This window comes from Melanotaenia boesemani, chromosome 4 (genome assembly GCF_017639745.1).
Source record: "Melanotaenia boesemani isolate fMelBoe1 chromosome 4, fMelBoe1.pri, whole genome shotgun sequence".
Lineage (NCBI taxonomy): Eukaryota > Metazoa > Chordata > Actinopteri > Atheriniformes > Melanotaeniidae > Melanotaenia > Melanotaenia boesemani.
Genome location: NC_055685.1, coordinates 9598323 through 9868395, shown reverse-complemented (window position 1 = coordinate 9868395; position 270073 = coordinate 9598323). Strand labels below are relative to the sequence as shown.

The following is a 270073-nucleotide window of genomic DNA, read 5'->3' as shown; positions in this document are numbered from 1 at the left end:
TTGGTATAGAGTCAGGGTGTGAGAGGGCTCTGCGTACATGGGGTGGTGGTGGTGGGGGTGGAGGGGCGGGTACAAGGGGCATGGAGAGGTAAGGGGGGAAAGGGCAGATAAGAGGGAGCTGGACAGATGGAAGACAGAGATGAGAGAAGGAGAAAGAGAGGGAAGGAAAGAGGAGCAGAGATTGGGTCTGGCAGCTGAGTGAGCGCGCTGGGCAGGCACACATCAGGAGGGGACATGACTCGACATGCCGGCTCGGCCCAGCTGGGTCAACGCCGCTCACTGCCATGTTGTTTTGGCTTGGCGCTCTCCATGCTCACACACACACACATGCGCAAGCTCACGAGCCGACAAATAAATCCAGTCTCCCCCACAGCTCGCTCCCTCGTTCTCCCCTCTCCATGTCTCATATCTAGGCACGCACCCACTCACAGGAAAACACACACAAGCTCACACCCAAAATGCCATGGTTTTGGCTAGCGCCGGCCAGGCAGGCGAGGGCCCTGGACTAATGGAAACGCCAAACTCGTTACTCTAACGCTGGGTGACAAGGGCACCTTGGGCTGCAGATGTTCCTGCTGATGACAGATGGAGCCTGGCACTGCCAGGGGACAGTGGGCCAGGCCTGCGCCAGCTCCATGCCACCTGCACCCCTCCTCTGTACCCCTCCACACAAACATGCACAGACTCCCCCTCTTCCTCACTTGGCCTATCTCTCTTGAACACTGGTGCTCTGCCCCCCCCCTCTCGCTCTCTCTCTTTGTACCCCCTCCTCCTATGTACAAGTCTGTCCCCCCCTCACCATCTCTCTTCCAGTTTTTCTCACACTGGGATGATACTCTTCCTCCTTTGCCCACTGTGAGGATGACTACACACACATATCTATGACACTGGCAAAACCTGCTGGATGAATCCTGACTGTAGCTGGGAATGATCCTCGGCAGCAGGAGCACAAACTCGGTGCTTTCCCAGCATCATCCAGTACGAGCAACTGTTTTGTTCACTGCAGCATCCTAACGAGCGCCGTGACAAAACGAGTAAACGATGTTAATCGCCACACATTCTGTAACTGTCTTATCTGATGGTTGAATGTAATTCACGGCCATTTTCTGCTCAAAAAAGTGGATTCCAGATCAGCTAATGCATGATGGAGACTGTGTAATGATACCATTTATCTTCATGGAAGTGGTGACAGACTCCTGGAGGTGATTCATTGGTCTGGCTCAAAGATACCGTCCACCAGGATAATTTGCTTGCTGCAGTTGGTAGCCAGCTTACCAAAGTGTTCTCAGCTGTAAATTTTATGATGATGATGATGGTGGTTTTAAAAAGTCATCTGTTTTCAGCTCACTGTGTAAAGCTGTCTCGAATGTCACCAGTTATGTTTCTCAAGTGACCAGAAAAAGATGGTTATTTTTACTCATATTAATCGTTTTCGCCCTCATTTCTAATATATATTCCGATTAAGTGTTATAAATTAAATGAAGGGTACTGTGTCGGAGCGGGTGAATGCATCAGCAGCGCATAAGGAGGTCAACGCATATTTAAGATCAAAGTCTTTTTCTCACAGAGAACGTGATGAGATTCTGGAAAAGTATCTGCATGACCACGCCAGCAACAAATCCAGGCACATCGTCTGTCAGTCTCGGATTCCAAGTGTTGAAAGTACACCAAGACACCAGAGATTCATATGTTTGCTGCTTCATAAATTTTGATAAATCTAACCAGGCCCGGTAGCCAAAGTTGTGTCTCCAAGTTGGCCCGGAGTGGTCTTTCCCACTGTTGGAATTTGTAGACCGTGCATTTTGACATTGAAATCCTATGGAAGTCCCGTAACTGCAAGAACGCAACGTGCATGGTCCATAATCAAAGTTTCATGGGAGCTTGTGAGTTGTCAGAGTAAAACCCACTTTTGAAGAGCCAGCTCTACAGTGTAGCTGCGTCATGTGGGAGCCTTTTTTGTGCTGTAACCCCCTCCCTATCAGGCTCACCCCTTATGCATCAAGCCTAGCCCCCACCTCCATTTGCCCACTTCATCCAAAAACCATGTGTGGCATGTCATTTCAACTCCCTCCACGCTGAAGAAGGGCCCCTAACAAAACAAAACAATTATCTCTCCCCTCATTAGGACCTGGCTTGCATCCCCTCTCCCTCTTAAACTCCCCTCTTCCTCCTGCTGGACCAAGCCTTCGCTCTCCCCCCTTCCGTAGCAGTCTGTGTGACAATAAGTTGAGCTGAGGGTCTCTTAAGTGCTTCTGGAGTGGAGCGTTTAGCTGATTTTAGCCTTCATGATTCTTTTAAAGGCCTCAGTAGGAACAGTGGCGCAGGACAGTTGTGGCAAAATGAGAAGCTGCCCAAAATTATGAGAGAGGAATGAAGGGGTGGGGGAAGCAGCAGAGCAGAAGTGGTAGAAGGGATGATTGCATGTAGTGGTATGAGGTGGGCGCTGTTGTGTGCGGCTGAAGAGGACAGGGAATGGATGGGTTGGCAGTGGGAGGGAGAACAGGATTCACCATGCCAGCTCTTAATTACTTTAATTGGAGTCATTAGCTAAGTGAGCATGAGAGACATCACCTGCATGGCACGCAGGACCGCACCTGCCACGGTAACATCGCTATTATCAACACACCCCAGCAGAAGGTTTGCTGATAGCTTAACACTCATATAAACACACGAAGAGGTACAAAACACACAGATAAATTCAAAAGTATACCTGTTACTGTGCAGATAAGCAGTCACTAGGTCAGTTATCTGACAACCTATAGAAAAATATCTTAGAGAAGGGGGAAACATTTGGAATGCACTTTCGTGTCGATTAGTTTAAACTGATAGTGAACAGTTTAGCATGGATACAAGTCTTCTTTTCCCAGTAATTTTAACACAATTTTCCACAATGGAAAAAACAGGTGAAAGGTTTTAATTTACAAAAAAAGTGAAGACCCCCTGTTATGACACTGGTAACGAAAGATAAAGATCTCCTAGTGAGATCAAGACACAAGTTTAGTATGTTGTAAGTTGTATGTAGCTTCATGCTGGGAGCTGTCAGGATGCTAACACTAGGGCTGGGGTCTGTCTTGGCCTGATCTGTGTCCTTCCTCTTTTTAAAAACAGTCAGAAATATCTCCTTTTCTTTTCATTCTTATATCTTCATATACTGTACATCAAAGAGACTGGTTACAAGCTATATTTCTCCATGCCAATATACTGTAGCTTACTTTAAAATCAAATAGCAGCCTTGCTATCTTCCTAAACTGGATCATGTAGCTTAAGCATAGTTAGTGTTAAATAACTTGGATACTGTACTCTTTGAGCATCTTTATAATTTATTTTCAGCTCCGATGTGAAAATTTTGCCAAACATAGTTAATGTGTAGTCCATAAATACACTTAATGAAAACTAAATGTGACATGGTTTCCCCACATTATCATAAAACTAATCTAGTGCTAGCATATTAGCACTGCTATGTAACTTCAGGCTAACATCAGGTTAATAGCCTTTCATATTGTTAGTAATTTTGCTTGGACAGACAAAATATCTTCAAGAAATATGCAGCCAAATGTTGATATTTTTAAAGGATAATAATTAATCTTAACATTCACTTCAAACTGGTATAGTGACAGTGGTGCTCCATATGTGTCTGGAAAGACTTTTCAAACCACATACAGCGAATACAGGACACCAAAGTGCTTTACAAAAGATAAAACATCATTAAAACTAACCACAAAAAAGCAGTTACACTAAAAATACAGCAAAACAAATGAGTAATAAAACAAAGCTTAAAAAAAATAAAAAGTAAACACAATAACAGAATAAAATAAGATAAAAGTGTCACCACATTACTAGGTATTAAAAGCAAACTGCTTTTAATATGAACAGTTAAAAGCTCAGATAAATAGGGAGGTGTTAGTCCATTAAGAGCTTTAAAAACAAACATCAAAAGTTTAGTGATCTGTTAATCACCTGAGGTGGCACCTCTAGTAGAGTCAGATTTCAGAGGTGGCCAGTGCAAACTCTCTAGCACCACCTCTGGTGACTAACTAACTAACTAATCTCAAAGGACCAAGCTACAACATCAAACCTAGATCCATCCTGATGGGATTTAGGTGAGAGCACACTATCTTATCTGGAACTGTACTGAACTTATAATGAACTTGACGTTATCCATCAGAGAACACAGACCATTTATTTGTACCTGCACTTTTTTCACACACTCCAGAGTACAAGTTTCATAAGATACATGTAAGTATAGGTGCTCTGTTCACAACTGAATTTGAAACTCAGTCTCAAATAAAATGTGCACTAGGGAGATTTATCAACATTTCCAAAATGTAGAAATGTGACAATAAAGGCCCAGAAATAGTGAGACTGTACATAGAAGGAGCCTAACTCTAAGTGACAATATGCAAACCTGTAAGGTATTAATATCAAAGCCTACTAATATCTTTTTTATGCCTAAACCTAACCCACTGCAACTGACAGGAAAATAGAAAAGTGAGCAAAAGGTTTAAAAAAAAAACCCAACAAAACAAAACAAAATAAAACAAAACAAAACAAAACAAAACAAAACAAAACAAAACAAAACAAAACAAAACAAAACAAAACAAAACAAAACAAATCTCCACTTCTTTCACACTAGTTGGCACTGCACATGTCTTACGTGTTACGATCATATTAAATCTGTCTATCATGTAAATATCACTTTATCTATTATGCATGTAAACAGGTCAGCTGGAATCTCTGATCAGATTGATTTCAATCGGATAGATGAAATATTTTTTAGCTAATATCAGACCTCCATCCAACCCCTGTTACCTCATCATAGGCATTTTTAACAAATAATGAATTACGTCATTGCATTGTATGACAGTTTCAAAAAAAAAAAAGAAAAAAAGATACAATTTGTAGTGCAGAACACAGATATTGGTTTATGTTATGATATTAATTTTGCAGCCCAAAAAGTGCAGCAATTTAGCAATTTTTGAGCCTTTAAAGTGAAACTGAAACATTTCTGACCTTGATCAGCTACATACTGGTGTGAAATTGCCTTAGAATATAACTCTGCCACTCCTCATCCAAACCATGTTTATGTACATTATTTCTGCCAAGAACATTGTAGAAAGTTTCTCAACCTATTACATAAAGTTTATAAAATGCTTCCCGTACCCACATTCACTTTGCTATTGTACATCACTGTATTTAGAGTTCTAATGGAAAAAAATCCATTTCAAGATGAGTTGAAAAATAACAAAATGTGTAAAACACAAAGGGGTGTGAAATCTTTTCTTAGTTATTACTGTAACAAAGATTCTGTTCAGACAGAGTGTCTTTATGAATAAGAAGCAGGTAACTGAGATCGGATCAACTCTGACAAATGCTGGGATGCTTTTAAATGCCTGGTCTGATATTAATATTCTGCTATCCACATGTGATTGAATGACCCAGGAGGCATGCTCATACCAGGTCTAAACAGCCTCTTATTTTGTACCCATCTGTAATTACAGCAATCATTTCAAGAACTCATGACAATTAAAAAAATAAATTCCCTCAAGAAGTGTACAAATGTGCTTTCTGGAGCCTTTTCCTTACCACAACATACTCACATTATGTGATGCGATAAACAGTTCAATAACAATTAACAGTTTACTTCATTGGTATGCTGACATTTATTGTGTACAAATTCTTGAGTTGTAGTTGCCCTCAGCAACTCAACTTTGGACTGTTTTTTACTGGCTGAAGTAGAGACATTATGTACGAGAGATGCTAAATTAGCATTTGCTAGGTGGCGCTACTGTATAAAAAACTGTCATAGTTCAGTAGGAAGGCTTAAAGTAGTAGAACAGTTAAACAGAAATTTAATGAGTGAAAGTTCAACTATGCAATGTTCAACCTTTAAAAATTTTAAATAAATATTATGGTCAATGCTCAATTGTATTTGTGCATGTGTAAGTAAGTCACTGCAAAAAAGGATGGTATCTGAGCTCAAAAAGCTTAGTTATTATTTCGATAGAGACCTCTGAGCTGTTTTCCACCATCACAAATAAAGGAATATATCAAATATTCAGCTCACTGGAAGGACCACTAGAGCCCCCATAAGAAAAGACTGTGAGGTCCCTCACAGATGGACCACATTGGGAAAGTCTCTGCTGTTAGTGAAGGGTATAACATCTGGTACACTATACCATCTGTAATAAGAGAACACACCACTTAGAACTCGTTTGAATTCCATCTCAAGTACTGGATTATAACCATTTAAACCTGTTCTCACAGCTAGATAGATGCTCTACATACAGTACATCTGCCTTGCTTTTGTGTTTGAGTGTTTTATTTCTGTTATATCTTGTTACGTGTGAGTCATGTTTACACATACTGTACGTATGTATACATGTGTCGCATGTGGACTTATCCTGTGTGACTTTATATTATATTGTTTACGCTACACTCCAACCTTTATTCATAAATTATGCACCTTGTACAATTTCTACTACATTTAGTTTGCACTGTACTTTTTATGTTTGTACCTTGTTGTTATTATAAATGTATTGTTGAAAGTTTGTCTCTGACCCACCAAGAAACAACAGATGTAAATTAGCAACTTAAATTTCCCTTTTTTTTTTTATTTTTTAACTGATGTTTGTTAATGTGCAATTGTCCCTTTATAAATGCGTAAAAATAAAAATGAAGAAATTCTGGGCACTTTTTGTTTTTTTGTCTATTTATTTATATTATTTTTTAAGCTTATTTTTTTAAAGTACTTTTAAATAATTTTTCTGCACCCGCTGTTATGCTTAATATGTTATGTAAGACTTTTAATTGTCTTGTACAGTAAACATACTACACAAATGAACTTTCATTGCTTTTGGTTCATATTTCACTTTTGTCAGCAGCTTCATGCCCTTTGAAGTGTCCCATAATTCTCTTCTCTGCACAAAAATAAAGTTTCAGCTTTGTGACCTCAACTCCTCCTCGACTTTAAGGAGATCTGTGGGGCCTATTTCTCACTTTGGATTTTATCTTTCGACACCCTGTCAGTTAGTTCTGTTGCAGCTGTCACCATTAGTGCTGTAGGCTGATGGCATGAAAGTGGATTTGGTTATTCAAGCCAAACATGGTTTCATGTGTTCATACATTTCCAAACTTTTGAATCTCTGTTTTATGTTTTTACTGGTCTGATCATCTGACCAACATTTATGACCTATCAGTAAGTCCAGCTGACTCTTTAAAATTGTTTAAACTCATTAATAAGCCAACTTATTAACTTGCTTTCACCAAAACAGGGCATGCATTAATTTATTTAAAAAAAGTAAACCCTCCTCATCTACTAGCTCTGGATGACTGGACTTACTTCTGTTGTCTTCATTTTAACACCCAGTATCAGATTCACAAACATCTAACTCAAACAAATGTAAGAGGCATATACACATATTTTCTCATTTTACTTTATATATTTGTAGTGGTACTGTTTCCAATGTAGTGGTACCAGATCCCAAAACTGCAGGAGGATTTAATCAAGTGACAAACTTTGATGTTGATAGGGTTACACCTATCTTTGTTCTCCACATCACCCAGCAGACTGCCTGGCAGGTGGGCTGGTGGCCAGGCAGAATGGCGGTAGGCTGGCAGGCTTAGCCCGGGGCACCATCTCCAGCCGAGCCAACTCTGACCAGCTGGTCCACACTAACACCACACAGTGAGTATGTACCACCAAATCAGAGGGGAGGTAGATGTTAGCAGTGGAACAGACACCCTCTCACCTAGATCCTGACACCTACAGTAGTAGATCTGTCCTGATAGGATTTAGGTGAGAACACTCTATCTCACCAGTGACTTAACTGGTTATCGTGAACTTACAAAAATTTATCCTGGCATTCTCGAATGCCATCCAGATTTGTTTTCAGGGCGTACATAAGGGACTCCTGTTCATCCTCTCTAGCTGATGCCAGATCCAAGTTCGAGTTTGGTCCAAAGTATGATGAAGGCTAAGCTCCAACTGAGCCCCAAGTGGCTGAAAAAGTCTGAAAGACCTTTTTCTTCTAGTACTGTGTAGCTGATTAGTTACCTTAGAACTTTTTGGGTGTAAACACAGTCTGACAAACAGGATATCAGTGTCAATGAGACTTCAGCATCTAAATGGCTCACTGTGGTATCTCAGCCATGTCTATTAGTGCATAAAATATTTTTTATTTTATTTATTTTTTTATTAAAACTTCCAAATAATAAGGAAAAACTATAAAAAAAAAAAAAAAAAAAAAAATACCTGGATTAGGCTGATTTTATTTAAGTGCCCTCATCTCACGAATCTCCCAGTCATTTCCATGTCTGACAGTTAAAAGGCTTACACACACAGTGAAAGAGCAGGCAGCTCATTGTGCGTTTTAAAGCGCTAACTAGGCCGCTTAGCACCCCGTGACGCTGATCTGATCCCTGAGGCGCTGAACTTGGCAGCAGGCCCTCCTTCTTTTGCTCCTTCCTTTCCCCTCGCCATGGGAACCAGGCTATCCTTAATGACACAAGAGTGCTCCGTTGGATCCCATAATGTGAAGGGGGCTAACATCTGTCCTGCTAAGTGGTGCACTCTCTTGTGCACCTTGTTTGTTCAATCAACAGCCATCTTCCTCCCCCCCTCTTCCCTCCTTCTGCAATACCCATTTTTCTTGTTCTCTGAAAATAAAACAGATAACAATGGTTAAATAAGTTGGAACAACGGTGAAGCATGATTACAGTTTTATGTGACATAATGACTGAGAAAGATGCCTATATAATGCACAGCTTTAGCTCTGCATAACACTGAGGTTGGTACTTTACAAGCAGCCCTCCTCATTATGAGGAATGTGAGGTTTAATAATAATTAAAAAGACGACAACAAAAAACTGAATTTGATCACTGCTCTATGAGCCCATTCCACTTCTCATCCTTCTATGTATTTAGAAAAATTCAATTGCCTGATTATAAGGTGGCCTCTAATTCTTCCCAGTTAAGACCTGGGCAAATATTTGTCCCATCAATCTTGAAAAATATAGCCATCAACCCAAGATGTTAATCACATGCTAATGGAATCCAAGGCACTCAATACAACCCCCCCACCCACCACCCCCCGTAATGAATGCTTTCACTTTTTCGGAAGACCCACGTGAATGCAAATGACCAACTAAGCAGTCATTTTGACAGCATGCCAAGGTAACGTAAAGAGCCCCTTTATTTATGCTCCTCTGGGAATGTATGTTGGGATGTGTGGGATGAGTTCACTTTACCAGGCCCAGGTGCCAGGATATAAATAAATAATAGGTTTTATGGGCCTTAACTGAAAAAAAGCTCATATGCACATAATCACACATGCCCGCTTGCTCAAGTGCATCTGTGGTGAAGGATGTTCAAATTCCCACAACCACTCTGAAAAGACATTGGGCATTAGAATAGGTGGCTCCTATACATAATTCAGTAGTCCACGCTGAAACAATTATGTTTGCTTACCGCTAAGTACCCATGCTCAACAGCTCGTTTGGTCTCCAGTTAGGTGCTTTCAGATGTAAGTGCTGTGTGTAGAGTTGGTGGAACATGGCTTTTTAATAAAATATAGGAACTGACACTTGAGCACTTGAATACAAAAGTGAGCAGAAAAAAAAAAAAAAAAAACTCAAAACAGAACAACAAATGCTTTTTGTGTTTTTACTTGAGCTTTGCATGCAAACCAAATTGCACTTGTGAATCTAGCAGCGTTGGAAGAAAACTAATTAGTGAGGCCAAGTGGGTAAAGAGGACATTTTAATGACTACAGTACAAATCAGTTTAAATAAATCTAAACAAAGCATACACGTCCAGTATGGACACCTTTATCTTCTTCAACAAAAAAAGTAATGCATGACCAAATTGCAGGTCATTTGTCAATAATCTGGTGGGATGAGCCACCAGTGTTTCACCCTGAATAACACATTCAGATTAGTCAAAATTCAGATATATGCAGATTACAATTGTCAGGATAATGAGTACACAGTTGATGTAAAAAATTCATCCATATTCTGGTGTTTATCCAAATAAAAAAAATCCATTTTAACTCTGGTTACAAATGAAAAATAATGTTTTGCAGTCTTGTGATGACATGTGTTTTATGGTCACAGATGTGTGGAAGCTGCAGCCTCTGTACTCCGTTCCTCCCGGCCCGTCTCACACTTGCACTCCTCCACCACCATCACACGCTTCTCTCGAACCTCGGCTCCACACCGCAGAGCCACAGCGACAGTTTGAGCTTTTGATGGGGCACAGCGGGAGCAGGGGGCCCGGCGGTGGAAGGCCCCGGTTCCGGGGCTCAGAGCGGCAAACTCCCCCTCGGAAGGGACAAAGAGGGAGCTGCACTGGCCGAAACACAGCTTGTTGTGCACTGTTACTGTTTGGCATCCATCTGCCGTCACATGCTGGGAGGGTGACGAAAAGAGGCCGAGTTTAAGATAAACACAGAGGCAGCTTTATGAGAAAATCTCACATCTCTCTAATTGTCAGGGAAAATTAGCACTTGTTAACAATGGAAGGGTTGCAGTTTCATCTAGCTGTGCAAAGGATATTTCCTCTTAATGGTTTTTAATTTAAGCATGAAAAGAAGAGAAGTTAAAATTTACTCAGAAGACTTGACCTCTTACCTGAGTGAAAGGCACAGTGGTGCAGGTTTGTTTAGTGTCCTTCAAGCTGACAGGGAGTGACATCTTTCCTCCTTTATCTGTGACTTTCTGCCACATCTGCAGGCCTTGCTTCTTCTTCAGCTCGGCCTCTGTGGGAATTTTAGGGCTCAGGATGTGTAATGGATTTACAGGGGCCTTGAGGGCTGGGGCCCGATCTGGACGGCCACGAGACAGAAAGGCAGGAAAAGGCAATCTGGAGCTCTTGGGAAGCACTCTTCTGGGTATGAGTCCTCTTTTGAAGAACCCTGACTGGGCCAGGGTACGAGGGTCCAGCTGCACCACCTTGACTACGCCCTGGACAGGCTCGTCTGGTTCACTACCCGACGACTCTGATTCAAACCTTGATTCTCTCAGCAGAGTATTGTAGGGAAACATAACACCTACAGCTGTCCAACTTGACAAAAAGATGAAGCTGATGAGAAAAGCCATAGTCTGAGAAGAACAAGATTATATAAAAAAAAAGTCAAGAGATTAAAAAGATATTCTTCAAACTGACTGTACAAGTCAACAAATAAGGCAAATATTAAGTGAATAAACAAAAATGTAATTAAAAAAATCTTCATCTGGTGGTCCAAGGTTCCAAATGGCAACCTTGCTGTCAGTGCTTTGTCTGTGTTGTGGAGGAGCCTTTTTATGTAAGTAGCAGCCAGTTCTCACCTGCGTTTTAACACAACGGAGGCGTCACAATTCCCACAAGACATCAGACATCACACCAAGCTTAAAAGTCCAGGTTGTGGATGGCTGCCTGAAAGAGAGGTTTTAAGGATTTAAGGGAAGTGCTAAAACCTGCTCATAAAAATGTTCAAGTGAGCAAATTTAATCTTCACAGCTTTGAAATGACGGGATCTGGGTTATGTTGTGTTGTAGCTTTTCATTTGTGTTAAAACATCAATAGATACAGAGGTTTAATGATTTACTCTGGTTATAAATTAAGACAAGAAAAGACACTTAACAGCTTAGTCCTTTCTGAAGTTAAACTCTAAAGGAGGTAATATTCCTCTAAAAAATATCCCCATCGCTGTTATTTTGCTGCCAATCATGGTAGTTTTAAATCTCCCTTAACCTGACCCTGGAGTGTAAAGGTCTGGTCACTGTCAAGGCCTTTCTGTATAGTCACATCCTTTTCAACAGTGTTTTACTGTTACTGATGTTTTATTTAAACAAAAATGAAAATTCACATGAGACAAGGCGAAAGTTTAGAGTAAAGCATTATGCTAAAGAATATTATACGCTGTGATTTTATCCTACATCAGTTACTTTTTTTCTTTTTTGCCAAATACTGGCTGAAAACACTAGAAAAGAAAGAGCAATTACTGCCTTAAACTGCTTGTGTCCCTGCTGGCAATTTCAGGAAGACTGCAGTGAAAAAATGCTTTGGCCGGTGCTTCTTTTACCTTTGATTGTAAAGCAATAATGGGTTTATATTCCTCGTGTAAACAAGCTGTGTCCTGTGCCTTTATTCCCACAAACTCCCTCTGAGCCTCTCCCTTGACATACCATCATTATGTCATTAGGTTTCATTGTGCTCCATCACCCGTGACCTGATCACAGTCAAAGGAGTGTTTGACTTTCACATGTACAGACCTGGGTGTTAAAAAGCACTTTTCCCTTCTTTGTCCGACCTCCTTATCCGATTCCCAGACTGACAGCTTCATCTTGGGCTCCAGAAAGAAGCAAGAATGGGGAAAAAAAGAAAAGAAACGGAGGAGTTTTCCTTCTGCACTGATGTGTTCAGTCAGATCTTTAAATTCACTGTACTTCGGCATGAATGTAGAATATATTTGGATGCATTCATTATTTTTATGAGATCAATTCTTTTCCACAAGAGGGCACAGTTGGCAAACTATTGTCTCTCCTTCCCACCCCATGACCAAAAATGTCAGCAGGTTAGCAGTGATGGATATTTTTCTTTTGTAAAAATTGTCTGCATTTTGGTAGAAATGTTTATTTCTCTTATTAAAATTAATCTGTGTTCATTAAAAAGTTGTACTAAAAAGTCTAAATGATTAAAATTGGGATGAACTCATAACGCTGCTGATGTTTTCTAGGATTAAAGAGAAAGAAATTTATCTTTTCTGAAAGAAGTAAACTCAGATCAGGAACTGTATACTTAGTTTTATGATAAGGGCGAAATGTGCCACAAAACCCCCTTTCTTTCAGATTTATGCACTCTATTTTTGCTTGAACTTCCTGGTAGGGAAATACAGTCAATAAAATGAACCTCAGTGTTAATTATGAACACAAAGCAGCTCAGTAAAGTAATATCCTTGATCCTTGTGAAGGAAGTGATCCATAAATGTGGAACGTTGAGAAAGACCTGAATGCCAGGTTGAAGCTGTGCCAGACCCCCAGAAAATACAGTAGATTTAATAGAATCTGTCTTTGTGTTAATTAACTGAAGAGGGGGATAAGAGTGGTTCCCCACCATGTACTGCTTCCAATGTCCACAAAATCTTAAAATCCCAAGTTGGGTTTTCTATGTTTAGTTACTTTAAAAGAACATACCATGACTTGACAAAAACAGAAGGTTAGACACGTTTAAAGTTTATAACCAGAGGAAAAATAAACATCACTGTCTACTGGATCAAACTGGGGAATTAATACAGATTAATGTATGACTTCATTCAACAAGTATCCATGTGTATCCCATTAGCCACAATGAACATCTTATCTTATCTAGACTTAAGTTAATAGCACACCAAACCTTAAGTTCACATCTAAAATAAGAACCTGAAGCATGCTATTGAAGACTAACCTGGAAAAAAAATAAAAAAAAAACAATACGTAACAGTCACAAGTTGGATTTAAGGACAGTACCTGGTTTATGACAGTGAGAAGGAGAATGTTTTCAGATTATGATGCTGCATAAAAGGTCAGGTAACTACAGGACACCGTGTGACGAAAACCTGCTGCTTAAGCCGTCAGGTCATGTTAAACTTTACCAACCAGATCCCACTAAAACACACACATGCTAACCCTTACCGTACAATGTAATCAACCCAGTGTAATGTAAACTGGGAGTATCTGGAGGAAATAAGCTCACATGACATGTAAATCAAAGTAGATCCGACCATATGGTTTAACTATAATAGTGAAGTATATTTATTAAGTCTCCTTGCAATTAAACAGCTGTTCACTGATTTTGTTTAATGCTGAGGTTCAACCTCATAAGCTCTGCTAAATACACAAATTGACTGCCACATGTGCAGCAACGAAGAGTTAAATGAAATCACACACTTACACATGAAAACATGAAACCCCTGAGTAATATCACAAATGTGTTAAAATAATTTAATTTCTCACTAATTAGAGGGCTCAAAGTTGACCAAAAGAGTATATCTTCTTAACAATCAGGACATATGGCTTAGAGAAATGCCATTAAATAATCAGAAAAGGCTGTGTTGTACAGTTTAAAAGTAATGCAAATACTTTGCAGTGACGCAATTTTGAATAAATTGATATTAACTTCAGATTTGTTGCTATGTGTGTCTCATTTGTGTGCTTTTACTTTTCACACGTTTTCATTTAACATCAATCAACAAAATATTTACCTATCAAAAATGTTTGTTTCTTATGTGAATCTTTTTTTTGTTTTAGAAGTTGAGAAGGTTTTTGTGGACAGAACCCTCAGATTTTAGGAAGTGAGTTTCAAACACAGCTCAGGTTTTAGATGAATAACTAATAACATAGGTCTATAAAGGTTAAGTAAGGTACTTTATTCTATTTTTATAGTAGTAAAATGAATAAATTAAAGTTTTTAAAAATTGTTTAAGTAAATCACTTCATAGCTGACGTGACGTGATAACTGAAACCTTTTAAAACGCATCTGAACCCATAAATCAAAAGTATTTATGATATTTACTGGTAATGTGAACATTTTTATTAAATAGCTTTCTCATATGATTCATAAATTTCTTTAAGGGGAGACTTGCTTGACTGGTCAATAACATTTTACTATTGTTTTGTGTCAAAGGTCTCCACAGTTATACAAAACCTGGTCATACTAAACAATTAGTATGTGTTGTATTTCCCAGAGTAAACCTGTCACAGTCCAATAAAATACACAATAAACTTTTTATAAATGCTTTACTTATCATTTTCCACTTGCGTCATTGCTTGTACAGTTTGGCCTTTTATCAACAATATGCGTAATAATTTACTATGTGTGATCAGATACACATACAGATAGATTCCTTTCCAATCAGCGTATGTATTTACCACTAAAACCTGACATACAGTGCCTTGTGTTTCTTTTTTTTTTTTTTTTTTTACTTTTATTGCCAAACAGAAACAAGGCAATTTACATACAATCAATTTCATTCTGAGACTGGGCCTTAATTTCAGTACAAAGATACAAAATTACAAAGTTTACATTTTTCACCATACAAAGCTAAGGTAGATAACAAAAGAGAAGGAAAACAAAGCATCCTAGTTAAAGAAAGTTTCAATAGGTTCCCATCGTTTTTCAACACTCTGAGTTTTTAGTTGTAGTTGAGCAGTTAATTGTTTCATTTTGTAAACATGCCTAAGTTTCATTATCCAGTGATCAGTGTTCGGTGGATCAGGTTTCATCCAATTAACCGTAATCATTTTCCTTGCTGTCATTAAAATAATATGTAATAGAAAACATTGATCATGAGTAAGATGGTCAGGGAACACATCTAGCAGACAGATTACAGGGTTCAAAGGAATGTTTACTTTCAGTATTTTCTCCAACGTGTCTTTAACAGTTTTCCAGAAGTGTTGTATCTGGGGGCAGTCCCAAAAAATGTGAGTGTGGTCACCCACAAGTCCACAGTTCCTCCAGCAGTTTTCAGTAATACTACTTTTTGAAAGAAAAGTCTTAAGTGGTGTTTGAAAAAATCTAATTTTGACTTTTCAATCGAATTCTCTCCAGAGTTGGCTCCAGATTCCCTTATGACAACCTCTGGTGTCAAAACCAGCCAGACAAAACCCTCCCAGTTCATGGCTCACAGAGGCTCTAAGGGATCACAGAGAGGACTCAGGGCGGCAGAAAGAAAGTGGCGCAAATCAAAAGAGCACACTAACTTGTCTGAGTACCAGCAAAAACTTGAAACTTTCACATCCAGCCTAAAGGTGGCCAAGATAGCCTTTTATCAGAACAAGATCCGCAATGCTCCCAACACATGACAACTGTTCATGGTGTTAACTCTCTTCTATCTCCACCACCTGCTCAGCCTCCCACTGTGCTGACTGCAGAAATGTTTGCTTCCTACTTCACTGAAAAGGTTGCTACCATCAGTAACAAATTCACTGAGCCTGACCAACTCAGCCTTACCAAACCAGCTACTGGTGCCTCACTCTGCTCTTTCCGCTGTCTAAATGAGGACGAAGTCTCTAAACTTCTAGTCAGCTCAAAACCCACAACAAGTCCTCTTGATCCTGTTCCCTCTGACATCCTGCAGAGCATTTTACCTACAGTCAAATCTGCAGTAACTCATATTATCAACTCCTCTCTTAAATCCGTTGTCTTTCCTTCTGCCTTCAAGCAAGCTCGGGTTACCCCGCTGCTGAAGAAACCCACACTCAACCCAGCCCAGGTTGAAAACTACCGGCCGGTCTCATTGCTTCCATTCATGTCTAAATTACTAAAGGGTGCCGTCTTCAGTCAGGTCTCACAGTTCCTCCAAGACAACAACCTGTTTGATCCATATCAATCTGGATATAGGCAAGGTCACTCTACTGAAACTGCTCTCCTGTCAGTCACTGATTCCCTACGGCTTGCCAGATCCACTGGTCAATCCTCAGTCCTTATCATGCTGGACCTGTCGGCTGCCTTTGACACGGTCAACCATCATATACTGTTCTCCAAACTCTTGGAGCTTGGCATCTCAGGATCTGTCCTCTAGTGGTTTACGTCCTACCTCACAGGGAGATCATTCAAAGTATCTTGGCGAGAGGGAGTGTCCAGATCACATGGGCTGACAACAGGGGTGCCTCAGGGCTCGGTGCTCGGCCCTCTTCTCTTTTCACTATACACCTCCTCACTCGGTGCAGTCATTAGCTCTTATGGTTTCTCCTACCACTGCTATGCAGATGACACTCAGCTTTTCCTTTCTTTCCCACCTGATGACACAACCGTCTCAATGCGAATATCAGCATGCCTTGCTGATATCTCCACATGGATGAAGGATCGCCACCTTCAGCTAAATCTGTCCAAGACTGAGCTTATTGTCTTTCCAGCCAGTCCTTCTTTACCGCCACAGATAAGTGTGCAGCTTGACTCAATCACACTAGTGCCTACATCTTCTACCAGGAATCTTGGTGTCATGGTAGACAACCAGCTGACCTTTAAGGACCATGTTGCCTCGGTTTCCCAGTCTTGCCGATTTGCTCTCTACAACATCAGGAGGATCAGACCCTACCTGACTGAACACACGACCCAGCTCCTGGTCCAGGCTCTGGTCATTTCACGCATTGACTACTGCAACTCCTTACTGGCCGGCCTGCCTGCATGCTCAGTTAAACCTCTGCAGATTATCCAGAACGCAGCAGCACGTCTGGTCTTCAACCAGCCCAAAAGAGCTCATGTCACTCCGCTGCTAATTGCTCTTCACTGGCTTCCAGTTGCAGCACACATCAAATTCAAAGCTCTGCTTATGGCTTACAAAACAACAACCCAAACGGCTCCGGTCTACCTTCACTCCTTAATCCAGAGCTACACTCCCTCTCGACAGTTACGCTCTACCAGTGAAAGACGCCTAGTGCTCCCACCACAACGTGGCGCAAAATCAGTAGCTAGACTCTTCTCCTCTGTTGTTCCCCAGTGGTGGAACAATCTACCAAACTCCGTCCGATCCGCAGAGTCCTTATCCACTTTTAAGACCAAGCTAAAGACTCAGTTGTTTAAGGAGCATGTCCAAATTTAGCTTAACTAAATGAGTTAGAAAGATTTGTCCAGCTTTTTGGCTCAACCAAGTACTGAAGAAGCTGTGTGCACTTATGCCCAAGATGATATTGTGTGATGAAATCATGCACTTATGCCCAAGTTGATATTATGTGATGAAATCATGCACTTATGACCAAGTTGATATTGTGTGATGAAATCGTGATCTTGTATTTAAAATGAAAAAAAAAAAAAAAAAAAATTATATGCACTGCACTAGCACTACATGACAGCACCTGGGTCCAACTGGACTCAAAAGCGGTCTGACTATCACTTAATTAAGACGTCCCATCCTGTTTGAATTCATGCTTGTGTTGTTCTCACTCTCAAATGTAAGTCGCTTTGGATAAAAGCGTCTGCTAAATGACTGTAGAATAGAATGTAGAATAGAACTAACACAGATATTTTCCCAAAAATCATCCTCCAAAATGAGATTCAGTTCCATCTCCCATTGTTTCTTAATATACTGAGTATTATCTGACATATCCATCCTTAGTTTTTTGTACATCAAAGAAACCTGTTTTTTCATCGTTCCGGAGTTTTTTTGTAAATTTATAAAATGTTTTTCTGTATTTGTAGGTTCCCTTTTTAATATACTCCCAATCTGCATGTTGTGATACATAGTGTCTGATCTGTAGGAATCTGTACAGGTCAGTAGAAGGGTGAGTAAATTTGTGCTTCAGTTGGGAGAAAGTCTAAAGTATATTCCCTTCAAACAACTGGCTTATTGTAATCAACCCACATTCCGCCCATCTATCAAAGGTCCTATCACACAGGGATGGTAAAAACTCAATATTCCTAGTAATGGAAATTGCCCTCGACAGGCAAATAGATCCCTTTGTTTGTTTCTGTATTTGGTTCCATACTTTAACTGTATGTCTGACCCATAAATTACTTATTTTAATTTTTTTCTGAGATTGCAAGCTAGGACATGGAAGAGCTGAAAGACTTATATCTGGTAGTGAGGACTCCTCAATTGAGACCCACTGTGTTTCTGGATCCCTAATGATCCATGCCACTATTGCTCTTATTTGAGCAGCCCAATAATAAAGTCTTAAGTTAGGCAATCCAAGGCCTCCTCTTTCTTTACCAGACATTAGAATTTTAAGTCTTATTCTTGGTCTTTTATTCTGCCAGATGAATTTTGATATAAGTTTTTCTAAAAGCTTAAATGTAGACTGTGATACAAAGACTGGGAGGGACTGAAATAGGAATAGTAATCTTGGTAAAATATTCATTCTTACACATCCAGTCCATCCTAGGAGCCAAAGTGGAAGCATATCCCATCTATTTAAGTCTGTTTTAATTTCTTTTATAAGTTTTTCATAATTAGAAGCGTACAGTCGGCTTATTCTAGGGGTAAGAACTACTCCAAGATATCTAAACCCCTGTTTAGATTTTTTGAAAGAGACCAGATCATCTAACTGGGAAGGCCAATCTCCCACAATCATCATAGCCTCTGATTTGTTTGTATTGACCTTATACCCCAATACCATACTATATTCATTTAGACTATTAAGGAGAGCAGGGACAGAAGTAATAGGATTTTTTAAAAATACTAATATGCAGTGCCTTGTGTTTTAATCTTGATATATTATCAATACAATTATACAATGGTGCCACACTTGCTGCAGCCTGTTCCACCAGCTCAGGTCATACTGTGTGTTTATTTCTTCTGTAAATTTTCTACAGGACATTTGACTGTGAAGTTAAGAGCCTTTGTAAATATTTTTTTTTCTTTGGTTTGACTTTTTGTTTGGCTGCTGTGCTGCTTCAAGCCAAAGAGATGCTTGGAAAGAGACAAATCCTGAGCTGAAGAAGATGCATCACAGAAGTAAGGCAGGAGCAAAACTGTGATGGAAGAAGCTTAAACCACTGCTTTTCTTAACTATAACACTAGAAGTCCCAGAGAGGGGTCAATTGACCTTTCTACCTTTACAACCCAGAGATGGGTCGATTGACCAGTAGGATTTTAGCTAAAATCCTGTCTTAAGCTGCGAACAGCTTCTTTTGTTTGTAGACGAGTCAATTACTGGCACACCCCAGGAGGGCGCATACTTAGGGGAGACACTGTAGACTCTTGAAACTGGACTGTCAACTTTTGCCCAAAGCTTGGCTTGAGACACTGCTTGGTCCCCTGAGTATGAGATTGGAGTAGACCTCAAACAGATTCAGAAAGGTTTTCCTGCATTCTAGTATATTTCAAATAATTAAAAATATATTTGATATGATATATGATATATACCTCCTCGACACATTTGTGTGCTTTTAGAAGAAAAAAAAAAAAGATAATCATTGTGGGCCTTCAATAAAAAAGCAAACAATTTAGAATGATATGACAAAATGATGAATTCATATTTTTTTAAAAAATCACTTTAAAAGGTCCAGCTCTCCTCTTTTCATACAAATGAAAAAATACAAATTTTTCAGAATTTTTTACCAATTTTTCAAACTTTCTAACCCAATGTTCATGTACCTTATGTCCAAAAAGCCCAAGCAATGAACAATTTTGAATATTTAAAATGAACATTTTTTGATTGTGGTGGTACAGGCAGGGTCTGTGAGTAAAATGTCCAGAAGCATTAGTGTCTAAGTCAAGAGGGCATAAATGTCAACATGACAAAGATATAAAAGAACAACTGTGAATTTTTTCCAATGCTTTTTATTTTTGTCATAAAAAAAACAACAAAACAGTTAAAATAATGCAAGTAATGAAACAATTTCACAAATATTTACACAAGGCTACAGTGGCATGCCCTTGTGTGAATGGCTTTTCTGCTCTTTCAGCAGTCCGTCTGTGCTAAGTCCAAACATGCTTGGCACTTCCATGGTATCTCCATCCTGCATTTGCCACATGTGTATTTGTAGCAGTCAACACATCTTACAGTTGCGCAATTGTTCTTGCATCGATGGTTGACCTGACATTTTGCCCTTTTCCCAGGGCTAGGTGTGGGAGGTTGCTGCTGAAGCAGTTGCTCCTTATGTGCCTTCTTCTGACTCACATGAGAGTTGGCCAACTCTTTCGCGAGCTCAACCAGGAAGTCCACTCTTCTCTCCTGCACTCCGGTGCATTCCTTATGAAGAACATGAGCGTTCCGTGCCGCCATGTCGATCATGTTGTAGAACACGGCGACTGGCCATCTCCGTGTTCCTGCACGCACGCTGTACTCCCGCACCATCTGGTCCATCACATCCACACCACACTTTGTGGTGTTGTATTGTGTGACAGTGTTTGGCTTCCTTTTGGTGGTATTCTCAGTCTCAACCACATTGTGCATGCTGCTGAGAAGATAGACAGTCTTTTTCCATTTCGGCGCATATACTGTGAGTGTTGCACCAGTGGTGGAAAACACTCGAGTGGTGAATTTAGTGTGGTCCTTCAGTCTAGTTGACTGAGGAATTTCCCGGCGAATCTTGTTGACTGTGCCAAGGATGGTGGTTTTCCGGCTAAGCAGTCGTTGCGCAAGGGACAGCGATGTAAAAAAATTGTCTGTTGTTACAGTTCTGCCCTTATCCATGAACGGCTCCATCAGCCTCATCACTACACTCTCAGAGAGTCTCTCTCCACTGGGACGACTGGGGTCCTTGCCAAGATATGGCAGGATATTGCAAATGTACTTTGATTTCAAGTCACAAGCCAGCCAAAACTTAATGCCAAATTTGTCCGGTTTTGTTGCAATGTACTGCAGAAAACTGCAGCGAGTCTGTTCATCAATAGTGATGTGTCGACCAGGGTTATAAGATCTGATGCAGTTATTGACAAAAGATTCCCACAGATTAGAAATTGCAGCAAACTTATTTGTCTCCACTCGCTCACTGCGTGTGAACATGTTATCAAAGCGTAGGTGTTGCATGATGTTTTGGAAGCGCTTTCGGGCCATAGTAGCAATGATTCGTGGGTTTCCCAGCTCTGCTGACCAATTGTCACGTAGTGATGGAACTTTCTTCACCCCCCGCAAGATAATAATTGCAATAAATGCCATTAGTTCTGGGAGGTTCATGAACCAATCTGCCTGCTCCTTTTGCCGTGCATGCTGAATGGTCCATTCTTGAATGCTACGAAGCATTTCAAGTGTTATAAAACAGAAGAAGCTTTGAAGACGAGTCCGGATACTTCTTCTGGCCTTAGCAGTTGGCTCTCCATCTGTGCCGTATGGTTCTATTGGGGTGAAATTGAGACATGTCCCCAGCTGTTCTTCATGCCACACTGTGCCATCTTTAGCCATCTCTGTCCTCTCACTTCCCAACCGAGCCCTCTTTTCTGGCAGTGGAGCAGTCTCATCATCTGCAAGGTAAACAATTTCACAATTTCAGAGGACGAAAATAGGATGTTTTGGAAATAAGATTAAAAAAATCCTTTATTTGTACCAAAATGGAGAAATTCCAGTGTTGCAACTCACAGTACAGGACAAAGCAGAAAGAAAGAAATTTGTCATACCAAAAAGTTCAATAATAGTTTCAAATCTTACCTGAAGACTGCCCAGAGTCAGAGTCCGAATCCAGCTGAATTTGTATCTCTTCTCCATCTGAGTCACAAGGGTTTGTATCGCTGAGGATCAGGTCCAATGCCTGCTGAGTTGTAAGCCGCCTCTGCATTTTGCTTCCTTCTATTTGTTCGAGGTGAAGCTAGCTACTATTTATCCCCCTCAGCCCACCATCCCCCACTGCCACAGAATTTACCAGACGTTTCAAGGTAACAAGGAGGGGCTGGATGCAATGGGTGCATTCCTCAGGTAATGGCTGCATTTACAAATGAAGAGATGCTAATTTTTGCCAGCAGAGTCGTCAGTTTGGACTAAAGGTCTTTCGACCCTTCTCTGGGACTTTAGGGAGACATCAAAATTCCTGGGACTTCTAGTGATAATGGGAAATGTGAGATCACTGAGCTATAACATATTCAAGCTTGAACCCTGACAAGGACAGGGCTGGAAAATCAGGAATGCCATGTTGTGTGTTTCACTGAGACATGGATGCAGGAAAATCTTTGGTATAGCTGGGAGACTATTTAAGCAGACTGAGTGGGAAGAATAAAGGAGGAAAGATTTCAGTGTTTGCTACAATCAGAAAGTTTAATCCTGGAGATGTTACTCAGAAAGAGCTTTTTTTTAATACCCTAGATATTAAACTGTTAGCAGTGAGTTCAACCACCAACATGTTACCTGCAGATACCGAAGATGATGTCAGTAGCTTAGTTGTTGCCAAGATACAAACACAACACCAGCTTTTATGATGATTTCTAGATATTTCAGCCTTGTCTGTCTTACTTTCAACTTTCTAGACCTTTGACAATTGTTTCTAATTTTTCATTTATTTATTTATTTGATTATTTATTCCTTTATTCATTTTTCTCAGTGAACTATTCTGCAATTACATACCTCCTCTTTTGGGATTAAAAAGGTATTTTTCCATTCATTTGAACACATCTCTGTTTACAATATCACAATGTCATGCGAAAGTCCAAAGGAAATCAAATGCACTGTGTAATTTACAGAACAAAATTATATTTATTATTCCATTGTGATCAAACATACAAAAATAAATTAGTAATATTATTGTAAAACAAGTGACAAACATAAAACCACAAATACAAGTTCACCAGATTTCTCCACACTGTGCATCATGACATTTCACTATGAAATGCATCAACACAAACAAAGTTATCTATGGGAAACCCTTCCTCATACATAAATAAATCACAATATAAATGTAAAGAGAAACAGTTTCAAAAGTGATGGCATGTTTAATCCTCTGTTTACTTCTTTTTTTATTCTGATGCTCTAGCTGAGCATGCAGAGCATCAAGTGCATATCAAAACATATGAATGAAAAATGACACAAAACTTTTTATATACAAACATTCTCACTAAATTTTTTCCTCCAGTTAAAATACATTCATCATCAAGCTTTACTGCCAACTTTTTTGTAGAGGACCATTGAAACCACCATGGCAGCGATCTGTGGAGATGAAACATGAAAAAGCTCAGATTATAACAAATTATGGATAAAACTAAATGACCCAATTTTGCAGGATAGATTCTCCACAATTACTGATTTCTGAAAAAATGCTTGCAACTATTTTTTTCTATTTTTTCCTTTCTTTTTTTAAATCTTTGTTAAATTAATTCATTTTCAGTCCAGGTCTTTAAGGGCCTATGTTAATGTTAATTCCTATTGTGTTTATAGTAACATATAAACATGACTTCACTTCAACAACACAGGTTCTATAGTTAAAAAGACTAAAATACCTTGCTGTGCGAATGTGTAAGAAAACAACTGGAAAAATATTAAAACCATCTCTTCTTGTTCTCCTAGTCAACATACATATTATGATATGCTTTTATGATTGTGGAATGAATAACATATAATTATGATTAATTCAAAATACATTCTTGTTAACTCTAAGATTTTATGTATCAGGACATTTGGTCCTTAGCAGGACTAAAAACTATGAAAAACAACATCAGATAAAATACATCACATTACACCATGTCATTCATTTTAATGACAAACTAAAGGGAAATTTAGATGCAGTGTGTAGAAAACGAAGTGCACACCTGCTGCTTTTGAATTATTATACTGAATTTAAAGGGTAAGTAGCAGCCGGGTGCTGTTATTCAAATGTTCTGCAGCCACGGGGCCTGGGTTAATGATCTGCAGTCACTGAGTTGATCATGAACTCATCTGTAAACCAATGTCTTAGAGTCAAACATGAAGTTGTTTGTCCAACAACTAAAATGGCTTCAGCAACAGGATAAATATCCCAAGCAGAGCAGCAAATTTACAAGTGAACTGCTGAAAAAGACAAAAACCAAAGAGCTGCAAACCCCCAATGAACTGAAGTCACAGGGTAAAGAAGAATGGACAGAAAGTGACGAGTTCCAGGATATTTCTGCTTCTACAAATTCATGACTCATGATATTTACTTAGTTCTTCTACACACAGATTCTTCTGAGACATTTTAAATTTTAACTAAATGACACATTATTATTTGGCTTTTGGAATTGATCGTCTGAGTTTAAACACTGTAAAAAGAGAATATTTAACTTAACTGATTGTTTCATTTCAATTAGTAACAAGTGACTGAATTAAGTTATTCAAGTTGAGTTAAGTTTGTTCAACTTGACAGTTTTGAGTCGGACTTACACATTTTATTTCAAATCAAGAAGTTTTTATAACTAAAAGAATTAAGTGGGGTTAATGTAAAAAAAAATAAATAGTGCTTTAGATCAGCTACAACCCAAATACACATTTTACAGTGTATTGACCTAATTTTTAGACCTGGTACGGACTGGGGGTGTAAGGATGTATTGGTCTAAATTGATACATTCTTTTAATGATCAACAAACCAATAGCATTAATGCAAACTGAAAAGAGTGATTGAAAACAATAGGAATGTAACTGTGTGGCCATCGTACCTCAAGTGCAGCGATTCCTAGAGCCACAGCTGCTATGATCACAGCGTTCTCTTCTATCAGCTCCAGCAGCTTGTCGAAGCAGCCCAGAACCATCTGCAAGGGGAAAAAGTTTTATATTAGGATAAGAACAGCCGAAAGCCTCTAGGAGTCTGTAATCATAAACGAAACTAAAACAAAAGTAAGTTTTCATACCGAACTTTCTGCATCCTTTTCAGGACATACGCCAATGGTGGTTGTATTGCAGCATGTGGGTGGGTAAATTTTTGTTCCTCCACTCTGGTAAGTGGAGTTGTCAAAGTCGGTGTAGTTCTTGTATCCACAGCATTTAAACTAAAAGGAAAATGTAAGATGTTAATCTCAGCCCTGCTTTCTTTCAGCTGAGCTGCTGTGTGAGACGTTGTAGGATGTTTTATTGCTTCTGGTCAGCAGAATAATAAAACAGCGTGACTGCAGACCTTAAAAGAATAAAATTAAATATGATGTGTCATGGCTGTTTATCTCAAAAAAGACTCCCCATCCTCTCGAGATCTGACTCATGTTATTTTCTGTCATCATATAAATATAAATATAAAAACATAAGAATGAAAGTTTGATTTCAGAAACACATTACCTCCTCCATGGTGGCGTTCCAGAGAGAGGTCAGACTATTTTCTTTTCCATAATCCTTTTGAATGCTCGCCCGTACTTGATTCTCCAAATTGTTAAGAAGCTCACCAGCCTGAGATGTACAGAAGGGCAGAAACATCTTTTACACTCTTTAGAGAAAACCTTTCAGCTTTGCAGAAATTAATCTGATCTCTGGAAGCTTTAACCAGTTAGTTGCCCATTTGCTTTTCGGAGCCACTTACCAAACCCTGGAAGACGAACAGGACAATGGCTCCCGCAACCTCGATGAGGAAGATGATCAGCACGATACAGAAGAACTGAAGGGGGAGAAATAATACACTCTACTGTAAAACTCGCTGTAAAACATTTAACTCGTTGCAGAACAACATCCATAAAACAGCATCTCACCCGATAACATGAGAGACTTATGAGAGGATTTTGTTTAACAATATAGACTTTCAGACTGGACACAATTTACTTACTGACCACATAAATTTTGATTAAACCAACCTATCTGAAAATTAGCAGTTTTTTTTTTCATTTAATTCTTCATTCATAAACAGAGACCACTCACCGTCAGCAGCATACACCTGCTCTCCCTGATGGCCCCACAGCAGCCCAGAAAGCCAATGACCAGAAGCACGGCACCCACGCCGATGAGCAGGTAGGCGACGTTGGCCAGCTGGGATAACTCAGGTGGAGCATCTTCTATTTCATCCAGTAAACCCAGAAGAGAAGCACTGTCCACCTTCACCCACACTCCCACACCCAGAATAGCAGCACCTGCCAACTGTGAAGAAAGATGGGACATAGGGATGGCATTTTATTAAAAAAGATGGCTTTGATTCATTCCTGACTCAGAGGTGTGACTTATTATGGGTTCTGTGAAAGGCTCTCTTTAGTTTCTAATTTTATCAGAGCTGATATGAAATGGTTGGAACTGGCTGCTCAGGTGAGTGGAGCTGACCAATCAGAGGACACTCCATGGAGATTGATGGAGAAGATTAGTTTCTTTTACTACAGTTAGAAAAAAAAAGTCAATCTTTTGGTCCCTGTTCTGGTACCCCATCCCGAACTCTGAACAGAAGGATCTATCAGCTGTTGGGTACTGTTCTGGCTTGGCATCTGCTTTGAAGTTTGGTTTGTGTTTTCATTTTAGAACGTGCTTTGCAGGCATAATAAGCCAAGCCAGGACTGGTCATGCTCATGTTGTAAAACTGGTGGCTCATGTTGTATACTTTATTCACCTGACTGAAATGAATGGGTCTTTGTGCAGAACTTGTAAACAAGCCGTTGGAGCCATTCGATTAGAATCTGGTGATGAAGAGGGGAAACAACTAATACCTGCAATACAGTAGTCCTCGAGAACAGGAGTTTGACATCCCTGCCTTGAGGTTTGGACATATTATTTTAAAAAAGTTTTAAAAAAGCCTAAAAAGAGACATACCCAATGTAAATTAAAAATGGCTGCACTATAAGGTTAATAGTCTCGGGACTTTTTGTGTTCCTGGATCATTAATATTGTGCCTGTTACGCCACTCGAGTAAACTGCAATGAAATAAATAAAAATGTGAAAGTTCTATCCTTACTTCTTTTTTAATTTCTTTGCAATGAAAAATACTTTATTTACTTTACTCATTCCCAGAGGGAAATTGAAATGTTATTATATATTTGGGGGGGCTTAAAGGGTTAAATAAGTGTATCTTTTAAAAAAAGTTAACCTTTATTGCTTTTAATAAGATTAGCTGTTCGATTATAAGATTTTCTGTCCAGTTTTGAGACATATTTTAATCTTTAAATGGCTACAACTTTAATTTTAAGAGTCCTTTGCTCAATTAGCAGTTCATTTTTGCTTGATACAAGATGATTTGATTTAATTGAAGGAATATTTAGTTTTTGTTTAACTGGGGTGTTTCTGAAGTGAAAAAATTTACAGAAGTGTAAAGTGTTTCCTTTCTGAACCATCTCTATATAAAACATGGACAACAAATGGAAAGAAGATGTAGGTTTTTCTCTCCAACTTACAAAGATGCCGCCATTGAAAATGAACATCATGATCTTGAGAAAGCCTGAACAACACATCTTGACTGGATTTTATTCCTCCAAACACTGTGAAAAAGAACAAAAAATTAGCTTGTTAGTTCAGCTAAAACTGTCATGTTTTCTTATTCGTCATTTAAAAAAAACAATTGCATGAAACTGACTAAAAACACAAGCAGGCAGCAGCGTGGGTCAAGTGGTGTTTGCTTTGGTTACACATTAACTGGAATGACTGGGAGGAAAAAGAGAGGGCTTCTAATCTTCCTCAAATATGGTGAGTTTTTTAAGCTCACGTAATACTGAGTTTCGGTTGAAGTATCATGTGAATAAATTCTTTACGTCTCAACTTTTCCTACAAGATGAGCAAACATCTAAATAATTGTGTTTCCTCTTCTTATACACTTTACAAACTTCTACCTAAATTACTCCCAGTGCTTTTTGTCCAGAGATGATAATACATTTTGTAAGCATTTATTTTTTTTTCCTATGGCTCTAATCCTGCTGAAGATCATTCCTCATAGTCACATCAGTAAAGAACAAAGTTTTTTTTTTTTTTTTTAAATAAATAATGGCGTTGACCACAGCATGCTCACAATTCTCACATCTTCTTAAGAACCAAGGTGTGTACCACAGAAGCACCATAAAACAGATGCACATTCACCTTTGCTCCCAGACTTACACAATTCTGTTTCTGTCTCTGCTCTGTGTCAAGCGAGCGAAATGTTTTATAGTTATTGGGAAATCATATTTCCCCTCATTGCATATCTGACTGCATGTCAGTGACCTACTTGGCAAAAATGGACCCGTGACAGACGCAGAATAACATGATTCCTTTTGTTGGAGATATGTTTTTTAAAGAAGCTTGTTTCTTTAAAAAGAGATGCAACAGCTCAGAATTTTTAAATTTTCTTTGAATGCGTTGTTTTAGCTTATAAATTTGGGACAAGCGGATTATTTAGTTTGTTAGCAGCTATAAGTCTGTTGGACACTATGCTGTAATTCAATATGGTCCCTCCTTTAAATAAACACATTTAACTTAAAATTTGTATCCACTAAAAAGTAAAAAAAATAAAAAAGCAAATAGAGAATAAACATGTAACATTTGATCCAACTTTGGATGGACTCTTCTGTAACTTTTTAAAACATTTTAAGCAAAAAGACATGAAGTTATTTGGATTGTTTTATGTACCTTCAGCTGAAGATGAGCAGATGTTCAGTTTAACTTTTTGTTGGATATTTTGTTAAAAAAACACGTGAATAAGTATGAAGCACATACCTGTACTGGGATGAAGTCTGCGTGTCCGGCGAGGTCTGATTTTTCAGGAGTGTATGCTCAACGAGGCTTCTGAACAGCTTTTATCTCCTCACAGATTACACACACACACATATGCAAGGTCTTATGCTCTATACGTCACATAGATTAGTCACCAGGAAAATTTTCCCATTCTGCTATTTGGATGAGGAAAGCTTCCTGGTGACCAAAGTCTGTTTGAAAAAAAATTGGTTTTATGATCAGAAACTTTACAGTCGATTCCCGGCCAAACGGACGTTAGCCATGTTCCCCAATTGTGTCTTCAATTCAACACAAGACTGGAAACAGAGAAAGGAATTTTCCTGGGAATAATAATTTAACACAGAGAATAAACATGTAGCCAATTAATATTTTATTTTCCAATACATGAAAGAAAAACGATAAAACTTACAGTACGACTTGGCTGATTTATTGTTTTAGTGATGTGGACACAACATGGAAACTAAGAAGTTTTATCATAAACTTTACCTATCGCTGAATTCATGCAAATGAAGACTGAGAAAATGACGTACAGATATTTATGTCTGAAACTCGATTAAATATTAACATTAACATCATGAAATATACAAAATAAATCAAATGAGAATTTCCATCTAAAAATACAAATCACGTGTGTGTCATGGACACACACTTGGAGTGACACAGCAGCCTCATACATGAACACTGTGGCCTGAATGTTCACGTATGTTAGAACTTATTAGAAGTTCTTGATGCAGTTTCATGTAACAGCCACAAGGGGGCAGCCTGACACTGATATGTGAATCTGTGATGCTGCTTTGGTTCATGCCTTACATTCGCTTCCTCACCTGCAACAAGTGCTGCTCAAACACTGCAATGTGTAAACAGGAAAAAGGCACAGCTGCAACTCTTTGGCTTCTTAGTGTAACAGTCACTGAAATTATGGGAAAGTGACTGAATCGCCGCTGAGTTGAGAAAAGATCACGGAAAGAAGATGGAAAGGGAGCTAAGCAATGGGTTCCAGAAACATGGTAGATTTTTGGCAACTTAGGTAATCTGTTTTGTTGTGTGACATGAAGGCTTTTTGATAATTTTTTTCTGTCAGCATGCACAGCCACCCTGAATAGGGAGGGCCTTTTCCTTCAGGTTGTCCCCCTGACCGGCAGGTGGGCTGGCATCACTGTTGACGGTCTTGTTCATCTTCTCACAGATGACGTCCACCAGCCTGTCAAAGACCTGCTTCACGTTGATGTTATCTTTGGCGCTGGCCTCAAAGAACTGGAATCCTGCGCAAGAAAGGGCATAAATAATTACAGTGTAAAGTGTGTGTGTGTTTGTGTGTGTGTGTGTGTGACACACCCACCAAGCTCCATGGCCACTCTTTGGGCATCCTCTGTTGGAACTTGTCTATCCTCCTCCAAGTCCAGCTTATTGCCTACCAGCACTACCTGAGCGTTGTCCCAGGAATAAGTCTTGATTTGGGTTGCCCTGGGAAACGATACATTTTGATGACTGACAAACCATCTAAGACAAGAAAGTTTCCAAGTATTCCTAAATATTTGCTTCTCACGGTCTTAAACTCCCTAAAATCTTTGGGGCTTTTCTCCAACATATTAATCGATGAGGTCAAATTAACATTCGCTTTTTCAAATACAATTTCACAGACAGAACAAAGCCAGAAAACACCTCATAAGATACGAGTTACCACACACTGACATACTGGCAACAAAATTCTAAAGAACAGTCTTCCTTTTCGTCTCTGCTTATTTTAAAGGAATTTTGGCCTCAAAAAAAGACTGTTTAGTTGTGTATTGTTTCCTGCTTTAAACTGGGTTTGTGGACAGCATGGTGAACTGTGCACACAGACAAGGATTTCTGGAAGTTTCCCTGAACCCTGAGCTGAGATATCCTGACAGAATAATGTCTGTTTTTAATGCAGGGCTGCCTGAGGGCCTGAAAATCACGAGTATCCAGTACTGATTTTTAGCTGTGTTTCTTGTGCACGGGGATGTCTCTAAATTCTCTGAATCGTTTGATGATATTATGCGCTGTTGATGTAGAAATATTAAAGTCTTTCCAATTTTACATGCAGGAACATTATTAACATTCACATTCTGTTTTTTATTAAAAAGATTTGTTGCACAAATCTATCAAAAACAATTTTAGTCAAGCTACAACACTGAAACTGAACTGTGTGGAAAAGCAATCTCTCCTTATTAATGTGACCAAACTTAAATGGATTTAGTAAAACTATAGCCCCATTTAAACTAAAATACACAAGCAGGGTACATGCTAATGTACTGTAAACCTTAACAGGTTTCACAAAACACTGTACAGGCTGTACTTCAGCCAGTCACACACAGTCACTATTGGGAATAATTTCAGGCTGGTTGCCTTACTCTAATATACTTCAGCAGCACTTTGGGCATATGGGTGAGGCAGTGGATTGAAATCCAAACCTTGTGTTTAGTGGGTAAAGCTGTTTCTCTACCTGAGGCACATTCACCTGTAGCATCCAGACAGGCACATGGCTGGGCACCGCGCTCATGTGGTCTCAAAAATCAGAATACCAACAACCAAAATGCTGAAATCAAGGCTTCAAAATGAGAAATAACTCAAGGTTATTTCATGGTGACATCATGGTGGCAATGTCCACCTTTTCCATATCATCTTTACTTTACCAGGTCCACCCTGCTAGTACTGGGTTGGCCCCCGTTAGCTTTCAGAACTGTCTCCCATGCCACATTCTGAGCGTCGAAGACTCAACAAGGTGTTGGAAATATTCCAAGGGGCCTAAAAGTGGGCCAAGAAAATGGATGGATTCATGCTTTCATGTCGTTTTCCACCAAATTCTGAGCATACTATCTGAATGTAGCAGCTGAAATGGACACTCTTCAGCCCAGGCAGCGTTTTTCTATCTTCTATTGTCCAGTTTTGGTGAGTCTGAGTGAATTGTAGCCTCAGTTTCCTGTTCTTGGCTTACAGGAGGGGCACCTGGTGTCTTCTGCTGCTGTAGCCCATCTGCTTCAAGGTTGGACATGTTGTGTGTTCATAGATGCTATTCTGCATACCTTGGTTGGAACAAGAAATTATTTATGCTCCTATTGTCTTTCTACCACCTAAAACCAGTGTGATCATTCTCCTCCTACCTCTGACATCTACAAGGATTTTTTTCCAGACATCTGCTGCTGACAAGTGATGGAGGGATGAAGCCCTGTGATTGTGTCGAGTCTTTCTGGCCATCTGCTTCGCCAAAAGATTCATTGTTCAAAGCCCCATTTAACAGCTCATTTGAGAGTACTGACTCTGCTGGTTACTTGATCTACAGCAGTTCTGTGATTTTACATGGGGGCTACATATCAGTGGATCTGTAAACATGATGCTAGTGTTATGTCAGAATCCCCATATTAAGGATTGTAAAGTCAGATTAAATGAATCTGCTGAACTTGGTATGTCAATAAAGTATTAATATTTCAGTCCTCATATTTAAGGAAAATAAATGTTATATAAAACAACTATATCAATAAAGTTATAAGTTTTATATGTAGCTTATTTATCCATTTTTGGGAGATATGTTAAAATGCTCCCAAACTGCTGATGTCCTTGGCTTTGTTGGTGTCTCTCCTTTTGAGGCAGTGCAATCAGTCAGTCCTTCTGTATGAAATGATCTTTAATATCACCACAGATCACACAGAAAACTTCCACGAAATTTCCACGAAATTTTCAGCGACTCAAATCACTCAACGAGCAAGTCATATGATTTCAGATAAATGGGGCCTTGTTTGTCTTTGTTCACGTGATATTCAGAAAAACAATACGAGCCTTGATGCAGGCTTCATTTGGACACGCTCCCTTTGTTCGTCGCAGGCTTCATGGCTTCTGTGTCAAACGTAACATCACTGCTGCTCACTGGATATTTTCTCTTCTTCAGACCATTCTCTGTAAATCATACAGCTGGTTGTGAGTGAAAATCCCAGTAGATCAGCAGTTTCTGAAATACTCAGACCAACAACCATGCCACGTTCAACTTCACTTGAATCCTCTTTCTTCCTCATTCTGACGCTCAGGTTGAACTTTAGGATGTAATGTGATTGGCTGATTAGCTATTTGTGTTAACAAGCAATGGATGTGTGAGAAAAAAACAAAAAAAAAAATCTAAATATGTTATTCCTCCTGGACATCATGACCACGGGTCCATCCTGTTGGCACCATTTTTAAATCAAACGTGTAGTTTTAATGATTTCCAACACGTTTTCATTTTTTCTCTACAAAACATCCCAGTTTGTAGGAAAACTGTTCTACATCTATAGATCTACATACCAGTCCTGAACAGCACAAAACGAGTCCTGGCTTGTGATATCATACATGAGCAGGAATCCCATGGCTCCTCTATAGTAAGCTGTGGTGATGGTCCGGTAGCGCTCCTGTCCCGCTGTGTCCTGTAAACACACCCGTCCAGAGTTTTCTATTGCTTAAATCTCATCACATGACATGAAGACTACCCAGCTACCATGTGCTGATCTACCTGAAATAAAGTCCCAAACATAAGTTATTATTCTCAAGATTAAGATTACAAAAAAGTAGTAATTCCATCTTAAAAAATGAGGAACATTTGTGAACTTCTACGGATGTTTAAGGAGTATTTAGCAGAATTTTCATCTGTTTCATCTTTTTTATTTTTTCCTAATATCAGAAAGCATGCTGCACTCTGCATTAAAAAAAAAAAGAAAGGGTCATGTTTTTGTGAGGCAGGAGCTCTGAAGTCGAGTCTTTGCCTTCCACTAACACTCAGTAATAGATCTGTCCCTGGTGTCAGTCTGCGCAGTAAGCACATTCGGCTTCAGCAGCTCGAGCCCATGCATCTTTCATGAAGCCTATCGTCTGGGGACAATGTTAAACATCAACTGTCATTAACTCCACAGTGTGAGAAATTAGTTTAAATTCATGACAGGCAGCCGCATGTAAGAGAGAAACCAAGGGAACGGGGTGAGGATGTACTCAACCCTGCTTCTGGTCGATGATGAATTTTAAATCGTCTCCGCCACAGGTAAGAGCCGTTTAATGAGCTCGAATAAATTACTGCTCCAACATTACAGACCGGAGCGTTTTCTACTCGCTTTAGCTGATACGGTGTCTGTCAAAGCAAACATGAAGTTAACTTTCAGCCTGGTGAAGGGAAAGAAAAAGATTACAGAGTGATTCTCGAAATGATCAGGAGCCAGTGATGCAGCTCCATGATGAATGTGGGCTTTGAGGGAAACCTCCAAGCTTCATTTGAGGAAATTCATGTCTAAATTCAAGAAGTTTAGGTTTAAAAGGACTTGTGATGAACATGTGGTGGCAGTGTGTTTCTGATGCTTTTTCCCTAAAACCTGACTGATTTAACATTTGTACTGTTTAAAGCACTTTGTGTGACATTGATTTTTGTATGAAAAATGCCTTACAGATAAAGTCTGACATATTTATCTGATGTATTAAGCTCATTCTTAAACCTGTTAAGAATACCTGAGGGCAGCTGGGAATACTGATATTTTTAATAGAAAACTTATGACTTTAGTACCTTTTTAGCAAAGCTTTTAATTAAATATCTTTCTAGACTTTAATTTGTATTTCACTTGAATCTGGTTTAATTATTCTCTGTGTTTTATCAATTTATTTAGTAATTAAGTATTTAACACGTTTATATTTTTGGCATTTAATGAACTAACCTACGTCTTTTATACCATTTTTTTTTCCATTCCATTATTTTATTTAATTTATTTTATACGACTGACCTCAAGTTTAACAACATAAAAAATATTGACAGTGTCCGAACAAATAAAATATGCTCTTTTTTTATTATTAACACCATACATCTTAACAATCAGGCTAATTCAGATCAAATTTTGACAAAATGTAACGCCGTCCTGTGACTTCGTCTGTGTATTTTGTGGCTTTTCTCTCTTTCCTCCAGTTACAAAGAAGAAACTATGTGTATGTGATGACAGTGACTGCCTCAGGAGCTAGAGTCCCCACAAAAAGGAGGTGACCTTCAAAATCAAGCTTGTGATTGAAATAAGTGATGAAGATCAACATGCTCAAAGTGGTCATGATCGTAACAACAGTGAATCGTAGCAATTAAACACCCAGACACAGACACTTTACAAACTTGTAGAAATGTGTAATATTAACTAATTTGAAGCAATAAGGATGAAGTGAACTTCCTTAAAATACTATTTAATTTCCTTGAAAATAAACCCCAGGTCCTTTTCTAAGTTCAGTGTGGAACCAGACTTTTAATTTTTTTTTTTTACTGCACCCCAAAGTGTTTTTATGTGAGTGTTTTAAAATCTTACCCAGATCTGTAGTTTGACCCTTTTGTCATTCCTGTAGATGGTCTTGACTTTAAAGTCGATGCCCACGGTGCTGACAAACGCCGGGGTGAAGGAGTCGTCTGCAAAGCGGAACAGGAATGAGGTCTTTCCCACGCTGCTGTTGCCGATGATCAGCAGCTTGAACATGTAGTCGAAGTTCTGGTCGGCTGCGTCTCTCTGCTCCTGGACCACCTCTGGATCTCTGGCTAATGCCATCTATGAGGTGAAGCAGGACAGGAAAAGATGACTGTTGTCTTCCCAGAAGGGGCTGGTGTTCTAACATTTCATCCTACCCATCAAGATGCTCCATCTTTGCCTTAAGTGTTTTGAGTTTTTCATTATTATAAAAGCCTAATAATAGAAACTATCCTTAACCTATACTGCTGAGGCATCTTACCTGCACAGAAACAGGCTACTGTATAAGGTAGCACATTTTTCTAGTATCTTCAGTGCTAAATACACTTTTATTAAGGATTGGCAGCACATGTGCATTAAAACAGTTGACTGAAATTAAAGTAGCTTTACATTAAATTAAATGCTCCTAAAACAAAATAAATGAAAAATACTTTTCAATGACCATAACAAAAATACAGCTGTGTAAAATGCAAAAGAAAAGATGTTTCTAACTCAAAACAAGCTTTCTCGATATAAACAATATTCCCTTCTTCTATATTGCATCTGATTAAGTCTCGATATATTTGAAAATCTCGATATATTGCCCAGCCCTAATTTGCAATATATGTGATTAAATATTTTGCGATTTTGCAGTCAATGTTTTCTATGTATATTTCACATTCGCCCCCTGGGCCAGATCTTTTTGTGACATATCCAACCCATGAAGGTGAATTAATCTCCACTCAAAACCTTCAACTGACTCCAGTCATAACCTGTGAATTTTGAAGGAATCATCCTTTCAAAAACATTACAGAAAAAAACACTATTGCACAATTTCCTCAGGAAAACGGCCAAATGTAGGCACAGCTTTACTGGTCTCTTTATTAGGTACACCTGTTCAGTTGCTTGCTAACACAAATGGCTAATCACATGGCAACAGTTCACTGCATGTAGTCATGGAGACATGGTCAAGACGACTTGCAGGTGTCCAAACTGAGCATCAGAATGAGGAAGAACGAGGATTTAAGTGATTTTTGAACATTGCTGGTCGGGTTATTTCAGAAACTGCTGATCTACTGGGATCCCACACACAACCATCTCTAGGGTTTACAGAGAATGGTCTAAGAAAGAGAAAATATCCACTAAGCAGCAGTTGTCTGGACCAAGATGTCTTGTTGATGCCAGAGGTCAGGAAAATGGGCAGACTGGTTGGAGATGATAGAAAAGCAGCAGTAACTCAAATGATTACTCGTTCCAGATAAGGTATGCAAAATACCATTTCTAGACACATAAAATGCACAACTTTGAAGCAGATGGGCTACAGCAGCAGAAGACCACACTGGGTGCCTCCTGTCAGCTAAGAACCGGAAACTGAGGCTAAAATTCACACAAACCCACCAAAACTGGACAATAGAAGATAGAAAAATGGAGCCTGGTCTGATCAGTCTCCATTTTAGCTGCAACATTCAGATGGTAGGATCAGACTTTGGTGGAAACAACATGAAAACATGGATCCATCCTGCCGTTTATGAACAGTTCAAGCTGATGGTGTAATGATGTGGGGAATATTTTATTGGTATTGGGCTCCTTAGTGCCAATTGAACATCATTTAACCACCACAACCTCCCTGAGTATTGTTGCTCTCCATCCCTTTATGACCACAGTGCAGCATCTTCTGATGCTACTTCCAGCAGAGTATTGCATGGATGTACAGCCAACAAATCTGAGCAACTGTGTGATGTTGTCATGTCAACATGGAGCAAAATCTCTGAGGAATGTTTCCAACACCTTGCTGACTCGCCAAGATTTAAAGTAGTTCAGAAGAGAAAAGGGGGGTCCGACCCAGTACTAGTAAGGTGGACATGATAAACTAGGCAGTAAGTGCATGTAGGATTGTCACAGTTAGCAATCAATCATGTAAAAAGAAACAAAAAACAGCTAGGTACCAAACTGAAACATTTAATATAATTCTGCATTGTTTTCCTCAATTAAAAAGAGTTTACTGATAAATTTGCCATTTTAATTATTTAATCTACTTGCCTGCCTCTTAATGTAGAAAATTATATTATACTTTTTAAATTTCTGCATTAAAAAGGATACTTAGTTATTTAAATAAAATTATTAAAAAACAAACAGTCATTCTAAATATTATAGACATTATGGAGAGTCACTGCATTGGGATACTGCTGTGAACAGGAATAAGCTTCTGTAAAGGTCCTTACTGCAGCAGAGCTGGAGAAGCCTCTGGCTGAAGATACGTATTTGATGTTACTGTATGTCACTACATGTTTCTATTTAGTCAGCTTATAATACTGATAATAGTGGTATAAAAATGAACAAATTACAATTATTTCTGTTTGGGATGCAAAATATTGGATTTTTGGCCAATATCCGATATGCCGATGTTACAACGTATTTGGCCAATAACTGATATACATGTGTAATCTTTTTTATGCTGGCCTGTTGGCAAATGCAGATTTTAAAAAAAAGCTGAATGATGGTGTAAAAGTCACTCCTTGTGCAAAATAAGACAAATATTTCAATGCGCATTGTGTGTACAACATGTTAAATTAAACCATGACTGCTTTTAAACAAAACAAGTAAGATATGTGCATCCTATCCTCCTTAGAATAGACTTTGATTATGTTCTCCAAGTGCCTTTAATTTAGATTAATTATATGGCCAATATTCAATATTTAATTTCAAAGCCAATATTGGCCAATACTGATATTGTGCATCTGTAATTTCTGTGATAATTAATCTTACTAAAGATGTACATGGGCTGGCTGCAGCTCTGCTCCTGGACCATGGCTAATGCCATCAAATGAAGCAGGAAATAAAAATATATGAAATGCACCCACAGCTTTTCTGTTTTGCTTCTGTGCTAAAGCTCGTTAGTACATCAGGCCTTTAGATGGTGAGGTGGAGAAAACTGATGCAGCACAAGTCAGACACATGATTTGAAGTGGACATTCCTAACAAAGGAACAAACTCAAAAAGGAATATATCACATCGAAGCAATAATCATGACTAGTAAAAACTACTAATTGAAAAACAACATTGACTATCCTGAAGCATTTTTTCAAAGCAAGTAATGAGAATGAGCTAGTTGCACCACTTCCCAGTCTCATACTAGCTAACTTAACAGCTGGTGGGGTAAATGCTGCCTTACCCCCCTTAGAGCTCATCACTGTGCTGTGAATCACTGCCCGAGTGAACTCCTTCCTCTGTTTCCCCTATTATCAGTCACCTACTGCTCCCTAGGGCCATTTGTCAAATGAAGTCATGACAGAAACTTATAGGATCAAGAAAAACTGAGTGGTGTGCTGAGGGCAGTAGATTCTCTTAACCTGCCTGTGCATTTCATCCATCACCTGTCTGACCATTAATCCACCCACTGACACTCCCACTTTAACGCACACACAAATACACACCCATACCCATCCATCTCCCTTAACGTTCCCATATCCCATCCATCTATGCATCCTCACTGTCATAATCCACCCTGCACCACTCTCTCCTCCCTTCATCCCTCGGCATCATAATGAGGTTGAACCATCCATTCATCCGCATATCCACGCCACTCCACCCTCCTCCCAAAGGAATAGCCAAGTAATACTCCTCCCTGGCTGCTGATGAGATGTCTCTCGAGACCAGCTCAGCATTACCACATCCAATATCATTAAAGGAGGACTGGGCGGCGTGCTGCTGCACATACTCAGCAAAACACCACGCATGCGCATACACATCAGTAAGAAACTACCCACAAACTGTTGAATGGAGGGTTTCTGCAGTAAATTGAGCTAAAGAAAACAGCTATTTCTGCGTCTGTAATCACGTTGTTTTATTCAGCATTTGAACATTTTCATGAACGGCTTTGAAAAGAACCAGACTGCAGTTTAAATGACATTCAGCCCACTTGTTGACTCTTAACAGAGTTACATATGTAAAATTTAGCCTGTTACTCCACAAACATAAAGACAAAGTTGTTATTCTGCTGTCGAAGCTGACGTCGCACTAATATTTCGGCAAACCTGGCCAGATAGATGCATCACCATACGGTAACTCTGCCACAACCTGCTAAAACTTTAACAACCATAAGCTGCTCACAGTGACACACGACTGGATGTGAATTACCTCAAATGTTGTTTAGGAGTGTGTGTCCTCCGTCTTTCTTACAGTCTTCCACCTCCAACCTAAAGCCTAGCGAGTGTGCTACAGTCGGCCGCTCGTTCTCAGGTGCTCCACTCCAGTATCTCCACACGGTGCCTGATACCGGGACATCTGCCGCTAAACCTGTCAAGCTAAACAGGAAATCAAAACAGCACTTCCGGTATGAACTTTTAAAAAAAAATAAGATTTCTATCTAAGTAATCCAATCCAAATGTTTAAAGTCAGAAAATGTGTTAGAAATTCTTTTACAGATTACAGATTAAAAATACAGATTAGCACAGACTATTTCACGGACTTTATCTTCATTTCTCACCAGGGGCGGATCTAGAAAATGTTTTATGGGGATGTTCAGGGGCACAGGCTGGAAAAAGAGTGGCACATGTAAATGAGATGTTGAATGAATACATAACAATAATAATAATATTAAAAATAATAATAATAATAATAATAATAATAATAATAATAATAATACATTTTAGGATATAATTAAATCATTAGTACACCTGAAGTGGTCATTTAATGTAAAAAGTAGAGGTTACATTTTAAAAGTAAATAGCCAATAATAATTTTTCATAATCACTGTTGCACATAAACTTATGTTGATGCTAAGTGTTTCTTCAGCTTTATTGGCTGGTAATTCAAGTTGTCACATCTGGTTGTTTTATGACTTTTACATCCTTTGCCATATAGGCAGTTGATGAAATCATAGTTCATGAATGCTGCATTATGATCAAGAACATGGTTGTGTTGATAAAGAACATCATATAGAACATATAAAATACACATTGCATTAATTTGCACTTGGCCATCAGAGGTTTGTCCAGATAAAGATCAGCTTACGCTGAATATTTGTCAGGATTTGATTGTCCCAACGCCTTTGGCCTCACTGTTATTTTTAGGAACTTCTCTGAATGATCGCATGACATTTGTCAGGTTAAAACAGCTTCAGTCAGTTCAAAATGTATAAAAAATGTTCATTCTTTTTCTAAATGAGCTCATTTGAATGCTTCTATACGCAGAGCGTATACCCGAGTGTAAATATATGTTTATCTTTTTATTTTAAACATCTTGAGGGCAAACTGTTTTTTAAATATCCATTAATATTACATAGGTCTTTATTTTAGGAAAAAATTGAATATATTTATGGACTGAATAATCAAATTACATTAAAAGGAGGAAGAAAATATCAAAACTGTTTATCAGTGATTTTCTTTTACTAAATAATGAACCCTGGCGTCTATGTTGAAAGTTGAACCGGTCTACTTCCAGAGTCTTGCTTTAAGCCCTTTTATTAATGAACATCTGTCTACATGTTATGCAACAACTTTGCATCCAAAACTCAGCTGAACTGCTTCATTTTGAAGTGGATTAAACAAAGCAGCAGATATATAATGTTAGATATTGCTGTACACTTTGCTGAATCTCAATAAACTACAAAATTATAGTATGTTACAAAAAAGATAGACAAGTTCTGTCTTGTAGCATCACCTGGACTGTGAACAAGCAGGGAGACATAGATTAGCACATTTATCATGTTTCAACCAGAACAACTCCGCCTACTGGTAAACCACCAAGGATGAAATGTTTAAACTATTGGTTTCCAGGTAAATCATGTCTGAGCAGGAAAGAAAAATTACACTTGAGGGAAAATGATACAACAGACTTGCTAAACTGTAAAAGAGGGTTTTTATTGGCATTTCAATGGCCAGTAACAGCCAGTACAACTCTGGACATAACACAAATTATAGCTTATGTACCACCTCCCTAGAATATAAAAGTAACCTTTGACACAGCATAAATAAAATTATAAATAAGAAGTGACATTATAATTATTTATCATAATAATAATTTCACCTCTAAAAACATTCAAACATGCACAAACCAGAACTAAACTTTCATTCTTCATCTCGACACAACCTGGTTCTCTTGAACTGAAAGCCAACACAGCCTCTTAATATGAAGAAAAGATTCACGCTGGAGGCGTTTGGGGCCAAGCTTCCTAAAACAGATTTAACACCAACTCTTAGAACGTCAGAGTCTTATTACATGTAGTTCAGCACATGCCATGGCTGATCAGTTTTTGGTTCTGGTGGTTTTGTGCCGGATCATTGAGCCCCCACATGCGGTGGAACTCCTTGATGAAAGGCTTCACCAGGTCGGGCTCCTCAGTGATGAGGATGTTCTCCATGTTGTTCTGCACTGCTGTCAATGTCCAGTTGAGGGAGCCGGTGATGAGCAATCGGCTGTCCACTACTGCAAACTTGTGGTGCATGTGTGTAGAGCTCTTGTCACATCGCACACAGATCCCTGGGGAGGATAAACAAAAATGATGAACATGAAGAAAGAGGGCAAATTAATGAGTGCCTTTCAGTACATATGTACAGTGTCTATGAAGATGCCACCCACTGCCTGTTGTGAAGCTGCTGAGACAGGTAGAAAGCACACTAAAGCAGGAAGAGATACCTCCTAAAATGAAGGATAATGATAAAAACAACACAAAAAGATGCAGTTAAAAACCAGTGAGAACAAATGTGTCTTCAGATGTGTGTTGAAGCTGTTAATAAAAAAGGGCTCATTTAATTTACACTGGGAGGCTGTTCCAAAGGTTTGGAGCTGCTGCAGAAGCATGAGCTCCCTTACTAACTGACCTCAACCAGGGAACAGCTAAAGGCAGTTTTCAGAAGAGGTCTGCAGTTTGAGTAAGGGCAGAGGAATTCAGAAATTTACTCAGGTGTCAATCAATGCAAACCTTTAAAACATAAAAAAACATACACAGAAACACAGTATAGAGGTCAACAACAGTTTAAACGATCATTAAGCGAGTATTTAGTGTAAATGATTTTATCCTTTAACAGAGTTTGAACCATCTTAGACAAGCTTTCTTTTAATAGTCTTCAGGATTAGGTCTTCTTGAAGGACTTTCCAAAGCTCTCTTTTGGAAGCTGGCTGCTTTTTGTTTTGTTCTCTGTCAAGATGATCGCATTCTGCTTCAATAATGTTGTGGTCCAGGCTCTGCAGAGAATTTATATCTCCATAAAACCAGACCTTCAGTCCAGTTCTTGGTTAGTTTGGCATTCCTCAGCCTTTTCTCCCACTTTCCCTTCCTTAAGAATTGCTTCTTGACTGTCCCCCTTCCATGTAGACCATTTCTGATGATGCTTCAGTGAAAAATTCTTCTGACCAAAACCATCTTTCCATGGAATTTTTTTTCCTATTTACCAATATTCCCTTCAGATACTGTTCACTTGTTGAAAATACAGTTTTAGGCCTTTCATTTTTTTTCTTCTGACACTTCAAGAGGACCCTGAACATCATGCAGAGATATGCAAAGCTTTAATCTAACAGCTTTTTGGCATTCACATTGTTGGTTCAAAAATACTCATTTATGCCTGTCAAATTATCTTGTTAACTGTGGCGTTTATTATAGCTGCATCTAAAAAACTGGAACGAATGACGTGTCTTTGCAACAATCAAATAATTAAGGTGCTCTTCTAAATCTGACAGACTTGTAGATGGATACAAAGTTTCTGAATAAACTGTCCAAACAGTAATAATCAAGGCTGAAGCTGAGTATAACCTGAATAATTGATTTCTAATATAATTTAAGTCACTATATCAGCATCTTATCTGACATTTAGGGCAGCTTTTGTGTATCTTACAAACAGATGTGCATTTACTTTTTGGTTTAGAGGTGACACCTCTGAATATTTTACATAATTATATAAATTTTTGTTTTTTTTAATAGGAACAGTATGATACATGTAAAGTATGCTGTGTTTCAGTTATTGTGCAGAAAGTGTTTCTCTTCAGTTTAAATGGAGACTATTTAACCATGGATTATTCTTATTATTGCACATTCTTGAAATACTAAGAGCAAACTCTTTACCAGAACTTTGCTTTTAAGGAGGATTTTTCTTTCAAGTTTGATGTGGCTTGGTTGGCCTGATCCCTCTGAGTAAATAGTTTCTTCTTCTTTTTTTAAGGTATTGGAAGAGTGTAAGTTACCAATTTTGACCCCAGGACATGAGCAGTGCAAAGATGTCCCTTTAAAATCATTTTAAGAGCCTGTGCATGTCAGTAAATATTCCCTTTACCGAAAACCTTCCTCAACAAAGCGACAGCAGGCTGAGCTACAGCACTGTCTGCTGGTGGCTGTTTCATTCAGCAGGAAAGAAAGATTTCTGCAACATAATGACAAAATATGAAAATGGGAGTTTATTGTTCCTTGAGCCAAAGCGCTTTGCAGTCAACATTCACCGAGGTTCGTGCACACTCAGAAACACTTTGCCTAATAACATTTGCTGTCTGGTTGCCAGTTTTGTACTTACTTAATTCTTACCTAACCATATGCAGCGGTGATTTATTAAATGCAGAGACAAAGTGAGACAGCATGAGTCAGACTTGTGGCACAAATCTTTCACAGCACCATTACTCTGACTCATTCATAGGGCTTGTAGGGGCAACCTCCACTGACCCTGACCCCCCTGTCTTCTCACTGTTCACCATTAAGGATCATGGGGTACTTACTGACAATGATACTTGACTTTCAAGAGCATGGAGTGAGCTCCTGTTGTCAAATAAGACCAGCATCTTCGTCATCCTTCCCGTATCTCAACAAAAAATGTCTATAATGACGGTGTCACAGAGGTTGGTGTGACTTTTTCTTTTGTAACTAATAATATCTTCCCATAGAGCTACATATGTCTCGCTGTGGTATATTTCTTAATTTTCCAGTCATAAGGATACATGGCTACAACAACACATTATTAAACACCTTGAAAGCATATAAAAATAAACTAAATGTGTATCTCTTACCAGCCTCGCGGAGGACACCAATCTGGGAGCCAGAGATGGCCGAGTAGTCCTTGTCGGTAAGGACTCGGATGGTTACCCCCTTGCTATGCAGCAGTAGTACAGCCCGACTCAGGACCATGTTGGAAAAAGAGAAGACACACAAGTCCAGAGAGGTGGAAGCAGAGAGGATGTGGCGGAGAAGACGGGAAAAAGAGGTCTCGACACCATGAGGCAATGAGCAGGAACAGAAACTGGAAGAGCAAAAACCAGGAAAACATGTTCAATGAGCTGTGATGATACTTGCTCCTAATGGTTACATACGGCGGATAAAAAATATTACACGCCCCTATTAAAATGTCAAGTCCAGTCACCTTTATTCAAAAAGCGCATCTAAAAACCAGATGTTTGCCAGCGTGACCTAAATGCCATGACTTTGTGATGTTAAAAGAATGAGACCACAATATATCCTTTCAAAACTTGTTCCACCTTTAATGTGACTGATAACCTCTACAGTTCAACTGGAAAACAAAGAAATAAAAAAGTACAATAAGCTGGCTGCATTAAACTATTACTTTCATTTTTTTTACTTGTTTTTATTGATCTTTACAGATCATATACAAAAAGAGGAAAACAACAACAGACGAAACATTGACAAAAACAGAAACAAAAGAAAATGCTAATAAAACTCAACACAAAATACAATAAATGGAGCCTACCCGATTCCTTAGCTCTCAAAGGACTACACAGTCCCTAAATAAACGTCCATTTCCCTAACTTAAATCCTCTCATTGTTCAGTCTCCCCTACTGATCAAATATCTTTCCATTAATTCACTTTTCACATTTGAGACATAACATCTAAACTTTAAACCAGTTTTTTCAATCATTCTCTCTTCCAACAAAATTAATCTGATTATTCCTGTATCTTTCACATTTTTCACCCAAATGTCAAAAAGAGAACATCATTGTTTCCATTACATATATTTTATGAACTATTTCCAACCATTCATCGAGAACAGGGATCTCTTCAAAACAGCCATTTACGGGTTATTGTTTTTTACTGGCCACCAGCAATAGCTGTAGTAAATATAGTTTCCTTCCTGTCGTGTACTCAAATAAATAATACTTAAATAAACGTCCAATTCAAATCCTATAATTTGGTTCATTTTCTCCACCACCTGCACCCCAGTGTCCACTAATGCTTGGACCTTTCCAAATAATATGAAACTGGTTTGCAGATAAATTACTACACATTCTCCAACACTGATTATATTCCACCATCTTGTACATAGTTTTATTTTTTCATTTGTGGAGTCAGAAAATATCTGATAATGTTCTTCCAACCAAGTACTTTCCATAGATCTGAACTTAAAGTAGACTATTACTGTGTTGAGGCACCTTTTGATTTAATTGGGACGTTCAGTCTTCTCGGTCACGCACCTGCTATCAAATGAAGAGACTCTGATTATCCCCTGAAAAAAGTTCAGCTGTCAGAAATTTCCTGACATATCCTCAGTTGTCTGCTACTGCAAAAGTAATCATTCACATAAAATTTACATACTACATTTGTACGGACGTAGTATGCAAGCTTATAAGACGTTCTTTCTCAAGCATGCTACAGCAGTTTTAGTCGGTTTCTGGTGCAGAGACGAACAGGTAAACTGTGTTTAGCTTGCTTAATGTTCATAGAAGCCCTTTTTGAAAATGTGTCTTTATGATACACCTGCTGTTTTTACTTAGCTGGTAGAGGCTGCGCCTTTTTGCATTAACATCCATTAACTCAACAATCTTGACAATGATGTGAGGAAAACCATAACTATCATAACTTTAACTCAGCTATGATACATATCACTTACCGAGGTGAAGTGGGAGTAAAGATGTGCTCCACACAGGCCGTTTCTGAGGGGAAGAACAGGACCTGATTGAGGGTTCTTCTGGACCTGAGATGACTGAGGAGCCAACTAAGTAGCTCCAGACTGACAGTAAGGGCCACGGCCCCCAGGCCAACCACCTTCATGGTCACCATCATCGACATCTATCACATAACATCCAAAAGTTTGATTAAGTCCAGCTCCCTTCTATTTAAGCCTTAAGGGCAACCTTTTCTTTACATGTACATGTTTTCTTTTATATAGATCCTACAGTTCATTTCCTTATGACATTGCTGTGGTCTGCTGATATTGTTTGAAAAATAATAAAAGGAATTGTAACAATATTGCTGACAATTTACAGACAAAACACCAGAAACTCACATCTATAACCTGATGAAAGGTCTGATAGTGGGATCAGTATTTAGACCCTTACCCCACAAAAAATGTTCCCTATCCACAAGTTACTGCTGCGATATTTTGGGGATCATAATCACCGCTGCATAGTGTGCATATCAAATTTAACAGCTGTAGAAATTAAAGATCCAACTAATTTTAACGGCACTCCATTTATTCTTGGAAAGTTGAATCAACAACAGAGCATTATATTTTATAAGGTCATCAGACTGTATGTGAAGTCGCTGTCCTGTGAGTAGCGTGTAGCTCTTAAAAAAAATTAACATTTTGTTTTGTTATAATAGTTTATACATTTTAAAGAATCACACAATTTTCTCATCTAACAAAGAATCCCTTTATTTGTATTTTATTGAAATATTACAATAATTAGGTTTCAGTGGAAACAAATCGTTTAGTGAGTGAAAAGTATTTCTTGCTGACAATATACTAGAAGTGGAGTAAAAACTCCAATGCAAAAATTTTAAAAACATGTCAGACAAAATACTCATTTTCTGTTATTAATTTGCAAGTTGTCTACTTATGGTTGCAAACATAAGCAAGGCAGGATCCTTTTCACTGGGGCACATATCCCAATAAAATCTAAAATCTGGGTTTTATGTAACATCATGTCCAGTTCCACTTTGGCTGACTGATTATTTTGACTGCCTTTTTTAAATTTATTGAAACACAGCATGGAATTCATCACTTGCATGAACATTGACAGGCATCATTAGTCTGAATTATGCTTTATTTTTCCCTTTGTCTTATTTTACTTTTTTGAAACATGTACTACAGGTCTAGCGTTCAGGTAAGGACATCAGGATTTCCTTTCATTTTGTACTTTTTGTTATTCCATCACTAATCCTATCACTATAGGTGGTATTTCTTGAAGCAATCAGGCTTTTAGGAGACAGAGGAACACACTCCGTTTTATGCAAGTTTCATTAAGTTAAAAAAAAAGTGGTGTTGGGATCTATTTCTTGGCAAACATCTGTGAATACTATGCTTCCATCTTTTAGCTTTTTCTGGTATACAATACTTAAAAGTCTACATGTTTGTTTTGGTCCACAGAGGATGGCATCACATCTGGCTCTGCACCTTGTTCATCCTCATCTGGACTTTCACATTTCCTGTCTCAGCCTTTCTCTCTCTGGACTTTTATCCTCTGTGAACTCTATACCCAAGCCTCCCTCAATGATTTCAAGGATCTTTTCTGCCTCTGCCATGGGGGTGTCCACTAATGAAAATGTGACAAAAACAGCAGTACAAAGTCCTGACATCCAGTACAGAGGACGTTAATAAAAGAGCATTTTTCTAAAGAAAATAAATTAACTCAGCTGTGAAAACTCGTTGAAATAAGGTTTACACGCGGAAAACAATTGAAATCTAATATTTAAATTATGTTATTTGTTAATAACATGTTTTTCTTTCTTTTTTCCATAAATGTGCTGACTAAAATGAAGCCCATTTTGAAAGACAGACACTGTCAAGTTTGCAATGCCACCTCACATGTGACATCATCTTGAAGCTACAGTTGCCCTCTGTAAAGATCAACAGGACTTAATAAAGTAACGTGTGAAGTGGGAGAGAAAGCAACACAATTGTAATGACCACTACAGTGGACAAATTTTAATTTCTGTATCTCAGGAGGATAAGCTAATCGCGTGTTGGTATGCACAATTCACACACAAAACAGGCCAAAAACAAGGTGATTTCAGTAATGACGGTTAGAGTCTGTGCTCCATTACGCTTTATGTCTTGCAACGCCACTGCCCAGAACCCCTTTTTTCTTTATTTTAGCCCAGGGATGGCAAAGCCAAATTGCATTCTTTTGGTATTATTAACTAATAGGTGTTCAGTTTTGTCCGTTCACAATGCTATTCTAGGTGACTATAGCTATAGCCTATTTGGGTAAACCGACACTTGAACTTTTTACAGGTACATGTTGTTTTGTGCAGCAACACACAGCAAATTGCGCAAACGTTATCAAAACTAAACCTCTCGAGATATGAGTCAACAATAACATATTCAAAACATGAAACATAAGATAGCGTTTAGTGAACCACACCTGACAGAACTTCTGTTGCCACCACGCGGGGAATAAACTCAGTAACACTTCGTTTCGTCACTGCCAGTCACATTGATTGACATATCAGACAGCCAATGGCTGTCAAGAAAACTGAAACTCTGTCCAATCATTTACATGTAACAGTCACTGGTGCCGGGTCTTGCTGAAGGAATCAGTTTGCTCACAGAAACGTGTGTTTTTAACACTAAAAGGTAAACGATTAAACTTTTACTACTTAATGTATAATAGTCTGGTTATGTTTAATAGTAAAGAGTATTCGAATCATAAACAAATACGTTTTGTTAGTCCACCAAACTCATCTTTTTTGTCGTGAGGCGATTCAAGTTGTTGAAAAGACCAGCAACAAACATGCTAACGTTAGCTTGCTAACTAACCCACAGCTACTAGCGCAGCTACTGTTATTGTTTTCCGGTCAGATATTCCCACATAAAAAGGCTATTTTTACTTGATACACGTGCTAGATTAGTTTAAGCTAGCTGTTTCTTGTCTCTTTCACTCAGACTTTTTTTTTCCCCCAGCTTTTGTACAATGGGACGCCGCAAGTCTAAAAGAAAGCCTCCCCCCAAGAAAAAGATGACAGGGGATTTGGAAACTCAGTTCACCTGCCCCTTTTGCAACCACGAGAAATCCTGTGACGTTAAAATGTAATTCACTTACAGTAGTAAAGACGTATGTTTTCATTTCTCTCTTTTTTATTGGATGGTTGACAACTTACCATCTGTTTTTGTCACAACAGGGAAAGAAGCAGAAATACTGGAATAATATCATGCACAGTCTGCTTGGAGGAGTTCCAGACTCCCATTACCTGTATCCTTTACACGCCATACGGTATACATTTCCTTCCCACACAGCAACAAAATAATGAGACAAACAGGAAAGTACATTTAAATGTCAAACCATTAAAAAAAAGTTTTAAAAATAGGTTTAAGCATGTCAGTTCGTTTTTGATTGAAAAGAAGTAGTTTGAGAAATTTTCTCAGCTCTTAAAAAGTATTTTCAGTCAGATTCCGAAGCCATCAACTAAAACATTTCTTCAGGGTTGTTAGTTGTCATAGTGACTGGAAAGATGAAATGAAGTGAAATAAGGCTGAAAATGTTCAATCTGAAGGTAATTAAAGTTTTTAAATTGTGTCTGTGGGGGCTGTTAGTTAGGCCAGCTGCTGGAAAACAGGAAGAAACCGCACTGTTGCCTTCATTAGAGCCATAGTTGTTGTGTTTCATTAATTTGTCAAGACATACATATTTAATTCTAACGAGGTGTCTTGGTAGGGAGGTTATATCGTGTACAAGAGATGTTCCTTTCACATCTTTAATGTCGGATGTCAGTGGGAGCTGCTGAAAGCAGGACAGGGGTTCTCACCACGAATTTCTCTCATGTTTACTCATTAAATTGACAGATGCTGCTGGTAAGAAGCTTGAAACGGTTACTTAGTTTATTGATCTTTTTTCAGTGTTACACTTTCTTTCAAAAGTTCTGAATGTACGTGTAGATACACATCATATTCCATTTAGATAGAAGTTTACAGAATTCAGAATATGATATTCCTCCATTGTTGTGACCATCTCATACCAAAACCACAAACACTGGTTTAAAGTCAGGTAATTCTTACACAGATATAGATGAATGTAGTGGGATCCAACCTGGAAAGTGAGGACTTTTTGTGTCCAGTCACCACAACAGACACACATATGTCCTCTGATACGGTTGTATGGTTTGTATGTAGCACCTACAGCATCTAGACAATGTTTTGTTATACACGGATTGAAATTATTCAGGTTAAACTTATGGAAAAATGTCTGTGTGTCTTATTGAAAGGAGAACTCCACATTATGTTATTCTGACATTTAAAAAAAGAAAGAATTTCATATAATAGAGTTAAAGCTTGGGTTTTTTTTTGTAGCTTTGCTCTATTCCTATGTTTGTTTTGGACCTCCTGTGTGCATGAACACTGTGCACAAACTGATCAAATTAGTTGTTGATTGAAAAGTTGTCCAGCTTAAAGTATTATGTGGCTGATGAGCTAACTTGAGACTACAGTTTATAACAAAAAATACCACCTCATCCTTTCTTTTTCCGTTTTTGTTGTTTTTATTTGATACAATATTACTCAAATAAAACAAAGCAATACAAGAAAAGGCCAAACGTCAAATCCATAGTGAAATGTATTTCTCCCTTTTTGTTTTCAGCAACATTAAATCAGTATATGAGATCAAGAAGAGTCAAATATGTATGTTTTAACAGATTTATAAAACACAAAAATCATGTTATTAAGTTGGACAGTGTTACAGTCTGTCTGATAAGCTGTCGTACCAACCAACAACCCCTGTGCTGGTGTGTAACGGTCACCAGTTATTGTAGAAACAAATATTAGTTCATTGTGTGCTTTCTGCTTCAAATGACTTATTTTTAGAGCTTGCTGCTTTCCATCACTTTCTCTGTTCACCCATGTATTGATTTAATCCAGTAATATTTTTAACTCTGTGCTGTAACTTGTATTCCTTAATCCATTACTCATCAGATCTGTCAGAGCCAGTTGACGTGTATAGTGACTGGATAGATGCCTGTGAAGCAGCCAATCAGTAGTCCTCAAGAAACTGGACTAATTTCAGGGCGATGGAGAGGATGAGCATGCAGCTGGTGGGATGTGCCCATTTGGATAAAGCGGATCAGCGGATATAAGTGAAACTTTCAGTTGTGTTTTTCACAGGTTTTGTGGTTTGTTGAGATTTGCAGCTCTGTGAGCTACAGCCTCGCTTATGAGGTCCTCAGCAAAAACATGCTCAGAGATATCTGTCATTCTGATTTCAGCCCACAAACATAGTTTTGCCTTTCGATATGTATTACATAATTATTTTATTTTAATTTTTTCATGCAGGTTACATTGATTTGTTTTCACACATTCAGCAGAGCTGTGTGTTTTTAAAATACATTTTTTGATGGATTTCAGACCATTCAAATACAGGCTTGTTTTATAATATTTAGTTTTGAATGTTAGCAACAGTATTTCAGGCACTTAAATGGCTTTTAGCTGATACATAAACAGATGAACAAGCATACGTTTATGTTAGGGATTTGTAGAAGAAGAAGGAATCTCATCTCAGCTTTTTGTTGTGAAATCTGTGAAAATGACAACCCGGTTAGTCTAAAAAGGAAAGGTGAATACATAATGTTGAAACAGTATAGAAACAATGTGTGTATGTAAAAGATTTCTTCACATCCAGTCCTGAACTGATGCAGACATCCACAGCAAGATCTATCTGGAGAGAAACCTTTTCTCCCAGCCTCCACTGTCAGACCTGACTAAGTCTGGACAGGAGTGAACTTCTTGGCTGGATGTTAATTCAATTTCGGGCAGCAGTGAAGTTGGATGATGTCACACTTTGCATCTCATTTTAATACTTAATCCAAGTCCTTTCTTAACGTTTCAGATAATCAGTTTTATTCACTCAGAGTAAAGCATGCTGTTGCCATCCCCCCCACCCCCACAATAATGACCAGCATTCTCTCAAGGCACCAGGTCATATTATAGAAAGCTATTAGATTTGTGCTTAGCTGCTCAGGACATGGGGTTTTAATTGTTTATAATCCATTTGATCTCTGTTGATTGTTTTTAGCTCAATAACTGAAATGAAAAAAATAAATGATTTTTGCTAATAAGCACATGTGCAGAGGAATGTTTTGTTCTCTATAAATCAGCCTGAAATCCTGAGTGATTATTTTCTGACACTAGACAGTAATTAATGTCAGCAAAGAAATCGTATCAGAATCTTTTTATGTAAAACAATTAACACAATTTTTATTTTAATGCTATGGAAAACATTAAAGCATAAAGCTAATGAATATTTCAGTTTTATTTTTACTTCTTAATGGACCAACAGTAATATTGTACTCAAACACGTCTGGCTGACCTTCCCTTTCTCGGCCACTTTATCGTTTTCTTGTTTCTTCTGAAGGTTTAAATCTTTAAAGCAAACTAAGTGAAAATGTATTAGAAAATACACTCGGTAAGTTGCAGAAAAATCGGGATGCAGCATTTTTCATTAACTACCAGTTAAAGATGGAAATGTTGGATCCTTCACACCCAGCTAAAAAAACAAATCAGTGTGTATGTGTATTTGTCAGAGCAAAATGGTGATGGTGGGATTACATTATAACAAACACCGTGATCCAACCCATGATGACGTGTGCCACCCAGTGTAATAATGTAACTTATTAATGTGATTATAATGGTTTCTACCCATGGGACAAAGGAATGAACATTTTTATTTTGGTAGTTTTATATATTTGACATCCAAAAACTGAACAACAGCAGCTGGTGACAAGTTTGTCCTCAGGATGAAGAAATCAGAGCTGGTTTTAAGTTTACCAATCAAAGATGCATTTGATTACATCTCACTAAATACTTAAATTTTCTTTTGATAAGTAATTTTAAAGCTATAAATTGCCATGGTTTTGACTAAATTGTGTTCTATTTGGATGAAATAGTATTTAAAATGGAAGGGCTCTACTTAGAAATGGGGGTTTTATTTCAGTTTATATGACACATTTTCAGCCTTGAAAAATATTTTTTGATGACAAGAAAGTGCTGGACATCCTCATCTTGAAAGTGCAAGAACATAAAACCCCAGAAAATGTCATTTTATTAGTAATAATTGCTGCAGTTAAATGTAAAGATGCTGGACGCTGCCTCTGTGTGCATCTCCTGATCTGCTGTCCTGTGGCTTCGGTGCCCCAGTGACACATTTTTAGGAGTCCAGTATCCATTCATCCCTGCAGAGCACCGAATGTGGGAGACCACAAATGAAAGAAGACACAGTGTAGCAAGGTTGTGCACCAGACAGGGCTGAGTGATAATAGATGAGATGTGGAGTGCCTGCCTGGGCTCTCCACCCAGGAGGAGTGTGTCCATGCACGCACGGCACCGCACTGCACTGTGTATTGTATTTGATGATGGACCCCAGCTGGAGAGGTATTGACGACGCCTTATGAAACATGCTGGAGGATGATTACAATGGAGAATGATTATCACTTGGTCTCTCCTCTGTCTCTGCTTGTCCCCTCCCACTCCCTCCCCCTCTCTTCTATTTCTCCGTCCCTTTCTTTCTCCTCTCCCATTCAGCACGCGAGGTCAAGTGTCACTCCGTCTCCGTTGTCAAGGCTGCCAATCACCCACACAGTGAGTGCAAGCAACTGTTGCCAAGGAAACAGAGCGATTTTGGTTGCTAGGCACCTGGAGCTGTGCTCACAATAGTCATTTTGTTGCTTGGAAGCACACACATGCTCATGTAAATACACACATAACCACAGACATGGCTTTTGCCCAATCAACAAGTTCACATGACGTCAAGAGTGAAATTCGGATTAATTATAATTACATACTGTCACAGATTTGCTTACGTAGTGGTAGGAAATCATGGGAGTGTAAATGATAAGTGTGCAATTTATCTTGAGGAAGTTACTAGATGCTAATGTATTGCTGAATTTGCAAAGAGATGTTGATTTTCTAATTTATAATTCCTAGCAATAATGCTAATGTACCAAAAATGTAATTCAAGATGTTTTATTCCACCACCTTAGCTACCTGATTAATCAGCACACTCAAACGTCCAAGAATTCTTCAAAGCCATACCTCAACTTGATCAATAAAAAACATAAACATCCATCATGCTGACCAAAAATAGTTACCCACAAAAGCAGTCAATCCCTTATTTCCCCACCGGCGCATGGACCCAGTGAACCTACAATCTGTGTGCATTCAAATGTTTACCATCTATTTTCATGGGATCCAACCCTCATGAATCCCCATCATGACAGCCAGTCTGATGGTTTAAATACTTAAATGTCAGCCAAGGGTGCAAGCCTTTTACATGTCCTCATGTGTTGCTGTCTCCTGTTGCTGCTACAGGCATCAAACTCACACATTTTTTTTTGGCATGAGTCATAAATAGGAATGCAAAAGCTGGATGCTTGCTAAGTGCAGCTAAAAGTTATACCATCCCTCAACGTTGCAGTCATTCATGTCCCAAAACCCACAAACAGCCACTCTGTTTGAGAATCTTAAGTCTCCTGTTCAGCCTTCTGAGTGAAATGTTGAGTGCAGAGTGTGAAGCGCTGTGAAAGACACCCATCAACCGATAAGATTATGGGCTCACTTGTGAATGAACGGGGGTACGCAATCAAGAACTTGGAATTAGCGTCTGACTCTGAAGACTTTTGTGTTAAGCCCCCTGAACTAATGCCCGAGGGCTTAGCTTAGTGGCATGGTGCAAGACCGAGGCTGAATCTGGCTGACGACACAAACTCATCTGCTCCACAGGTGTATAGACGGACATGGTTGATAAACCAACAGTGATAAAACCTTGTCACTGGCTGCATTTCATTTGGGCACCTGGCTAGCCCTGATTGCTTTCTATTAAAAAAACCTTTTTGACTTAACAAAATAAGCCATGAAAAAAAAATTAAACAGCACTCCTGGGTGCAAAAGCTTCAAAAATGTGTCACCTCCTCAGACCAGCCATACATTTTCACTTGTTTGTCCAGGTTCTTAGCATATCGAGTGTCACCCCTGCTTTTAGTCCAGTGTTGATGATGAAGCTTCCACTCGACTACGCGTATTCTCAAGCAATAACATCCACATCTGTATTATCAACCCAAGAATACCCGTGGTCGAGACCGGAGCAAAGATGCCCACCTCCTCCCATCCAAGCTTTTCTCTCTCCTTTCGTCTCCGGAGCTCACCCTCTCTTTCTGTGTTCATCCCTTCAGCTCCTGCACTCTGAATGAGATTGCGGTGTAGAAGGAGGAGGTCTGTGTGGAGGCGCATCTTTAAGGACAGCACCTATGATAAAGCAGACAAAAGAAATATTTATCCTTGAATGGCAATGCGGCGGCTTTGCTCAGGCACATTTTTTTTTATTTATTTTTTTTATTATTGCACAGTCACATCTTGAGCTCACTGCCAGACTAATAATTTGATTGTAAGTTTTATAATAGCCACACACACATATTACACACAGGAGCTCAGGTAGATATCTTTACCTAAGCTGCACCAAGTAAACTGATTTCACTGCCAACAGCTCGTCCCTGGTATCAAGCAACAATTTAGCCTAACGCTTGGGGAGAGGACAGGCTCAGCAATTATCAAATAGATGTCAGTATGTGTTACTCTGCGCTGAGGGGAGGGAGCGATTACCAAACAGATGTTCAGCCTTCACGTCCAGCCCCTTCTTCTCACCTATTGTCTTCTTTTATTCCACTTTCCACTTCTGTCTGCCACCTATCCTCTTCCTGCCATCCCAACTATTGTCTCCCATCTCCTTCCAATGACAACACACCCGTCTTTCTTTATGTCCCACTGAGAATAAGACAGACTCTTCCCAATCCCCACAAGATACAGTAGCTGTAAGCTGAGGAGGAAAGAAGGAAGGAGGAGGAGAGCCATTGGGAAATAAATAAATAAATAAAAAAAGGTGGAGGGGGAAGAAGGGAGTTTAGGTTGCATCAGCACCACAGACAGCTCCTTCTTGAAAACTCAAAGTAGCTTACAAACAGGGCTTGACGGTCTCCCCAGTTTCCCTTTTTTCTCCCCTCCTCTCACTTTTCCTCTTAACCTTTCCCCTCTAATCACTGCAATCCCTTTGCCACCTTCTTCACTCTTGTCCCTTGTTTGCCCTTTTATCCCCGTCTGCCCCTCTTTCCTATGCTCAGATCAGCTTATTTATCCATTCAGACGCATACAGTACATGAATCATACATCATTGTCTGTATCTTTTCAGCTATCAAAGCTGCACACCATGAAACCCGACACTCCTGGAAAATTCCCATTTGCCTCTGACAGTCCTCTTCCCCTCTCACACTCCTGTGAGACTCTTAACCTGCTGTCACTGCAAGGCAAGTCGAGAAGATCTTGACGTCTCCCTCATTAACCAAACTCCTCTAGTCTTTCGCTCCTCGTCTCCCTCCCACTCGCCTCTTGCCTCTTCCTCCATCCCAACTGTCCATGTCCGGCCTGCCAATGATGACAACTCAAGTGGACGTGTCTTCTGTTCTCACCACGAGCTGTGAAGAGATGTACGAAGGTGTCAGAGATCTGGTGTAAAAATACACCCTGCTGCTGCTGCCCCACTCACTACACAGGACCTGCCCGTGTCTGCTCAGTGTCACCAAAATGTCTTTGTCTGATCTGAAGAAGACACGCATCACTGTGTGCAGTGTGTATGTCGAGGTTAAACTACGACTGCATGACACTTGTATGGGTGTGCCTGAAGCAGCAGCTTTAAAACTTATGGACAAGCAGGCCTGTTTTGTTCTTTTTGTCACAGTGATAAAAAGTGATGCTGCATCCACATATTTATGATTATACCTTCATCCCCAATAACAGCTTCATGGACTGGTAAGAACTTTATTTGATGGCAAAAGACATCTGGTTTGCATTTATAAGAAAATTCATTTCCTGAATTGACTTGATTGAAAGTGAACTGGCTCCAGCTGGAGGGCCTAATGAAAGAAAATCGGTCTGTGTTTCATATTTATGTCTGACGCAAACAGACTTATCAATCCTTTCATGTACCTGGTATTTCGAATAGGACACAGAATTTCAAGTGGCTGTGCCAGAGGCAAAGACGAGACGGGCTTGTGATGGAAACAGAAACAGAGCTGCTGCCTGCACATTATTGCTTAATTGTTTGGAACTAAAGGCCCTGTTATGAGGATGTTTATGCTTATGCCTGCAACAGCAAACCTTTCCAGTCATTTCTGCCACACTGTAGAGGCTAATAGTCACTATACTGGCAAAAATAAATAAATAAATGACCCAGTGATGGCTGCATCAAATTTAGCCTGGAGTGCAAAATGGAGCTAAGCTCTGCTTTTGCCAAACTTTCTGTGACAAAACTTAACAGAGACACTTTGGTTTCATTAATCTTGCAGGGGCCCTAATGCACATGGTTCCAGTTGGCCTACTGGCCCAGATAACCACACAACCACACACTGTAAAATTGCAGATAGCCAGCACCTGTTCTCTACGTGACAGGCTTGGATATCAAGCTTTCTTTGTTTGTAAATACATCCGCTTCCACTGACAAGGAGAACCCAGTTCAGAGTGGCAAGCGTGGATTGAATTTTTTAACCCCTTGCATCTTTTCTTCCACCCAACAGGCTCCACAGGCGGAAGCCACGCTGGCATGCTGCTGCTGCGGTGAAATATTGCCGCGTGCAGGTGCAATTCTCATCAAGTAATCTGATAGGCACTTTGGCAGGGATGCTGCTGGGACCAACCTGTTCAGTTATCAAATCATAACCCGTGCCAACGAGGAACTGTTCGGGCGTTCATCTGCTGTCGGATTGTGTTGTAAAACCGTCTCAGCTTTAAAATCTACAAGTCTTGTATTTTTTTTCTTTTGTTTTCTTCACTTCGGGGATTATCTACAAACAGGCTATCTGTGATGGTAAAAGCGAACTAAAGTGAAAGGACTCTGTGGCCAAATCGATTTTCGTGGTAAATAACACAAAAGAAGAAGAAGGAAAAAAAAATCTGATACCTACCGATGTGTCCACGTTAACGCAGCTGCCACGAAGAATCCGCTCCGTTTGCCATACATTGTATCCACGCTGAAGTGTGAGAATAGGTTATGCTGTGCAGGGAAACGCCCCCTCCACCACTTCTCCCCTACCCCCATGCAGTCCCCGCTATTCCTTTCTCCACTGCGCGCTTCTCCTCCCGCTTGTGTGGAATCACATAACCACTCCTTGTTTTTTCCATTTTCTCCGAGGGAGGGATGGAGCCTATGCAGCAGCAGCAGCAGTATCCCTTCCCATGCAACTCATCTGCAACCTCTCACCTCTACTCTCCTCCTTTTCTAGATTATTTTATCCTCCTTCCTTTTTATCTTTTTTCCGTGCCTCCATCCAAATAAAAAAATAAAAATAAATAAATAAATAAAAAGACAGCCTCCGGAAAGCTTGCGCCAAAAGTAAAGTGCTATAGTTCTGAAACTGAGGTCCGGGAAACTGAAGCCAATGGAGCCCCGGTAGGCCCAAGGATAACACAAAATTTAGGGTTTAAACAACGAATGCACTTATTAGAGGTGAATATTCATTTGTCTTATTGTCCACACGAAGTGACTGTGTTTTTTTTTTTTTTTTTGCTTATTTTGTTATCTTCAGTGAGCTTCCCAAGAGGTGCAGATGATTTGTTTATCTTCTTTCATATTTTATTATCTATTTGTCACAACTATGGGGCTTTGTATCAGCTTTTTGATGTTTTCTGATGACTCCTACAGTTTTACAATAGTTGGCTGGACAGACCTAATGCAGCAATACAATGCATGACTTAAACCTTAAACTTTATTCAGCTATTTTAATGTGCTGGGTCCATGAGTTCTTGATATTATTTTTGCATTTCAGGCTTGTAACACATGATATAAAATGCGTAACAAATCTAATTTATTTTACCACCTTGCAACAGCAACACTGATAACACTAAGCAATGAAGCACTCTGGAGTTATTTTGTCACATTCTTCCAACAAACAAGATGTGCAACATATGGCGTGGTCTGCATGTTATTTTCTTTTTTATTTTTCATCAGTTCTCCACGTCTATTGTCTGGCCATTTCAGTACAAGTACCCTTTTCTTTTGCGTTTGCAGAATATGGTTTTGCATTTTCTTGTTGAAAAATGTATGAAATACATGCTCCTGGCAGAGATGGTGGAATAAATATGCGGTTGAATGTAGCACACATTTCCTTAGCTTTACCAAAAGTGCTGAAACAACCCTGTAGCAGCAGCAGTAGCTTCTTCTTCTTTTTCTTCTTCTCCTTCTTCTTCTTAAAAAGAAGACAAAAAAAAGAAAGATTGGGAATACCTATTAGCTTGACTACAATACACGTTTCTACAGTGTGATGGTTCATCCCAGATCCTTCAAAGTTCAAAGTTCCCAAATTGGGAATATAAGGCTTCTTTTTGCACAGTGAAGCTTTAAGAAAAAATGAGTGTATATTGTGGTGCTTGGCAGAGGTTTCCCACAGGAATCCCTGCTCCATGTGGTTATTTTAGCTATACTGATGAATGACAGTTCTGATGAAGAGCTGAGGGATTGAAGCTCACAGGTGTTCAACTTAGGCTTGTGTCCTACTCCTTGCACACAGAGTTTCCTCTAGATTCCTTTAATCATTTAATAATACCATGCACTCTTGAGGGAGAAATCTGTGAATCCCTTCCAAGCTTTGAGTCTTTCTTAGCATGTTAAAAAGACAATATAATAAGTGCTGAAGTCATAATAACCATGTCTTTCAGGTTTGAGTAAAGCAAGTTTATCTTCATGGAAACAACTTTTATGTCATTTAAAACATGTTAAAGGGCTGAGAACTGTTACCTCTGTGCAGTTAACTGTTTCACTTCTTAACTTTCACTACCATTGCCCCTCTGTTCATGATTGTTAAGGCAGATGCAAAATTAAAAGCAGATTGATAAAGCCTGCCCTTCACAATGCAGCATAAGCAGGTCCAAGGCTGGAACATATCCTGTGCAGTGCTTTTAAACAGCTCCCACACAGTGGCAGAGCTACACTTTTATACATGGGGTGGCCATGACTTTATCATGGGAGTTATACACTAAGAAAGGAAGTTCCAAAGTGTGACTGTCTAACACATACACACTCATATACACTGCTGTGATAACTGTGGTCACATTAGAGAGACATTAGAAATAAAACACCTTTCCATAAATAAGCTGGATAACCAAGTAGAAATATATGCAACAAGTTTAAAAAAAAATAGAAAGGTTAGTTGGCTGTTCTGGGGGGCAGTATGTGACACTTGATGTAGTAGTAGGAGGATCAATGGTTTTTACCCCTAGCAGTCACCGTATGGTGGTGATGGTAGACTGGATCCATGTGTCTGACCACACTTGTGTGGCTAGCTCCACACTGAAAGGCATCAGAGCTGCTGACTGTGGGGCTGGGGTCCTTCCGCTTTACCAAAAAAGTTAGAAATATCTCCCTTTCTCTTGATTCTACATCTTCCTATTTAAAATAGTACTGGTTCCAGGCTATATTTGTCCACATTTTTATACCGTAGCTTGCTTAAAACAAACTAGCAGCCTTGCTAGCATCTTGTTAAAAATAAATTAGATCATGTAGCTCTAGCTTAGTTAGCACTAAGTAACTTGGATACTGAAATACTCTTCAAGCATCTTTATAGTTTTATTCAGCTCTAATGGGAAAATCTTGATATTTGTATTCCCTAAATTCACTCACTGAAAACTAAATATGGCATGTTTTCTCTACATTTTCTTAAAACTTATTTATGGCTACATATAACAAGATTACCTCTAGTTTCAGTTTCATTATGTGAACAGCTTTACATTTGATGTAGTGATTTGATTTGAACATATAAAAACCAATAAATAAATAAATACAAAATGAAAAGCAGACAAAGAAAACCAGTGAAGGTGGGCATTCCACCTCAAGCCATCAAAACTAAACTAAATACTTTTTATGTTCGAAAAGAGGAAAAAATACAATAATACTGAGTATATGCATATAATTTTTTACGGAACAATCTGCAGTGAACCATGTAACAAGCAACAGAGGAACAATATATAGCATAAACTCTCCAAAAGACAGCATTGTGCACCATTAAAGAAGTTTAAACACAGTCTTCATTTTTAAACTCTTGATAAACCATTTATTTGTATTTTTTAAATTCTTTCAAATGTATATTGTATTTTAATTCCACCCTCAGAAACAGTACCCTACACAGTAACGTTTAACTTATCTTGCTTTTTTTCATTTTAATTTAAGTTATGATTTTATTATGATTTTATTTTGCCATTTGTCTCTGCTTTTTACTACTTTTTAATGCTTTCTTTAAACCACCCGTAATGCTTTTTAATGTTTTATGTAAAGCATTTTGAAAAGCGCTATACAAACCTTGTCATGACTTTAGAGGAAACAATAAAAGTTAAGTTTTCCCCTGAAATTGTAAACCACTTTCCTCCCAGTTTCTGAATATTTCCTGGTAATGAATAATTTCTTTTACCTTGAATATTACTTGTGCAATTTGAAATTCAAGTATATCCATGAATTTTAGTAGTTCTGACTGTAAAAACTGAAAATGGATGTGATCTTAATTTCCCATATAAATACAGCATATTGGTCACTTTAGGAGTATGACTAATGAGTGTAACCTTATTTTATAGTTATTGCTCCAGATCCCTGCATTAAAAGTAATATGTGGAAGAATTACTAAACAGTAGTAAATATCCAAAACCAGTCTGCTGCAATATTGTTTTAAAGTATTTTTTCTACCTGCTTATGTGATCTTCCAAGTCGTTTGATTGTCTTTTGTCAACCCCAGAATTATTATCTCATTTACCTTTACAATATTTACACTATCCAAATGAATTACTAATTGTGTATTGTATTTTCAGTTACCTAAGTACATTATTTGTGTTTTAATCATGTTTAATTATAGTCTGTTAATAAAAAAACATCATTTTAATTTTCCTAATTGTAACCTTAGCTTCTGCGAGTCACTGCCAAAGCAGAACAGGTTTGTTTTCTCCACAAATAGAACCGGTTTTAATACTTTTGATGCATGGCATAGATCATTAATATAAAGAATAAATACCTTTGGTCCTAGCTCTGACCCTTGAGGGAAACCACAATTAATATTCAGATATTTAGAACTATTGTCACCAAGCTTTACAAATTGCTTCCTGTTGTTTAGATAGCTCTTTACTCACTGTAATACAATATCCATGATGCCACACCCTTCCAGTTTCGCAGTTAGAAAATCATAATTTATTGTATTTAATGCTTTTTTTTAACCCCACATATTTCAAAAGTATACTTTTTATTATTTTTATTATTTGTGATTTCCTCAACTGAATCAGTGAGTGCCAGCGATGTCGATCTGTTTGTCCTGAAACTATACTGACAGTCAGAGAAGAGACTGTTGGTTGATAAAAATTTCCATCATTCATATTACAAGTTTCTTTATCATCCACATAAAAAATGGGAAAAATATCTTGCTTGACCCTGTGTTTTTTCTATGTATTTTATTTTTTTAATTAACTATTTAGTATCTTTCCGATTTGTTTTGTATTACTTTTTATTATCTTACAATATTTTACTGTAGTAGCCTTTTCATACTGATCCTTATTATTTTAGTTAATTTATTTTTATATTTTTTATTTGCAACAGTAGTAGTTGTACTTGCATGGGGACAAAATCTCCATTAGAAATGTGCAGCATAATGTTTGTATTTTTAAACGATGGCTAATTAGGAAACCATATTAAAATTTCTGTCAAACTGGTGTAGTGAGACTGGTGATCCATGCATGTCTGAAAAAACATTTCTGCTCTGCTCAGTCACCTGAGATGGCGTCAATTTCAATCTTAAAAGTGGTCTGTGCCACCCTGGCCACCTCTACAGTTCTACCCCTGTTCCTAAAAACTAAAACTACCAGTTTTAGTTTTCTATGGCCACATGTGGACAGTGCCCAATGTGGAACAACTTGAAATGTAGGTATAGCTTGGTTTTAATTTTCCTGTTGTTTGCTTTTGCTCTTTGTTCATGAAAGTTTATTAGTTTTCATGGAGAAAGAACACATTGTAAAACCGAGTTCTTAATATCATGGATCATGTAAGAGGGCGTTGTTGGAAGGGATGTTTATGTGCTCATGAGGGTTACATTTTTGGTACTTTATTCTGTTTGTTACAAAATCCGTTGTTAGCCAGAGTCGTGCCTTCCCAGCTCGGCATAACTTTCAGTCAGCATTCGATCAGTGTGTAGCTCCACGGTCTCAGCATTGTGAACTGTTTGGAGGTTCATGTCTTTTTGCATTAAAAAACCAGAATCCTTCACGGAATTCTTCTCTAAAAATCTGCTCTTACCCTCAAACTAACAACTAGTTAGCTTACTGTTTAGTCTTCATCTCATCTCAACACGTCTTCCCTGGATGCCAGAATGTGCAGAACTTGCAATGTCAAATGAAATTGTAGAGTATCAAGATATCAATGCAGCACCCCCTTAACTGGTAGCAAACCAGCGGAACCAGCAGGAGTAACTGTGGCCGGTAGAAACTGTGGATTCATTTTGTGCAGAGTTGCAGTTATGAAGAGCTCAGAATCTCCACTTATATCTGCTTTATTATTTCCTTGGTACTTTTCCAGCCACAGACACCTGTGATTAACAGATTCCAGACAGTCTCTTGTTTCCTTTGCTGACATGTTCACGCTGTGCTGATGAGTGTGGTCTACATTCCCCTAGGAATTATCTGCAAAGAGAATGTTAGTTTCATCATTTAACATTGTGACTGACATGTTTAAAATCTTCAGCACACATTTGGAAATTTACATTTAAGTTGTTTGGTTTGGTTAAAAGGAGCTTTGCTCTGTTTGCTCCGTGTGTTTCATTTGAGCTGATCTGAGTTCTGTCAGTCAGGGTGTTTTATGGACAAACCTTCAGCATCTGAGAGCAGACACTACTGCTCCTTTTCTTGTCTTTTTCTTTTTCTTTCTTTTTTAAAATTTATGTTTGGTTGAGTGGTTTACAACACATTTGCATTTAGTATGACAAACTTAGAATATATAAATCTACTTCTGCCTCTTTCAGACTTAAAGGATGTCTGTTGCAGGGTTGCAGTGTTTACTTTGTGGTATGGCTTTGTGTGTGTGTGTGTGTGTGTGTTCCATCCATCCAATCATTTTCTATACCCACGCCATCCTATTCAGGATTGTATGTGTGGGTGGAGAAGTATCCCATATGCCATCAGGAGAGAGCCAGACCAAGAACCCTGTGCCATATTCAATCACTGGCCACTTTATTTGCTATACTGTGCTAGTACCAGTATGAGCTCCTCTTTGCATCCAGAACTACCTTAATTCTTGGTGGTATCGATTCAACAAGGTTTTGGAAACATTCCTCAGAGATTTTGCTCCATGTTGACATGACAGCATCTCACAGTTGCTGCAGGTTTGTCAGCTGCATCCATGATAAGAATCTTCCGTTTCACCACATCCCAAAGATGCTCTGTTGAATTGTGATCTGGTGGCTGTAGAGGCTATTAGAGTCCAGTGAACTCATTTTTATGTTCAAGTAACCAGTTGAAGATGATTTGAGCTTTGTGACGTGGTGCATTATCCTGCCGGAAGTAACCATCAGAAGATGCTACACTGTGGTTATAGAGGGATGTACATGGTCAACAACAATACTCAGGGAGGCTGTGGTGTTTGAACCATGCTCAGCTGGTACTAAGGAGCCCTAAAGGTTACAGCTGAAACAAGGCAGGATGGATTCATGCTTTATGTTGTTTCCAAATGCAGGAAGACAGAGAGGCAGGAAGCAGACGGAATGTGGGTAAAAGGGTTTAATCAATGAACCAAAAGCTCATAAAGCTCAGGAACCACACGACAGGGAAATACAACAGGAAAACAAGACAGATGATGTGATAAAGGACAACCAAGGAGTATAAATACACGGAGGAACTAACTGGACACAGGTGAGGGGAATGACCAATCAGACCAGGTGAACTAACGAGCAGAAACCAAGAGCAACACAGAACTACCAGCAACACAAACATTAGTTAGGAGGTGTTGTACCTTCAGAGATGACATTCTACATATCTTGGTTGTAAATAATGGTTATTTGAGTCCATGTTGCCTTTGTATCATCTCCAACCAGATTGCTGATTCTCTTCTGTTGTCTGACATCAACAAAACATTTTGGTCCAGGCAACTGCTGCTCACTGGATATTTTCTCTTAGTCAGACCATTCTCTGTAAACCCTGGAGATGGTTGTGTGTGAGAATCCCAGTAGATCAGCAGTTTCTGAAATACTGCAAGGCAAGACCACCAACATGCCACGTTTAACGTTAATTGAACTCCTTTCTTCTTGATTCTGATGCTCAGTTTGAACTTCGGCAAGTCGTCTTGGCCATGTCTACATTACTAAATATAATTGCTGCCATGTGATTGGCTGATTAGCTATATCCGTTAACAAGCAACTGAGCAGGTGTACCTACTAAAACTATTGATGAAAGTATTTGTGTAGGTATGCATATACCTCTACATGAAGCTCTGCATTCAAATTATAGTCTTTTTTTTTATTATTATTAAAAACTCAATGGCAACAGCTAAACTAGCTTTATAAACACACCATGCTGTCTATTAAACTCCCCCACCCACTACCACCACCACCACTAGTAACAGAAGAGCAGACAGGCAGCACACATGGAGGTTTTTATGTTTAGAGTTCTCAGGGCTAACGCATGCACTCGAGCCTTGCAGCCATAAAATAAATGACAACATTTCCTCAAATCGGCAGCCAGAGTATCTCGCTGTCTTTTTTTCTTTCCAAATCCAACACACACACACACACACAAACACAAGCACACTCACACACTGTGTTAATGGCTTCGTAATTGTCAGAGGCAGACCACTGAGCATAATCAGGAGACTGCAGCAAGGCAAAAAGCACTATTTGTAATTTACTATGACAGATAGTACATTTTTATTACCCAATGGCCTCTGGTTTGTTTTGGGATGCGATAAACCACACTCTTCCACATTATTTTTATTGTATCTCCCATTTCTTTCTTTCTTTCTTTCTTTCTTTCTTTCTTTCTTTCTTTCTCTCTCTCTCTCTCTCTCTCTCTCTCTCTCTCTCTCTCTCTCTCTCTCTCTCTCTCTCTCTCATACACAAACACACAGATTGGTTCATCCCCAGACACTGTTTGACCTGGGGGTCAGGAACATTACGCTAAACAGACAGACACTGAGTCAGGGAGCAAAGTTCAGCTCATCACAGGAAATCACCGGTAAAGTACACACAAAAGAGGCATGTATGCACTAAAACAAACACACACACACAATCAGTCCTGTATGACCCCGTAACATATAATTCAAACATTTTTGCACAGTTTGGTTGGGATTATATTCAGAAATGGGCTTTTGTTCTATCCTAAATATATATATATATATATATATATATATATATATATATATATATATATATATATATATATGGATTTTGTTGTACTTTGTCATATATGGATTTCAATCAATGAAGCCGTTTTTTTTTTTTTTTTGTTTTTTTTTAGCACATGTAACTTCTCTCATACATGTCCCACAATGCAGCCTGACTGCTGCCAGATGGCCTGAGTATTCAGCTGTATAATGCTAGTAGCTCTAAGCTGCTATACTTAGACAGAGTCTTAAAAGATAAGTGCAACAAGACCTAGACATATTTGAATACTTATGCTATATTTAGTTATTCAAGCTGCCAACCAAAGCAATATAGCAAAGTATTTAAAAAAAAAGGACTTTAAGTACAGACTCTCAAATTAAATTTAATTTTAGGATTTTAACACCCAACTAGAAGAAGCCCATTTTTTTCAAGTGTCCAAATGTTATTGGACAAATTAATTCATTTTCAAGCTTTTATATTTAAAGTCTTTTGCAGGTGATGACTGCTTGAAGTCATGAATCCACAGACATTCCCACAGAAGGTGTTATCCTTATTGTGGTGCTTTACTGATGTTGTCTTCTACTGCATTTAGTTTATGTTTTAGCCTTTAGTTTTGACCTGAGTGTGTGCAGTGCAATCAGGTAGGTGACATTAAATTATATACTCAGCCACTGCAAAATATTTAACCTGTTTAACCTAACTCTTTGAGCCGTGTGCTTATATGTTTAGCCTTCCACTCATAAAATGAGTTTATTTCTGCAACCACAATACTTTTAGAATCATAGTAAAGGAAACTGTAGTGATTTTTGCATGTGTAATAGCAATATATGCATTATTGCTGAATAATAAATGAAAATGGGACATAGCACAAATAAAAACAAAGTCAGGCTTGCCTAAATAAGAACAAATGCTTTAGAGTGATGCAGTTGAATCTCTAATCCTCTATCAAGTCATAGTACAATATGTGAACTTTATCTCTGCAAAGGCCAACTCTGATAAAGTCAAACTGAGCAAAATTCTAGACGCTTTAGTACAGACTGTTAAGGCGAGGCCCCCAAAATGTCAAATTTGGCATAGATGGTACCATTTGTTTCTTAAACTCTTCTAAATTTATATGTGCATATTCTTTTTTTCTAAATTCTAACCTGGGTTCTGTTTTTGAGGTTTATAAATTGTTTGCTTCTGTGTTCCGATTTGTTGTTGAGCTCGTTGTTACTACAAAGGTCTTTTCTGTCTGTGTTAGACTATGGTGTAATCTCTATGTATGCATCGTTTTCACCATTCAGTATGATAACAGATCTTCTACCAGAGCTCTTTTAAAGGTTTGCTCAGAACTAGGCAACTCCGCTTTCTCCTTATATATTAATTTAGCTTGAAATGAAATTTATAATATCATCAGTTCACATACACTCCCCTCTTTACTTTCTACACATTTTTAAATTTTAGGTTTATTTGGTAAGGTCTTCTATGGAAACCGAGAGCGGCCATACTCGATTATTATTCTTTACGAGATTACAAGGACCATTTCCTTGTGCTAACGTGATAATTTATCTTGTTAGCTCAAGAAAACAGTTTTTTTGTTAGACAAGGCTTTACTTTGTTTACTTTGAAGTTTGTCTCCAGTTAATGAAATACTCTAAGTGGGATCAAAAATAAGTGGTTAATGTGTGTTAATAAAACAGACCCCATGACAGCTTAATTGTTATCTGTACAAATCAGACACATCACAATTTCAGCCTTTGTCAGACCTAATAGAAGTGAAGTTGGACGCTTTGATCGATGGATGTCCATCAGTCTGATGTCAGCTTGCATCTGCAGCTGGCTTATCTCTACTGGAGCATCCCAGTACAGTACAGCTCTGAACTGGAATGCACCTTCAAGAAAATAAACTTTTTTTCTTGCAAGAACAAGATAAATTAGAAAATGTGAGAAAACAATTCTTGGAAGAAAAGATCATGCATCTCATTTGGACTTTCTTGGATTAATAAATTTAATCCAAATAGAATTTCTTTAAATATTTTTTTTTCTCTCATTCTTTGAAGAAGACATTGTTTAGCCACATTTAATGGTACCTCTATCTTTCTGGTGGACTTATTTTACTTCCCTTCAGAGCTCGTATAACAACATGTTTTAGGTTGACAACAACAGCTTGTAAATTACAAATGCCATGCAATTTAATCAAGACCCTTTGCTTGCTTAAGGGATGAAGAAATAATTAAGGAAGACTTCACATCAGTCTACAAAACAGCATTTAAGTTGACTGTGCATTTATATGTGACACCATATAAAGATGGTTCTGTTTATGACAGCACTGTCTTGTTTAAACTCTTCCTAGTTTCCATCTAAATCCATTCAAATTAAAGTTAAAAGTCCATAAAGAGCCATAATATTTACTACCCCAATTCCCCAAAAGTTGGAATACTGTTAAAATATGAAGGAAAACAGAATGCAATGATTTATAAATCTCATAAACAATGTTTAATCCCTAATAGAACATAAATAAGATAGCAGATATTGAGACATGTTTTCATTTCATGGAAAATATTAGCTCATTTTGGATTTGATGGCAACAATACATCTAAAAACAGATAAAACAGGGGCAATAAAAGGTTAGAAAAGTGAAAAACAACGGAAAGAGCATTTGACAACTAATTAGGTTCATTGACAACAGGTCAGTAACATGACTGGGTATAAAATAAAAACATTTTGAAGAGGCAGAGCATTGTAAATGTAAAGATGGGCCCACAATTCAATGTGCAATCCACAGATTCACTGTAAAAGCTCCATCGGGCGAAGAAGAAGCTATACATAAACAGGAGTGGGAGCATCCAGCTTGTTACTAGTGGACAGTTGAAAAGCCTGCATTTCTGATAGTATGAGGTTGCATTACTGCCTACGATGCATGCAGGTTCTAAGCCTGTGAAGCTCCATCAATGCTGAAAGTCTATGGAGGTTTTAGAGCAGGGGTGCCTAAGTTCAGTCCTTGAGATCTACTATCCTGGAATTTTAGATGCAACCCTTCTCCAATGCGCCTAAATCAAATTGCTCAATTCCCTCATCCACATGTTATTCAGCTCTGCAGATGACTGGTAACGAGCTATTCATTTGATACAGGTGTAGCGTGTCTTTGATAATAGCGTGAGGACTGGACTTGGGCACCCCTGTTTTAGAGCAACATCTACTCCCATCCAGTCTTCCTCTCTTTCAGGGAAGGCCTTGCAGATTACAGCAAGACAATGCTAAACCACACCCTGCATCCGTCACAACAGCATGATTTTATAGGAGAAGAGTCCAGGTGCTGAACTGGCCTGCCTGCAGTCCAGATCTTTCACCAATTTAAAACATCTGTTGCATCATAAAACTTCAAATCCACAAAAAAGATCCAGGACTACTGAGCAGCTAGAATCCTGCATCAGACCAGAGGAGGACAACATTCCTCTCCTAAAACTCCAGAAACTGGTCTCCTCACTTCCCAGACGTTGTGAAAACAAGAGGGGATGCTACACAATGCCAAACATCACCTTGTTACAACCTTTTTAAAAAAGTGTTGATGCCATTAAATTCAAAACGAGCTAATGTTGTCCATGAAATGGTAAAATGTCTCTGTTTAACATCCAATATCTTGTTAATGTTCCACTGGGAATAAAATATGTGTTTATTTGCAATCATTGCATTCTGTTGTTATTTACATTTTATACCACAGCCAGACTATTTTATGGAATTGGGGTTGTATGTAGCCTACAGGTTGTATATAGTTATATATAACTAGAACATGGACCAGTAAACCATTCAAAATTGAATCAATATTGAAATATTTAGACTTTCAATGCCATGCATGTATATTACATCATGTAAAACCCACTGATTTGATTTCAGTTTCAACGCTAATGTTTCCACATCCTCTCAAATGTCTTCTTCATGTATCTCTAATGGAGTAAACTCTGCCTTGTTTTCAGTGTGGTGGTGTAACATTACAAAATATCCTGTTTTTCTTTTTTGTTTTAAACCCTAAGAACAATTATTTGTGTCACGAACACTGAATTAACAGTCACAAGTCATTAGAATAACACAAGTAAATAATTTAATTGAGTGGTTTTTGCACACTTAGGCTTAAACTTAAAGATGTGAAAGATTCATCCTCTAATTGGAGTGGAAGTGTGTTTACGATGCTCAGCAGTTGGTTTGTAGGACTGGGAAGTGGGATGCTGGCAGTCAGGATTGAAAAAGAGTTTGTATGTATGCGTTAACAAGAGAGACAAATAGGACACACAAATAAGAACAGAGTGACACAGAGAGAGAGAGAGAGAGAGAGAGAGAGAGAGAGAGAGAGAGAGAGAGAGAGCGAGCGAGAGAGAGAGAGAAGCAGGTGCATCACTAATAGCTTTTTAAAAAGGTTACAGCATAGAGCTCTTCTTTTCTAATGGGGTTCTGGCTGTGCTCGAGCAATTTCCGGAAAAGATAATGTTGTCGAGAGTCTAGAGAGCTTTCTGTGTGTGATTGTGTGTATGTGTGTTGACGTTAACAAGGCTGACAGCCACAAATTCAAAGGAACACAAAGAGGAGGCAGTAAGAGATTGGAGCAATTTAGAGAGACAGAAGAGGAGAGAAATAGTCTGTGCCCATATTTCAAAGTAATCGTGCCATTACATTACATTTATTAGCTTGATGACTGATGTCTGCCGTGGGCCATCGGAGGTCTCAAGCAAAAAAGATTGTAAAATTTTTTCACTCTTGCTCATTTTTACCTTCCTAATTTGCTGTTTGTTATAAATAAACCTGGAGAGTCCTTCTAAAAGCTTCTGTCTTCCTTGTGACATGGTAGACATCACCACCTTGTGTTCACAGTTGCTCACTGCAACATTTTAGACTTTGTTCTAAAACCACCATCATCACCTTTACACAGAATATTAAATGCTTGGTAAAGTTTGTCTCAACTTGAAAGTTGAAACAAATTTTTGGTTGAAATCACAATATTTTATATACACTGTCATTGTGAAATTTTGTACAATCATTTGCTAATGAACTAAAAAAGTTTTCAAATTATACATAATTTGAATGATCTGCTTTTAACATTTAATCTAAACTAAAAGGTAGAGCCATCTAAGGACACTAAGGGGTTGTTCTTTCCCATTAGTGTGTTTATATTCTACACCAACTATACACTTTATTTGATGAGAGCTCCACTTTATAAATGAATAAGCAAAAAATGCATTAAATATTCAGTTGTTTTTATGAAGTTTATGGTTCCCAGACAGTCTAATTGCTAAAGTCCTCTATTATGTACTATGAATACAAAATACTTGTGTTTTTAAATGAGTCAAGTGAAAATTGTTGAATAGTATTTCAAGTGAGCAGTAATGAAAAAGAAAATGGACCTTATTTCAGTTTCAGGTTTAAAGTATCAGGTCATAATTGTTAATCAAAAGATCAGGTTTCCTCAGGATTGGGTCTCTGCTCTTTGCGGATGATGTGGTTCTGTTGGCTTCATCGGGCCGTGATCTTCAGGTCTGGCTGGAGCGATTCGCAGCCAAGTGTGAAGCTGCTGGGATGAGAATCAGCACCTCCAAATCTGAGCCCATGGTCCTCAGCTGGAAAAGGATGGAGTGCTTTCTCCAGGTCTGGAATGAGGTCCTGCCCCAAGGAGTTCACGTATCACGGGGTCTTGTTCATGAGTGAGGGAAGGATGGAGTGGGAGCTCGACAGGCGGATCGGTGCAGCGTCTGCAGTGATGCGGGCTCTGCATCGGTCTTTTGTGGTGAAGAGGGACCTGAGCTAAAAGGCAAAGCTCTCGATTTACCGGTCGAGCTACGTTCGTACCCTTACCTATGGTCACGAGCTGTGGGTAGTAACCGAAAGAATGAGAATACAAGCGGCCAAAATGAATTTTCTCCGCAGGGTAGCCGGGCTCTCCCTTAGATATAGGATGAGAAGCTCACTGATCCAGGAGGGGCTCAGAGTAGAGTCGCTGCTCCTCTTCATTGAGAGGAGCCAGATGAGGTGGCTCGGGCATCTGATCAGGATGCCTCCTGGACGCCTCCCTGGTGAGGTGTTCCAGGCAGGTCCCACCAGGAGGAGGCCCCGGGGAAGACCCAGGACACGCTGGACAGAATACATTTCTTGGCTAGCCTGGGAACACCTCAGGATCCCCCAAGACGATCTGGTGAATGTGGCTGGGAGAGGGAAGTCTGGGTTTCCCAGCTAAGGCAGCTACCCCCGCGACCCAACCCAGGATAAGAGGCAGAAAAAAGATGGATGATCAAGTTTCTTTAAAATGTTAATTAAACCTGAGATAAGCAACAGCACATAAAGCATTACCCTGCTTCTTTGTTTATTTAACAAAAACAAAGCTAAAGTGCTGACATATTTTGTGAAAAGTGAAGTAGAGCCTCACTGCTTCCACACGAATTAAGAGGTTCAGTAGCTGCCAGGTGCTGCTAATTAAAAGTACTTGATTAAGTGATCATCAGCAGGTGTGAGCTTCTCTGTGACAGCAGAGGTTTTGTCAGTGTGATGGTCTGAGCCCATTCAGGCGTGTGTTAAAATAATACCAAGAAGAAAAGATGTCAGCTAATTAAGCAACTGTTGCTGAACCATCAGTCTGGGGGAGGGTATAAGGACATTTCCAAACAATGTGGAGGTAATTATTTGGAAGTAAAAAAAATAATCACATGTGAAAAACATGCAAGACTGTTTTCTTTGTCTTTGTAAATGTTCATCCTATCCTTTATTTCATCTGCCTAATGTTGGCTGCTACATCTGTTTTTACTTGTGTTTGATTGTTGGTGACGAATTGTTTTGTGGTAAATTATAAGCTTGTGCTGCCTTCAGATACCCACGTTCCCAGTCTTTCTGCTCCCCACTTTAATCAAGTAGTTGAAAATCTGGGAGTAAAACTGAACTGTTTCTTGAAATTGGACAATCGGGCTGATGCTGCTGTGAAAAGTAGTTTCTTTTAGCTTCGTCTATTATCCCAAAGTAAAGCCTTTCCTCAGCTGCAGTGATCTGGAGCTGGCCATCCATGTAATTATGAGCTCCAGACTTGACTACTGTAATGCTTTATGCATTGGTATCAATCAATCTTGCACCTTCTCTTTACAACATGTACAAAATTCTGCTGCTCGTCTCCTAACCAGCACTCAAAAGTACAAATCACTCCTATCCTGTTCAGGGCCGGTTCTAGGAATGCATACATGAGGGGGCAGGCATAAATTTGAAGGGGGCATTATGAGTACATACTTCAGCATTTTCTTGTTGTTGTTTTTTAAGTGTTTCTTTAACGGAACTGTGCTGTTAGTGGAGTCCAACTTCAAAGAAATGGATTGCACTTTGTCAGGCCTCTACTCTAAGACCTGTCCAGCTTGGGTGTCCCACCTGAAACCAAAGCTCCTGCTGGTATAGCTCTTAGAGTCACTGAGGCACGCAAACCCCCTGACCACAATAAGGTGGCAATCCCTCAGGGGGGGAACAGAAAATATCAATAACAAAAATGAAGTAAGAAAAAAGAAAAGAATGATCCATTATCAAAGCTTTAACAACCAACAAAATAACAATTGCCCTATTGGACAGCCATTAGATGTCTAAGCATTTTGAATAAATTTGAAACTAATAACAATAAACTCAACTATCTGTGTGTTTGTTTCTGTCTGTATATAGACCATAATGATTAAAGAATCATAACTAACAAGCACAACAATAACAGAGCAAAAAATTAAACCCCCTACCAAAATAAGGCAGTGAACCTTCAGGGGGAAATAATGATAATAATAAATGAAAATGAGTAAAAACTAAATGATCCTTCATCAAAATTTTAAGAACCAACAAGGCATACATGAAGCTCTGAGCTGAACTGCTGAAAGCAGCGGGAATGTAGAGTGAAACTTTCTGTTATTTTTTTCTTCAAACTAGCATGCTGAACTAAAGGCTGGGCGGAGCTTGAGGGGTCTCATATGCGCAGCTCGTTTTCCCTCAGTCTAGTACCGAGGAGGCAGTCACATCTATGGCCCGTGCGTGATTGATCACTGCTCCTACTAACAGGCGTTTAAATAGAACAGAAACAAACCCCAGTTGACAGAATAGATGCAATAAATACGCCTGTTATTATAAGTATTTATTCAGTATCGCTACAACACATTTAACAGAGCTTTACTCTATAAGTTTTACCGCTGGAGCTCAGCAGCCGCTCTCTCTACGAGGGGGAGAAATATGACACCGCAAGATCAGGCTGTATGTCAACTCATTTGCATACTAAACACTGATTGGTTGTTTTCTGTGGTGGTGGGAAGGACTTGTTGAAGACAGTACAATGGATCCTGTGAAGCTCCGACACACAGAGTTCAGTACAGAGGGGAGAGAGCGTTTGGAGAGATTTGCCCATTTCGGCGCATTTGATTGAGGGGGCAGAATGTTTGTTTGAGGGGGCACTGCCCCCTCTTGCCCCTGCGTAAAGCCGACCTTGATCCTGTTAGCTCTGCACTGGTTCCCAGATCAGTTCAGGATACAGTATAAATTGTTGCTTGGAGCTTGAGGTATCTGCATGTGTGCGCAACGCAGTGTTTTTTTTTGGCAGGCATCTTCATTTTAGTCTTAGTTTTAGTCTTCAGGATGAAAATGCTTATTAGTGGTGAATGTGTGGTAATCCTACAAGAAATAACAACACTTTGGACCTTTGTTATGTTAACTTAAAAGACGCCTACAGTGCGGTGGCATTGCCTCCCCTCCACAAGTCTGATCACAATTTGATCCAGCTCAGGCCATCATGTGAGCCATGTGTGATGAGACTGCCCACAATCAGTAGATCATTTAGGCAGTGGTCCCCAGAGACGAGCGACAACTTGAGGGGCTGCTTTGAATCTACTGACTGGATATACTTGTGGGCTCAGAGGGAGGCAGTAGTGACAGTGACATTGATGAGGTTGTGGACTGTGTCACAGATTATACTAACTTCTGCACAGATGTGGTGGTGCCCCTGAGAACTTGACACTGCTTTCCAAATAAGCCGTGGATCAAAAACCCCACTAATCGTATTTTAATTTAAAAAAAACAAAACAAAACAGGTGTTTAACACCGGTGATAGAAACGGGGCAAGGATCATACAATAACCTGAAGAGGACTTTGAGGCGGGCCAGAAGGGATTACAAATGCAGTCTTGAGAGGAAATTGTAGAACAATAACACCCAGGAAGTATGGAGGGGTACGAGAGCCATTACTGGCTATAAGGAGAAGAAATGTGTAGCACCTGGTAATGTGGATATGGCAGATGAGTTCAATCGGCTACTAAAGGAATGTACATTAGAGTTGGCCGTGCCCTTACACTTCAGACTGGATGTGTCCCTGCCCAGTGGAAAACCATGTACCTTGTCCCGGTGTCCAAAGTGGCAAGGCCTGCATGGCTAAAGGACTACAGACCAGTGGCCCTCACATCTGTTATAATGAAGACTTTTGAGAGACTACTACTCCGACTGCTCAAACCTCAGGTAGAGTGGGCGCTAGACCCCCTATTTGCCTATCAAGAAAACATCTTGTTTATACAATGGAGCAGGGAGTTATTTGAGGCTGTTGTTCTTTAACTTCACAAGCACCTTTAATACCACCCAGCCTCGGTTACTGAGGGGAAAGCTTGAGAGATTGGGGGTGGATCCTCTTTTTTGTCACCTGGATCCATAACTATCTTGCTCAGAGGTCACAGTATGTCCGGCTGGGAAAGTGTTTCACAGACTTTGGTGAGCAATACTGGGGCACCACAGGGGACTGTTCTGTTGCCCTTTCTCTACACACTTCTGACTTTGCAGACTTTGCAGTGTGCCATGTTCAGAAGTACTCTGACAACACCGCCATTGTAGCAAATGTGAAGGGTGGGGATAAGGGCGAGTACTAGGAACTTATTGCTGGATTCACCACCTAGAGCAGGGATAATGGTCTGATTCATAATACATCAAAGGCCAAGGAGATGACTACTGACTTAGGCAGGAAGCCCTTGCATCAACCTGTCACCATCAATGGGGAGGTCAGCACCTACAAATATCTGAGTGTACACCTCGATCACAAACTGGACTGGTCAGTACAGACGTGTCCTGTGTAATAAGGGACAGAGTAGGCTGTTTTTCCCAAGGAGGCTCAGGGCATTTGACGTGGGCAGTGAAATGTTGTACATTTTCTGTTGTGGCGAGTGCTGTTTTCTTTTGGGGCTGTCTGTTGGGGTGGCAGTATGATCACAAGGGACATCTGTCCATCTGTCCGTCCCTCCCTCCCGGTGGCAGGGTGGCTGGGATACGTGCTCCTGGGGGGCGGGTGGTCTCCTGGGACTCCAACACATCTGATTCAAATCAAATGGATTCAGCAGCTTGTCAATGAGCGGCACAAGTATCCATTAATTTGGACCAGGTGTACTGAAGCAGTAAAACATCTAAAACCTGCAGGACACTGGCCTTTGAGGACCATTGGTTTAGATAATGACTCAGTCTAATATGTCACGTGTTGTTCTATTTACTGCATTTAAGACCTGGTGAGGAAAAGATCATTTTTCTTTTTCCTAAATGTTCCAATAAACAGCATAAAACTCATGAACTGCAGTCCTCTCCCGGTTTCACATAAAGCATACATTTATGTGAAACAGTCTTTCCTTTTCACAGACCATCAACATGTCATATCCTGGGGGAGGGGGGGACTGCAAGTGTGATATAGAGTAAAGAGTAATACAAAGCAGTTTTTTACAAACTGTCACATGCCACAGGCATTAAAACATCAATAATTCATCACAGCAATGTGTGATAATTGTAATTTATTTTTGGTAAATAAATACAAAACAGAGACTTATAACATGAAAATAATATCATTTGAACAGATATTTCTCAATCCATTCAGTTGTTTACAAAAAAAAAAAAAAAAAATCTGAAAGAAAATACTGTTTGTAATCTCAGAGCTATAATGAGCACCTTCTGCTATAACAGGCATTGTTAGGACACCTTGGCAGGGGTCCTTTTAAGGCCTGCAGTTATACACAAGCACAAGTGTGTAATTATAGCAGCTATTTTTGACAGTATAACTTAAGAAAAACAGATTGCCAAATTAACAGTTGTGCTGCCATACAATGTGCTCATGATAAATATGCACACCAATCCCAATAAGCATACTTACACATACACACATTCACACACGCTTAATAAAACCATTATATCTTCTTTATATAACCCATTCTGTAAACTAGTGTGACCTGCAGTGTCCTGTTGAACTGAGCAGAACCAAGCAAGGTTGTGAGCCAAACACACCGACTTTGTGTTAGTTAGATTTCACACACAACTCCGCTGCGCTACATTCCTGCTTTACTGTAGATCCAGCTACTACTCCGGTTCCTACAAGACAGCTTCAGGTTGCTTCACATTGTTCACACACTTTAAATAGAATGATAATGCTGTATATACTGTGTAAAGAAACCTATGCACTGTACAAACCTATACAAAACCCCAGAGGTCACATCATAGTGTTACACACTTTGTCTGTGCCATTAGTTTTACACCATAAGTGTGATGAACAGATAGACTGGACGAGAAAGACGCACTACAGCAGTATTAAACTCATGTCATATATGCTCTTTTGACACATTTCTTTTGGAGACACCACCTGATATGAATGTAAGTCTTATTAGTGTTCTGTGTGTTAAAAAACAAAACAAAACATGAGGCTTCACTGTGGTAAAAAGAAAAAGAAGAACAGCATTTTTCTGCAAACTAAAAGAAGAATTCCATATGGGGCAAAAGTCGGGAAGTCAAGTCCTCAAACTTCCTGAATAATTCACAGCATGAACATCAAACCAGTTGACATTTAAAACTGACGCCTGAATATTTAGTGTCACATTTGGGATATTAACTGAAGCCCCCCAAAAAAACAAATCAAATGTGGTATCACAAGCAAAGCTCTAGTGTGTTTAAAATCTCTCTTTATCACATCACATGATTATTTAGAAGAAAACAAAAAGAAAAAGATAATAAACAACGCAGTTTACTGAACACTAAATGAGTTCATCTGTGCTATAATTTACAGAAGTGCTTCCCTCTCAAATCTGTGCAATAATACCCGACGTTACCTGCACTCTGATCACATAAAAGTCTTTATTGACTAATTGCGTTCTTTACGTGTTTCGATTTTATTGTCCTGAGTATTACAAAATGGTCTTGAGGAAAATCCACATGTGACCCTCAGCTCAGCTGAGTTTACTTCCTTCCTTTCTTTTTTCTTTTTTTGATTGGAAAAATCAAGTCATCACCAGTCAACAGTGTTTAGAGTCGCTGTTGAGCCTTTGTGGAAACCCACACAAAGTAACAGGACACAGTATTGCTTTAACAGCTCTGGCTTTGATGAGGCTTCACGTAGAGCGTTTACACCCAAGTGAAATTGGAGGCCATTTTGGAGGACAAACGAGGACAGTACAAGGCAGGTCTTTAGCCGATTACAAGATTCAGCCGAGCTTTGTCCACTGTGACTGGTGAACCTTCACACCTGGGTGGATTTGACTCGTCGCAAAGGTTGTCGTCCTTCAGGGTGGGCGGGGCAGGGTAGGGGGCATTCAGTGGGCAGGTCTAGACTGCGCTGGTGAGGCAACGCCTTGTTGGGAGGAGCACATCGGGAGGGGTGGGGGACGGGATTGGCTGATGGTCATGTGATCTCAGAATATGGTAGCCCTGGAGCCTAACAGTCAAAGAAAAACAGGGTTAGGTTGGTTAAAAAGATGTAAGGTAATGATGATGACAGTACTGACAGATTAGAAGCATCTACATCATATCTACTGTAATCATGGAAACACATCTAAAGTTATTCACAAAGACAAACACAAAGTATCCTCTCTTTGAGAAACAAATACATTTCTACCCACCAACCCTTACCTGGAGGCCACTTAACTTTTCAAGTGGACTCTCCACACGGGGCAGGGTGAGTAGAGGCAGCCCAACGGTGGGCTCTGGACACTGTTGAGGAGGCGGAAGCGGAGTTGGCACTGCTATGTGGGTTGGCTTGAAATTGTTGATCACACATGACACCTGATTGAGAGCAGACAAGAGTGAGTAACAGAAAAAAGAAAGGAGAGAGTTGTTCCAGAAGCTCCAGAACAGAGGTCAGGGATAAAAAAAATTCATCTCTGATAGCTTCACAACAGTTAACAGACTAATAAAAATGCCCCAAACCTTCCTGCCTTGTGTCACTACCAGAAACAGCTGAGGAGATGCAGCACATAACACCAGCTGTGATGGCCAGGGGAGCTCCAGAATAAGAGGTTGCTCTGATTGAAATTAGTGAAGTTAGAGCATTAACTTCTTATTTTAAGTAAAAAAAAATAAATAAAAAAAATAAAAAAAACCCCACAAAACCCAACAGAAATATGTAACATGGTCAGATTTGGAGTTTATAAAGCTGATCTGAACCACGGGGCCCTCTACAGTGGACAAAGCAGCAGGAACCACGATAAGAAAGATGTGGTTTAGAGAAATAAAATGTTAATCTCAGATTTCTTTCACATCAAATACGTTTTGAGGTACAAATAAAAACATCAAAAACCACATAAAAGTAAACAACAAAGGCATATTTTGTATTGATGCAGCTAAAAGGACTTTCTGGTTTAACTGTAGGCTTAATGTGACAGACTCCAACAAGTACAGATGGGTGGAGCGACATTCTTCGATGGACTTAACTTCAACATCTACCAAGAACCTCAGTCCTGGACATGCAACAGATCCAGGCCTGAAATAATGTTCATCCACCTGACAAACAGACCCCAGACTGCTTCTAGGTGCGGTTGGTCAAAATCCACCTAAAATGTTACCCTGTCGCATGACCTCCCATAGCTTTCATCATCAGTCCATCCTGCTATCTTTGTCCTATACCATCAGCAGTCCTCACTTTCCATTCTTCCCTGACTCAGTTCATATCATAAAAATATTCTTAGACTTAACTTGAGTCACAAGATTAATGAATCACACCTTAAATGTGGAGATTTATTTCACACATTCTTATAAATCTCATGCATATATGCATATTCAGCCTAAACTGCAATACTGCTACAAAACAAAACCAAAACAACAACAACAAAAAAAACTTCTCCTTGAGTCCAGTTTTGTTTACAGATTAAATCATTTCAGTCAAGTCAGTGTCAGGTTTATTAAGTAACTCCTCATATACAGTGTGCTGCTAAAGTCATACCTAAGATAAAAAATGATTTAGTAACAGCCCATTTTCTAAATAAGGTTCCTGTTCTACAAATGGATAATTTGAATAGTCAAAGTTCAGTAAAAAGCAAACTAAGTAAGACATTTTTTGTAAATCATACAGCATCAGACTGATTAAAATTAGTTTAAGTCACATCCAAGAAAATTAACCATGGGAATGGTTTGTTTACATTAACATAGCAGTGGTTTACGAATCGGGCCAGCAAGCAAGATTCCAACACCCTATGAAGTTATAAGCCATCCAACACAGATGTCTACTCTCATCACCAATACAGGCTGCAGCTGGCAGTAGATCACAGTGTATAATTTATTTATCATTACTGTTTTTATTTCCTCAAATGTTGCTGTATATAAAGGAAACTTCTACTGACAGAGGTACAGTAGATTAAGAGGCCTTCCCATGGCCATTACTACCCAAGGTGGGGCAGTAACCAGTGCAATCTTTAGTAAATCCTGATGGTATATTATGTTTTAATGTCTCAATGTTGTGTGGAGGTGTGCAGATAATCAAATGTGGATAAATATGTTTTTATTTGCATTTTTGTATATGTAATGACAGCTACAGTATATACCTTAGGAGCCACCCAAGAAGGCATTGCACAATAAATATCACTGCCCCAAAAAAATCCTTTTTAGTGGGGCCACCCCTTATTATAATGATACAATAGATCTTCTTTGTTTGGGGAACACCAGATTTGAGCTGAGGGGCTCTGCAGATTAAGGTGAAATCTCCCATAGACCCTCTTTCCTTTATCATCCCTCTCTTTTCTTCCTCTTACCAGGAATGCAGCGATGGCCCCTCCCGTGACAAATCCAGCCAGTATGTCATTCCAGTGGTTCCTGTGCTCGGTTACCCTCACCACCCCCACCAACACAGCCAGAGACAGCAGCACCAGGCATATGGTGGGCTTCATCAGACGGGTCCCTTTGGTTCGGAACACCAGAGTCACGTACATCTAGAAGACAGAGATATACTTGACCAATATGTGGAGAATAAATTAAATAAAAACAACTCAGTGCCATCATTTAAGATTGGTTTGGACCTGGTGGGGGAGATAAAACATACTCCACTTCTACAACCTGGCTGACCTGAAATCTTTAACTACTTGATTACACCACAAGGGGTCACACTCTGCAGTGATTTTACAGCAGCTGAATGAAAGCACCATAATAACACACTATGGCTGTGAAGTGATTCTAAAAATGACAGGATCAAGGCACCATCATTTTAAAGAGCACAGAAGGGAAACTCTGAGGGGAATGTTGAATGAATAAATGTATGAATGTAGTTGAATTCTCAGCAGAACACACCTGCCATGATAGCATCATTATATACGAAATGTTAATGAGTCTTCCTTCAGGTATTTCCTTGAAGAAAGATTTCCTACCACGGTGTAGATGGCTGAATAAAAACTGAGCGCTGCATCTTTGGAGGGGAAGGATTTTCGGGCGGACACCACCAGGAATGGGTTTCCTGTACAGGCCCGATGTTCTGTGATGTACTGCAGAGGAGACTGGCAACCCAGAGCTGTGTAATTTGGCTTGCAAGTGGACAGAAAGTGAGGCGTCTGGTTTCCTGTCACCACTTGACCGGCATTGGCAAAAATAGTGGTGGTGAAGAGACCGAAGGAGTAAACACCTGAGAGGAAAAAAAATGAGGAAGTGAGTACAGTTTTAGCTCAAAAACAATGAACACTTTTAAGAGGTAGAAATATATGTTTTTGCTAGAATTACATAGTTATTAATGAGCATTTTCTGTATTGTGGTCAAAGGCCAGAGGAATACAGCCTTTGCTTTGGTGCTTTACAACTTCAGTCACAATATAGAGATGTTAAAATAGATCTAAGTGCATCATCAGGATAGGACCTGAAAAGAAGGACAATGAAAATTGGTACACAGGAGACCCACACTAGGGACAAGGGCTCCTTTTGTCTAGTCCACACACTCTGTGACAGAAGAGTAGTTCTGTATGTCTTAATGAGCCTTGGACCCAGAGTGCAGAGTAAGTCAAAGCCAAACTTCTGATAGGTCTTTGACTGACCCAGAAAACGTACGATCCTACGAAGCAGAGGGTTGAAATAACAGCAGTCAGCAGTCACTATGGTCTTCTCCTGAGCTCCCTCTGTCTTCACAAAGAAACTGGTCACTTCTCCAATCAGAATCTGATACACACAAAAAAAAGGAGAAAAGAACAAGAGACATTTTTCACAAACAGAGCTGTAACTGCATGTTTAAGGGCTTTTCAGCTTCAATGAATATTCTGCCAGTTAAATATGGTGCACAGCAAAATTATTCATGAGTGTTCCTCCCTCAGCCGTGCAGTGATTAAAATTTCCCTCATCGTTGGCTGATTTCATGCTTCTTTATGAAATCCAGCATTAACACCTCCGATTCACAGTAATCAGTGTTTGTTGAGCTAGATCTCACATCTTTTTTACTGTTTTGAACACAATCCAGCTCCATCAAACCATGATGACGGTTTGCTTAATCATGCAAAGTTAATAATCTCAAAAATGAGTATTTGGCTCGTGAATAAAGAAGAAATATATTATTTTGATAAATGATCTAAATCAAGTTTTTTTTATAAAGCACATTTAAAACATGCACAATTGACCAAAGTGCTGTACATGAAACACAATAGAAGTGAAAATTAAAATATCAATTTTCACCCTAATCTCCCTATAAAATATAAATAATTCTATCATGAAAGCCTCCACACTTTTAAATAGTCCATGCCCCGAGCATCTGGCATTTGAAAAGCAGCTCAAGTCAAATCAGCAGGACCCTGATTTCTTATGACAGGGAAATAAATTGACTAAACACCAAACTACATGTTCCTGGACACTATTACAGTCTGCTTAAGGAATTTGTCTCATCAGGGGGACTTCTGCTGACAGAAGCATGGATAGATGTAGGTTACAATCAGTATGCAAGGTTCAGAGCAAGCAGCGTGGGATGGTGCTAATGCACCAAAGCTCCTTGCCCTCAGTGTGACAGATGAAGGCTATACTGGCACTGATGCTATGAACTAAGAACCATCATCAGAGGGTTCATTGAGAGTTGTGCTGCACTTGTGTCAGCATAAAGGATGTCTTTGGTATAACATATGCAGCATGGAAGTAGTGTGCGTTAGTGAGAGAGGTTTGGGTATTTCCTATGATGTCATTAATGGAGTTAATGTATCTGCAGAATACTACTTATGCTTGCAATCAATAAAGTTGACCACAACGGTAATCACACATGCTCTTAATGAAGGATACTCATAAAAGAACAATTTTAGAATTTCACTTTCCACTTACTTTCCCTGATGTTTTTGAATTAACACTTGTAAATAAGTAAGTAAATTCTATTTATATAGCAACTATCAAGAAAAAAATCACTAAGTGCTTCACAAAGAAATATAATAAAACAAAAGCTACCCAAAAGGAAGGTTAACAAGATGGCTTTTCTGCTGCTTTTTAAAAGAGAGCAGAGTCAGGCTTAGATGATAGGAGTTCCAGAGAGTAGGAGCGACTATTAAAAATGCTCCCTCACCTTTAGTCTATAATCGTGGTGCTGCTTGACCCGCAGACCCTGATCACATGGCCTCAGGGACCTGCTGAGGAGATATAGCCGCAAACGTTCTCTGAATGTTAAAATGTCCTCTATAGTGGGTGGGGAGCCAGTGTAGCAGAGTTAGCAACAGGGTGACCTGAGAAAATTGTGAAGTTTTTTTAGGAGCCTTGCAGCAGCTTTCTGTACAACTTAAAGCCGATCCAGTGATTTTTTTTATTCCATCAAAAAAGTATAACAATTTCCATCACAGGGTGAGACACATTGACGGTCAGCTTGGCAATATTCTTTAAATCATAACAACAAGAGTAAACTAGGGACATAACAGGAGCATCTAGAGTCAACTCTGAGTCAAGAGTTACACTGGGTTTCTCAGGGAATAACAATGAGGTGAGTGGGTCAAGAGACTAGCTTTGATAAGATCTATCTACACCACGATTGTTGGTACACTGCTAACAAAAGCATAAAAATCGTAAAGACATTTTTGTATCCCAGGACAAATGAAACCACTGGAGTGGAAATTAAGCTTTGTTCTGAGTACAGTAGGGCCAACACAGCTGACACTGGTGAAATGTGCTCTCGCACTTGAGCGTAGGGTTAAGGCAGCTTTATGCTTGCGCTGTGTCTGCATGCAGTCGTTTACAGGGTAGCTGACACTGAGTTTGCTCTCCACTCGAGCGTAGGAGGTGCACGTCGTTTTGGTGTTGTGTTGCAGTTTCTCCTCCCAATCCGAAGGTGGCAGCAGGGGTTGTATTGGCTGGTAAACTCACCAGTTTGGAGTTTTTAATGGTTCATTTCAGGTCCATAGGTATTTTCTGTTTGAAAACAATGGAGTCCAGTATGGTTAAGTGACTTCATGAGCTTGTGGAAGAAAACAATGAAATAATTTGATCAGCCTCTCATCAACTCGTTCCACAGGTTCTTGTTTTTAAAAACGGTGGTTACAAGGGAGCACTTCCGCGTAACAGTGCTGCAAGCAGGAGTGCACATCAGATCTGGAAGAGGTGCACATCGAGCTTCGTGGACCTACGCGGAACATACAGCGGTGATGCCATAACCGACAGTATGCAGATGCTGTGTGAGTATAAATCCAGCTTTACACTTTGGCGCCCCCTAATGACAGTTAATTCAGCATGCGTTTTGCATCCTGTCTCTTTTCTGAGCTGTCTAGCCAATACAAACCAGTCTAGTGTTGACTTAACTCTTGCTCTCATTTTCTTTCTTTTCCTTGCTTCCTTCAGTAATATTCTTTTGTGTTTCTTAGCTGAATTAACCACGGTGCACATCCAAAACAGCCATGGGCAGGCTGCAGCTTTTGGACGTACATCTCAGTAAAATGTATATCAACCAAAATACTGACAGAATTTTACTGGCTTTGCTTTCGCCTTTTTTGCTTTCTGACTTTTTGGCATTTTCAGCATCGCTGCTACGTTTCAAACGGTAAATCCGTTGTTTAGAGTTTTCTGCTGTGATAAGTGATTGATAGGAGACATCATTTGGCATGAACCAGAATGTGTAGAAAATCTTAGTATGGAGGTTTTACCAAAATTAAACTGAAAACAACATATACATTTTAGTTTATAAACTTACGTTTTATGTTGATTATACAGTACTACAAATTTTACATGGACACTATTTTAGTTTATTTTCTCATGTACCCTAGTATGTACATGTACCCTCATTTGAGCAACAGTGAAATATAAAAAAAAAACAGTCCAAAATGGTTTTGAAGGGGTGATAATTTGGGGTTGTTTTGCTGCTACAAGACCTTGACCTAAGTGAACCCTAAGAGTGCAGGACATTAATGAATGGCTACAATCCTTAATGAATTGAAGCAATGATTTGAGGGAGAAATAACCATGATTCATTTGTAACAAAAAAAAAAAAAAAAAGAGGAGGAAGGATTTTTTGCTTTGTTCTTTGTCAATAGGTATTGACCATGTTTGATGTAAAGACTTGCTATTTTCCATCAACCTTTTACTGAAGTAAAACTTTTAAATATGCCTGCAAAAATGTGTATGATGTATCAGAGGTCAGATTACATGAACTCCATAATGAAACATTTAGCTGTCTGAATGAACCAAATTTGATTCTGTCAGGAATTCAGTAATAGACCACATGGCCTTTATAAGTGAAAAAGTAACCTTTAACCCACCTAAACACTTATCAAGATGCTTCGCGTTAGTTTCCAATTGATACCAAACAGCTTCAAAGTCAGAAAAAAGATATATAACTGAGTCATGCTGCTGAAGCTCTGCAAACTTTCCAGGAAAAATGTGATGATGGATAAAGAAAAACTCCATCAGCCCAGCAGTAAATGTCATGTAAGATAAGACACAGGCAGCTACTCTTATCTTTAAACACCTTCAAAATTATTCTCACACAGATTTAACTTTTTTTTATTTGTTTCTGCAGGAAACTTGATGGTCACAAACGGTCCTTTAAGCTGACGAGCTGGTGGGAGCCAGAGATGAGACTGCTGGATTATTTGGGACACATTTTTACCTCTAAGCTGCTTCAGAGTCATCAACCACTGCCTGTGATGAAAATGACTCCACAGTCCCTAATTAAGAAAATACCTTGTGCTGCACTGTATGTGGTGCTTGATTGGAACTGTGCATAAGTTATATTATAATTAAATCTAAAGAAAATAGCAGGTTTGTTCAGGCTTTTAAATACACGCATGTACACATAAGGCTTTCTAGATTCTTTCTGTGTTCACAGAATCTGAATTACTGGGCTCCACTGAGAAAACAGCACATCAAAGAAAGCTCTTTTTTTTTTAATCTTAGACTTAAACGTATGGTTGCTACAGCTGTCAGAAGTCCGCAGAGGTTGTTGCAAAGTGTTCAGCTGCCTGAAACAAAAGCAATCTTCCCTTGACTCTTTGAACTGGATTTTGGTGTGGTATTTATAACTGAATCAGAGCATCAATGGGTCGTGGCAGAAACATGCAGGGTGAGGTGATAATGTAACCATGGAGCAAGAAACAATATTTTTCCATTGTTTCCAAAACAGAGAATCACAAAAACTTCTGAGACTTGAGGTACGGGTGTGGGGTTTCATCATGACTCATGCTATAACTCTCAAAAATATTTCAGAAGTTGTGTGAGGAGAGTGTGGGGAGAATAAGGAAAAGATGAATGCAGGAACGTGTCGGTCGATACAGTTGCTGGCAACAAAGAGGCAGAAGACACAGATAATTGGACACAGTGTTCAAGACAATAAATCACTGTGAACTTGAAATTCCAGATTAGAGGACAGAGATGATTAAACTATCAGTATCTCGTTTTGAACTTGCCAAGTTGGCTCCAGTATCTATCTCTGAGGTACAGGTAGACCGACACACACAGAGTATATATATATATATATATGTATATATATATATATAGTGCTGCGCAGTGATTAAAAGGTTTAATCATGATTATTCGCATGAAATTTTTTGTAATTAATCGCAATTAGTCGCATTGTTACACACAAAATGTACTTTTTGTTTAAAAAAGGCCTGCTGCTATATGAAGAAAATGTAGTAAATTTTGGTTTACAAACACTAAATTATGGGTCTGCAACCTGCGACTTCGGACCTTTTACAATGGCTCTTAATACATGGCTAAAAATGATAAAGAACTAACTAATGTTTGTAAATATAGATATAACAACAAATGCAGGTTTTTAGCTATTTTTCAGTTTTTTTCATGAAATAAATGCACTGAATTTCCACAATATAATGACACTTAATGTACCAGTATTTTTTTATTTATTTTCATTGACATTAGTTTGGAAATGATGAGCTATTTTTTTTTTTTAAATATCATTTTCCACAAATATCTACATCCCACAGAAGAAAGTCCTTCTATCATACATATGTTTTATGTTTTTCTTTTTTTTAAAACCGAAAAATAGAAATAAAAATGTGTTTCTTTAACAAATTTCCTATAGTAGATATTTATCAAAATATTAATAGTCTTTTTTCAAAAGGTCTCGTAACATTTGCGGCTCTAAACGAGTCTTATTTAGCTGGCTAAGGGAAAAATGGCTCTTTGGATTGTAAAGGTTGGAGACCCCTACACTAAACAAATTCATGTTTTTAATGTTAAAAACATGTTTAGCAGCAGTTTTCACTTTAAACAGCAACAGTTGAAATATTTCTTAATATATATAAAATCAAATATTTATGACAAAGAAGGATGAAATGTTCAGGATTTACTAACTAAAAGGTAAAAAGTCAGTAGGATGGATTTAAAGCTGTGAAGCTGCTTCCTTCTAAACACAGAATATACAAACAATATCTGATGAATATCAGCCATCGGGTGAACATACAGAAAGCAGGATTAGAATTTCCCAGCTTCTAGATTGTAATGAGAGATAAATATTCACAATATAAACAATAACTTCCATCCATGCACCTTTATTGGTTCATCATTCAAATTCCCTGCCTATAAATTCTCTAACTTTGCATTCTTAGCTTGACTGTTTAGCTTAACCTCTTGCGCCTGCACCCTCCGCTACTGGGAGTTAAGGGGTTAACATCTGGTTTTACAGGTGTAACGTGAGGTCTGTAAATGTAACTAACAATTTAAAGACCAGGAGCACAAAGTCCGAAAGAAAATATAAACACAAATTATGGCTCCCCATGTCCACCCGATGGCATGAAAACACAAGTATATTTCTCATTGTCTTTTGGGAGCAGTTTCCCATCCAAAAATCACAATTTTATGCACATTTACATGGGTTTTGACAGACAAAGAGAAATGTTGGTTCTTCTTAAGTGCCAGACAGAAATGTCTCTTCATTTTAATAAACCTGCTCTTTTCTGATTACATCAGACACACCTCTGTAGCAGGACAGGACAAGGACAGGTGGAAGGAAGCCGGAGATAACCCATACATATATGGAGAAACTCCATCCAGAAAAGCCCCTGTTTAAACCTCCCCCCAGCCAAGGCTCAAACCAGCAACCTTCTTGCTTTGAGGCCGTGGCGCTAACCACCATATTTTTTTGTTTGTTTGTTTTGTTGTTTTTTCTTTTGAAAAAAGTAAGGCTCACCAATGCAAACCTGTGAGAGGAGGATATGTCTGCAGGGCAAGATGTGTAGCCAGAATGACTCCTGCAGCCATAGATCTGGTAAACTATCACATGCAAAAAAGCTAAAGCTTAGTAAAAAGACCTTAAGATGACGCTGTATCCATATAAAATGCCATCAAAAACTCCTCTAACCTGTTGAAATACTTAATTGTTTTCATGTCTTACAGCAAAAACAGTTGAAAGAATTATGACTCCTGACAGAAATCATTTATGTTCCTGTGCTCTGGCATTTATCGTTGCATATCAGTGAAAGAAACAGGAACAATCAGAGCACATTGAAAGGAATAAGACATCGCCAGAGCTCTTGCACAGCCGTTTCTCTATACCTTGCCTTTAACATGTGTTGACTAGCTGCTCAGTTTGCATTGTGACAACAACAAGAAGAGACTTTGATGTCGCTTTCATCCTATTTGGATTCAATACCATGAACCCAGTGTTTCTTCATGATTCCTTCAAGGCAATATTGGCTAAAAGACTCTTATTTAGAGATTGACAAGCATTAAATAGAGCGTTTTTGTGGCTGGCAAGTCTGCACAAGTCTATTATTAACACAGAAGCTGATCGAAAGACTTGTTGAAACGTGTGAGGTTTATGTGATTAATTTTTTGGTGTGACAGCGGTGCTGTTTATTGATTCAGAAAGTGTGTTGAATCATATAAAGAAACGGCTCCAGTTAACAGTAAATGGTCTTGTTATCTTCTCTCTGCCTTGTTCTCTCCTCCTTTCTTATTGTAATGAAGAATGAGGCGGACATGTTCACTCCTTAATCATTGCTAAGCTAACCTTTCACATTAATATTGAATTGTGATCAAAACTAAATTGTAATCTGCTTCCTGCTGCCTCTCAGAGGAACCATTTTCATCACATTTAAAGGTCTGGATCAAAAATTAAATGAAGCTAACTTGAAGCTGTTAATTCTCTCTAAAGTCTCTGTAGACACACAAATACACGTTACATATTTCTCCATGCACATTTTATACAGATTCTTTAAATGCAGCTTTGTAATAAAATGAATGGAACACATTTCTACAGTCTTTACTGGCTGTTTATTTTAAACCAATTGTCTGCCTTGTATTAAGGCAGAAAGGCTCTGTGTTTTTTTTTTTTTGTTTGTTTGTTTGTTTTTGTCTTTTTTTCTCCTGGAGTGGAAGCTGGTGCTGCCTTCAGGAGCTCAGTCTCACATTAAAAGGTTTTATAGCTAATTTATTTTGCAGTGCAACTGCTTTATACAAAGAAGAGTCCAAAATTGTTAATTAGCAATGCTTCTTCTTTTGGGTGGGGAGGGGGAGAAATAGAGCAACTGAAAACTTGGTGAAATCTTCAAAACCAACAATTGATCAAATAATTAAATACAAAATGTTTTTTTTTTTTTTTTTTTTTTTTAGTTCTGAACACATTCTGTTTTGTACAGCTCAGTGGGGAAAAAAACAAACAAAAAACTATTAATTCACCTTAAGTATATAATGCAAGGCCAAACAGCAAACATGAACATTTAGCAGTCTTTAGCAGCCAGGCAGTGAAGAATTTAACAGCAAAAAAGTCAGAAGCTTCTTTCAGTAGGCGTTACATTTGATATCTACTGAATGTTTTACAGCAGGGGTGCCAAAGTCCGGTCCTTGAGATCTACTATCCTGCAACTTTTAGATGCATTCCTTCTCCAACACACACACACACACACACACATATATATATATATATATATATGATATAATGGCCACTATATCACCACAGCCATAGCTCAGTTTTTGGGAGCTTGATGCGTTTCTGAAAATGCCTGCATGTAGCCCACAGGAAAACACACCCTCCCATGTTGACATTTTAATGCCAAACAAGACACCTTTTATACACATAAAAAGTGTCCCATTTGTACTATCTGCTGTGTATACTTTATACACTGATCAGCCATAAAATCAAAGCCACTGACATGTAAAATGAGCAACACTGCTCATCTTTTTATAACACAATGCTCTGATGGAAAAAACTGGCATTGATCTAAACTTTGTATGGACCTCTTCAATCTGATGTAATCTGAGGAAAGAGAGTCCATTCCACAAAATACCCTATACCTCCACAATCCATGTGGCCCACAGATATTGCCAAAATCCTGGTGTCACACACTTCAGGACATCCTCATTCTTCAGAGATCCTTTTTCCGTGCCATGCCTGTTTAGATTGGCCTCTTTTGGTAGCAAGAGGAAGACCTATGTGTAACTAGTCAGGGAGTCATGATGGGGTATAAAAGTAATGAAAACCTTTAACATTCACCCATGCATTGATTTAAAAGCGGTAAATCATAAATGGTACACTGCTTGTCTTCCAGCATGATGCCAGTGGCGGCAATCCATCAGAGGAGATCATTTTCACCCCTCTGTTGCTTCGTTCCTCCCCTTTAACTTAATTCAAACTGGCCATTTGTTTTCTTATATTTCTAGAAACAGGCATTTATATAATTGTTAATAGTGTTTAAATTGTACAAGATAATCTGTGGGTCCCACTAGGCTCTTTTTAGTTTTTAACCTTATGTGACATGACAGTTCATTGATTTTTGCCTTGCAGCAACACTCCTTATAGTTAATTAAAGCAATAGTACAGTTGTCTCATTTTGATGGCACATTGACATTCATTATGTAAATTCCTGGAGCTGACATTGCCCTGCAGCATCCCAGTGCTGAGAAACTGCACTTTTTATTCCAGCCTGGAGCAACACATGACAGCTGCATTTTGCTTTACGAGACTGTGTCACATGCCAGAAACTGGATATCGTCACACTGGCAGTTTTGAACATGCACAATGGCTGATTCAGCAAAGAAATGCAAGAGTGGAGGAAGAAATGGAAAGAAAGAGAGAAAATGACAAGAGTCAACATCAAAATGGCTTTTACTTGTTGGAGAAAACTCAGAATAGAGACAGGATACAAGAATGATGGCGAATTAGCCGACATCAAAATGTCAAATACAGTAGTGCCACTTCAAAAAGCAGAAGGTTAAAAAATAAAAGAAAATGAAATGGAAAGGTACTGCTGAATTTACAGGTGTTTGTTCTGTTTTAAATGAACCCTGTTCTACTTCCACGGAGAGTATGGCTCATTTGGAGCAGTGTGAACACACATTCAAAGTCTGTTGTGGACCAAAGAAGTGAACTCTGGTCCCCTTAAAAATGAAGGGTCTCCAGACATTTCTATCCTGTCCAGAAGGTTTATTATCCAGCCACAACTTGAACGATCGTTCTGAGACTATTTGGTAAATCCCCCATGAGTGAATCATCATAACACAATTATTTATCAGATTTTTATAATTAAAAAACAAATTTTGTTTTCTCTTCTATGTTGACCCGGATATTCAGATGTTCAGATGAAGCCACTTCCTGTCAAACCTTCGACAAATTAGATAGCTTAAATTGATGGCTATGTCCAATCGGAAGCAGCCAAAGATCACCAAGTGACAAAAATTGATATGTCTATCTGAAAGAAACAAACATAATGGTCCTCTGTGGCTGGAATAAAGCCAAGAAGATGTTTTTGAGGCACAGTGGCCCCAAACGCAAGTTGAATGGAGTTGGAATTGTGAGGATAGTATGGAAATAGTAGCATAAATAACTGAAAATAGCCTAAAATGCCTGGTGGAAATATATAAACAGTTTCTGTTATGTGTTGGTTTCTTTGCCAATATTTTTTCTCCCGACAGCCAAGATTTGAGAGAATGATATGCAAGTGAGAAAAGACTTGGTCACTGTTGATCAGTGTGTAATTTCCAGAAACTACTGTTAGTAATAAATTCTGTTTCGTTATTTTGGTTGGCCTTTATGTTGCTACATCTATTGAAACATTACTTTTAGATCATTTTAGCCTCAAAATCCTACAACTGAGACTGTCCTGAACAAACATGTCTGTGTGTTGAGCGTTGAGGTTCTACATGCTAAAGGCCTTGAGGATATCATAAGGAAACACTTATGTAGTTAAAGTAAATCACATTTGAATCAGTGTTATATTGTCTTTATTGTTTGTGAAGGCACAAAATATGTTTTTTCATGGAAATTAATTTAACTAATCCACCATATAAAAATTATGTAAAGCTGAAGGCAGCCCTTTAAGTACAGTAGTCACTGTGAAAAGAAACAGAAAAACCTACCAGAAGATTTTACTCGATCTACATAAAGCTTCTGCAAATATCACATGACAACTGTTGGCATTGCAAGCCCAGTGTTCTACTTTAAACACACACACATACACACACACATTGCATACACTCCTCTCAGCCTCCTCATACTCTAGCGGTGGTAACCATGACAATGTAACTGCTTCAGCTTCAGCATCACCCACACTCTCTCCATCCATCTCCTCCTCTCTGTCTCACCCTGCTTTTATTCTACATTTTGTAGGGCAGCTTTTCCAACTCTTTGTGGAGGAAAAACTGGGCTACCATCTCCCTTTTTTTTTTTTATCTCCCTCCCCCCTTTATCACACAAATATAAATTGTTCTCTCTTGCTTCTTTCTTACTTTCTAAAATCCTTTCTCACAGTTATCTGTCTGAGGTATGACCCCAATATTTTTCTTTCCTCATGTTTTTTACTTGTCTCTTCACATTTTCCTCTCTGTACTCAAGTATCGTCTTTGTCCTTATCCTACTTACGCTCTATTTCTCATCATTTCCACCTCCTTATATTTTTCCCCCTTTTTATAAGCTATTTCTTTCCATCTAAGGGATCATGGATCAGTGTGGGAGGAGACCCTACAGCTAATCTACCACAGTGTGAGTGTATTGCTGGATTAGAGTTCTCATCTGTGAGTTAGAGCATGTCTTACTGGCTATCACACTGGGACTAGATAGTTGGTCAGGCAACATGGGGCTGCGTGTCCTGCTGTCTTCATCTCTCTGTCCTGTACCCAGTGTGACTGGCAGTGATGGGGTAAAGCTGTGATTATCCCTTATTATCGCTACTCTCCTTTTTACAGCTCAGTCTCATAAGGCATTACATCTACGGACGTACTGATCCGCCACTCTGCCTTCTCAATGTGTCTGACTTTCTCACAGTCTATTTTAGTAATAGAAAAAAAGAGGAAAATAGAAGAAACATAGATGCAAATAGCGAGAAAAAGAGATACATGATGATGTTATGGCCTCTGACTGGGCAGATTATACCTGCGGTTCAAGCATTTTATTAGGAGCAAAAGTTCAGTTTGTAGTTAATACCTCTCCTTTTTTGACCTAAGAACAGTTAAGATTAATTAATTATTTTCTTGTCCCTCTGGCTGTCCCTGACACTTCCTTACCCCCCAGAAACTGTCCTTAGCTCTTCCTTCTGGCCTCTCAGTCTCCACCTGCCAACACACCTGGCCCATAGACCCCTACTCAGCTCACAAAATCTGCAGTGCATTTTCCACAGTCACTGACCTCATTAAAGGAAACATCTCAGGCGAACACAATAAGTTTTGTTGTTATTCAACCTGATTTTAACCTGAGTTTATACGTGGTTTTCAGCTCTATGTAACATCCTGTTTGACCATATTGTCATTCCAACAAATATGTACTATCACCCTTTTAAGCACAAATGTATTAAAGAAATATAACGATGTTAAAAAAAGGGGGGTTGTCATTGTTGCATTTTTGGAACAGGGCAGGACTACAAGCAGGCCAGTTTAGTCTCTTCTTCAACAGTCATGCCTTTACTATGAAAGTGGTTTTGTATTGTCTTGATGAAAAATATATCTCAAGAAGATGTCATCTTCAAGACAGCTTATGAAATCTGAATGCACTTTTCTACCTTAGTGTTGCCATCACATAGTTGATTTAATAAATAGAGAGAAAACACTTCCTTCATAACAGTCTTTGTCTACTGCGCAGAACACACAGCATCCATCTGTATACTAAAAAGGATATGGAATATTAGATACTGCTGAAGGATGCTTTTTGGTACAAATACAATGCCATTAAAAAAATCAAAGATCATGGACATACAGTTTCAGCTTGCACTCTTGTCTTTTACACTATGAAATTTCTCCAGATTCTTTGACCCATTTAATGATATTGTGCATAGTAGAGGGAGAAATATGCAAATTTCTTCTAATTTTTAATTGATAAACAGTTTTTTAAGATTAATGGTAGGGTAGGAATTTTTTTCCAGGAGCCTTTTTTAATATATTGCTTACAATCCCCTTCACACTCCAATTGCAGCCAATTAATTAAATGCTCTAACAAAACATAAAAATTTAATGACCTGTGGAATGGGCAGGACTGAAAAAACACCATCCAATCTTTGTAACCAACCCGTTCTAAAAGATTGGTTGGTGATATGTCTATCAGACTCAACTGCCATTTGTCCCTCACCCCCTCTGCACGTGCCCCTCTTCCTCCACGAATTGCCCGCTCTCAGAAGCTTGTAGAGGCAACAAAGTGAGAGCCAGACCTTGGCTAGCTTACAACATCAAAATACGGTACACACATGCATGTACGGGACATTATGGCAGAAAAGGTGCCTATAGTGAGTCACAAAAGCAAAAAAAAAAGTTTTGAGAAGGCTACTTCCAGGAGAGAAAGCTGAATGAAAGTGGAGCATAAGCAGATTGATGCTGCCCAGCGCTCGTGAATCCTCAGGAACAAGCATTGTGTGTTTCTGTGCTTTGGAGGTGTGGCTTCAGGGGGGAAGTATGAAGAAAGAGGTTTGGACCTTTGAATGGTTTATTTTTAAAATGTAGCTTGCTTGAACAGTTTTTTCAAGATTTCTTACCCTACCTTTAATAATTTTCGTACACATTTGTTTAGTCATGATCTACTCAGAATTTTACTGTGCAATATGGATTGGGTCCGCAGCTCAACTAAAAACTTACTGTAAGAAAGAACTGCAATATTTATCTGCATATACCTGTTCATAACCATAATTTATCCATATATACCTGTTCATAACCATAATTTATCCGTATATATCTGTTCATAACCATAATTTATCCATATATATCTGTTCATAACCATAACATGTGCAATAGTCTTTTTTGTTATATTTTTTGTCCTGTACTCTGGCACAACATTTTCCTTCATCAATATTTTCGGGATCAAGTTATTTGTATTTATATTCTACAGGATAGAAAACAAGAATTCTTGTCAATCTTGCTGTCACTACTGACAGACAGGTCAGCACTCATCAGATCAGAACACTGTCACACAGAAAGGTTTCAGACTTAGATACAGCAGAATACACACATGTACTGTACTTCCAGAGCATTCTGTTTCTGACAGTGAATGTGGATTTCATATGTCCAAACACTGTGGTCTTAAACCAGTAAGGACCTGTAAAGATAAAGTTGTCCATTTCTGAAAAGCCTTATGTAGTATTGGTATTATGTTTTTTGTCACTCTCCTTTTTTTCTGATGTCTGGGGATCATGTCACTGAGCAAATTGAGCCTCCCATACCTTTACCAACAAAGCCTAATTCTTACCCCTTACATTTCTCTTAGTGTCTTGCCTCATTTTCTTTGACCATTTCTCAAAAATTTATTGAAAAATTACATTTAAAAAACTAGACACTAGAAGCACTCGGAGCATGCAGATCTTTGCCATACCATAGGGTCACTCACCTGAGAAAAATCAGAGAAGAGGTGAAACAAGGGAAAAAAATAAGAACATAAGAAAAATAAAGATGAGGACAACAATTGTAGAAATTGCGTGAGCATTTGAAGAAAGGCTATGCAAGTGTTGGCCGGTTGGACACAGCTTCATAACGGTGCATTACCGCCGCCAGCCGGTGTCTGAAACTGACTGTCTGAAAATTCCTGGATCCAGATTTTGATGTGGATCACCCCCAAAATATAATCACTTGTTCTTTATTCTATTCTGACATTTCCTGAAAATGTAATCAAACTCCGACCATAACTTTTTGAGTTATGTTGCTGACAGACAGGCAGACAAACCACTGCCTCAGAGTACATGACCTCCACCTTGGTGGAGGTAAAAATATGTACAAATACTTTTAAAACCGAATGCAGTAGTATAATATGTATATAACACTGATTTCCTTTGTGGTTCTATCACACAGATGGTCACACTTTATTTCACAGTAAAACAATCAAAATGAGACAAGATGCAAATTGGCCATGAAGAGAAACAAAGGCTAAAAGTCCAGAAAGAAAATGCCTTTTACAATAAATGAGTTTGCACACCACCAGACTTATTTCACATAAGTACTAAAAGTTGGTTTGGCTTCTTCCTCTCTCTTACAACTATACTCGAGAGGAAATCAAAAAGACATCTGATCCCCATAAAATCTTTTGTTTGGGAAAGAAAATGATGGAAGAGTTTCAGCATGACACCCAAATCTTTTCTCCTCCTCTTCCCAATCCTCTGCTGTCTGATATGTGTGCCTCCATTATTCATGACTGATTGTTCCGAGTCTGAACTACATGCATACTTCCTGTCGATTTGCATAGGCATATTCATGTTTGTGTCTAAGGGTCTCTGCTTCTATTTTTGTAAGTGTGTGCACTGTTCAAAAGTGTGTTAGAAAATACAGATAACTGCAATCAACTCAAAATGCCAGTGGAAGAAGATGCATGCATTAAACTGAGTTCCAGGTTGTCAGCGTCTATTCAGACACTACTGCAGCATTACTTTACAGTGTCTAATAGGATGTGTGTGCAATGGTGTCTTTTGTGCTGGTTGTCAAAGATGACAACTCTGATTACAATGACAAAAGAAGGTAAATTTAGATAAAAAAAAAAAACGGCGTTGAATGAAAACAGGAAAAGCCTGGATTTTCTGAACAACACAATTTGTTAACATTACCATAACAATGGTGCTGTCAGGGAGCATGATGAGAGCCTTTTCAGTACATGAGAACTCTGCTCTTGTAGGGCTCACCTACTGTTCAGCCACCCACCATTTCAATCTGCATCTTTCTGCTCTTGTAAGTAGAGAGGGAAACCAATTTCCATATCTACAGGTGTTTATGACACGAGGAAAAAAATGTGTTTCTACTTGCAGGTAGTACTGTGATTTTTCTGGAAGTTAATACAGCAGGTAGTGATGGTCAAGTGGTAACAGAAGTGTCTCTGAAACATAACTTGGTCAATATAAGGGCTCTGTGACAGCAAACCTATAGGCTTTTGACCAGAAATGGGCATTTACTTAGCAGCTGTGATGGCCAATACATCCACAGCAACAGTGAGTCAGTTTACGTAACCATCAAAATTCAATAACTGGGAGTATTTAGATACTTATAATAATGAAATCTGGTGTATCTACATACATCTCTGAAATGCAAAAAACCCCATCTGATTTCTTTTGGATCGGTGCGGCGTCCGCAGTGATGCTGGCTCTGCATCGGTCTGTCGTGGTGAAGAGAGAGCTGAGCCAAAAGGCAAAGCTCTCGATTTACCGGTCGATCTACGTTCCTACCCTCACCTATGGTCATGAGCTGTGGGTAATGACCGAAAGAACGAGATCTCGAATACAAATGGCCGAAATGAGTTTCCTCCGCAGGGTGGCCGGGCTCTCCCTTAGAGATAGGGTGAGAAGCTCGGTGATCCGGGAGGGGCTCAGAGTAGAGCCGCTTCTCCTCCACATCGAGAGGAGCCAGATGAGGTGGCTCGGGCATCTGGTTAGGATGCCTCCTGGACGCCTCCCTGGTGAGGTGTTCCGGGCACGTCCCACCGGAAGGAGACCCCGGGGCAGACCCAGGACACGCTGGACAGACTACATCTCTCGGCTGGCCTGGGAACGCCTCGGGATCCCTTCGGATGAGCTGGTGAATGTGGCCGGGGAGAGGGAAGTCTGGGTTTCCCTGCTTAGGCAGCTGCCCACGCAACCCGATTCCGGATAAGCGGAAGAGAATGGATGGATGGATGGATGGATGGATTTCTTTTGGCATATACTGTATATGTGGTAATGGTTTGATTTACGGGGAACTAAGTTGAGCCCAGTTCCCCTGAAAAGCAGATGAGCTCCCTTAAAGACATTCAGCTGATACTCCAAGAAGGGAGTATTAAGAAATAATCCACTTTCAGGTTACATTTAATTTCTCCATTAGATTTCTCATGTTTCTTAAAAAGAATGCCATTAAGACCCTCCAATGCATTGTTAGAGCAGCTGAGAAGATCGTTGGTGCCTCGTTACACTCCCTGCAGAACAGCTACACCTCTTGCCTCACCTGTAAAGCCCTCTGCATTGCGAGACACCCCACCCACCCGTCACACAGCTTCTAGAGCCTGCTGCCATCAGGAAAGAGACTGAGGAACCTGTGGGCCAGGACCAGCAGACTGAGGGACATCTTCATCCACCAGGCTGTCAGGATGCTGAACTCTCTCCCTGTTCTGCCTCCCTTCCACACACACACACCCTGGACTCTGACACCCTCCATCAACACTTGTTTTTTTTTTTTTTTTTTTTTTTTTAACTTGTCCTGTCCAGCATCATAGCAAGCAAAATGATAATCTGGTTGCTGTATCGTGCTGAACAAATTTGCTCTGCCAAGGGGAGGCCTATGGGTAAGACTCCTCTTGATAATCTGATTAATTAATTTATTTATTTACTTAAAATCATGGAATCTATGTAATCTTGCTGGACCTGATCGGAGGGGACAGAAAAAGATGGAAAATAGCAAAAAGCGCAAAAGGGAAAGAAGAAAGGAGACAAAAAAATCACAGACAGAAGGAAACGACCCTTCAATCCACACCATCACCAGACAACAAACTATTACACCTGTACATGAACACACCAGAAAATTTCCTACAACTTTTACAAAAACAGAAACATACACACAGAAAAAACAGGGCTGCTAGTCATTAAGAGTTTTTAAATAATAACCAAATCAAAAAGACATAACAGCGATCAGATACTAACTCACAGGAAAAATAAAAAATTTAAAAAAAATAATTATCGCTTAGTATTAAAACCCACTGGACAACTCAGTGACTGTGTCAGCATGCAGAGCATGAGAAACAAGGAGTGATCAGTGATGAAGAGTGGTGAGTGAGATCATGCAAATGCTACCACACCTCCACGGAGGCCAGAGGCAGACCAGGGCCAGAGATCCGGGCCCTCAGCAGCAGACCAGGAGCACCAACCCAAGCCACCCCACCACGAAGACGACTCCAGCCCCAATCCGAAGGGCGGCAGAGGAGAGCCCCAGCAAGAGCCCCCCACGGTCCCGGGGCACAGGTCCCAGTGGGCCAAGATCAGCAGCCGCCGGCCCCGCCAGCGACTGACCACCCATGGCAGCCCAAGCGAAGGGCCCAGTGCCCCAGGAGCCCAGAGGCGGCCGCCCCACCCCCCAAAGGCAGAGGGCCCACAACATGTCTAGGAGGACCAGGCCCCCCCAGACAGCCACCCGGCGTAGGCCAGTACACACCCTGGGAACCAGGGTGCCATCGGCCCCCTCTCCCCACTCCCCACCTACTCCAATCTGCACCCCATATAACCCCACACTCACGCCCTCCCCCCCGCGCCGCACCCACAAGCACTCACCACCACACAGTCACGCCACACACAACCCACCCACCATGTCCCGTGGGGGACACCCCAGGCGGACCAGAGGACAGCGAGTCCCAAGCACCCCCCTTGACCCAACACCCACAGAGCCAGCAACCCACCAGCGCAGCCACCCCGGGACCCGGCCCCAGCCACACACAGGGGGAACAGGGTGTGAGAGGTCCCCAATACCCTCTCCCTCCCCACTCCTGACTGTTTATGTAGTGTGTGTTGTGTGCAATTAAAATTGAGGGGCAGTGACCACAATGAGCTGGGAGCCGGGCCACCTAAGTGGCCCCGCCCGACATGCACCGCATGTCATGCCCCCCAGGTGTTGTTTGTGTGTTGTGTTTCTTGTGTTTTGGTGTCTCGGTGCAATTAAAACTGAGAGGCGAGTCGCCACGGGGTGCATCCAAGGAGACCACTGAATGGTCTCCTCCGCTCCACCCCCATGGCTCCACGCCTCCCAACTCCCTACATGTGTGTGTGTGTGTGAGACAGAGAAAGCGGGAAGTAAGAGGGGTCCAGGGATGTACGTCCAAAGGGAAGCAAACTTCCCTCTGGATGATGAGCCTCTAGTGGCATTAGGCACCCCCGCTCCCCAGGAGGCCCCCCAGGGCAAGACAGGCCAGGAGAGGCCTCCCCCCACGACCGGGCCATTCAGGGACCACAGCCAGTGAGCCGTAACCGACCCTAGAAAGTACCCACCCTCCCACATCCCTAACGGGGAATGAGAGGATGGGGACAGCGGCAGACCCACCATCAACACCATCCCTCCATCAACACTTGAACTTTTATTCCTTCAGGTTGACACCCTCAGGAACAAGCACACAGCCCCTTTAAATCACTTTAACCAGACTATAATCTAGCTCTTCCTATAATCTTCTATTTTTGCACTATATCCATAAACATGGAATGCACTGACTGTAATTTGTCTTGCCTTTTTATTATGGTGTTTTATTTACTTAGTACTTGTTTTGTTTATTGGCTTATGTTCTTGTATTTCATCGCACCTGGGTTTGAGAGAACCATAATTTCAATTCTCTGTTTGTCCTGTACATGCTGTAAAAATTGACAATAAAGCTGAATTTGACTTTGAGTGGCCTGCTATCTCGACACATCATGATTTTTGGCCTGGCCCCACTCCTTCAGAAGCTCAACAGAGTAGCTGCTAACAATGTATCTACTCATCCCCTTAAAATCCTGATGGAAACACCTACATATCGGGAGGGGTGGTGTCGGGCTGAGCTAAGTGAGTACTAGTGGGAAAGGGCCATTTGTGAACCCATGGCCAGTAGATAAAAGGGGCTCGTTTTAAGAAAAAAAAAAAAAAACAAAACAGCATTGACCTTTAGGTTTGTTACACACTGGACCTTTAACACTAGAAGTCCCAGAGAGGGGTCAATTGACCTTTCTACCTTTACAACCCAGAGATGGGTCGATTGACCAGTAGGATTTTAGCTAAAATCCTGTCTTAAGCTGTGAACAGCTTCTTTTGTTTGTAGACGAGTCAATTACTGGCACACCCCAGGAGGGCGCATACTTAGGGGAGACACTGTAGACTCTTGAAACCTGACTGTCAACTTTTGCCCAAAGCTTGGCTTAAGGCACTGCTTGGTCCCCTGAGTATGAGATTGGAGTAGACCTCAAACAGATTCAGAAAGGTTTTCCTGCATTCTGGTATATTTCAAATAATTAAAAATATATTTGATATGATATATGATATATACCTCCTCGACACATTTGTGTGCTTTTAGAAGAAAAAAAAAAGATAATCATTGTGGGCCTTCAATAAAAAAGCAAACAATTTAGAATGATATGACAAAATGATGAATTCATATTTTTTTTAAAAATCACTTTAAAAGGTCCAGCTCTCCTCTTTTCATACAAATGAAAAAATACAAATTTTTCAAAATTTTTGACCAATTTTTCAAACTTTCTAACCCAATGTTCATGTACCTTATGTCCAAAAAGCCCAAGCAATGAACAATTTTGAATATTTAAAATGAACATTTTTTGATTGTGGTGGTACAGGCAGGGTCTGTGAGTAAAATGTCCAGAAGCATTAGTGTCTAAGTCAAGAGGGCATAAATGTCAACATGACAAAGATATAAAAGAACAACTGTGAATTTTTTCCAATGCTTTTTATTTTTGTCATAAAAAAAACAACAAAACAGTTAAAATAATGCAAGTAATGAAACAATTTCACAAATATTTACACAAGGCTACAGTGGCATGCCCTTGTGTGAATGGCTTTTCTGCTCTTTCAGCAGTCCGTCTGTGCTAAGTCCAAACATGCTTGGCACTTCCATGGTATCTCCATCCTGCATTTGCCACATGTGTATTTGTAGCAGTCAACACATCTTACAGTTGCGCAATTGTTCTTGCATCGATGGTTGACCTGACATTTTGCCCTTTTCCCAGGGCTAGGTGTGGGAGGTTGCTGCTGAAGCAGTTGCTCCTTATGTGCCTTCTTCTGACTCACATGAGAGTTGGCCAACTCTTTCGCGAGCTCAACCAGGAAGTCCACTCTTCTCTCCTGCACTCCGGTGCATTCCTTATGAAGAACATGAGCGTTCAGTGCCGCCATGTCGATCATGTTGTAGAACACGGCGACTGGCCATCTCCGTGTTCCTGCACGCACGCTGTACTCCCGCACCATCTGGTCCATCACATCCACACCACACTTTGTGGTGTTGTATTGTGTGACAGTGTTTGGCTTCCTTTTGGTGGTATTCTCAGTCTCAACCACATTGTGCATGCTGCTGAGAAGATAGACAGTCTTTTTCCGTTTCGGCGCATATACTGTGAGTGTTGCACCAGTGGTGGAAAACACTCGAGTGGTGAATTTAGTGTGGTCCTTCTGTCTAGTTGACTGAGGAATTTCCCGGTGAATCTTGTTGACTGTGCCAAGGATGGTGGTTTTCCGGCTAAGCAGTCGTTGCGCAAGGGACAGCGATGTAAAAAAATTGTCTGTTGTTACAGTTCTGCCCTTATCCATGAACGGCTCCATCAGCCTCATCACTACACTCTCAGAGAGTCTCTCTCCACTGGGACGACTGGGGTCCTTGCCAAGATATGGCAGGATATTGCAAATGTACTTTGATTTCAAGTCACAAGCCAGCCAAAACTTAATGCCAAATTTGTCCGGTTTTGTTGCAATGTACTGCAGAAAACTGCAGCGAGTCTTTGTCGGGAAAAGCTGTTGATCAATAGTGATGTGTCGACCAGGGTTATAAGATCTGATGCAGTTATTGACAAAAGATTCCCACAGATTAGAAATTGCAGCAAACTTATTTGTCTCCACTCGCTCACTGCGTGTGAACATGTTATCAAAGCGTAGGTGTTGCATGATGTTTTGGAAGCGGTTTCGGGCCATAGTAGCAATGATTCGTGGGTTTCCCAGCTCTGCTGACCAATTGTCACGTAGTGATGGAACTTTCTTCACCCCCCGCAAGATAATAATTGCAATAAATGCCATTAGTTCTGGGAGGTTCATGAACCAATCTGCCTGCTCCTTTTGCCGTGCATGCTGAATGGTCCATTCTTGAATGCTACGAAGCATTTCAAGTGTTATAAAACAGAAGAAGCTTTGAAGACGAGTCCGGATACTTCTTCTGGCCTTAGCAGTTGGCTCTCCATCTGTGCCGTATGGTTCTATTGGGGTGAAATTGAGACATGTCCCCAGCTGTTCTTCATGCCACACTGTGCCATCTTTAGCCATCTCTGTCCTCTCACTTCCCAACCGAGCCCTCTTTTCTGGCAGTGGAGCAGTCTCATCATCTGCAAGGTAAACAATTTCACAATTTCAGAGGACGAAAATAGGATGTTTTGGAAATAAGATTAAAAAAATCCTTTATTTGTACCAAAATGGAGAAATTCCAGTGTTGCAACTCACAGTACAGGACAAAGCAGAAAGAAAGAAATTTGTCATACCAAAAAGTTCAATAATAGTTTCAAATCTTACCTGAAGACTGCTCAGAGTCAGAGTCCGAATCCAGCTGAATTTGTATCTCTTCTCCATCTGAGTCACAAGGGTTTGTATCGCTGAGGATCAGGTCCAATGCCTGCTGAGTTGTAAGCCGCCTCTGCATTTTGCTTCCTTCTATTTGTTGGAGGTGAAGCTAGCTACTATTTATCCCCCTCAGCCCACCATCCCCCACTGCCACAGAATTTACCAGACGTTTCAAGGTAACAAGGAGGGGCTGGATGCAATGGGTGCATTCCTCAGGTAATGGCTGCATTTACAAATGAAGAGATGCTAATTTTTGCCAGCAGAGTCGTCAGTTTGGACTAAAGGTCTTTCGACCCTTCTCTGGGACTTTAGGGAGATATCAAAATTCCTGGGACTTCTAGTGTTAAAGGCAAGCATGTTACATTTCTCTGCTTCCTGTCTCTATCTAAATGTGCACTTACTATTTTTAGCCACTTTTATTCAGCTTTATTTTCCCTCCTCATCTCTCCAAACAGATTTTGAAAACATGACCACAGCACAATGCAGATTGTCACACATCAGGAGCTGTCTTTCCATAAACTCTGGCATTGCTGGATAATGCAGTCCATCCTTCATGGTTTTCTCAAATCTTTCTGTCACTTGGAGCTGCATTATGCATGAAGGCTTGTCCCAAGGTTTAACTGACTACAGCAAACAAACTTAGAACAGCTAGCCACCACTCCACCAGTAGTTAGCAAACACATTCTCACGTTTCATCTTTTTCACTAGCTCCCGTCTTTGGCTCCCTTTTCATTTTGCGATTTATTTTCTTTTCAGTTTTACCTTCGTTTCTAGTTTCCTTATTTCTTTCATTGTATGTTGTATTTTCTGAACTCTGACTGCCTCTCCTTTCATAGAATGTCTTTGCTTTTCCTCAAACACTCTTTGAGGCTTGTATTGAGCAGCATTTATATGGAGCTCTCGAGGACAACAACATTTAGCATCTTGCCTCTGACCCTTGTTTACAAAAAAGAAGAAAGACTGGTGGAGAAAAGGACCCCTACATCCAAAACTTTACCGACTCACTGTACCACATCTTCTTGCTTGTATTGCTAGTGTGTATGTTTGTCTGGCACAGTGTGACTCTCTGTGAGCCGAGAGGCCTCACACTGTGCTACAAGCATCTTAATCCTGCAATTACCATTTGATTCTCTGATAGGTCACAGCTAAACCGTGCCACCTCAAAGGTGGATCGTGGTGTGCAATCAGCATATAGTCTACACAATGGTCGGAAATACACATGCACAAATAATCATCACATAGTTCAAATAGTACTTTACTCTGCTCACTTAGAGAGCTCGGTGGATGATAATTGGAGAGCTGAAATGTCACCTGCACTGCATCTGGTGCATGCATTGTGCAATAGGGTGTGCACTGCATTCTGCGTGTGCTTGTGTGCATGAGCAAATGGAATTAGATACAGTTGTGGAGAGTCATAGAGATTGCCTGCAGCTACTCTGACTAGTGCTCAGATCCTGACTCTAGCAGACACACAGTGTAGAGCTCCCATATGTACACACAGGACTGGTTTTCAGTAGCATTGGAGGATAAGATGTGTGCCATCATCCACCCACATGCTTACCTTCACTGATATGCTGAAACCTACAGTGTTTTTGCCAAGTACCACACAAGTGCCTCTGTTTCGCTCACCCCTCTAACTTCCTCTCTGTGCTATACTCTCTAGCATTCAGCATTGTCAATAACACACATGCATGCACACTATGATGGGTGCTTTGGAAATCTTAGTTTAAGATGAAAGAGAGTGCAAAGTGTGCTGCTACATCGTCAGTTTTGAAGAGGCTATTACACTGCAACATTTAATGAGCCAAGCTTAACTACAGCACAACTCACATTTGCATAACGGCATGAAGATGTTAAAGAACTTCAGGAAACTAAACCTTTTCCTTAAGTATATAGTTGCCAATTTTATGTTTGGTTAATCTAAAATTGGGGTTTTAAGGATTTAATGTGTAACAATGCAAACAGAACAAAGTGAAAAATATTCCAATTTTTAAAGTAAACATCCTAATCTTGGAGCTAAATTTAAATCCTTTGTCCAATAATGAATAACTCATTGGGCAGCACTCCAGATAGCAGGTTTAGTAAAATAACTCCTTGGGCAGCACTCCAGATAGCAGGTTTAGTAAAATAACTCCTTGGGCAGCACTCCAGATAGCAGGTTTAGTAAAATAACTCCTTGGGCAGCACTCCAGATAGCAGGTTTAGTAAAAATCTTGTTTGTTGCGCCCAAATAGAGGAAAACTAAGTTTTCTGTTCCAAAAAGAGTGTCAGTCCTAAGAAAGCTCTGTAAGTAACAGCATCAGTTACCACTGAGACTTACTTAACAGGCTTGTTGGCAGGTTTTCTTCTACCAACTCTGGCCCTGATCTATTAACGCTTTGCGTGTACTAAAACAGGTGCAGACGGCTTTGCTCCGCTAAAATCGGCCCAAGCTTATCTATCAAAGCCGCAAACATGGAACTGCGTCAGTTATCCTGGCAAAACTGCGCCGCTCTCCACTTTGCGTTTCTGAAGCTACTGCATATGCATTATGGGCGTTCCGGCCAGAAAGTGCACATTAGTGGGAGGAGACTATGCAAATAAATCTGGTTTGCGCAGCAGTGGGATTCATGTAGCCCGCAAATAGTTTGCGGTGTTTATGTTTGCTCTAAAAATAGCGTTTCTGAAAAGCAGGTGCTAATTGGCACAACAGTATACGCGCAATGGCTGCAGTAATAATTTTAAGGAGGAGGCACAGACACCATGAAAGGCGACTAAGATAATGCATTTTTTTCTATTATATTAATATATTTAGAATGCCAGAGAAGAGGATTGTGGAGACGATCCAGCGTTGCAATATTAGAATTGCTGGATAAGTTTAAAGACTTTATCATGCCTGTCTTTTATTATTATTATTATTATTATTATTATTATTATTATTATTATTTCTTTATAGCTTTTAAACCTTTATTATTTCTTATTTGTTCCTTGCATGTTTTTATATGTACAATACCTTGGTTCCTAAAGGTTGTTGTTAGTGTGCCTTATAAATAAATTGAACTTGAATATGAAACTATATTGCAGCATTTCTGGTGACATTTAGATTTTTTTCCTCGACTTCCGCAATATTTTTATTTGTCTCCTTTACTTGTCTCAACTTCTATCGGATAAAAGTTAATTTTGCGTTTGCGGTTTCCTTGCTCTCCAGAACCTTACATGACAGAGCAAACAGCGCCGCTAAATCCTCATTTAAATACTGCTGTTTGCTCCGCAAATGATAACAGGAGCAGTCTTAATAGATCAGGCGCTAATCGTAGAAACATAACCAGAGCAAAACTGCGCAGCAAATGTTAAATAGCGCAGCAGTTTTGCCCTCGTCATAACTCAGCCCCTCTGTGTTTCTCTCTGACATCTTCTGCAGAGCCTAAGTTAGTCATATTTATTTTCTCTTTCATACACGCAATGCCAAAGCACATAATGGAACTGATTTTGGTTGATCAAACTAGAGACTATTTTCAACATTTCCAAAATGATGGTGTTGTTATTGTAAGAATAATGTTAAAGACATGTTACTTTGTGACTGCTTAGATCATGTTTAGATCATTCAGTGAGCTTTTTTGATTTGAAATGGTATTTTAGGTCACACTTCTAGCTCAGAGTAGAGCGACCCAGCCTCCTCATCTTTATCTTCCCCCACCTTTAAGTTGATATCATGCTCCAGAAGAAATAAAACTTGTGTATCATTAATTATCCAGCTGGCTGTTACTTCTTCACATGCTGTTTTTAACAATCTGGGCTAGTTCACCTGATTGAGATTGTGTTTTAGAGTCATTCCATGACTCAATGAGGCCGATGTGAAGAGAATTGTAATTTCATGGATAAGAAAGGAGCTGATGGACTGTCTCTCTATTATAGCCAGTAATAGACACATCAGTAAGACCTCTGGAAATTCTTTCAACTTGTGATAAAAGAGCATAATATAGCTCATTACAGAAATGACCAGTTAAATAAACCTTTATAAAGCTTAGTAATGTACAGCTAAGTCTCTGGTCAGTGAACATAACAAAAATATAATTTGTGTTGTATTAGTCTGTCACGCACACAAAATTATAACCTTGTTATAATAGTAAGCATGTAATATCAGAGACTGTAGTATTAGCATGACATCAATGTTTTTGAGGAGAGACTAAATGAGGTAAATTAAACTGTTGTTAAATTATATCTCTGTTATGTCTTATTTATATCTGATAAATGAGATCAGGCTGTTTACTTTTTAGAATAAAAGGAAAAATATAAATCTGATCTAGAGGAAAGAGGAACTTAGATTACTTTTGTTATAATTGGATGAAAAATAAAAGTCTAAATAATAAAATATGATAATATTTGAATATAAAATAACTGAATGAAAATGTATAAGAAATGAATTAAGTAATTATTGAAAATAAAATAAACAAATTTGATCTTTTAGTGGTGTATGGGATTGCTACCCCCTCTCAATATAACGGTCAGTGAAACACTGGTTTTTCAAAATAAAAAGTTTACGTAAATCATACTGGTGTCTTTTTTTGCATGATAATGTTGAATTCATCATTTACACAGTGCTTTAGAGGAGATTTCAAAACATCAAAATATATATTGGTAATAGGATGAAACCAAGAAGTATTGTGATATCACTTCGAGGCCATATCGCCCGGCTCTAAGTATAAAATATGTCACATTCAGAACCAGTACTTTTTCAGTTATGGAAACTTTTCAACAAACCACCAGCTACCGTTCTACAAACGTCTAAACCAGTAAAAAGAAATGGTGGTGAAAGTCAAATATAATGTTACATTTTGTCATATTTTGCCAGTCTGACATTGTAAATAAGAATCTCTTCTCAATGACTACCCTGGTACAAGATGTGTACCAGGGTAGTCATGATTAAAAATAGAAATCGAAATAGAAAGTTTTTTTCTTTTATATCAGCCTATCATAACACAAAGTAGCAGAGGTTCTTTATGAAAAAAATGGAAAAAAACTATCTTCTGTCAAGTTGGGAAATGAACTTGAGCTACTATAATGCAGAGTCCAAACAATCCACAAGCCCTACATTTTGTTACAGAAAACATCAGTACTGTCTGTTAAAGAACTTGACAATTTTTGGTTTGTGGCTTCAAGTCTTGAGTCTAATTTAAAAAAAAATGTTTAGGAAATATCTGTTTTTTTGTTGTATCTGAACAAAGACTCATGGGGCGGAGAAGTATCTTGGAGCAAAAGAGAACACAGATGCTCTGCCTTTCAAAAAAGTGGGTTAACCCTCCAGGCAAAATTTCACCAGTCAGATCCTACTTTGCTAAGCTCCCACGACTCCAACCATACCAGTACATGCTGGGCTCCAAAAAAAGAAAAAAAGAGCTATTGTGTAACATCTCCTCTGTTCTTTCTTCTTTATTTTGTCCCTCCATTCTTGTCTGATATAGGATTCTAACTGCCCAAGACCTCTGACTCTCATTTTCTGTGTTCCTGAGCTGCCAATTCTTTTCAATTGATTAAAAATGTGGCTTGCAGGCAGGCCATTCCAACACCTAGACTATTCTATTACTTAGCCATGCTGTTGTAATAGAGGCAGGATGTGATTTAGCTTTGTCTTATTGAAATATGCAAGGTCTTCCCTGAAAAGGATGTCATCTGGATAGATATGTTGCTCTAAGGAGGGGGCTACTACTTCATTCTGGTCAGGGCTACTGACCTGCAGGTTTAACATGTTTCCCTGCTGTAGCACACCTGACTCAAATCAATAAGTCATTAACAGGCTTGTGCAGGACTTGACAACAATCTGTTGAAGAACTATTTCATTTAAAGAAGCATGATGCCAATTATCAGATCTTAAAAATATGTGTTTCTAACTTGTTGTGATGGCACATTTCTGGAGCTGTAATTGCCCAGCAGCAGACTGAGAAACTACACTTCACATTTTTTTCTTCCAGAAGGAATAAATTTACTTATACAGAATTGAATTAAATGTTCTGAATATCAGATTTCTCTGATATCTGAATTCTCAGACAGCAAACATTTAATTGGAATGGAGATGTAGAAGTATGTATCACATTCCAGCTGAGTTTCGCTTTTTGCACCACGTTGCAAGCTAGCAAATTATTTCTTTGACAATACCTGTACCAAGAAAATCTCTAATCGTAACATTCCTACAGGACAGTAGCCCTTGAGGTCCAGAGTAGGTGACCCTTGCTCTAAAGCGTGTATATACCTTTTTGCACTCATAGTGCTTTTCCAGATGTGCATGCTTCCAGTTCCATAGACACTTATACATCCCCATACTAATTAAATTATTGTTGTCTGAGGACTCAAATATTACAGTCATCTGATATTCAGCATAATGTTCCCTTTCAAGCATTTATACTAGGACAAGAATACACGTTCACCTATCTCAAAACAATTGTGCATGGAAGTGAGCTGACTCATTTATTGCTATGTCTCCCAGCATAGATGTTTGAGCTGGGCCTCTGACATCTTTACTGTACAGAGACTCTGTCTCTCTAATGTGCTCTTATTATTCATAATCATGTTATCATGTTATGGCCTTGTTGCCAATCAATGTGTTTCAGTATGTTCCTCCAGTGGTTTCTCTTTAGTATCACTTATTTTTCCATCAGTGTTTTCACCCCGTCCCTCCTTTTTATAGTCGAGTTGCTGCTGTCAAATTCAAGATGAGCTTCTATTTGTAATTAATTGTCTAACTTTCAACATCAAATATATATATTTTTTTGTACTTCTGTGATAAAAATCAGGAAAACCAGGAAATTAGCAGATAATTGCATTATGTTTTGATTCCACATAGTGTCTCAGCACTTTTTGGAACTGGAGTTGTATTAACAGTCCACACATGGGTAAAACAGACCTTTTTGCAGCAATTACAAACTACCACAAAAGCAGATGTCCCAAATAGTGCATGCATGTGTGGTTATGTGCTTGCGATTACATGGGTGCTGACCTAATGTGTAGCTCAGAGGCAGACATGTTGTAATGCCACTTAACTGTGTGACATCAAAGAGACAAACCCTGGGGGTCAAGAGAAAAGTCATGAAAGCAAAGCTTTGATGGCAACATGAAGCTACGTTTCATTATTATAAATATCCTGCTGTATTACTGAAAAATGGCGGCTGTGACAGAACTCAGAATCTTCCAGCATAACAACCATTACTCCCACTGGAAAATGATTCAGTAATGGTGAAAATGCAATAAATTAATATTAATGTTTAATCTGCTGCATTGTGACCCACATTTTACAATTCCATATAGATGTTTAATTATTGAAGGCATCTTCTGTGCATTTTTAAGTCATGTGTGAGGAGGAAACAATCAAACTGAGGCTCTTGTGCACAGACAGGCTAAACCATGCACAAGTAATGCTTTATTCTCTTCTTACAGCATGCATTTTGAAATAACGACAGATTCTGTGCAGTGTTGCTATCTCTGCTTCATGGAGGACAAATATAGTGCCCGTTGCCATGGTTATGACTGAGAACGCATCCACACAAACAGAACAGCGAGACCACGAGGGTGCACACCTACACATATCTGCCCTCTTTCAATCCACAAGCACCACGTGCAGATGAGGAGAAACTACCAGCGCATGAGTGTCTCACATGTGCATGAATGTAAATGTATGTCTGTGTGCAGGTGCATGATGAACACCTGTGGAAGTTGAATACACACTCACCGTCACAGTGGGGATGGCGGTGACGAGGGAGTAGACGAGAACAGGCGACGCTTTGCTGTTGTCCTCTGGTCCTGGATAAGGCTTGGAGTAGGCTTTGTCAAAGCAGAAGAAGCCCTGGATGTGCACGGGGAACGTGTCTGTATACTCAAAGTAATACGCCAACAGAACGGTCCCTGCCATGATGACCAGCTGGAAATAAAACATATTGGTAGCAGCTTTAGGACTGGATCCACAAGAGTTGGAAAAGAAAAGACAGTGGGGAAAAGAAACCAAAACAGGAGCACAGTTTGAAAAAAAAAAATAGAAATAAATTTCCTTCACAGAGAAAAATGATGGATGCTTCCGTAATGTGTAAAGTGAGCCATTTGTGTGGAGAGATGGTGAGGGAAGAGTCTGAGAGTGAGAGGCAGGGAATTAGGGAGGGAGGGAGGGAGGTAAAGATAGAGACAGAGGGAAACAAATAAGGAGAAAGCTACAGAGGAGGAAAGAAAGCAGAGTGAGAAATCCCTTCAGCAGTGTCAGGACTTGGAGTAGGAGGGGAAAGAAACAAATGGAGTCTGTTTAAAAAAAAAAGAGAAAAAGAATAAAAGCTCTGTGGAGGAGCAGAAGAGGAACTGAAAATGGATGGGGGGTAACATAGATGAGACACAGGAGAGAAAGAGAAAAAAAAGACCTAGGAAGCGAAAAGGGAATAAGACCGGAAGAATTACATATTCATGGATTTCTGCATAACTTAAATTAGTGCTGTTCTGACATTTAGAGCATTTCTGATGTATGAAAAGCACAAGCCACGATGCATAAAATATGACCTCAATAACTGTTCAAAAATAAATAATAGCATTAGCAATTCATGGCAGATTGTATATGTGAGAGAGGAAAGGATGATGATATACATAGAAAGTATCATTTTTTAAAAAGCATGCTTTTCTGCACAGATGAAACAGATGCAAGTACTAATTATTCATTTCTACTTCAGTAAACCGCTCACAGGTGTCTTTGCCCGGTTATGTACAGAAAAGCAAACGGCCTCAACGTAAGCTTATTTCAACTAGAGGTCTGTGCAATACCCCGTTTGCCCCCACCCCCCCAACTCCCCCGAGAGCAGCCTCTTACTGCATATTAAAAATGAAAAGCAAGTGAAAATATGGCACACTGCTGATGAGTTTCATTATAATCTGCAGCCCAAATGTTTACCAGATGAACTTCTATTGTATGTGAAGGACAAATTTATCAGCAGCAAAACATGAAGAGCCTCTGATGGCAGGCTGAGCCGGTTTACAGCTGCAGGGACAGCGAGGCAGGGATGAAACTGCAGTTTAACGGCTGCCGCTCACCATGAGAGGAAATATTGTATGTTTTAATATAGCTCAATAAAAATGCAAATGCATCTATCATAATGTTGTAATAGTATAATAGATTAAATCTGTCACTTGTTTCTACAACACCAAGGTGCCTTGTGTGAAGAGGTTGAAACAAAACTAATTAACTTTTTAATTGGTGCACCGGTGTTTTGTTTTGTTTTTTTTTCTTGGTGCTGACAGCTTAAAACATCTGCTGTGAGAAAGACCTCCAAAGTGTGACGGTTCTCATAAAGGCACAGAATGAACATCCAAATAGGCTCAATTTTGGCCCCAAGCAAAACATAGAAAGTACAAGATGAGCTCATTTAGGAGGGATGAATGAGCAGGTGAGTCCTAAGAACACGTAACACCTGACATGTTCTACATATGTAGAAGCAGTGTTGCTGCCGGGTCATTGCGGGTAAAGTTTGACACTTTGTCTGTTTGTGCAAGTGTTCTGTTGCGACTATTGCTGTATTTGTTCTGACAGTGCCCTCAAACGACTGCAATAATCACGGCACATTAGTAAGTGGGTAGATGTATTTATACAACCTAAGTCCATGGAGGGAGTTTGCCTTGCAGCATGCTTACTAATGTAATCATGTTGATGACCCATTTGAAGTCCCTCTGCCTAATCTTAATTGATTCTAAAGTCTAAAAAAGAGACATTGCAGAAAAAGTATGGAAATTATTGTTTGGTTGATTATTTCTACTCTTTAATAATACCAATTGGTGTTGTATTATACATTACTGGAAAGCCTGATTAGTCACTGTTACAAGAAAGTATCACTTGTAATGATTGTGCTTATGTGAAATGAGCAACACAGCTGAACGTCTGGGTAGTGGCCCCCAAAATCCCACAGATGTATGACTACCGTTTGACAGGCAGGCATAGCAGAATGAGATTCTGGAACCAGTGTTGATCCCAAATCTCTAGACTCTGGGACCTAACTCCATCCTCAAGGATGACAGTCCTCTCCCCCAAACAGCAAAGGATGATGTCAGAGTTCCTCCAGAATTTGGGAGTGGAGAGAATGGACTGGTCTAATTTGAGTCCAAATTTCAACCCAATTGACCATGTGGGATTAGTTTGGGGATGCTGAATGTGCTAGAGTGACCAACACAACTGCACTGGTTGACCTTCAAGCGCTCCTGGTTAAGAAATGGCACATCATCCCAACGTAAATACACAAAGGCTGATGAATAGCATGAGGAGGAGGTGCCAAGAAGAAACCTTTTGGATGAAAGGCAAAATGTTTTCAAGGGACAAAAATAAGTCCAGTTTCCCTTCGACTTAAAATAAGTGTGAATACCAACAAGAGAATATTGAAGCGACACATTTTTGGGTCATACCTGGTGAATGGAAATCTCTGTCAGATATCGTTCCACTGTGTTTAGAACGAAAGCAGGTTCACACAACTCTGAAATTCCTACTGCTTACTTGTTATCTTGATAAATATATCCTGAAATTTTTAAACTTCTTGGTCATACAGGTAGATTATAGCAGGGGACACACCCTGATGGACGGGGCATAGCTTTGGTGTAACTCGAAGGGAACAAATATTGACAGGGAAACTGGCCTCAATACAACAGTGGCAGCACAAAACACACAAGCTAAGAATCTAGTTTTTCAATTCTTCACAACAGTGAAATTGCAGGAGACAAAAAATTTAACCACAACAATAAGACTGCGTGAGCTGCACACTGCTGCATTTTAAAACAGCATGCCTTCATTACACAATCACTCAACAATGAGACCAGCAAAGCAGATAATTGGCCCTGAATCAAATGGTGCTCTGCATGCAGTAACTGGGGTGTAGAGATGGAACAATGTCAGAGTTGGAGATATGAAAATGTACACTGCAGTGAAACAGCCCATGCATGCGCCTTCTCACATATGCTTATGACCAATTTGTGCACCGATTTTCAACATATGAAATTAACTTTGCTGTGTTTATAACAGATAACCTGAGCTGCTGCCAATCGTGGTCAGGACACTAATAGAAAATAGATTTTAAATCTCTGATTCCCTGCTTAAATTATGGCTAAATAAACCAAAAATCTCAGCTTGATGAGATTCAAAGTAGGCTACAGAAAGAAAGATTGAAAAGCACAGCTTTATGGATTTGCCGCTGTTATACTTAAATAAATAAATAAATCTCATTTAGTTTTCTGGTTTGGTATGGCAAAGCAACTTAAAGGAATAGCTTCACTTGGTAATCTGACATACCTGGAACTCCCTCTCCCCTAGCCAGTTTCCCTCCCTTTCCTGTCCCTGTGCTTTAATTACAGATGCAGTCCTGGTGTGCTGGACTGGCTCCACCTGTTTGTCTAATCATCACCTATATTTAAAGAGGCATCCAACCTCATCTCACTGCCAGATTGTAGACTCAGCCACAGTCAACCTTGAGCCAACAAGTAATAATTTTCTGAATATTTTTGCTCTGACTAATTTAGCTGTTTCCTTCTGCCAGACCATCAGCCACCACTCTTATAAAAGCTCTTGCATTAGACACACCGTCACCACCAGCCCCACTATAGCTAACTGAAATTTACTATACAAATATGCTGAAACTTGAACTGCTTGTCTGAGTCTGTACTTGGGTTCTGCCTCATATCCCTGCCAAAATAAGATTTTCCAAATGAAAACAAGACATTATACAAGTTGACTGAATCCATGAAAGAATACTGCCCTCATCAAACCAGAAACCTAAATGAGATTCAAGTAAAAAAGTACTTTATATCTACAGCTCATAGGTTCCCTGCTCAAAACCCTTTTCAGATCGTCCAAGTTGCTTAAATCCACAAAGTGTAGTTTTCTTTTGGATAAACTACTACTTTTATTTTAAAAAGTATAGTGTGTAAGAACTACTGGCATAAAAATGACTTAAATTCCAGGCACAGTGGTGAATGGATGGTGGCCATCAGTGGCCAAAATTCTTCCAGACATTAACATGTTTTTATCAGTGAGTAGATCCAGTGACCTCAGGTGCAACAATGACAGCTCTACGGGAAATTATTTTAACATTGTGTACATGTCTACTGTCTTCTATGTGCCTATTAAGGTGTTAATTATTCCATATTCATGTATGTGGACCCCCATGAGTAGTTATAAATGGCTCATTCTAAGAGAATAAAAACATACTTTTTTTTGTTAAGTGATTAGATACTAATAGAAACACAGTTTTCAATGATATATTAAATTTTCATTGATGTTTGAGTTTATTACATGCTGCACCTTTAAATTTTGATTGTTAGAAATCAAACTGGTTTAAGTAAGTTAATCTTGAGCACCAAAACTAAGTTGTTTTTTTTTTGTTTTTTTTTTAAACACACAACTGGATTGTTTAAATTTACATTAAATGAGTCTGGTCTCCATTTCTTCAACCAGTCTTTCCTCCATTTTCTGTCAATGATGGTGTCTATTTCAGACATTTTTATTGGACTGTCCTGCACTTTGATCAGTGACTCATAACTCTGCATTAAAATCTAACAGGGTAAACACTATGTGAGGTAGTAAATGCAGTGATGGCTGAATCTCTGAGGAACAAAGTGATGGTGATGAGATGAGCCATCAAAAGGGTTTGGTTTTAGTCCTAGTATGGACCATGCAACAGGCATGGCAGAGGACAGAAAGCCTGGCCTGAGGTCACATCAGATCACTACAGAGGTTTGTCACTGGTTTATTTCCGTGCTGCCATTTAAGTACCCTTTGTGTCAGTATTTAAGTATTTATTTATGGTGAAAGTAGCTTCAGTATCCCTAAGCAACAGTTCCCTACAAGACAGTTTTCTACACTTTCAGCCTTTAACTGGTCAGAGGCTAAAAAATCATCTTTCTATATCATGACAAAAGAACTCTTTAATGTTTCAGGCTGAAGGAGTTTAGTGCTGTATCTTCATCTTGGAGATAAGTATAAGGCCATTCTTCTGAGTACTCTTCTCAGCTGGACTAAATTGTTGAAGATTTAGCACAATCAAGATTTTTTATAAGCCACTGGTGAACTGGCTGTCAGAGCAGCAAACTGATAAGGTCAAACCTATATGGGTGCAAGTTTATTCAGTCTAAACTATGACATGTGCAATATGTGGCCAGTTATCTATATCTATCCCATAGATATATACACGTAGATGTCGCCTCTGACGCTGCTGTCCATTGGAATGATGCGTCAACACAGCCGCCATCTTGGGCCGGGGTAAGTGGCGTCTACTTACTGCATTAGTCAATAGAGGCAGAGGTCTGTCAACGATAAAAATCACCATAACACGCTGAATTTTCATATGATTTTCAATCAGTTTGGTTTATTAGAAATGTCACACATATTTATAATACAACAGATGTTTTTTTCTGTCATATTATACACTTACACATACTCAGACACACACCCACATGCAAACTGATTTTTTTTCTGCACTACTCAGACAAATAATAATGGTGATGCCATGTGGAGTTATTTCATAATATGAATAATATAAAATACATAAAAAATAAAGGAAAGATTGCCTAAATTAAAAATGTACAAAAATACCCCCAAAACAAAATACCTCAGTTAAAGTTACATCTGTTCTTCTTGTCATTTAAAGAACCTAAATTTACCTCTGATGTAGCAAGCCCAACAAGTAATGAACCTAATAAAGGTACCAAAGAGCACAACACCAATATAAAATGGATATTTTTTCAACACGTCAAAGAAAATAAGAAGTTTGTGTTTTTTTAATCTACTCCATCCAAAATCTGATAAATAGTAGCCTACAGAATTTTTAGTTCAAATTTTTGTGTCTGAATTAGTTGAAAATGGATTTTGAAAAAAAATCTTTTTGTAATAAGACTCAAACACAAGTGGTTTCACAGTGGCAGATGGCTGAAAGTGTGCAAAGCCACACAGAAAATGTCCTCTTCAGCAAAGTGGCAAAGTACCAACATAAATTAATGCCGTAGGGAGGAGAAGGGGAGATGTGCTCAGCATAATACTTTTATTACAGCTATATTACAGAATAATCATTGACAGTGAACCTTGGAAGAATGGTGACCAATTTTAAACTTCTTTCATTAGATTATCAGCTCTATGCCCGACCTGAATGCTTCCTTCATAGTTACTGAAGTTCAGAGATTGATTCTCTGTATAAACTTCCACTGTTTCCTCTCAATGGAAATGTGCAAGAAGAGAGTGTATCCAGTGACACATGCCTATGATGTACTGAAGCAAAATCTTAATTTTTTTGATAGTTTTTGTTCATCTACACAAGTTCTGTTTGGATTTCTATGTTTCTGTTTGTGGGTGTGTTTCTATGTGACGGCTGTTTGAGTATGTCTGCAGGCATGTGGGTGCATCCTGTGTCTGATGAGGAACTCTGACATGGGAACACTGTCGTAAAAATTTCTTTCCATCATCTAGTTTTATCTTCTGAGCTACAGAAGGCTTGAAGGAGTGAGGTGCAGAGAGGTGGGAGGAAGAAAAACATAACAGCTACAAACAACCGTTAAAGTTGATGCAAACAATTAAATACAAACATTCCTGGGAGATCTCTGTCTGTTATTTTATATAACTCAAATATGTAAAATTCCTGAAAAAAAAATTGCTGTTGCAATAATTTCAGTTTATTTTGGGATCAATGCATGATATTTTTCAGTGCAACTTGAATTGTTCCTGTGTTTTGCTCTTATTTACTATTTTTCACTAACAGAACCTGGAAATATATGTGCTTCCTTACTAAACGCAGGCTTATGTAAAATGTCATGAGATTTTATTTATTTTTTTTTTTTTTTTCATGCTGCATTTTAACCAGTTTCTAAATATCTTTAAAGGTCAAAGCAACTTCAAGATGATGGGTTTCTAATTAGCATTGGGGCCTTGCAGCAGAAGTCACCTTGGAATAATAATTAGCACAAAATGAAAGCATCATGCAAACAAATTAAACCAAATTTAAGCTGCAGGAGGCACAAACGTTATTCTGCTTTTGTACATTGTTTTAGATACTCCAGATTGTTTGTTTTAGTATTTCACTACGGCCAGTGAAAAAATAATTTATGCTTTAATTTCCTAAAAAGTTCCTGCTCTTACATTTTATTAAGCAAGTCAATGGTGACACCCAGTTTTTACCTGGACCTTGATTATTGCCAGAAAACACTATACCAGACAGTTTAGCAGGATGTCGCTGCTTTTCCTTTTGCACTTGTATAATCACTCTGATGCAAATGCAGAATATTAAATAATTAGAATACTAATTTTATTGCCTTTTCTGACATATGAGCAAGAGAATATAAAAACATTAATCAAATTTAATTTTATCTCTACTTTCATCCAGATTATTCCAGATTATCTCAAAGTTATCATTCAGCTCAGGCCAGCTCCTTTGGCTTTTTCCCTAGATCTGGAGCGCAACTCAGTTTAAAACAATAAATCAACAAATTTAACAATGTTTAAACCACAATGAAATGCTACTACTCCAAACTAAATGACAAAACATGCAGTCTATACATGCCCTCTGGATCAACACACAATACTATCACACTCCAGCAACTTGGTAATAACACACTTTTGCTATTGTAAATAAATAAAAAATACATTGTCATCATTATAAGTTTTGGGAAAGAAAAAAGAAAACACTGTCAGATGCAGCAGATAAAGCCATGACAGGGAGTTCAGAGAGAAAACAGGATGACAGACAGATGCAGACTTCACTTTGTTGTTGTTATCAGTATGTAATAAATGATTAACGCTCTTGTTCTGTGTCATCTTTCCTTTCCTCAGCTCTGTTAGTAAAGTTGCTGATGTGTGGGTTTATAATCATGAAAAGAAGACTATCATGATCATTTCTCACTCTGCTCTGTGTAGGCTGTAAATCAGAGGGGACTAAAGCTGTGTTTGATTCCTATAATAAAACTATTCAAACATGTTTATTGACTCCAGATCTTCGCTTCAGTGCTTTGTATCACAGCTAACGAAAAAAAACAAAAAAAACTTAACACTGGAACAGCAGCGTGTTCATCCCTGTAAGGTCATTTATCAGAGACTTAACACTTATAACTTATCCTTATCATCTCTGCCATCCTACAACGGTAGCCAAAGATGACAAGTTAGTTTTTTTATTTATTTATTTGTGGTGATATGGAACAACATAACCTCTGCTGACCTTATCCTCTGTTGTGCCTCCATAAAGATTTTGTTGCTCTAACATAACCTTATCTCATCTTTTTTTTACTTTACTTTGCCTGATTACCAGAGTGGCTGGGTAATGGTTCTCTGGTAGGAACTGTGAACTGTTTTCTTTCCCAGTCTGGATGACTGAAAAGTTCTTAGTGACAGTGTCTACATTATATCGACAGCTATTCCTGCTAAACAAGCTCATTTCAAAGTGACAGCTAATTTTGGAATGACTGGCTATAATGTCCAGCAGCTGCTACTCAATCTTTTCAAGTTTCTGTGATTAAACAGGGAAGTCTAGACAATAACAGCAACTGGCAGATTTGTTACTGTACATGCTGTATGTTCTGCAACTAGCTGATTCAGATGATCATATCCTGAGTTCTAATGTCTGTCTAAGATTTTCATGACTATTTTGCAGACAATACATTTTCTTACTACCGTTTACTAGTAGCTACTTCTTGCACAGCTGGCCTCAACCACAGCAACATCATCATTCTTTGGCCCAGTCCTGATTTTCCCAACCATTTAGCCCTACTCCTCCCTTTTGCAGTGGTAAGGTGTCATTTTTATTTCAGGGATCAAGGAGTAGAGGTTAGCTAATACTTAATCACACTACGTAACTTTCTGACCTTAAAACTCTGCGTTCCTGACTCATTTGATGGCACATTGAAAACTGTTATTTACATTTCTGCCCAGCAGAGCCCCAAGGCTGAGAAACTGCATTTCACAACTTTTTCTTCTGGGATGCTACGTGACGTTGCATCACATCCTCGCACTGCATCACACACTAGCAAGCAGATATAAACACACCGGCCATTTTTTATGCACACTGTGGCTGATTCAGCAAAGAAAAGCAAAACACAATATCAGATGAAGAGAGGAAAAGAAAGTCTTTTACTGGCTGGTGAGAGCTCACAATACAAGTAGGATGCACAGTGGATGGCTAATTAGCCATCAATAGGGTCACTGAGAAATGCTGCTAAACAAACAAGATGTTGGGGGCCATTTGGATAGCTAGACTACCACTAGTCCTTGAATCCTAAAGGAAAATGGGATTATACCCTAACTGCAAAAAGTAAAAAAAAAGTAGGAACTAGTGGAAGAACTAGCACTGGGCCTATCTCGCTTCTCAGCTGGGTGCTGGCATAAAGGTCAACATTGAGAAGATAGATAAGTGACGTCCCCTTTTCTGCCTTTGCAGCCATCAAACTGTGCCTTGTGCAGTTAGGACACAAATCTTCTGGATATTTCTCATTACGTACACACACATGGCCATGAGTGTAACAGCTGATTAACAGCTAATTTCTTTGGGGAGCCAATTGAGCTTGTATGCTAATGTTGCAGGAACAACAACAAGGAAGCCAGTTTCCTTCAAAAGTTAGCTTCAAATGAACATTACACACAAAATAACTCCTCATCAGAACATCTCTAGTCTTGATAATCGATAACAGCAGTGCTGCAACAACCAGAAAACATATCTCAAGGTCTGTACGCCAACTTATACAACTGGGCATTAGCTTAGTGATGTACAATTCTGCCTTTTGAGTTGATATCAGTTTGACGGAGAATAAGCATGAAAAAAAATTGCTGTCATGATTTTAAGCTGGTGCCCTATATATATATATACACACACACACACACACACATATATATATATATATACACATATACACACACACACACACATTTATATATATATATATATATATATATATATATATATATATATATGTGTGTGTATATATATATATATATATATATATATGAATGTGTGTGTGTGTGTGTGTGTGTGTGTGTGTGTGTGTGTGTGTGTGTGTGTGTGTGTGTGTGTGTGTGTGTGTGTGTGTGTGTGTGTGTGTGTGTGTGTGTTTGTATATGACAGTAAATATTACAGCATAGCTTTAGTGTAGGCATCTCTTTGCCTTGGGAACTGGGGGGGTTACCACCATCAATCACAAATGAGGGATAAAACCCAGTTTGATTAAATTCTAATACACTGTCTGAATAGATTCATCCACAGGATTAAACCACAGTTCCTAGCATAAGAAAGATGAAAGAAAATGGCCCATTTCTAGCTGACCCAGTAAACTAAAAGCGCTTATTAAGCTTTGCAATGAAGACTTAAAGCTCAAACCTCTGTAGTTCAAAGTTAGAACAGGCAAGAAATCACAAAGTATAATACAGAACCTGTGTGACAAGGACTGAACAAAATCTCTTCCACATAAAAGATCCCAAACCAGAACCGATGAAAGTAAATGTGACAGTAAAATAGTGCCTTGTGGTTAAAAAAAGAGAGGTGAAAATAAGAATGGGTATTGCCAATGTCCCTTGGGGCAAAGCTCGCACAAAGTGGTTCATGTCTACCTGGGGCTGTGTGGAACGGCCAGATGGCAGAAAAGTCAACTGATAAAGTCAAACATGTTTACAGAGGGTGAGAATGTGTGGACGGAGGCTGGTGCTGAGATGACAGCACCCTGCTGGCAGACCATAAATGTCACACCACTTAGGATGAACTAGACTCAGGCTGCTTCATTTTGCCTCAAACGTGTCCGACTTGTTTTTGAATGAGTAGAAGTAAATTCTACAAGAAGTGTGCAGGAGGCTGGTAATTACACACATACTTGCTTTTAAATATACTTGAACTTTTACCCATATTAGTTACAGTCAGTGTAATTGTATGCTAATGTAATGAAATAAGGAGTGCAGATGTTGTGGGAATTTTCTGTCTGGGTTGTCTTCAGGTACTCTGGCTTTCCCACTTTGCTACTATGCATGAGAGGGTGCATGGTAATTAGTCTCTGTGTCGGTCCTGTGATGGAACACTCTGGATGTAGTCTGGCAGTTGGGATAGGATTCAGCCCCTCTGCAAATTTAACCAGTTAAAGCAGTATGGACAATGAATAAATGTTATGCAATAATGTCTATATGATGCATTCGCTCAGTTTCTGAGTGTCATTTCTTTTAGACTGCACGCCTAAAGTAGGCTTGAATGATGAATTGTTTTTAAATCGAAACCACAAATTAAAGATTGCAGTTACCAAATCACAAAGGAGAGCGATTCATTTTCATTTTCCAGGTTTCAAATCTGCATCTAAAGATGGTTTTACTGAGTGAAATTGCTCTAAATATTTTTAGAGTTCAGATCTCACAACGTGTTGATGTTAAAATCTAAAAGAATAGTGAATCCATTTTAAGCCATACTACACAGAAAGGACTACAATGACAGTAAATTTAGCTTGCTCAGCTGGGACTCCATGAAGGACATGAATTTCTCATCATTATACAAGTGTTTCCATCTTCGCCTTCTTGGGAGAGTTTAAATAAAATGTTGACTTTTGTCTGATTTTCAGGTGGCTGAAACAACATATTTTCCATTCATTCTCTGTGTCCTAGTTAGCGTGTCCTCACATACATGTGTGCAAGCATGTTTGTGCCTATACACATTGGGGTAGGAAAATGATGTTCTGTGGTGTAAATAAGATAAAAAACAGTTTAGTTTTTTAATACAAGGACCAAGAATAAACCTGTTCTATAAGTATTTTAACCTTTAGGCCACATGAAGATATTTTTTTCTCAAACTTGTGATTTTGCATTAAATATAAAATAGCTCATATTTAGATGACATCTCATGTAGTAATTTTTTATCTTATGTTATAAATATATTTCTGCAATTACACTGAACAGAAGCTGGAATTTGACAAATTAAATTGCAAAGCAAACAGCAATATTTGAGAGAAAAATGCAATTTGATTTTTTTTTGCTCTTATTGGCCCACAATAAAGGCCTCAAAATTTTTGTACTCAGCAACTAATGAGGAACAGATCTGGGCTAATGATTCATTAATGATTAAATAACCTTCTGGAAACCTATTCTGAGACTAATAGCTAATTAATCATTGGATAATAATTAATTAGTTACCTCTTTTTTAATAAATGGTTTAGATTAACCAGCTGGACAACAAATCTGTAACAACTTCTTTTTTACTATTTGCTAACAGACTCATTTGATCAACAGTAGTTCTGCAGTACGTCATCATTAACTCACTAGTCATTAACCTTTTAATGACCCCTGAAGTACAGTGAAAACTATACTTGCATACCAAACCATTACCTCATCATTAAATTATCATTAGTTAACCTTTTTGTGTTCAGTCCTAACATAGAGCATGCAAATGGGAAGGAATTCGCACCAGTTCTCAAGATTTACCTCTTGGCCATGGGTGTCACATATATAAATATATATATATATATATATATATATATATAAATTTTTGTTTTCATATCTATTGTATATAAAATATGTTAAATAAATATATAAAATATGACATTCATCATGCTTTCTAAAAGGATAGTTCATCAAGGGAAAAAAGGAAAAATGTGGAATTTTCATTATTTCTAGGTTGTTGTTATTTTACTGGTCTGGCCCACTTTGAATTGAACTGTAGGTGGCCCCTGAAATAAAATGAGTCTGACACCTCTGCTCTAGGCAATAATAAAAATACGACTGAACTGACATTTCTCTTTAAATGACACACTAGTGGTTTATGTGTCAGCATTAATCAGCCTCAAACAGAATTCTATTTTAAATTTCTTCACAAATCTCATACTCTCATCATTATTTGAATGAAGGTGGTTTTACATGTCTTCAGAGAGTTTTCAGTAGAAAACTGAATTAACCTACGAAGAGGCTGCACCTCTTCTTCTTTTGTCTGAATTAGTTTCCAGATGAGCTCATATAATGACCATCTGATGTGATTAGATTACACTATAGCTAAGATTTTATCTCAAAGATGGCTTGATGAGGGTGTTGTTTTTTTTTTTGTTAAAGAATTATATAGGCTACTGCAAAACGGCTTTATGCAGAGCATAAAATTCCACCCATAATGGTTTTTCACCATATATTCATCTGAATAAGTCACAGGTGACTGTTTGAGCCACCCCCCCCCCCCCCCCCCAACCCCACCCCCCCCACCCCAAAAAGAAAAAAACCAAAACAAATCAAAAACAACAACAAAAAAAAAAAACAAAAAAAATCAGGAAACTACCTACTGAGCATCCTTGAATCAACATGGCTAAACAGCAAATGAATAGGCTTGGCTGCCGCCTGGTGTCACTGTATTGTATTACAACAAACGGAACAAGACCAAATAGATTACACTTCAAGCAGTGAACAAGCCGGAGGGTTAGAGCCTTAAAGAGAGGACAGGGAGAGGCAGCAGAGGGGAAGAGAAAGAAGATAAAAAGGCGGATAAAACGGTTAATGAGACATGAGTACATAACAGAATGCGGCAAGGCAAAGCCGAGCACGCCACTGGGAAATAAAACAAAGAGTGAAGGGAAACAACGGGCGAGAGGAGGTGCAGGAGGGCAAATGAGGATACATGAGAGGCGGAAAGAGGGTGAGGTGGAGAGAAAAGTAACATGGAAAGGGGGAGGATCAAAGTCGGCACTGTTGGGCTCCAACATGCCTTACCCTCTTTTCTTTCAATCTTCTTTTAGCTTTGTTTGCTTATGTCCCTGTGTGTATTTTATCAGGCAACCTTGTTTAAGATTAACTCATTATTAATTTATTTATTTTTTTATCTGTAAAAGTCATCTCTCCTCAAACCCAAGCTCTCTGCATCATCCTTGCAAAATTTCCCCCTCTCTCCTAAACATCTCAGTTAAACTTTGCCATCACTCATTTAGACTCTGTGCATCTTCATCTGTTCTTCTTTCCTTTCACCCACCTCCCTCCCTTTAAAGCAAACAGATGCCTGGAGAGCTTCCTCACACCAGTCAAATACGTATCTGAATGGCACAATTCAAAGCTGCAAACCAAAGAAAGAAAAAAAAAATCACATAATTTTACAAAATTCTCCGTCCTCAAGCGTACACGCCCCTGCATCTTCCAGACAGGGAGGAATAATAGCAATTGCAGGCTAACATACACAAACAATTTCCCAGAATAAAACCCTGCACATCAATTAAAGACTTACCCCAAACCTCTGCCCATGAATGTAAACATTTAATGGCATGCACAAATTTTTTAAAATAAACTATTCTTTGACATGCATCCCTATTTTTGAAGAAATTGCAGCTGTTTTATTGACACCTTTTAGCAGTGAAGGCACAACCTTATGACATTCATCATGTTTTATCAGCGTGGCCAGCCCAGATTGCAATTCTCAATCTTCTAATTACATGTAGCTCAGATAGAAGCAAAAGCTATGAACATAATGTGTGTTTCTATTTCTGTTTAGATAATGTAACCCCAATGCTGCTCCTCAGATTTAGGCAGCTACTCTATTAAATACTTCCAGATGAAATAAAAGAGTAGCGTATTGCGATTATGTGGGGTTTCTCATCCCTATCCCCCGCCCCTCGAGTCAGATAACATGGGGGAAGCAGCACAGCTAACAAGTGTTTCAAACATCCGCCCAGAATGTTGAGAAATCCCAGAGCAGCAGAGACGCTGGCAGGTGCTATTCATGGAGTCTGAGAGATAATGAGGAGGAAACTAGGAGGAGAATAACATAAGAATGAATTGTTACTGTGTCCTTGCTGAAGAGTGGAGGCTCATATACAAGAGATCAGTGTGAGCATTTCTAATGAAGTGAGTGTGAAAACTCAAACTAAAACATTAATAAGTGCAATATTAAAATATGCAGTCGTCAAAGATGTAATGAACACAGAGTTATCTAAAACAGCTTTACTGTCTTCCCAATCTGGTTCCCAATCAGAGTCACCAGCATCAAGCTCTGCGGGAGAAATGAGACCTGCTTCCACACATGCATACTGTGAGCACAGTTTGATTGCTGCATCTTCATCTTGGCACAAAGAAAAACACAAAACAAAAACAAACACCACAAATGCATCACCTGAAGGTAAAAGATATACTGAGGTGGAGGCTCATCCAGCGGGGAATGTGAATAAAATGAGCTCATGCAGAGAGAAAGGTGCTTTGTTGTAGGAAACTCTGGCCCATAAAAGCAACGCTGACCTTAAAAGAAAAAGCCAAATTCAAAAAGCCTGTGCATAAAAAGAGCACCTTAGAGCGGCAGAGTCTCTCTGAATTTAAGATGAGCAGAGGTCCAGCAATCTACAACAAACTATCACAAATAGTGAACAGATCCACATTTGTGAAGTAATTTAAGTAAAACATCCCTCAAAATAAAATTGTAAAGGTGTTTAATATTTATTAACTTACAGTACATGACATCATCAAAAGATTCAGAGAAGCTGGAATCATCTCAGTGTAAAGGAGACATTGCTGGTTGCCTTTCGGGCAGCGCTGCATTAAACACAGACAGGATTCTGTGATGAAAATCTCTAAATGAGCTCAGAAAAACTTCCAGATATCATCCTCTGTGAACACAGTTCTCCCGGGCATGTCATGATCTATGTTTTTGGTTTTGGTTTTTTTATCGTTGTGTTATGTTTAGTTCTATTTTGCTCTGCTTCCTATCATTAGCTCACCTGGTTTGATTTGGCTCATTAACATTATCCGTTCCATGCTAATCCTTGTGCATATATATATATATATATATACACACACACACACCCCTCGGTTTCATTTAGTCTTTTCCAATCAGTTTGTAGTGTTCATGTCTCTTTTTAACCATTGTAGTCTTCATGTGCTTTAGTGTTCATGTGTTTGTAATCTTTTGTTTTTTTTAGTATTCATGCTAAGTTCAGTACACGTCTTACAGTTTAGTTTTGTTTATTAAAATCATATTCTGCCTCCTCCCTCATAAAGCCTGTATTTGGGTCCACTACTTCCATGCCATGCAACCCTAACATGCCATCCACTAATGAAGGTCAAAGCTCAAATAAATCATACATGATCCAGGAACATCTTTTCTGGGCCTAAACTCAAGGAATGGGCTGAGATAAAGGAGAAAACAGTTTTAGGGTTCAGGAAAAATTTTAAATGAATTTTTGAGGTCATGGACACCAGCTAATCGTCTGGCTTATCAGTTCTCAGTTAAAAATGCATCAGTGCATACAGAAATGGCAACTTGCACATCTGGAAAGGCAGCATCAGTTAAGCTCCCATCCAGCCAACTTTATATTCAGGGAAGGCCTTGCATATTCAGCAAGACAATGTAAAACAACATTCAGCATCTATTCAATCTGCATGGCTTCATAGTAGAAAAGTCTGGTTACTGGACAGGCCTGTCTCCAGAACAAAGCTTTCACTAAGTCAAAATATTTGGCACATCATGAAATGCTAAATATGCCCAAAAAATACCCAGGAAGCCCCCTATTGAGCAGCTAGAAGGGAAAGTCAGCAGTTTCAATACTGGAATGTTTTCTATGTTCTATTGTGTCTCTATTTTACATACCCCAACTTTTTGGAGCTGGGGTTGTAATTCTATTCAGCCTTGATCACACCAACTTTTAACCAAACATCATCCCACCCACTGCTGTCCGAAGCAAACCAGTCCAATTAAAATGACTTAATAAAGAAGATCCTTTGAAGCGTGTTTAAGCCCCCAGAACAGCCACTTGTGCAGCTTTGCAACAGCATGGAGTGTAAACAAGACAGCGAAAAAGGACAACTTAACCACTTGTCCCACAACGCTGGAAGGTAAAACTGGGCACCTTTAAAATTTCAAAATGACATTTAAATCTAGCAGAGGAATTAAATAATCATCAAGATACTAAGTACAGAGGCAGAAAGCATTTGTGACTGGAGGAAAAAAGGGATTAATGATAGTGAGATATTGCAAACAAGCCTTTAGATAAAGTGATAAGCTTTCAGTGGGACAGAGTGGGGGAAAAGGAACAAGGCCACTGTCAACCAGATAAAATGATAAACAAATAATAAGCAGATTGAGTAGCAGTGATGGAGAGCCAGATTGTAAGCAAGAAGATGGCATGAGAAAAGGAATCAGCAACAAGATCACAAGAGAGGAAGAGGAATAAGACGGGGCATTTGAATGGAAAAGAAATGCGTAATGAGATGCTAATGTAACAACAAAGGATAGGGAGCCCTCTGGGGGGAGCTATGCTTCAGCAAGCTACTTTAGAATGAACATAGTCATGGAGGGGTGGGTGGGTGGGGGTTAATTTGACAATACCCTTTATGAAACTACTGCACTGTATGCAGATTCATTCAGGTGCATATGCTGTGGTTAAAGTCAGGCCCCATTTACATCATCCCACCTCTGGCCGTGTTTGAGCTAATGCAAACAGAAACAAAAGCTTTGGAGATGCTCTATTAAGATGGCAAACCGGACTGAAATTCTCATCCCAGATTCACATCACCCTCTGGCTTGTGATTTGAGTTGAACATGAGGGCAAGGTTTGCTGGGAACAAAATCCATCGGAACTAGATGCAAAACAGCATAAGGAACTAAGAGAAACAAAGGAAGAATATAAGCAGAAACATGTGGGGGAACATGTTTTCTGCTTATGGACACATGATATTGGGGTGGAAGACAAGCTTTAGAGTGGGAAGAAGAGACAGGGTTTTACACAAGGGGAAATAATGGTGTAAATGATGTAATTCAAGTGGATGAGTGCTGGAGAAAAGATGCTAAGAACTTGTGTGAATAGAGTGACTGGGCAACACTCAAGAGGCCATCAAAGAGAATGCTATAGGAGGGGAGGAGCAACTCCGACAGATACAAGCCTGAAGATATTATACACACAATATAAAAATTAGAAAGCAAGAAAATCATTACAACAAATACTCAAGAGGATGTTGAGGGGCACAATGGAGGAAAATACAAGTAAGAACAAAGCTGTAAGTAAACCTGCAGGGACTGTGGGATATTGGGCTATAAAGAGATTAAGAAGCAACAGATCTGTGGTGAAGAGCATGTTTATGTGGAAAGAGTGTGGGATTTATGTGTTGGAAGAAAAGCTAAAAAAAAAACAATAATATCTTATGAGTGTGTTGTGAATTAGCAAAGACAGGAAGAGCAAGACAGAAAAGAGAAATATTCACCCGAAGAGGTGGTTACCTCTGCAGCTGTACTAAACAAAGATGCTGTTTTCACAAAAACTAAGAACACAAACGTTGAATGAGTCCAGATTTATTACAGGATCAGTATTTACCTCAGTCTGTGTCATTATGTGAAAAATTACCATTATCAATCATCAGCTCTTTTATTAACTGGTAGGCTTTGTGTTGTCTTAGTCTAGACTTTAAGGTCTCAATTTCTTTAAGAGTACTTCATCAACTTGCAGACAAAATTTAAAAAACATGTACCACCCTCCCTAAAAAGAAAGAAAAAAGCAAATTCAACTTGTTCTGCTATCACAACAGCAGCTCAGAGGACTTCACTTGAAGCGTGTTAGCTGTGGCATGGGCTAATTGGGTTTCCGTTCTTAATTAGCCCAATTAATTTGGAAATGGAGCTGAGGCCATCAGCGCTCCACCAGGTCATTTCAGGATTACACAGAGAGAAGAGTAGTCATGTAAAAACAGAAAAGAGGAAGAGTCATTTTTCCACCTCCTGCTGAATATTATCACCAAGTGAATCACAGACTGAGGATGATTACCCCTTTGTAACAATTTATCCAAATCAATCACTCATTTTGGGTGCCAAAAAACTGAAAATAAAGCTGCAAAGTTTAGCAGTTTTTAGCTGATACTGTTACTCTGCAATGAGAATCACATGAAAGGATGAAAAAAGAAAAGAAAAAAGAAAATCAATAAAAAGAAAGGAACATTCAAAAGCTGTAAAATGTGCTTTCATGTGTCCATCAGTTTGCTCTGTGTGATAAAACAACCAGTAGCTTTCTAAACTCTCCCACCAAGTCCACAACTGTGTTTTTACACTGCATGTAATTTTCCTCTGGCAACACAAAAGCAAAATTTGAAAATACAGTTTTTAGTTCATTCAATAATACAAAACAAGAAGCAGAGACCTTTTTTAACTTGTGTTTCTGATGTGAACTGACTCTGACAAGCATGGGGGATCAGATTGTTGAATTTTATTTCCTCTAGATAAGTTCTGTACAATTGTCACACTCACCTCAACAAAGAGGAAGCAGGGCACAATGAAGGTGCTGGTTTTCTGCAAGCCTCTGTCTGCAGGAAGGTTTCTCATTGGCCTCCTCTGAGTCGACAGCCCACTGTCAATCATCTGTAGGGGGGTTCATAACAAAGAGTTAAACTTCTCTCGAATATATCGCCTGTGCTGTGAAATGGGGAAATGGGATGGTTGGTGCAGTGGTACTAGCTAAAAAGGATTATATATAAAACCTCTCTGTAGCCTTGTTTGAACCAAGCAACAATAACTGTACTAAAATATGAAGCCAACAGAGAAGTGTCACAAACTGCAACTTCTTAAATGGCCACTTAGAGCTCTAAAAGTCCCACATGCCCAAACTTTTCAAACTAGAACCACGGTACCAAGACAAAAAAAAAAAAAAGAAAGAAAAGTGGGGGTTGGAGGCTAAAAGTCTGACATCAGCATGTTTGCACGTCATAAAACCCTGTTTAAATCATATTAATGCTGTAAAATTAAAGACATTACTGCTTCATAAGGAAATGTGTATTGACATTTTCTCCCAGTCAGATCTATCCTTTATATGTCAAAAACCAAACACAGTGACAACCATGACTCTGACTCTGCATTTATAGGTTGTGTCAGTGATGGGCAAGAGACAGGCTATGGTATGAAAGCAATTACCTCATCTAAAAGGAGAACATGACAAAGGAGATGACTATAGAGTTTAGGAGGTGTTTGAGTAAGCTCTATCCCCTAGAAAGAAAATGAAAGGTAGTAGAAGACTACAGATACCTGGGGGCCCGCCTGGAGAACAGACTGAACTAGAAATGCAGCACTGACTGCTTGCAATAAGGGACAAAGCAGACTCTTGAGGAAGCTTATGTTTGCAGCAAGATGTTGCTGATTTTCTGCAAGTCTATTCTCCAAAATGCAATCTGCTTTGCATCCATCATTGGAGCAACAGCATCAGAGCCATTGACACACACAAAAAAATGAACATGTGCGGGGGGGCTACTCTAGAGCTGCTGTAGCTGACTGTGCAAATGAAAAATGGCTTACAACTTGCACATAATGGACAAAACTGAATAACCTCTACACAACATAGTGATCTATCAATAAGGTGTGTTCAATTAGAGGCCTCTTCACCACTGTTGTAACAAAGTACAGACCAGGAGGTTATTCCTTCCCAAAGCTGTAATTCTACAAAAGTGTGTACAATAGTGACAAAAGACGGGATGCACAGCTAAATGGACCAAATATGGATATGTGCAGATATTTGGATTGGCCCATCTGCAATATCAGAGTAACATTAGCCAACAGCAGGGGTAGACATTCATGTGCTGGTTGTTTTGCATTAACTTTACTCCGAAACTGTCAAGATTAATTTAGATTTATGATGCTGGGCACACACACATGCACACACAAAAACAGAAGATTGGTCCATGTCACCACTGAAGTTACAAATGGTTTAAAACATTTAAAAAAAATTAAAAGTTTTTATTTTTGTGTGAAAGCATATAGTAGTTTTTTAAGCATTTTTTAAAAGAATGTTTTAATTAAAAGATGAAGTCTTGAAATACAGTCCAGTTTTTTGATAGAGAAATGAATTACTAAAACAATCATTATCAGTTATCTGCCAATTTATTATCTTTAATATCAGTATCAGTGCGTCCCTACTGATCACTAATTAATTATTTGTTTATTGATAATGTGACACTATTAATTTAGCATTTTTAAATTGAGGAAAATTGAAAGTTACTTTAATTATACAAAAAGGAAAACTGAAGTTTCAATATGTAGTGTAATAAACTAATAAATGGGTGATGGGTTTTGTCCATCTTTTATACACAGATGGCTAACACAAAAACGTTTGCCAGGTTAAAACACAGTGTGTCATTGTACACAGGATCAATGCTCATTAAACACAAATTTAGTGCGTATGACTGTTTTCAGAGCCAACATTCAAAGGGATTAACATTTAATGTAGCTGACAGCTAAAGCTGAAATGCTCAAACCTTGAAACCCACAATTAGTTTAGTATTTGAGTCAAGAATGAAACATAAATTTTTCTGTTTTATATTTTTATACTTCTCCATTGCTGCTTTCTGACAACTTTTACTTTACCACGTTTTCTTCTCAGCTTTCTGGAATGGCTACTTTAGAAATTCAGATTATAAATACAGAATAATAATAATAATGATAATAATAATAATAATAATAATAATAATAATAATAATAATAATAATAATAATAATAATAATAAATACAGAATGTAACCAAGTGACAGATTATGATATATTATCATTTACTTGCATCAACTAAATTCAACTTGATTTGGGACGCTTTTGCATTAATACATGAAATTCAAAGTGCTTTACAGAGCAAAGGCAGGACTTGAAAGGAAGTATGTAATTTAATAACAAAAGAGCTTGGCAATACTAGAAAAGGCTTTTTTCTTTATGTTTATTAAAGTAACACTACAAAAGTTTGCAACCTTAAAATCTGTGCTTTTGGCTTATTTTGATGGTAACCTGGGATTCATCATGAATATTCCCACGAGCCATCATTGCCCTGCAGCATTCCAAGGCTGAGAAATTATATAACTTTTTTCCAGGCCAGGGCGTCTTATGACAGCTGCAATTTTCTTTTTCTTTTTTTTTTTTTTTTTTTTTGTTCTTTTACAACACTGTGTCACATGCCAGCAACTGAATATGAACACATTTGCTTGTTTGAACATACACCATGGCTGATTTAGCCAGGGAAAGAAAGAAAGTGACAGAGCAAGAAATAAGACAAGAGTCAACATTGGATTGACTTTTACTGGCTGGAAAGATATCAGAGAAGAGACAGGATGCAACACAGATGCCAAATGAGCTTTCATTAGGGGGTGCCAAAGTGCAGAAATCTGCTAAAGTTCAGTAGTGCGGCTTTAACTACCAACACACACACATGCTTAGCATTAAAAACACTAAATTGTATATTACTTAGAAATGTGCATTAAGTTGACAGATTGACGTAAAAATCATGGCTTTGACCAGCTGTCAATCTTGTGATCAACCTGTTTACCAACTGTAATAGAAGCTAAGTTTAACTTGCTGTCAGTGCCTCAGCTAAAAGATAAGCATTAAAAAATTCTTAGGTTGCGAAAGCACAACTGGATTGAAACCTTCACAGCAGTAGCACCGCGTTTCTGAATTCTTAAGATCTCTATGCAAAATGAGGACACATAATGTGCCATCCACCCACTGATAACCTGGACACTTTCAGCACTGCTGATAGCTTCTGTACCTCTTATTTTCACACATAATTCTGTCTGAGCTCAAAGAGGGAATCCTTCGACTATGATGTATGAGAAAATGAAAAAAAGTAGGCTACAGACAACAAAACAAAGAACTGTATACAAAGGCACACCAAATACACATGCACAAATATCCAGAAATGCCTACAAAGATACATTCTGCATGATACATCAAAAACACACACAGGTACATGCACACAAACACAGGCTGAGTAGGCAATCAAAAGAATGGAAGGGGAAATGAGGCTGAAAGGAGGAGAACTAGAGTGGAAACAGAGGAATGATGATCAAAAACAAAAACCTGACAGAAGAAGATAAGAGCGAGACAAAGTCATGACGTGGAAGTTGGGAGATTGTTCAGATGTCAAGAGGAAGGAGTGAAAGCAACAGCAGGCTCAGCTGTGGGAAATAATTGTAATTGTGGGAGATCACAGGTGGAAGTTGGTGACAAACAGCCTCTGAACCCAAAGAGGAGAAGATCGGGAGGGGAAGGTTGGAGTATGAACGATCACTTATGAGATGTTCAGGAGTTTCTGACAAGCAAATACCTGTCATGCTAAATAACATCAGCTTCTGCTCTTTTAACATTAAATCAGCAAACAAATTTCTTAAAAAGTGTTTACCATTATACAATATTATATATATATATATATATATATATATATATATATATATATATATATATAACACATGAAAGTCCATGTCTAAACTCATATACATGTATACAGATGGGCAGACACATATAGATTTAAATTTCAGAAATTGGTTCCATGATTTAATAAATGCTGTTGTAGTGTTATTTTAAACTTAATGATGCTATGTTTTGATATTATCAATAATAAAGCAAAATCCAGAAGCTAACTTCAAAATAATTTATTTATTTGACAACCAGTGGGTTTCTCTCAGATGTCACATTTATTCCCTCATCTCCTTCACAACAATTATCTCCTTGACTTTATGCCTTGTCAGCCTGTCCTAAATTAATGGTTATTAGGGCTGAAGTGGAGGTGTCCACTTCACAGGGTTGGATTGTGTTCTATGTGTTCTTTCATTGTGGCTCTGAATATCTATCAGTAATGTCATGAAATAATAGGAAGAAGCACATGCTTCATTCCAGTTTACACAGTTGCAGAACATATATTTATTTCAGCTGTTCATAAAAAGGAACAAAGACATCTGTTGAATATTTCTGGAATATGTCTAAAAGAGACTTGCAATACAGTATATACATTAAAGGAAGAATTAATGATGTAAGACTCGCAGAAAAAAACCAATTCCTTTAGATCTCCTCTTATCTGGAGCTGTTAAATGTAACAGAAAATTTCCAGCCTGTATATATTATCGGAGCTTGCCAGACTTCAGAACCACCAACAAAATGAGATTAAAAGATTTGTGTTCACTGTTAGATTCCAGCAAAAAGAAAATTGCATAGAATTTTTCCAGTAGGATGTGTGCCTGTTTGTACCGTCGCACAAAGCCACTGAATAATCCCCTCATCTTCAATATATATATAAAAAAAATCCTTACTGGGAAGATTTATATTAAAAAAAGAAAAGAAAAAAAAACAGCTTTATTTCACTTTAACTTCAGCGCCAAGGCTTGTTTATTAGCACCTATGGTCAACATATCCAGGAACTTCCTTCAAAAAGCTTTCTACACTCTATGCCACACACATGTGTTTTGTTTAGTAGCGTGCACACAAACTAAAAGTGTGCTGCGTATTAATGCCGCGTCTCATGTCAGCCTCGGGAGGAAACACAATCCCACTATTACTGAGCTATTCCAGTCTAACTATAAGCACTTACTACACATCGTGAGGTGTTTTAAAGTGATACAAGATTCCTCTTACTAAACACAGAAAGAGCATGCTGAACAATTTATGGCAGCGGATCAAAGGATTGTTTCTGTACATATATAGCTCACAAGAGGATGTTTGCTTTAATATGGTATTTAGGTCTTCTATGTACCCATGTTCCAAAGCAATCGGGCATGAGGCTGCCGTGACTGATTGTTGCTGTCCATGTTCACTATGATGTGCATCCTTAAGCCTTGCACTGACACCACGGCAACAAGGGAGTAACTCACTATCTCGCTGGTTCACATGCACAGGTGCACACATGCATTCTTGCACTTTTATGGAAATTTATTTATACACAAATGTATCTTTCACACACAGATACTGTAGAAGTGACCATTATTTTTCAGTCTAATACATGATGCCAAACAGCTGGTACTTATGTACATGTACTGGTGTGCATGTTAGTGGAGAGAGTGTGTGTGAGTGCTGTTGTGCATCTCTTTGACCCATATTGTTGAACCTGAGAAGAGGCACAGTAGGAATTCCTTAGGTGAATGTCTTTCTTCCTGAACTTCTCCTTTCTCTCTCTCTTTACCTGCCTCTTTCACATGCACACACACACACACACAGTTTCCAAAAAGATCTAGAGATAAGAAAAAAGGTCAGTAAGGGGTTTGAAAAAATCTCACCTTAAATCTCTGTTGAAAGCAATGCTGCTGCACAGAGACCGCTGCCTTGGAAGTCTATGAGGATTTGTTCCTGCAGCAAAGTCCCATTCTGTGGCTTGGTCGGAGTCTTAGCTTTGCTTCTTTCTCTGTTTGCCTTCTTGTCTCTTTCAAAGCAAAACCGCCTCTCACTTCCGCTGCTCCGCCACTCATAAGCCTTCGGCACTGAGTGTGAAAAGGGAGAGATAGAAAGCTTGTCCACTGCCAGGCACCCAGCCTCCAGCCAGACTAGTCTATATCTGTCTGCACTGTGCCGCTAGGTCGCTAAGCTAAATATGATGATATTCAACAGTAGTTCAAGGCTAATTAGTGAGGTGATGGGATCCACAGGCTTGGTGAGGCAGCCTGCTTCAGTGCAGTTGCCGGTGGATATGAGGAGACGAAAGGGAGGGAGAAGGAGGGAATGTGTGTGTCTGTGTGTGTGTGTGCATTTGCATGTGTGTGAGAGGAAGGAGAGGCAGAGGGAAAAACAGAGTGGGAAGAGGGAATATGAGAGAGAGTGTGAGAGAGAGAGAGAGAGAGAGAGAGCAAGAGGAAATTGAAAGCAGAGAAGAGCCAGAATGTGTGAGGAGGAAAGGAGGGACTGTGTGTCAGAGGCTGAAGCAACACTGTGGCTAAAATGGTAGACACAGTGCACTTTAGTACCCCTGGAAACCACTTTGATACAGAAAGACATCCCTCTCTCTTAGAGAAAGTGTACAGGCGTGTATGTGTATGTGCATGTGTGTAATTATAGGAAAGCCAAAGCAGAAGAGAAACAGACATTTAAATGATCAAATGCCAGTCTGTGTTTTGCAGTCGTGTCTGTGGCTCTGTGAGCAGCTTCTTCATACTCTAGATGAGCCGCAACATCACCTCAGGTGAGCTGGGGCCATTTTTGAAAAGGCAGAAGTGGGTTAATGATGCACTGTGAAGCAGAAAAATGTGATGCATCCCACACATGTCCCTATGTAGGTCAGAGGCCTTCAGGTGCAACCTCTCCAGCAGGATTAAGCTGTTGGTATGCGTGCATGCATGTGCATTACTTAATGGGACTGTATTAAACAAATTAAGTCTCAATCAGGGCTAAAGCTGAGGGTAGCCTACGAATCTACGCATAAGCATGCATGTGAATGTGCTGGTGTCCTCTAATAAAAGTTTAAACATACTTACCAGTGGACAAATGGACACATCAGCAGAGGTTTGTACTTCATGTAAACTTCACTGTACTCCCTACATGTTTCTATCTAAAGAGTGCCACTTATCATTGAAGGTGGAAAATCAGACTTACTTGGTTCACATCTTCCCTGTGAGTAACTTTTACAAGAATTTTTATGTAGGTTATGTGTTGTTTTGTTTAAATTATACTTTGTCTCTTGACCGGATGCAGGCGTTTGCTGCAGACTAGTCTTACAGCTCAGGAAGACCCTGCAGCTCCAGAAACACCACAACCTTAAGGTTTTCATATGAATTACACACATGAAATAGAACACCTCAGAAAACATTGGTTCCTTTCGTGGTTTAGGAAGCATTTATTAGTATTTAGTGTCATTGTGATCTTAGTTTGCACAGTCAGGAAGGAATTCTGACTGGAAAACCAAGCTAACAACTGTCAAGCGAACAGTAAACCTTGCTCACAGGAATATCATTTGCTTAGTGTAAGAAAAATGATCATAGTCAGTGTTAAATACGCTCTTTTTATAAAGGGAACAGATTCATGGATACTATTTTACTCTTCCCATATAGTTGCTCTTCACTAAAGGTCATATATTCTTAACTCCTTCATGCATCATAAACTTCTTCAACCCCTTGTGGTCTTTGTTTAATTTATTTATTTCATCATTTATTTCTAATCAATTTATTTTATTTGCTTTTGTTCACTCTTATTAAATGTATTTATTTTGTATGATTTATTGTTTCTTTATTATTATTTATTTAATATTTAATTGTGATTTATCTTTGGTACAAACCAAGTGGTAGCATGCACAAGAGCAAGTGCATGTCTGTAAAGACCCAGTCAGAAACCATGAATTCCATTTACGTTGCCAGATACTTTGTAGAACCCACTTTAGAAAATATAATTTCCTGTTAATGTAAAGACACAACTAGTTTCAGCTAACTGCAAAAAAGTGAGTGAGTGCATTTCTCCAGAATGTTGAGCTATTCCTTTGTCACACATGGAAAGTTAAGGTTACCTCTAATATCACATCCTATTGAAGGCTATGAAGGATAAACCTCAGTTTTCACAGCCACGTCCATTTCAAATCCAATAAAGAAAATCCAAAGAAAAAAAACTTAGATAATGACATCGCTCTGGGAAAAACAATTTTTTAAACCCATCATTGTTGCTAACTGAAGACAAACAGGAGCCGAACATGTAAGGAAGCAGAATTATAAAAGCCGCCCACCCTTCGTCTGCACTCAGACAAATCACTCGCAGCTGGAGTGGGACCACAGACCACTCATGGCAAAGTGGCTTTTCCCCCATGTATGATGGATAAAATCTTGTGGTGTCACAGATGACATGGTTTCCATGGTAACTTGCTGCATTCATAGAGTGGGATATCAAGCAGAGATGTGCACATGCAAAAATTCACATACACATTTTAAAAGGCACATAGACAATGCAGATTATACGGGAACCACTTATGGTGAAAGTGTCCTTGCTCACAAATAAGCTGATTCATATGCCCGAATAACACCATACAAAAATACATGTGAAAACAAAAGCTACATCAAACCAATTTAATACAAGTAGCCTAATTAGATGCTGTATGAAGTCATCAGTAAGTCTGCAGAAGTTCATAACAAAGAAGTCATAATAGAAAATCAGCTTAAATAGTAGAATTATTTATAAACAGCATAATAATTAATTAGTTAATGAGTCAATTATTCTCTTAAAAGAGAGCTGGATGTTTTTACACGGGCAGATTTTCATCCAAACGCAGCACCTAGCTCCTACAAGGACATGAAAACATCTGCAGTGTGTTCCAGTGGCCACATTAATATCTGTCTTTTCCAGCCTCCCGTAGGACATTTACTTTATCTGCTCCTTCTCTGTAACTCACTCTCTGCAGGTGTGCCCTCCCCCACTTATTTTATGCATTTGTTACTTATCTGCAGCATCTCATCCATGACAGCTAATGCCTTTAGACATGCATGTACGGTCTGATGGAGCGATGTATTTGTGATAAAATAATGAGGTTTTGTCAAATATTAGAAAAAGGTCAAAAGTTAGAGAAGTTATCAAAGTCATGAAAAAAAATGGAGAGGTGAGTCATTGTAGGGCTCTGTAAATGGAGCAAGTGGGCAGGTGTAACCTTCAAGTACTGAGACACACACACACACACACACACACAGAGAGACACAGTGGACCAGGCATGCACATCCACTCAGCCATATGCTGCCCATGCTCTTTTTTCCACGTAGAATCCTGTCATTGGACAGTTTAGTGATCTAAAATCAATGCAGTAAAAATATAATCATGTAAAACAAAAATTATCTTACTGGGTCTTTAAATGTGGTGAGTACAACCACAGACGAACATGTGGTATATTATACATTTTTCATGGTTGTGGCGTGGATGAGTACCCAAATGCAGGCTTGACAAGGCAGGAAGCAGACTGTTGCAGAAGTTTAAGGCTTTAAAAACAAAAACTAAACTAATAAAAATGAAGAACGAAGAGCCACAACATGTACATTACTTGGACAAAACATGACAAGAAGACTACAATGAACTGGCAAAGTGAAAAGTATATATACACAGATGACTAATAAAAAACAGGTGGAGTGAATGAGCAAATCAAACAAGGTGTACTAATGAACAAGCAACAGGAAGCAAAACAGAATAGACAAGGGAAAGAAATACAAAAATAAAACAGGAAAGCAGACATGACTGTGACAAAGAACACCTACAGAACAGTAAAACAACAAACCGCTGAACCAAAAACCCAAAGACAATGACAACATTGTCATTAAACACAGAGGAAGTATGGAAGTTCAATCCATGACCAGCAGCAATAACTTAATCATTTTCTGTGTGACTCTTCATTTTCTTACAACGTTTTGGTGGAATTTTGGCCCTTTCTCCTTAACATTACATCCAGTGGCTGCAAAACAAGAACTTCAGTCTATAACATACTGGGGCTTGTAGAGTCTGAGATGCATTTCTTGGCATTTTCTGCAGTTACTCTGGACATTAGATTGTCTCACGTTGGGGTGAACTTGCTGGGCCAACAATTCCTGTGAAGATTGATAACCGTGTTGAATGTTTTCCACTTGTGAATAATCTTTTTCACTGTAAAAGTCTCAGGTGAAAAGTAAAGCTATCACCATCATCAGCCAACCCTATCACATTATAGCTGATGAATTTGTGATGATGCCTTCTAGTTGCCACTACCGTGACCCCTTGCGTAAAACAAATCATTGCTCCAAATCTTTTATTCCTTCAACCATCAAGCTGAATTTTGACAGTCGTCTTTTAATTAAGTGATATTTTAACCTGGACTTCTATTTTTCTTGCATCTGTCAGTATTTTTTATTGTATATATATATTGTATATATCTAAAAAAAGCTTGGTTGCTCATTTACCACTGTCTTGTGTGCAATGAATTCTGGGAGAAAAGAATTTCTGGTGGTATTGCTTAGTCTTCTGCATCAAGTGATAGATAGCTAAGCTCCCAGAAAACTGACCAAATTACGTAACCAACACAGAAGACGGACGAAACTGTCTGTTCGTCTGCGTATCTGTGTTCTTCGTCGAGCATAAATAAGCCTTAAGTCTTATGGAAACAGTAAGACTTTAAACTACTTCTGCATTTTGGTCAAACAAATAATTGGTAATGTTATTACGATTTTGTTTTTGTCGATTTAAAGTTGTATTTATCTTTTTTTTTTTTTATTTCCTAATGTTCTGGTGCTTGTATTTATATGAGTCATCTGTACAAAAATTTCCTGACGAGGCATCACGTGGTTACTTGTATGTACAAAGGTGTCAAATTCAAAGGGTTTTAGTGGCTTTTAGCGCCTTTTTTTTTTCTTCTTCTTGCTTTCATCTCACAGCATCATTGTCATCACAAATGTCAGCGTTGTTCTCATCTACAGCAGGCAGCTGTTTTCAGGGACCAGCTGCCTAAACCGTACTCATCTGTATAGTTACAATAAGACAATTTTGAACACTCAGAGTGGATAGCTGGTCAGACATGCTAAACTTCAGCTCAGCATCAAACTCACTTAGCTTATTTCCATCTCTTTTTTTAATTACTGTAACATTTTAACCCATAACATTATAACATGGCACAGAAAAAAATATATATCTCTAACTCAACCTGACTGATACAGCTTTGTATCTTACAAACATACCACACTCAACTAAGCATTGCTCACATTCAAAACCACTGATCATATCCTTCATCCTGTGTGTACATTATTGACACGAACACAAACATGCGAACAGTGCTCTTTCTACAGCATGTTGCACATGCACATCAATGCAAACAAAGAGCAGTGTTCAGAAGGTGCTGGTACTTGCACACATGAATGCAAAGGAACAAAAGCCCATGCACAGGGTATTGTAAAGTAAAGGTTGCTATACTACCAAATACCTCCCTCTAAACACCACACACAATACAGACAGACTATTTGCATTTTTAGGCGAACGCTCCGAGATATGTGCCTGTGTGCTCCCACTGTCTGGCTGTTGGTGTGAAGACTCTCTCTTGTCTTGGGGAATCAGAAGTAGGACAAGTCAGACGATGTGCTCATTTCAGATACTATCACTGTGGATCACAGCCAAGGACATTCTTGTTTTAAACTGCCATGCTGGGGACTTTCAGACATAAAGAATTAATCAGATTTTCGGCAAAATGGGATTATAAAGAACATACAGCACAGGTCAGCTAAGCTGTGGTTTGTGGGGCTAAAATATGGACTCGTTACACTCCCTCCTCTGTTTTCCCCTACATTTAGAGAAAACAAAAAGGAATGGTGGAAAAATGAGGCTGAAGTATATTATGTTATGAATGAAATATGAAGAAAATGTGATCAAATAAACATAAAACTAACTTGGCCTAGATTTATTTTAATAGAGATATTGAGAAGCTGAAAATTGCCTTTGGACTAGTCTTGGTGTCAATCGACAACACCAACATTCTTATTATAAGGGGCAACATGAGTATAATGTGATGGGTAGTAACTTTGGAAATGGTTAGCATGCTCAGAAATGGTTTAACTTCAAAACTGGCTGCCAGTCTGAGCAAAGATTGCAGTCTGCCTTGAACAAAGAATATAATCTACTGAGAAGATGGAGATTTTTCACATTGAGAGAAAAAACACAAAAGATTCAGAATCATAGTTCCCCACCCGAAACACTCCACTGAAACATGTTAAACTTGCAGCAGTGGTTAATTTGCATTCACAGTGGTCACAACAAGAGCCCAACGTGGCTCTGTTTTGTGGTGAAAAATAAGAGAATAAATAGTCTTCCTGAGGCATGAATAAATAGAGCTGACCATTCTGTAAGCGACTGGTCAGAGTTCAAGAACAGGAAACTAAAATGGTAAAAAATGGTAAAGAACTAGGGAATTTCATCATCTGTGGTGCTTAAATGAAGAACAGATTCAGATAAATCTTTTCATGTAAGAGGCAAGGCTGACGATTCGATATTGATCTTGAGGCCCCGAGGCAGAGCTGTGTTAAAAAAAAAATCTGGTGTGAAAATAATTGCATAGATCTTTGAACATTTCAGAAAACCACTTAAAATAAACACAGTTCACTGAAGCATCCTCAAATGCAAATTATAGTTCTACTATCTAAGAAAAGAAATCATGTTTAATCAAGGTCCAGAAAGACAGCCATCCTCTGTGGGCCCAGAGCTCATAAAAGATGAACTGAAGTAAAGTGAGAAACTGTTCTGTGGTATGTTAACCCCCTTAAAATACAGCAATTTTTGCCTTAAACAGGGTTTTATGTATAAAAGACTTATTGTGGATCAACAATTTTACTGGACTACTTTTACTAGACCCTTTCTCATGTAACAGGAGCATTTTTTTTTGCTGTATCTGCTACTGGATTACAGTGTGACTTCAAAGATAAACTAAGTGAAATACATATTTATTTGTCATGTCCCACTCACACGACTTCTGGTACCAAAGGGTTAAATCAAGACTTCTCTTTTTATTTGTTTTATATTTGGAATTAATGAATGCAGCATCCCTCCAGGCTGAAGGAGACAGTCAGGCCTGTTCAGTGCTGGTTGCACAAGTTCACACGGCAACTTCTATCTGAATATTCACATGACAGTATCCAGATTATTTATTTATTTTTATTTAAGTGTTTATTTCAGCAACACCATGCCAAACTGCATCCTGCATGCATTACAACAACGTGGATCTTTGGTACGTCTGTTGGAGCCAAGCTGTTCCTATGTAGTTTAATCTTTGTACTGTTTTCAGTAGTGATAATATGCTTTTAATTATTTACAAAGAACCGAGTCTGAATTTACATTTTAAACAATTGTCAAATGTTTTAATGTTTTATTTTATTATATCATCCATTTTTTTCATTGTTCATACATTAAACTTTCAGTTACCAGGCAGGGGTATTTTTCACATGTGGTTGTCTATCCATGGCTCCCATCTCAAATATAAAAATATTATGTGCTTCATAAACTCCACTAAAATGACAGTCACCTGATAAATAACCAGTATTAACAATTGCCTGACATTTTGTTCCATACACACGTTTCTGTTACTTTCCCTCCTCATGAAGATAAATAGCTCACACAGTAAATGTAGTACACTGACACCATTTAACAGTTTGATTGTGAAATTGAATCAGCACAGGCTGATCTCACTGCTGTGTGCAGTTTCACTTTCTTTTGCAGTTGCATCAATATTTCTGAGCTTCTATAGAAATGAGTGATTAAACAGAGCGTCCCTCAAAATTTAAGGGACTTGCTTAACATTTATATTCCATTTTTAAGTCAAGCCATGCAGAATGTGTAATACAAAATGTGAGGGGGAGGAGTTTGTTTTTTAAACTTTAGAGGTTTCTACAAAGTCAGCAATGATGAGAGACGTTAAAATTCAATTTTGTGTTTAATAATATAATTCTATAAGGGATTTGATCACATTAGATTAAGATAATAGCCCATAGATACAATAATAATAGCCTAAATTAACTGAGTTCTAAGCAAGTAAATATGAAAGTAACCTACACGCCTTCCAGTAGCCGGTTAGGGAGGCATATGGCCGTTATTTGTCAGATGTAAACAGACGCATCTCAACCTGTCGCTTTTGAGGAAAGCTGTCTGCTATGCGGCCATTCTGAGCCACAATAACAGGAAACGCGAGGCAGCTGCCGTTGTGCGGAGGGTTGGCCTCACCGTGATGACAGAGTCAGGTAACCGGCGCGCTCACATCACACCGACCCTGCTACTCTTCGCGGACACGGCGCTTTTAGACGCGAGGGGCGGCGGCGTCAGGAAGGACGGCTTCACCGTTTCCACCGGTTTTGCGACTCTTCTGTTTGAAGCAAACTTTATGGGACTGAAAGGAAGTTTGGTACGTTTAACGACGTGTCGTCCTGCAGCGTTCACGTGACGTTTTATTGTCTATTTCTGTTTGGAGCGAGCAGAGCGCGAGGGCTTCTCAGGTGTTGGATGTTCCTGCCGTATTTTTTTTTATCTTATAATTAATTGAGCTGGGAGAAGAAAAGATCTTTTTGTTGCCCGACTCTAAAGAGAAACTTTACCCAAAGTTTTACTTCTTCCGTTTATTGGACGCAACGCCAAGTGGAAAAGTTCAAACAGGTAATCCCATTATGCCACATTTTGGGGAATTTTTTTTTTTCCTAGCGTGAATTTTAAACCAAGTTTAGTGTAGGCTACGTGGTCGGTCAACACCTTCTGAGCCTGAGCCAAGTGGTGGAAATGAGCCAGGCCAGACTTGGACAGTCCCAGCAGCCGTTGACTTGTCTGACCTCTGTTGCACTAGAAACTAACTAGTTATACATTTATTCAAACAAGTTATAATGTAGTTAGGCAAAAAAAAAAAAATTCTGACATTTTGGTTCTATGTGTCTCTGGTTTCTTTCAGACCAAATAATAAGACCGCCCTCAGTCTAACATAAAGATTGTCAGTTATTGACATCTATGAGTTATTGAGGCAAAAAAAAATCAAGTATTTGATCTTTGTCCAAACCCACCCCCTATGCAGATCAAGATTTCAAATTGCAATTAGATTAGCCACACACGCTTTCCAACTCTTGACGCATGACTCACCCACTTTCTGTAAAGCACACAGCTGTCTCATCACTTTTTTTTTCCTTTTTTGCCACAGCCATGCTAGATCTGTGTCAGTTTGATTTCAAACAGCCTGATTCCAACTTGTAAACAAGTGCTGCTTAGCATGCAGCTGTGCATACAGATTTTTTGCAAACAGGGATCCCAGCAGGAGCTCTTGACATGGCTCTTCTCACTGTCAAGCTGAAGAACTGAGGAGACGTGAGGCCACATCCAGGGAATGTTACCCACATCTGGTTTAATTTGGTTTTCAGGCAAAATTTACCCTCTTCAAGGTTTGTTAGCAAGCATGCTTCTCTGGTTTCAAAGAAAGCTGCACATAAAGAAATAAATGAAGTGACACAGGAGTTTAAGAGGTTTCAAAGGTCTTGATTTAGACTTTTTCTGTCTGGGGAAGTTATGAATTTAACTTTAAGCTGTTGTCACTCTGTGACCAACCCTCCTAATAGACAACAATCACCGCTAATCTGGATAAACCTACAAGAAATTTCTCCCTTGATGGCCTGTTTGTTAGTCTCTAGCTGAAAAGTTCAGTCTCTAATACATAAAAATGATCTTGAAGCCAGTCAATGAACATGCCATTTGCAAAGCAGCATAGCTTTACTCTGAATCAGCAGAAGTCTTCCAAAATGTAAAAACAGACAGAGGGGTAGAGTAGGAGGTATAGCTGTTAAAGGCTGATAAAAGGGCAGGAGAAACTGTGTGGTCGTCAGCACCACCAATCAGTAAGAGCTTTATCTTTTCAGATCGTGTTGAAAAGAGCAGTAGAGAGTCAGACTCTGACAAGACAGAGAGATTAAACAACAGAAAGATAAAAAGGGAAGACAAAGAGTAGCTGGGAGTGATGAAACCCACTTCTTTGCTAGGCAAACTTGGTGATGGATGAATTTTCAGCAGGAGGAAAATTCCTCACTGTCCCATCCCCTCTAGCATATTTCTCCATGTGCTCATCCTGTGTAAGATATATAAGACTTGCTCATCTTTCTGCCCTGATGTGGCACTGTAAGTGGAAACCAGCTTTTGTGACTCCTTGCTTATTTGAAATATAACTACATGTTTACACGGGCAGAGATTTTTCTATTTAAGTGCATGTTTTGGAACTTGGCCTGCTAAATGATGTCCTCTAGATAATGTGTTTTAATGTCAGAGTTCCTCTTGGTGCTTTCTGTCTTAATATGATGTTTGTCAGGGCTCTCTTTGTGTGTGTATGTGTGTGTGTGTGTGCAGGAAGCACAAACACACCTCCCTTTAGGTTATTATCATTATGACCAAACAGAAAATTGGACTAAGATTGCAAAGTTAGCAAAAAGATTGTTTGCCTACATATGAACAACTAAACAAACCCACACAAGGGGATGGCGGTGTATAGCTCATAAACAGAAGATTCCCCCCTCATGCCCCTTGGGTCATAGCATGGACACCCCAGCACATCCTTTCACAAAGCAGAAGTGGAACAGAAGGCAAACAAAAACAAGCTACCCCGATGTAAGTGCAAAAATCAGTCTTCCTGGAATTCCAAAAAAAGATCCCAAGAGGTAGTCCTTTCTGCTTCTGTTGCTTTGAACATGCTTCTGCAACCTCTCTTCATTATGGCTTCATATGTGGAACAATCTGAGCTGTGGGTTGTTCTTGGTGGTGTTAGGTTGTCCTGCATAGAGAAAGTCATAGTTTAGAAAGATCTGTTTTATGGTGGAGTGTTAATACTTATATGTTCTTTATTGTTTTTAGCACTTTTATTCTATGTTTAAATCTTTTTTTTTTGTTAGCATCTTCTGGCTCAACTAATTTCCAACTAGTCAGCATTCCTCCGTCTTGCAGCATAATTTCTGAGGGCTCCATGCTGTTTGGTTTATAGAAGACTACATTTAAATCCATCCGTTTTGATTCAAATACACAAAATCCTTTACTTTGTGGTGGAGTCACAGACATAGACAATTCTGCTCAAGCCTTAGATGGTCTTGGGATTTTTTCACTCAGCCAAGTATGGATTGAAAACACCTTGTTCAACACAGTAGACGTCTTCATACTGAGCTGAAATTAGATGAGCAAATTTAGATCTTGTAAGTAACAAAGAAAAAAATGCCTGGCTTCTAAATGCAAATTCTAAGGCAGTTTATTCCAAATGAATGTATACTTGGTGTTTTAGGGATTAATTAATATAGAGATAAGATATTGAACCGGCTGGACAAATGATCTTGTTTTGACATGGTAGCTAAAACACCTAAAACATTAAATTACTGCATCATTTGTTGGAATATCTTTCAGGTGCTGTGAGAAGGAACGACAACATTACAAAGTGCTTAGAAGTGTTAATATCCCAGCTTCTATTGAGATGTGTTGCAGGCCTTAAATGCCAAATTGTGCATAAATATATATATTTACAAATCAGGTAAACTTGATGAGATAAAACATGGAACATCTTCTGTTCATATTGTCCGCAGTGACATAAAGGTCAAATGTAAGAATAACTGCCTTTTGTTTCGGATTTCTAGTGACAATCATTACAAGCTGTTGTCACTTTACTAAAACAGAGAGGTATGAAATTGCTTTTCGGTGAGCTCACCTGACCCATGACACATTTCTGCATGATGTCACCCTGTTAGCCCAAACATGCCTGAGATAGCAGCCATGCCCCATCATTCAGGTGTCAACCATGATATAAATGTCTTCACTTTGTTTCTTCTCTTTATGTTTTGTCTTGTTTAGCAATATTGAGTCGTTTTCAGATGGTGCTCTTTAGAGCCATCTGTGTGTGGTTTTTCTTTTATTTGCAGTCAGCTGCTAACAGTTGGTAAGGACAGAATGGCAAGGATAGAAAAATATTTTAGTACAGTCTGTCATTGCTGTACAGAGTACACATTCTCATCTTTTCCCACATCATGAATATATTCATCAAGCAAACAATGATTAGATGGTTCTGTAGTGTATTATTATTCTAAAGGAATGGATCTGTGGAGACCACAAGAAAAACCTTCATCATTTGTAGCGTTTACCAGTGTCATTTTTTAGTATGTCTGCTTGTAAAAGTCCCTCCAAATACTGTTCCCTTGGCTTTTATTTATTATTGCATTAAAATAATTTCTACACAAAGTACATAACATAAGCAACTATTTGTAAATAAAGATGTAGCTTTCTTATTAGCATAGGGAGGTATTTTAAAAGTTGGAATACCAAATTAACTATTGGATGTGGAAAATTGAATGAGTACAGACCCAAGCCCACATTTCTCATGTGCTTTGCGGGAGAAGAAATTAAAATGTTCTCACAAGTTAGGTGAGGCCAGCAAGCTGTATTAATGTTGCATGGTTTTCAAAAGATGCTGCTAATGTGCATTGTTTCATCCAGTCAGTTAAATCGTTAATCACGTCTTATTTTAGCCAGTTCATGGCTGATTTGTCAAAAAAAAAAAAAAACACCTGCTACTGAGTTGCAGAGTGCTAATGATGGATCTACATCCCACACTGAAATGAACAGGTTTATTTTGTTGTTGGAGTTTTTCCTGGTTGAAATGTAATTACACATACAACATCATAGTTTTGCATGAACAAATAGCTCGCATACTTGTTGCATTGTTTAACATTGTAGGCCTCTCAGCACGAGCCTTACCATCTAGACTTTAAGCCATTTTTATGGGTGGCTTGAGAAACATTTTCCTGCAGTTATCTTTAAGTGTAGTATGGATGGTGTTTAGTCTCTCTCTTATAGAGTTTAATTTTAGTCATTCCAAGTTGTATGGTGTCTTGCAGTCTTTTAAAATGCCACATTTCTTTAAGTTATGATGATTTGAGCAGTGATTGACAGCTCAAATTATTTACCTCTGACTTAATGTCAGTATATTTTGGAATATTGACCAACATGTGAAGAACACAGTCTATTGCCATATAGAAAAAGGAGTTCCTTTACACTCATTTGTTGACACTGGTTTGATTACTGTTGACTTTTGGAGTGAAAGTCCAGTTAAATGCTCACAAATGAAACAGCTCTTGTGCAAGTTAAAAATCATCCAGATTTCAAAAACACATACAGCTAAACTTTAACAGCTTGACAAAAGTAAGAAATGCAGCTAAATGGACTTGCTCCATTTGAGGAATAATAATTATACAGAGAGTAAAACTGATATTACATTAGTCTTGAGGAACTTTATATGTCAGCTGGAGAGAATCTTAAGATTTAATTAATTAAAAAAAAAGAGGGGGGTTACAGATATCCCAACCTAGTGAAAATGTATGATCCTAAGTTTCTAAAGCAGTACTTCCATCAGGCTGGGTAACATTGGTTGCAAACCAGCAAATCCTTTGATCATGGGCATATAGGCTGTTCAAATCAAATTCAGGACTATAACCCATAATGTTGTGCTGTGAAGTATCAAACCAACAAATAGCAGAAAGAAAATAATAAGAGTACAATGTCAGTCTGAATTTTTTACTTTTACAAGATGTAGATTCCTCATAGGGTGCTAGGAAGGGAGTGTCCTTGAAGCTAATACAGCTGTTAGCTTCAAGGATGCTTATTTTCAAGCAGGTTTTACATCAGCAGGTTGGTTCTGCCTGCACAAGGACACGACTGCTGGGATCGTATTTGGGAGGACAGTCACTGGAATATGTTTTTTCTGTAGCTGTAAGTAAAATCTTGATGGTCCTCCAGCTAAATAAGCTTCACAAAAATCTGTGAGACCAGTACTTCTTACATGGTCCCTTCTTGATGTTCAGATCATCTGCTTCAGAGTGTGTTGGGAGCTGTGGGTTACAGAACCAATGTTGTTTAAAGTGTCTTTAATGATTGGCTGGGATTCTGTTTGTTCTTCTTGAGTGAAAATTGAGAAAGAAGAAAGTTAACTATTAAATTGTGTCACCACACATTTACAGGGTTGCTGGATATTCATTACTGAGAAGACTAAAACCTTGCAGTTTTACATCCTTGAAGTACGTTTGGTAGAAATTTAGGTGCAAGTGGTATTTGTAAAGAATTGGGTATCCTACATTCTACAGGCAGCAGTAGAGTGTGTTATGTTGGGAATATGTGTGTTTTTGTGAGTGAGCTCTGAGGCCCAACAGCACAGAAGCCTACAGGCTTTTGACTCAATGACAATAGTGAAAATGAACCGAGACCGGATTACACCAGCCCTGCATTCCTTTCCAAACCTGTTTCACACATACACACACAGACACATAGATACATACACACAATAATCCAGCACACACAGGCAGAATAATCACCTGAGCAAGCCAATACATGTCTTTCAGACTCATTTTCGAAGTGCAAAAGAAAACTTCCCAACAGGAGTACAGTAAATCCGGAGGGTCAGAGACGTTAAAAAGAGGCCAAACGGTAGAATATCAGCAGACGAGTTTCATTAGTTTCTATTGTGTGCTAACAGGAATAACGAGTGCTAAACTAATATGTGTGAAGGTTACCACTAAATGAGATGAATGAGTTTAAATGCATAATGATTTATTATTGTACCCCATTGCATTGTGGAAATGTCGCCTGTCAAAACATGCCCATCATTAACATATTTGAGTCTTCCTAATATACAAGGTGGTGAGTGATTTTTAAACCACAGACTGATGCAGCCGTCTTAGTGAAGATCCAAACTGACAGCTTTTATCAGTGAGCGGAAGAAGCAGAGACACTTTTGTAAAAGAATACTCTGGCAACCTCAGTTCAGGGTTTTAAGGTAATGCAGGTCAAAGTCTATTAAAAGCTAACAGTCCATAATTTGCAACTGACTCCCTAAGTGTTAACTGTGAATTAGGATAGTTTTGAGCCTATTTTCCTACTGAAGGACAACTGCAAAACACCTTAAAAAGTAGAACAAAGAATATTTTTATTTTTTTCATTTTTTATAGATTACCAAAATTAGTACTTATCAAAGTACCCAAGCATGACAGATTCAGTATATAAGAGTAACTGAGCACAAGCATTTCTAATTTTGTGTTGTACAGTAGTTAGTTTATCAAACGGGTAATGTATCATCAGACGTTTAACAAGCAATGACAGAATAGGAAAATCCCCTTTTTCTTTTAGGGGAAATTGCAGCTGTAAAGTTTGATGTTTGTTGTTATAATTGCCGTCACATTTCAACTCCTGTGAAAACGCTGCACGTCTGTTTAATAAGAAACTGATAAAAATGGAGAGGAGCACATGGTAAGGTGTGTCTGTGGGAACTTGGTGCATGCACATAGAAATTTTACATTGTGTTGCAGCCTCTGGGTCTTGTTAAGACTTGTCGGAACAGATGTGTCAACCTTGATCGCCCACTTCACAACGCTCCCTAAAGTTTTTGTTCAATCACTTATTTGGATCTTTCCTAGTCGCCTGCAGGATTTTCCATCTACGTTATATCTGTGAATTATTTTCTGCTCATTCATTGTCTTCATTCTACCCTTATAGTTTTCATTTTTAAAGCTTTCTTCTTGTTTCATGATTCCGTAGCTGTGAGGCAGATGAGGCAGCTTATTAAGACGGATGTCTTGTACATAAACTCCTCTTGAGACATAATGATCACTTGCATAGCACTGGAGCTGTGAAAGGTGCTAATGGCATTCTCTTAGTAGCTGGGAACTTTACATTTAGTCTCTGCTAACCCATAATCTCCATTCATCTGTAGAGAGCAATGCAGTGCACTTCATTCCACCTGGAGGTTAAAAACCAATGTCTTTCTCTATTATGAACGCTTGTATGGCCCTCAACTGTCTGCACAGTGTTTTTTCAGATAAAGCTGTAGATAAAAGAAATTTTTGAACACCAAAACACTGAAAGAACAGCGATTAACTGTCTTGCAATGTAAGGGTAACAGTTGATAACCCATTGTCTCCTGTTCTGAGCAAGGTCAAGTCTGAGCTGACATGTCAACACAAGACTGAGCAGTGAACCAACAATTAGCCAGTGCTTTCATGTTGGCATGTTTGGTACCGTACAAACAGATTCCATGTCATTTCAAAGGGTTTAACCCAGGAGATTATCTTTAATTATATTTGTAAGGATATTTTACCAGAGCCATTGAGGGTTTTTTCCCCCCATCAAACTGGCTTCAATACTGATTCAAACTTAGAGCCATTACTTTTTATTTTGAATGGCAAAGAACTGGCTCCAGCACACAAAAAAACAAAAAAACAAACAGAAACAGGTGCTTTCCTGGAACCAATACTTTGCTGGGCTACAGCAAAGAACTGTTTACATTGAAGGCTGGGGATGTTTTTATGAAGAGCAACCAGACCAGCTAAACATCAAGACTACCATGTTAAAAAGAAATCCAAAGCCTGTGTTTAATATGCTTAATTCAAGAGAGAACAGTACAAAATGAGCCTTAGCTTAGATGTGAAGTCCAAGCAGAAGAACATGAGCTCAGTGTTCCTCTCATTTTACCACTATTTAATGTTTTATATCCCCAGCCGTGTCTATGAATGCCGCCTGAAGCGCCGGATAGAGCTTCATTCACAATCACCATTTACAGCTTTAGTTTTAAATAGCGTGCTTGCAGCCACGTTGTCTGGTATTTCTCAATAGCTGGCATTTCTCTTATCATGTCTGAAACAGAATGTAAATGTAATGTTTGTTACCCTATTTACATCATCAAGTATACTGAATGATGATTATCACCGGGGAGGTAGAACAGTGGGTTCCAGTCAGAACTTTATAAGAAAATAAATGTAATTTAACATCATCTGTAAGTTGTTGTTGACCTCAGTCAAACAATTATATTTCATGGTTTTTATTGTAGAAATGTGTGAAATGATGGTTGACAATATTGCTTAATGATTTTACCTGGTTTTTCATATTAGTGTTTGTTCTTATTTAATAATATCTGTTGGTTATAACATTTTGCCACTGGGCTTGATAAATAAAAATGTTTACACCAAGGCTACTTAATTTCATACCACATTTTAAAGAAATTACAGCTACTCTAGACCTGGTGTACATGACACAGGCAAGGGCTAGCTCAATCTGGGACAGTGGCTGTCACTGTTTTGTAGCTCAGACAGTGGAAATTATGTGAATAAGTTAGTCATGAAATATGTTGAGAAAATAATTAGATCATTCCTGCTCATGAAGGGATTTTAAGGCTATGTCCACACGGCACTGAAGCTGGTTCAGGTGTGAAAATGGCGTGAAAACGGTTACGAAATCTAGAGAAAGGCTTCAACATCTGCACAAAACCGCTGTAGTACATACTACAAGACTGTGGAGGGCGCTACGATGATCAAAGAGTAACACTCCAGAGCTAGAACAAGACGTAGACGCGTACTTGCTCCCGCCGTTGATGGTACAGTAGCACAATGCTGTGTTATAAAAGTAGTGCATTTTGGTGCTAAAGCTGTACACAAGCCAGGACTGTCTGGAGCAGCACCACAACACAGTTGGTCACGGATGCCATTATTGTTGTTGGGTTTGCAGCTTGTTCATTAAACTGGCGTCATATCCTCTAGTGGTGCAGTTAGGCTGTCCTCACAATACCATAGACTGTAGAGGTCTCAAACCACCTTGGTACCTGGTTTCAGACATGATTGGTTTCATGGAGGCTAATCCCTGGTTTTCGTGGGGATGAAAGGGTGGATTGCTAAAATACTTTTGTGGTTTTACTGCAATTCGGAGTTGTGGGGACGGCCTCTAAATCTCCCTCCAGAAGCCAGTAAACTTATATACACATCTTACTGAGAAGTTCAGTGTCTATACAAGTCTTAGAAATGCATATATACTTAGGTAATGTAGTTACTATCGATAGTTTCATGACACTGGATTAAAGTTTTGCACTTTGAGATACAATGTGGGAGGTACCGGAAATCTTGCTGCCAATCAGCTGATAGTGTTTTAGTCTTGTTGACATCATGTTGGGCTTTTAAAGAAGTCCAGTAGTATAATGTGCTATACATAATAGTGCCATCCCTGCTAACTTTTTATCATTACATTGCTATTTGCTGCAATGTGGAAAAGCTTGTATTAGTTGAATTTGAGGGGTTAGGGTTCAGATATGTGCAGTACTTCCCACTGCCTGTAGGGGCAGCAGTGAAGATGTTGCCTCTTCAGGTTGTATTTAACGGTATTCTCTAACAATCTATTTGGTTGTATGGATTTAAAGATTAGTTAAAAAAAAACCAACTGATTTTATATACAAATAAAAACCTGAAAACACAAAGTCATGAAATTTATGATCCTAAGATGTGGCATTACAGATGAGTATAGTAGAAAATATTATTAAAATTAAACAGCCTTGCCACAGTGAAGCCATTTTCATTGCACTTGAAGAGCCTTCAGACCTCATATCTGTTGGAAACAGCTTTGTAAATCCGGAGTATTCAACTGTTTAGATACAATCTATGTATTTGGTTTTCAATTTTGAGATTTTTTAAAGCATTAAATATAACATTTCATATCAATGTATATGATTAGTCAAATGCACCTGACAGAGTTAAACGGATAATCCTACATGATTATTCAAATTCACAATGACTCATTCCGGCTTCACAGCACATTACTTCTCATCTTTTAACATTAATTTGTATTTTGTGTATGACCATGTTAATCTGCAGCCTCTCTGCTGGTTTGATGAGTCAATAAATAATTTTTTTTCCCCCTTCATGCTGTCATTTATCTGCTGCAAAGCTTGATGGCTGTGAAACTGATTTTCTAACATCCAACATTTTCCACATCTAATATTTTAGATGTGTTTGGCAGATGGTGGTTTTGACATAATCAGAAACTTCACCAAATGGAACTACTTAGAATGCAGCAGCATCGACTGTGCAGCCATGTTGAGCATTTAGACTAATTTTAACCATCTGTGTGTTTGGCAGAAGACAAACTCCAATGGCTTTAAAAACTACGATTTTATTATGTTAGTGTTCACAGTTTAGCAAGCTTTGTAACTAACAACAGTATATGCTGTTTTAGTGCTTCCAGTTCCAAGACTAGTCTTGAATTAATGCTGAATTATAGTGCATGAATGAGAATGCAGCATGACCTGCTGTCAGTCATTGAAGCTTAATTTCTGTTTATGGGTCCATGTGGTCCTAATGCAGGCTGACAGACCACAAAACCGACCAATGAATGGATGATCTGGCATCTCTTGGTTTGTTTGAGAAGAGCAGTCTTTCCAAGAGGTTCACATAACCATGATTTGGACTAGAGTGATGATCCATGTTGTGATTCACTTTTCTCCTCACATATTTTGTTGATCCTATGATCACAAGATTGATTGTGCATATGTCTGACTCGATATGCAGCTTGCCACATCAGTTGAAGCCCAAAGGACTAACTTACAAATGTCTATATCCAGTTTTCACTTTAATTGGATTCTGGACATTCTGATAGGAAGTATTTGTTCACACCTGCAATGGTGGCACTATTTGATTTTTACATCCTATAAAACCCGCTGGGTAATTGGTATTGATCACTGGACAGGAGTAATGTTCAGTGGGCTAGGATATGCTTGCTGTGTATTTAAATGTGCATGTGAACATTATGCAGCCTCTATGGATATACTTGCTTCAGAACGACGCAGCCAAAACACCCAATAATGGACGTCACTGCTAGGGTAGTACACAGCACTTAGACTCTTAAATAGTGAAAAGACAAATCTGATGGTCACGTTATATTTCCAGGGCATTTCTGTAGAAAAACTGTTTACCAGTCTGTTGCCAACCGTTATGGCATGAGTTTGTTGTGGTGCAAATGGGAGGAAAAATCATAAAGATGCCAGCAGTTGCGAATAACATGTTCCTAGCGTGCCAAATGTATGCAAGGAACGTGTGGCTTTCATGGTTTGTATGCTGATGCGTTGCTAACAGCAAGTATATCCCAGCCGTTAGTCCTGGAGAAAGTCATTAATAGATCTGATGGTTATTTGCTTGACAGGTAGATGCAGTCATGTGGGAAAAGGTTGTACACTTTCTTTTAGGGTTTAATTATCAGGTCATAAAAAAGAATAATAAAAATAATCTGGTAAAATTGGGTGAATATCACGTCAAATGATCAACATGTGATACAAAATACAGAAGCAGTGTTGTAAATACTCAGGACACCTTTGATTAAATTGTTTGCAGCCTCATCCTTATCCAGTAATCATTTCCTATGTTACACTGTCAGTCTGTTTATTTTTGCAGAGAAATTTTGTACCATTCTCTTTTTATTTGTCCTCACGGGGGAAATTCAAAAGTTCTAGCAGTGTCCACAAAATTTAAAATAAATAACAGGTAATAAATACCAGTAGAAATCCAGTAAAATAAAAAATAGTGTAGTCTGTCAGTGGAGTAGGACCTTGACAGCAGCCAATCACATTAGCTGCTCCTTTGTCTGGAGTTGATGATGTGCAGTGGATGCAGTGGATTGTACGTGACTGACAGGAGCCTGCTCAGCGCCCATCGCTCTGCCACGGTTGTCAGGATGTCCAGCTCCATTTACAGAATAAAGCTTGCCTTCCTCATCAGTTTGTGCATTAATGAGGTGTCCTCCTTCCTGGTCCAGACCCCCCCCCCCCCCCCCTACACCTCAGCATTGAAGAAGGTTTCTCACCACAAGAGTCTAATGGAAGGTCTGCAGCAGCTTATTTATTGAGGGGCACCACTCTTCTGAAGAAGTGCTATTTGCCCTGTCTTCTCCTTCATAAAGCATAAGCATTGGCAATCTAGTCCAGTTTGTCATCCAGCTGCACTTCCAGGTTTTTGTACCAACTCCATATAGTTGCTGTTGGTAGTCACTGACTCTTAGCCTGTCCAAGGCCTCCTGAATTCCATCACCATATCCTTGATATTGACAGTGTTGAGGTGTAGGTGGTTGGAGCTGCACCTTGTGACAAACATCTAGGTCTGTTTCTGAACCTCCTGATACAGTATAGCCCACGGTAGCAGTGTTGTCAGCTTCCCTTAAACTTCTGTAGATTTGTGCTATGGGCTCAAAAATGTGACCTTAATAATCCAGGGTTCTGATGGATGATGGGCAGTGCATGTAGGATATGTGGCCTCAATAAGTAAGCAATGCTATGTGCAGGGAATTGAGAAATACCATAGATATGCTCAAGTGTACTTGAAATCTGGTTGTTTAAGTCAAAATTATGCTAAGATATTTTTCCCAAATCTAAATTAAGGACCATCCTTCAGTATTTAAAATTCCAGGTTTGTTCCTATGAATCCCCATTATTCCCATGGAAAGTTTCCAATTTTGAAAATTTCTGGGATTTTGCAAAGCTACCAACAACTCTTGGTCTCATCATCCAAAAAAACATTGTTCCTTCTGAAGCTGTGCTTTAAGAGGCTTTTGTCCCTTCCAAGTTGTACTGACATAAACTTTAATATCTAACATGTTAATGGAGGCATGTAGAGTCTGAGATACAGCTGTTATCCTCGTCTACCTCAAGATTGGTAACTGTCTTCACTGTTTCCAACTGATGAATAATCTTTCTCACTACAGAATGTTGGACCGCAAATTGTTTGGAAATGTACTTATAACCCTTCCCAGATTGTTGAGCAGTAATCTTTAGTTAGTCATTCCTCATCAGCAGTGAGTTAACATACATGTGAATGCTCCAGACCAACAAAATGCCAACTTTTTTGCTCTTTTTTTTTTGAGGTGCTCACAAACGCTGATGCTAAATCCATGAAGTACTCTTAATTCTAATGGCGGTAGTAAGTATGTACTCATAAAGGTGGGACTCTTTACAAAATGCTTCAGCAGTTTGGATTAGTTGTCACAAAACACATTGGGACTGTAATATAATAGAATATACTTTTTCTTTTACTTTTGTTGTGACTAATTTAACCAATCTTCAGGTGTGAATGAGACCGAAGATAGTTGGGAATGGTTCAGAAGTTAAACCTGAAAACATCTATAACTTTTTTGATCAGCACACACAGAGCTCAGATGGGGGGTGGGGTGTCGTGTGTTTAGTTCCTGTGCTAGGATGCTGTGGGCATAGCTAGGCGAGGGTAAAAAAGCTCACCTCCATCTGAACAGAGGAGCTATTGTGTGTATGTGTGTGCCAGTTTGTCCATTTACATGTGTGCATATATCTGTGCGGTACCCAACAGAACGCTATTGGTCCCCATCAGCTCCTTTTTATGACTACTAAGAGAAGGTTGTTGCCTTTTTTCATCACTGTCTCCTCTTCTAACACTGTTTTGTCTGATTGTTGGTGCATTAAACAAGCTAACTACTCTAAACACAGGAATTTGGTGCATTTCATTTGAATCAAATGATTTTTATCATTTATACATGCTTATTGTATATATCTGTAACAGTTGACTCATATCAATGACTGTTAGATTAAAGGTCCCATATTATGCAAAATTCACTTTTTAATGGTTTTGGAACAGTCATACTGGTCCCCCCGCATGTGTAGGAGACCCGTAAGTGTGAAACTCTTTCAGGCGCTCTCTCTCCCCCCTGCTCCACCTCTAGGGAAGTAAGCGCTGAAATGAGCTTGTTTGAAAGCGTGTACGTTATGACGTCATAAGGGACAATAACCACTCCCCACAGAGCGATGGACCCGTCTACCGGCTCTCAAAGCCCGCCCTCTAAAAATCACCTAGCGCCCAGTGTTTTTCCCTCTTCGGCAACCCTCGTTAGCGGACATGGCTAAGCGACAGAAGCACTGTTCTGTTTGTGGCTGCATAAATGAACACGAAAACGTTTTTTTACTTCCATCCACTGAACCCACGAGGACTGAGTGGATTAATTTTATTTTTGGAGGAAATGTACCCGGAAAACTTCCAAAGGTTTTGCATGTCTGTGGCCAGCATTTCAAAGAGGACTGTTTCCACAACATGGGGGCATGGAAAGCAGGCTTCGCCAACCGTTTGAAGCTGAAGCCAGGTTCAATACCAACTGTCCGTGACACAGCTGGAGAGGTAAGAGCTGGCAGTTATTTTATCGTTTCGGCCTTATTAGTCTGATAGCTTGAAAATATATTAACCTGTCAATCACCTCATGACGGGCGATGCGATGGGCGGAGCCAACAGCTGAGCTGCTCCACCAGGGTTCCGCCCACCATAAACGGCACATTTCTGAAGCTGCTAAAAAGAGGGAGGTGAAGAGAAGCCGCTGCACTCAAACTGAGGGTCGATTTGTCCATACCATGGCGGAAATATTTCATTTAGATATTAATGAATGGTCTCAGATTGGGAATAAAGTGTATAATATGGGACCTTTAACACTTTGTTTTGAAGTATTTGAATCTCAGAGATATTAGTCTCAGCACAGTGAGCCCTGTCAACTGCAACATGAAATACTTTGAGTGACTTTGTGAAGTAGCTTGTTGATTTTGATAATCCCTAACCTGCTCCAAAGTCTACTTCACTGTTAGCTCTGTGACATAGGAGCCTCACACACATCTCACATTGACCTTCCATGCTTTTTGACGCAGACACACACATGCACACACTCCTGTGGAATGCAGTTTCATTCCCCCCTAATTTGGGGCCAGATGAATAAATGATGCGTACACACAGAAACCATACAGACACATTTTTTTTTTTATTATTTTTTTCTTTTTAAAACAAAACAGGATTTATTTAAAAATATGTGCTGTGAGACGATGCTCACCTCGCACATTTTTCAAACCGTTCCGGCACACGCTTTTGTAACAGTTCAAGTCAGATAGTGAATTGGAAAATAAAGCACAACAATATTATTAATTTATGGGTTGCTTTGGTTTTCTGGTAAGAGGTGATACTTTATTTATGTGCCGCTTTAGGCTTTATACGGTTGTTTAAAAAAAAAAAAGACACTAACATAAAATGCCTAATTTGTGGCTTCTTCCTGATCTCTATGCAAGGCTGTGTAGCTACATATTGAGGATATGTTTTCACCCATTACATTAAGGGAAAAGTTGCCGGTCCTCCTCCTGTAAGCCCAGAGCTGTTTGCCAGTGTTGCTTTTTCTTTTTGCTCTATTTAGCAGTTTTGTTCAAGTCAACCAAACAAAACAAATTTATTCTATCCTATGTGTCAGTTTCACACTTGGTCAAACTCTTTGCTCCTTAGTTTATCCTTTTTTTTTTTATCATGCCTGTTTAGTGGTAGTGTGGACACACAGTTTCTTTTTTTTATTTTAGGCAAATGAATGAACAGTTAATTTTATTCATGGCTGAAAATGGGAGTGGAACTCAACATTGTGTACATGTGTAAAATATCACGATGACTGAGGTTTTTAAAAGAAAATAGGTCATAAATCTGGTGAAAAGATGTTCTTGTTTGCACATTTCTTCCTTTGTGCGTATACATAGTTTTACTCGTGCAGCTACACACAGTTTTATGCATCTGGCCCCTGAACTGTCAGTCAGAGGAACTTGGCCATGTACTGTTTGAACAGCACCATCCAAGCTCCACAAATTCCTCCCATACCACCCACACGTGTTCAGTGTGCATGCAAGCACACGGACATACACACATACCTCTTGCTGTACGAGAGATTTATTTCTATCTGGATACACACGATATCCATCTCCAATGATACAATCTGCTGCAGTCTGTAAAGAGGCACAAGATCAATAAGTGGTGAAAAAGCACTTTCCAACTATTCACCCTGTCCATACCTCAAGCTAGAGAGTGATTGCCTCTTTGGTGGCCCTGTCTGCAATTGAAGTTCTGTCTAGGAATTTGTGTTATAGTTAGTTTTCTGGCTGTTTTGAGTCAGACTCTTCCTGCGCAATGGGCAGTGACGACAGCAGTGGATGCTCAGGTTCAGAGATCAGTGTCGACTGTGCTTCCTATCACTAATTGTCTGGAGGACAATGTTTGTGCTCTTCCTGTTCCCAAACATGCTGGCTGGAAGGATATTTTCAACTTGCAGTGTCCTTGAAATGCTTTGTTTCATGGACCAGGAAATGTGAAATTATCCAGAATGAAATTTAAAAACCCATCAGTCCCAGTGTAGATGGCATTGTTTTGTTTTCAGTCCTCCTGCCTTTCTCTTACATTTCGTATTTTAAATTCTACACTATAAAGCACTTCAGCCATGAAAGGATGAAACATAATGTGACATTTAGGGACTAATGTGGTTAAAAAAAAGCTACTTGAGACTAATGAGTCTCAAGTCAATGAACTATTCCTAAAAGTTAATTTCAGTGTAGCATCACTAATACAGATATTGTAGATGAATAAAACTGAATGCAAATAGTCAGATGTATTCAATTCTTCTGATTCCACACACCAACTTGCTTTCTGCCCTCCTCAGCTTAAGGATATTCAATGATTCAAGTAGTTTTTGTCAATAATTTACCTGAGTCCAGTGATGCTTGGACGGAAAGGTGCCCCATACCACAGTCTTGTTAGTCTCATGACCAAAAGTTCAGCTTTCATGCTCCATTTTAGCCAGTGTCCATCCCTGTCGACTAACAGTCAATGACCTCTTATCTTTCTGGTAAAATATACTGTTAGATCTACATTTTAGTCCAAGAAACACATACTACTTATGTTGTATAACTCAGCACATAAGGCACAACAACAGATCTTATCTAGTTATATATTGTTTTAAAAATATGGACAAATCTATATATTGAATCCAGCAACATATCTTAATCAACATTCTGGGAAAGTGGTTTATAAATGCTGCCTGTAACCAACAGTGATTGTGCTGATTGACTCTGTTAAAGTCTTTTTTAGGGACCCGCTTTAAAGTTCTCAAAATAAAATGCTAATACTTTAGCTTTTATTATATTTGCTCTGAATGAAATAGTGAAAAAGTTTAGCACAGCTAATGTATTTAAACATGGTTTTTTTAATGCTATTCTGAAAAAAAAAGTTTTACATTTACTACTCTAGCATATAGATTTATTTGTGCACCGCCTGTGTCAGGAAAAGCCACAAACTGTGAGCTGTGATACCAAGTGATTGTTATAATTTTCATTCCAGACCCCCTACTGTTCTCCCATCTGTTCCCACAGAGCTAATGTCACTAAACTAGCACTTTGCCTACAGACCTCATGACACCCCCACTAGGCAAATATACATTGTTATATAAATATGGCATACACACATGCATTTAAGACAAATATACATTACATTCTTTTGCAGCAAGGCATGAAGGATGTTTGAAGAAACCCTGCTGACAGTTTGCAGGTAGGCTGAGAGGCAGCTGGGCTTCCTCTGCCTTCCAACAGACACAGCATTCACCCACTGAGATATTTTTTTTTAGTTAAATAACCAATTAATTTTTTTTTTTACTCATCAGACTGAGGCAGAAAATCTAACAAATCAGGCAACCAAAAGGTATTGAACTGGGAGATTAAAATAAAAAAAGCAATTGCAGCATTTCTTGGTTTATTTTAATTTATTTATTTTTTGTTAGGTTTGCTTTATATCTTTGTCATATAGAGCTCTTTGTGTTTAGAAATGCTGGTCAAACTCACCTTTTAAAGCCCAGCTATGGCATAGAATGATTGTGCTTAAATAGTGTAATTATTCTTGGACAAAACTCTTATTTAATTTATCATTTAGTCTATGAAATATTTGTAGTAACCCAAGCAAAATTATTTTCAGATCAAGGTAAAGCCAAAAGCATTTATTTATTTATGAAGCAAAGTAATCCAAAGTAATCAAATTGTTATGTTTAGAAACCAAAATATATATTTTAGTTACTTTAACAAGAACATTTGGTATGAAAAGAAACTCTGACTGGTGACATTTTGAATATTCATTCATGATGGCTGAGTTCCATTTCGCTTCTTTAGTTTTTTCATTTCTTTGCTTTGTGAACCTTTAAGTCAAATATCCCTTTTCAACCTGGTTTTGGTGGTAAACTGATAGTAGAGCCACTTCAGAACTGGTTTATTTTTTCTGCAGCTGAAGAGCTGTGTCATCTTGTCATTTTAGATAAATATTGTTGGAAACTTTTTTTTTTTTCATCTTCCTTTCAAGGTATTTAAAGAATTGCACTGCAGGGAGACTTGACTGGCATATACTTGCTTTTAAGTAGGTATTCACAAGGTTATGATGGCTACCTCAAGTATCCTACATATTGAAGCTCTGTTCATGTCTTCAGAAGTTAACACTGTGTATGCACTAAGCAAAATGCAGTGGATGTGACAAGTTAGGCAGTGTAGTGGAAAATGCGACTGGGCATCCAACGTTCTTTATTTAGGAGCCTCAAATACCATCTTTGTTGTCACAGCTTTAGCGTTTTTCAGCTGTGACTAAATACTAACCCATTTTTGTTATCTTCATGTTTATTGTTTACATCCTGCCAGTCCTGAAGTTCCCCTTAGGAATCCTCCTGCAACAGCTGTAGTACACTAGCAACTGGTATGTGAACCGTTAACTAAGCTGTAAATGTTTGGACAAATTGTAAAGGAAATTAAAGCCTTGGGCTTAATGCACAAAGATCATGTTTGTCTCGTTTTCCGAGCAAACAGGCATCTTATTATTGCTAGTTTGCTGATGTAAATGATATTCTGTTTGCAAATGTTGACCAGTTTTTGTGAACCTAGCTAGAAACAAAATTTCTAGAGGCTATTTTCAGCCTCATCTTTAAACTACAACTGGTGATACTAAAACACCCAATAATATTTATTTACTAAATTACAAACATTGTTTATAAGTGCAACCATGATGTGATGCTTTGTGCTGTACAAAAAAAGTCAACATGCAGTGTGAAATATTAAGCTTGAAGGAAATAGAACAATGTGTGTACCTCCTCCAATACTGCTTCAGTTTTACATGTTCATGTTGAACCTCTATTTTTTATTGAGTTTCTCATGAATTAAGGAGACTCGGTGCCACACTGGATTGTTAAATGTGGTGTTCATGGACTCCATAACCCTGCCCCCAGCCTCTGATATATGCTACTGTGGCACCAGTTTCCTTGTTCCAGATCAAGTGCTTTGGTGGTTAAAACCTAAAAACACTGGTTCTAAGAAAGGTACTGGCTTAAAACAGCGCTTGAACCATTTTGGTGGAAAAGAGTCTGAGATGCTTTTCTTGTTTCTTAACATCTACTGTGCAAAATGCCTATGGGTTTATTAGAAATAAGTTCTCTTTGCTGGACTAATTTATAGCATCCTGTAGTGATTTTAATGCTTTCATACATCTGCCATTATCCAGCTTCTTCCTCTCTTCTGTCTTTGACCATTCTGTCTTCCGTCCAATATGGGACTAAGTGGAAATAGGAAATGGGAAGCATGAGAGAGTGTGGGAGATGTGGTGTTGGGGGAGGATGTCATAGCACTGGGGTCAGGCAGCCTATAACATGTTACCCCAGCTAGTATTTGTGTAGGACACAAATTTCTGCCTTGAAAACCAAACCTTTTATGATGGAGATGATGTGGGCTTCTATGTAGCAGGTGCTACAGGCTCAAGTGAAACACTGTAGTGGCAAAGCTATTGTTCATGGCCATATGCCAAATTAGGTTTTTTGTTTTTTTCCTTTAACAACTGCAGTTTGCTTAAGAAATAAATTGGATTTAGTGTGATTTAGCAGAGGTGAGAGTTCACTGCTGTGTTTTTTGCTTAGTTTCAATCCACATTTGTGCATTGCTGAGCTTGTTTACCACAAGATGAGTGTGGGAGTTGGTGTGAAGATTCACAGTTTAGATGCAAAGACCTATGGCTAAAATCAAAGAATTCATAATAATGAAGCTTGTGATTAGTTTTATATATGATAGTATATTATTTCTAGTTTAATATACCTATATAGGCATCCTAACTTTAAATGCTATCATTTTACTTTTAATTTGTTCAGTACACATGACATCAAATCCTTCCAACTTGAAAGAAATAATTTTTATTATTAGTTTTTTTATTATTAAAAATGACCTATGAATGTGTTATGAGGCAGCTCTTCCTTTGCCATGTCTTTTCTGCTAAACCGTTTATCTATTTCTGCTTTAAAAATGCTGCTGTCTGGTGCACAACTGCTCTGTCACTGCATTCATTCGTCAGTCCTGTTTGTTGCTCTTTTCAATTTTAACAAAAGGTATTTTGGGATGTTGGTGGCTTTGCTTTTAAAGTGGCTTGATAGTAAATGAGCACAGAGAGAGAGAGAGAGAAAGAGAGAGGGGGGGGATTACAGGCAACAAGGGGCTTCAGGCCAGGACTTGAATCTGGGCCAGCAGCATTGTAGACCTAGTGTCTGGACATTGGTTGCCTCCTCAAACAGTTGAGCTACTTTGCACCTTAAGTGTTTCATGTTTAAATTTAGTAGATAAATTGACAAGATAGTTTTGCCTGCAGATATTGAGCAAAAGCAAAATTGATATGAACCACAGCCTTTTTTTACTTACTCAATCCTGATATACATTTACCAAAATGTTCTGTAGCATTTTATAGAAGAGGTGGGAAATAAAACATTGTAGTAATAATATTAATTCTGATTGTTCTGTTTTTACCCACTGCATTATGCTTTTCTAAACCTAAAGGTACAGCGTGTAAGGATTATTGGCATTTAGTGGTAAAGATAGAAATGACTTCAAATGCAAAGTACAGTTGGGAAGGTGGTCATCAGTAGCCCGAATTATTCCAGAGATTAACATGTTTTCATCTGTGAGTGGATCCAGTGAACTCAGGTGCAGCATTGTCTGCACTACAAGTAACTACTTCAGCATTTGTGCCTTTTAAACCTTAATTACCTCAAATGGCTAGCTTCTATTGAACAGAGACAATACTGCAGTTTTAAAGCTCGAAGGGTTGTTTGTCCATTCAGAGACTATACGACAAATACGACAGCTGCCCTTTATGTGGACCTACAACAAGTTCAAAGCCAAAATCTAACCCAGACATAAGTGTTGAAGCAAGGGGTTATTCTATATAAAAGATATGGTTTTGTGTCCTTCTCTAGACCTTTTCTGAGGTTGTGTTGACACTATAGTGACGAATCAATAGATGGATGGATGGATTATTTGATGAAATTTCATTCAGGCATGTGAGGGTTGTACTTCATACTTCATTCAGTACTCTCACCATCCAAGCTGTTTATGATGTTATTTGAGAACCCACTAAACCTTAATCCTGACCTCTAACCCTGACTGGTAAAATTTCATATGGGGGGAATTGGATGATCCAGTCACAGGTTGAAGCCACACACATACTGTCTCAGTTTGGTGCTGATTTTTCTTGACAGTCATGAATAAATGAATTATTTGCATGCTGTTGTACACTTGTTTTGATAACCCTGGATGGGGTTAGAAACGTCTTCCACATACTGGATATGTTGACCTGTCTGGACAGCTGACAGTTCTTTGAATAAGCCTGTCCACATCTTTGACGTTTCTGGGCGCAAACATACTTGAGTTTGCTTGATCTTGGTGGAAACGGCAGAAGTCATGTGTTCACTGGTTTCTCGACTTGTTCTGTCATGTACAGAGTTTGCACATATTTTGGTGTCATAGCTTTTTCCTGATGTGTTGACTATAGGGTGATCTGAACCAACACCAACCCAGCCACTGCTTTTGATACCATCTTATTCCGCTCTCATCTTTTCTTTTCCTGCCCGCACCTCCTTTTTAACTAGAGTCAACTTTCCCTATTTCTTAACTTTTTGACTGTGTCAGCCCTCCCTTATTCACCCTCCTGTATCACACTTAATTATTGAAGTCAGTGTGCATCTACAGGGAGCTCCTCAATACCTCCTCATCAAAGCCTCGGTTTGTGTTTGCTTGTTTATCTCGCACTGCTATTCTAGGTGTTCTCCTGGAGCTCTGATGAGACACAAGCCTCCACTCTCCACAGAGGCTTATACAGTAAGCTGTCACTGCACCTTCAGTCACTCAAAACCCTTCCACAAAAAGATTTTGTCTCTCTCTGGCTCTGTTGTTCTTGTACAATGCATTGTCTGTTGTTTTTCAACTCATCTTTTTATATAACCTATATTCACTCACATGTTTCTGTGCGTCTTTCCTCTTCCATCTTTGCTTTGTAGACTAGGATAATGAAAGGCATGTTAGAGGTTGATCCCCCATTAAAATGCTTCCCCTTCTCTCCTCTTCTTTCATCCTTTTTTCTTTTCATTTAAAGCATGCTATCATGTTCATATCATTTTCTGTGGTGTCTTTTCCCCCATGACCTACTGCCCACTCCACACCTTGATTATTCCAGATTAAATCCTTCTGGCATCAAAGATGAAGTTTCTTTCTAGGCCTTGAAATATCTACCGTTCTGGAGACGCAACAATAGCCCGAGCTGCACTGAGTTTACTCTGGGGAGAAACGAGAGCTCTCCCTTTGTAAAGTTTGTGATTTAATATGTAAAGTGACCAAGCACGCATGTGTTAAAGCATGTCCAGGCATTTTATTTATTTTAAACATTTTTAATTTGGTGTTAAAAACCAGCCGACCATTTAAATGCAGTGTTTCTAATGGTGTCCTCAGAAATTCAGCATTTGGAAAGTTTTGCGTGTGTCTGTTGTGCCTTTTTAAGCTCTTTGATGGGGATTGTTGGAAGTAGTTTTGACAGCGTGGCATTTAGTAAAGAAGGTGTTTACACTGTGATAGCTGTATGTTTTGGTTTTTTTTTCTGTGTGTGTCTGTGTGTGTGACTGGGTTTATATTTAAGGCACACCTCTTTAAACACAACGAAAGACTGAGTAACAAGACTATTGCTCTCATAACCTCCACATTCCAGTAGAAGGTTTTTCACAGAAATAAATTTATTTGTTCTTTTTTGTGTGAAGCACACCTAGCGACAAATTACATGTGTGCTAAAAATAAATGTTTTTCTTTTGAGATGGGTTTAAAAAGGAAGGCTTTGTTGTAAAAGCAGAGTTATAGTCTTTGTTGCCAGGAACTCACTAATGACTGCGTTGCTATGAGCTTGCTTCTATGTATGGCTGTATTCAACACTCATGTAGCTCTGAGTTTTGGGGAACTCAAATATTGTCCCATTTAGTGTCAGCTGCAGGGAAAAACAAATATTGTTTCTGCTCACTTTTCCGGAGATGCCTCAGGCTGTATCATGACACACACACACACACACACACACACACACACACACACACACAAAAAAAAAGCTTAATGATGGATGGGAGTTGCATTTTTGGTGCAAAGTGTGGTTCAAAGAAGCCAGGGGTGCATGCTACCTTTTACAAAACAAAACAAAAAAAAACAAAAAAACAAATGGGTCAAACTTTTGCCTCTGATTTTTTTCTGACTCATCAGCTGTCTGTGTCCTCTGATGTTGCAGGAGTGGGTCTCCAGACGTCTGATAAAGTTCTGTGTAGTTTCACCACTAAAACCCTGTACACACAGTGACAGAAATGCAACTGTGTTTTCTCTTTTACCTTTTTATCCCCCTCCTTTATTTTCAAGGACAAAATAAAAAGGCCTAAAAAGCCATATTAGTAGAAGGAAATGGAATTTATTTTTAGAGAATTACATGGGGTTTATTCTATCAAACAAGTGAACTCAGCAAACTCTTCAAATAAATGGATTCAGCTGACTTTTAAATTTTTTTTAACCCCAGAACTCTTAACATTGGATGTTGTCTTGTTGTGTGATAGGTGCCAGGATGGATGAGGCAGAGAAGTACCAACAGCGACTGGAAGCCATCGCTGTGAGTACAGAAACAAACACACATTCACACAGTGCAGACACATTATAAGAGAGTTGCACTCATGGAGCGGTCTGCACCTCATAAATACTTTATTGAGTCTGCGGTTTGATGAGCAGGGTGTCCCCCTTCCTAAGAAAACAACACCAGTTTGCCATGATGACAGTAGGATTGTGGGTAATGAAGTTTACCTAATGTCTATGGCTGCATTGTCCCTACAACAGTCTGTAACATCTTGTAAAAGTACTCACACCCTTTATTATCTAACACTTTGTAAATTAAATGGATATGTTTTGGGATCTTTTGTACCCACACAAAATTATTATAGGTGAGAAAGAAAAAATGCTTATATATTAGTGCTGGGCAACGATTAAAAATTTTAACCGCGATTAATTGCATGACATGCTGCGATTAATCACGATTAATCACATCGTTACGTTTAAAATGTCTCTTTCCTTTAAAAGAAGTCCTACAGGGGTCTCCAACCTGTGGCTCTGGAGCTGCAGGTGTCTCTGGACCTTCCACAATGCCTCTAATTACGTGGCTAAAATATGTTTTTAAATCTATGTTTCTTGTCATTAGGTTGGAAACCAGGGACTGTTTATTTTTCTTTTACATCATTTTCCACAAATTTCTACATCCCTTAGAAGAAAGTCTGTTTATCCTCTTTTTATAAAGGTTTTATGTTTTTCTTTATTTTAAAACCTAAGAATGGAAAAAAATGTGGTTCTTCAAAAATAACAAATATCCTATGGTGGCTCTTCATTAAAATATTTATCAACTTGGTTTTTTGAAAAGTCTCCTAACATTTGCATCTCTAAAGGAGTCTTATTTAGCTGGCTGAGGGAAAAATGGCTCTCACTAAACACATAAACAGATTTTGCAGCAGTTTTCTCTTTAAACACCAGCAGATAAAATATTTCTTCATATATATTTATAAAATCAAATATTTATGACAAAGAAGGATGAAATGTTCAGCATTTACTAACTAAAAGGTAAAAAGTCAGCAGGATGAATTTAAAGCTGTGAAGTTGCTTCCTTCTAAACACAGAAGGAACAATATGTGATGAATGTCAGCATCACATGAACAGACGGAAAGCAGGATTAAAATCTCACAGCTTCTAGATGGTGAGGAGAGAGAAGTATTCGCAATATGCACAATAACTTCCATCCATGCACCTTTACTGCTTCATTATCCAGATTTCTTGACTATAAATTCTCTAAATCTGCATTCTTAGCTTGACTGCAGCTGCAGCCTCCGCTACCGGTAGTTAAGGGGTTAGTATCTCGTTCCGGGTGTAGCGTCAGGTCTGTAGATGTAACTATTAACATGTGTGGCATCCACAGAAAGTCCAGAGTCTCAGCTGATGTCTCCCCGTGTCCACCCGATGGCATGAACACGAACAAACGACTCCTCTACTGACAGCTCACATCTCACAGATGCCACAGCTGAAAGTTTCATCTTAATATGACCAAGATTCACCAAACCAGAGGCAGAAGTCCCGGTTTATGCTTTGTTTGTAAAACATATTCATAAAATGTCTTACCTTTGCTGTCTTGCATAAATTAAAACCGCATTTATTAAAAAAATAACAATGAATAAAAAGTTTCCCGTCCAAAAATCACGATGTTCTGCCATCTGCATTTAGACAAAGAGAAACGTTGGTTCTTTTTCTTCTTTCTTAAGTTCCAAACGGAAAACGTCTCTTCATTTTAATAAACCCACTCTCTCATGATTACATGGTCTGACGCACCACTGCAGCAGGGAAGGGAGACATGGACGCCATGTTTCTGTCATCAAAGCCAGCGGCCAGAAAAAAAAAGAAAAAAAAAACTTAACGCACGATTTAAAAAAATTAAGTTAATTAAGCGTTGCATTAATGCGCGATTAACGCGTTAGCATGCCCAGCACTAATACACACACACACACACACACACACACACACACACACATATATATATGTATATATATATATATATATATATATATATATATATATATATGTATATATATATATATATATATGTATATGTATATATATATATATATATGTATATGTATATATATATATATATATATATATATGTATATGTATATATATATATATATATATATATGTATATGTATATATATATATATATATATGTATATGTATATATATATATATGTATATGTATATATATATATATATATATATGTATATGTATATATATATATATATATATATGTATATGTATATGTATATATATATATATATGTATATGTATATATATATATATATATATATGTATATGTATATATATATATATATATATATGTATATGTATATATATATATATATATATATGTATATGTGTATATATATATATATATATATATATATATGTATATATATATATATATATATATATATATATATGTATATATATATATATATATATATATATATGTATATATATATATATATATATATATGTATATGTATATATATATATATATATATATATATATATGTATATGTGTATATATATATATATGTATATATGTATATGTATATATATATATATATATATATGTATATATGTATATGTATATATATATATATATATATATGTATATATGTATATGTATATATATATATATATATATATGTATATGTATATATATATATATATATATATGTATATGTATATGTGTATATGTATATGTATATATATATATGTATATGTATATGTGTATATGTGTATATATATATGTATATGTGTATAATGTATATGTTCATATGTGTAACATACACACTGACAGGTTGATAAATAGATACATGGCAAGCCTGAATCTGTGTGTCTTTCTTTTATAAATCTCAGTGAACATTAAATTAAGCACACATGCATGAACTAGTAGCCCCTACCTTGTTTTCTCCAAGTCACAAATTCTCTTGCAGAAAAATATGGGAACTTCTTAGTGTTCTGAATACAAAGGTAGAAGTTATCAAAATATAATTTGTTGTTTTGTTTTGGTTTTTTCTTTCTATGGCATCATTAACAAAAAAGTATCTGAGAGTAATAAAAGTATTAATTAATGCCAATTCAGACATATGCATAGTAGCTCAGATTTTTAAAAAGTGGCCTGACTTTTAAGTGGGTGCAAAGAAGAGGGTGAAAGCACATTAGCAGAGCAGATGGCATTGTGAGGGATACTCAGGTGGGTGAGTCCTGTTAGCACATCGCTATTGGTCAAACCTTGAATTTGATGTTGTAGGTAACTTTCAAACAACAATCAAACTTTATTTATAAAGCACCTTTCATGCCACAGGCAACACAAAGTGCTTTACATGATTAAAAACATTTATGCATATTAAAAACAAAACAAAGTGGAAATACATAATAATAAAAACACTCACCAAAATAAGAAACACTCACCAAAATATTTCACACAGCCGCATGCACGCCCACATACGCACACACACACCAAGCAGCCCCCCTCCCCATTCTATACAAACATGAATCTCTTATTTCTGTCTCGAACTGAATGTTGTTATAAAATACTAAAAGTGATAGGCATCCGGCCTGATACTTTAAGCCCACACATTATCAAATTAATTGTGTCTACACTTAGAGTATTCAGATTTTTCATACATAGCAAAGTAAATGGAGTGGAAATGTTTTGGGGATTTGTGTGAAGAGGCACTGCTTTGTAATTTGACACTGACAGCTGAGAGAAATTAACACTTGTTTTTTCATGACTGCATTACACAGACTTCACCTGCAAATTCCCCACACCATGTTAATTTTAATAAAATCCTGTTTTACATAACCTAAATGCCAATGGTTCATACATAAGGCCAGTTGCCTTCATATGTCATTCTCAAATGTTAATATATGTATACCTGTTGTGAAAGGATGAGTCTGTCAAACATCAGGCAAACAGTCGAGCAAAGACCCAGTAAACGTTTACCAAGAAAGAGCAGACCATAAAACCTAGGGGGCAGGCAGGAAGTGTGAGGCAAGGCAAGTTTATTTGTATAGCACATTTCATGTACAAGACAAGTGTTTTACATAAAATATTAAAAGCATTTATTTCCTCTCTGATTACACTGAGCAGTACACTCGAAGTAAGTTACAAAATAAGAAAAATGTCAAGGCAATGAAGAACAGTGTCCTTGTTTCCCTCTTTTCCAGTAATGTCTTGCTACTTCCTCTTCCTTGCAGTCCGTCAGCTCTATTACGATTGTCTGTTAATCAGATTTCAACCATATTTTTTTCTTTATTTGAAGAAAGCATAAATCTCAGCCTTTTTGTGCCACTTTCTTTTTCCTCTTCTTTTTCTTTTTAAGGAGAAGCGTCGGTTGCAGGAAGAGCAGGACAAAGCCAAAAGAGAGATGGAAGATGAGAAGCTTAGACTACAACAGCTCAAGGTCTCACACACACTCAAAATGATCCAACCTTCCTCTGCCTACCCATACATACTTATAAACACAACCAGGGTTTATTTTTTTCATCTGAAATCCTCTGCAATCTCATTCTAGCTTTCTACCATGCAGATTCTCTCCTTTTAACGCAAACATAAATGCACAAAAACAACCTGTAAGAATAGCCTGACACTTTTCTGGGTTCTTCTACTCTCTTGGAAGGCTAAAAGCAACCCTTCCTTTGTTGAAATCAGTTTTAATGGGAGTGTTTACTCAGCTCTATTGTTTTCACATCATTTCCAGACTGGTGTTCCCACTTCCTACTTCATGGGGTTTTGCCGCCCTTAGGCACATTCCTCGAATTGTGTGAAATATGACCAGTAGAAGTGTCCCCCCTACACACACACACACACTTTTAAAGCATGTGTTTCTACATTCTCTTTATGTGTGCATGTGTTTGTCCAAAGTGATTCAAATATGAAATGCAATTTTAAAACCAGAAGTTGCTACAGCCCTAAAGATTAAATAATTCTGACTCTTGCTCTCACAGGAAGTCTTATCATCACAGCCTTTAGTGAATTTGTTATCTTTGACATTGAACATTACTGCAGTGTAGATGCAGATATGCAATGGGGGTGGTAGCAACATGTATGCGGCTGCTGACCTGCAGGGGAAGTGCAGAGAGGACTGGGTCCTGCTAACGAAAGACCCAGGGAAGGGAACAGAGCCAGGCTTGTTCTGAGCTGCATGAGAAGACAGAGATGGTATTGTGACGCTTATAGTTACAGTAAGTAGGTAGTTACTGGCTAATGGTTGCCAAATTTTGGAAAAGTGGGGCCATAAGCTTGAAGGGAGCAGCAAATGCAAAGCTTACAGTATGAAAAAAAAAAATAATAATAATCTTAGTGATTTGTTTTAAACCTTCATTGACTTAGATGGATAAAAATAGTGTTTTTCTTATTCTCTAAATCCACTTTATTAATATAGCACTTTAAAAGCAACATTGGATTTATCATAGATTTGATCAACCAAAAGTGCCTAAAGTTTATATTTTTTATGTTAATCCGCTATGTAACATATTTTGTTGAGTTTAGTATTTGACTCAAGGGCACTTTGCAGGCACAGATGCTTGCTGAAACAAGTACTTCAACCAAGGTCAGCCAGTTGCACCACGGCTGTCATACCTACTAAGTCATCCTGCAGCTATTGTTTTCCCCTCCTGACATTTAAGAAAAAAACTGTACTTTATTAAATGTTTACATAACAGATATTCTTAATAGTTTCTATAAATATACTGCACAGCTCTTTAGCTGTGTTCTCAAAAAGGTGTTAATGCAAGTGATGGCTGTCAGTAGTATGAAAAATCTGACGGGAAGCGATTAGAACAATTATATAACACAAACTGGCTAGAATGGAGAACCTTGATGAAGAAAAACCTGTTTACATTTAGTAAAAGAAAACACTTTAGGAGCAAGATATATCAGAAACAATGTTGTAATTGTAAATACAGAAAATCTACATCTAGGCAACCACACTGTGTCACTTCACGTTGGAAAGGCTAGATTAGACGTTGCTAGAAAATTTTCAGAAGTATGCTAAATTGTGAAACCTGATTATTTCAACCATTAACAACTTTTGCCAGAGTGAAAAGACGATAATTGTGTGGCGAAAATGAGCATGTAGAATAGAATAGAACTTTGTCACAAAAAAGTGTAAAGAAATTACAAAGTCCTCCAGTCAAAGCAAAACAGAATAATAAACAGAATAAAATATAAAAATTCCAGCAACATAAATAAGAAAAAATCCAACAGTACAACACAATTTAGGCAATGAAATATTCCTTTACATGCAAGGTATGGTGGAGGTACGTTCATGGTATGGGAATATTTGGCTGCCAGTGAAACTTGGTCATTGTTATTTATTGCTTACTTAGCTAATAGTGTTAGTAGTTAGTCATAAGATAAATTCTGAAGAACCCACCTTATGGTACAGATAGGTCAAATCACATACTTAAGTTAAAACTCTATAAACAAACTGCAGCTGAAGGTCTGACAAAGCTTCTCAAGGAAGGAAATCATCAGTTGCTTTTGCCTTTGGGTTCTCATGTTTAGACAGACATTACAATTGTCATTGTTCTCAGGGTCAAATCTGTCCACTAAAGAATGTTACAGTACTGAGACAAAAAGAAAAAGTGTAGACAGTGGCTATTGATTCATGTTTGCGGTCTCTCTGATGGATGATTGAAAGGAAGGCTGACACGGGCCATCCCGTCTCATTTTCCCTCTTTGTCACTACTGTCACTCATTTTCTTTAGATGTGTTGCTCCTGTAATTTTCTAATTGTGTAATTTGTGAACGAATGTATTTATTTTTGTCCACCTTAAAATAAAACAATGGTATTTTAAGACCCTGCGTGCTGACCTTTAAGTTAATGTTTTGTATGTGTATACTGTAATAGCTATCATATAAAATTACGTCTTAGATCATTTCCACTTAACAAAACAAAATAAACTTGTGTTACCTAAAGTTTGGAAAAGAAAAGAAAACCTTTAACATGTTCAAACACAAAAACAAATCTAGACAAAAGATACAGCTAATTTTAATACTCTTTATGGTGACATTAAATGAAAAAGCAACTGAATGCATGTGAAAGTAATAGGTTCATTGATTTGAATTGATTCAAATTAAATAAATCCAATATTTAATCATAAAACTTGGAGATTTTTTTTTTTTTTTTTGTCCTCTTTTCCGATATCGTTACGCTACTCTCGCGTGATTTACTGAGGCTCAGCGAGATGTTTTCATTCACCAGTGTAAATTACATTCGTCTGTAAAGTTTTGCAACATATTACCGCCACGTTCCACAACAGGAAGTGATGTCACCACACACTTATGTAAGGCAAGGCAAATTTATTTGTATGGCACATTTCATGTACAAGACCATTTAAAGTGCTTTACATAAAACTAAAGCATTACAGCAGGGTGCTGGAAGCAATAACAAGTGCATTAAAAACAAACATTAAAATAAATAAAATTTTATAAAAAAAAAGAAAGAAAAAGCTAAAATAAAATAGATGAAATGCAAGATAAAGTTCCAGTGTAGGAAAAGACAGTATTAAAACATGATCAAGTTTAAAAATTCCAGCTTAAAAGAACCAGATGCAGATCTGTACTAAATAAAAACTATTGGAGTGCAGCAGAGAACAGGTGGGTCTTTAATTTGGAGTGTTTCAGCTGATCTGAGGCTTTCTGGGAGTTTGTTCTAGACATGTGGAGCATAGAAGCTGAATGCAGCTTCTCCATGTCAGGTTCTGACTCTGGGAACTGATAAGAAACTAGATCCAGATGACCTGAAGGTTCTGGTATGTACTTTGATATAAATTCGACACAGTCATTTAAAGTGACATTTCCTCTACCCTTACTCTCTGTCCTGTTATCAAAATGTAAACAGTCTGATGCTATCTATTATCTGATTTACATGACGGCATGTCATAGCTGCACCTGCTCTCTGTGTCCATGGCAGTGAGCACACACAGACACATACACACACACACAGGTTTCTGTGTGCACTCATCAAAAACACGTCAACCAGCTGAAAATCAGACAAAAATATGAGAGTTTTCTAGATTCTCTCAGGCAGGTGAAGATGGAAGCATCTCGCTCCAGCGAGGAGCAGATGGAGTAATTCTCCTGCTCCGGTGTTTCACAGTCGTCATGGGAATAGCACAGCTGAACAAGCTGAATCTATATCATTGAAGGAATTTCTGAGTCGTATTAATTAATTAATTAATAAATTTTTCTTCTGTCCTGAGTTTGTTTTATTTATTTATTTATTTTCATCACAGCATTTCTGCTCTAAATCTGGGGAAACATTGCGTTGTTATGGTATTTCAGAAGTTCATGTAGATGTGTCAGATCAGGTTATTACAGTAATCTGATTACCCAGATAACCGATTTTAATTGTCAAGTAAATGTACTCAGTGTTTTATAAAAATAGTTATATGAAAATGTCTATAATATTTAGGAAAATTAGGTGGTGTTACATAATTAGCTGTAAATTAATCCGTATCAAATGAATCGTACTGATTCCCGAAATTAGTGTCGATACCCAGCCCAGATAATAGCATCTTCTGATTGCTTATTATATATTTTACTGTTTAACTTATTTGTAGTATTCTTGCTTTTTGTGTTTGACTACTTTTATTGTGGTTTATATTCTTTTTAGTATTGTTAGGAGAGCCTGGGATCTAAGAATTTCACTGCCAATGATAATTGATGTAATTTTTGTGCATTGACAATAAATTCATTCATTCATTCATTATAAGGTCCAATTGGGTTAATTTGGCCATAATAGCCAAACTAAAGCAATACTATCCAGGCAATACTAGTAGTAAGCAGAGGTAATGAGAGAATGGTGTTTCCCATCCCAGAATGCAGTAAGCAGACAGGGTCAGTACACTTCAGAACTAACAACCAATAGGATTTAGCTTTATCCATCAATTTTGACTGCCAAGATGGTAATAATCCAAACATTTAGGATGATTTCCATCATTTTATTTAAACTGAAACCTCACAAAACATGATTGAGTTAACTGTCTCAAGGTTTTGTAACAGAGCATTGTTTATTTATTTGTGGTCGGAGAGGCCTCAGGCACAGATTGGCTGCCACGTTTCCATCGGTCTGCCCAGGGCAGCTGTGGCTACACCAGGAATGAATGAGGAGTGAATGAATAATGGATACATTGTAAAAGCGCTTTGGGTGCCTTGAAAAGCGCTAAATAAATTTAATCCATTATTATTTAGTAAATTATAGTCCAATTTTGAGCAAAATGGGCAATAAGTCAGGTTTTGGTATGTTCTGTATATTGCAATTACACTGTTAATTTTTATATTGTCTTGGGCAGTTATTTTCAGTTGATCATTCTACTGTTAGTAAGAACCAGTTGTTAACAGTTCCGTCACCTACTGTTAACCGGTGGCTAACTTTAGCTTGCTAATCTAGAGAAAAGAGTAATTAATGCCAGGCTGCTTTTATCTTTGTTGGACATTTTGTGCAGTAGGTACGACATTTATTGTATATATTTTTAAAGTGTCATTTTAATTTTAGTTAATGACTTAACTGTCAGAGCTGATTAGCCGTTACTGCTAATGTAGCATTTTAGGATAATACCGATGGTCTTTTTTTAATTTGTTAGCTAGATTTACTTATTCTGGCATGTTTTATTTAGGTTACATCAGCAGTCTAATTGTAAGTTTATCTTTTTTAAGAACACATAACATATAAGATAACATGGTGAATATTGCAATCTGGTAAACAGACTGCTGTCCATCTGTGATGGACTGGCGACCTGTCCAGGGCGTATCCTGCGTCTCAGTAGGGCGGCGTGGATCGATCTAAATATCAGTATTATTGATACCAAGGCGAGTATCGATATCGATTGAAACCAGCGTGATATTTTTCTTACAGAGTGCTTTGGGGGAAAAAAGCCAAAGAATGTGAATGAGAAAAAACAAAGTAATTTTAGTATTTTGTTGCATGTTGTTACTTTTATATTGTTTACAAAACAATGCTTCAAATTTAAATTTTCAGTTTGGCCATTGTTTGTTAATAAAATGTTTTATTTCACAATACTCTTTAAACTGTATTTGATTATAATAATAATCATCGATAATTGAAGGCAACATCATTAAATGAATGTGAAATATCAAGTAAAAAGTATTGGTAATGGTGATATTTGCCCTGGATTTACTAGGTAAATCCTCTCGGCTGCTAATTGCTGGGATAGGCTCCAGCTTCCAGTCGACCTTGAATTGGAATAAGCAGTATGGAAAATGGATGGATGGAGACTGCTGTTCAAAAATGTGGGAGGATAAATATTAATTCATGTACCAAAGAAAAATGCTGGTGTACAATATTAAAGTAAAAGTTAACTAACGCTTTTTTTTCTTGCCTCTGTTGTTGCACTCCAGCGGAAGTCTTTGAGAGATAAGTGGCTGATGGAAGGACCTCCATTGTCCCCAACCTCCCCAAATTCCCAGAGCCCCCATTCCCCTTCATGGAACACCCAAGCACAGGATATGGAAAAGCACACTGACAAGTAAATCCACTGTGTTATATTTTGTGTGGGGTGGGGGTTTTTTGACAAAAAATTATTACTGTTAAAATTATGTTCTGAATGACATGCAGGCTTCTGCCACTTCCACACATCTGGGCAAATATTGGAAGTAAACTCTCCACCATTGTTGCTTACTGTTGACAGCTTAGTCGCTATATTCAGCAATAAGATCCCAGTGACTTTATTCCAGAAGAATTTAAACACTCAAATAAATAATGATCATTAAATAATTGCAGTGTTTGTCAATCCAGGTCCTCAGGCCCTGAATGTCTTATGCTAGGCTTACATCCAAAGACTTTAAAAAGATTTGGGAAAGACTCTAGAAAACTATCAGCTCACACCTGCTTTCATCTAACAACAAGTGCATTGCCTCAGACTGAGGCTGAAAGACTTCGAATCTTGTGTGGTCACTATTTACAAGACTACAACTAGATTCTTTTAGCATTTTTTGTGATATGGTGGACAGTTGATATGGAACAGGGCTGATCTGCCCACAGCAACGCAAACAAGGGGAGAGTTTCCCTCCAGGATCAATAAGGAATTATACATCATTATTATTTCATTAAGTGTGCCTTTGCATCTCCACCAGGTGTTACACCAACTCATCAAAATCTGGTGGGATGAATGAGTTTTCTATTCTTCTCTTATTTGTTAGATCATTATACTGTAACTCATAAATGATCCACAGCAGACATTTACTTCTTAACAACCATCTGCTTCTCTTTCTGGACGGTCCACCTACAATGTTTCATCACCAGTTCTTGTTTGTCTTGTTTTTTTTTTTATCCTGTCAGGTTTCCTGTTTCTGCTTTTGTCAGAGCTCATCTATTGGTTGTTGATTGTGTTGCGTCACAGCGTCAAACACGTTTGATATTGTTGCAGACCCAAGACTAGAGACACTGACATGAAACAGCGCAGATTACCACCTTAAACCTTAAGATCGAGATGACAGGAGTGCGCTGTGACTCCAGTAAGACTCCTGAGATTTACTAAAGACTTTCAGTTTTTAGTCTGCGACTGTGAAAATCATTTGGTGTAAGCCCAGCATTAGGCATGTTCCTACTCCCAACACACCTGTTCAGATTAATAAACAGGTGTTCATGAACAAGTTCTTTGCAAGCCTATGAACAAGCCATTCATTTAATTCAGGTGTGTTAAAGTAGGGTTACCTCTAAAACATGTAGGACAGTGGGTCCTGAGGACCAGGATTGAGAAACACTGTTCTAAAGCATTATAAAGTAAGAATTAATTGTTAGCCTGGATTTGATTTGTGTTTGTTTGCTTTACGAACATGTGTGTCTATATCATTTTTTGCCCTATTCAGGTTGCCGTCGCAGACCGAGCTGATGGCAGAGGAGCAGGAGAAGCTGAAGAAACAAATGGAAGATGACCAACAGGTGCACAACTTGCACACAAGCACCTGCATACACACACACACAAACACAGACTCACTTACTGTGTGGACACAAAGGGGGTTGGAATAATGTTGAACAAACTTTCTACATCATCTTCTATTAGGCAGAAAATGTTGCCCATCTTTTCTCCATGGCTCTCAGGCATGCATAATGCATTTCCTCTCTCAGTACACCTTTGATGTTGCGGCTCCTGTTGAAAAGCAGGAACTTTTATGAATGCAAGCAGTCCTGTTACATAAACAGTGCAGCACTTGATCCTCTCATGAATTATTGTTTCACCTCCAAATATTTTTACCTCCCATGACCTCACAGTAGAGCAGAATAGTTGTCTGCCCTGTTCTCTTGTCTCTGCTTGGATCCTTTGGTTCCTTATCATTATGTATTAACCTTGACTTTTTGAGATTATATTTTTAATACAGTAAGTGTGATTGCTATCTGTGATAACAATTTTTCCCACTTTGGATAATCAATCTTTAAATCCAAATGCATAATAAAACATGTAAAGTACATTGGCTGGGGTCAGCTTCTCCTTCAAAGCAGCAGCAAGCAACAGCAGAAAAAAACATCACTTTTTGTATTTACAAAAGTTGCATAATATTATTTATAGTACGTGTCTCAGCTCAATCACTCCCCCTTGTGACCAGGCACAAGTTTGGACTCTTTTATCATCCTGATCCATCTGAGAGACAAAAGTGGATATATTAATTTGTTTGGTCTGTGCTTGCCTGGTTAGAGTTTAGGATAGAAGTTTAAATACCATGAGGGAAATAGATTTAATAGAGTTAAATTTTATTCTAAATTGTCAGCTTGTTCTTCAGTCTAAAAATCATGAATCATCTTTTACCATTTGAGTCACATTTGACTTCAATCCTTCTTTCTTCTTTTTGCCCACCAGGAGGAAGTGAAAGTAGCTGAACCTGAAGCAGGTAAGCTGGATCAGATGAGTCTAAACCTGAAATTACAACACACATTAAAAATCTAAATTTTTAAAAATGTTTTATTATTATTATTATTATTATTATTATTATTATTATTATTATTATTATTATTATTATTATTATTATTAAAAAAAGGTTTGGAACCAAATTCAACACTCCAGTATTCAGAATATTGAAGAGCTGAGTGACACATGCCCTTCATCCATCTGCCTGTTTTGTTCAGTCTTCACTTTATTCTGTTCAAAGCCTTTAAACTCTTAACTCTTAACCACGCTTTTCTGGCTGCCACCACCTGTTCATCTGCAGCTATGCTTCTAATGCTGGCCTTACTTATCTGCATGAGTGCACATTTATTAGATTATGTTTAATCCTATTATTTTTCCCCCATTTTTCTTTGCTATTGTAAAATTAAACAGACGCTATCAATAGGAAAGTATATTCTTTCATCAGGATTTTGTTTCTTCTGGTGCTGCGCATGTATACCAATAACTTGACAAGTCATTATTCCATGTAAAGCCTTTTTCATAATGCATCTTTCAAAACGATGCATGCTGTTGATCATAATTTATGTGATCCTCAGAAATCTTCCAAGATATATTACAGAATGGAGAGAACAATGCAACACGATCAGGTGGGTATGGAGAATCCACCTGAAATATATCATACAAAAACATTAAATTCTTTTTATTAGCTCATACCGACATCTCTGCTGTCACCATGAAAAAGTTTTCCATCTATATTCCTCCTTGTGTTAATTCGTAACCACTCACCATCTTGTGCCAAGCTGTCAAAAACTAGGAAATGTTTTATGTGTGTACTTGCCAATATAGTTTGTATCTACTCCCCTTAAGAAACTTCCATTATAAAGACTGGCATAGAGTTTTATATAGAGTTCATAAAAGTGTGACGTGCTGTGATGGATTTAAATTCATGTGAAGTTGCAGTAAAGTGCATATCTTGCAGTTTTAGATTTTAGGGTTCAGCTTCTACACCAACATGTCAGTCAGAATACTCATCAAGCATACAGCTGGAGGAAAAAGAGAGTTTATGGGTTGATTTCTCATTAAATCAACCTGTGTATTTGTCATTCAAAATCTGTACCGATAAAGTTCCCCTTGGCAAAGCAACACAACACAGCAGCCAGACCATCATGCTGCTTGCTAAGATGCTGGACAGGACAAGTTTAAAACAAATAAATAAATAAAATCTTTATCTTCTGTTGTCCAAACTGGATCATTAAAAGCATTCAGTGCACACTGTAGTTTAACCCTTCTGCAAGTTTGTGTGCAATAATGGTGCTTTAGCTATTTAATTTCCACAATTTGCATTTTCCTTCCTATAGACTGGCCAGGCAGAGGTGCCAGTCCTTGATGTCATTCAGCTTCCTGTCCAGCTAATCTCTTGTCCGCCAAACAGACTCCATCTTGGACTGCAGCTGGCAACGGTAGTCTTTGTTCAGCAGCTTGACATAGTGTCACACAAGCCAACCCTCCACCTGCTGGAGGTTGTAGTTGAAGTGGCCCTTAAGCCCCTTAAGCTAAATCTGTCTCAGAGATTGTTGCCAGCTGCAGCCCAAGATAGTGTAGTTAAAGTGAGACCATGAAGGAAATGGAGGACTGCCACAGGAGTGAGTTGGCCAATATGCAAGTGGGAAAGCAGTGAGATATGATGGACAGGAGCTGCCCCAGTGGTGACTGAACTAGTATAAATATTTTTACTTTTAGAACCTTTAACAAACCAACAGTGCTCCCTTTGTTTGTATGACCTGTAGCCAAAACTATGTCTGTTAACTGATTATTAGAGCAGAGGACAAATGTTATCGTTGATAGATTAAAGAATAAATAACTGCAGCAAATAATGCAACAGAGAATGGGTATGTGACATCATCAGCGCTTTTTCTGCCATCTTGGGGGAACCCGGCTACTGTTTACATCTACACTTTCAGCTTTCTCACTAGTGCACTTTATTTAAAAATATGTCTAAAAACACGCTAGATAAAAACGCCTTTACTCCGTTAAGCTCACAGGTGGAGCAAAGAGTTGTCAAAAACAGCTCTAATTGATAACTTAGGTCATTACAAGCTGCTGAACAATGACTAAAGTTCAGGTTTAGATTCACGGCCACCTGTTTCAGGTCTCAGACATCACCGTTTACCTTGTATTTGGTGGAAGTTTGTAGTACATCTGTCAAATTTAAAAACAGTTATTAAATGTGCATGCAGGCATTTTACAAACAGATGGATGAAGACCTGCAAGTCTTCAAACCATCACCTGCAACTACACCATTGTACTGAAAAATTGGATTTCTGAAAGGAAAAGACAGATTTCTAAATATGGAAGTATTTTTATTTATTAAAGAAAAAAATAAAAGATACCAAAGAACGTTACTGGGTCTGATGACAGCTTCTGTGACAGCCTGAAACCTCAGAAAAGAGTAAACAGTCATTTAATGTTTAGGCTGAAAGTCTGACAGAACAATGCTGCCACTCATGTTAATCAGAACACAACAGTTAGTCTTGTTAAGGAAAGCAACTTCTCTTCCATACATGGGAATGTCACACAGTTTGGTAACCGTTTCATATAAAATTATGTCTCAGTTGACTGAGTTCAATAAACATTTCTACATGAATTCTCATCACCTGTTCACTGAACATCCCGTTCATCTAGCTGACACTTTGTAAATGCAGGAATCTTCTACACACACAAAGCCTAAACTGTTCTTCATATCCAAACCACGGTCATCCAGAACCACTTCACCTGGCCAAAGTTTCTGCAGAAGTCCACTGCACTGCCTCCAAGACAGAAAACAGAATAAAAATCTGTTTAATTTCCTTTTTGTGCTCTGATCACAAAGCTGCTGCAGCTGAGTACACAACTCGGTGGACAGATGAAATACTCGTTAGAAATTCAGAATAAGACAAAATGAAAAAGATGACGGTGTTTAAATGCTGTAAACAGAATGTGGGTTCCCCCAAAATGGCGACTTAACGCCACAGTTCTGTGCGTGGTGACGTTGATGCATGTTCTCTATACATGAAGTAGCTATGTGGAGTTCTGACATAAACGCAGCAAATCACACCAATAATTATAATCAAATGAAGCTGCACAAATTACACTAAAAAACGAACAATGTTCATGACATGGAATGTTTATTATTATGAATTGTTAATTCGCTTCATTTTCATGACTAGATAATTCTATAAATTTAATATTTTTCTGTAGAAACATCTGACAATGAAGGAAAGGTAAACCAAAGCCCACCAGGTGTTAAAACAACCGTCCTGACCAACGGTGGAGGAGAACTGGAAGCAAATGGCAATCGCAGCACACCAGAGCAGAGCGAGTTCAACACAAACGGACCAATCACAGCGACTGAAGTCGGCGTGAAGCTGGAATCGGAGACGGATGTTACTGAGGCAGAGTTAGGTCAGGTTCCCAGTGATGGGATTAATGAAGAGGAGGAAGAAGGGATTCTGGTGATGAGAGCAGAATGTGTGCTCATCACAGATGAAGGGGATGATGCACCCGAGGAGTTTATTTCCCATGAAGACCTGCAGGAGTCCATGCAGTCAGACCAGCTCCCTCGGCCAAATCTGGAGGCAGGCAAAGAGACAGAAGAGGCTGTAGAGGAGCAAGTAAACAAAGAAACTGCTCCAGGAACTTTAACAGAAATGGAAAAGAGTGAAGCAGCTGAGGTGGCTACAGAAGCACAACTAGCAACTGAAAATGAAGATGTGGGAGGGGACATAAAGTCAAGCAACGATGCAGATGAAGAGACAACAGTTGAAGGCCAAGATGAAAAAACAGAAGATCCAAACTCTGCAGATGCTTTAGAGGACTCCACAGTGGCTTTGGTGCCAGCTTATCCTGAGGTGCCACTCTCCACTGGAACTCCTCACATAGAGGCTGAAGCTACAACAACATCAGAAGGAGCTGAGGGAGAATTAAAAGTGGAGGAGCCGGCCTGCCTGCCTGAGCAGTTCCAAGAGGTCCCTCTGACTGATCCACAAGACCAGCAGAAGCCAGGGGAGCAGGAGCCACTTCTACAGAAAGCTGAAGCCTCCAACACAAAGGCAGAGTCAGCAGGAGCAAACAGCCCAGGGAGCCCATCCACAGCTGGTCCAGGAGGGGATTCTGAATCACCCAAACACAAAACTTGCCAGTGCTGTTCTGTCATGTAAACCACCTCTCTGTCCTCGCAGCCTCCTCTGCCTGCTGGTGTCCTTCAGTCTGTTACTCTGCAGTCCATTTCATAACACATTCCTTCCATCATTTTCTTTTTTTTTTTTTTAATCAGCATATCCACAAGTTGCTTCCCTTTCCTACACTATCCTCAGCCAACATAACAGGAAGCAAACTGTCCAACATGAAAGGGCTCCTTTTAACTGAACTTTGGATTTAAGGGCCTCGAGGATTTCACCTTAACAGAGTACACATAAATAGTGAAATAAAATCTGTTCTTTAAAGGTGGCCTAAAACATGGAACCCTTTTACTGTGTTTGATATCCTTTTCTTTGTTTGCAGAAGAGCCAGCAAGTCCACGTAAACTCAAAACTTCAGATGCAATAACAATTCAAAACTGACTTAAAATGTACTGATTGAAAATCACTTGCTAATTTTTTTTAAATTTGAGATTTAGTAATTCTTTATTTTCATGACTTTGAAGCTGAATTATTTTAATGGGTTTTTGAAATTTTGAGAAATTCAATTTAACTCAAGCACAATGTAGAGCCTGAACTTTTTATTCACTGTTTCCATATACTGTTCTGGTAATGAAAAGACCTGTAGTTTGAATGGTGTGATTTATTTAAAAATAGAAAAAAAAGTGTGCACCATTCTATATTTTAAAGACCAATCTGACTATTTTAAAATGGAAATAATTTTTAAATAGCTAAAGTATGAACTTTTTTATTTTACCACATGTGCTTTAGATGAGGTCCAGAGTTTTGTGTATGGATGTATATACTGTAAACATTTTTTGCTCTTTAACATGGTTGCTAAATGATTTAATGATTAAACTGACATTTGTGGTAAACTACTTGACCTACTTGATGTTTATCTAGTGTCTTTTTCTCCAAAACTGAACTATTCTTCCCAAACCTCAACATTGCTTGATGTAGATGAAAGATTAATTCTGCATGACTCACCTTATTGTCACCAGATCGCCTGTTGGCCTGTATATTCAGTACTTTGTCCATATCTTACAGAGCTGCATGTATGTTTTAGACAAAATTGTCAAAAAGTCCAGGACTGTTTTTTCGGCCCCGTTTAGATGATTTTGGCAGTACTTGAAATGTACCATCTTAAATGAACATACAGTGCATTAGTCTGGGAGGACTCATCACTCTATAAGACCTGTTGTCACTTATTTTTGTTCTTGTATCATTTCACATACCTCAGCCTTTTGTCCCTGTTTCCCTTTTTAAGACTGGCCGTGGGAACCATCACTGCCCTACAATAAAATTTTGTTCAAAGACCAGCAATACAGAGCTAAGAGAAGGCTGCACCAGCGTGTCCCTGCAGCGTCTCTGAAAAACCCTTGCAAATGTTAGGAGCTTGTCAAAGTTGCCAGAGATGCCTGCAGTGTGTCTACCAGCTCTCATGGTCGTTCCAGTGCCTACATCGGGGCTCCTGGGGGGGAAAGGGAAGCAGTTGTGTGTCCTGTACTTTAAAATCAGTCCCACAGAGCTGAGATTTCTTAGTGTGTCCCACACAACATCAAAGGGATTTCAAAGAACGGTTATATAAAGAACTACTGCCTCTTATAACTAAACAGGAGGTGCCTGGTGGTCTTGAAATAGGAGAATGATCAAAAGGATTAGATGCATGCCTCTGTTGTGGTTTGATGCTCACATCCACCTCATATTTGCTTTGGCCTTCAAACACAAATCTATGTTCTCAATTTGTGTAGAGACCCACAAAGTATGAGAAAAGAGCCTCACACTTTGTTTTTGCATAGCACAATCTGCAAAAGGTGCGCTTCAAAACAACAGCAAAAGCATAAAGTTGTGGTTTTCTGAGGTTGTTGATCTGAATATCACTAGTAGCAGTTAGCAGGTGGGAGTGGGTCAAAGGCGCCAGCAAAGCAAAGTCGTATTTGGTATGTGAACAAAGTCTTTACATAACGGTAAACTTAAATTTTCCTTTTGACAAAAAAAAGAGGGAGAGCACAGAACAAAATGGGCTTCAAAAACTATTATTTATTCACCCGATGATGTTAGAAATTAGCACAGAAAATTCTACAACTGAGTAGAACTGTGTAATGAGCTGATGCACTGAGAGAAGTGTCTGGACAGACGGAACAAGGAGGCATGTGAGCCACGACCCCCAATAAAATATTTGTTGGTTTTCCCATTTCTCTCACCAAGATAAAAGCCAATTTCAGTTTTTTAATATGGTGTGAGTAATAACTGTCCATCTAAAGTGATTAAATTTTGTAATCCACACCTAAATTAAGTGTTATTAGATGTTCCATTAATGTAATAGATACAGGAACTACTGTGTATTATCAGTCTGGTCTGGAGTAACAGCTATAATTAAGATGACAAGTGATTCCCTCTTTAGAGCAGTTAGTTTAGCAAAAGTAAATGGTTTAGGTTAGAAATTTGTCAATTAAGACAAATGAAGTACATTTTTTATTTTAATTTAACTCCATCAGAAACAGTTACATATTTTTCTATGTTAAAATGAAACTTATAAATCTCATGTCATGTAAGGCAGCATGTACTTTACTTAATAGACCAGTATAGCTTACTATTCTATGTATATTTACTACTACTGATGCATAGAGTGAGGGGCTTTGTTTCCAGAATTTTTAAAGTATGACTGTGTATTTCGGTCTTTTAAAATATTCACAACAACCAATATAAACAAAACATAAAAGGTCCCCTATTTCACAATTTGGTCCTCTACCTTTGGTCTTGGGTCTGTGATCGCTGAAATTTCCTATATTATATAACATTTCTGTGTTAGAACTATAAAACAAAGAAATCCGCTTCATCAGACACATCCTTGGAGAGACGCCACCGAACAGCTGAGCCAAAGATCGTTGCAACAACCCAAGATCCAGAGACATGTTTTCTGTATTCTTCACCAATCTCTCGCTCTGTGTTTCGCTGACAAATTTAACGAAGAGGCTGTCGTACTGCTATGAGATGACAGAAAATAAAAAAAGAAATTTATACTTTCATCCTCAGCTCATTTACTGCTAATCTGTTTCATACTGATGCATGCATATTACAAAAACAATCCCAGAGAAGTTGAGTTTGTGTGCAGTAACTAAAAGAAAGCAGTAGTTTTAAGCTTCTTTGTGTACCCTCAAACTGACCTTCTTTTGTTTTACACAAAAAAGAGAGAAAGCACTGAACAAAATAGTCTTCAAAGACTGTTATTAATACATCTCATGATGTCAGAAATTAACCCAGAAAACAGACATTTGAGAAAAACTCTGTGTATTGAGCTGATTAACTAAAATAAAACTCTATGGACAGACAGAACAAGGGGTCACATAGTCTACTACAAGCTCAGTAGGTCAACACTGTGCCCATTAATATATAGCGATGCCATAAAAATACTCAATGTGATATTACAGCTAGTAACAAGTACAAAAACATTTACTGTGAAATAATTTATTTGAATTTACATATTCATTTAATAGTTAAGGATTTAAGTAAACGTTTAAAATAATTTAATATGTTTATTTGAAAATACACCATTAAAATGAGTAAAGATGTCAAATAAATATTTATAAAGGAAAAGCTGTCCATAAATAAAATCTTACCTACTAATTATAAACTATGCCAGAGGAAAATAAGCAAAAATTAAAATAAAAAATAAATGATAGTTTGAAATTAGATGAATTGTTTCCCAATGTTACACTAATCTAATTAACATGAGAAAATGTTGTGATCTGGAATAGATTGAAAGAGCATAAGTCCTTTCCTTTTAAGAAGAGTTAGTCTGGAAAAAGTTGATGTTTCAGGTTATTTATCGCTGAATATATAAAATCTCAGTTTCATTTGATTTTATTTGATTCCATCTGAAGCATAAAGTACAAAAAAAACACCTCAAGTTATAATTTTTTCAAATTAGTGTGTATATATATATATATATATATATATATATATATATATATATATATATATATATCCAATTTGAAGTTTTTTCCTTGTTTAATTAAATAAATTAGAAATATGACTGCACAATTCCTGTTTACAATTTTACACTTTGCCTAATAAAGAACAAACCGGCTTTAAACAAAGGTTTTTTGTTGTTGTTTTGTTGTTTTTTTTTTGTGTAATCCTTGACAGGACGTGTAAGGCAGTGTGTGCTTTTTAGTATTGCTGCCTATTCTATCTACTTTATGTTCAAATATATTTAGTCTGTATTTTCAGAATTTGGAAATACAAGTGTCTTTAGTGTCTGACTCATTTTAAAATATTCGAGTCAATATCCAACGTACCATTGTAAACAACCAATGTAAACCATCCATAATCCATTACTGAAAGCAGTCTTCTATTTTACAGTTTGGAAATGTAACTCAGCTCAGGGGCTTGTCATCTTTGTAATATCCATCCATTCATTTCCATCCAACTACTTCCTGCTTCGGCATCCAGGGGGTCATCCTAACCAGATGCCCGAGCCACGTCATTTGGCTCCACTCAATGCGGAGGAGCAGCAACTGTACTCTGAGCCCATCTCGGATGACCAAGCCTCTCACTCTATCTCTATAGGAGAGCCCGACCACCCTGCAGAGGAACTTCCTTTCAGCTGCTTATATTCGCGATCTTGTTCTTTTAGTCATTACCCAAAGCTCCGGACCATAGGTGAGGGCAGGAACGTGGATTAACTAATAAATCAAAAGCTTTGCCTTCTGGCTCAGCTTCTTCTTTACCACAACAGGCTAATGCAGAGTCCACATCACTGCAGACGCCACACCGACAAGACTCCTCTCGGGGACAGGTCCTCATTCCCAACCTGTGGAGAACACTTCACCGTTTTCCGGCTGAGGACCATGGTCTCCCAAATTTCCCTGAGGGCTCTCTGAAGGGATTAATAAAGTATTTCTATTCTATTCTATTCTATTCTCGGATTTGGAGATGCTGATTCTCATCCTAGCTGCTTCACACTGTTGCAAATTGCTTTATTGATCTGGACATCACAGTCTGATGAAGCCAACAAAACTTCAACAGTAAATTGTAATTTCCAATATTACAAAACTTTTCTGGGATACAACTATAAAACCAAGAAATCCACTTCATCAGACACATCCTTGGAGAAACACCACAGAACAGCTGAGCTAAATATTCTTGCAACAACCCAAGATTCAGAGACATGTTTGCTGTATTCTTCACCATTCTCTCTCTGATGTCTGTCGGCCATTCGGCTCCTCTGGACTGTGACAAATTGATCCGTCCCTTGGATCAGCTTAATTCGGAGTATTTGGTGGGAAGATGGGCATTTGTTGCAGGCAGTCTAAAAGATGCTGCTTCTGTAGAGAGTCTAAGAAAAAGAGACAGTGTAACAGTTGATTTTTACAACTCTTCATACACCCAGGCCAACCGTTACGGGGACGAGTGCCAGTATTATCACCACAACCTCTCATTGGAAGGCCGCAACTTGAAGATGATGGTGAGCGACATCAGCTTCACCGGGTCTTTCTTTCAGGTATCCTCTCCAGACTGTCTGCTGTTTACGCTGGACCTAGAGTCTCTGAATTACAAATCAATGGATCTCTACCTGCTCAGCAAGAGGAGACAGCTGGAGAAGACTGAGATGGAGGAGTTTGTTGCGCAGGTGGAGTGTCTGAACATGCCTCCTCCTGTTGTGATGGATCCAATGAAAGATCTTTGTCCAGAGAAGACCAGTTAAACTGAACAGAAAACAGTGGCACAGACTCTTTGAGTAGTATGTCTTATGTTAAAATCTTTCTGCGAAACCTTTGACTTTCACTTGTATTCAAGTCATTTGATTGTGAAGTGACTGTATACAGCAAGGCTGATAAGATTAATGGGAGCAATTACAACTTTAAATACCTTCATATTGTATCTTACAGTATTATACCATGTTCCTTCAGTGAACTTGTTACAACTACTAATCAAAAATTGAGGCTTATTATTCTAAATAAACTTAAACTTGCTGGACAACTTAAACCTCTGTCATATATTTCAAACACGTGTGGACACTAAGTTTAGAAACATGTTTGGAGCACACAATGAAGTTTGTGACACTATCTCGGTTGTTTCATTCTTACGGTAAAATTACTTATGTTGCAGTGGCTGAAGTTTGGCAAATGTCTTCATGTAATTTGCAAATGTTAATAAGTGTGTTTTAAAAATTGGTCTAAATAAATGGAGATAACAGAGATAAAAATATTTATTGGGTATTTCTTGAAAACTGGAATGAAAAATAACAAATGGAGAGGACTGAAGAACCAAAAGAAAGTTGTTGTTTTAATTCTCAGGTCACATACTGCTAATGTATGTAGTTTATGTAGTTTATATACAATCCACTTACATGCGTGTGTGTATATAGATAGATAGATAGATAGATAGAACTTTGATGTCTATCCCAAGCAGTGACAGGAATTCTTCTTTGACAGGCTCAAGGGTCCACTTTAAAAAAACATTAAGAAAAAACGTTAAACCATTTCAAACAAACAAAACATTCAATTTACAAAACAAAATGGTAAGATGAGTTGTGCCTATTTAATATTATTCAGAACAGTTATGGCAGAGGGAATGAAGGATTTTTTGATCTTTGTGGTGACTTGATTATTTTACTGACCTGATTGATTACACATTGATTACACTGATTACACTATCAAACAATAGTGAGGTGGCTGAACCAGGAGGTAATATTGAAGGTGAGTACAGACTCAATCAGTGATTTGTACACCACAGTTAAAACGTCTTTACTGACACAGAAAGCCCGAAGTTTCCTGAGCAGGTGGAGACGCTGCTGGGCTTTTTTATAGACTGTATCAGCTCGTTGTTTGAAGGACAGGCAGGTGTCAATTTCAGTTCCTAGATATTTAAAACCTGTAACCTGCTCCACCTGTTGGCCATGGATGATGATGGGTGTGAACAGAGGTGATGGAGAGTTGCCTCTGCCCCCACAGCACAGCTCCTTGGTCTTGGCAATATTGAGCTCCAGATACATGTCAGAGAAGGTTTGGACCAAACTGCTGACTGTCTGCTGGTACTCAGACAAAGCCTGGGTGTCGGTCAGGTGGGCCACCAAGGCCATGTCATCCGCACTTAAAAAGTTGTGTTCCTTCTCCACTACAGGTGATGTTGTTGGTGTAGGCAGAGAAGAGTCTGTACTCCGCACAGATGTTCCTGTACACTATACCAGCCACTTGGTTATGACGCTCCTTGTAGGCTTTGTGTGTGTGTGTATATATATATATATATATATATATATATATATATATATATATACATATATATATATGTATATATATACATATAAAATCAAATTATTTATAGAGCACTTTTCATGCACAAAGCAACACAGTGCTTTACATAATAGAAGCAATTATGCCTATTAAAGTCTTGTTCCTCCTAAAAAGTCTATATATATATATATATATATTTGTGTGTGTGTGTGTGTGTGTGTGTGTGTGTTTGTGTGTGTATAATTAAAAAAACATTACATTTCAGTTTCTCTGTGTACTCTCAACCTCACACACTAAGTCAACAAGTCACACAGTGAACAATCAATAGTTACAAGCAGTTCTTAAAACATTTCATTTTGCAATCACAGAATTTTACAGGTAAAAAGTCACAGTGTTGTGCGGCCAGATGTTTCTGTAATAACTAGATCAACTAGAGTGTTGCAATATATTTATCACAATCTATGGCAATTAGTTAGTTTTAGATTTAGCTTAGATTTTCTAATAAGTAACGCTAATGCTAAATGTTAGTACAGCAGTGACTAGCATGTAGCTGCTTCTCTGCTTACCAACTCAAAACAATCGCCACACAAGATTGCGTAACTTCCTGTGTCTCTGTGTGGTGGTGTTTAGCAGGAAAAAAATAATTATGATTCTGCTTCCATGGTATTGGATGGTGTAAAGACAGAAATACTTGCCAGTACTGATTCTTTTACTTTTGGCAGGATCGGCGAGTATTTCCGAAGCTTGTATCGGTATCGGCCCAACTCTAGTTTCACTGCACAGACCTGACCGCATCATTATGTTAAAAAAGAGAAAAATCTACATTCAGTCTTTTGCTAGAACCTGTTTGAGATGACATCTCCGGAAGAGGAGAGAGTTCCTGCTGAAGAATAAAGCGAGCAGCAGACAGACACTATTTCTACACTAACTGGAAGCAGTGTTTTATTTGATCCATCAGTTCTCATGTTTGTTCTCTCTGTTTTCTTTCTCCTTCAAACATAAAGTAGGCTGAATGCTGCTCTAATATTCATCACTGTACTGGAGTGTAAATGTTTATTTTTATTAACAGATTACTGTATTGGAAGATTTTAACGTACCAGCTGAGCATTCTTAAAACACCAGTCTACCTTAATAGTGTTAAATACCGCCCATCCATTTCCAACCACTGTGTACCATCTTCTACTTTTTTAGGTTAGAGCTGTTTTAGATGGAGAAAAAGCTGCTCTCTGCCTTCTCTTTCATGCAGCTTTTAGTTTTAGCTTGCCCCAAAGAAAAACCTATGACACTCCAAAGTAAGAGCACCGTGATTTATGTCAGCTAGGACATTGTCAGCTTAAAAGTGCTTTATACAGCTCCAATTCATTAAAACTATAATATCCCTTTAATGTGTTCAATATCTGAACTTACAGATAATTTTATATGATTTGCACAAGGCTGACATTAAATGGAATAAAAACTAGAAACCTGTCATTTCACAATCAGCAGGTTTGGAGGGGACTCTGATACTTTTGATAGTGACAGGTTTACCACTTATACTAATGTCTGTAGTTTACATTTTTTCACAACTAAAGCTTTATTAACAATCACTTCAGTCATAGTGGATCTAATTTTTTTCAGTGTATTCTCAGCCTCACTAGTGGTAAGCTGAGGTCAACAAATCACACTAAGAACAATCAATATTTACAGACAGTCCCAAAGAGACTAATTTCACAATCCCGGAATCCACAGATAGAGATTTCCACAACTGTGAAATCAAATGTTTTTCAATCCTCTGTGAAACAAGTCTTCATCTGCTGGGTATTTAAAGCCACAGCGTGACCGACAGCATCACAGTGACTTTAAACAACACAACATGAACGCTGCTGCTTGTGCCATCGCTCTGGCCTGTGTGATCTCTGTGAGCTACTCAGCTCCTCTGGCCTGTGAGGATTTGGTCCGACCTCTGGATCAACTAGATCCTCGCCATTTGGAAGGAAAATGGGCTTTAGTTGCAGGCAGCCTGAGCCACCTACCTTTCCTGGAAAAATTCAAACAGAGAGACAGTGCCTCTGTGAACTTCTTCAGCAGCACCAGTAACACCACCATTTCCTACGCTCGGGGCATCCGTTTAGAGAACAAGTGCCAGTACAGTACCTACAACATCTCCCTGGAAGGCAGCCGCTTCACATACGACGGGACAAACAAAAGCAACTTGAGTGCAAGTTTTGTCCATACATCCTGCCACGACTGCATGCTGATGCATATGAATGTGGAGTCGGGAATGAGGCACCATTTTTACCTGTTCAGCAGGAGGAGACAGCTGGAGCAGAAGGAAATGGAGGAGTTCAGTACTCAGGTGAAGTGTCTGAACATGCCTCCACCTGTTGTGATGGATCCCACAAAAGATCTTTGTTCGGAGGAGAAAGCCAGAGATCCAGAAAACTGAACTGAAAGCAACACAAAGGCACAGAAGGAATAAACAGTCAAAAGCCACATTGAGTTTGGGCTTCAATTAGACTGATATATCACTACGAAAAAATTCTGGCATGCTTATTTAATATTACTAGACATTATGCGTGTTGAGCAGACACATCTTAAAATTTTGAAGCTGAAAAGCAATGTCTTGTAAATGTTTAAGTCTGTCATTCAAAGCTTTCAACTATTCTGTAACTAGAAATAAATCTGATGTTTTAGATGGAACTTTTTGAGGTCTGTGTGTTTTTCTGCTATTTTCAAATTAATGCATTACAATAATCTCTTTAGTCCATTTGTGCATGCTAACTCTAGCTTACCAATGGTATTTTCCATAGATAATAATAATAATAATAATAAATTTTATTTCAAGGCGCCTTTCAAGACCCAAGGTCACCTCACAAAAGACAATTAAAATCAGTTAAAACATAAAACAAAACATCAAAACAAACATCATGCAGCAGACAGTTAAAAACATTAAGGTGAGAAGGCCAGTTTAAACAGATGAGTTTTAAGTTGTGATTTGAATGATGGAAGTGAGTCGATGTTACAGAGTTCAGGTGGGAGTGTGTTCCAGAGCTGGGGAGCAGAGCGACTGAAGGCTCTGCTCCCCATGGTGGTGAGACGGGCACGGGGCACAGAAAGGTGAATGGAGGAAGATGATCTGAGAGTGCGGGAGGGAGTAGCTATATGGAGTAGGTCTGACAGATATGGAGGGGCCAGATTATGGAGACATTTGAAGGTGAAAAGCAGGATCTTGTAGTTGATTCTGAATTTTATTGGGAGCCAGTGAAGTTGTTTGAGAACCGGTGTGATGTGTTGAAAAGAAGGTGTGCAAGTGATAATCCGGGCAGCAGAGTTCTGAAGAAGCTGTAGTTTATGAAGTGATTTATCGGGGAGACCAAAAAGAAGTGAATTGCAATAATCGATTCTTGAGGTGACCAGACTGTGGACGAGGATAGCTGCAGCATGTGGAGTGAGAGATGAACGCAAGCGGTTGATATTTCGGAGGTGGAAGTAGGCAGACCGAGTGATGCTATTAATGTGTGAATGAAATGAAAGGGTGCTATCGAAAATGACGCCGAGACTTTTTACCTGAGGGGAGGGGAGAATAGAAGAGCTGTCAATGTTAACAGAGAAACTGTGAGATTTGGTTAAAGTGGTGGGTGTGCCGACAAGGAGAACTTCTGTTTTGCTGCTGTTGAGTTTAAGAAAATTGGAAGAGAACCATGTCTTGATTTCAAGAAGACAGTCAGAGAGGGATGAAGGCGGAACAGAAGAATTTGGTTTTGATGAGATGTAGAGCTGTGTATTGTCTGCATAAGAGTGAAAGTTGATATTGTATTTGCGGAAAATGTGACCAAGGGGGAGGATATAAATGATAAACAGAAGAGGCCCCAGGACAGAACCTTGGGGTACACCGGCTGTTACGGGGAGTGATTGTGATGAATGATCCTTAATGTGAATGAACTGTGTGCGGTCGGACAGGTATGAAGTGAACCAGGTAAGAGGAGTATGAGAGACGCCGATGGATGCCAGTCTATTAAGGAGGGTGCTGTGAGAAATGGTGTCAAATGCTGCAGTAAGATCGAGGAGAATAAGGATGGTGATGAGGCCGGAATCAGCTGCCATCAGAAGGTCAGCTTTAAGCTAACTTGTCAGTCTTTTATACATTTTGATGCAAAATGTTACCTGATTTCACTGAGAAAATAAATGTGTTTCCAGGAACATACTGACGTATTTCCTGTATGTTTGCTAAGTAAAATTTTAAGAATAGATTCAGCCTCGCATCTGCCGAGCTGTTGCAGCAGACTAGTTCATGCCACACACATGCAAAAGGTATACAGAATATATATATATATATATATATATATATATATATATATATATATATATATATAATCAGTTATAATCAGTTATGTTTTGCTGCTGCATCAATGCAGAATCCTCCACATCCACATTGTGATGCATTGTAGAAAATGATCAAATGCAACACCACTAGTGGGAAAGGGCCATAAAATCTAATGTCTTTTGTCAACGCTTAATGTTTCAGACCAGCAAACGGCCAGAACAGCTTTTATAAAAGGGAACACACCTGCTGATTATCGAACAGCATTTGACTAATATTATACTTGCTTATATCAGCATATTATATTATAAACAGTATACTTGCTTTTTGACCTAGTGTTCAGATACTGGCTCTGTCATGAGCGTAGTTGTTTACAGATTTGCAAATGTACAACACTTGTTATCACAGGATTTTCATGGGGATCAAATTAAATTTTTTAGGTGTAAACAAACACTAAACATAGGGACAACAGAGGAGTTTAGCATTTGGTTCATTTTAAGATCATGGCAGAAAAAACTACAGCAGTGGTATCATATTTCATATATTATATGTAAGGCCTATAAACCAAACACGCCAAGCTTTGTGTTAGAAATGTTCTGTAATTTGTACAGCTGTCGACCCAGTAATCTTACATGTAGTCAAATAGTTCCTAAACTGGTTACTTGCATTTTGTAGTTTGCAAAGGTTTAATGTGTTCTGAGGATGTGAACAAACAGCGTTTAAATAAAAACAAGCCGGACAGACATGATAAACATGTGTACACTTAATCAAAAGCCAGTATGTTCTCGGCCTTACTTCCTTAAATCCTACGGAAACAATAAGGGCTGACTTTTCATACAATGTTTCTGCATTTCGGTTTGGTTCTTCTTGTATAAATTATTGAAACAGTGTACTTTTCTTTTTCATGTAACAATATTTATGGAAAACATTTAATGGCCTTTTAATTTAGTTTACCTAAAATATAGTCAATATAATACCTCACGTGATGTCCTAATTGTTTTATTTTTATTTATATTGCTTTTTATTATATATCAAAACTAAATACACAGGTTTACCATAAGAAAATAATCAATTTTATATATGTATCATTTACATACATGCATATATATATATATGTATCATTTACATACATGCATATATATATATATATATATATATATATATATATAGTTTAAGTTTTAAATTGATCACTTTTTTATTCATTATTTAAAAATTTATTTGTGTTCTTCTTTTACGTATGTGAAAAAGAATTGGGGTGCTTGTCATGTTAATTTCTAATGTCAAAATAAATATTGTTATAAAAACATATTATATGGACCTTAAAAACTGGTATCAACATTTTATGCCATTAGTGTCAAAAACCTTGATTATTTAGAGGCAGGTTTGATGGATAAATCATTGTGATTGCGTCTCTTTGACCTCTAATCTTTTGTTGAAAAGCCATTTTCCTTTTCTACTCAGATCTGAGCAAACTATTACTTTTTTCAATCATGGGTGCAAAATAATATTGCTTTTTTTTCCAGATTTATATGGGCTAACATTTGACAGTAAAACATCTGACTGTCTTAGATTAGGCAGTCGGCTTCTTTAACTGCAGACCATGTTTATCTCAGTGGGATATTTTTCCCCCCTGCTCAATAAAATGAAGGAGTTTTATTTTGTCTATTTATTTTGGGTTTGATTTGATTCTTTAAAAGAGAAAGAACAGAAGCAACTAATTTACATGCCTAACTTTTATTTACAGATGGCACTGTTGAATCATCTTGCAATAGACTGAACACAGTGTGCAAACAGTGTCATCACAGCTAAAAGAAAAGCAGTGAATGTCCAAATTTACGACAGATTAAGCAACGCCACTCTATGGAGTTTTTAGAATTGCAACACAAGTGTCACAAAACGTATTTCACCAGAGAGGCACACAGATTAGCCTCTATATATAATAACTCCAGTAACATCTACCCTACAATATAACAGCACATCCTTATTTTAACCAGCGATGTCTGCTGTGTTTGCCATGGTCCTCCTCTCCTTGATGGCTCTGAGCCATTCTGCTCCTCTGGCCTGTGAGGACTTGATCCGGCCTTCAAATCAACTCGATCTGCATCATTTGGAGGGTAGGCGGGCTATGGTCGCTGGCAGTTTGAGCCACCTTCCCTTTATTGAAAAACTGAGGCTTAGAGACAGCGCCACAGCTGCGTTCTCTAGCACCACCAATGAAAGCAGCATCTCCTTCCGTCGCAGCATGAGTTCAGATAACAGTTGCCACTATGCATCTTACAACATCTCCCTGGATGGCAGCAGCTTCACCTTTCACAACGAAAGCATCAACACAACCTTCATCCACACATCTTGTCACGACTGCGTACTGCTGAGCTTTGACGTAGACTCAGGGAAGCGGCAGCATTTCTACTTGTTCAGCAGAAGGAGACAGCTGGAACTTTGGGAGATTGAGGAGTTCAGAGCTCAGGTGGAGTGTTTTAACCTGCCCCCGCCTGTTGTGATGGACCCCACCAAGGAGCTTTGTCCTGAACAAATCACCAGTGACCCATCAGCTACTGAGGAAAAATCCGGCACAGAACAATTAAAAGGTTGACAACATATAAAGACAATTCATCTCATTTTACCAGAAGTGATCACCTCTTGCTTTAACCAGTGTGAAACTAGAAACACTATTGAGCCTCAACCTTCATAAAATACTTATTTCTATATATTTGCCAAAATTCTAAACATAAATAAAAATGTATACTGAGCTATATTTTCCAAATAAGTTCATCTTTAACTAAGATTATGTCTGTCACATTCACATGCTATAAGTTATGGAAGATTTTAACATTTGAAGTCATGAATTATCAGTAATAAAAGTGATCATATGAACCCTTGAATGTTTTTCCTTTATTTCTTATTCATTTTTCTTTTATTTATTACTTTCTTTTCATCCTTTGCTTATTTGCATCATCTTACAAGTCCAATTAATTGCAAACTGCATAATACTAAATTTGTTATTTGGCCATAAACACAGATCAAAATTTCATCATGGTGGCATCAACAGTCTTCAAGGACAACTTTGTAACTTTGACTGGATGGATAAACTGAAAACAACATATTTGACTAAATAAAAACATGCCAGTCCTTCTGTATAACCTTGATCACATGAGTAGATTTTTTTTTTTCCAGAGGAAGGGCTAAAGTAGCTACAGCATGCAGTATCGTTAAATATTTAGAGAATTCAGAGCGAGACGCAGCCGCTCTTGTGTAACCAGCAGCCTTTGTTTCACAATCACAAAATAAACTGATAGAAAAGGACTCTGCTGTTCAGAGCTGCTCTGCAGGTGTTACGAAACCATAGATCTTTGACTCAAGTATAAAACCAGCTGAAGCTTCTTCGGCCCTCTCATTTTTACTCTGCCACTGCACCAGCTGCATTGTTCATAATCCAAAGACATGTTTGCTCTATATGCCATTGCTCTCATCTGCTGGGTGGCTGGAAGCCACTCGGCTCCTCTGTCTTGCGAAAACTTACTCCGTCCTAAGGATCAGTTGGACCTAGAGGGAAGATGGGTTTTGGTGTCAGCCAGCGTGAAAGATCCAACTTATCTGGAAAAACTCAAGCTTCGAGACAGTGCCATTGTTATCTTTGGCAATCTCAGCGGCACCTCCGAGATGTCCTTCAGACGCATCTTCAGTTCAGGGGACATCTGTGAGTACATGGAGTCCAACATCACTCTAAAAGGCAGCGGCTTCGCCTTTCCACAGTCCAACGTCACTATGACTATCCTCCACATGTCCTGCCCTGATTGTGCTTTGATGCAGTTCAGTGACAATTCTGACAAACCAGTCCGTTTGTACCTGTTCAGCAAGAGAAGGCAAGTGGAGCCAGCAGAGATGGAGGAGTTCAAGGCCCAGGCAAAGTGTCTCAACATGACTGAACCTGTTGTCAAGGATCCTACCAAGAAGCTTTGTCCAGCTGAGGAGACCACAGAGGGATAAAACGCCCAAAAGACTCAAACAATGTTGTCACATAGGGTAATAAATGAAAATAAATTCTAAATGGATGTTTTGGGGAAATGTTTGGTGTTGTTTGCTGCAACTTAAATGAAAGATCCTATTCTTATTTAGCTAAAAGATTTTATGTCTTTATGTTAATATGGAAGCAAAATAGTTGTTCTCACATTTACTGTGAGACACAGAAAAGAGCTTTTTTATAATTACTTTTATTCAAATGAATTTGATTCAAATGTCAGTTAACTTGATTCATGCTTTAACTCAGTCGAAGCTGTCGTCTCTGGACAAACTATGTAAAAATAAAACAAACTCACAACTGAAAACAATGATGTGTCTGCTCTTCATGCTGCAATTATTTATTTATGATAAACTGATACCGAAAATATGCAAATTCTAATGTACTTTTCCCTTGTTCTATACAATATTTATACAACAATATAGCCAACACTTTGAAAATTGTGATTTCTTTGATCAGTGAATGAAAACATCCACATGTGCATTTTTAATTTTCAATGCCATCAGTAATAAAACTGCTTAAAAGATGGACCAATGAATCTAGACTTTCTATTTTTGAGACACATTACAGCTTCTTTCATATTTTAATAATTTTCCTATTAAGAAATATTAAAGGTTTCATTAAGTTTGTGTAAAATGAGTTCTTTATTCCATGGCCTCGATTAACTAATAGACTGAAATTTTTACTTCAAACCGGGGATCAAACTGTTTCTGACCCTGCAGGTGTTTTTCACTCACAGGGAATATGTGGGGACTGCAGCACTTTTTGCAACAGAATATGATTTTCCTTTCACTTAATAGTGTGAAACATTAAACTTACTATCAAAAATCTGCTATTTTCTTTATTTGTATTTTTCTTTCATAATAAATTAGCCCTGACTTTTGAGCAGCTTGTCAGACAATTTGAAGGCCTTTGATTTGCAGATTATGAAATATGTGTACAATAGTTGAAATAATGAACAATTATAGCTTTGACTCTGGTTGCATTCATGGACTTGATGCATTCTAAGTCTATGAGCAGTTGTTTCTGTGCAAATATTGGTCATTCCCAATAATAACCTAACCAATTATGCAAGATTGGGGTTCACAGATGGTTAATGGATAATTAAGTTTTACTTACCTTGTTGCAACAGTGTATTTCAGGATACAAGCTGTGTTATAAAACAACCTGAATCATCATGATTCAGAAGAATAAAGGTTAAAGGGAAATCTTTACAGAAATTTATTACTTCCTCATATGTTGCTGTGTGTCATCTCATGTTTTTGTTTGTTTGTTTTTTATATATATACAAGGTAAGCTAGAAAGTTATTAAGAGTACATTGCTCTTTGGGCCTCATTGACCAACCATTACTAGGAACAAATTTGTTTTAGGTCTATGGCTTCAAGAAGATTCAAGAAGAGCCTTAAGAATATAAGAAGAGGCCCTTTATTCTCAGAATTCAAAGATTTCCAGAAAACAGAATGATAAAAGCACGACTGGATCAAACAAATAACCAGTGATTAAACTTACTGTGATTGCACCATGATGGAATCCCCCTGGAGATAAGGAATAATAAACATGGCCTATGATGCAAAAGTGGGGATTTCTCAGTGAAGGTTGAGTTATAAAAATGGACATATTTCCAAACTGAGTTACACTCTCGCTGAGAAATAACATTTGGGACCACAGAATTAAAATCATATTAAAATGTCAGCCTGTAGAGACATGTTTGCTGTGTGTGCTGTTGTTATCTTCTGTTTACTGGCTGTGAGTCAGTCAGCTTCTCTGACCGGCAGAGAGTTACTCCGGCCTTTGGACCAGCTGGATCCTCATCATGTGGAAGGCAGATGGGCTTTAGTTGCAGGCAGTTTCAGTGATGCAGCACACTTAGAGTTTTTCAAACTGAGAGACAGCTCCAGCATTCACTTTGCCAAAACATACGGGACCTCCACCATTTCTTACACACCCAGTGTTCATTTTGGTGGAAAGTGCCACTATCATACTTACAACATCACCCTGGAAGGCAGCACCCTCATCTTTCATGAACAAAATCGGGTGAATCTTACTTTGACCTTCATCTTTACATCCTGCTCTGACTGTTTGGTGATGCGCTTTGACAATGAGTCCAAAAGAGCTGAGCGCTTGTGGCTGTTCAGCAGGAGGAGGGAGGTGGAGGTGAAGGAACTGGAGGAATTCAGAACTCAAGCGAAGGGTTTAAACATGCTTCCACCTGCCGTGATGGATCCCACCAAGGAGCTTTGTCAAGAAGAGATTATTTATACTGAAGAACAAAGAGAGTCTTAAGACATTTTATGATGGTTCTGTGTTTCAAATTCTCTCTGTTTTAATTTTTCTCTGTTTTCTGGTGGAAAATTGTTTCGTCTTCACAGGCCACATCCAGTTTTTCTTCTTTTGTTGATAAAAACCTTAAAATTCTATTTTTGCTTTTAAAGAAAATGTAAACTTTTATTTGTTTAAAAGTTAGAGTCTCATGTTTATTCATGCAATTAAGACTTTTAATGGTATCAGAAGAAAAACTGTTGTCAGATTGGAGCCATTACGTACACTAATTATTAGCATGAAGTTATTATTTTAAACTTTCCATGGGTCTTAAAAAAGACAAGACCTTGAATTTTTGTATGAGCAAATATCAGTTTTTCTTTCTCATTAATGCTTTCTGTAATACGATGTAAACACAGCTTATGTGTTTTCCCCATTTGGAGGATTACCCCATCTGCAGTTATCAATTCTCCTCTTTAATGCATCTGTTTCATTAGAGCTTTTCATAAAAAACAACATCATCTGCCATCTCATTGCTTTGTTGTTTTCCACGTAGAAAAGGCCAGGAAGTTTTTAACAGCCACATAGTCTGTGATGTGTAGTATGACCAGAGTGGCTTAATAAGGGTTTCCCAGCTCCAGTCCTTCAGTGCCACAACCCTGCAGGCATCCCTGCTCCACCTGACTCTAATTAATGAGTCAATGTACAGAATTTTATTGGCTACTGGATCTATTTAATTTGAATCAGGTGTGTTGGAGCAGGGAAACACTGAAAGCCTGCAGCTCACATGCATGCTGCACACTCACATTGCTTCTCTTAGACAGCCAGCCTTAAATTAAACTCTTAAATAGATTTTTGACTGTAAAACTCTTTGCTTCCTTTTTTTGATGACACACTGATATTCATTATTTACATTCCTGAAGGCTGACAAACCTCACAGCTTTTTCTTTTCCGGCCTCGGCCATCACTTTACGGCAGCATTTTGCTTTACGGCTCCAGGTCACACGGCAGCAACACACACTGGCCATGCTGAATTCATCAAAGAAAAACAATACATTACTGGAGGAATAATTGTGGATCCTCTGAAACTTAGCAGTTTGTCATTTAGAAAAATTAGATCACTTTGTCTTTTCCGGCAAAAATTCTGAGTTCCGAGGACAACTGGAACGCACCATGAGACCCCTTCGGGAACATGGAGATTTCTATCTTTTGGGTTCCCTCGCAAAAAAAAGCAATAATCTGACAGACACTGATCACACGGCCATGAGAGTGCACACAGCCTATTAAAACCATTTTCTCCTTTTCTTTTTGCTCTGCATCTGCCCCTCTCAGTATCAAGTCAACATAACACGTACACTTGACATCATGTCCATGTTAACAGAGGAAGTATGTTGTTGTAACGTGGTTCTTTAACAGATTAATTACAAGTGCAGACGAAACGCTTTGCTGTAATCAGAAACTGTATCAAACATCTTGCTGCTTCACTGTTTTGGCTCCTTGTAATTGATATGATTTATTTGTGATTTCCTAAATGAACCCTAATTTCCATATTTTTTTATGACTGTTAATTATTTAACTGCTCTGTAATTACTGTTTATTATTAAGAATTAAGACATTGTTAATTGTGTCAAAAATACATCAATTTAAATAAAATACTTTTCTATTTGCCACAACATGATCACTGCCACTAGCTTTCTATACAAGGTGAAAATCTCCCTGTGTCCCCTAAGGGTCTCCGTAGATAATCATACCAGTTTCTTCAAAAATAGGATCTGGAAATAAAAAGAGCCAGGAAATAAAAGCGGCAATACAAAATAATGCCATTATGAAATAAAAGTGTAAATTAATAAGTTAACCATTGAAATATGCACATTTTCTTTATTTATTTTGTATTTATTTCATTAGCTCTTTGAAAACCGTTTTTCTTATTTTTTCTTTTTTTTTTCTGTATAAATGCTCTTTATTCTTAAAATTAAAAGATTCCCAGATTCCGAAATTGGATCATAAAACTAACCAATGATTAAACTTACTTTGATTGCTCAATGATGGACTCCACACTGTAGATAAGGAATAATAAACATGTTGCAAAAGTCGGGATTTCTTGATGATGATTGGACTATAAAAGCGAACATCCTTCCCAACTGAGTTACACTCTTGGTGAAAAATAAAAAACCCTGGCCACAGAATTAAACTACAGAATAATCAGAATGTTTGCTGTGTGTGCTGTTGCTATCTTCTGTTTGCTGTCGGTGAGCCATTCTACTCCTCTGGTCTGTGAAAAACTGGTCCATCCTCTGGATTTGCTGACTCCTCATCATCTTGAGGGCAGATGGGCTTTTGCTGCAGGCAGCCTCAGCCATGCAGCATCCATGGATACCCTGAGGCTAAGAGACAGCATCACTGTGTACTTTTCCAACTTCAGTGATGTGTCTACTTTCTCTTACACCCAGATCAATCGATTTGGTGATAACTGCCAGCACCTGCCCTACAATATCTCGTTGGAAGGCAGCCGCTTTACCTTTGATGTGGGGAATCGCTTCAGTCTCACCGGAGCTTTCCTCCAGACATCCTGCCCAGACTGTCTGGTCATGCAGTGGATTGTGAAGTCAAGGAGGAGGCACTCTGTCGATTTGTACCTGCTAAGTAGAAGGAGGGAGCTGGAGCAAAAGGAGATGGAGGAGTTCAGAGCTCAGCTGAAATGTTATCAGCTGCCCGAACCTGTTGTGATGGATCCTACCAAGGAACTCTGTCCAGAACAGGATGGGACCCAGTTAACAGCAGCAACAGCTCAGACTGAGGAGATGGTGGATGAGAAGGCATAAAGGACATGAATGAATTCAATTTAGTCATAGTATGTTCAAGATCATCACACTGTTAGGGTGAGAAAATTACAGAATGGATTTATGTTCACATTCTTTTCAGTATTTACCCAAATAAATGAACTTGTACCATAAATACCACATAGATGAACTTACTCTGCTACCACCAAGCCACACTGCTCTTGAACTAACCCTCAAATAAACCCTTGGCAGCTTTATTTGCAATATGAGCTGCACCTTTGTTGGTTTGAGGCTACTACAGCATGTCGTATGAAAATAGAAATAAAAACCTTCTTATGTGAAGAGCTGATCGAGTCATGTAACACAACTTTGTTCAGTTTGATACGTGTTTTATGTAATGAACTGATAATGATATTGTATTAGATATAACATATATATTAATCATATCTAAAGTAATAGGGGGAATCATTTACACTCTGTCTATATTGGAATAAGAAAATCCATCGTTTTAGACAACACATCAAAATATTGTGACATTAGCGCATAATATCAAAATAAAACACTTTCACTTCTACTGATTTAAGTATGATTAATAAAAAACAAGTCTTTGTATTAGATTACTACAAATACCATTAAAAAATGAGATATCACAGACAAAACTGACATTATTTATTTAGCAAAAATGAATAAGAAATTAAAAAATGTGAAAGCAGTGTGTGAAAAAGTACACTCCTGCAATCATAAGGGCAATAACTTGGAGTAATAGCTTTTTTTCTATGAAGTTTTCTCTCTGTTCCATCTTTGTGGAGGAATTTTGGTTTTCTCCTTATCAATGCTGCTTCAGATCTTAAAGGTCTGATTTATGCACAGCGCTCTTAAAAGTCGCTCCTCAGCATTTTATTCGGGTTGAGGTCCGGACTTTGGCTGGCCTACTTCAAAACATTGATCCTTCTGAGCAAATTTGCTGATCGTGACCCAGTTTTGTCCGAGCTTCAGCTGTCCTACAGATTGACTCTGGAAACTGAGATGTCCACAGCTGGGAACTGTCTGGAATGTTTTCTACTTCTTCTCTTTGTCACTGAAGAATGACTTATAATATTAATTCCTGTGGAAGTGGCAGGGTTTAGTTTACTTAGTGTTTCACACACTGTTTCTGTGGTTTGGCTCAATTTTTGTTAAATAAACAAAAGTGTAATGGGTGATCTATTGATGTTCATTTTAGGGGTTATATCTGGTCATGATAAACATTTTCACTCTTTAGGACAACCTCATTTCCTATGCATAATGTTGTCCATATAAATTTGTGTGTGTGCCAGTGTTTTTGTCTGTTTGCTTGTTATTTCTTTGTGGTTGTATTAACCAGCTGGGGTGATATTACACTTCTAATTTTGGAAAGGATTTTGTTGATTGATCATTGATATATACAAAAACAATGGTTTTGAAATCCCTCCATTTGTGCTCAGTGTGTCTGGCTGTGAATCAGTGGATTTAAGTCCATCATTTAGCACAGTTAAGTTTGAAAAGAATACTCAGCAGTTCTCTTAGTAACATTTGAAAAGAGTCATCCAACTGGATACCAAAATATAGAAATTCTTGAAGGCCCACTTGCTGTAGGTTGATTTAAGGCTCATTTATGCTACCTTTCCATATGTAAACAGGTACGTCCATTTCAAATGTCATGGTTCACATATTTCCATGCCAGCTTTTAACAAGGCATGGTTATTTAGACAATGCATCAAGCAGAGGGTAGGGCAGAGTTCAGGGTTCACCTGCACGTTTCGACGGCAGTTTCAGACAACAGCGAGCATGGTGATCGTGGAGGAGACCATCATAATGTCCATGATAATGTCTGTGGTGCCATTAAGCACATTGTGGTTTCTAGTGACTCCATTTGCTGCATCGGGGATGCATCTGCAAGAGCCCTTCAAATGGATCCACGTGTAAAGAACACAGATGGAAGTCTTTGTATCTGTCTTTAGCGTATAGCATGAAAGAATTTTTAGACGGTTGCTGATTGAATTAACTAAAAGTGAATATTTTAATTATTTCTCAGTGGGATATATTAGTCATTTTAAAAGATAATTGCAAATTTACTTATACTGTATTATCACATCAACCCTGAATTTCTTAGCTAGGTTGTTTCATTCACTTGGTAAAGATTTGTTGCCCACTAATTGGATTAGTAGCACATATTCCAATCATCATAAGCCTCCAGCACACGTGTTAGTGCATGTACACATGCTTTGTCTTGTTAGTTTTAATAGTGCACGTTGTGTATTAGTGTGGGTAAAGGGAGGAGATACAGGCAGTGAGAGAACAGCGCTTTGAGCAAACCGTTTCCTTTTGTGCTCATGACCTGAAGCAAGTATGTATTCCCAGACTTTTCTGTCAGTCTTTTGGAGGAGGCTTGAAAGCATTTTGTCAAGAGGTATGTGCATCAGAATCTTCTAGCACTCTGCTATGATTTTAGTTGAATTGTAAATTGCTGTACGCATAGATTCTGGTCATAATTGTGTAAAAAATCACCTCCGGTGGAAATAACTTTATGACAAGAACAGATAAAATTAAAGTTATGAGCAGCTTTGTGTGTGTGTGATGTTTTGCTAAACTGTAAAAAAAAGCTATGCAAGCAGCAACTAAATAGCAACAGTATTTATTTAAATCTATTTGCATTTATGTCAAATGCACAAATATATGTAACATCCATTTGACGCTGCTGAGCCCAAAAAAGTGGGTGAATTAACTGGTACAGTCTGCCACAGATATCATTTTAATTATATGACTTTGCTGTTGTTTTAATAAAATGAATTTCTATGCAGATAAGCTTATTTAATTATGTTAAAATTGAAAAATCTCTTGCAACTGCTAATGAAAGATTTAGGGAACCTTTATTTTTTGCTTCTGCCAACTCTGTAAAAATGATAAAACAAACCAGCATGACATACTAGATTTATAAGGCCCTTTGTTTCTGGAAGCAAATGTGCAAAAGGGAAATATTTCATTAGTGTAATCATTCTCGGAGTGGCCAGATTACATCACCATGCCTCCACATAAATGAAGGGTTTGTTTCTACTACTGTAGCCCTGAAAGATTAGTATCATAATCATTTCAGCTTGTTTTAATCGGGATTTTTCAATAGAATTAGCTGGTGATGAAATTTTAACGCAGAGATTTTTAGCAGAGATTAAACCTTCCCACCAGGATGAAATGCTCCTTTTCATGCTCAGTCTCACAATCAAACTTGTATAACCTGTACAACATGTATAACTCTGAGAAAGTACGTCCTGTTAAGTGTATTTTCATGAGGACACAGTTTAAGTCACATCTTTAAGTATGAATAAACTGAGTTAATGAGCAGAGATTGTTTCTGGGTTCAGATTCAGTAATAACAGTGTGGAAGCGCCAACAACCCAAACCCCTCTTGTGCCTCATGAGGCTGAAATCAGCCTGAAAGCTTTTTAAAATGGGCATTGAATGTAGCATTCTGAGCACACACTAATAAGTAGTTTGTGTAAGCGGTGCAGTATACAGGATAAAAACGGTCACCCTGTGAATGGATGACAGGAATTAGTGTGGGTAGTGTTGAAATTATATTTTAGGACAAGAAACCAATCTTAAAATGAAGGTAGTGTGTTCTGCATGCCATTTTGGATGGTAAAGTGCACAAATGCTGGACACACTTTGGACACAACATGCAGCCGGTGAGTCTCACATTGATGCGCTGTGGACCTACTCACACTCTTATTATTACTGCAACAGTGTTTCCCTATCCTCCTTTTATGCCCCGCTGATGGTCTTTATAATCTCCAAATGAATAGAAGTATTTTATTTGTCCATTCGTCCCATTTCATCAAAGACTAGTCAGCCCCAAAGCTGTGATCTATATTTTCCTTAATGATCAGTCGCTCTGTTGGAGTCCAGCCTGGTCAGAGTGGTTTGGCAAGGATGCAAATGGGAGTTTGACAGGATTCAGGTAGAGAGGTAGTGTGCGTGTGTGTGTGTGTGTGTGTGTGTGTGTGTGTGTGTGTGTGTGTGTGTGTGTGTGTGTGTGTGTGTGTGTGTGTGTGTGTAAGAGAAGTTGTTGGAAGGGCAAGAATATTGATACAGGGTAGGCCTTCAAAAGAAAAAGTTGTGTAAAAGAATGGGAGCCAGACTCCCCTGTGATGAGTGTACTTGCATGCAATCCTATTATTATTTCATATTCTTTGTGTGTGTGTGTGTGTGTGTGTGTGTGTGTGTGTGTGTGTGTGTGTGTTATACTGAGCCACTTCCCAGCCTGTAAGATGATTAAAGAAAGGTGTGCTCAGCAGAAAACTTTATATGATGCATGTGAAGTGAAGTAGCAACCACTTTAAAGCGTAAGCCTAGCTACAACATACACTCTGCCTCTGCCGTTAAAATGAAACAACAGCATTGCTTTATGGGCGCTCACTGGATTTTTTATGTTATAATCCATTATTGTTATTTCAGCAAACACATAGGTGGATGAAAAAAATATATGTCATCATGAGATTGCTTTTAAATGGCATGCCAGCTCAAGAGTATCCGGATGTCCCGTCTGTTTTACAATGTGGGGCTGAAGAGGAACCAAAGGCAGGACTCTTTAAAGCCTGGCTGAGAAAAAATTGACAGAAAATTTTAATATTTTTAGTCTTTATTTAAACCTTTATTAAAATACAAAAGAAATTATTAAACAAAAATAATTTGAATATATTTACCATTTATTACTCAATGATGTCAGAATTATTGTAGTACAAAAGATGTCCACCAGGGGCAGAAGACAAGTATGTGATTGTATAGTGCAGGGTTTTAAGCAAAGTTTGTACCATAAAGTTATGCAATAGGTCTCAGACACTGCATGTATCAAATATGAGAAGAACTGCCTCCATCCATACTTCAATTATCTATACTGCTTCACCCATTAAGGGTTGCAGGGAAGCTGGAGCTTAATCCAGCATTTAGCAGGTGAGAGGCAGGGTACACCCTGGACAGGTCACCCTCGGCACTGTCTTTAAGGCTTAATTCTTTACCAAAGACAATCGGCTTTGTTCACCAACCAAGTTTGCTCTAAAGTCCTTCTAACAAACATTTTATGAAGATTGTAGCATTCACAAAAATATCTGATCCCACGAACACTCGGCACATACTCAGGAACATTTGAGTGCATTTGAGTTTTTGGTTAGATTTTTTAAATAACTTTACATAATTAACAAAGAATTTCGAGATTCAAAAAAATAAATAGCAATATATTGCAGATCGTGTCCTAACATTATAATTCCTCTTAAGAAAAAAAAAAATAAAAAATATATATATATATATATATATATATATATACATACATTTCATTCATACGTTCAAGAGTCACAGTCACAGTCAAGATAGCATTTAATTTTTCGGCTTGTCTTCCTAAAACCATTGGTGCAGTAGACTGCACACACAGCAACAAGACTCTCACCCCATAAACGTCCAAGTCACTTGCAACTCCCAGACCACACAATGTGGTCTTTGATCATTAAAATTTACCACAACATTGTTTTGTTTTGTTTTTTTTATAATTATTAGTTTAATGAGGAAATCAAGGAGATGGCCTAGTCGCCTGGTTAATAACACCACTGACCTATTCATTTCATCAGATGCACCACTCACTTCATTGGTGCACTGCTTAAATGGATAATACAGCAGGTGGTAATTTGCTTTGTAAACTATAGAAGGTAGAACATGTAAGGAGAGATGACTATTTTCCCCTTTAGCTACGACACCACGAGGCTGTTCGTCCTGACGCGCTCATGGGACCAGGCTGCAGGCTGCTGTCCAAGTTCAGGAGTGATTTATTTTACCCATTTGTACATAAAGCTGCTGCTATGATTTGAAGCTTACTGTGGGATAATTTACAACCATATGTATCACTTTAAAAAGGAGGATAAACAGGTTTCAGTGCAAGTCTTTATTATATTGTTTTTCTCATTCATTCTTTTGGCAGTATGTTTGTTATGTTTCCTCATCTCTCACCGCTGTCTACATCCGTTTGCATGCAGCCTGTCAGTCTAGATACAAACAATACGAGCAATTTGGTGGTCTATGAACATGTTCATGTATCTGACGGAGGGTTTTAATAAAAAATATCTTTTGAAGAAATTTTAGAAGATTCGTAAGAAGATATTGGTGAATGAGGCCCAATGTTTGGGCAGATAGAGCAGAAAGCTGTGAATGTACAAAGAGACATCCAAAACCCAAGACTGATCAAGATAGAGGCAGACCCTAAGGAAAAAATGGTGGAAGAACAGGTGAGAGGTGATCAGCAACAGAAAGTATGTGTGATGTCTCCATGTCTCACTCCATAAATTATACCAAACATGTCTAATGAAAAAATGGAGTTATTGCATGAGAATATGTACTTCTTTAGTTTTGCATGTCCAACTTATACAACTCTTCTTGTACTTTTTGTCAAAACTCTGACGACTTAATGCCTTTTCTTTTAATCCTATAAGCCGTGACTGTATTACACTCCACTCTGGTATCTTAACTCTAAAAGTTGGGGAAAAAAAAATCGTTTTACCCCAAGGTTTGCTGTTGTGCATTGCCTGTAGACCAAAATAAAGTGTGCCACGAGCCACAGCCCCCTCTACCTCTGCTCCCCGTACCCCACTCACATCTTCTGCGAGCAAAGTGCAAACACACTGACCCAAAAAAAAATAATCCCCATTTTGCCGAGTAAGGAAGTTACTAACTTATGATGTTGAGCTAGCGAAGACTCAAATTGTAGCTCCTTTAGCGTTTGTATAAATACGGTAATATTGGATCATGGTCATGTTCAGGTGAACATTTTGGTCCTGTTGTTGTTATTGTATATTGATTGTATCTGTTCTTAATTGACCTAATTTGTTTGTGGGCGGGGTTACACACCGGTGTTCAATAAACAGTATTGCTCATCACCAGTCTTCGAGGTGTGTGCAAGCAGGCCAAAGGTAACATGACCATGTTGCGTTTTTCTTCCAAGATATACCGGCATTTCCAGCTCTTAAACAATGGCTGTGTCAACAGGTCCACTCTGCCATTTTGCTTCAAAAACGACTAGCTGCCATCACTCACTAGCTATAGCCTTTTATAGAGAGGGAGGGCTGAGGACTCTGAGAGGGAGGATGAACTCAAGTCAACTTTATTTATAAGAACGTTTAAAATTATCATATGTTGACCAAAGTGCCTTACAACTAAGAGTGATTAAACTCCAAATAAAAATTTGGAGGCCTAAATAATAAAACAGATACAAAAGAAATAAAAAAATTATAAAAACACACCTCGAAACAAATAATCAGCAAAAAAAAAAAAAAAAAAAAAAAATGCCAAAGCTCAGTTTGATTTAAAAGAAAAAGTAAAAATAAGTCTTTAAACAAGATTTTAAAATGTCCACAGTTGGTGAGATCTTATTATGAATGGGGAGGCTGTTCCACAATGTGGGGACGACAACAAGAAAAGCTCTGTCCCCTCCTAATTTCAGCCTGGACCTCAGGACAACATGAAGTGAAGGTTAGCAGACCTCAGAAATAGCGGAAGTGTGTGGTGTTAAAGGACTAGCGAGATATGAAGGGGCCAGCCCGATTAAAGACTTAAAAACAAATAATAGAATCTTAAACTCAACTCAGAAACTTACAGGTACATGAAGGTGCAGCTGGACCTGCTGGTAAACACAGAGAGGCAGTGTGACGTCATGCTTTACTCCAGATGAAATTACACCTCTAGTTCTTCACATAGCGATTATTTAAAATTCCTTTAAACTGGAAATGATGAATTTCCACTTATTGCACATTTAAGCAAATGGCATGTTATATCAACAGCATAAAATTACTCATTCAAAGCTAAAAAATATGTATAAATGATGCACAATGAAGTCACATGCGCTATTATGCGTTGTACCATGAGATCATGTTAAAAATCGTGGCAAATGATCTTCCCCTCTGAAATAAGCACCACCTGCACTTGAGTTAGTTGTTAGTTAGTTGCATCAGTGGAATCAACATGCATGCAACATGAACTTGCACAAATCATTTACTTGGATCAAAATCATAAAACAAACAAACAAACAAACAAAAAAAAGGCCAAAGATGAAAAATTATTAAATGTCTTCAGGAAAACTGATTAAATGACAACAATTTCTTCTGGATTAATTTATTGGCTTCTCCTAAAGGTTAATTGGTAACTCTACTTTTGCAGAGAATAATTAAATTTTACATTTACTTTGTAAAATAAAACTTCTAGTTGTACGTTTTAAGCTTTAAAGTTTTAATAAATATGAGGTGTTATTTTATCAGCATGTGACGTACAGATTCTCCACGTCTCTGGAACTTTGACAACTAATTAAGAAGCTTCTACATCCTGAAATATCTGCTTGTTTATTATTTCTCCAGTAACCTATTAAAATATTCAATGGAATTATAACATGCTGACATATTAATTCAAACAGAACATATTTTTATCAGAAAATTATTGCGTTCTCTGATGTCTTAAACTGGAGCAGAAGCTGACATTGAAAGTTCACTAAAACAAAACAGAAGAAAATTGTACTTTGAAAATTGCAAGCTGTTTCGGCAAGAGTGTATTAGGTTTAAAATTTAAAATAACATTTTTTTTAAAAAATGTGTCTGCTTAGCATGGACTAAGTGAGACATGAAACAAAAACAAAGCACTTAACATTTCAGCTCTGCCCCACGATAAATGTCACAGTGAATGCAGATGATTCATTTAGTGGTACGAGCGAGTCATTTGGCGTGCAGTGAAATAATAGTGTACATGAAATAACTGACAATGTTTTGTTGTTAAACTCAACCACTCTGGCATTCTCCTCTCTGTGCTTTCACTAAGGCTGACTGGCAGGAGGCCAACCAACCTGATTGCTCCAACGCTTTTACATCAGCAGGCTTGACACCATGGCAACAAACCCCATGACCTGGCAGGATCAGGGCACTGTTACCCTATTAAACAGGCTGCAGGATGAGGACACCAAAACCATAAACCATTGGTCCTCTCTGCGAGACAATAAAGCACCTAAGGCAATGCCTGAGGATGACTTTGACATCTTGGAGTTTGGAGCTGATGTCCAAGCACCACAGGACAATTACACCTCCACAGCAATCATATTGGAAAATCAGGAATCACCAGATATTAGTCAGGGTATCCCAAAAGAGATACAAGGCATTGTAATGGAATCAGAAGAAGTTTCCAAGTTTGGAAAGTTGCCTGGTCAAGAGGAACCTGAAGAGCCAGTGGATCTTTATCAGGATGCTTTTCCATCTCCACCTTCCACTGATGCCTTATCAACAGGAGAATACTGTGAGAAAGAAGTCTTGTCCAGCCTAGAAGGTGAGATCACAGAATGGATCAGTGATGCTGAGGTGATCTCAGAGTCTTCAGAAGACTTGATCTCTTTTAATACCCAGAAGAGTCAAGTTGATCAGCAGGTAGCTACAATATTAGAAGATACTCTAACAGCAGAAGGAAGTGTTGACTCTACCTCTGATAGTAACAACTTAAATTATGTAAACACTGCAAACTCCCCTCCTTTTGCTGATAAAAGTGAGGAAGAAGATGTGGGCAATGATGCAATATCTTATCCGCAGCCAGGGAATACATCTGATATGAGCTGCAAGGCTCCATCATCTGCCTCTAAGGAGCTTTGCTCAGCCCTGCATGCATTTCCCTCGGCCAGACATGAGGAGGAGCTGTTGCTACAAAGTCAACATGACCTCAACCCGAGGAGAATACACCAGGAAGCTGAGCAACAGGTGTTGAGCCAGGGATCTCCACCTGTGTCGACCGTTGCCATGGAGCTGACCGGTCAGGGTGGAGCAACCTCTCAAGGCTGTGGTTGTGTAGCAGCTGTAAGAGGAAGGTGCAGTAGGGTGGGGGAGAGGACAGAGGGAATAAAAGAACAAACAGGTAGAGAAGAAGGGCAGAAACAGAGCGGACTTGAAAAGATCCAGCCAGACAGGCTGCCACACAGTAGAGGACTGCTTGGATATTCACCAACAGAAGGGATTAAAACAGAAAAATCTAGCTCTGGTAAATCTCTTAAACAAAGCCGGTATTCCAGGATGGAAAGTGACATGTTTGATGATAGTCAGAGTGACAGCGGAGTATCAGCAGACTTCTCCCCATACAGCACATTGGAGAGTAACACCACCACCATCTTTACAAGTTCTCTGGGAACTGTCTCTACAGAGACTCCCATTGAGAGGGAGATCCGACGGACTATCGAGCGGGAACACAGCCTGAGAAGATCCAGAGGGCTTCCGAACCCAGCGACCTCTCCAGAGTATGTAGATGTTCCTTTAAGAAAAACTGTTCTTTCCCAGTCGCTAAATTCTAAGTCTGGGTGGTCTCAAGATAAAGACAGGGACTTTGCAGGCAAGAAGATGCAGCATGAGATCCACAAAGAGACTCGGAGGGAACAGGATCTGGTCAAAATTGGAAGAATTCCAGGTTTTTATGACAAAGGTACAGTCCGCCAAATAAAAGAGAGGAAACAGATTTTTGAGACCTTTCAGACACCTGAGGACTCAAATTTTTTTAACTCTGTCAAAAGTAAGACCACATCCTGGTTCTCCCATAATAGTGATGTTTCATCTTTAGAGAATCAGGAGGATGTAACATCAACAGCATCGACCCTAGGGGACTCATCTGTGGAGAGAAGACGCAGCATAGACCTGCTGGACTTCACTCAGAGCCCCAAGCCTACCAGAGGAAGTTTAACTGAGTCTACTTTCTGCCGACCAAGCCTGTCTGAGAAAACATGTCAACAGATCATCATCATTGAGAATAAACTGAGCGTTCCAGCTCAGAAGCGCTCCCCTGCTGAAGCAGAGACAGGAGATGTTACTGCTGTTGTTTCTGGAAATCTATACATGGCAGGAAAGCATGAGAAGGAGGAGGAGGAAGCATCCAAGGAGAATCCCTTTTTCAAGCTGCGCACCTCAACTAATTTAGAGAAGGTGAAGCAGGATATCCTGGAGGCCCAAGAGAGGGAGAAGGAGCTTCACACACAGCGGCTCAGCCTGTACGGAGGAAGAGGGCGGCCTATCAGCTTGGAAGGAAATAGTTCAATATTATTGTCTTCAAAGGAAGGACTGACAGTTCCTGATATACCTGAGTCATCATCCAAGGGTGGAAGTAGACCCACATCAGGTTGGTGTAACACTATGTGGCATGTGTGTGAGTTGTTAACCAATTCTGCTGGTGCCCACAAATTCCCACAAAGAGTGTGTTTTTTGAGGGTGTGTGTGGGTGTGTGTGCCATTTTTATATCTGTGGTGAGATGATGAAAATCCCCTTAAACTTCCGCAGCAACTACATTATTTATTTTTTCTTATTGTCTCACAGTCGATGGCTAGCTGTTATGTACAATCATTTTGCACCAGGGACCACAAAAGAAAAAAAAATAAGTATCTACAAAAACAAAAAAAGGAGATGAATCTGTGGTCAAATATCTGTATCAGCAGGAAAAAAAGTTTGTTGGTATAAAAGAGTCGATTTTCTTTAGTTGAAATTCATCATAAAAACATAAATACAGCTTGTTTTTCTTGTTGTGGTACAGAATAAAATTAAGAGATTTTATATTTCAGTGTTGTTTTATAAACATGTTGTACTTAATTTAATTTTTTACTTCTGTATTACAGTTTTTGCAGTGATATTTCTAATAGTTAATGGAGAGCTAACTGACTAGCAGTTAGCCCTCCAGCAATACAAAATCTGACAGATTTTCTACATTCTAGACCATATACCTGCTCATTCCGGTGCAGAGTATACCACACAAGCTCACTCCTAGGGATAATTTAAGGTGACCAGTTTACCTAACATGCATGTCTTTGGACTGTGGGAGGAAGCTGGAGTACCTAGCCATATAACAATCAAAACACTATAACTATGTACATATTTAAAATTACAAGATTATGTTCTAGCTTATTCTTCCAAATGGATTCTATAGGGATCACAAACATTTAGTCACCACTGTAATACTGAATGAACAAAAGGGCCTCTGATAAATGATTTTATGAGTTTGCCAAAGAGATTAAACTGTTGGAGTTGTTCAAACAGATGGCAGCATTTTAAGCTAGATGCCTAAAGGTGATAAATAAACTAGGCAAAAAGTCATGAAATTGAAATGCAAAGGAGACAAAAAGCCAAAGAATTAAGCTGCCTTTTTCTTTTTATTTCTTATGGGTGTTAATTGGGATCTATTTTAAATCAGTTCAAATCCAATGGCATAACTGAGCATTCAAAAAGAGCTGGGAACAGTATGTTTAAATATTAGCTATTAAATAAAGGGGTTCCATTGTGGCTTTTGTGAAGGTATAAGAATGAATGAAACAATGAAAACATCATCAGTCATCACTGATTTGATAATGGGTGGCAGAAACTGACCAGGGTGTGCTTATACAGCCTGTGTATGACCATGACTCATAGCTGCAAAATGATCCAGTGCTTATTGCTTGACATAAATTAGGTTGTATAACCATTTTTCTTTATATGCATGCTGCTTTTCTTCCTTGTTCACCACAGTTTTGTTCAATCACTCAAATTTCCTACTCAATTCCCTCTGCAATCCTTTCCATCTCATTTCTCTTCTGTTTCATTCTTGATTTAATCCAAGGACTACTCATTACCTGCTTTAATAGACAGCACGACAAGAGCACCTTTGCACCTTTGTTTCACTTGTTAATCTTTCCATTAATAGCTTCTTTTCCTTGCAGGACGGCAGTCAGTCAACAAGTTGTATGTATGGCCCCCTGTCCAAGGTGAAGTGGCCGAGATTAACCAGCCGGAGGTATATTATCATATAAAGGTTTATTACTGCTTGTTTCAGTTTTTGAAGTTTTTTTCTCCTCTGTGAATTAACACAACAACAGCCATCTTTTCTGATCACTGCAGCACAGGACATGGAAATATAGGCAAATTATCTCCTAGAGTCTCCCTCGAATGCAACTAAGAGCTTATAAAGCTTAGAAATGTTACATTGAGGGGTTAAAGAAGTATCTTACATTATAAATATGAATATTTGTTTAATTGCCCATTGAACCTTGGTAACGTCTAATGGGAAAAAGCTGTTGAGGGGACGTAAGTATTTCTTTTGGGCCAGATATGGCCCACAGATATCTGATAACACACTGAACACACAGTAAGGCGCTTATCTTTTTAGATAAGAGAAGAAGGCAAACACCCCTGAGACTGAAACAGAGAAAGGAGTCTGTAGAATGGGTTTTTATGTGTGCGTGTGTGTGTGTGTGTGTGTGTGTGTGTGTGTGTGTGTGTGTGTGTGTGTGTGTGTGTAGGCAGGAGTTTCTGTGTGTATGTGTGGATTGTAGAAAAAATGGAAAGTCGGTTGTCAAACTCACTGATATTTGTTACCTGCCTCGTGGGTCCTGCATCTCATTGAGTGCAGAGTATCTCTGATTACCGCTGAGTTCTGCTCTGTGGTTTCAGCTATTTAATTCAGTTTGAGTTTTCAGCCGTGTGGTTCGGTTTGACATTAGCATTAGCAGCATTTTCCCTCGCTCTCGCTCTCCTCTCTGCCTCATGTGACTCACTCTGTCTCAGCTTTATGCACAGACCTGTGTGTCCTAATTAGAGTTCAGGAATAGATGAAAGATTGCAGGAAAATCTGGCTCCACTTGTTGACGTAGTCATATCGAACATGGCCTTGGATCACACTTGCATTAACTTCTCTTTAACTTACAAAGCTAATGATCTTCCAAAGAAATGTCCTCTAGAGAGAGAAGATTTTTACATTTTCACCCCTTTTTTTCTTTATCTGACTGCTGCCAGAGGTGTTGATCTCTCTAGTTTTTTACCATGCAATCGTCATTTACTCCTGCTGTCCTTTATTCACTTTTTACTCAGGTTCTCCAAAGTCCCCGGACCCCCAGACAGAGGACTTCTCTGGTGCAGCGCTGGGAGTCAGGCCTTATCAATGGCTACAGCCTGGAAGATGACTGAGAAGGAGGGAAGGTTTTGAAGTGAAAGGCTGAAATGAAAGCAAGAAGATCAAAGTATGGAAAGAGGGAACAGCAGTGAAAATGAGGGATGCAAGATAAAGCGATGTCCGAAAGAGGTCAGGGATTGAGGCTAGAAAGAGGGACAGGAGGATTAGGAGCAAGAACAAGTGACTGGTGGTGGACTGAAAAATAAGAGAGAGGGAAGAGTCAGGCAGAAAGTAAGAACTGGGCTTGCTTCTGTTGCTGAAAACCCTGAGATAACTAAATGTTGAAAAAAAATCAGTAATACTCAATATACTCAATGATTATAATACAACATTTAGAAAAGAAAAAAAAACAACAAAAGAAAGGAAGACAAACCCCAAATGGTTTTCTAAAAACACAGTTGTTTAAACATTAACTTAATGATCTTCTGGATTTGATGAAAATAATAATTATGTACTAATTTCAGTGTATTACTAATTATGTTAATTCCCATTTCATTAATAAAAAAGAACATGATGTATAATTTCTACTGCTCTTCTTTAGAAGAGTTTGCATACATAGTGTTGGTTTATTGTTGAAACCAAATAAAAAATAAATAAATTAATAAATTAAAAACATGGAAAGTTACTACTTGTTTTACATCAATTATGTGCTGATCACAGTAATATTTTAAACTGTATGCAGTTCTCCAAGATGGTTCTAGAAATATTTACTTTTAAAGGAACACAAAGGTATTCAACACTTAAAATTGTTACATTTAAGTTGGAGACCCTATTTTCCTTCTTTTTTCTTTAACACTGGTTAATATGGAGGTGTACATCTTCTTTCACTTCCTCACTTCCTTACATCGCTTTTTGTTTAGGTTTAGGCATCAGATTGGCTGTTTAATGTTTAGGCAAAACACCTCCCTGGTTCAGGGTTAGGCACTGAACATAGTTGTGTAAGTTAATTAACCTACTTGGTTAAGTTTAGGAAAGGTTTGTGGTATTGTTTAAGAGACCCCAGAGAAGCTAGGCCTGATCTCTGTGGACTAAAGCTCCCCTCCATCATAATTTGTGATGCCAAGGGGGTTGTGACAAAACAGTAAAAGTCTGTGTGACCCAACTGGAGTAAGATTAGGTTGAACAGGTCACTTATTCAAGTAGTTGTGAGCATTATTGTGGAAAAACTTTGAGCCAGAACCATTGCCTTCAAAGAGTTTAATAATTCCAGATTATGGACCCTTTAAAGGGTATTATACCACTTATTTAATGATCACACTAAGAAAAAAATGACATTACTGTAATAGTTTTATGCATTTTTTAAGATAATGTCACAGTTAATGTCACAATTAACTCCCCTACCACCTGACTTCTATATGAAACAACTGCAGTCATACCATAAGATTTTGATCCAATGGAAATGTTGTTTTTAACTCCTGTAAAATTGGGAGATCTTTAGGTGCAAACTGACATCCAGCTCATTGAACAATTTTGCCCAACGAGACTCAAAGCCAATAACATCACGTATTGCTAATAAACTGTAAACATTGTCATATCATAAGTCCATATAGGACAAAGTTCTTGGAGTCTTTGTGTTATAGTCAACATCCAAAAGCACTGCAAGACTATAGTTTGAGCTAGGCTATAAAGATATTTATTTATTTATTTATTTATTTATTTATTTATTTATTTATTTATTTATTTATTTATTTAAGTCAATATGTCCGCAGCAACCTGAAGTCAACAATTAACCTGGATCAAATTAAGATCAATAACAGGAAGGTTTAGTGGAACTACTTATATTTAGGTATCTGTTATTAGAAACAAGTTGACTCCCTGCACAGAGTAAGTTTTTGCTCAGACAATGGCTTTAACGCCGCTAATGAAAACAGTACAAGTGGCTAAGGCTTGTTTTTTTGTTGGTTTTTTTGCCTGCTGTTCTACATAATTTATGATGCATGCAGTCAGAATAGACCATAACACTGAGTTACTGTGTATTTATGTCCATACAGTCTAATGCAATCTAATACAACAGCAATAAATTCAATCATTTTACTGACCCTGTCAGAGGTTTGACCAGCATCACAGCAATGATTTACCACAGGGTCACAGTATTTGATTATAATGCTGATGGCTTTCCAATAAACTGGAAAGACCCAGTGATCCAATTTAAATCACCTGATGAATCCAAGAAAGTACTTCTTATTGATTCCTTTGATTTTACACACTTTGTAACTGAAAACTAGATTAAAAGGCAGTAAAACATTATCATTAAGAAGGTAAAATAAATGGATTTTGAAGCTGAATGGTACCATGTTACACCAACCTAAAGCTTAAACAACAGAAGCCCGATCATGAAACTTTACACCTTTTCTCTTTGTGTCATTTTTGTTGCAGTAATGGTTCATGTATTGTGTTTTGGCAACGCAACTTGACACACAAAATCACAGCTGATTTCTATCTTCTTCTTTACTTTTTCCTTTTAACCTGATTGAGTATTTGACTCGAGTAATTTGTCAACAGAACAACACTTAGTTAAATTTCAGGGATGTAAAGTTGAGGTTGATAATAATCATCATCAGAGCTGATACTGACCCCATGTTGTGTTTAGTGCAACTTAAAAGGACTGAACCTCTGAAAAGACGTCTGTTTTATGTTCTGTTGCCTTTGGGTCTTACAGTGAATGATCAAAATGAAATGTATCACCATGGGTAGAGGTTTGGAAGATTTACAGGAAAACCTGACAGGTCTTTCTTTGCTTCTTTATGTGAGTAGATAAGATCACGTCTTAATGACCTTTCACCCTCTTATGAATAATTAATCACTACTTTCTGACTGGATGTAGCCCTGTAATAGTGCCAGTACAATAATACTGTGAAGCCACAGCAACTTACCTTACTGAACAGTATCTCTTGATAACCTGTTGGCCAGCCTCACTGGCACATTACCAAAGGCTTTGGTACTGAACTTCAGAGGAAAACTCAACACGAGTCAAGCGTGAAAGAAAACTTTTTCATGTTCACTTCCAAGCTGGCTTAAGCAAACTATTCATTCCACATTATCTCTCACTTTGGTATCTGATCTGGAAGCTGTTTTGGCCCAGCGATAAATGTGTTGTACCTGTCTATCACTTGCACAGGCCCAGACTCATTTCCATGATATTTCATTATCATTATTATCTCAGTCTTCCAAAGTCCTGCTGGCATGAAGTGATTGTGCAACATTTTGTGAGACAGCCTGTGTTTAAAGGCCTAGCCACTGCTTATTAGATGCATCAATGTCAAAAACACAGAAGTACAACACTGCCATGACGAAATGAACATATTTACACACATTTACATACACACACACACACACACACATATATATATATATATATATATATATATATATATATATATATATATATATACGATTCAAATGTGTATAAATGCATTTATATAACATTAATGTATTTGTAGGAATTGATTAGTTATAGAAAAATTAAAAAATTAAGCGATATTTGTAAAATAATTATTGTGTTTCTAATTTGCAATTACATCTACCAGACTACCAAAAGCGATCTCTACAAGGACTGTCAAAGAATGAAAGAACAGGGTATAATGTGTGCCAATCAGCTGCACAATACACACAGCCACTGTAATATGGATTTGATGCCATACACACACACCTTCCATTTCCAGGTTATTTTCATTGTGTGTCAGTGTGTGTGTGTGTGTGTGTGTGTGTGTGTGCTATCAAAAGACAATAAAAGAGATTATTCTTTTGATTTCCTCACATGTGGACCTTTTTCTATATATCAGTGCTTAGTGTGTGGGTGTGTTTTGTTGCTTTGATGTCTTTAGAAGGGGATAAAATTGCAAATCTGAGTCATACAGAATCAGCCTAAACCCTCCTGATTTCCTGCAGTCTGTGTTTTCTTTGTACAGAGGGAAGGAGTGGACCTATTTACCGCTCATTCACTGCCATTCCATCTTTGCATGAAATGGTATTTATTTATGACCATAATTAAAGATATTTAAATCAGTTTCTCTCACTTTCTTCTCATTCATTATTTAATATTTAAAAACATTTAAACAAAAATATGGGTGTGGAGCTGATTGGTGCCCAATTGTTCATTCCCTTTCAGAAGAGTTTCATTGTACTCCAGCAAAACACAACTCCTCCCTCAAACACTCCAACAAACCATAGCAACCATCGCAACCATAGCAACCAAAGCCACTCGTCCGCTTAAACGTAAGGATCAACACAAGTTATTTTCACAGAGAATTTCTACAGATGACAAATGACAATGATCCAAAATTAAAAATGTAATATTTCAGGCACATGTTAATAATGATATTCTTTTATGTTCTTATATTTGTTATCTCATTGGGCTGTTTTACTCACTGTCTAGTAGTCTGAATCAAGCCCAAAGCCTTGTTTCAGTAAGGCAGAATTTTATTTCTGGAGTTCTGGTTAGCGTTCAAATAAAGGTGTAAATCAATATGAAGTTATAAGCAGAGTTGGTCTTGAACTGGTGGTGGTTAAGAACAGAGTTCGGCTGTGAAAAAGAAACATAGCAAAGTCCTGATGTAGTACAGCCCTGCAAGCTCCTTTTTGATTATCATGTCAACCCATTTTAAACCACTTGTACTCCATTTCAGATTTGTCTCAAACAGGGGGAGATAACCTGAAATTTCTCACTCAGATGTCTTAGATATTTTGGTGCTTGTGATTCAGATTGCCATGGCTTCAGATCCATAGCTACCCAGGCACGCTGCAGCCACCTCACACCATCAATCCTACAGGAAGAGTATAATTTAGGTTTGGAAATGCTGTTGCTGTGTTTTAATAAATGACAATACCTCACAGTATCATGAGCATAGCATACAGGTTTTACTATTTTCACAGAATTTTCATGTTTTAATTTAGATGAAGAATAAAACGTGTGTTCTGGGTGTAAGGATTCACTAATACAAATTTTAACATTAAGTAATACTGTAATACTAAAATACAATTACAAGCACACAGATCTACAATTGAAAGCATTGTATGGCCATCTGTGTTGCTTTTGAGATAAAAAACAAAGGTAAATACCGACAACACTACACAGTTTACAATGCACCATCAAATTTAAAAGCCTGAAATGTAAAAAGAAAAACAAACTGATTTTCTAAGCAGGGAAAGTGGACTAAAGTCTGGTTGTTCATGAGGTCTGCAGATCATTAATAAACTACTGACATCTAGTGGTCCACTTGAAGATTAAAAACCATCTTAAAAGCTGGGCACCCTCTGTCCTGCAACAAATTACTTCTATCTTTGATGAGCTAAATTACCTGTTAAAGAGAAAACAAACTACTTCATGTTGCTCTAAACACTTTTTTTTTTTTTTTTTGGTATGAGCTGTTTTTATCTTGGAATTGTGTTTATATTTTTTAATCCCTTTGCATAGTCCTCACCCACTTCTCCTTATTTTATCTGAGAAAGCTGATTCATCATCTGTTTTTTCTGAATATGTATGAGCCTCCATTTCTCAAATTTCTAACATAACAGCATCCACACACACCAGTTCCCCCACTCTCTACTTAATCCCTCTCTGGACAGAACTTCCCCTCATTTTGCCCTTTACAACAGTAATATAGCAAGTCTCCTGAATAGAAGGATATAAATAATTCATTTCATGAAAGTGATTTTTTTCATTCATTTATTTATTTTATTGTTACCGTGAAACAATTTCTATGAAAGAAATCTCAAATACTTATGAGATGAGTCCCTGCATGTAAAAAGTGTAATCACTGAAGACGTTTTCATCACAACTGTGCATCGCCAGCAAAGTCAAATGAAATTACATTTATAACAAAAGATTTTCAATCTAAAAGTGTGTTTGAAAGTGATGGTTTCTGTGACACGGTACATACATTAGAACCAAGGTAAACATACACACAATTATAGAAATAACTTGCATTTTATGAAAGAAAATGAATACCATGAAGAAATATTAAGAACTGTATCAGAGATATTGTCCCTGAATCATAATGTACCCCATCCAGATAAATTGGATCCCCTTGTATATGAGTTCCTCTTCATGTTTACAGTTTTTGGATGCCAGAGATAACTCAGAATTTCCTGTTTGGAATATTTAAAGATTTATGACATTAGGACATTTATGCTCACATTCTGTGATTTTTGCCAGAAAAACTAATAGTTAGTAATTCACCTTTACTTTTCCTCTGCAGATGATTTAAAATTTTGACTGATCCACTGCAAGACACATTAACAGTTGGCAAACAAAAGGTCTGAAGTGGAGCAGAAGAAAGAGCTTCATGTTTGCCATCATCTGTTTAAAATCATCAAGCGAAGCTACCCAGCCTAAATCTACATCTTTGCCCTGCCTTACGCCATTGATTAAGTAATTGCATCAAATCAAAGTCAAATCAAATTAAATGAAGTCCAAATTTGGCTGCAAACTGTGTAGTGTGTTGATGAAAATCCATTAGCCTCACTATCATTTTCAGTCTCGGCATGCTCTCTTTCAACACAGCATGTGGTAAAATTATCACAAATATCCACGTTGCAAACATAATTTATAATCAGACTGATTCATAATTTACGGTATCACATATGTGCATGCTGAAGCACACAGGATGAAGCGGTGTTGGTGCAAAAAAAGACATAAACATTTTGAAGTCACACTGTTGAGTCTTCTTATTATTTTCCCTCTCATTCAAACAGATTTGCCTAATCCTGTTTTCTGCAGCTGAATATCTCTACTCTTCATGCATGTGCATGCTTGTGATGACACAAGAAGTCTGTGACTCGTATTATCAGGACATATCAAGCACGCTTTTCAACCTTTTGCACCACTCCAAATATTTTCACATTCCATCTGTGTTTGCAGGGAATTAACACACTGGCTGTGTGTGTACCGACTAACAGCTCTGTGCTGCTGTGGAGATCAGTAAATGTAGTAACAGTACAGCCTTCCTCTGCCTGTTAACAGGTGGGAGGTGAAGCTTAGTAAAAGTAATTTTGACTTCCTTATTTGCTTTGGGCTTCCTTTCAGAACTTGAGGATGATTTGGCTTTGCTTTTTTCAGGACTTTTGGCTTCATGAATGTCAAGATCACAATGTTCTGCTGAAGAGGCCTCCTACTTTTTCACTATTTAAAATACCAGTTTGATAAATAGCAGTATCTCTGTAGTAAAGTCCTTTTTTTAAATGAAAGTTGTGAATGAACAGTGCCCTCTGCAAAGTAGTTAACCAAACTACAGAAGGTTTTAGTGTTTTATAGTTTTCTTCATCATAATATACAGACCTGGATCAATATCTTGTAGCAACTAGTTTCCAGAAACATTTCAGGGGGCCCTTATTTTTCCTGTCAAGATACCACAACAGGTAGACAAAATTTTACCTCTGATTGGGTTTTTATCACACATTTTCTCTTCAAATCTTACTTTATTGTTTGTATATGTACTTATTGTAGACATAAAAGTTACAGATATCAGATCTAACATGTGTCAGAATAAATTAATATGCTTTACTAGGCTCACCTTCACCAGTTACCTTAACAGGTTAATCATGCTAGTACCACACTGGACTCCCTTTTGCCTACAAAACTGCTTTAATTCTTCCTGGCATGGATTCAACAAGGTGTTTGAAACATTGCTCAAAAATTTTGGTCCATATTGACATGACAACATCACACAGTTTCTGCAGATTCATTGGCTGCACATCTTCTGTTCCACCACATCCCAAAGCTGCTGTGTTGGATTGAGATCTGGTGACAGTGGAGGCCACTGGAGTCCAGTGAACTCATCAGACCAGGCTACATTTTTCCAAACTTCTGTTATCTAATTTTAGTGAGTCTGTGCTACTGTAGCCCATCTGTTTCAAGGTGTAAAATGTTTTGTGTTTAGAGTATATTCTGCTCATTTTCTAGCCATTTGAGTAATCCATTGTCTTGCTGGCATCTTCAAACAGTTTGCCCATTTTCCTCTGACCTCTGACATCAACGAGATCCGACTGGTGTGTGAAAATCTCACTAAATACTCAGACCAACAACCATGTTCAAAGTCACTTAAACCCCATTTCTTCCTCTTTCTGATGCTCAGTTTGAACGTCAGCAAGTCATCAGTCATATGATTGGCTGCTTAGATAAACAACTGAACAGGTGTATTGTTACGGCCCCCAGCCTGCCAGCCTGAGGCCGTAATATTGGGAACAGCTGTGCCTCGTCAGTCGCCGGCAGGAGCTGCCGCCTCGGCTCCGCCCTCCTCCACCGGGATTGGTCGACCAGCATTCCGGACTCGCCCGAAGGACCGTTCGGCTGGGAGGCCTCGCCCATAAATGGCTCATTCCAGCTTCAGTCGTGGCAGCTGTGAGCATTGAGCACAGTCTTGCCAGTTTGGGAACTCTTTGTGACATAGTGGACTTGTGAGAGCTTTCTGTGACAGTGATTTAAGTTTGGTTTGAAGAAAAGACGTTTGTGTTTGAGTTACATTATTAGAGCGATTTTGGCTAACTGTTTTTGGTTTGGTTTTTCCCTCAACAGGAGGAGGAATTTGTGTTTGTTCAGCGATTGTTTTGTTTCTTTATTGATTTGTTTGATAGTCCCAGTACGTTAATTGTCTGGTGGACCCTTTTTTTTTGTAGATATAATTGTTAAAGCACCTACCGTGGACACTTTTTGTTATATTTGGTTATAGCCGGAGGCAGTATTTGTGTTTATATTTTGATAATTGTTTTGTACAATAAATCTTTGATATTGTTTGATTTGACTCCGGCCCGGTTTGTTATCGACCTTACACCCTAGATTACCGAGGTCATAACATGTATAAAGTGGCCAATGAGTGTATTTTACAGATTTTGGTGCCTATATTCTTTATTTCTTTTGCAATGTGGTGTATTACCTACTGGAAGCACATTTTTGTTATTTCAATTATAATGTATTAATAATTCTCTATGTAACTGCAAGTCTTACATCAAGCAAAATCAATCAACACCAGAGGAAGCAAAAGCACACGTCATCAGAGACGTAGGTGAACTGGACAGATATGAAGCATGATTTGAGGAGGAAAGCTCTGCATCTATATGGAAATAGCACAAAATAATGGACACTGATACAACACTTAAATTATCATAACTGAACATTTACCAGATTACGAGTAATTGAACTTGGAAACCTAGTTACACTGATCATAAATCACAGGACTTAAAATTATATGTCTGAAAATCACTTTTACAGCAGTAACCGTAGCGAATACATATACTATACTGAAGACCAATTCATGAAAAGAAATATGAACACTGATGATGTAATATCAGTTGTACACTTCAACAGTAGGAGCCTGAATTTAAACCTCTAAAAAATCAAATACTGTCTATGACAGATGGGTAATAAACTGACAATAACAACAGTTTCAGAAACCTGGTTGAATGAGGAACAAATGGACATGGTGCAGATTACAGGATATTACAGCTATTTCATAAATAGACCAGCAACAAAGGGAGGGGGAGTTGCCTTATTTATAAACAAAAAGATACCAAAGTCATTCAATCTGCAATATGTCATTTGTGATGGACAATGTCATGGAATGTGCTACAGCAGAAATAGATACGGGTAATTCAAAAATGTTGTAATCAGTTGTATTTATAGCAAACCTGGTTCTTGCATCAACTCCTTTAAGGAGAGGTTATCCGAATTAACTAACAACACTGGCAATATGAAACAGGTTTTCATTTGTGGTGATTTTAAAATTGTGTTGTTAAATCCACAAGAATGCCATGTATAGTCAGTGTCTTTATCCCACAATTACATGTCCAAGCAGCATAACAACTCACAGTGCCACGTTTATCAACAGTATATTTACCAATGTCATTGGCAGGAACATAGAAAGTGGACTAATTATGAGTGATACTAGTGATCATCCTCTGGTGTTTGCCAAGACCAAGAAAAGCAACAGAATCTCTAAAATAACGAGACAAATGACACATATAGCCATTGGCAATCTTAAAGATGAATTAAGGAAGCAGGATTGGAATAGTGTTTATGTTAGGCAGCGCTAATGAAGACTGTTACCTTTGTATAAATAAAATGTCCATTTGTAGAAATGATAGTTAAACAAAGATATGTACAGAAGCCTTGGTAACCAAAGGAATACTTAATGCATGTAAGAGGAAAAAAATACTATAAAAAGAATTTCTACAGAAAAGAACTGTGGAAACTGAACAAAAAGTATAAGAAATACAGGAATAAATTAACTAGATAAACTAGTAAAAGTATAAGTATTAAAGAAACCATACTGATTAAGGGAACAGATGAAGAGGACATTATTTAAACTGTCACGAAACTCAAAAGTAAAAAAATCCATTAAACGTGTTGGATTTCATATGTACTTGGTTAAAGGTATAATTGAATACATTGTCAAACTTTTCACACACATCTGTCCCAGATAACTTTCCCAGAAAATGAAATTAGCTAAAGTTATACCCATTTATAAAACAGGTGACAAACAGATACTATCTTATTATAGGCCCATGTCATTGTTACCACAGCTGTCAAACAAATATTCCTCACTAGAATGGAGAACTTCATTACAAAACACAACTGTGATCATCAATATGGATTTAGAACCAATGGGACAATTCCACATGCACTTGTAGACTTTACAGAGAAGATAACCTCAGCTAATGAAAAGAAAGAATGTGCAATAGGGGTATTTCTAGATTTAAAAAAAGCTTTCGACACTAGACCATGAACTATTACTAAGAAAATTACAAAAATATGTAATTAGGGGGATAGCATATAATTGGATTAGTAGTCATTTACAGGACAGGAAATAGTATGTACAACTACAAGCAGTAAAGTCTGAAATACAGGAGGTCACCTGTGGAGTCCCCCAGGGATCAGTGTTGGGCCCTTTTCTGTTTATTATGTATATTATAATTAAATAAATCATGTAAAAACATGAAACCCATATTTTTTGCTGATGACGCAAATGTATTTTGTAGTAGAATACAATGGAAAGGGAACTCTCAATATTGAAAAGACAATGAATTTACACTGAATTTAAATAAAACTAAATATTTAATGTTTGGAAATCGTCATATCAAGTCAAACAAGAAAATGAAAAAAGACAGCTATCAAGTTTCTTGGAGTAATAACCGATGACGTGTTGTATTGGAAACCTAGCAGAGCTCTTAGATCCAAAGACTCTGGTCAACTAGTCCAGACCAGAGTCCAGACTAAACATGGAGAAGCAGCATTTAGCTGTTATTCTGCAAACAAGTGGAACAAACTGCCAGTGGAGATTAAACTTTCACCAGATGTAGACATTTTTAAATCCAGGTTAAAAACATTTCTTTTCTCATGTGCCTATGCATGAAATCTGTATGTTAACTTTTAACTTACCTTTCTTTTAATTATTTTAATATATTTTATGATTTTATTGTGATTATTTGTTGCTGCCTTTTACTAGTTCTTATTATCTGTAATGCTTTTACTGTTTCATGTAAAGCACTTTGAATTGTTCTGTACATGTTCTGTACGTATACAAATAAACTGCCTTGCCTTTATGTATGTGGAGTTTAACTGCGAAATTCATTACAGATGGAGGCGAAGATTTTTCAGTTAAGAAAAAAAAAGAACTTATGAAAACAGAATATTCAGAGTGTTTAAACTTTATGAATGGCGGCCTCCTATGTAGACTGTAAATGAGAATCTGAAAGCTGATTTTTTTTTTTATTATTATTATTATTTATTTATTTATTTTTTATTATTATTAAGTGTTGTCAAGTAAATGGCCAGCAGACCATCTATTTGTGTGTCATGTTTTTTAAAAAGGGGGTAGGTATTATAAGTTTTTCTTCTTCCTGCCCCTGTTCAAGCATGGAGGTACATTAAAATGATTATATTGTTTGTGCAAAGCCATGTGCCAAATAAACTGTCTGAAAAAATATTCACTAGGCACTTTTTTGCTGCCAATCTATCAGGAGTATTAGTAAATTAACTGTCATATTAGTCAAACATATTTGTTAACAAACTTATACAAAAATTATTGGTTAAACAATGTCAACTAAGGGTCTTTAATAACTTTGTGTATAAGTCATGAAATGTACTAAAATTTATTCTAAATCTCCAGAGTAGTGTCCAAACAGCCTTCAGTGTTTTTCCCAACATAAAAAAATTCATCTTAAGATTATAACTGACAAAACAAAACAAAAAAAAACAAAAACAAAAAACAAAATAAATACACATCCCGTGTAAAAACATAATATTTAATAAAATCTGTTTTTAGATACATGGGCTCAGTAAGATCAAACAAACATCATTTCCTGTCAAACTGTGCAATTACTGCTACACATAAAATGAAATAGGAAGTGAAGAAATACCCTTTCCTTTCCCCGCTGTGTCATTCCAGCTGATGCTACAGTGATAAACTTTAATAAGGTAAGCACACATACATCCACACACACACACACACATTTAAAATAGAAAAATATTCTAATGGATCGGCGTTGTGAATGTAGAGAGAGGGTGCCAGACAGAAGATCTGGGACCTGTTTCCGTGTCCACGCTGGCCCATTCCTGCACATAAACAAACACATAAGGGCAACTTATTAAAGATCTAAGCTTGATGTCACTTCCTGGGGCATAGTTCATATCCTACTGCTGCTTTCACTTCTAAATATGTCTTCACGCTTCCTCAGACACCAACAAGTTGTTTTCAAAGTGTCTAAACAGAGCACAACAAATATAGTAGCTAAATATGACCTAATATCCTGATTATTATCACAAAAAGAAAACTTTTTCCACCATGTTTAACTTTTCTTAAACATCGCTGAGAAAGAAAACAACATTTGGTCCTTTAGAATCAATTATTTATACTTTGGTCAAAGTAAAAAAGAAAGAAAGAAAGAAAGAAAGAAAGAAAGAAAGAAAGAAAGAAAGAAAGAAAGAAAGAAAGAAAGAAAGAAAGAAAGAAAGAAAGAAAGAAAGAAAGAAAGAAAGAAAGAAAGAAAGAAAGAGAAACTTTTTTTCCTCCTCTTTCATTTCTGCTTTCCCACATTATCCACGTTTCTACAGAAATGTGACATATTAAAGAGTTTTTAGTACCTCCGCTCTACTTCCACTGCTCAAACTCTACACATCAGGTAATGAGCTTGATTAACATCACTGAGCATCATTTTAAAAGCTGCGGCCAAAAGGAATTGTTCAGAATTATGTCCTTTCTTTCATAAAAGATGGTTCAATCTTTCCTTTGCTAAAAAAGAAAGCACTGGAGCCCCTTTTCTTAGAATTCTTAGAATTTGAATACCTCTTATCACAGCTGATACTCAGATATGTTCTTGTCATTTCACTTAGGAAGGTTTCTAAAGATTGTTTATGATTGCTTCATTAGTGAGTGGAAACCAATTTAAAACAGTGTGTAGTTTGACAGAGAAGACAACCTGGAGAGAGCTTTTATCCTGCTGAGAGTTCTTCAGACTAATTGCTGAAAGTAATTGTGACTATTAAGAGATGTGCTCCTACACTGCTTGCCCATTTGTGTGTGTATGTGTGTGTGTGTGTGTGTGTGTGTGTTTACAGTTCAGAGATTGAAAAAGTTTACAGTTGTTTGTAAGAAATGAATCTACACGAGAAACATAGAGGCCACAGAAATACCAGAAATTCCAGAAGAAAGAGACAGAGTGACACAGAGTTGTGCAGGATCTGCCATGTTTTTGTCATGATGACTGCTCGTTTTAATCTACTGCTGCAAAGATAATCCTGTTTAAAATCATGGTGATAATCTACGTTTTTCTTCTTCTGAGTAAATCCTACTGAAGGATCAATAAGTGATGAGCCTACCAGCATTTATTCAGATGATACCACAGTCTTACATATACAGTAGTGTAGATTTTTATGGGTGAAAGAATTTTCTTCCTCTGTGTGTGTACTCAGGCTTTAGTAGGAGCTTTCAACACAGATGCAGCACAGTCTGCTGAAGTCACTCATTCCCTGTGTGCATGAAACAACGTACCCTCTCCCCTGGTACAATAATCACACTTTGTATGTATGAAACTGAGTCTTGTCCTGTTGCTACAGCACAGAAGGATTCATAAATGAATCAGTTCAAACTGAAGGTAAAGTGTTGTGGGTAAGTACATACAATTTTGCAGTAATAAAAATAAGATCCAACAACTGCAGTTTTATTTTCTAAAGTAGAGCAGCACTGGTCAGTGAGGAAATGGGAAAAGCAAAAGCAATAAAGAGCAATGTGAGAAATGGAAGAAAACATAATATGAATTAATTTATTACCAAATATATTTTTACGTTCATTTATTAGTTTATTAATTTGCCCTCATTTTAAAATTAAATTCCCATTTAATTCTTTCATTATTTCCTCGTTCATTTTCTTAGTGTATCACATATTTAATCTTTTGGTGGCACTAATGTCATCCATTAAGAAACACACCAGGAAAGATGGAAAAAGTTTTTGGGAACCAGTATTGAAGTTACTGACATACCTGATAACATATACGATGAGCTGCATCTGCTTCCAGAAAGTAAACATGGCTGAAACACTCTGATATGACAGAGTAAACACAACACAGCCAGAAAGAAATTCCTGCTAATTTTTTTTCTTTTATTTATCTCTCGGATGAAAGCCTAAGACCTCCATTTTTCTTCATGTCGTCTTCCTCAAACTTTGCCACTAATTTGCTACTAATATGGTGTTTTGTTGCAGGTGTTTCAATCAAAGTCTGTACTTCTAAAGGCTGACAACATTACAAAGAGTAGCTTTGGTCCAGACTAGTTCTCATTGGATTTGAGCAACACAGTGCCTGAAACAATTATCCTTTCCATTATGATCTTTTATCCACTCTCAAGCTTAAGTCATTAAATGAAAATTTTTAACAGTTTTGGTTGTGGTGATTATTTACCTGAGATGTAAAGCTTGTACATCTGAGTGCAAGGTCTGAAAGAAAAAGAGAGAAGAAAAAATTGCTGCAACGTGTATCAATGAGTCATTTTTACTGTTTTCTGTTTTTTGGAATTTCATGCAATATGTTGTGGGAAAGTTCAGATGAACAGAAAGTCAATAAAAAAAAAACAATGTGCCCTAAACAAATCAAAATGAGGAAGAGAAAGTGTTCAGAAAAGAACTCACCAACGACATGGTCTTTACCATGAACTTGAGTCCAGAACTGAGCTTCCTGCCTAGAACAAAGTAACATGGTAACATTAAACACATTTATAAGCATCATACACTTTATTGGTACAGCACATCTATATCTCTATTAATGTACACTCGTTGGCCACTGTTGTTGTTTGCTAAAACAAATATCTAATCAGCCAATCACATGGCAGCAACTCACTGCATTTGGTCATGTGGACATGGTCAAGATAACTTACAAAAGTTAAAACTGAGCATCAGAACGAGGAAGAAAAGAGATTTAAGTTACGTTGAACTTGACATGGTTGTTAGTTCCAGACAGGCTGGTCTGAATATTTCAGAAACTGCTGATCTACTGGGATTTTTGAGACACAATCATCTCCAGGGTTTACAGAGAATGTTCTGGACAGGAGGGAATATTCAGTGAGTTGTCTGGACCACAATGCCTTGTTGATGTCAGAGGTCAGAGGAGAATGGGCAGAGTGGTTGAAGATGATAGTAACTGTAAGTCAAATAACCACTTGTTCCAACCAAGATATGTAGAATACGTTTTTCTGAACACACCAGTTCAACCTTGAAACTGATACTACAGAAGAAGAAGACCACCCTGGATGCCACTTCTGTCAGCTAAGAACAGGAAACTGAGGCTACAATTCACACAAGTTCACCCAAACTGGACAATATAAGATGGACAAATATTGTCTGGTCTGATTGGTCTCCATTTCATTCAACTGGCAGGGTCAGAATTAAATGGAAACAACATGAAAGCATGGATCCATCCCACCTTGTACAATGGTTCAGACTGCTGCTGCTGGTTTAAACACTACAATCTAATGTGGTCAGTATTTTTACTGACCACATTCAGTGTAGCGTCTTCTGATGGCCACTTTCAGCAGGATAATGCATCATGTCACAAAGCTCAAATCATCTCTAACTGCTTTCCTGAACATAACAAAGAGTTTACTGTACGCCAATGACCTCCAGTCAGCAGATTTAAATCCAGTAGAGCATCTTTGGGATGTGGTAGAACGGGAAATTCTCATCATGTTATCATGTCATTGTGTAGTAAAATATCTGAGGAATGGTTCCAACACCTTGTTGAATCCATGCCATGAAGAATTGGGGTAGTTCTGAAGGAAAGGGGGGCTCCTAATACAGTGGCCAGTGAATGTATTTCTAACCATGCACATTCTAAATGTTTGTTATTTTGAGCTTATTGAGGGAAGCATTTATTTATATGTTATTATAATTTTATAAAGACACATTAGTGTGTGTAGAAAAACATGTTGATCATCTGAAGGTCTAAACCAGTGATCCTCAACCCTGGTCCTGAAAGCCCACTATCCTGCAGGGATTTAGATGGCCTCTGTCAAGCTCTGCACAAGTCTGCTATTGAGCTTAAAGTGTGTTGAAGCAGGAAAACATCGACAATTTGCAGGACAGTGGGCCTTGAGGACCGGAGTTGGGGATCTCTGGTCTAAACTATTGTATGTTGTTTTGATTTTTTTTTAAGGATCCAGTGGCATTAAAGACACAATACCTTCTCTTCTTTTCCTCTGCTGCTATGTTCGCTTTACAGAAGTGAAAAGAAAGAGAGAGAAAAAGAAATAATTAGTTCCATATAGGAAGAAAAGCATGGTAAGCAAAAAATCTGAGGTTCCTGTGTGAAATACCTTTCCTGCGTGCAACCACAGCCACGAGGGCCAACGAACAGAGGAACAGTACTGCAGCAGATAAAGAGCCCAGTACAAGAGGCCAGTCCACACCTGTGAGCCTACCAGGTGAAGCTGGAGGGGAGATTCCTGAAAGTCACAATAAGGAATTAAATGGTTAAGAATAAACTCAGGCCAAATAACTAGCCAACTACACAGCTTTAAGTCTGTACCTTTTGTTACGGTGAGAGGTGCGCTTAGTTCAGAAATGCTCCATCTACTTTCCAGGAAGACACTGTACTGGCACTGGTACAAAGCCACTGGTGTGTCCTGCACAGGCACGGGGAATGTGGCTTGATGGTGGATCATGTTTGCACGGTAATTATCAACAGGATGCTCGTTATCCACCTGAAAGAGTGAGAACACCGCACCGGGGTATGCAGGGGACCCCGAGCAGAGCAAATGCCAGACATCCGTCTGCTGCTGGAGAACAAGGGTAGGTACAGGCAGCATGTCTGGAAGGAACATACAACCATTTCAGAGAAACAAAATTGCAGCCCAGTCTCACCAGATTGTCCCCAAACCCAGTAGCATCACAATCCACTTCTATAAAACTTAGTTGTTAATTTGTCCCTCAGCAGCTGTTTTCTGGCAGACAGAGTTCATGTACCATGACAGTGATTTATGAATAAAAGTCGTAGCCTTGTAAATTTTAGTAGCTGGCTGGCTGTGTATTTTGTTACTTTTGTTCCTGCACACGCATGTGCAGGAACATGCAGGAGTGGACGCAGTACAAAAGTTAGGAATTGTGAACAGCAGAGAAAAGAACGTTCAATAACACTAACATCAGAGGTTTAACACCTCCTTCAGTCGCATCCTTCCTGCTTTAAAAACATTTGCAGCCAATCATACACTAACAAGATTACTACCTGTTCAGGTAAAACAAGTATGGAGATGTAGGATATTAATGAATGAATGATAAATGTTGACATGCTGACAAGCCAAAAATATGGTTTAAGTACCTTGCTGCAACAAGTTAAACAATAGAAAATATGTAAATAAATATAAAAAATAGTCTTGAAAGAGATCAGAGGAGTAATAGGGTGAACTAGAAACTTATAGAACATCCTTACCTCTAATGGTGATTTGCACCACATTGCTGACGGTTGAGTTAACCCGTCCGTTTTGTTGGTTTGTTTGGTAGAGGCAGGTGTACTCGCCCGCCTCTCCTCCCCGAACCGGCCCTACAGTGAAGATCCCTGGCGTTGCTTCAGAGTTTGAAACCTGACTGGCCTGCAGCTGCGGGATAACTGTAGTCTCCTTTGTTTGTGCAGTATTTCTCAGCAAAAGAAAAGTGGCAGGGCTGTAAGACTGGGACTGCAGCTGGTGTGGGTGAGGGGGGACTGTGCAGTGGAAAGAGAGCATGTCTCCACGTTTTACCACACCTGTAGAGGGCTCCACGGACAAGAGAGGAGCAGGGACGGAGGGATTGCTGTGAGTTGGACCAGCAGCTATAGAGCAGAAAAGGACAGAAAAATCAATAATTTTAATCTTACTGGTTTTAGTCTTCATAGCCAAGTTTCCAGCTTGACTTCCTTTTTTGAATAGTCATACTGCATATTGTGTTTGAAGGTTTGTTTTGTGTGGGAAAGTGGGTGTGTGGTTTCTATATGAGGTGCAGGATGTAACTACAGCTATACACACCCACAGAGAAGAGGACAATAAGAAACCACAATGAGCACCTGCATACAGAAGAGTGTTTCAGGGAGCAGAGCGGATGGGAGTGTTTATCATTTTATACCACATGTAGAATCACTACTGGGAGCAGATTGAATCAGCTACATGCATTTCTTCCTTTTCTGAATTAAATGTAAAGTTACAACATAAATTACATGCAGCTGATTACTGAACTGAGTCAATTTGACTGAAAAACGAGCGTTGAGAGATAAATAATCTCATTTTCTTTTTTATTTGCGGACAAAATTAAAAAATGAGTGTAGAAGGTTAAGTCAGATTTTTAGCTCATCACAGAGCTGCTTACATTAACTACAATATTTACAAACCATTTAGGTCCTCCAGTTGCAAATAGTGACTGAACGCACTGTATTGGCCCTTCTGGTTCTTATACAGACAGCAGAAAAGTTTACTCTGGCCAGAATCCCATCCTTCCATCCTGATGCTGAACTGAACCACCTGAGCAGCAGTCTGCAGGTCTTGTGAGTCCACCTCAACAAATTTAGAGAAAAATGAATTAATAAACATAACAGGGAACCAGCAATGCCCAAAAACAAATCATTAAAATCAAATTACTTTGTGTCTTTCATGGTACAGCATGAACTGAATCCCAGGGTGACCCTCAGGGGCTCGGCAGACCAGGACCACAGAGTCCCTTGACCTCGAGTAGATTTCCAATGTAGGTGTTGGAAGAGTCTGAGATGAGGTTGAAGCTGAAAGGCTTCCTACGGAAAGAAAAAGACAAAAAAAAAAAAAAAAAAACACGAGTTGCTTAAATTCCTTTAAAAATGGAGCAACAGTCCAGATGTAACACTATCAATGTACCGACACAGTTTGTACTGAAATGGTGAGCTGAGAGTTTTTTCAATTTTAAAAAGAACCTGGTGATGAAAGATTATTTTAAACAATATACATCCTAGTATTTTTTCCCTGAAATAATGAATATTAATTTTCACTGAATATATACTCAATAGTTTTTGTAAATCAAATCAAAGTAAAAAACATAAAATAAAATGATGATTCTTACCCCAAAGTTGTAAAGTGGTGAGTATCATAGCACAAAACCAGGAAGATCTACTACTAACAAACTGCATCCTTAATACGAGAAGAAGACTGGCTGGAGTAAATGAAGTACTTCCAAACATAAGCGTGTGCCTCGCTCTCTTTCTCTCCCTCTGTCTTCCTCTGTCTGTTTTCTTAGTGCATCTGACATCCTCTTAAAGACAAGCGCAATGGGGGAAGTCAGACCTGTAAACATACTTCTCTTTAAGGCATTCATTGGTCGGATGTCGGGTGTGATGAGAATAGAAAGCTGAACTGTGCTGCACTAAACCTCAAACATATAATGATGACATGAAACACCTTTGGCATATGCTTTCCTCTTCTGTGCTCTGATAAATGCCATCTGGATCTGTTACTTCTGAGTAGTTTTTTTTTTTTTAACAGCTGTGACCTAAATAAGTACTTGCAACACCGTTATAGTTGCCACAGAGGTCCTGTGAATTCTATCTGTCCACGAGATTCCCCTGACTTTATTTTCACACAACTCAGCTGACTTTCATTTCCCTCCACCATTTGTTAACCACTGGATTTCAAGTTTCCCCATTTAATTGGCTTGCATGCATTCATAATGTCCTGCACTGCTTTATGTTCAATATATTGTGTTGTTGCTGTGGACCCATATTCTTGTTAATCTACCAGTGTTTGACCTGCCGAGCTGTCTTCGTTTAATAGTTTTACTTGAATACAGATATACTTTAAATATGTGGAGTCCTAATGAGAATAAATGAGAATCTATGTGTGATTTTGTAATTTGTAAGATGAGCAGCATATACATAATCTCATCTGAAGAAAACAGAAATTTGGTAAAAGTGGTCAAGAATTAGGTCATTGCTTGAACAAGATGTGAAGATGTCAGCTCTTTGAGATAAAGGTTGGTCAGTGGTATTTTATTAACACTGAATCAAGAAATACAGGAGTAATGTCAAATTTCTTTCAACACTTTATAGATTCTTCTGGTCTGTATTGGAGTCGGCAGTTAAATAAAAGCAATTTTGTCACGGTCAGAGACAAAGAGAAAGGACCACAAGGCAGGCAGGTGGACATAGGGGTGAGGATTTACCAAGCTCTAGGTGCTGCAAAGATCTAGAATCAAAACTAAAAACAAATAAATAAATAAAACTAACTGGCTAAGTAAAATTAGGAAGACAAGTTTGCATTCAGGCTGCACTACTCAAACCTCTTTAAATAACATATTCCCATCTTGGAGAGAGGCCATGCTGCACCAAGAATTATTAAAGGAGAAGACGAGACACACAAAGAAGAAAGCTTGCTCATCTGTTGGATAATGCAGGACAAGTTCTGTTTCCATCACATGAGTAAAACATGGAGCTGGATCAGATCCTAGTGGTCTTGGGTTGATCGTATTCTATCAAAGCTTTTACCAAGTTCTTCCACGTCTGACGAGACATTTCTCCCGATCAGAGCTGCCTATCATCCCACACATGCTTATGTTGTTTTAGTTGTGTTAACCTACGATGTTCTACACTGAACCCACAGTCCTCTTTGTATTGTTGTCCACTTCCTGTATTTGGTCCACTTGAAGCTAAGACCCCCAATTGTAGGTGGACCAGAGTTTGCTTCTTTGATCCACTGCGCATTCACAATTCCCCAAACAAAGTGGACTATCTGAGCAAACAAACTAGGGTTGGAATAAAAAGGGCTAGTGTGAATGCGCCCATCGGGCAAATCAGGACTGGGTAGACGAGGCTCTGGAAACAAGCAAAAGAAACCAAGTAGCATTTAAAAACAAATCTGGGTAAATATCAAAAGTACAATTTCTGCAATTGCTGCGGTGGCATTTCTGTGCATGTCAGCGCAGAAAAGAAGAGAATCGGACTGTTTTCTCAGTGATGTCAAGGAAGGACGTGAGCAGTTCTTGGCTGTTTGAAAAATAATGGAAAACTTCAATTGTGGAAAAAAAAAAGTGAACGTGAAGAACATGGACCTTTACTTCATGCAGACTGTCCATGTCTGGCATGGGCCGGGGTGTAATGGTTAACACTCTGCTGGTAGGAGCATATGTGCACCCTAATGTTAGGGGAAGATTTTAGTGAACAGTTGTCAATCCAACACTAAATTCTATGTTTCCACTTTGCTATCAAGATTAACGTAGCACTACAGGTAACATTTGTTATGCTAATTAATGTTAATAGACTAAGAGACAAGGGGCATCCAGTGTTGCTGAGAGGAAATGACTAATTCAGGAGATATTGTGTTACGTTATTAGTGCTGCTAAGGGCAACATTATGACCAGAAAATTGGCAGTTGCATGAAGGTGATTCACAGGGAACATAGGCTGGGAACCACTGGTATAACTAATACGGATAAACAGATTAACTTTGTCCTTATTAGTAACTAAACTAAACAGTTTTTCTTTATATACCATTATACCACAGGCCCTTTAAACATGAACATTTTCACTAAAACAAGCCAGTTAAATCCTTTCATATAACAATGTGTCTGTACCTGTAACTATGACAGCAATAAGGGAATGTCTGTCTGTGTGCTGCAGGCTGTGTTGAACAGAACTGTCTAATAAGCACAACTTTCTAAGACAGTATGACAGCTTTTTACAGCAGGCCGGAGTGTGAGCAGTTATCTGTCTTGCAATCAGCTAAAATCATCATCTTTGTTTCTCTTTGTCCAAAAGCTATTGAGGCCTCAACATCAGATGTTAGGTTGGATGAGTGTTTGTGTATTTCTGTAAAGAAAAAGTCCAGTTAGAGTGTCCACTACCATAGCCTGGACCACAACCTCCTTATTAAGAATAAGGAAAAAGCCCAAACATCCAGATTTCATGTTCTCATAGATGCTGATTGATGCCACAGCTGATGACTAACCAATTATTGCAAGGCAGAAACATGAGGGAATACCAAATATTGCACTTGAAAGCCAGATGTTAGCAGGTGTTGATGGCTTTTCTGACAGCACAAAGGGCTCAAAGTTTTATTCTTTTATGAAGGGAAGAGATTTTGGAGTGGATCTGAAATACAGACTTAGCATGAATTGGCTTTAAAAAAATCCCCACAGAGGCTGCATCAGACTGTTATAACTTCAAAAAAACAATATTGTGATTTCAATGGTTTTCATCAGTGTATATGGGCATCCACTGTGCTGTTTTTTTCCCTGCATTGGGGTAATTGAACAGTTACTCTGATTTTCTCCTTGAAAGCTGCACTGCTTTTTGGCAGGAAGATTGTGGAAGCACTGATGAGCTCCTAGGGAAGTTTTTTTTACTGACCAGAGAAATGGTTTTTAAGGATCAAGTGAACACACTATTTCAGGCTACAATTATAACTGTAGATTCAGTAAACACTTATTTCAGACAGGTTGCAAATGCAGTTTATATTTGAAGCCATTCTTTACTCCCTTAAAATAATAAAAACAGTCTTGTTCCATCATCAAGGGTCCCCTTCATGTAAACTCATTACATCAACACAGCTTAATACATCCTATTTGTCAGTCTGGACCTTCAACCTGTTAACTAAACGGTGGATCACATTCAAAGGTAAAAGAACTAAACTTCAACAAAATCAAACTACCAGTAAGTGAATGAATTTCCTTAAGATATGCATCATGTGCAGTATGTTGCTATGTCTTTGGAATACTGTTAAGCAAGTATAATAACAACATACAATAATGAAACACATGCCTGATTCAGTTAAGATGTAAACCATTCATTCGTTCGTTCGTTCATTCGTTTGTTCGTTCGTTCATTCGTTTGTTCATTCATTCATTCTTTCATTCTAGATTCTGTTCATTCATTCTTTCATTCATTCATTCATTCATTCATTCTTTCTTTCTTTCTTTCTTTCTTTCTTTCTTTTATTTGCTCCTTCATTCTTCCATTTGGTCATTCATTCTTTCATTCAACCCATCTGCTGTGGAAAGTTTATCCTAGTCAAAATGCAAATGGCTGCTGAATGCATCCTACTCCAGAACATTGTGCAGCATTTGCCTATCTGCTATCTGCACAAAAGATAGATTGTATGGTTTAGATGGATTAAAATTAAATAACTGTTGAGTTTCCTTTGTTGTTTAACTTATTTTTAAATACCCACACTAGGGGACATGGATTATTCCAGTAAGATTCTGTATCTAATCGGAGACTGTATACAGCACTTTAGTAACTGCCACTTACTAAAAGAACAACTTAAAGATCTTCATCATACCCCCACCTTACTAATTATCTTTAATTGCTGCAGGTTTAAGCCATATTTATCTTTATGTTAACTTGCATGTTATTTCTGTTCAGTAATTAGTAAAGTCTAGCTAAAAAAAATAGCATGCTGGTCTTTGTGCTAACAGCATGCATGCTATGAATAAGAGACATCTGCTTCTGAGTTATAAAATGCAACCTGTGTAGTTGTACAGTGCTGAGTTTTCCACTTGGTGGTAGTGTTTGACTGCAATTACAAATAATTCAGCCTCAGTATGTATGTCAGCATTAATAATTGTATATCCACCTTGAAATTTATTACTTTATGTGTAGAGATTTTCCTCATTATCCACAATAATTTTACTTGCATATATATATATATATGTATATATATATATATACATATATATATATATTGGCTGTTTAACAAAGTCTTTGACAAAGTAAGGTCTGGACACAGCAAGAGAATTGGTTTGCTGGCTGAGAGGAAACTGAAAAGAATAGACATTATCTCTAAGATGTATTTTAGAAATATGAATTAAATAATTTTTTATAGCCTTTAATAGTATTGGTGATACATATAGTAGTTAAATTTATGTAAGTTTAACTACTTAATCGCTGTTGCAAAATACCAGGTACAGAGTACTTTGCAAAATTTACATCAAATTTTTTTGTTTTGTTTGAATGTTTCTTCTAGTTTTTTTTATTTTTTATTTCTCTTTTTCATAGTCACCTCAACACTCAGTAGTTTCACAGTTTCGGTTGATTCCACAGTTTCAGGGAAGTTGCAAGCTGTTTCATTGCTGCTGGTACAGTATAGCATTGCATTATACCAACAGAGAAGTGCTTTTAAAATATTCACACTGTGAAATGCAACACGCTTGCTGTCTGCTTTGAAACACACTTCTTCTTTTCTGGAAGTGATGTCTTGTTTGTGTATGGTTCTTTGATAGCTTGTAAGGGTTTTCCTGTTGGCAGTCATTCAGTCATTAGGTCCCAGACTTTGGGCAACTTCTAGGGTTTACAATGAGCACTCGTTATGTGCATGTTACTAGAGACCAGTTTAACCTATAGTTCAATTCATGATTATATCAATCTTTTATATAATTTTCATTACCCTCGTTATGCACTTTGGCATATTGCAGTGCCATTTGAGGATATAGTGCATCTCCTTGGTGCAAACACAACAACAACCTGACCAGCCTGCATGCATAATTGATCTGGTGTAAAGCTGGGTTGATCCGTCTGAGCAGCACAAGGGTTTGTTAAAAGAATATGAGGCTCTGCTGGAGTATAACACTGTAATATTGAGCTTTATGTAAAGAATATGATCCTTCCAACCACTTTTGATCTGTAACATGAAATATCCGTTGCAGTATTTAGAGTAATTGGTACATATGTTGGTTCTCAGACATAAAAATGGAAAGCATAATCTGCATGCACTTTATCTGCTCCTTAGCAGCGTCTTGAGATAATGTCAAACAAACAATGTCTGGTATCACTTTGTAAACATCTCTTTAGTTTACTGGAAGTGTTTTATAAATGAATCCTTATCTGATTTTCACACCAGAGTGTCTGTTTGTCTTTTGTTGGAAAAAAATGTACTGGATTTTTCTTAAGTGGTAATTCTGATTGATAGAGGCCCAGATATGTAAGGGCTTGTGGTCCATTTGAGGGAAAGTTAAGCATTGTTGCCATAGCATGGAGTCAAAGGAATGCCACTGCTCCCCAGGGAAGCCCTGCAAAGGTGTGTGTGTGTGTGTGTGTGTGTGTGTGTGTGTGTGTGTGTGTGTGTGTGTGTGTGTGTGTGTGTGTGTGTGTGTGTGTGTTAATGTCAGAGTGAAAAAAGAGAGGACGGAAACATGAGAAGTGTGTCATTACTGCAATAGCTGTTGTAGGAGAGGATTTATTAGCACGTTCTCTCCTGCTGTTTTGCTTCTTGGACACATGAGCATGCACGTACATTCACACACTGTATGTTAGTGTTTGCCCAGCTGCTCGCTGCACTAGTTTAATCTGTCATTTCTTTTGTGCCAAAATTCACTCCAGCACCTGCCTTTGCCATGCTGAGTCTCTCCCCTGCACAGAGATATTTTTGTATGCATGTGCATGAGGACCTGAGTGTATTTTGCCTTGGCCTAGATGCTCAGCTTGTGCAAATAAATAAATAAAATAGATCAGGATAGATTGTAGGATCAGTAGAATACAAGATAGAGGAAGCCTTAACATATTTTTGCAAAAAAAAAAAAAGAAAAAATCTAACTTGAAAGTCAAGTTCAGGTGTGAAAGACAAAGAACAAAGTTATGTTTGTAAAAAGAAAGGAAAAGTAAAACTGATTCAGATGGATAAGAGCAAGAGTTTTTGCCACTGTTCTTCAAACATGAAAGATTTAAACAATCTGCAAGTAGACCCATAAAGAAATTTAAATAAATAAATGATCAGGAACTTTACAGTGTTTTTGTTCTGAGATAACAGGGGATGTGTAGAATGCTGATTAAAAGAGAACAAAGTACCTAAACAGAACTATAAAAATAATAGATTAGATTTATAAAGCGCTTTTCAAGGCACTTAAAGTGCTTTACATAGTATCCTTTATTCATCCTCTCCTCATTGGTGATGGTAAGCTACTTGTGAAGCTACAGCTGCCCTGGGCCAGACTGACAGAAACATGGCAGCAAATCCACACCAACGATCACCACCAAACATTCATACACCAGCAATGACGACACTGGAGGCAAGGAAGGTGAAGTGTGTTGCCCAAGGACACAACAACAGACTGACTCTACCACATGAGCCAGCTGGGTCCTTCAGTGTATATGTATACTGGAGATATTAAATATTTCAGTCACCTTCCAGCAGTTGACTAAGTTTCCAACATTCTTTAACTGTGCAACTTACACTCACGTGGCGAGTATATCCTAAAAACAATGCTGTAGATGATGCAATATGAGGATGCTAACGAGGGAGGATAGAGTCAATTCAGTCATGATCAGCACATATAATATCCGTTTGTTACACCAGCAGGAGTACAATAGATACCAGATAGATGTGAATGTTATCCTGAACACCTTTCTATTCTTTTTTTTTTTTTTTAATTCCTCAACTGTCTGTAACTTTGCCTCTGAGTGAAATCAATCCACTAAGGATGCACTGACTGCTGTAACTTAAGGAGCTATGGTTATTTGAGCTGGTCAACTGCCTCCATCTTCCACACTGGAGCCTTTAAATTAGTTTTTTTACTAAATGAATCTTTAACAAGCTTTAACAATTGCCGTATAAGATCATGAGCTTTGTTCTTTGGTCCACTGAGACCAGTTTGTTCTGGATGTTTTGGTATCCAGGGAGGATATATTTACATGATGAAAACTGAAATGTAAGCCAGCAAGTTAGTGTACGCAGCTATAACTATAAGTCATTAATTGCTGTTTTGTAAAACAGGACACTGGGGGGTCTGAAAAGTAGTTAAATTTAGTGACAAAATTCAGAAGCTGGCAGCACTATTGACTTTAGTCTGCTTCTGTTTTTTATTTTTTTATTTTTTGGGGGTTGGAACATCATGTCTCATGTTCAAAACTTGAGACTTTAGAGCCCTGAAACTGTTTAGTAGTTTATCTCTGCAATTTAGTACAACACAGTTACTATCTTTTGACAGGATTTAGACAATTCATTTTCACATTTTTAAATAGTTTCTAAATGTTTTTCTAAATTTGCTCATGGTGATTTTAATGTTGTCATAATTTAATCCATCTATTTTCAGTTCTTATTCCCATACAAGGCCACGGGGGGTCGAGCCTATCCCAGCTGCTTGTTGTCAAACAGTGTCTAATAAACTAATTTATGATTTATCATTGATATATAAAATTCACAGAATGGCTTGTTAGAGTCTCAAGAACAGCAGAACTCCATGTTTGGATCTAACTAGGCTTCTTAGCCAGCAGGGAACCTTATAAATTCAATAGATATGAGAAATCTGTGGTGGCCCAGATTTTCCTAACCACTGCAGAAAAATAATCTATAATTTACAACTCCTTTTTCCAAACATACTGTGGAGAGATGTGATTTTTTTTTAGCAGTCAGAGCAATAATCTGAGCATCTTACAAGTGTTTGATCCATAATTACGGATTCTCTCAATGTTAATTAGCAGTAAAAGTTTCGGATCAGCCTAATTTGAGCTGCATGAGAATATTAGGGCTCCTGCTTTGCTGCCCTGAAGGCCGTGAATTCATGACAAGCAGTGAAACAGTCAGCTGTCACAGAGGATGTCCTCAAATAAGATGCAGCCCCCCTCACCCAACACCTAAGCCCTCCAGACACCAGGAAAAGCCCTGCTTAATTATCATCGAAGGGGTGTGTTTGTGTATGTGACTGTGTAGCAGTGGGGTTTGCTGGTGAAACAATTGTCATGCCTTTATCACTAATCTTCTCAATGTTCTTGTTTGAAGCATTTTTGCGTTTATTAGCCATCCCTCCACAAAATCCGCTTTGTTTTCTATGTCATAATTCATTCTCCTCTTATGTTTTTCTCAGATTCTCAATAGTTCGTTCAAATTATGGCACTATCAACCCTTCCTCCTTTTTTCCCTACAACTTATTATTACTTTGATTTCTCCTTTTTTTTTCCTTCTTTCATCATTTTTGCCCTATTCTCCTCCCTCCCTTTCTCCACATCAGCTCTTCAGAGGATCAGTGAGGAGGAGATTGCTCCATTCGCTCTGCAGTTATTTCATGGTTTGATTAAAAAACTGAGTCATGGTGAGAAGTGATGCGGGAAGGCGAGAACAGAGATAAGCATTAGTTGTACCAGCAGGAAAACTTTAAAACAAAGATAAACAATAAGAAGAGGAAAAGGGAACACAAAGAGGGACAGTTCAAAGGTCATGGTTGTTCATCATTGTTGCAGCAGAAAATGCAGAAAGTCTGCAACACTAACACTTCCTCATAAGACTTCCTCAAAACTGTGTGTTGGGTGTTTGTTAGTTTTTTGTGGTGTACTTCTGATTTTGAAGGCCAACATCCACTTGTTTACAGTTAGCTTTTTATTGATGCACACATAAAAGTTGTTAGTATTACTCACAGTCAGCAGTGCAGTCATATGCTTCTTTCTTCTGCTGCATGCTAATGCGTTGCCTTCTGCTGCCGTGCAAATTGTCTTGTTTTCTTGTAAGCGAAAGCTGAAATTTTAATACTGTCACATCACCTTCAAAGCTCTTAGGGTGGAGATTGTGGTAAAGTGTTGAGCGTACAAACTGTAAAAGTTAGAAGTGTGATTTCCACATCCTGCTTCCTTTAAACAGTCTTTAAACTTTTCTTTTATGTTCCTCAATCAGGTCATTTTAAACCTTAACCTGAAACCTTGGCCACAGCTGTAGCAGCAATGAATATGTTTAAGATGCTGCCATGTGTGTTTTGAAAGACAAACTCTGATTAAAATTAAGTTTAGTGAATTTGTTAGTTCACAACTAATTCCTAAAAAGTTGTTTTACTGTGTAAAATGTAAATCAAAACAGAATACAATGATGTAGAAATTCAATAAATCAATAAATTATTTTAAACTGAGCACTGGAAATAGAAAATATATGAAAGTGAGATGTTTATAACTTCATAAAAAATATTAGCTCCCCTTTAATTTGATGGCAGGGATATATCTAAAAGAAAAAGTTAAGGCAGGGTTGTGCATATGTAGCATGTACTCTTCTTTTAACAACTCTGTAAACATCCGGGAGCTGAGGAGACCGTCTGCTGGATATTTGGAACAGGACTGTTGACCTATTTTTGCTTGATATAGGTTTCTAGCTGCTCGATAGTCCTGAGCCTTCTTATTAATATCTTTTGCTTTATGACATTTTACTTGGTGAAAAATCTCTGCTTCTTTGAAGCTCTGCTTTTGGTATAAAATAAGTGCAGTATGCTTGTTAGCAGTGTCACGTTGAAATCCACAAGGCCTTCCTACTTAGGACAGGAGCACAAAATGTTCGGCTCTGATGGTGTCAGGTGTGCAAGCTGGCACTAAAACCCCCTCATACATGTTTTTTGTGGTAGAGCAAATTGTCCAATAACCAGAAAGCTGGCAGTTTCATTCCTGCTTCATCCTAATCAATCTGTAGTGACCTCCAGTGTCGGCATTGCTGGTGAATGTTTGGTGGTCCTCGGAGAGGCCAATGGCTCAAATTGGCAGCCACATTTCTGTCAGCCAGGACAGCTGGGACAATACATGTAGCTTACCATCACTATGAGTGTGGTGTAAATTAATAATGGATTTGTTATAAAGTGCTTTGAGTCCTCAGTACATTTAGTGTAAAATGAGCCGTGGCCCAGAGAAGATTTGAAATGGCTTCTTCTTTGCATGATAGCGAATTAACCAGCGTTGTTGGATGGCACTGTAGACTGTGTTAACAGACAATGATTTCTGAGCCCATGTAGAGATTTCCATGACAGAATCATGTCAGTTTTTAATGCATTGTTGCCTGAGGGCTCTAGGATAATTGGCGTGTGTGTGTGTGTGGGGGGGAGTAAAGTGTCTTATGTCGCTACATCATCCCCATTGGTAAATTCACAAATTCCTGCAAAAATTATATGTTGTATTTAGCCTAGCCTCACCCCTTTGTCATAACTCTGGGCCACCCTAGCTCAGACTATCTCTCTAAAATGCTCTTTTTATACCCAAAAATATTACTGACCTGTTGTCAACTAACCTAAATAGTTTCATCATGTTCCTGCAGCTGTTTGACTTTGTTGCCCCGTTCATCTATTTTGAGGCATGTTGCTGTTATCAATATCAAGAAGCTCTAATATTTTTCACAAAATAGCAAAATGCTCTCTTTCAACATTTAATGTGTTTTCTTTTTTAAAGTTTTGAATAAAATGTTGCTTCATGAGATTTGCAGCTGCATTCAGTCATTTCATTCCTCTTTTATTACATTCAAACTCATTTGGAATTGTAGTTACACATTATGGAAAAAGGATGTCGGTTGTTTTCAGTTTGACTAGTTTCCAGGCAGAACTGGGGCAGACTGTAAAACATGATGGAACAGCTACATCTCCCAGCAGGCCTGATTATACTTGGTCCACAGAGAGAAGCTGGAGGAAAATGATTAGGTGTGGAAATCTAAAATATCCTCTACAATGAACTCCATTTAAGTCAGATCTTGTAGGAAAAGAAGCAGCTTCCATCATTTGCAGAGGATAAAAATGTTCAGGTTTGACATGATGCATCCATATGCTTTCATATGTACATGCAAAGCTGTAATTTCTGAAAATGAAAATGAGATCAAATAAAAAAACAGCTGGCCACATAAAAGGACACACAGTTGACTGACAGTGCTCCTCAGCCATGGAAATCTTACATAATGTGAAGCCACACTGAGAAGCTTCTGATATGATTTGATGTGATGGTGCATACTGACAAGCTGTCTTTTAGATTTATTTTAATTTCTCCTCTGATCAGAGGAGTAAAGTGACAGTGCCTTTTTCACCATGTCTGCTAATGACCCAGGTCTTTTTCAGCAGCTGCAGATTATTATATTTCCAAATTCCATATAAGACAGCTGTTGTTAGATTCCATCAGAAGAGAGACATAAAGTTTTATACGGGTTGAGCCAAGCTTGGTTTATGATATTAATATATTGATTGAAAGCCTGAAGTTCAGCATATGTAAGTAACTTACATTCTTCTGAACATTTAAACCTTTCACTGTTGTGCCTGCTTCAGTCTGCAGCCCCATGCTTTAAATTATAATGACTGAATATAAACATTTGATTAAACTGGAAGGATGTAGGGAGTCAATGAGTCTTATGCAACCAGCAGTTGCTACAAAAGGATAACCAAAATGATGGTTAGGCCTACGTGTAAACATGCACCATCTCCAAGTAAATGCAGCTTGTAAACAACAAACATGCTGTTTTCAAGCATATTTGGTAGAAATCAATGAAAATTAGTGTGCATGAACACAACAGAAAATAATGAAGACTTGATTGGAAATTTAAATATATCAGAGAAAAGGTCAGGAAAGTTATGTGAGCAGGGATATATAAGCGGAAAAAAAGAAAAGAGGTTCGAAGAGGATTAAAGAAAGAATTATTGGAAAGAGATAAGAACAGAGGAAGAAATGTGCATATAAACACAAGTTGTGGGGAGGGATGAAAGAAGCAGAGCAGAAAACACAGGAATCATCAGATCTGGACAAAGATGAAGTTAAAAGAAGAGGAGAGTCCAAACAAGTGATAAAACCTGTTTATATGAGTAAACGTGACAAATATCATGATATATATATATATATATATATATATATACACACACACACACAAATTGACAGCATATACACTGACATAATTATTATTATTTTGAAAAACTCATTTGATTTCTGCTGAAGTATATGGCATTTACTTGAAAGAAAAACAAGAGGATGGAATTATTATCATATAGAAAATTCAGACAAAAAAATAACTTTTAGAAAATAGTTTTTAGAGATTTTTTTTTTAAGAAATATTATCTCATTAATAGAAAAAATGTTTGGGTTTTTTCCAAGTGAAAACAATGTGCTTCTGTAATTCATCATAAAAATAAAGGATACATGTGGGAATCTATGAAATATCCTTTGGAAAATGCCCAGGTCAAACAAATACTGTGGACTTGAAAGGAAGCACAAACAGGTTCAGATAAGCTTTATTGACAATAAGCATCTGAACAACATGAAAAAACAACCAAGGAAACAATAAAAACAAAATTAATTTTCTTATTGCTAACATCGTCAGCTTCAAGATAATCACGGAAAAATGTTCATTCATAGGGTGGCACCTAGTGTCTCCCTCATCATCTCCTCACATTTCCTGTGGATTTAAGATGGATAAGTTGATTGGGAAGAAAAGTCAAAGTCAAGTCAAAGTCAGCTTTATTGTTAATCTGCAGCATGTACAGGAAAAACAGAATTGAAATTATGGTTCTCTCAAACCGTTGTGTGAAGAAATACAAGAAGTAAAAGCACAAGCTCTGCTGGCTCAGTGCATCTGGCACTAATGGGTTTGGGGTTTGGCTCGATCATTCAAGTTTTGAAGGCCTCTCATATACAGTATACACACACACACACACACACACACACACAAAATCTGGAGTAGAGACAAGGTCTAGCAGAGTCCCACCAATGAGAGCCAAGGACACTCTGCCATTCAGCAGTCGTGATTATCCTGTAGCTATCTAGCAATATGGGAGGACTGCTAATGAACAGAATCATTAATGCTTCGCCCTCAGATCTTCCATGTTTTTGTTTCTGTCCATTTCTATCTCATGTAAAAAATCAGTGGCTATAAATCTTGCATTCATTTCACTCCAACCAGTGTAATTATAGGCAGATGGGATGTATCAGGGATGGACAATTTAAGTTTGTTTTGGTCCTCATTTTCTTTCATTTTTGTAATTTAATTTTAAATTGATGGAGTGCCAAACAAAACTTTCTGACAATCCTGGTGATCTTTGGTTCTGCATGTTTCTCCGATTTTGCATCAGCATCTAATTTCACTCCACCGTATGTTTTACTGGAGACTGGCATAAGTGTTTTATGCTGCTGTTTTACGGCACCTGGCAAACAGCGTATTTCCCCCACCTCATGGTGGCAAGAGCATTATTACCAGGTACATGTTAAAACAACATAGTCTTGTTTTAAGATGATAGTTACAAAATAAATTTCATTTTTTTTTTATGTAACGACTATTTGAAATTTCCCTCATAAGTGTACATTACTCCTTCACAGCATTGTTTCTTTTACAGAACACTCTCCCCCTGACTTCTTAGCTGCCTCATCTATCTACACACCTGCTCTTAACTTTGCCTTTGTCTTCTCTGAAGCCAGATTTCACCACACCAATACTCACATTAACATATGAAAGTAATTCTTATTTGACTCTTTGATAAATGATGCTTCTTATTGGGATATGATTGCCTCAGTCTGTTTCACCATAGTGTGTGAGTGTAAACACCTCAATTTATGATATGTGTATTTCCCAAAGCTGTCTCTGCTGTGTATTGCAGAACGGAGCTTTAATGCAGTAAATAACATTTAGAGCGTACTGTTAGAACTGTTAACAGAGTAGCATGTTATATTTTGCCACTTCGCCAGCTTTAGACAGTGTTTTGGAGGTGACAGCAATCAATGAGAGGAAGAAAACTAAAGTGTAAAGAGGAAGTTGTGAAATGTGGTTTCATGGCATTTTTTTCTACTGTTCCTCTTCAGCTAGTTTTTCTGTAAGTTTTTTACTTTGTTTTCTGTAACCTCATCATGACTTTGACGAGGCTTTGAATTATCCTTTTTGCTCCACATCTGTGTTGTACAGGACCAGTCAGTCTATCAGACGACAGATGTCACCTCATACCAGAACCATCTGGGAGGAAAATGTGAAACATAAGCCTTTAGACCAGGGATCTCCAACTCCAGTCCTTGTGAGCTACTGTCCTGCAGATTTTGGATTTTCCCTGATGCAACACCTGACTCAAATCATTGGGTCATTAACAGGCTTGTGCAGAGGTGTGTTGTAGTAGGAGACATCTAAAACCTGCAGGACAGTAGCTCTCTGCAGTAGACAAGATTTTAACTGTCTATATCTCGGTGTCGATGTATAAGACCCTATACAGGGTACCTCTGCAAGGCAGACTTTCTGTTCATGTGAGATGATGAGATTATCTGTCCAAATGGTGCAAAAGGTTACTGTGTTCCTGTCTTCATCTTTTTTGCAAATCATCCACTTTAATAATAGTAATAAAGGCTTCACAGTTTGGCACATCATGGCCAAAGATGAATGATGAGAAAAAGAGAAGTACTTTCTACTCCGATAAAGATCCTGGATCAGTTTTTAAAATGGGGCAAGAGTTTATTTAGACCGAACCAAACGGCTATGATGTGAAACCACAAATGCACAATGTGTGAAATATTTCTGATAAATTGTGCAACCTACATTTACATGGTACGAATGACCTGTTGAGGATTCAGCTGGGACAGGGTGAATGGGCAGGCCAGCGGGGGGAGGGATCAATCATAGCAGTGATGTACTAATGTGTCCGTTCACCCCGGGCTATAATCCTGTGTCATAAAACCCTGACTTTATACAAGCCCTAAAAACAAAAATACTGAACAGAAAATTTATTTTGAAAAATAATATTTAAATATCCAACTCTACAACTTCCAGCATGTTGTTAGAATCGGTCATTGAATTAACAACATTTTTCCCACATAAATCTATGAATTTCTTCTATTCTTTTTTTTCTTGTTTTTTTATGGATGTTTTTTAATTAATTTTATTGTTGACAATTAAACATTACAGCTTTTTTTCTTAATTTCTTTTCATCTTACAGCAGGTCTAACTTATTTGAGCCTTAGCTTAGAGGCACTGATTTTCTCTACTGAGATTTTTAGATTTCCGCCAATGTTCTGTTCTTGTGATGTATATTTTTTCCTTTATTTTTCTCATTGACCATCCACTTGCTTTTCTGTCTTTCTTTCTTTCTTTCTTTCTTTCTTTCTTTCTTTTTGTTTAATTAAGTCATTAATTGTACTGTGTGGGCAGAATGAAAAAGCTGTCACAGGAACTCAGTTCTGGATCACTGCCTCCTTCTGCCCGTTTCCCTTTTCTTCTCTCTTCCATACACAACAACACACTCACTAGTAGTGGGAATTACATCACTCTTCACGTTCACCAAACTGACCAGAAGTTTTGAGAAGGGCCAATCTGTTTTTTCAGATAAGTGTCATATATTTTCAACATGATCAAAACAAATCTGTTTAATCTTTTTAGTTAAGAGAAGAAGGAAACTAAAACATATTAAAATTCACTTATTATCTCATTGATGTCATTAGCATAGTTATAAAGAGATCCAGTGTTTGCCTTGGTAACATTATAAGAGCAATTTCACACACAAAGCTACATTTACTTAAACACTTTTTGCAGGTGTTTCATCGAAATCCTTCTGTTGCTACTGGGTGGCAATAAAAAGCACAATGGCCTCACAGCTGGCTCCAATCCTTTTTCTCATAAAAAAGAAGTGTGAGTGAAAGAGAAGGGTGTAAATATTTATGGTTGTTAGCTACATGTGTTAGCGCCCAGGTGTCTGCAAACTCAACACCAATTCAATTCTTTTGTGGAAGTGAAATAACTACACAAAGGGGCCTTTTCTCACTGATTACCTGTTTTTATCTTTTGGCAAAAATATTTGTTTTTCTTGTTTTTTGGGGGGGGTTGTTTGTTTGTTTGTTTTTGACATTGCAAAGTTTTGCTAATGATTCCACTTTTCTCTGTTTTTCTTTACCAAATTTGACATCAGGAGTAAACATTTGATCAAATTACATTTCTGATTAATACACTTATATTTGTTTTGTTAGATCATTCATACTGTCCGCCCAGTTAACCGAGGTCTGTGTCGCATGCTGCGGATATTTTTTGTTTGAAAAGCACAATTAATTCATATAAATGTGTTTTAAAGAGTATTTGTAATTACCCTATCAAATTAGGCTCCTCATACCTTCCAAATCTAGTTGGACTGAACCACGGTAATTAATTAAAAAGACACAAATACATTAAATTGACCCAGAATCTTTACATTTAGCTCAGTCAACAAAATTCTTTCTGACCAAATTAAAGCATTTATTTAAGGTTACCAGGTTTTATGTTCACCTAACAGTTTTTTTTTTTTTTTTCAGTATATGGATCCACTTTAAAAAGATGTGTCAACTTGTGGAAATTTAGGGCTTTGAAAAGGCTGTTGGTCCACTGCTCCTACACATCAAATCCAAATGACTCACCAACTTGTTTATGTGAGTGCTTGCTCACTCAGTTGCAGAGTGCATTTATATTCCATGACCTTGCTCAATAACTCCTTCCATGGTTCAGTGTTTTCCCTCCTGTCTGTCACGCTAATTAGCAGCCTTTGTTTAGGTGCGTTACTCCACTCAGTATACACCCTCCCCAAGCCAAAATGACTTTTTATTAGAGCAAGTAAAAGCCTCCAATAAACCCTGAACACCCTTTTTTTTTTTTTTTTTTTTTTTTACAGTTACATCAATCACTTAAGTCAGCGGTCTAGAGGACCTGGAGGTCAGGTGGTCCATGGCAGTACTGTAGGGGGTTTATGAAAGTTTGGTTGAGTAGAAAATTTTTTGACTATACTTTTAATATTTTCTTCTCCTATTTTTTTCCCCATGAATTTAGATACATTAATATAAATTCAACATCTCATAGCGAATGGATGAATTGAATGCAGTGGAGGTGATCTTTCAGTCAGAAATACATTCATCAGAAACTGCTGGTCAACGTGCAAGTGGCGAAGTAGCACTGCTGATGTAGCAGCGGATGAGGATGGGTGCAAACAAGAGAAGAATTGAAAATGTTGCATTTCTTTATGACATTTTCCTTGAGCTAAACAAACTTAACAGTTCTAATGTCAAAGTAAACATGCCATTCAGCTGTATGATGGTCTCTGCTCCATCTTTTCATCCATTTAGGGGTCCTCGGTAATAAAATTGTTGAAAATCCCTGAATTTGACCTTTATTTGCATCATAGTTACATGTGAAAGTAAATGGATTTGTCTTCTAAATCAAATATGTGTCCTAAATAGAAAATACATCCCTCAGCCAAAGTAACTGGTGTCTGTCACCTCGTGAATCCAATTATTGGCCCAAAAGAAAGCATTTAAAATTCTGTTAGTTTTAACTACTTCTTTGGGAGCCCATCATACATGTAAGTAAAGGCAAATGAACAGCAAAAACATTTTCAGGCTTTGTGAATGCTAATTTCATTAGATGACGATGCAGTCAGAAAATCTGGATTTTATGAGAGCAAAGCAACAGTCTGGAAATGCATCCACTGCAAGCTGATGTGTGATCTTAATGGACTGATTTCCAGTTATAATTTCTGATCCATTTAGAGAACTGGCAAAAATATATATATATATGTGAAAGAGGGCTGGAATACATATTGATTTACCCATACACTTAAAAAAGATGGAAAAAGATGGAAATTTGGAGCATGTGTGGAACACCAGTATGTAGGACTGACTTTGTCCTGGCTTTCAGAGCTTTGGTTTCAGTCAAACAAACTAATTTACATGCAATTTAAAAGTCCAGTTTTGGTCAGACTAATACAACTTCTTTTTTCTAGTGTCATGTAAATCTGTTGAGTGAGGGTAAAGTAAAACAAAAAGAGAAAATCTATTTCCTGCAGAACTCAGATTTAGAGCAACCAGGTATGATACAGTGTGTTAAAACACTCCTAAAAAGAAGCTGAAAGTCAGACAACTAAAAAGTAGAAAAAAAGGAAATATTGAAATAAGTACATGAGGTACATTGTACATATTTCTGGTATCAATAAATGCAAAATGGCAACATTGTGACTAGGCTGAAATAAGTTTTTGTACTAAATGTATATTGATGTTGCTGAAGTAAGCTGTGCATTGCTATTCATGACCTTCTCTTCGAAATGATGAATTCTCTCCATGTGAGAAGAAATCAATACTCCAACAACTGTGGGAGTTTCCCCCGTAGGCAGGACTAACCCAGTAACATGATTTCACTCACACTGCAGACAAAAAGTCACTAATAAATTTAGTTGTCATGCTGCAGGAAGGGGGCCAGTGTTGACATTTGCTGCAGGATTCAGTAAAGATATTTTCAGTGTTACTACTGGATATGTTTTTATCTGTGTGTGTTTCAGCCTAAATCTATGAAAACCAATCAACCCTTGCTTGAAAGAGAAGTGTGTATAATCAAATGTGAAATCTGATGTTCTCGCTAGAGGAAGAAGAAATGACCTGCAACACTATGCTTCTCATTTTGTTCTATTCATGTTTCATATTTCACTCCCTGTTGTATGTTGCATTGAGTAACTTTAAGAATAAATTTGAGGAAGATTACTAACAATTAATATATGTGTTTAATACTTTAAATCCATTGTTTTTCTGATAATGCTTGCCTGTGACTAAGAATGAATAATATTTTATCTAAACCTTCTATGTTGGATTGTAACTTTGCAATGTGCCAATTCTTTCCAAGTAAACATATCCAAAACAGCTTCACGGAAACCACTATGACATAGCCTATGACACATCCTACAAAGATGCAATGAAACAAAACTTAAATCTCAAATTAAAATAAGTTTCTTGCAGACAATGGAAAAAATGTCAGTCTTAGTTTTACTGGACCTCATTGCTGCATTTGATATAGTTGACTACAATATATTACTCAAATGACTGAAAAACTAGGTGGGCTTCATTGACAATGCACTACACTGGTTCAAAACTTATTTAGAGAACAGGAAGTACCTTGTGTCAATAGGTAACTTTACATCTAAGCAGACAAGAATTACATGTGGAGTTCCCCAAGGTTCCATCCTGGGGCCTCTTCTGTTTAACATCTACATGCTGCCACTGGCACAGATCATAAAGAAAAACAAAATTAGTTACCATAGCTACATAGATGACACGCAGATATATATTACAATGTCACCAGGAGACCGAGGCCCTGTATAGGCTCTTGGTAAATGCACTGTGGAGATTAATGACTGGATGTGTCTAAACTTTCTTCAGTTAGACAAAAACCAAAACTTAAATCTCAAATTACAATGAGTTTCTTACAGACAATGGAAAAATGTCAGTCTTAGTTTTACTGGATAGACAAGTCTTTGGAGCCAAAGAGAAACAATTAAACGTCCCCACAGAGCTTCAGCCTATACACCTAAAAACCACTAACCAGGCCAGAAATCTGGGTGTATTGATGGACTCAGACCTTAACTTTGAAAAACACATTCAGGGAATTACAAAATCAGCCTACTATCACCTTAAGATTATATCACGGGTAAAAGATCTGATGTCTCAGCAAGACCTGGAAAAACTAGTCCATGCATTCATCTTTAGCCGGCTTGATTATTGCAACAGCATTTTTACAGGTTCTACCTAAAAATCAATTAGACACCTGCAGCTTATACAGAACTCTGCTGCTCAATTTCCCACTAAGACCAAAAAAGTGGACCACATCAGTCCAGCTCTGAGGTCTTTACAATGGCTGCCTGTCTGTCAGATGATAGACAAGTTCTGTTGCTGGTCTATAAAGCTCTGAATCGTTTAGGACCAAAATACATCAGTGACCTCTTGACCCAGCATGAACCTACCAGAACCCTCAAGTCATCTTGATCCAGTTTCTTATCAGTTCCCAGAGTCAGAACCAGAAATGGAGAAGCTGCATTCAGCTTCTATGTGGAACAAACTCCCAGAAAGCCTCAGATCAACTGAAACACTCAGTTTATTTAGATCCAGGTTAAAGACCCACCTGTTCTCTGCTGCATTTCATAGTTTTTATTTAGGATCCAGTGTTACTTTTTTTTCCTTTCTCTTTTCATTTTAATGTTAAATTATGCTTCTTGTATTCTGTAAAGCACTTTGAATCACTCTGTCGTTGAATTGTGATATACAAATAAACCTGCCTTGCCTTCTTTCCTTTGCCACACTGTCTCTTCTCTTAAGGTGTTTCTCTTCCCAAATGCTTCATTTTTCAATTCATACATACTCAGACTCGATTATTTATGGTCGCTACTTCTCTGACACAATTTAAACTTAAGCTTGCAATAATATTGATACCACAGATTTCAGCAGCATTGCCAACCTGTCTCCATTGCTTACTCAGTAATTTGGTTGCTCACACCATCTGACCTCGTATTTTCTCCAGCTTCATTGCCAGAGTTTTTATTTCACTTGGAGCTTGCATGTGTCAGATCCAATCTTTTTATTTCTGTAGTGCATAAATTCAAGTTATCTTTAAAAAATGCATGTAAAATTTAAACTGTACCCTCATCTGTTCATGCGATGACTCAAATGAGGGTTGTAGAAATGATCAGTGTGTGGAGCTCTGGAAGAAGTAGACTAGAGATGGTAGGGCATGCAGCAGGGCTGCTGGCCACAAGAAGATTGTGCAAATCAATGTGTGTGAATTCAATGTTCTGTACTTGCTAAACAATTTATTATCAAATTTACACAACAAAAACAATTTTTGGTTAATGGACAGAACAAACTGAATCTATCTGAGATTGAGTACACACATTATCTAAGAGATAACAGAAGTATTTCCTTCAGAGTTTGTTTTCTTAAATGGCTCCAGCACACTTGTTTCATAGTTGGTTATACAAAGTGACCAATATTACAGCTCACAGAACAGCTAGTTCTGAGGGAGATTAGATTGTTTACCATAGTGAGTGTGTGTTGGTGCTCCTGTATCAAGGATATGAACCATCCCTAGAGGTGGACTGGGAAGAGAAAAATTGTTCCTAGTCAGTCTACTCTTAAGACAAAGTCTTTTTCAGCAGGGCTTGTCTCTTTGGAGAGTTCTCATGCAAGTACAGGGTACAAAATGAACCATTAAAACACATTTTCAACACTGAAACAAACCTATCCGTCTCTTCTCATGTAGTCACTAAACCTGAGTCCTTGAGTAGAAAAGATAAATATAAATGACAGACACTAAGCCCTAAAAGATGTACCAACCTTGCATACTTGATTTAAATTCTAATAGATCATTGATCCATTAAAAGCTAGATCCATCAACAAGGAAAGCTTAAAATGATGATGAGCAATAAATTTTAAATGGAACTTAGGCAGATTTTTACACTGTGGCACCCCCTAGCTAAGGCTAATTCCGTTCTTGTCTCTTCTCTGAGCTCTATCCAGCCACTAAAAGTCAGAGTGATGTTGCCTCTTGTCTTATCGCTTGCTGTCACTTTTTCTTTTCCTCCCTTCCTTTGATAACATCCCCTTGTGTTTCTTTGCTGAATCTGCCATTGTGTGTGTCCAAAGCGGCCAAAGTGTTGATATCCAGTTGATGGAATGTAACATGGTGCAAAGCAAAACACAGCTGTAATGTGAATCCCAGAGAAGGAAAAAAGTTGTAAAGTACAAAAAATGAATGTCAGTGCACCATCAAAACAGGTCAGAAGTCCAGAGTTTTGAGGTTGGAAAGTTATGTTGTGTTGCTTTAAAAATAATAAAAAAAACACAAGCTAATATACAACCTGACAACCTTTTGACCTTTCATTACTGCAGAAACAAGCTAATGCTGATATGCTGATCTCTCTTGCTGATATGATACAACAGGAGTTGTTTTTATTTTTTGTTTTTATTTATTTATTTATTTATTGTCTAGTCCTTAGAGGTCGTGCCAGCTCAGACTCTGGGGTTGTGTTGCTAACTGCTTCCTTAACCTCTGCTGTGTGAATGACAAATGGCTGTGCCTGCCTGTATCCTCAATGTTGCCTCTACACTAATGATAGGAGAGGTCAAAGTAGGAATTTACATTCACTGGGATGCTCTTTTTATTTCTTTTCAATTTTGAGGTCCTATAACAATTAACTTTAGGTTCAGTTGCATGTTTTTGTGTGCACTGATTTCAGTATCTGCATTTACTACATTCCTTTGTCTGAGTGACTAAAACAAGCTTTATGGTCATGCGGGTCTGGTGGGCAGTCCATAAAGTTGGATTTCTAATCATAGGGTCGGCACAGCTGACGCTGGAGAAATGTGCTCTCGCACTCAAGCTTAGGGTTATGGCATCAAGTTGCAGTTTCTCTTTCGAATCTGAAGGTGGCAGTTTGGCTGGTATTGACGGATAAACTCCACAGGGCGGAGAACTTTCTGTGGTTCTATTCAGTTCAGCAGGCGTTTCCTGTTTTAGACCAACAATGATGGCTAACAATAAAATAATTCTTCTGTTAAAAAAACAAAAACGTATAGCACAAACAAATGAAAATGGAGGTTAAAGCATAAATTCAGCAAGAACATCCAGAAATCCAGAAACACGTAATCACAAACTGACCACTCAGAAGGGATTACTTCAGCGTAATTGTGCTCCATAGCAGGGGTGCACATTAGGGCTGGAAGAGGTGGTCAAGTTTCTGTGGAACTACACGGAGCCAATGGCAGTGACATGGTAACCAGTCATACAAGGATGCCGCATGAGTATATATCCAGCTTTAGTTTACTAGCTACAAAGTTTAGATACTGGAGACTAATTAAAATACCAAAGCTAATCATGTAAATCATGTGAAATTTTTCCTCTAACACACATCTTCATTTCACATCATCCTTTGCTCATGCAACCACACCACAGGCTAATTTATCGGGGAACATCACTGTCAATTTCAATTTATTTTTTCTTTTATTTAGCACCTTCTGTATTTCAATTCTTAGTTGTTTATTGGCATCAATCTTCCAGCAAGTTAACAGAAAAAAACGCCATAACCATTTTCCGGCTCATGTCTTTAAATCTGAGCCAAAGGGTTGAATATTCCTGTGACTGATTTGCTTATTACCACCGGTGGCCAGTCAATATGAAAAACAACTAGCTGACTGAAAACTGTATATCAACCGTTTTCTAATTTTTTCAAAGCTTTGTGTAAAAAAAAAAAATAAATAAAAAATAAAAAACAGATTCTTACATCACTCACATACCTCTTGAAAAGGGCCCCTGGCTCCTATATTTCTTGCTGCTCTTGTTTTGCTTTCTTATTTTGTGGAGCCCCTACCTCCATACTCTATCCATCTCTACCCCCCCTTCTACCTCTCTATCTTTCGTCTTGCTGCATTGCGAACTCCAGCAGCTGGTTGAGAATCCCCACAGTGCTGCTTCAGCTAAACTCTGCAACATGCACATTTGTTAGGTTATGTTTTCCCAATACTGTTCTACCTACTAATACACTTTAGGGTATGTGTGTAAAATTATGTATGAGTATGTTTCAGCCCTGCTTCCCTTCATCTCTTACAAGTATAGGACTGATTCCTAATGACCCTCCTGGCTTCAACACATGTTCTCTTTGCTTTTCACACCTTTACATATTGGTATAGAGACTAATATAATAATGTTGTCCTCTACCTTCTGTCTTTCTCTTCAGCCAACATGACTATATTTTGGCATAGGTAGTAATTGTTGGACAAATTTAATTTTACATGAATATTAAAGTCAGAATGTATGGAAGCGTAGCGCTGCCACTCTAATAAAAAAACATTGGGACCTTATCATGTAAACTATTAAACATAAAACGTATCATGTTATAACATCATACTTTATTGTAAAAGTGTAAAACTTATCACGATATAATATACTTTATTTTTAAAATGTAAAATGTATCACATTATAATATCATGGTTTATTGTAAATACCTGAAAGGTATCATGTTATAACGTCATAGTTTATTTTAAAAACGTGAAAAATATCATATTATAAAGTCATAGTTTATTGTAAAAACGTGAAACGTATCACTTTATAACGTGATAAATTTTATTGTAAAAATGAAAGATATCACGATATAACATGATAGTTTTATTGTAATATGAAACAAAATAGGTCTACTGTATGCAGCTGTTGCAGCTGATGAGGGGTTGATCAGATTATTTCTTCATTTTCTTCCACAAGCTAATAAAGACACTGAACGACACTGGATGCCATTGTTGTTTTAAAATCTACCAAATTGAATTCAACCATCAAAAGAACTCCGACCTGGTGAGTTTACTGGCTGATACTGCCCCTGCTGCCCCTTCAGATTAGGAGGAGAAACTGCAACACAACACCAAATCGACGTGCACCCCCTACGCTCAAATGCCTGAGCAAACTCACCAGCGTCAGCTACATCATAACCAACCGCACGCAGACACTGCACAACCATAAATCTGCCTTAACAGTTAACAGTTTTCTATCAGTTTTCTGTGCATGATTTTTTTTTTAACTGGTTTAAAATATGAGCTTCGTGATAAAGTGGAGTGGGCATTTAAAGTGAGCAAAACCTAACCTTGCCCCTAATTCCATAATGCTTTAAAAAGGCTCACTACAATACTTTAGCCACAAGCTAACAGCATCAATAGCTCTGTATCTGACAACTAGCTAGCTAATGTTCAGCCGTAATTACAGAAATGTTTCCTGCAAAATAATGACATAAAGAGGTCATTCTAGTGTATGTCGGTTATATGTTGATGACACAAAGGAGAAACGGATGAATTGTAGCACCACTGCAGATCTGACAACACAACTTCTCCGAGGATCAGATTTGAACTTGGTGGATTGAAGGCTCAACTTAACCCTGCTCTGTAGTTGTTACAGGGCACTATGTGTAGGTATTAGTGTTACACCCTGTGATTTATTTATGTGAAGAGTCAGCATCACATTGTGAAAGTCAGAGTGAACTGAAGTTAAAGATGTAACTAAAGCTCCGTGTACACCTAAGGGTCGGGATGGGATAGTTTGGTGTGGTTTGTTAGAGTAAACCCTGGTCACACAGCCAACTGTAACCTTACCTGGTAGGCATGGAATGAGCTGGGTAATGATAGATGCGTTAGCTATTTATAGCATGATGTCTCAGGGGTGCAATCCCTTGGATTATAATGAAGAACTCAACACAGAAACAAAGGATGGCTAACATCCAGTAATTTCTGTTTTTCTTTATGGCATGTGGCTTTTAACAACAAAAAATGCACAGTATATTTAAACATGACGCTGCTTTCACTTTTTTTTTATTACCAAATCACATGTGAAGTGAAGTATCTGTTGATTAATCAATGGATTGCAGTTTGTCAAGCTCCACCCTGTAGTGTTGGATCAGTAAGTTTGGGTCCATTTACAGTTTTTGCCTGTGGAAACGCAAAAAAAAAAAAAAAAAAGAAAATGCATCCCATCCAGGACCCCTTGCTGGAAAAGGGCTTAAGATTCAGTCAACATTCAGTAGATTGATTGTGTGCAAAGCCACACTGACAGACTTGAGGCTCACCACCAACACCCACCTCATTTTTCACATAGCTGTTTTACAAACCTTTATGGGAGACAGCTGAGTCGAACAAATACACAGTTCACTAGCACATGAATTTTGGTGTATGGCTTTATTAGCAAAGTCAAGCATAAATGTGACATTAAGCATTTTACTCAAGTCTGCTGTTATTCTGACATCTTGTTGGCTAAAAATTTGGTGACAGCCTTTTGTTAACAAATATTAATTTAAAAAAAATCCCAAAAACCTAAATCAACACAAACAGTCAAACTCATGTCTGTATATTGTACACTAGATTTTAAGAACCCCTGATGGACGGGACTTTAGATAGAAGAGAGATCTGCAGAAGCAGGGCTGAATTTTTAAGGTTCTACTTTCTGCCTACTCCAGCTTTAATGTTTTGTGAAAACATGTGGTTAAAACCAGATGCCACGTCCCTTACTATGTGTTGCCCTCTGAATAAGACAGGTAGACATGAGTAGAATTGTGAACAACATCCTTTGAAGGAGGAAAGGGGCCAGCCCTCTAACAAACTGCACATAAACAGCCATTGGCTGAGCCACTGCCAACATCTTTGAGAAGTGAGGTAGAAATGGCTCAAGAGAAGGAGAGGCAGAGGCTGTAGGAGGGGTGCATTCCTTTCACATAATTAGCTTTTATTTGGTTTCCTCAGCGATGATCATATCTCTTTCCTCTCCTTCGTTTGTATCACCCTTTCCTATGTTTTCTTTATCATTGTTTTACCAAAAGACTTCTTGCATCAGGCATCAGCAGTCAAGCAGCTATGATTCTCCGAGGCAAAATATGAGTCATGAAATTGACACAGAAGAGCTGAAAATATGTCAACATGCAGAAGTGAGAGAGAGATACTGAGGAGGTAGTAAGTTTCCTGACATTTCCTTGTAATTTTAGAAGGATTTGTTTTGGCTCAACTGCTATCAGCTACTGAGTCCAGTTACTGAAGAAAAATAATATAGCACACAAGCTAAAACAGAGAAGCCAATAAATCCATGTACACACAAAGTATAACATTTCCACATTATTAAATAAACATTAAAACTTAGTAAATAGATGAAAAAGTATAGGAGCAACATGAGTGACAGACTCAATCAGCATAGGGAACAATTCCTCAAATGTAAGTAGGACAACAATATGGCAGCCAGGAAAGCTCTTATACTTCATTATAAGCAGAAAAGAGATCATAAGTGTGGCAGCTAATTTCAGTTAGATAATGCAGGGTAACAAATACCAGGTCACTTTAACTTCCTTTAACACATTTCATAAAAAAAATACTGTTAAAATGTGTTTTTTTTTTTCTTCTTCTTCTTTTTTTAACCAGCATGATATCTAGTGCTCTGAGGACAACAGCATTTATAGAAATGTTACATTCAGCCTCAATGTCATGAAATAAATGTGTGATTCTGCAAAAGAAAAAGAGATCTGTGTCCACTCAGAGCAGCGCCCTCACTGAAAATAAGTATGTGCACCCCAGTGTTGTTCCCATCAATACCAATCAGAGCTGGAATCAATAAATATTTTTCAAATATCAAATGTAGGAACACGGCAAACAAGAAGCAGTGGAGATACAGCTGATGAGGATAAAGTGGCGATGGATTGGTCCCACACTAAGAAAAAACTAAAAGGCAATAACCAAGCTGGCTCTAACTCGAAATCCACAGGGCAAGCAATGCAGAGGAAGACCCCAAAATGGAGGAGGAACCCACAGCAGGAAGTAAAAAAGACGAGACTGACGTGGAAACAGCTAGAGATAGCACGTTGAGGCTGAGCTAAACTGAGCTTAACCACCACAGTACAGATTATGCTAAAACCGCAACAGCTAGCTTTAAATAGCTGAAGCTTCCAGTTTGAAATTAATTATCTAACATGTTTGCTGCTCAAGCTAAGCTAACAGCAACCACTGAGCAAAGTGCTCAAAATAAAATAACTAAAACATTAAAAGTATCCAATACAAATAAAAGCAATACAAGCAATAAAAGCAAACTCAGATGTTGGTAACTTGTCCTGTACTTGACCAATGAAAAAAAAAACAAAACCAAAACACACACACACACACACACACACACAGATGCAGGGAATATGGTGAGATCCATCTCTACTGGCATCTGAACAAACCCATCAAAACCAAACAAGCTACACAAAACAGCCTAAAAGTTAAAAACATAAGTATAAAAATGTATAGTTACATTTTGCATTTTGTACACTTATTGTATAAATTCTGGTAGTAATGCTATTTCTTTAGTAGCGACATCTACCATTAAGGGTGCAGACTGGAGTGAGA

At 38.2% G+C, this 270073-nt stretch overlaps 9 protein-coding genes and 1 long non-coding RNA gene across 20 annotated transcripts; 4 read left to right on the top strand and 6 right to left on the bottom strand.

The window, feature by feature from the left end:
* Window positions 1-10103: 10103 nt before the first annotated feature.
* On the bottom strand, window positions 10104-11716 carry dand5 (DAN domain family, member 5). Its single transcript, XM_041983192.1, has 2 exons — window positions 10626-11716; window positions 10104-10403 (listed from the first exon to the last, which is right to left on the bottom strand). The coding sequence occupies exons 1-2, from the start codon at window positions 11091-11093 to the stop codon at window positions 10104-10106; spliced, it is 768 nt and encodes a 255-aa protein (XP_041839126.1). The 5' UTR covers window positions 11094-11716.
* An 11742-nt stretch (window positions 11717-23458) lies between these two features.
* Window positions 23459-29047, bottom strand: tspan34 (tetraspanin 34). The gene is made up of 8 exons (XM_041982082.1): window positions 28908-29047; window positions 27617-27700; window positions 26166-26381; window positions 25834-25908; window positions 25596-25703; window positions 25178-25315; window positions 24986-25078; window positions 23459-23525 (listed from the first exon to the last, which is right to left on the bottom strand). Exons 2-8 carry the CDS (start codon window positions 27671-27673, stop codon window positions 23469-23471), a joined length of 744 nt encoding a protein of 247 aa, XP_041838016.1. The 5' UTR covers window positions 27674-27700; window positions 28908-29047; the 3' UTR covers window positions 23459-23468.
* A 233-nt stretch (window positions 29048-29280) lies between these two features.
* Window positions 29281-39684, bottom strand: rab3da (RAB3D, member RAS oncogene family, a). The gene is made up of 5 exons (XM_041982083.1): window positions 39506-39684; window positions 35237-35470; window positions 33222-33340; window positions 30265-30389; window positions 29281-30187 (listed from the first exon to the last, which is right to left on the bottom strand). The coding sequence occupies exons 2-5, from the start codon at window positions 35468-35470 to the stop codon at window positions 30003-30005; spliced, it is 663 nt and encodes a 220-aa protein (XP_041838017.1). The 5' UTR covers window positions 39506-39684; the 3' UTR covers window positions 29281-30002.
* A 1529-nt stretch (window positions 39685-41213) lies between these two features.
* On the bottom strand, window positions 41214-55542 carry pld6 (phospholipase D family, member 6). Of its 3 annotated transcripts, none has more exons than XM_041982080.1 (5): window positions 49402-49459; window positions 46190-46368; window positions 44357-44586; window positions 41948-42007; window positions 41214-41848 (listed from the first exon to the last, which is right to left on the bottom strand). In XM_041982080.1, the coding sequence occupies exons 1-5, from the start codon at window positions 49402-49404 to the stop codon at window positions 41595-41597; spliced, it is 726 nt and encodes a 241-aa protein (XP_041838014.1). In that variant the 5' UTR covers window positions 49405-49459; the 3' UTR covers window positions 41214-41594. The 3 variants fall into 3 exon arrangements, with proteins under 3 accessions (XP_041838014.1, XP_041838015.1, XP_041838013.1); XM_041982081.1 differs by lacking the exon at window positions 49402-49459 and adding an exon at window positions 48666-48746; XM_041982079.1 differs by lacking the exons at window positions 41948-42007; window positions 49402-49459 and adding an exon at window positions 55379-55542.
* Window positions 48786-52344, top strand: LOC121637806 (transcription elongation factor 1 homolog). Its single transcript, XM_041982084.1, has 4 exons — window positions 48786-48877; window positions 49205-49330; window positions 49423-49493; window positions 51206-52344. Exons 2-4 carry the CDS (start codon window positions 49215-49217, stop codon window positions 51268-51270), a joined length of 252 nt encoding a protein of 83 aa, XP_041838018.1. The 5' UTR covers window positions 48786-48877; window positions 49205-49214; the 3' UTR covers window positions 51271-52344.
* A 21875-nt stretch (window positions 55543-77417) lies between the features above and the next one.
* LOC121638987 (phospholipid phosphatase-related protein type 5-like) lies at window positions 77418-138338 on the bottom strand. Of its 3 annotated transcripts, none has more exons than XM_041984120.1 (8): window positions 137894-138338; window positions 132130-132240; window positions 112674-112862; window positions 82909-83029; window positions 82256-82506; window positions 81647-81823; window positions 79549-79685; window positions 77418-79338 (listed from the first exon to the last, which is right to left on the bottom strand). In XM_041984120.1, the coding sequence occupies exons 2-8, from the start codon at window positions 132238-132240 to the stop codon at window positions 79230-79232; spliced, it is 1095 nt and encodes a 364-aa protein (XP_041840054.1). In that variant the 5' UTR covers window positions 137894-138338; the 3' UTR covers window positions 77418-79229. The 3 variants fall into 3 exon arrangements, with proteins under 3 accessions (XP_041840054.1, XP_041840056.1, XP_041840055.1); XM_041984122.1 differs by having other exon boundaries at window positions 79533-79685; window positions 137894-138334; XM_041984121.1 differs by lacking the exon at window positions 137894-138338 and adding an exon at window positions 137715-137805.
* Window positions 138339-146248: 7910 nt separating this feature from the next.
* On the top strand, window positions 146249-188591 carry palm3 (paralemmin 3). 5 transcript variants are annotated; one of them, XM_041982872.1, is made up of 8 exons: window positions 146251-146308; window positions 170628-170680; window positions 175012-175092; window positions 181056-181183; window positions 182526-182598; window positions 183512-183542; window positions 184135-184185; window positions 186776-188591. In XM_041982872.1, exons 1-8 carry the CDS (start codon window positions 146296-146298, stop codon window positions 187732-187734), a joined length of 1389 nt encoding a protein of 462 aa, XP_041838806.1. In that variant the 5' UTR covers window positions 146251-146295; the 3' UTR covers window positions 187735-188591. The 5 variants fall into 5 exon arrangements, with proteins under 5 accessions (XP_041838810.1, XP_041838806.1, XP_041838807.1 ...); XM_041982873.1 differs by lacking the exon at window positions 146251-146308 and adding an exon at window positions 146317-146717; XM_041982875.1 differs by lacking the exon at window positions 146251-146308 and adding an exon at window positions 146319-146469.
* Window positions 188592-210658: 22067 nt separating this feature from the next.
* On the top strand, window positions 210659-222791 carry LOC121637917. 2 transcript variants are annotated; one of them, XM_041982261.1, is made up of 4 exons: window positions 210659-210737; window positions 217166-219484; window positions 221050-221123; window positions 222197-222791. In XM_041982261.1, exons 2-4 carry the CDS (start codon window positions 217231-217233, stop codon window positions 222290-222292), a joined length of 2424 nt encoding a protein of 807 aa, XP_041838195.1. In that variant the 5' UTR covers window positions 210659-210737; window positions 217166-217230; the 3' UTR covers window positions 222293-222791. The 2 variants fall into 2 exon arrangements, with proteins under 2 accessions (XP_041838195.1, XP_041838196.1); XM_041982262.1 differs by lacking the exon at window positions 210659-210737 and having other exon boundaries at window positions 217142-219484.
* An 11705-nt stretch (window positions 222792-234496) lies between these two features.
* LOC121637740 lies at window positions 234497-251199 on the bottom strand. Of its 2 annotated transcripts, none has more exons than XM_041981985.1 (10): window positions 251081-251199; window positions 241360-241508; window positions 241113-241275; window positions 240183-240560; window positions 239283-239564; window positions 239071-239199; window positions 238938-238968; window positions 237392-237441; window positions 237165-237199; window positions 234497-234825 (listed from the first exon to the last, which is right to left on the bottom strand). In XM_041981985.1, the coding sequence occupies exons 2-10, from the start codon at window positions 241381-241383 to the stop codon at window positions 234742-234744; spliced, it is 1176 nt and encodes a 391-aa protein (XP_041837919.1). In that variant the 5' UTR covers window positions 241384-241508; window positions 251081-251199; the 3' UTR covers window positions 234497-234741. The 2 variants fall into 2 exon arrangements, with proteins under 2 accessions (XP_041837919.1, XP_041837918.1); XM_041981984.1 differs by lacking the exon at window positions 251081-251199 and adding an exon at window positions 241811-242107.
* LOC121637741 lies at window positions 236417-261353 on the top strand. Its single transcript, XR_006009940.1, has 3 exons — window positions 236417-236426; window positions 248119-248125; window positions 261242-261353. It is a non-coding gene; the product is annotated as an uncharacterized LOC121637741 (long non-coding RNA).
* Window positions 261354-270073: the final 8720 nt, after the last annotated feature.

Coding starts and splice junctions, on each gene's coding strand:
- dand5 (XM_041983192.1), bottom strand. CDS start 11,093: ATGGCTTTTCTCATCAGCTTCATCTTTTTGTCAAGTTGGACAGCTGTA. Junction 10,404..10,625: donor CCACTGTGCCTTTCACTCAG/GTAAGAGGTCAA, acceptor TCACCCTCCCAG/CATGTGACGGCAGATGGATG.
- tspan34 (XM_041982082.1), bottom strand. CDS start 27,673: ATGTGTTGTTCAGGCTTTCTCAAGATCATGATGTTCATTTTCAATGGC. Junction 25,909..26,165: donor GCAGGTGTATGCTGCTGACG/GTGAGTGGTCTC, acceptor CTCCCCCTTCAG/TTCTTCTGTATCGTGCTGAT. Junction 23,526..24,985: donor TAGGAATCGCTGCACTTGAG/GTACGATGGCCA, acceptor TCATCTCCACAG/ATCGCTGCCATGGTGGTTTC.
- rab3da (XM_041982083.1), bottom strand. CDS start 35,470: ATGGCATTAGCCAGAGATCCAGAGGTGGTCCAGGAGCAGAGAGACGCA. Junction 33,341..35,236: donor GGGTCAAACTACAGATCTGG/GTAAGATTTTAA, acceptor GTGTGTTTACAG/GACACAGCGGGACAGGAGCG. Junction 30,390..33,221: donor TTTTGTGCTGTTCAGGACTG/GTATGTAGATCT, acceptor ATCGTTTCCCAG/GGCAACCCAAATCAAGACTT.
- LOC121637806 (XM_041982084.1), top strand. CDS start 49,215: ATGGGACGCCGCAAGTCTAAAAGAAAGCCTCCCCCCAAGAAAAAGATG. Junction 49,331..49,422: donor AAATCCTGTGACGTTAAAAT/GTAATTCACTTA, acceptor TTGTCACAACAG/GGAAAGAAGCAGAAATACTG. Junction 49,494..51,205: donor GTTCCAGACTCCCATTACCT/GTATCCTTTACA, acceptor ATTACTCATCAG/ATCTGTCAGAGCCAGTTGAC.
- pld6 (XM_041982079.1), bottom strand. CDS start 55,510: ATGCGCCTCCACACAGACCTCCTCCTTCTACACCGCAATCTCATTCAG. Junction 46,369..55,378: donor AAAAGCTTGGATGGGAGGAG/GTGGGCATCTTT, acceptor GTTATGTGATAG/ATGTCGATGATGGTGACCAT. Junction 44,587..46,189: donor TTTACTCCCACTTCACCTCG/GTAAGTGATATG, acceptor TTGCTCTTCCAG/TTTCTGTTCCTGCTCATTGC.
- LOC121638987 (XM_041984120.1), bottom strand. CDS start 132,240: ATGATTGACAGTGGGCTGTCGACTCAGAGGAGGCCAATGAGAAACCTT. Junction 82,507..82,908: donor TAGGATCGTACGTTTTCTGG/GTCAGTCAAAGA, acceptor TTTTCCTCTCAG/GTGTTTACTCCTTCGGTCTC. Junction 81,824..82,255: donor ATTCAGCCATCTACACCGTG/GTAGGAAATCTT, acceptor TCTGTCTTCTAG/ATGTACGTGACTCTGGTGTT.
- palm3 (XM_041982872.1), top strand. Junction 170,681..175,011: donor AGCGACTGGAAGCCATCGCT/GTGAGTACAGAA, acceptor TTTCTTTTTAAG/GAGAAGCGTCGGTTGCAGGA. Junction 184,186..186,775: donor GAACAATGCAACACGATCAG/GTGGGTATGGAG, acceptor ATTTTTCTGTAG/AAACATCTGACAATGAAGGA.
- LOC121637917 (XM_041982261.1), top strand. CDS start 217,231: ATGGCAACAAACCCCATGACCTGGCAGGATCAGGGCACTGTTACCCTA. Junction 219,485..221,049: donor TGGAAGTAGACCCACATCAG/GTTGGTGTAACA, acceptor TTTTCCTTGCAG/GACGGCAGTCAGTCAACAAG. Junction 221,124..222,196: donor CCGAGATTAACCAGCCGGAG/GTATATTATCAT, acceptor CTTTTTACTCAG/GTTCTCCAAAGTCCCCGGAC.
- LOC121637740 (XM_041981984.1), bottom strand. CDS start 241,928: ATGTTTGGAAGTACTTCATTTACTCCAGCCAGTCTTCTTCTCGTATTA. Junction 238,969..239,070: donor TGTGGTTGCACGCAGGAAAG/GTATTTCACACA, acceptor ACTTCTGTAAAG/CGAACATAGCAGCAGAGGAA. Junction 237,200..237,391: donor TGGTAAAGACCATGTCGTTG/GTGAGTTCTTTT, acceptor TTTTTCTTTCAG/ACCTTGCACTCAGATGTACA.